Here is a 243,793-nt window from a genome sequence, read left to right on the forward strand (position 1 = left end):
TCCGGTGAGATCAGACTGGAGGTGAAGGTTAGTTGAACAACCTGTTCTCAATCCTATGGGGACAAATACTGACACTTGTGCAAGAGCCCTGCATGTCAATATGTAGACACCAAACACAGCCTTCGGTATCTAGTTTATGATGTGTCCTGCAAGTGCATTCCTTTAATGAGAAACCTCTGGCTTCAACAGACTGACGTGAAGGCCATCAGGATTTTGTCACTGTGAAATGATATGTCGAGGTACCCTTTTGTCATCGTTACATTATATTTTGGGGTAAGATGTATGTGGTGTATTCCAAGTGTTCCGATCGCTTTGTGTGAAGAACATATCCAAATATTAGTCTTTTATCAATGTGCACAGTCCCCCTGTGTTCACTCTAACTCTTCCCACACTCATTTTAACATTTAAAAAGTGCTGCCTAAAGAAGTGAACAACACAGGTTTGATGTCAGCGATGTCAAACCCCACTGGCTCTCGCATGTAAAAACATATTGTGAATGTCCATGTATCTGCTGGTATGTTTAGGGATGGGGTTGGGTTAGGGGCTCTAAAATGTCTATATGATTGTATAACATAAAAACACTATTTATAAGTATGATCAAAAATATTGCGGTTAAACATGAAATAATATTTGAAAATTGCCAATGACACCTCCCTTGCCAATGACAGTAGAGGGTGCTTTAGGTGTCTGGATATGATGCGCTGAACTCTAACGCAAGCATCATTATTTGACACCTTGGTTGTGAGAACAGGTTGAGTTGGAAAATGATTGCATCGAGCAACTTAAAGCACTCACAAGTTAAGCTTATTTAGGCTTACTTAAGAAATGCAGCTAGTCCCTTGACAGCCAATAGGGTTCCAGTAGAAAATGAGAAGGATGATTGCTAGAGTGGAGGGGGTAGTGGAAATCACTGTCGGTACAGTAGCTATCACCATAACCACAGTAGAAGGCAGGGGAACTCTCTGAAGAGAGCTTTACTAACAGTCATACAAAAACACAGCAAGTATCGCAATGAGCCGACAGCCCCCAACAGTTTGGAAATACAAGGGCTGTGATGGATAAAGGGGTAGGGGTACAGAAGGAAGCACTGTACAGGTAGGTGCACTGGCAGTCATCAATACCACAGGAGGAGATCTGGTTTGAGTGAGAGGCAATGTTGCAGGTGACTCTATGGGAAGAGCTAAGGGGAAGGAAACCTGGCTGGTATCATGGCAGATAATGGACCTGCAGTTAAACAAGCGCAGAGGGGAGCATATAGTACTTGGTGTTGGTCAAATATGTTGCAACAGGTTTAAAATGAAAGGGTCCTTAAGGTTTAGACTTTGCAGAGCACATGACATCTGGTTTCAAACACAGCCATTGTGAAATTGTTATATTGATTTATTGTTTTCATTGATACTCTGTGAGATGGGAAGGTTGGCTGCTGCAATAAATTGAGAAAAATTTGGGGTAAAAGTTATAGTGACTGTACATACAGTTATCTTAATATAATAAAATAACAATTTTATTGAATACAGCAGACATTCATTTGCAGAGCGGGACTACTTGAGCACAACAGACTAAGAGGTCAAATATTATTGGCTTATAGGTCAACAAAAAAATTGTCACAGAGCTTATTCCACTGATAAGAAAAATATAATCTAGATAATTTAAGGTGAAAACACATTCTGTATAAAGTAATTTGTGGCATAAAGTAATTTGTGGCATAATGTTGATTGCCACAAACAATGATTTTGACTCATTTTTCTTTCACTAAAAATAAAAAATGAAAAAGTCACACTGAGGATCTTACAATGGAAGAGAGTGGAGCCAAGGTAGAAAGGCAGAAATGTGAAGCTTACACTTTTATAAAAGCACTTTATAAAGCACATTAATACTTCTGTTAAAACTTGCACATTATTTGAACTGTAAAGTTGTTTACATTCTCGATTTTACAGTTGTTTTAGGGTATAGCGGTACGCCATCATGGCAAAAAAACTAATTGCCAATATCTTCACAGAATAGGTTAGTAAGCAATTGCATCACACTGAAATCATGTTAACACACTTATTGTTCATGTCTTGTGGCTACACCTTAGAAACAGTGAGTATTTTCACATTTATAGACTGGCCCCATTCACTTATAATTGTATAACTGTAACCCACATTTTTTTAAAGAAGGGGACCAGTCAAAATACATTTTTGCAGTAATCAAAATGATTCCACAAATGCTGAGCTTTGCTTGGGCTGAATCCTGTTATATTACTTTAACAGACACATGATGCACTACGTATGTGTATGTATGTGTGTGTACGTATGTGAATAATTATTTTATTATTTTAAATTTTTTATTATAATTATCTATGTCTTGCGGCAGTGGGAGAGAGACAGAGAGAGAGAGAGAGAAAAAACACTTACTCGCCGGTTGTTTGATATGCCATAGCTTGGTCCCCGGCCACTCCTCCACCCTCTAGCAGACGACAGCCACGCCTCCCCGGGAGGATCGGAGGCAGTTCTCCGGCCCCTGGTAGACAGAACACCCTGCCGTATTTTTGCTGGACGTTAGGGGTCTCTGCCTCCCCTGGCAGAGCTGACGGCTCCAGGCGGTTGGTTGGGAGCCCCTCCTCTCCTGCAGAAGCGGTGGCCATTCCTCCGCTTCAAGGGCTCCTTCATCCTCCTGCAGATGGCAGTGGTTGCTCCTTTCGGGTGGATGGTAGCAGTGAGAACTCCACTACGGTGCATCCCTCCTCCGTTCCAGATTTCGGCACCAGCGTAAAGGGATTAAGGGAAAGGAGGAGGCGAGAACCGTCTTGACAATATAAATAATATTTTAATATGAAAATAAAACAAAAAGACAAACACACAAAGCTGTCGGTAAATCTCTCTCTCTCTCTGTTCCACTGCAGTCTCCAGTCTGCCTTTATCCCTCTCTGAGGCTTGATTAGCCTGATTAGGGGCGGATGTGTGGAATCACGACCCGGCCCTGCCCTCCACCCTGCCACACACGGTTATAACACAACTTTGATTTTGACATACTTTTAGGATCTGGACGAATGGAAAACAAATTTTGAGACTTTAACAAATGTAAAAACACACAAAATTATGGTCAAAATGGTGAAAAATTAAACATATCTATTTTTCGCTAAAATAATTTATTGGTTGTGGTGTACTGTAGGTGGGATTTAGGAAGCTAGGTTTTTTGCTGGGTGAGTAGCAGGTGCAAGACTTAATTTGCTGAGACAGGAGCAACTCAGAAATTCTGGTGGTGAAAGCGGTGAGTACTGCAGCAGCTGGCATCCTGGCATGCATTACTTTATTATTACAATGAGAACCACATGGGTTAAAGTTGCTGGTGTCACAGTAAGTTGCTATATTTCTATGGACTGCAGCAATTCTAATGGCTATGTTTCAAATAAGATATTATTGCGATAAAACATGAAAATTCTTTCATTATTCACTCAACCTTATTTGGTTCCAAACCTGTATGACTTTCTTTCTTATGCTGAACACAAAAAGTTTGTCTCAGATGTCTGCTGCATGTTAAAGAGCGCTATGCAAAAAGCCTGCTCACAATGGCACGCATGGTCACACGAGAAATTGGGCTGTTTTTAGCCTTAATGAAATTTGTGCATACGTTATGTGGAGTGGTCTTCGGCATAGTGGCTAATAATCTGGGCTTATTTAAAAAAATGTTGAACCCCAAAAGGGGCTATTCAAGGACCTTCACCAGAGCAATTTGTTTGTTGGTACAGTTTGATTGGAATATGTGTATTTTAGTTGCTTTGAATACCATAATTATGTAACAGGAGCAAGCTGGTATGTTCTAGCTGTGCAGTATCTGTAAACCTCACTCCCTTGGCCTCAAGAGGCGCCCTAGCGACTGACACTAGAGGCTGTGGCCTTTAGCCTCCTCATTAGTGCACCCACCTCACATGACGGCTGGCCCATTAAACAAAGATGCCACAGTTGGTTCCTGGTAGGCAGTAGTTGCCATAATCTGCCAGGAACAGCTGTCGGCTCTTTTGAAAGCTTTACTGTTACACTTGAGGTGGACGTGTTTAATTCATAAAATAAAAGTGACATACCTGAGTTTGAATCGCCATTTCCCACTTCCTCATTTATTTGAACCATTACACTGGTGCCAAAACTTAGAAGAAGAATATGCTGCCATGGTGTCATTGTCACTAGAGGAAGTCTTCAGGTCCCTTGCTAGTGTTATGAAGGCAGATGAAGGAAGACGAGGGGTGAGGATCTAACTGCGGTTTTTATTGAAAATGATAAAGACAAACAAGGCTGGAACAAATGAAACGTCCATGGTGGGAAAACAAAAAAAAAAAACGAAAAGACATCCAAGAAGGACACAGGCTGGAGAAACATCCACGGAGGGCAAAGATAACATACAAACATCTACATTCAATGACCGACAGGGACTGAACAAACAACAGGGCTTAAGTACACAGGGAGAGTGATGATCAAACGAGACACAGGTGAGAACAATGACTGAGTGCTGGCAGTGATGAGGGCCGGGAATTATGGGAAGTGTAGTTTATGACAGCTGACAGGTGAAACACGGGGCAGACAACAGGGGATCGTGACAGCTAGCATATACCAGGCCATTGTTGACCTACACGTGGAGCAGAAGCAGCAATTTGAGGCACCCCTTTGGGCCTAAGAAGAGTACAGGTGGGTGTTGGGGAGCTTAGTAACCCAGGAGGCGGCGGCTGACTCCCGGTCCCGGAAGCAGCAAACCCTCAATTGTTGCTCATGATGATGGGGCCTCAAGAAGAACTGTTCTCGAGCTGTTTGAGCTCTGCGCAACATCTCAGCACATAGTGTTGCGGAAGCACTCTTCAGAATAATCTCCTAAATGGGGATTCTGAAAGACATCCTCACTGACCAGGGCACTACTTTCATATCACATACACTAAACGAGCAGTATGCATTATTGAGTATTAAATAGATTAGGACAAGTGTAAACCATCCAGAAATGGATGGTTTGGACGAACAATTTAATAAGACCTTAAAAAAACATGATTCATAAGATTGTGCACGAAGATGCTTGGAAGTGGCTTGATACTCTGTTATTTGCAATGCGAGAGGTCCAGCATGCCTCCAATGCATTTTCCCCGTTTGAATTGTTATATGGGTGTTAGCCACATGGCATGTTAGACATCATGAAGGAAAATTGGGAGAAGGTTCTTTCACAGATCAAAATGAAATTCAATACGTTCTTGATCTGAGAGCAAAACACCACACACTGGGAAAACTATCACCGGAGAATTTGCTACAGGTGCAAGAACATCGGTTATGGGAGTACGTGTATTGCTTCCCACATCGAGCTTGAAATTAAATGTGAAGTGGCAAGGGCCCTTTGAGTTCATGCGGTGAGTTGGGGAAGTCGATTATGAAGTAGTGCATATGGATAGGGGTGAGGCATGTCAGGTTTAAAACTAATAAAACCATGGAGAGGGGTGGTTCCCGTATCCTTGGCAACAGTAGTTCTGGAGAGGGAGGAGCTCGGTCCGGAGTTGAGTTTAATAGCAAATCAGTTCACCCCGATCCCTTGTGGAGATCACCTCTCGCCGTCACAATGTACGGGCATGGCAAGATTGCCAAAATAATCTATCTGACATGTTCTCGCCTCTCCCTAGCCACACTAATCTCATAAAAAACCACATCGAGACAACCGCAAGGGTAGTGGTATTTAGTCTGCCCTACCGGTTACTCAAACACAAAAAACTGGTAGTACCGGAAGAATCCCACAGCCATTGGGCCAGCCCGGTAGTTCTGGTAACTAAGAGCGCTGGCTTGGTTCAGTTCTGTGTGGATTATAGGAAAGTCAAGGCATTGTCCAAATTTGACGTGTATCCAATGCCTCGTATTGACCAACTGCTCAATCTGTTGGGCACGGCTCGCTTTTATAAAACACTGGATTTAAAAAAGGGATATAGGCAGATCCCCTTAATGCCAATGTCCTGTAAGAAAGCGGCCTTCCACACCTTTTGGGTTACAGAAATTTGTGATCATTCCATTTGGTTTGGTTGGGGCCCCAGCTACATTTCAGAGTCCTCAGACCAAACACTGCATTTGCCAATGCTTATTTGGATAATATAATTATTTACAGTAAAAATTGACAGTGGCACATGCAACATCTGATGGAAGTTCTGAGGTCGCTGCGGCAAGTGGAGCTCACAGCAAACCCGAAGAAGTGCTCAATTTGGCAGGTGGAGGAACAGTATCTGGGGTTCCACTTGGGTCATGGGCAAGTGTGGCCCCAAATTGATAAAACTGCATCAATTGCAACATGCCCAAGATCCAAGACCAAAAAGGAGGTGAGGCTGTTCCTGGGGCTGGCTATTTAAAAAGGTTTGTGCCTAATTATTGTCACCAGCCCACTGACTTATCTCACTAAAAAGGGAGTTCCAGACCCAGTTCTGTGGATGGAGCTGTGTCAACAGACTTTCATGCAGGTAAAAACTGCACTTTGTGGCAGGCTGCGGGTGTATGTGGGGGCGAGGTCATGGCCGATCTTTCGTCTGGGGAGAGAGGAAGCGGTAATGGTTTTCACCTGAGATGAATTGCTGCTAATTGTGATTTCTGATGTTCACAGTGAGAGTCAGGGAGATAAAAGGCTGCCCAATACCCCAGAGAGGGAGAGAAAACTCAGCTGACAAGATGAAGTGAAGTGTGTGTGTGTGTGTGTGTGTGTGTGTGTGTGTTGGCCACTGTCGGATTTTGAAAGCTTTACCATCATGCTTGAGGCAGATGTGTTTAATTTATAAAATAAAAGTGACATACCTGAGTTTGAATTGCTGTTTCTCATTTCCTCATTTCATTGAACCATTACAGTATGCTACTATTCACACTGGGGTATAGCATTTGCCATTATTTATACCAGGGAACAAATGTCATCTACTTTTATTTTACTTTTGATCAGGACATTCCCTTTTGATGCTATTGACAGATGCGTGTATGACCTACCTTCTAATCTCAGTTTAAATACTAACCAAAGTTAGAAATCCAAGAGTATTTATAGTAAGATACTGATCTGAACATTTTATGAATTGAGAGAGAGAGAGCAGAGAGCAGGTCTGAACTACAGTATGTGTTTAAATATAACAGCTTGAGGATTGCTCATGACCATCCCACTGGACCTTACAGAGAAGGATTACCAAATAATGTGTGGAAATATTTCCATTAAAAAGAGTGCTGTCTATAGGAAACCAAGGGCTCTTTACAGCATTTATAGATCACCCTTGTGTGTTTGACTATTATATTCTCTTTTGCTTTGCGCTCAGGCTCTTCCTTTGATAAAAGCCTCTGTGAGACAAGAATTAGCTAATTATTGGTCTCTCAACCTCTGCTGCTACGCAAGCCATTGGCAACCTTAACTAAAACCACGACTGTCTATTATGCTTTGAGCACCAATCAAACACATCAGGTTTGTCGTCCTCCACTTTGATCTCTGCCTTCATTGCTTTGAAATCTATGACTGTTCCAGTTATAGCGATTCTGGGCTGTTGCCCTGGGAACACAGATGACAACATGCCTATCTGCAATATTTGCAGGCTTAAACCCTTGCCTAATTTGCCATGAAACCAAACCTTATTTTGGACAATTAATTGGTGCATGTTGTTCAACACACACACAAAAAAGTGTCTTTGTAATCTTTTGCCAAAAAATATGCTGATAATTTGCTCAACCTCTGAAATTACTTTTCTTTTTGACTGCCTTCACAAATCCCTTATTTCAACTCACCAGGGCTTGTACTTCCTCAGATTTTTGAGGCAAGTGGATTTTGAACTGATTTTTTAAACATTTAAAAAGTATTTTAAAAGTATTTTTTCCTGTGACAATTAAACTAAATGATTATTGGATGTAGCAGAAAATGTTGGTATTCACATGTCTAAATTTGGTCAGTCCAATCGAGTCACATGGTCCACTATAGGCAACATCTCATGGGTGAACATGATACTCACAGGGAAGGTTGACCCTGGTACCCCCTAAAATAATGGGGGTATGGGCACGTATGAGTTCCATTTTACATATGCAATGTCCATGGAGGGGGCACTAAAAGCGAGTTGTGAAGCTCAGAGTGTTGATTTCAGCTGCACAGGCTGTAATTCAATGAAGAGGAATGCATATTTCATAAACTGTCATAACAACCCAAGCCAAAACCTGAAGCCTACCATCTGTGGAGTTAAAAAATAATGCTAGAGGGAAAAATGCAGCCTCCAAATAGCACTTGTCACTGATTATGTAAACACAATTAATTACCTGGTTTCAATGCAGGAATCGAACCTGTGTCTCCCACGCTGCTGATGCAATGCGCATCTGATTGCGCCAAAAGGGAAAGAAAACACTTTCAGCCGATGCAAAAATGTATGATAGAATATGGCTCTTTCAACTTGTATTGCTCTGGACACTTTGAAACAACATTGTGATCATGTTGTTTAGTGTAAATTTGACAAATACCAGCAGAAATGTCTGCTTTCCCACCAAGAATTTCAATTTAGTTCAATTTGATTTATTTGTATAACACATATAAACATACATATTGTTCCAAAGCAGCTGTATGAGGAAAAGTACCTTACAGACACTCCAGTTTGTAAACCAAAGGTGACGGTTGTGAGGAAAAACTTTTTTTCCCTAAAAAAATAAGTGGTGACATTTTGCCTCTGTCTATTGGATAAAATGTTAAAACTGAGAAATCTGGAACCGCTATTATGTGCCAGGAGTTTGTATCAATGTCAGTTGCACACAGAGTATATAGCCTTCAAAGCTCCTTATTGTTTTAAACAAATAGGCTTCCTACAGTAGGTGTCAGGCAGATCACATTCAAATAGCATTGATTTCTGTGATGTGCAAGCAGGTACATAAAAAGATGGACCATGATTTCTTATTGAGCAGCTATGGAGAGAGAGGGTGATGAGTGTGATCTCAGCAGTGGAGTCCTGTCCATAATTGTGCTATTAATCCAATACAATATATCTATTTAATACTGTGAGTCTAGGCCTGTCTAGCTGTTAGTCATTTTTAGTGCTTTTAGAATGACAAGGCAGTGGATTTAATGAAGGGCACAGAGATGGACAGAGAAGGAGAGAGAGAGCTGGATGCACAAGCATATGCCGTACAGCAGCATACAGTACTCGTTCGCAAATCCACATGTGTACAGCTACAAAACAGCGATCAAAATGAAATTAGAAAATGAAATATGGAACAGAAATACGGTAGAGGCTAATATCCAAATGAAAATACAAACATGGCATTAGCCTACCCATATGCTTATATCATTCACAGCATTTTATGCATTTAAGTACTTGCTTAAATCACTCAAAAGCATGTTTTAACCAGACTTTAAGGACATGTATAACGGTTTAAACATTCTCATTAAACATGTTTTCACATATAAAACATATTACACTTATACACTAAACTGGAAGCCACTCTGGGCTATAAATCATTAAATAAGATATCATTCATTCCAAATTTACACCCATCGAAATCAAACATGGTCAAACTCCACACATGCAATCCATATGCATCCTTCACAAATGATCCATAATAAACACTCAATTTTAACATACAATTCTTCTGAACAGATATTTAATGTCATTTTTGAGCATTTTGTGTAAAATGTTATATTTACCCAAGTAATTCTCAGATGATGAATAAAACCTCTTGCACAATAAGTGCTCTCACATCTCATGCCGAAAAGCAGGTGTCATAACGTCCAATTTATGACTACATAGATTTAAATGACATATATATGAATATATTTTTCTTAGTCATTCAGAAATAAAAAGATACATCTTGGTGTGTGTGTGTCTCTGTGTGTGTGTGTGTGTGTGTGTGTGTGTGTGTGTGTGTGTGTGTGTGTGTGTGTGTGTGTGTGTGTGTGTGTGTGTGAGCGTGTATTTATCACTTTGTGGGGACCAAATGTCCCCATAAGGATAGTAAAACCCGAAATTTTTGACCTTGTGGGGACATTTTGTCAGTCCCCATGAGGAAAACAGCTTGTAAATCATACTAAATTATGTTTTTTGAAAATGTAAAAATGCAGAAAGTTTTCTGTGAGGGTTAGGTTTAGGGGTAGGGTTAGGTTTAGGGGATAGAATATAAAGTTTGTACAGTATAAAAACCATTATGTCTATGGAAAGTCCCCATAAAACATGGAAACACAACATGTGTGTGTGTGTGTGTGTGTGTGTGTGTGTGTGTGTGTGTGTGTGTGTGTGTGTGTGTGTAGGAGTATGAGGTCATGAATGCTGCATGTCTAATAATTATAAAAAGTAAAAAAAAAAAAAAAATCAGCTTAATTTTATGGTTTCTTTTTCTTTCTCCGTGAATCCACAAATATAGACAGGTAGTCTATTTAAAAATAAATAAATTATAGAAAAGTGTATATTTTAGGTGCTGACATTGGTCAATTGTTTTCAAAATTTTTAATCAACTCTTTTTCTTAACTCGTTTTCAGTGGTCCTGTGGTGTAACAACAGAATTACAATTACAATTGAAGTACAAAAATTCCATATAATCTCTCAATTAATGTGAGGTCATAAAAGCTGAATGCATAATAAATATTCTGCTTATTTTATTGTATTTATGTATTTATTTTTACTGTGAATCCACAAATGCAGATAGGCAGTTGGCTCAACATGTCCGTGGAGGTTTGTTTTTTAAATAATTTTTTAACATTTATTTATGAACACAAAAGGAAAAGTTTGTATTTTAGATGCTGTGCTCCTATGCTGTAGGCTACTAATTCTCTATCGAATGAGATATGAAATACTCAAATCAATGGAATGTGTTGTGTGATGGCGAATCACTATATTGAATTTATGTGTGCTCCTTTGAGTTAAGTTTGTTGCCTGAAGCGCAATTACGCACACATGCGCACGCACGCACTTTCGCACACACACACACACACACACACACACACACACACACACACACACACACACACACACACACACACACACACACACACACACACACACACACACACACACACACACACACACACAAACTGATTGATGCGCAACAGATTAATTTGCAATTCGTTCATCGATCCAAAGGATGCTGTGGAGAATTTGAATGGTCCCGAGACGTGCGAGAACATCAAAATAATCTCGAGTGGTAATTTTTAGAATGGGGGTGGGGGGGTTGTAAAGGGAATACTATTAGTATAATTCAACCTTATCGATACACACATAATGCGTATCTCTCTGGCTATTAACTGCAGATACCCTGATAAAATGTACTCAAGTTACATAAATTTAAAAGTGTAAAGTTCAGGGCGCAGCGACGTTTCTTTTCCCTATCACTGAGAAGCAATGCAACAACATCATGTCCTTTATTTTAAGGTAAAAATGCACTGTTGGAAAAAATGTCAAAGGTAATAATAATAATAAAATATGTATGAATGTTGTGGCTATAGAAAGAATCGTCCCTTTATGGTCTTGCACTCCTCTGTGATCCCCCGAGCTCCTCCCCTCCGTTTGTGGAGAGCTTCATTTGATCAGATCATTCAACTTGGAGCGCTTAGCTGAATCACACTTTTCCCCACAACTGTGGCTGCGCTGCAACTTGTACGAGGACTTCTTCTTCCCATCAATAACTAACGAGAGGAAAAGGGCAAGCAGGCGGACTGTATCCTGTTAGTATCCGCGATGGAGAGCGGAATCAGATATTGCCGGGTTAATGCCAGTGCGTTCTGCACCCTGCTTGTGGTACTACTATTGCTCGCTTGGGTTCCGGTGACCAAAACAGCGATAACTTGCAGGTCATGTCAGCTGCTGGATAAGTGGAGTGGCCGGCAATTACTGGTGAGGATGGACGGTGGTGTTCATTCCGCAACAGGGTCCGTGGGTAAAGTTGCTGACAAAAATGGAGACGGGTCAACGGCGCTGTTTAATTCTGATGGTGCTGAAACTGGGCAGCGCGACTGGAGCGCGAGTGGGAATCACACTCATTCTGTGCAAAAAAGGAATACCGATAAAGTAGCCGGTGCCAAAATGCCACTCCATAATAAATGGGAGTCATTGCGCAGTAATGGCAAAGTTTCACACCCAAAACGGCCAGGTTCAGCCCCTATGGATCTCAAGCACCGAGTGCGTAGAAGCGCACTGGGACCCGTTATGTCACCAGGCTCGCTCCAGAGTGAGCGCTGGCCGCCAGCTTTTGGAAACGGCACCGTACGCGCTGCGCGTCGAGTCCCGCGCTCAGAGTTGAGGTGGAACAGAGAAAAGCGGAGAGCGGCCACATCGCGGCAGGAAGAGCTGAAACTTACCAGCTCCACCTTTGCACTGACAGGGGATTCCGCTCACAACCAAGCCATGGTGCACTGGTCCGGTCAAAACAGCAGCGTAAGTGGAAAAAATAAAACATGCACTTTTTTTTATTACATTTGTGAAAACACCCACCGATATGAAAGCTATCTGAATGCGTGGTGTGTATAAAGGCTGTGTGTTTGCTGCGTGCGCGCGTCCAGTGTGTGTGCGGTCAGAGCGCGCCACCGCAGAGACGAACAGATGTCCATTGTTGGTAAATTGATTGCTTCATGTGGCACTTGACGGCAGTTTTGCATTTGTAAAACTGGCTCAGTCTGTCATTTCATTAACCCTAGCCAAATAAAGGACACCTTACTATGGAATCCAACAGTTGAATGATGTTGACTCGCAGCTGCGTCTCTTGCTTGAATATAACGCATCTATAGACTCTGTTATTTTGGTGTTGGGGCGCGCGGGTCCTGATTTAATTTGTTGTGTGAAACAGATGAAGAGGGAAGAATCAATCCATCCATCCTTCATTCCTTCCTTTCTTTTTACTTCCTATTTTCTTTCCCTCCTTCCTTCCTTCCTTCTGTCTTTCTTTCTTCCTTCTTTTTTCCTTCCTTCCTTAATTTTTTTCCTTCTTTCCTTTCTTTCTTTTCCCTCCTTCCTTCCTTACATCCTTACTTATTTGCTTCCTTTCCTTCCCTTTCCTTTCCTCTCTTACTTTGTGATAATTTACTAATTACTGATTTGCAAAGAGAGTTATAATGAGTATTTTCTGAATTCTCCTGTGTAATATTTTACATCAAAACAACTATAAAGAACTATAGGCCTATATCATTTTTCACCCCCATTATATTTTCTTCCCTTGCCTGTCAGAGCAGATATTTTCGTGCCTTGAGGAAAAATCTGGGGGCATTTTCTCATTTAAACACCATATTCGCTAACACAACCACTTTATATGAGAGATGACAGTCAAACACAGAAAACTTTCAGGACAGATACGGGAAGAGAGAGAGACCCCGGCGGAATTAGTTTCAGCATGTCCCGCTGGCGGAACACAATCATTTTGGCACATAACTCAGAATCATGGCTGTCATTATCATATCCCTTAATTTAATTTTCCAAGTTTTGTGCATATGAATAGTACATTCCGTAGGTTCAATATAGATGGGGTTTTTTGTTAACAACAAGGCATATAGGAAATGCAAAAATGGGAAAAGTAAAAAGAAGCCTTGGATTAAGTATTCATGGTTATTGCATTATATGGAATAATTGAGAATGCCTGGAGTTTCTTTCCTATACTGTATGAATCTCTTACACCAAAAAATAAATAAAAATGCATTGATGTGTAATCATTTTTTGTTGCACAAATGCAATTGAGAAATGAGTGAGAGAGTTTTTGTTCTTGTATTTGTGATCTATGAGCATGTAAATGTGTGCTTACTGTAATACAGAATGTTTGCTTCTTAAAACACTCCTTCCCTTCAATTCCAATGTAAACAAACTCTCAGAAAGTAGCTCAGAATGGCAATCATGGAATGCTACACAAAGTTTAGCACAAAGGGGGGAAACCTTCTAGAAAGTTTCAGTGACATCTTTTGTAGTGTTCAAATGCATCACACTAGGAATTCGGATAAAGTTGGTCAAAAGTTATTCAGCTGAAATCGGTCTGAAATTTGAACCACTGGCCACAGTGGGCACAGTTGGAAGTGTTGTTGAATGTAAGGGCATGTGTTAACTTTAGTTTCCGGTTGAAATGTCGACAGAGTGGCGCCAAAAGCAAGTTGTATTTTTTGTTATAAATGATGCAGTGTAGTTAACATGAATGCATATTTTACATTAACAAAATCCCAAAACCTAAACCTAACCGTCAGTGGGGTAAAAACATAATTTTGATCCAAAATGATTACCATAGTTTATATGAACTCGATTTATTCCTTGTTTCTATGGGAGCACAGCATGAGTCACGGAAGTTACGCTGGAGGGAATTATGATAACAGTTGAACTGATGACAAACATTTTGACAGGGGATGCTGCTTGTCAGTAATTTGGCAGTATGAGTTGATTTCAGGGTACATGAACTTTCGGATGATGATATTCTGTGTGATCATGTTGGAGTGTCACACCTGTATGACTCTCACTGATTTAAAAATAATACACATGCACTTTATGGATTAACTCTGGTGGGAATTAAGGGATAATTGCGAAAGTACTATAAAACCCACATAAAAAGCAACAAATGATGTCTCCACGTTAAAAGCTTTTTTTTCTAACAGTTCGGTCAAGGGCACTGGCAAGATTATTTTGCCTCAAGATGTTTTTATGTCAGCAAGGAGAAGGAGAGAATCAAACATTTTTCTAGCCAATTAGTTAGAAGTTGGTCAAAAAAAGTTCCATAGAAACCTGTAAAATATGCATCTAGCTCCAGTTGTCATATGTGATACCATTTCTTGCAAATGCTACTAACTTGCTAAAATGTATTGCTGGCATCCTAGCACAACACATATAAGAGGGAAGAGGAATATGTCTAATCATATAACACTATGTTACCAACTGACTTCTGAAATGCAATTAATTGGATGGTTTTAAAACATATTGTGCAGTCTTCGTTGTCTCTTTTATCCAAGATTAAACAGCAAGACGCTAGGCAAGATACCGAATGGGAAGCACAATTACTAGTTCTGAGTCATTTCAAACTCCCACTTTTAAATTTCATGCAGGGTTGTTATTACATATAAGTGCTTAATTTACATGAAACGTATTTATCTCCATCAATTCGCTAATAACTTATAGCTTATTTTTAGTTATTATTCTTCATTAGTAATGTTGAGGTTCTAAAATGCGTTTCTTCCTATATGGAGTAATGTGTATTTAGGTTTTTAGCTGGTTTTAAAGGAGTTTTGGGCACTTGTCAGCAAATAAGGTGGGAAAACCAACTAGACCAGCTTCAGACCAGATTGGCCAGGCTGGGAAACCAGTCAGACTGGCTTAAACCCACTAAGACCAGCAAACCAGTTTAGTATTTTATAGCGGTTTTGTTTTTATTTACAGCAGCGTTCCATCATTAGGCTCAAAAAGAACATTAAAAATGAAGTATCTTGTGCATTGGGTTTGTGGGTAGACAGCTGAAGGGCAACAATTAAAATTTTTTCCTGACATGAATGGTAGCTCTGCCATAAAGTATTGGGCAATCAATGTAAATGAAGACAAATATCAATGACAAATAAGTGCATGAATCCATCCAAGCTCAAACACCATCTACAGAAGAAACATCCCAATGAGGCAGTAAAGTCCACGGACTATTTCAAACATCAGGAGTTGTGTTTGGCCCGGCAGAATTGTACTTTTCGGCAGCAAGCATCAGTCCATGAGAGGAGTTTAAAGGCATCATGTTTGGTATCACTCCACATCGCGTATGCTAATTTCTCGCACACAATTGGTGAAGCATTATTATTACCAGCTACTAAAGACATTATAAGTAGATTGGTAGTAGATTGTGAGCATTTGTCAGACAATACAGTGAGCAGATGCATAGATGACATGTCCAATAATATTGCTTTGCAGCTTTTAGAACAAGTGCCAGCCAGTGAACTAATGTTGCAGATCAAGCACAGCTTATGGTCTACATTCGTTTCCTCGGTCAGGACATATTTATCGAGGAGCTTCTTTTTTGTAGACCCCTTGAAGGCAGAACCACAGGGCAGGACATATTTAATATGATGAATCAAGTAATGTTGGTCAATTCCATAGACTGGTCTCGGTGTGTTGGAGTGTATACTGACAGTGCTACCGCTATGACCGGTAAGTGCAGCTGTGTTGTGACTCTGATCAAAGAGAAAGCCCCTACGCTGTTGCCACACACCGTATGCTTCACCAAACACAATGATGATGATTTGCATCTCGTGCTGAGGGATGTAGTTAAAACTGTGAACTATATTGAATCACACCCCTTGAAACAGACTATTCGGTTTACTCTGCACTGAAATGGGTGCTGATTACGAGAACTTGCTGCTCCACTCAGAAGTACGCTGGCTTTCCCGCTGGGCTGTGTTAAATTGCGTGTAGGAGCTGAGAGTTTCGCTCTGCTGAAAAGTCAGAGCTTGTCAACTGTTTTGAAGATGACTCATGGATACTGAAGTTGTCATATATGGCAGATAGTTCCTGCATCTCAATGTCCTCAATCAGAGCATGCAAGGGCAAGATAACGAAAAGATCATCTCTGCATGAAAGCAAACTGAAAGAGGGAGTTACAGAAATGTTTCCTTTCTTTAACCAGGAGTGCATCTCCTCCACTGCTGACAACATCAAGCCCATAATCCACTCTCACCAGTCACATCTTCAGGGCTATTTAAACAATACATCCCTCATTTGAACAACACCCACCTGGACTTTGCTAGAACTCCATTTGCACCAGGGGTTGGCACTCATCTGGATCTAGCATCCCAAGAGCAATTGATTGATTTGACAAATGAGGGAGAGATGAAAAACAAAGTTCCCCTGCCTTCCTCTGTCAGAATTTTGGAACCATGTATTGACAAACTGTATAGAAGCCACCAGGCTCATCCGTCCCATTAGGAGTTCTTGAATCATTTAATGTGGTGTTTTTTCGTTTGATTCACATGTTTGTAAAGCAAATTCTGCCCTTCAGGTCATATGTAATATGTCTAGATTATATTAAATTATTTACACGTGAAAATACATAGTTGCATTTTTATTTTAGGCAAGGGGGTCTCCTGCATGGAATCATCATATATGGGGGGTCCTTGGGATTAAAAGGTTTGAAACCCCCTGCGCTAGAGTATCATAGTCAGCCTACAGTTATATGTCCCCAACACATGTATTCCTTGGGATATCTCTTCTGTTCATTACAAATTATAAACTTCAGCAGGCTTGATATTGCTGGAGGCCTTTTTAAATAAATTTTGGTAACCCATAAGTAGTGAGTCAAGTGTTACAACAAAAACATGAAGGAATGACTTATTATTTTAAAGTGAGGGTCATGGTAACACATTATTAATGGATGAATACACACTTGAATATGCACAATTCATAAAATTGGTTCACTGATTTATTTAATTCCCTATGCAGAAGTTCATGCAAGACATTTTAACGAAAGATTTAGTTAAATGCTGCTGTTCATTCACTATGTTTTCAACTTGGTTTTAAGCATTTGAATTATGTTGTATTAAATGTTATTTTATCTGTTCAAGTTTAATGTTGAACCTTGAATGTGATCCTTATTGTTTATGTGCCAGGTAAATACTGATGCAAATGTATATCATCTCTTAGATACATTTTCAGAATAGCTTTCCCAACTCTGGATTGCATACAAACCCCTTATCATACAGATCAAAAATAATGGTAATGGCAGCGTTCCATAAATTGACATTACTGAGATTATTTGGTTCTTTCACATATTTCTGGCAAGTTTCGGCCTGTTAGTGAGTGTTAAAATAATTGTGGCCCACTGGGTAAGCAGTGGCCACAGACTGATCAATGGTGGAGATACACATCAGTGCATGTTGCATATCCATATCCACCTGTAGCATGACAATATCTGGCAGACCATGCCTTGCGTCCTATTTGAGTTCCCTTACTCAAATTCACTAATTCATCCATGAGTAGTGGTTTCTTCAGCAGGGGTTTCTGTAAGGAGATCAGGGTCATTCGAGCAAGGGATCTTATAAACTAAGAATAATCTAAGATATTAAGATAAAATAAAACTCTGCTTGTGTCTGCTGTACTTCCTGTGGTATTCAGTGAATCTTTGCTTTCTTTCTTCAAGATGAAAAACACCTCCCATACTCTATCTCACTTTGCTTGAGAGATGGTTTACAGTAGCTTAAGGAGAAGTTCAGACCAAAAAATAAATAATAATAAATCAATTTCTGTCACTACTCCTCCCATTACCCTCACATTGTTGAATCTTTTGAGCTATTCCTTCATCATAACCGGAAGCCTTCTATATGTTTATATCATTCTTGACTTACTGCTGACATTTTGACTCAAAGTGTGATGTGAATATAAATGTACTAATTATAGTTCCAAGTGGCCCACCATTAGTGCAAGGTCAAATGTATATTTACATTTACATTTATGCATTTGGCAGATGCTTTTATCCAAAGCAACTTACAGAGCCTTTATTACAGGGACAATCCCCCCAGAGCAACCTGGAGTTAAGTGCCTTTCTCAAGGACACAATGGTGGTGGCTGTGGGGATCGAACCAGTGACCTTCTGATTATCAGTTTACCAGTTATGTGGTTTAGACCACTACACCACCACCACCACACCACCATTTCTTTCGGTTGTTTCCAAAAGTCCATGAAGTAATCGTGTTTGCATAGCATCTTCTGATGGTTGGGTTCAGGTTTGGGTTGGGTTGAGTTGGGGTTACAGTTTATAAAATATGCATTCCCCTTCACTATATGTTAGCCTGTATAGCTGAAAGCAACTCACTTCACAACTTGCTTTAGGCACCCCTCCGCAGACATTTCACCTGGAAAGTTCACACGTGCCCATACGTTAAACAGCACTTACCGCTTTGGCCACTAGAGGAAGTTTTTCCAATTACAGTAGGCACAGACCGATTTCAGATAAAGAAAAGTCAACCTACTGTTTCTTGATGTCCCTGTGAAATTAGTCTTGATGCTTTTTGTGTAGCCAAGAATTGGGAAATGACAGGAAATATGAACTAAACTTAGTTTAATGACTTTGGTTGTTTCCTACAGGGGGCGTATGGTGTCTGAGAAAGTTGAATCTGTCAGGATGCCATTTGACTCACTATAAAAATGTATCCAATGATTTATTTTTGTTTGTTTTTCTTTAATGTGATGTAAATCTGCTATATAAATATAATTTCTTAGGGTTCTAAGATTGCCTTAATTTTCATCATACATACTATATTTCGTTCAGTCTTTTTTCTCGTTCTTTTCTTTTGATTTAGGGGTAAAATATGACCTGTTGGCACATTATGGCAGGTGCTGTGAGACTCACCTTATGATTCATGCAGTAAAGGCCAATTGGAAATGTGAAATGTGTTTAAGATACACTTGCAGTTTATTCCCTCAGGTCAGTGTGACTTCATTTCCTCTCCAGCTCCATCCGTTGTTCCACAATACAGGCAAGAAGCAATATATTTCTGAGACATTAGATTCAATTTTAGTTCAACACAAGTTTATTACTCTGACCCACTGTAACATAAGATGGTATAGTCAAGCGGATCACACTTTGCTCTATGACTCATAAAGACCCAAACTCACATACACGATTCTACCCTAGTGTTCAATATGAAACATGCATAAATGTGATCCCATATGGCTTCAATTTCCACTCCAAATTAGCAAGTACAGTAAACATGTGTTGTTATAGAATGTTTACAAAATGTCTTAAAGACTGGCATTTTTGCAAGAGGCATCAGATAATTTTCATTCTCTAATACAGATCAGTAATTAATGGGAATGCAACAGTCATTGCTGTTCTACGTGCCAAAAAAGACAGCAAAATCAAAATGTTAATTAACTCAAGGAGAGTTAACTCTTAAAAGAGAGCAAGAGAGAGTGTGAGGGAAAGTCTGATAGAAAGAAAGAAAACAACTGACATACTGTATCACTGTGTGGAGACACAACACTGAAGTCTTGTCCTCCCAGCATGAATTCCCTGCAGCCATTCTGTTTGACAGGGGTGAGGACTAGAAGGACTAAAAGCTGGCCTGGGAGTTTCCATGGGAAAGGGGCTTTTCTCTTAAAGGAAGCAAGGGAGTCAATTTGGATGAGAAAATACTTGACAATACAAAAATATTATAAGAAATATTATGAAATGGGAGGTCAAATAGAGCAAAAGCATTCTTTTTCTTTTCTAAAATAGCACTGTCCAACAGTGACCCTAGTCAATATAGCCTAAAAATGTGCCGTTTATGATTCTGAATACCAGTGAGACACTCGTCTGACGGCCCTAATTCAAATACATTGTATTTTTGTGGAAGAGGAGTAAAGCATTGATTAGACAATACAAAACTGGCTATGGAAGTAATAATGGTTTATTTCAATATCATTGGAATTACGTTCCACAGCTATCCATTTAATCCAGTCAATCTATCCTGTTCTTACAGAATGCGTTCTTGCATTCCATCTTCGCTATTTATAATTGCGTCATATATGGATCAGATGGATGCTTTTGGAGCATCTCAATGGTTTCCAGCATCATTAGTGGTGTGTTTTTAGGACATTGTATCAAGTTAAATGTAGTTAGAAATGTTGAAAATTCAGTCTTGATACCCCTGCATGTTGTTGTGCTTCGTCTAGATGTCAAGAAAATGTACTGTTCGATTGAATCTCATTTTGAGGCTGAGCTGCCTTTGAGGTTTGTTGAGGCATGCTGACTGCCTCCTGCTGACACAGCTTGTATGGGGCCAATTTTTCAAGGGTTTGAAGGCAGAAATATGAAGCTTATAATTTTATAAAAGCACATACATTAATTCTGCTGTTAAAATTCATGTATTATTTAAGCCGTAAAGTTGTTTGAATTTTAATTTTTACAGACATTTTAGGGTTGTAGTGTTTGTTGACATTAAATCGTCATGGCAACAAAGTTGTAAATTGGCTATAACTTTACACAGAAAAGGTTATCACACTAAAATCATGTTTATACACATATTGTTTATGTCTTATGGCTATACTTTTGGAAAAGTGGGGTATTTTAATGTTCAAGGATTGGTTCCATTGACTTCTATTGTAAATGCCTGACTAACCCAGATTTTTGCTTATTGTAAAACTACACTATGTAACACAGTAACACAGACGTGTGTGTGTGTGTGTGTGTGTGTGTGTGTGTGTGTGATTACACAAGTATACATAAACCATATCAATAAAATATCCTACCTGTTAAGTAAGAAAAAAGTAATCTCTGGGTCGCTTTTAAATCCTTTCAGATCACCAGTTGTCACCACCACTGAAAAGCCAACCGATGTTGATTCGGGTTTTATTACGAACTCTGATTCTTTCCCATTTTGCTTGTAGACTCTGCTCTGTTCGGGGTTACTTTGTTCTTACAACTGACATGGTTGTCATTTTGAATGATCCATGGCCAATGTGACAGGATGGAGGGTGGCGTCGGGTCGCGATTATACACATTTGGTCCCTCATTAGGCTAATTAAGCCTCCGAGAGGGATAAAGGCAGACTGCGGAAGGTGGTGCGACGAGAGAGAGATCGTTTACGGACATGTCCGTCATGTGTGTGTGTGTTTGTCTTTTGTTTAAGTTAATCATTAAAATATTGTTATTGTATTTATTTTATTGTATTTCACCAGGCCGGTTCTCGCCTCCTCCTTTCCATTAACTGCTTTACAGTCAATTTTTCTCATTCGTTGTGACAACAAACTTTCAGCTTCAGCTACTTCCACACCGTACATGCACTACAGAAGCTTGATCTTATTTTCTCTGTTGTACGGACATGACATCAACACGCTAAATTAACACGTTAAATCAACAGACCTATTGAAAATGCATAAACTTGATGATACTTTATTTTGACTTGGATTTAATAAGTAGTGTGGTAATGTAAAAATACAAAATTACAGTGTTAATGTTTGAGCTTGTATTGTAAGGTTAAGGGTGTTTTCCCAACAAATGAAAATGAAACATGATTTTACATTGGACAAAAAACACAAATGCCAAGAGTGGACGTTCTTTGCCTCCTCATTTCAAGTCCACCACATGCCACTGGTTTCCACATCCCAGAATGCAATGGGAAAACACCCATCTCAGGCCTGATCAGCCATAGACAGACTGCTGTGTGTATATCTGTGGCACAAATTGAATCCTGAGCAATCTGTAACCCTCAGGAATGAGAGTGAAAAATCCATTGCCTTTTTTTTCAGTCACGGATGTTCGTGCTGAAAGAGAGGGAGAGATGACAGACTGTGATAACTGTTGCATGGAGAAAAATGGCATGGATAAACTTGTAGCGTAGCACTAATCTACTAAGATTACAACATCTGAGTCACAGTCATTATTGCTCTCACCATGAAACCTGCAACGATTATTGCCTCTGGTCTTCTCTGAGGAGCAAAGCAATTCAGTGATATTGACATCTGTGTTGTGATTCACTGCAGACTAAATGATAGTTAAGGGATTAATCCACATTAATGCCTGCTAATAAACTGGCTCATAAGAAAAATGTGATAATGAATAATTCTTTACTGTATAAAGCTCAGAATTAAATGCTCAAATAATTGACAATGGACAATTACTCCATTAAAACTAGGTTTACTTTGTTAATTAAATAGAAGAAGCACCCTTATAAATGCGTGTAAGTGTAATTTCTGTAGTCTTTATTTTAGGGCCTTTTTTATGTTCTGGGTTGTAAAGAGAGATTTAGAGCCTAAACATAGTATGAAGATGTGAAAAATGACAGTTCAAGTATTTGTATGTCAGATATACGTACAGTACATAAGGGTTACATACAAACAGTGTTGGGGAGTAACGGAATACTTGTAACGGGATTACGTATTTAAAATACAACATAAAAATAATTATATTCCAAATTTGTACAAATACTCATGAGATCACTTGTGCGAGTTCTTTGAAAAAACATCACTGTTTTCAATGTCAAATGCACTTCTTGGTCAAAATGGCTGTATTAGCAAGGTATTAATGGATTATGACTTAAGTGAATGTGAACTGTCAGGGGAAAAAAAAGTGTAACAATATGTGTCAAAATATTAGATCTGTACATTAGGACTTGTGGTGGCGATGCAACCTACAGTACTAGATCTGCTGCTTTTTAATATGCCGTTAAAATGCCTATTAATCAAACAGCAACATTAACAATAAATTCACTGCTATTGGATGGATAAATATACAATCAAACATAAACACAAAGTTAAACCTAAAGAAAAAATTACACAGCTAATATTATTTAAGCTTCTCAGTAAAACTCAGACATCAAATCAATTATGATGGATTATATCTCATATTCATGCAGAGAAAATTATGCCAATATTTTAGTTCACCCAAAAGGGAAAATTCTCTAATCATTTACTCACCCTGATGGCATCCCAGATGTGTATGACTTTCTTTCTTTTGCTGAACACAAATTATGATTTTTAGAAGAATATTTCAGCTCTGTAGGTCCATACAATCAAGTGAATGATGACCAGAACTCAGAAGGTCATAAAGGATAATAAAGGCAGCATGAAAGTCATCTACAGTATAAGACTCCAGTGGATAAATCCATATCTTCTGAAGCGATATGATGGTGGGTGAGAAACAGAAACAGATCAATATTTAAGTGGTTTTTTTCACTGTAAATCTACACTTTCACTTTCACATTCAGCCACCTACTGGTTGGGGATGAAAAAAAGTGGATATTTATACTAAAAAAGGACTTAAATATCTATCTGTTTCTCACCCACACCTATCATATTTTTTTTATTTTTTTTAAATATTTTTCAGGACATGGATTGAACTACTGGAGCCATGTAAATTACATTTATGATGTCTTTATGTGAATTTTTCAGACCTTCTGAGATCTGGTGACCATTCACTTGCATTGTGAGAACCAACAGAGCACAGTTATTCTTCTAAAAATCTTTGTTTGTGTTCTGCATAAGAAAGAAAGTCATATACATCTGGGATGGCATCAGGGTGAGTAAATGATGAGAGCATTTTCATTTTTTAGTTGAACTATTCCTCCAAGTAGTATAGATAGATAGATAGAGTGAAATAGGTGTGTGTAATACAGACTGAGGAATCAAGGCAGATCACGGTCGAGAGCACAGAAAAGCCAAATCAATCTTACATGTGTAATTGACATTCCCTCTAGATGCCATTAAACATGCAGCGCCTCAATTCTGGCTACTGCCACAGTGCAACTCAAACCTGCTCACACACTCCAAACAAGCTGACAACCAAAAACAACTGGGGAAATGGTTTAAGACATTGATGCAGAGGCCCAAATGGATTGGAAATCCAGCGCCTGGCCCTATTTTTGAACTAGATTTCGCTTAGTGGACACTTTTAATCTCCCAAATGCAGGCAAGGAAAGGAAAGGACAATTACAGTGTTTTTGAAAAGGACGTTTGCAGATCAGATGTAAGTGGCAAAATGACCAAACTACTGTCCAATTATTTAGAGACCACAGAGTCTTAAACACTAACAATAATTGCAATCTTAAACACATTCCACAATGTTTAGGATAAAGATATCAAAATGGTGTTGTAGTCCTATTTTTTTATGTAGCATGCATTTCAGGTAAATGGCAGTTCAGTAATAGATTGCATAAAGCAAAATTTATATTAAATGACAAATTATGAAAAAAGGCTCCCTGGGTAGCGTGGAGCTTCCTCACTGTTAAGGCATGACATATCAAAGGTAGGTGTAAATTAATACATTAAACCAATCATTTCAAAACAAACTTCATGTCAGTTCTTTAAAACCTGAAAAACTACACTTAAAAAAAAAAGTGATGTGCAAATTAATTTACAGAGTAGTCAATTTGATAGTTTCTTCAGTGTAACCCACCCTTGACAATTTTTTCCCTTTCATTTTGATGGTAAATGTGATTTGTATGCAGAGCTGGCCAGCACACGGCAGCATACTAGCGTGCTGATCAAATAAAAAAAGATTGAGGTATGGTACATGCCAGTATTAGGCTAGGCCCATCTGTGCGAGACATCTTTGAAAAGACACATCGGAGATGGATGAAGACATCTGGATGCACCTGCCGCATCTGCTTGTGTCCAAACATGTTTATTTCACTTCCCTCAAGAGCATTAAAGACTGCGTTCCGCTTAACCGTAGCTTTGATCAAGCACCTCGATGTGTCACCAAGCTCTGGCGATGCTTGGCCGTTTACCTCCTTCACCGGTCGTTTATATAAAAACACAAACTCATTACCAATTTAAATTGTTCCACACTGCCTAAGCGCCCCATTCAACAACCCTTTATAAACATGTTATCACTATTTAAAACCACAAAGCCAAGAGATCAATCACTTGGAAGTTAGCTTTTCTTTAACTAAAGGCACTTTTGTGTCCCAATGATGGATTTTTACTAGGGCTGTCGACTTAACGCGTTAATTCAGTGCGATTCATCTTTAAAAAAATAACGCGTTAAAAACATTTACACAATTAATCGCATGCCCACGGACCAAAATAAGGAAGATTCCTGAGAAATGCAAGCTTGTAGTACCACCTGTTTACTCCAGAGGGCAGTAAGTGAAATTTCAGCTGTATGAGCAATGCACAGTTTATACAGTGAAGAAAACACTTCAGTAGGCAGAACAACACAAACATGCGTTACATTCTTGCATTCAAAACACTCGAAGGAGCGCAAATGCGATCTAAGGGATCTCAAGATGTGTTTAAAGATTGAGTATTAAACTATATTTAACTTGACACAGTGACCTAAACATTTTATTTTTATGACGCAACACACCCGAGACGTCTGACGCAGGTGTAAATTGACGGGTCCTTAAACAAGCCCTCATAATAAATCTCGAACTGATTGACAAATTCACTTGTGTAATGGATTGCTGTGAACTGTGTGCCAATGATTGACTTATGATAAATAATATGGTAATAAACAATACATTGTATTCTAAAGCCGCTTTTTGTATTGTCTTATCAATGATTAACTATTCTGCTACAGGAATGTAAAGCATTTTAATTATCTGAATATAAATATACTGTATTTTTTCCTTTTTTTAAAGTGCCTATTCTTGAGAAGCACTAAATTGTAGTCATAGTTGTACTCAGTATACTCATCTGTTCTCTATATACTGTACTAGGCACTTAATAACTAGGCAAATAATTGAATCTAACTTGGTGTTTCTTTTTATTTTGTTTCTGCTCTTGAAATATGTATCATCTTGTTGTTGGGAAGGTGAATGTACATGTTTTCAAATTACTCCGAGCTGCCGTTAAGTGATGATATAATGAAGTTATAACTGTATCCATCCTTCTCTTTCATTTCCCTTTCCATCAGCTTTTATTTCCACTGTCTTAATGTTTTTGCAAATGAAACCAGGGGGCCAGGGAATACAAATGGCACTGTCCGTCCTGTTCTTTGTTTTGTTTTGTTTTTCTGCTGGTGTGTAATTTATATGTAAAGCAGTATGGGAAGTGGAGGTGGAGGGATGATGAATTGGTTAAGCGCTTAACCGCGACAGTCCGCAGATTATTAACGATCAAGCCATTTAGATTGAGCAAAGAAATCAGGGGTAATTGATTTAACCTGGCCTCATAGAACATAGACATTTAGTCAAATTTTTCCTGCGATTTCAAAGATCAGGCTCGATTTGAAGTCATCCCAAAACAAGTTGTAAAAAATAGAGAATAGGCATGGTTTTGGTGGCTGCACTCTTGAGACCGACAGTGTCACATGTGTCCCTTTTATGTTCTGTAGCACTGCCAATCAACCAGACTAGTGGACTTGCTAGAATGCATTATTAATTGATTCATCCTATTCATCATTTATTGAACCAGGTGGTCTGTTTGATATTCCAATAATTTATTAAATGTTTTCTAAAATGAAACAGGCATCTTTGTGCTACAAGAGCATTCGTTTGATGGGTAGAGAGCAAATTCAGGAGGTACAGGAAATTCATCCAGGCCGATGAAATACGCACCGTTGCAATTCACACAGCGAGATGCAAAAAATAAAAGAGAATGACTCAGTTTCTCTGCGTGTCACTCTATGTTCAAGCACCCAGATCCTTCTTTAATTTTCACTGCCTCAAGGACACACTGCCAGTGTGTGTCCTTAAACCTCCACTTTGATCACTTTGACCAGTTGGAATGGAAGTTCTCAGTTCATGTTAATAGATAGAACATATCATTTTAGATTAGAAGAAACAGGCTTTGGTTCAACATTCTCCAATTAAATGTAACCCATACATTTGATCATATTTTCCCAAGCTTGCACAAAGTTTTTTTTAAACCCTCTTATCTTTTTCCTGTGACCATGGCTCTAATGTTATGATTTTGCAGTGGTTTGTACTCAATTCACTGATGACGTAGTGATTTGTGATCACGTGTCACTTAAGGTGTGGTTATGAGTGTATCAGATGACCCCTCCCTCTTTTTAATATGGGGGCCAGCTAAGAATACTAGCTTAACAATTTAAGAACCCTCCCAAAAGAGCTGTTCGATAATTTTGAATTAATGTAAACAAGAGAGAGTTGGTCGGCTGATTTATCTGAAGGATTTGTGAGAGACTGGACAACTAGTGGAGTCTTTGATCATCAACACAATGAAGACACATTTGTAATGCAATTAAGGAAATGTATTAACAATAGATATGCAAGAGTAAATACCACAACGTTTAATAATGATAATAATGAATATGCACTGCTAATGGATAATAAACTAATAACCAAAAGGAAAGTACTGAATTAAACAATAAAACAAATAAATTATTTGAACACAGAATGGATAAATGCAATGATGTTGAACTGAATGTAGCAATGGGAGAGAATTGTATGGGAATGCTCCTTATGGGAAACCACCTAATGGCTCTGGCAAAATGGTGATAAATTTGTGATGCTTATACCTATTATTTGTAACAAGCTGTCCCCAGGTAACTGTTGAAAAACATGCACTGCATCTATAAACTAATGCCAAGGTCTCTTGAAAGAGGTTTGGTATGTTTGTATTTACGTTCCACACAGTTGGTTGGCAGTAGAGACATATTCCACTGGCGATGCGGGTAGCGTGCAGTGGAAAGGGCGCAGAGTTGCAATCCAGTAGTCACTTCGGTTGCGCCAAGAGGGTCCTTGAAGAGTGGACTGGGCAGCTGGATCAGTTGAATCTTCACAGGGTCTTTTGCAGGCTAGCTGCGTCACTGAGGAGCCGTGTGAAACAGGCAATGTCTGTCGATGCAGAGGTCCTTTGTGGACTGGGCTGTGCTACTGGAGGGGCTGAAAGGGTCAGATAAGGTCCCTCATTGCTGGGGCCCTTTTTAAGCTAGAGTGCAGCAACATAGCAATATAAAAGGTTTTGCTCGCAAAAGCTTAACCTCAACTTATTCTACATCTTGTAGCCTCTTTCCTCGTCAGGTCAAAAACTCAGGAGGTGGTGTGTCTGCTACTGTCTCCTTCCCATCGAGATGGAAAAGCAGGACAAGTGTGTGCCTACTTGGGGGACATATTTATCCCTTTCTGATGACGAGGAGATTGAAATTTGGCACCTTTCCAATCCTGGAGTGTGATTGGCCAATGGCAGGCATGGACTGGTCATTGGGAGAACCAGGACTTTTCCTGGCAGGCCGGCAGCAAAATTGGGCCGCACGGGCAACCGTGTTATGCAGATCACACCACAAAATGGCTTTCGGGCCAGTTTCTATGTAAAATCCCAGGCCGAATTTTCTTCCCAGTCCGCCCCTAGTCACTGGTGTCTGAAGTAGCCATGGTGTTGCTCACCCTAGTGTGGAACTCCTTTGCATAGCGTAAAGTACAGTGTTAAAACAGTGTCTTTAACATTTTACCCATGCATTATTTCTTTACCAAACGATCTTTACCCTCGTGCAGATCTTTGAGTGCCTTGGCCTGGTGGACTTGCAGGAGGGCCATGGCATGCAGGGCGGAAGCGGCCTGTCTGGTGGTAGGCTTTGGCGGCCAATGATGACGTCGTCCTACAGGCCTTGGAGGGGAGCACAGGGCGACCCCGCCAGGTGGCGGCGTTCTCGGGGCATAGGTGGATCACAAACGGCCTATCCACCTGGGGAATCGCCGTGTACCAGTGGGCCGCTCCGCCGTCGAGGGTAGTGAGAGCGGATGAGCGAGGGGCTTTGTGACGAGTGGAGAGGGGTGCTCTCCATGCAGTGGTCAGCTCATCATGCACCTCCAGGAAGAATGGGAGCGGGGGGGGCGTGGCTGTGAGCGGCACGCAGACCCAAGGAACCAATCATCCAGCCGTGACAGCTGTGGGGAGGACGGAGGGTTCCAGTCCAGCCCCATACTGGCGGCGGCCCGGGCAAGCATGTCGGACATCTGGGCATCGGCCTCAGCCTGGGTGTGAAGGACCGACGCAGGGGGGGGGGGGGTGTTGCAGCTGGAGTGGCATTCCTTCGGTTGCAGGAAAGCCGTGACCGCAACATTGCCATGGTACAACGTTGAACATGAACCATCCTCAAATGCTGCCTCGGTGTGATCGCAGCCCAGACACACGAGACAGCGCCTGTGGCCATCTGAAGCGGAGAGCACTCTACCGCATCCAGGAACTACACGGGGTGGAAAGGAATCTTTATAAAGATGCGTCCTGAAAAGTACATTCAACGCCGCTGTGTATTGCTCTTTTAGAGGAAAATCACTCTTTTAACAAACACTCTTTTTCCGAAGAATATTTCTGAATGAAACAGACATATTTCCCCGCCTTCATACCTGTATGTCCGGGGGCGGTACATGCAAATTCTTCTCATTGGCCTTTTTTCATAGATCAGAGATATATTTGGCGCTCAAGAGAGACCCCTAGTGTCGCTTCTTCGACACAACGTCGACGTGAGCGACAGACGGGGAACTGTTGTGTTAACGGTCAATAAACATTAACATAAACTGTGCTTTGCATGAAGATTGGAGTGGATGTGTTGAAGTTTATATTAATTTAAGGCCTCCAAACCTAGGTATGAATAGATCTCTGTGGCCCTCCACTGCTGCTGCATCCGCGAGGTCTGGGAAGTTATTGCCTAAACCTTAGGAATGAGTTTGGTGGGTGTAGTGTCTGGTAGTTGTCTTAGCATCTTATCTGATGTTGCTGAGCATTTGTTTATGTTCATTCACCAAGGATCTTCCACACCGGCAGTTAGAGAGGGCCCCTGCCATAAACTGGTCCCTGGAATGCCATCTTAACTTATTTTTAAATGTTAAAGGGCACCTATTATGGCATTTAAAATGTTCCTAATATTGTTTTGGGAGTCCCCAACAACAGTTTTACATGCATGCAATGACAAAAACACTTTTGTTGTCTTATAATATGCATTTATGTTTACCTGATTTGCTCACCGACTCCCAAATGATTCGTTCAACGACTCATTTTTCCAAACCCCTCCTTTGCGTGACGCTAATCTGCGGTGATTGGTCAGATGACCCAGTCAGTTGTGATTGGTATATTCTGTGCAGAGATTGTCGGAAACAGAACGGCCATCACCGCTTTGTAGTAAAAAAATCAAAATCAGAGAAGGAATTTGAGTTGATTTATGTTAGCGATCATAGCCCAAAGTTCGGTGGTAAACACCCAATCAGTTATTGTTTGCGTTAGCCCAACGCATAAACATATTGGTAAAGCACTGCATTACTACAAGTTATTGATCTATTCTTTATGACAACTCCAATAACATCGACAAACATTTCACATATTTCCAAAAAATTGACATTGGAGACCTAGAAGCTGCGCTGAGCGTAACGTACACAACACACACAAATACTTATTAAGCATGCTAAAAAACACACAAAAGCAACAATTATTAATAATACTTACAGGTTGTGATTCGGAGGAGGAAGCTGATCCAAATAAACTTGGACTGAACCTTCCTTCAGTATCAACCGCTCGCTGAATCCACACTTGAAAGCATTCATGTTTGTAAAGCAATCGTCATTAAAATAACGCTGAACACAGCACAAGGTTCGGGCTATACTTGTGTGGTATAGTTGTAAATATAAACTCTAGCCACTGATTCTTCACATGCTCGTCCCTGGGCAGTGAAAAAAGGTCGCTTTTGATATGCACTTCAGAACACAGCGTCTTGTTGTCGACATGATGTTTTCAAGTTTTCCCTGGTGTCTGCGCGCAATGAGTGGGCGGCCAATTTCATAATTTTTCGTCTTGACGTCACAACGAAAAGGAAAATGACTCATTGGAAAAACGATTCATTAAATTGACTCAGAGTCGACTCCTACTTTTGAGAGACAATAACTTTTTTTACGGTGAACTTTCATATATAAAACTTTGCAGGATGTTTTTGTTCACTTAAATCTATGTTACACACTACATGAAAAGTAATTTTCAAAATTCCATAATAGGTGCCCTTTAAAATGAGCTTATTTGAGCTACATATAGTGGACAGATTCTACACAATTAAGCACATTTAGCCTTAATTCACATTATTTTAATGTGGCAAATATATATTTTTTTAAATTTATAATGAGATTTGTTTTCAATGATTTCCTGCAGATTTTAATATAAGTATTCCTTGCAGTAATGAGAACTGAAACGAAGGTGAGAAACAGATCAATACTTAAGTCCTTTTTTACTCTAAATTCTTCTACCTGCCCAGTAAGTGGCGATAAGCACACATTTTTTTTTTTAAATAGCCAAAAACAAAAGTAGAAGAAAGTGAAAGTGGAGATTGATAGTAAAAAAAGGACTTAAATGTAGATCTGTTTCGCACCAACACCTATCATATCGCTTCTGAAGACATAGATTAACCCACTGGAGTCTGTAGAAGCTTAAAAATGTTACTAATTCACTTGCATTGTGTGGACCTACAAAGTTTAAATATTTATCTAAAAATCTTCATTTGTGTCAATTTATTCAGTTAACTTAATGGAGTGACTATTTGCACTCGGCATGGCTATTTGCACTCCAATAGTCTGATGAAAACAGAGGAACTAAAGACAAACTGTACCATTAAGTGTTACCGCAATGGTGTATTGTATAAAGACGGTGAGGATGTGCTTTTATCAAACGGATGTCCTTGGTTCAATGCCCCACTTTTCCCCATCATTTTTCAAGTCTCCACTGTTAATATTTCCTTTAATGCTATTTATAATAATACATAAAAATGAATATAAAAGGTTGATTTCCATGCAGTGATTTGGTCACTGTGACGGTTGAGGTGTTTAGAGAAAGCTTTAATCCGGGTAAATTTACTATAGTTTTTACTATAGTAATATTGTCATAACCATGTTTTTCGATGGAAGCTATAGTTTTAATGCAATTAACCATGATGTTACTACAGTAATTTGCTGTTAATACAGCAGCCATGTTTAAATTTGTGGTTACTATGATTTTAATACAAAATACCATGGTGATACTGTGCAGTTATTTTTCAGTGAAAATACAAAAAGAGACATTTTGAAAAATCTTCACGTGTTCTCAATATGATTATTTATTTATTTATTTATTTATTTAAGGGTGAGTAAATTATTAGAAAACTATAATTTAGTGTGAACTATTACTGTAATTCATTATTCACTGATAATGCTCATCTCCACTGACGCTCTGAAATCTCACAATTATGATGATGTCATTGACAGCATAGGCAATTGGAAACACATGAGAGTGAGTGAATAATGACATCATTTTTTTATTAATTATTTTTTTTGGGGGGGTGAACCATTTCTTTAATTATCCAACTTTGATGTATAGTAAGCAGTGCTGCAAAGCATAATTTGAAAAAGGTCATCTTTGCCCTTCACTTCACCTCTGTTTGAGGCAAATGGGCAATACTTCCACCTCCCTTGCTGATTTCCTCACTCCTAAACTCACACCAGTCTGGCTTGTGCTCCTTGGACCATGCCTGGCACGTTGACAAGAAATCTAAACTAGGGTTGGCAGGCACCTGCATCCCACTAAGGTGTGCCAGTCCAGGAACCACTTTTCTGCAAGCAGATGGTACTGGAGCACATGGAAGGCAGTTATACAAGCCCAGATGCAATCTGATGAACAAAGAGCATAGGGAAATGTGTGGTAAACATTTGAATGACAAAATATTCTGAATGCTGAACACTGCGGTTGGTGAAGGCAAGAACCTAACAAAATGAAACAGCAGAGTGATTCCTTAAATATGTGCATACATTATTTACTTTGGCATTGTTTTAAAGGATTAGTTCTCACCCAATGAAAATTTCTCACCCACAAACTACTATTACTTTCTCTCTTCTGTGAAACATTAAGTTGAATTTTTGAAGAATATCCAGGCCACTCTATTCCATGAAACGAACGTCAATGGAAACTGGAGTACAGAGCCCTTTAAGGCCCATTTATACAGTACTTCGTTTTTCTGAGTTCCAGATCAGATCGCGCCAGGCCGACCGCGTTGCCTTTCTGAGTATACTCTTCTGACCATGAGCGATTATGAACACGTTCAACGCATGCCCACTACAGCTGTTTCGTGATACTCTTTTAGTACAGTCAATGGCCGGCGCATGTGCAGAACATGCGCATAGTTGAGGACTGTGTCCACGGGTCGAGACAGTTTTAAATGTATTTTTATTAAATAGTTTTACCCGCCCTTGGCATAAGTTTTGCATTCCCTCGCAATACGTTTTCTGTTCGATCCCATTAAGTTTACCGTAGTTTTATTACAGTAACGATATTAATTGAAAAACAATGGAAAATGAAAACTATGGCAATAATAAAAAAAATCAAAAATCTAATTCTTGTGGTTATTATGGTTTTTCTACAAATACCATAGGTTAACAATATTAACCATAATTAATCTGGAGTAAAACCATTATTACGATATGGATACGGTATACTATATTAAAACTATGGTTTCCTTCCCTACTTTTCATACTTACTACAATATTACTAGATTAAAACCATAGTATCAGCCAAAACCTATGGTTACTAATATCACTATATTAAAACCATTCCCCCCCCCGTTTTCCAGTACTATTACAATGGTTTCACTATGACTGTCATGGTAAAATATGGTTAATCTAGTAAAAGCATGGTACATTTATTTTGAGGGAATGCAAACTATTGCGAGGGTATGCAAAACTATTTCAGAAAAATATAAAAATAAAAAATCCCACCCAGTCATCTAAAGGGCTCAGTGCTGGAGACACATGAAAAATGGCTTACATTTTTAAATATTTGTCATGTAAAGCTATTGTGCGGCTTCAGTAGACTTGGAAAATAGCGCATGAGTTGTGTGGACTACTTTTATGATATTGTTCATTATGTTTTTGGACTAGCTATTGGCTGTTGTGTTTGAATAATTAATGAGATAATTAATAATTAATGAGTCTGTGCAGGGGTTGGGGACTGTTGGGAATGTTATTAGTAGTTATTTAAAAGTAACTGGGGGTTATAACTCTGTTTCGAGTATAATTTTGTGTTAATTGTGTACTTCTATATTACATGACAATGTTTTATTAAAGGTTACACTTGGATAGATTATTGTTCCTTTGAATTACTTAAATTTCCATTTAAGTCTCTCTGACTGAACTTAAAAGTGTAATTTATTAAAATGAGTATTGCTTATCAGTATTTGGAGTTGAAGTTGTTACTATGCCTCATTGTATATGTAAACAAAACTCATTGACACACCATGCTGTATTACTGTTATAGTGCCTAAAAGTTTTATGGTGCTTCAAATTTTGAGAATTTAAAGTACATATGCATCACAGAAAGATAAATACAGTCATACAGGTTTGAAGTAGTATGACAGCAAGTAAATGATGACAAAATGTCATTTTCAGTCTTGAAATATGTTTTTAGGATTGATTTAGGATGATTATTTGTGAGCACCAGTTATTGCTCTTCCTCTCGGGTCAGTCTTTGCCTTATCTTCTCACCATCACAGTGTTTTATAGGTGAAGTAAATGCATTTGAGTGTCAGGTCACTTTTAAAGACCTTTTATAATGAGATTTCTCACGTGTAAAATACGCCGTTCACCCTCGATTACATCAGACCTGTCCATGAACCATACGACGCAATCAACACGACCCATTTCTACTCGCCAGCCCGGCTGGTGCTAAAGTACACCATCACTGGACTCATAGAGCTTTCCCAGCCAAGACTGCACTTGATTGTTGTAAATCAGGACATGAACAATCATACTCTAAAAAAGGAAAGCGAGAGAGAAATAGAAAGAGTATTGCTGAAAGAGTGGCTCAAAGGTAACAAGAGTCCAGTCTCTTCAACATAATATATGTATTTCTGCCGGCTGTCTCTAAGGTCAAGGACATTTGGGTAGAACTGGCTTTGCAAGCACATCTATTCACTTTGTTCAGTGTGCATTCGGAAGCCTAGCAACACTATTAGAACCTCGAGAGAGTAGTCTTTCCTTTTCTACATGCATTGTAAGATTTCTGCCTTTGATAGGAGAAACTGGAATGTTAATTTGACAAATGAGGCATAATTGAATTATGTCTGCTAAACAGAAGGCCTGTGGTGGAAAAAAAGGCTTACATGGGGTTACATGATCTGCTAATTCTGTAATCTTTGATAGATTGATAAGATTGTTCCATCAATTTTAAAACAGGCTGATGACACTATTAATTTGCTGCATCGTTGTTGTTGTTGTTGTTGTTGTTTTAGTACGTTTAACAAATCAGATTATATATTCACAAGGTATTTTCATTTTCAGGAAGGTGGTGCGATTAACCGCTGCAACCTGGTCTCAAAGTGAAAACTTGACTCACTATACATTTTTGCAAAACTTGTTATACTTGTCTCTAGGTATAATTCCCTGCAGTTTCCAGGTGAAATGAACACTAGAGGAGCTACAACAACTGTGTGTTTTATTCACTTTCTCTCAAATCATGACTTTAATGGCTGATTATGACTTTATAAATACTTATCTTTCTCTCTATTACTCAGACACTGCTATTTTATGATATCAAAATAATAATTAAAACTGTTATTTGCATATAATGCATATTAAATTATAAATATATTCATTTCTTACTTTCACAATTCTCATTGTCTTCACACTTAAAGGGATAGTTCACCCAGATATTAAATTTCTCTCATCAGTTTCCACCCATGACTTTCTTCGGCTGAACACACACAAAAAATATTTTTAGAAGAATGTTTCAGCTCTGTAGGTCCATACAATACAAGTGAACAGTGGGCAGAACTTTATTGCTCCAAAAAGCACATAAAGGCATCAAACATAAAAGCAATCTATACGAGTGTTTTAATCAATGTCTTCTGAAGAGATCCAATCTGTTTTTGGGTGAGAACAGACAAAAATGTTGCTAATTTTTCGCTATATACATGTCTCTTGACAGTAGTCTCCTTTGCAATCCAATGGATTTGTATGGATTACTTTTATAATGCCTTTAAGTGATATTCAGACCTTCTGAGTTCTGGCTACCATTCACAGGAATTTATAATTTAATTTTATTTTATATTCTTCTAAAAGTCTTCATTTGTGTTCTACAGAAGAAAAAAGCCATACACATCTGGGATGGGATGAAGTGAGTTAATGATGAGAGAATTTTCATTTTTGGGTGAACTATTCCTTTAACAAAGATGCAAACAGTGCGACATTGTACCACCTTCAAACAACTCTCATGTGTAACTTGAATTTACCATTTTACTGCATCAGTAGACTCGGCATGAAGGGTCAATTACTATACATACAAATCTCATCTTTTTGTAGAACATATTTTTATCCAAAATTATGTAATTAGTATTTGTGGATATTCATGCGTAAAGTGTGGCCATAGCAAAAATACATTTCTGTAAATCTCTATAAACACTGAAATAACATCAACATATTGAAAGCATCTAAAATGTTACTCCTTTAGAGCGTAAAGAAACTAAGTTTGGGAACCATGGTGACAGCACAAACACACATCAGGAAATATGTTAAACACATTCAAATTAAACCGTAACATTGTCCCCCTAGATTTTCCTTGATCCCCCACCCTCAAAAGTGCCCCACTAATGATTGCATCCTAGTGCGTGCCCTGCTGTAACGGCAACAGTGTTTCACATTGTATCTTGAGGGCGCTGAGAATCGCCTGCTTACATGTGAAGCAACTGAGACATGAAAACGACCAGTCTTGTTATGTGCCATCGTGTTAGTACAACAATAGAGCGGTGTGCAACACAGTGTCATTCAAATGGTCCGTATATCAGATGCGTTTGACCTCATAATGTTAAAGTGTTCGCCTGTTTCATTCTCCCTCTCTCTCCTCATCAGTTCCCCGTAACTTATAACTGTCTTGTCTAAAGATAAAAAGGCAAATATCACTAAAACTAATATCAAATACCCTCTGTAGATTTGCACATATCTCCTTTAAACAGATGTAATAAACCAACCTCACACAACTTCAGCAGAACCAGCAAACTGTGGAGCACTCATTCACCTCAGTTCCCTGTCATCATTAACTTTCTTTTCTAATTTTAAAAGGCAAATAACAATAAAACTATTATTATATACCATTTGCAAATATGCATATAGCTTGTATAAACAGTTGTCCTTCACGAATCTCATGAAAATTCTTCATGTCGAGAACATCTTCCTCTAAAACGCGTATTCTATCAGCCAGAATCAAAACTACAGGGTCAGCATAAAAAGTTCCTCTTATTCACAAATCATGACGTTCACAGTGTGTTAATCCAAGTAGGCGATCTAGGCCATTTAAACTGTCAGGAGATTAAGGATCGCGCTGCACCCGCACAAGCTCGTGTATGCAACATCAAGGCTGCGTCCGAAACCAGAAAAAGTATGCCTCCGGAGGCTGTATACAGAGGTAGAATGAAAATAAGGTGCATTTCATACAGGAGACTAGTTTCCTTTAGTGTTCCATTCATTCAAAACAGTTGTCAGTTAAGACATTAACTGATTAGGCAGCAAGGTATTAAGTCAGATAACTACATTTTCGGATGCAGCCCAAGGTAAAAGTGCTTCACGTGTGCTGTATGTAAATGTCTTATTCACTATGCATTGTATGTACAATTGGTTTGATTAGGTATTTTTTTGAGCAAATGTGATTGCTAATGTGAACATGCCATCCATGGTTGCTGGACTACTGTGTGTACTGTTATTTCCTTCTTCCTAATATATTAACAATTTCTTCATGTGCAAATAAATGACAAAAATTGGATGACTAAACAGAAATCTGAAGAAACTGCCATCTACCATTTAAAATACAATATTATTTTTTAGTTTTGTGTGAAATTGAGTAAATATACTGTAGTCTAATTAAGAATTTATATATTATTATTATTATAAATTTCTTTTTTTTAGCAATTTTATGTTTCTTATTTACTGTATTAAATTGTGTGATTTATAGGCATTGTATCAGCCTATCGGCCACCCTGATCTCAGGATATCAGCGTTGGCCATTAAAAAAACCCACATCGTTCGACCACTAGTCAAAAGTTGTATTAGTTCATAGTGCAATAACTAATTGTTAACTAACAATTAGTTCATAGTGCATTAACTAATCATTAACTAACAATGAACAATTGTATTTATTTTAACTAAAATGAACAAAGATTAATTAACGCTGTAAAAAATATATATATTGTTCATTGTTCGTTCATGATACATAATGCATTAATTAATGTTGACAAATATAACTTTATTGTAAAGTGTTGCCGGATTCATAAACGCATGTTAGCTTTCGAAAGCTGTACATACGAAAAAGCATTTATAAACTAAAATTACTCTCGCTTCATCAGCCATCTTGGATTTATTTTCCCACCGAGCTCATCAAGGTGCATTCTGGGATCGGCTTCCTGGGGAAGGATTCATACGATGCTACCTTAGAATGTGGCCAAAGCGAGAGATCTTAAGAGGCAGCATAATTAAGATGCATACCTTTTGGAACAGCCTTTGAGTCGGGAGCGTGCCTACGTTGTCTTAAAATGCTGCCTCCGGAGGATGCTCACTAGGTTTTGGAACAGACCCGATGTGTACAAAAATATAGCATTGAATCATGCAGCATTTAATCTTTTAATACAGGACAATCCTGAATTATAAGGGACTGGTGGCAATACGAATGCCATATATTTATATCACCTCCATTATTGTACTAGAGGAGCAAACAGCTGTATGTTTTATTTCTTGCTTCTGCACATAGTAGGGACTACAGCTATGTGAGTTTACTCACTGTATCTTTAATTTCCGTTTTCTATTAATAAAGTGCAGTGGTGCTTCAAACATCAGACGATTGTGCGTGTATTTTAAACAGTAATGAACTCGCCCAACCAGGTGTCCATGGAGACGAGAGTTTAATGCTGAGGAAAGGCATTTCACTTCAGCATGCACACCTGCCATTGCTGCTTTCCCCCTTGATATTTCACAGACAGACACGGATATGAAACTATAAAAACATATTTGCATAGCATGTCAGCTCCTTGGTGTCTACCTCTCTCTTAACTGTCAAGGTTTGACTGAATCAGGTTAGAACAGCAGCGTGGATTTGGATGACAATGGATGTCGGACAGGAATTCTGAGATGCGCAGATGATGTTTAAAAAACGACATCTTACATAACCTCAGAAGGAATTTGTGGGAAGGGATGGTGACGGATTGTGGGTAAGCCAGACACTTTGAACAAGTGTTGTGAAGGTTGCAAGCGTCATTTCAGGGTATATAGGGAAAATGTAGCATATGTAGGTTAAGGATTGTCTTTTAGATCAAATATTCACAAGTTTGGAGTACAGCAAAGCACGTTATTGTTATGGAAGGAATTTTATGTGGATGTTTGCTTGTCATAAAAATACACACCGTTAGAAGTTGTGAAATGATACAGAGTGATCTAATTTGTATTCATAGTTATTTGTGTGTAAAATGTACACAACATACATTTATTGTGTATTTAGATAGACACTGAAACTTTCTATATCAGTATATTGACAGCATCTAAAATTTAAACCATTTTATGAATGTACAGTTACAGAGACGTACAAAACTTAAGGGAATTGGAATTTACAGTAAAGGTCACCAAGTTCGATACTTTCTTTTTTCAGTAAATGATAATGAAAATTAAATGTTTTTAATGGAAAATGTTTCTATGAATTAAATCCAGGTGGAAATAATAAAAGTAACTTCATTAGCGTTCATGATATAAGTGAAAAAGAGTGTGAAACATGAAATATGATTATATGATTTGTGGGTAGATGTTTAGTGTCACACTGCCAATGAAGCTTTGTCTGTGTTTAAAATAAGTGATGTGTTAAACACATTTAATTAATCTTTTGTTTTATTTAGCTAAATAAAATTAAATCGTGATTTATTTATTTATTTTTCAAAAACTGTCCAAACATTAAAATTGTCCGTTACATTGTCTATCCAAACGTAATTAAAATGTTGTGGGTCATTGACAAATAAGTTTATTTGAGGTGATACAAATTAGGGGGAAAAAAGGGGTAGTTTAAAAAACAAGTTTATCTATAAAATCTATTTATTTAATGTATTATTATTATTATTATTTATTGTTGTTGTTACAACAACTATGCCTTTTTGGTGAAAAATAATAATAATAATAAAAATAATAATAATAATAAAAAAAAATAATCCAGAAAATGCATTTTTGCCATTTTTTTTATTTTTTTTTTATTTTATTTTATTTTTTATATTATTTTTATTGTTACTTTGACATGAAAAAACTATACCTTTTCACCAAAAGTTAATACATTATGAGGGTCTAAAGGGGTCCTCTCTCATATTAGATTTCTTTTCTTTTTTTCTTTTTTTACTGTTTCTGGACGCTTACACCACTCTGAAATTTTAAGAGATCAAGCCTCAGATATTTCTTTTTTTACTTCGAACTCAAACTTAAAACATGTTATCATAATAGAGGTGCATTTTGAAATACTTAAAAGTAATCATTTTATGTGAATTGCATTTTAAATGTTTATCTTACTGTAATAGATCCACGTATTTAATCTGTTTTATTATAAATTAGTTTTGTGAATCACAATTTTTTTTTTTTTTACAAATTAATCATATAGATTTCTGTAATAAATTAGGATTAACCAAGATTACATAATGGTACATGATACATTACAAAAAAACATATGAATAATCAGAAATATATTTAATTTATTCTTTGTCTCGAACTATTTAAACATGTAACAGTTTTTTTATTTTATTTATTTTTATTTATTTTTTAGATTTAATTAATTATACAAATTTTTTACAGGTATTAATCTTTGATACAAATATATGCCATAACATCAGCGGACATGTTATTATTACAATTTGGGCAAAATCTTCTGCCATTTCAAGAGGACTTGTTTTAATAATAGGATCAAATGGGCAGATTCAATTCATATCAAACTTTATTATCAAGAGAAATTTAAGTGCACATTGCCAATGCATTATTTGGAACTATATATACAAATATAAAATATATGGAATGATGAAGTTTAATTTGCTGAATTTGAAAATCTCAAAACTATTATTTTCTCTGGCTGTCATTGAGTCTCTTCTAGTATACCTGGCTGCAGCATTCTGAACAGCCAGGTCCTTTTCAGTCTCTTTCACGCACACGCTGGGTCTCTCTCTCTCTCAAGGTTTCACTTTTGACAGTGGCTCAAATGAAAGTCAACACAGCACTTTTGGGCGATGCAAACAGATAAGACAGACTGTCCTTATCTCTCTCATGCCTGGTTCACAACTTGCGGGTGAAGTCTTCATTCTATGTACAGTAAATCTGCTACCGTGTTTATTATACCCAGGACATCCATCACGCATAATGAATAACGTGCACTGCTCCACACAATTCGTTTCTGAACTAGGATTCCAAAAAGTAAGCTTTTTGATTTTTGTTTTAGAATCAGTCCATACATTAAAATTGTATGTATTTGTGCTAGAACCACACTTAATTTTGAATGCCTTCCATTGTTAATGCATTGCATTGAGAGACTTTGATAGACTCAAGTTATGAAACAATGTTTTTAAAGCCAATCATGGTGAGCAACTGTGTAATTGGCAAATTTGCTTTTACAAAGACATCAAAAAACTTTTAAAAGACACCATTTCATATCAGTCTGAAACAAAAATAAATAGAAAAACTGTAAAAAAGTTGTTCTGTTTCAAAGGCAGCTGAAAATGTATTGTGTAGAATCACATTTTCCTTGAACTTTTGATATATAAGAGGTCATAGTACTATAAAAACATACTGTAAGTGTGGCAGGGCGGAGGGCGGGTCCGGGTTGTGATTCCACACACCTGGTCCCTAATCAGGCTAATCAAGCCTCCGAGAGGGATAAAGGCTGACTGGAGACTGCAGTGCGACAGAGAGAGAGATTTACGGGCAGCTGTCTGACACCTGTGTGTGTGTTTGTTTTTTGGTTAAGTTTATAATTAAAATATTATTTATATTATCAAGCCGGTTCTTGCCTCCTCCTTTCCATTCAGCCCTTTGCACTGGTAGTAGTGACACTAGGGGTCCCTATAGAAAAACACCACAACAGCTGAACCGTGTTACATTAACTGCCGATGCAGGTGCAAGCAAGCTGCTGCATGCGTAAGACTGCACGTAATCTCCCCCAATTCCCCAAAAGACATCATGTAGTTCCCCACATCACTGTGGGGGTGGGGAGCGACGTAACTAGCATGGGAGCAGGCCGAGCCAGCCGTGTCCTTTTTTCTCTATGTTTTCTCTCCACAGAGTATAACATTTGGCCGGGGCCATCTAACGCTAACGCTAATATATGCATCAGGGAAGGTGTTCTTTTCATATAAATAATGGTGAGCACATTTCGAGGTTGAATTTTCGCTCTAAAATAAAAATGTACATTTACATTTATGCATTTGGCAGATGCTTTTATCCAAAGCAACTTACAGTGCACTTATTACAGGGACAATCCCCCCGGAGCAACCTGGAGTTAAGTGTCTTGCTCAAGGACACAATGGGGGTGTGCTGACGTTCTGAGTGGTGCTTGCATGTGGAAAGTTTGCCACAACAATGCTAGGGTCTTGTGGGTGGTTGGCAGGCCTTTGCACCATTTATTATGTGGTTGTTCTAGAAGTCAAAACATTCCACCCCCAATTATCTTTGATATTCTGGTCCCTAGATACAGCCCTGGTCCCGTAAGTCTATGTTATGTTTTCCCACCAATTTTATCCCTATATTCTGACTGCTAGATATGGCTCTGTTCCCTACTTAAACATAATGATTTTTATTCTCGTTTTAATGCCTATCAGGAAAAATGTTTAAGTCTGATCGCTTAGAAAAGTAATAGCACACCTCTCCATAACAAACCACATGGTTTAAAGTAGTCATGTCTCTAGTACAAATATGCTGAAATATCAACAGAACCAACATACAATGTCATGCTGAATTTAAAGTAAGATAGATTGTTAGTTTAAATTTGTTTTCGAGATTTTCTAATTATCATACTGAAAGTGCAGGTTGACATTTCATGTTAAATTCGGTCTTTGCTTACCAAAGTTGCAGCATCGCTCCCAGTGGCTGAAGTGAGAATTGTTTTTGAATGTAAGGGCATGTTTGAGTTCCAGTTTCATCCCCTCTGGGCATTTCGTAGGTAAGATGCATCATGTGTGTCAGCTGCGCTCATTGTCAGTGTTTATTTTCAGTTTCTTCAGTGATCTGCATCAAATAAATGAAGAAAAAAAGTCCTGTGATTCCTACAACGTGCATCCGTGGCTTAATTTTTTGTTATTTATTGCACGATGCGAGCTTATGCAAATCCTCAGTAGTATCTATTATATTTTGTGTTTTTCTATGCTGACGTAGTGCTGTTTTGGCGGAGTAGTTTACATATGCGTCTTGAACAGCCAGGTGCATTTACACCTGACCAGGTTATGAATGGAATGCGTATCAAACCACCTGAAGTGGTTTGAGTGATCAGACAGCTATCTGAAAAGTGAAAATGCATGAAGTGGCCAAGTGTATATAAGGGGGAGGCCACCTACTTGTCCAAGGATGGCATCCAATAGCATGGCTGAAGGTCTTCTGCATGTTCTGGCTCATCGTGCACATTAACTAATACTTTTATTATTTGATTTGAGTTCCATGTTTTATTAATCTTATCATTTATTATATTCTTTATTTCAATGTGTAGTGGTAAAAGTGTGTGCTTTGTATGTTCATATCTGGAAGATGGGTGGAACCTGTTCTAGAGCAATTGGTGTTGCACAATTTGGTTCCGGTGCTAACCCAGGAGGCCATGTGGGTATTTTTGTTTTTGTAGTGCTGTGAAGTGTAAATAGCCCCATTAGATTGCTTTCGCACCCATCTCCAGCATGCACAATCCGTTGTTCTGGCTTGATGCAGGGGAAACAGAAACCTTTTGCCATCTATCCCTCACGAGATTGCAACATGAAATGGGAACAACCATAGAGAGAGAAAACAGTTAATGTTGAATCTTAAATACATTTGCATTTAGACATGTGATAATATCTTTACTTTCCTCTGATGGTCAAAGCCAAACTGTTACAGACAACTTTATTCTCATACTGTAGTCTCATACTGTCTCATCAGGGGCAAGATGCATTTTGATTTACAAAAACATGTGCCATTACATTACAAATTAGACTGAGCATCTTTGGTGAAATCTGAATTACTGCTGATATGTTAGTCCAGTTTGAAGTTTGTAGCACATTAAGCTGTTTTTCCAGTTGAGTCTGCACAGTCAGCTGTTTTGAGCAATATAGGCCCCAGTTCTGCTGGGTAACTTTATTATTTATTTAATTTTTTAATCACTCTCAACACAGCTCTGTTGTTCAAAGAATTAGTTCACCTCTTTTGGAGATGTGTTGTCTGCTTATCATTTTTAAGAGTGCTATTCACATGTTTGATGTTCTATGATTTATGATCTCTGTGGTCTGTAAGGGCTGTGAAATTTCTGCTTGATGTTTTGCATTTTACACACAAATTGTTCATTGTCTACACAGTAGAATGGTTCCCCTGATCAGATTTAATTGAAATCGGTGCTTCTCAGCTAGAGATCATTTGGTTCGTTATCACATGCCACAGTCTTTTATGGCACTGACGAGCGAATGAAATTCAATCGCAATAAAAAAAAAAAAATTCTAGGGCCTGTAAGGTTGTTGGTTTGGCAGTGTAATTACAAGTATACATATATAATATCCGCTTTCCCCGTCTATGGCCATGCTTGGCCATTATAATATAATGCATATTATAATGTGATAATAATACAATTATATGAAATCAAAATAGTATCAATTAAACTAATTGTATTTTCTGGAAGGAGATATTTGTCATCTCTCTGCTCTTTTGAGAATACATGCCTTTGATTTGGCCCTGTATCAGATTTAACATGGGTCAAATTTCTGCTCAAGCTGCAGAGTTTGTATGATTACACTATGAAATTGAGTGCAATTTTCTCATTTTCTTGAGTTAGGATTTCACTAGGTGTAATGTTATGTAAATCTATTTGAATAAGAAAAGGTTTCAGGGGGCTGGGTGGAGAAAGAGGTGATGCAAGGTGCAAAGAGCATTTTAAAGACCTAATGAAGTACTTTAGTCTTTGTAAAGTTACTGAAGGTTAATGCTAATTGAGTAAAACTATTGAGTAAAAAAATTACTGGTAGTCACTTGGAATTTTATACTCCGTATGGTTTAACTGCAGCAATATGGTAAATAGCGCAGTGTGCCATATCAGAGACAAACATATCGACATAGTAACATATTTAGCTTGAAACTGATTAATAATTTCAAGAGAAACATGATTACAGTTATTTCAAATTGCAATGTTTATATCTCATTATATCTCAGCTAATTTTTAGTTGTTTACTGTTGCTCATTCTTTTGAAATGATGCGAGTTCGTTGCAGCAAAGTAAATAAACAATACATGTACATTGGTGTACATACATTTTGGAATTTAAGTTCAAATGCAATCCTCCCTTGAATACCAGAATGAACATTCAGTTTAAACTTGATCCCTCGTCTCTTGGGCGAGAGATCATTCATTTTCAGAGCAAGAGATTTCGTTTCTCGTATCCTGCCGCTACCACATCCCTGATAAACGTGTTTTTTTCTAATAACTTTAGCCCAGCCAGATTTTTATGGTCTCCGATCTAACAGTGGGTAATCCGACCCGTTCTACGATATGTGTCTATATGGGGTGTGTTCATGCTTTCCCTCAATACTTCTAAAATGCAAAAAGAATGGACTTAACACAGCAGATGAAGGCAGAGAGGAAGTCCAAACCTCATGTCCTGCGTAAAGTGTGATCTGACTTTCACGCTTCGAAAGAAAGTCACAACTTTGTAACGGGGAGGCCACCTATTGGTCCAATGGCAGCATCCAATGGGGTGGCTGAAGGTCTCCTGCATGTTCTGCTTATTGTGCACATTAAATATTACTTTGATTATTTGAGTTCCATGTTTTATTAATCTCATCGTTTATTCTTTTCTTAATTTCATCAGACTCCAGTTATGAAAAAACCTTGTTTTGTATCTTATTATTTTTAGTAATTCTCTCTTCTAGACTGCATTTGTTATTTCAATGTTATTTTGGTCCTGTGCCAGTTGGACGCAGGCCCTTTAACTACAAACTCATCAGTTACAGATATTAGTTTTAGACTAAATCCTTATAGATACAGATTAATGTGGTACCTTCAGGCATTTGTAAATCGCTCCCAAGGATGAACCAGACTTGTGGAGGTACACAATTTGAAACTTGGATTGATAAACTTGGTTGACTTCATTTGATTTTCCCATGATGTCAAGCAAAGAGGCACAGAGTTTGAAGGTAGGCCTTAAAATACATCCACAGGTACACCTCCAGTTCAGTACGGCTCCTATCAGAAGCCAATAGTCTAATTGTCTAAAGGCTTGACATCATTTTCTGGAATTTTCCAAGCTGCTTAAAGGCACAGTTAACTTAAGGTGCGTACACACTGCCAGCGACATCGTGCGCGACAGCGACTCCATCCCATTAATTTTCAATGAGAGCACAGCGACTTCTGGCAACACGAACTGTCGCGACCGTTGGCCCGTTCAACTTTATTCAAATGAAGAGCGACTTACGGCAGCGACAGCCAATAGGATAGAATACGGGAGAGCTCACGTGATCCTTCTCTCTCTCTCTCTTAGCTCCTGCAGTAACGGAAAGATGGATGAAAGGCTAATTCTTGCTGTTAGAAATTTTCCAGTGCTCTATGATATGTCTCTTCCCACATACAAGGACATTTTTAAGAAAAATACTGCGTGGAAAGGTGTATCTGAGATCGCGGGGATTTTATGGACCCAGACAGATCAGTATTTGCATTTTCGCCGCAGATAAAGAGCCGCTATGGCAAACAGCACGCCTTGTTTCTCATTCATCTTTGATATAAAGCATTTTATGTACTGATTCCATTTATATTTAGTCTTTTCCCTCCAAAATGTTTGTTTTTAGCGGCAAGAAAAGAGATTCGCTGTCAACAGCAATGGAATGACATCCGTGAATGTCATTTTTAAACGTTACAAGGCAACCAATAGTGGGAACGCCCACTAGCGACTTCACCGCCAGCATCTGGCGACCTTCAGCGACAAAGTCGCTGGCAGTGTGTACGCAGCTTTAGTGTATGTAAACTTCTGACCCCCTGGAATTGTGATATAGTCAATTCAAAGTGAAACAATCTGTTTATAAAAAAATGTTGCAAACATTTCCCTTGTTATGGACAAATGCCCTAAACAAATTGCATAAAAAACAATAGTTTGCTAATATATATATATATATATATATATATATATATATATATATATATATATATATATATACACACACACACAGTATAAATATATTTCTCTTTACAAATGGGTTTGATATCCCTAACACAGCAATATCATGTTGAACATTCTCAAGTGGAGTTTTCTGTAGACCTGGTAACTCAGTTGCACTTTAATAAAGATTTGTTTTGAATATTCTGCAAGTGAATCGCAGGAGCATCAGGAATTATTTCCCCTCTTAATCCTCCAGTGTTCAATAAAAGTATGTTGGTTTGAATATATCTATTTTTATCTGTGGGGAAGCTTCTGTTTATGTGTGCCTGGTATGCAATTGTTGCTGTCCAACTGGGACTGTTAAATATAGCTGGTTTGTGCAGTTTTTACTTCTCTTTTTCCTCACAAGTCTTAAATTTGCAGTGCTGCATCTTTTACATTGAAGCGTCTGAGACTGAGTCTCCTCTCCTCTGTATATCTGACTGCTGTCCTTTAAAACTCCTAGTGCCGGTGCTCACTGGCTCTGTGAAAGTGCCCTGTAGAAAAAGCTATGATATTGTACCTAATGAGATTTCTGCATGCTCTCCCCTCACCCCTAGGCATCTGCTACTGCTGAGGAAGCTGTTTAGTTCAAATGGAGAGGCCTATTATTGTAATCCACTGTCAATAAGTCATTTGGAGAAAACGAGAGTAGGAAGGAAAGTGGATGTTCTCACCTCCAGCCAATTCCCATCATCTTTCTTTCTTTCTTTCTTAACTGTATACTGTACTCAGAGGACTGAAAAAGTTATGAAAAATGAATTATCTGCTTGCAAACTTGTACACATCTGTTCTATATCAATTAATAGAGCAGATCTCTTTCCAAATTCAATGCAATCGATATTCGAAATGTATGTGATATTATGCAGAATCACTGCAGCGCAATTAAACACCAATAAACTTTGAAACCCATTTTTATGTGCATATGAAAAGAAAAAGCTTAATTACATGATGAATGGCTTCTGTCTGTTCGATGGTAGCAAACCTAGTGAAATATCTAGTATGGCTGGACGATTAATCGAAAAGTAATTGAAACCGAAATTCAGAAGCTCTAACCGACTTCATTTTCCCATGTCGGTTATTTAGTTTTTTTAATCCTGTTACTACTTTCCCCTTAAAAACATACTACCGCATGTGTAGTCACTTGACTCCACCCCGCCCAGTCAGCGGCATTGAAGCAACACGGAGGCAAATTCAAAGGAGCAGCTCATACCAAAGAAAAACGCAGTGTCCGTCGTTTGGACACATTTTGGCTTCAGTAAAGAAGACACCGAACAAAATGAAGTCAAATGTAAACACTGCAGAAAAAACGTTTCAACGACCAAAGGTAATACCACCAATCTGTTTCAACACTTGGAGCACAATCACGTTACCGAATATGGTAACAAGTGACTCCACAAAGCAGGTGTCGATAACAAAAGCATTTACAAATGCTACACAATATGAAAAGAATTCAAGAAGATGGAAAGAAATAACTGACGCTATTTGTTACTACATCGCAAAGGATATGGCTCCCATAGCTACAGTGGAGCGCAGTGTGTTTAAACATCTCGTTAAAACTCTCGACAGAAGATACACTGTGCCATCGCGACCGTATTTTTCCCAAACTGCGCTGCCCAACATCTACAAAACATGTCGCAAAAAGGTCTCTGGTCAAGTAGGACGATGGACCCACACTTGAGCCTTACTTTGCACTACATTGACGATGAATGGAAGCTGCGCAACAGATGCCTTGAGACGGCATATTTTCCAGTCGATCACACATCAGAGATGATTGCACAGGGCCTGAGAGATATGCTTTCTGCGTGGGTACTCACGGAAGAGAACATCGTCGCCATTACGACAGGAAACGGCGCTAATGTTGTCAAAGCTGCACAGCTGAATGGATGGACACGGCAAGAGTGTTTTGGACACCGGCTGTATCGGTAATCGGCAATCGGTAAGTGCACGTCAGCTTAACAGACACAATGCTATAATATTCAATAATCTAATTGGGCATATATGGGTGGTGAATTTGTTCTGTGTTTGGTTGTATGTGTCATAAATTATAATGTCTATATGTTTTTATATGACTTGTGTTTTTTATTATTTTCTTATCTGTGCTGATGTTCTTGTTAAGCATTTTGTTACATGTGTTTAAAAAGGTGTTATATGAATAATATTTTACTTCAGCACACTAACTATATGTGACAACAATAAAAAAACTGTTCATATAACACCTTTCTTAATGTTACAATGTGCTTAATATTACAATGTTACAATGTAAACTTCACATTACAATGTAACAAAACGCTACATCGAGTCATCATTAAAGTAGAAATAAAAAAATACTCTAGAAGTGTTATTAATCTGATAATATTTAAGTAGTTTAAGAGGCATTTCTCTTATTAATTTTGCTACATTTTGTAAAAGATTCAGGTATAAGTGAAATGGTCAATAATATAACAATGCATTTTTTTGTGTGCGTTTATTTCAGAAAATGGAATGAAAGATCAACGTGTGGCACGGGCAATGAGGGCGTTCAAAAACATAGTCAGTGCTTTTTCCTATAGTAAAAAGAAGGCATTAGTGAAGGTGCAACAAGAGCTGAACCTGCCACAACACAAGATGAAAACGGCATGTGTCACCAGATTGGGATCAATGCAAATGATGACTGCAAGGGTCCTTGAGTAAAAGGAAGCCATCACACAGGTCCTCGCTGATGATAAAAAATCAAGGCATCAAGGCATTTTCTACTTTTTTAGGATACTTGCTTTTTACATTAAAACTGAAATGTGACCTTTTTTTCATAAGACGTTTTCATTTCAAGCAATGTGTGCTTTGATTTTAATTGTTTGAAATATTCAATAAATCACCATAAATAGTTTGTTTCCTTCAATTATTTGAAAATCTCAAAGATAAGAAATGCACTTGTGACGCTCTTGTTCTACCCGCTTTGTACGAGACTCGAACGTTGGTCTCCGGCGTGGGAGGCAGGTGCTCTAACAAGGAGGCTAAAGGCTACAGCCTCTAGCATCAGTCGCTAGTGCACCTCTTGAGGTCAGGAGAGTGAGGTTCACACACTGCACAGCTATCTACCAGCTGGCTCCCGTTACACTCACCCCCCTAAACCTCACTCCCATCCGGGTCACGGCACCAATGTGATGCTCTTTTTCCGTACGGGACTCGAACCAAGGTCTCCGGCGTGGGAGGCAGGTGCTCTAACAAGGAGGCTAAAGGAGAGTGAGGTTCACACGGTGCACAGCTATCTACCAGCTGGCTCCCATTACACACTTTTCATTAGAAAAAAAATATCCCACCTTTAATATTTGAGCATATTTACAGTACAAACCTTGTCAGTAAACTATGAGGGCAAAAAACTAAACTAAAACAAAATAATCATTCATTAATCGTAATCGAGGTAAAATGTTCAATTAATCGAGATTTTCATTTTAGGTCATATCGTCCAGCCCTAATATCTAGTGATGTCGACTCTGTGGATATTAGATTTATAGGGGTGGAGTGAAAATAAGGTGTCCAGAGGTGTAGGTTTATTTTAAATCTGATTAAACCTCCCAAGTTGAGTCTTTAATTCACTCCTGTATAAAGTGAGAAAGCTGACAGTGAAAGACCTCAGCCTTACTAATTAGATCTCAGTTTCAGAGAGAGCAGGACATGCTGCTTAAAACTTCAGGTGCATATGTTTTACGCACACTCGTTCTCTCTCTGCCCTGTGTGTGTGTGCGTGTGTGCGTGTGTGCACATCTATGAATTCATAGTTTGACTCCAGTACAAAAGTGATTTAGTGTGGCCCCATGCTGGAAAAGAGAACTTGCTTTCACAAAGAAGTGCATCAGCAACTTTGTAAATTAAAGTAGAAAAACTTGTGCAAGAAAGCCAATTTCATCTAGTTCACAGGCCCAGGCAAGAGTCTGTTCTCTCTGTCGAAGTAAAAATTTGCCATCAGACAGCATATCATTTGTCCTGTGCCACAAAATATATCTTGGTTTAACCATTCAGCTATTAAGAAACATAATAAAAATGAAATAACTAAGGAGAAATATCATGACATAAATTACTTTTTAAAGCAAGCTAAAGATGACAATTAAAAGCATGTCTTAAATTGCTATAGCTTATATGTCAAGAAACTCAGGTGATCTCATTAGTATTCATAGGTTTACAAGTCAACGCAGCCTCATGACAACCTGTGAAAATCGTAGTATATATTATGATTTGGATCGTATGAAAAGGTTTGACTGTTACACCAACTAATCAACAAACAAAATTTCACACAGGCATCACATTTTAGCTAGTCTCCAATTCAAATGTTTTTTTTTAAGAAGGGAAATGTCAAAGAACAAATTTTGCTACTCATTCCATATTTATTTATGCAATACAAATGACTGATTAATATCCTGTAATACATTTCCGTTCTCTCGTTCCAAACATCAATGTTTATTTTCTTCTTTGCTAGACAAAAGCTGATTTCCTATTAAACGAGTCAACAGTTACCTCTTATATGTCAAAATCGATTTTTCCTTGATATTTTGACATATAAGAGGTAATTGTTCAGTAAAACCAACATAATCTCATGAGAATTCATATAAATTGTTATATAAAGTGTGGCTCTAGCAAAGCTACATCTGGTTCCCCTTCTGTCTTTCGGGAGCCTCGGATACCTCTGAAAAAGGCCAATGCCAAATCGGCGAACAGAATTTGAATGTTCCGCCCCTGACATAGGGGTATAAAAGGCAGGGATCGTGCATCTGTTCAAACAGATTCTTTCTTCGGAGACGAGAGGTTGTGTGTGTTCAGCAAGCTGAAACCTCACTCTGTTCCACTCACCCCTAAGAGAGCTTTCCTGTTGGATCTAAGGCGCATAGCCAGCAGCTTTCTCCCTCCTCTGTTCACAGTTCACGCCCCTGGTTGTTGCGACAGTTGTCCTCTAAAAGAGCAAACCTGACCATGGCATTGTTACGGTCGCGGCTTTCCTTTCTCAAAGGAATCGCCACTCCAGCTGCCCCCCACATTGCTCCTTCTTCCCACGGGATTGAGGATGACCCACCTGGCGATGGGGGTGATTTGGGGAGTTCAGCGTGCGTGGTTTCGCGGGGTAAATCCCCACGAACCTCCCGCCCCCAAGCATGATCGATTTCTTCCGTCCGGGCTCGACGTGAGACCGGCTTTCCTCATGGCCAGTCTGATGTCTCCGTTGGTGCCATGGAGCAGCATGATGAGCGTCACGGCATCTGACGGGGAGGACTCAGCTGGGCTGCCTCCTTCGGGCTTGCCCGCCCAGTTCGAGGCCGACGCTCAGATGTCAGATATGTTTTCCCTGGCTAACAAGTTCATGGAGGGCACCTTTTACTGCCAGGAACCGACATCCTTACTCGTCCGCTCTCACTACCCTCGATGGCAGGGCGGTCCACGGGTATACGGCGGTCCCCCAGGTGGATATAGCTTGCTGCACCAGCATCAGCAAATCACATAACACGGTTCAGTGTAGGTTGCGCTATTGAATAGGGACCCCTTTTGACACTACAATCGATACAACGTCGAGTGAGTGACAGAAGGGGAACGTATAGGTTACTAGTGTAACCCCCGTTCCCTGATGGTTTGAACGAGACGTTGTGTCCCCCTTGCCACAACACTGTACCAAGCCGCTGTGATGGCCGAACCTTATTCTCTGCTCCTCAGTGCAGAACAAGAATGAACAAATGCAAGATCCCTGCCTTTTATACCAGTATGTCCGGGGGCTGGACATGCAAATTATGTTCGCCAATTTGGCATTGGCCTTTTTCATATTCAGAGGTATCCAAGGCTCCCGAAAGAAGCCACTTGTGTCACTACAATCGACACAACATCTCATTCCCTCCATCAGGGAATGGGGGTTACACTAGTAACCTAGACATTATGTTTGCACAGACACCAAAACGTACAATACTGATGTATTACGGCATCTAAAATTGAATAATTTAAATATTTTATTATTAAAGTCATAACACCTTTAGTAAACAGCACGTAGGTTTTTTTTATGTATATTGCAGCCATGAATATTGAATTCATGGAATTAATTAGTTAATTTCATTGCATTTATGATCAATGAGATTAGTTAAATGTTAAATGCCATTAAATGAATTCAATGTTAATATATTTACCTAATTTGACATTATGACAATGGTTTCATTCCGTTCTGTGTGATTTCTGCTACCCTATTCAAACTCGTTTCAAAGGAGAATATCAAACTTAACATTACTTAACATTTTAAAATGAATATAATTTGTGTTATATTTTAATCATTCATTCATTAAGCACAACATTTTACTGTGTTTGTCATGGGACACAAAGCGTTCACTGTATTTTCCTGTCGACGTTCTTGGGAGGGCATATGTAAACATAGAGAGTGTGTGCAACAGCTAAACCCATCAGTTTAATGCATGATCATCGAGTGAAAATATATTAAAAGCTGACCAGATTAGGGTTTGAAAAGGAGCTTTGGTTACTGAATAATTATTGGGAATTATACAGTGTCATGCAGCAGTCTGGCTTGATAGGGCTTAGAGGTGGAATGTTTGCCTTGTCTTTTCAGTTAACACAGAAATGAATGCTGTCTGATAGATTTAAAAAATAAAATTCAAACAGCTTTTTGAGGTGCTCTAAACTAGGAATGTGAATTTTGTTGATTTGTGATTAGTTTTGAGTTCAAAGAATAATTAGCACTGCTGGAATGCAAAGCTCAAATATAACACTTGGCAGTCTCTGCAATCTGATTGGATCGAAGCTGAAATTTGAAATACAACTTTTAATTCAGAGGCCTGTATAATCACACAAGAAATCAACATATTGTCGACGAATGTTCCTATTGATTGCACGATACGCTAGCAACCACAGTTTCTGGTCCCATGAAAACCAGGAAGTAATGGCGTTCACATTAACAATGTTGAGCACGAGTCGGCGGATCCGTTTTCGCCTTGAAATAACATTTTTACTCCACTGATGGTTAGGTTTAGGGTTTGGGTTAGGGGTAAAGTTAATCAAATATTCATCTACAACTGAAAATACAACTCGCTATTGGTGCCATTCTGTGGACATTTTACTCAGAAACTGAAGTGCACACTTGCCAACAGTTTCCTATAGACCGTTTCATTTCCTGCTAGTTGTGTGCTCCAATTGTCAATATGAAGGGAGAACAATCATAAAAATCATGTATGATTGCTTTAAACAGAATTTCCAATAAAAAAATGACTTAAAATGTGAATTCTGAATGACCACCTTTTTTGAGCCCCACACCTTTCAAAGTGCCTTTCAAAGCTCTCACAATGAATGGTAAAGTCTTCGAAGGGCATATAGGGATGATTACTTCTGAATAGAATGCACCCTCATGCACCCTCATTCAAAACACCAGCGGGAGACGCTTCATTCATAGTGACTTTAACACGATTACTAAGCTCAGCAAGTCATTAACTTTTACATTTAGTTATTAAGTAGACTCTTTTATCCAGATGAAAGAGGCAAGGAAAGTATTTTAATCATTAAAAATAGAAACCCTTGCCTCATCTGCTGGTCATGCAGTCAGCTTAATTGAGTGGCTTCATTGATTGTAACCAGACACTATTTAGCATGGACGGGTCACTTCTGTTACAATAAATGGGAGAAATTGGAACGACCAATGGTCAACAGTTGTAGAAAAGAAGTACCACCTTACAGGTAAATGAGCCAATCACCTTTTAGGGACAGACATTATCTGTCAATGAAATCGAAAATGCGCATGTGCATAAGCTATACAATCCAGTCAAAATATTTGTATTACATTTTTTATATTTGAGGTAAAGAAGGACAATTCATGATACAAATGTTGTCAAGTTTTACTGCTCATTTGAAATATGTTCATTGATAGTAAATTTTGGACCAACCGTTTTGGGGATTTTGGTCTTTTCCCATTCAAGTAGACAGGAGCTACTATTGTATGCTGCTTGTTTACATAGAAAATAGCTGACAAAATATTTAATATAACTGTCCACTTCGTCCCTCTTTGGCAATTCTAGTATTAATTTTAGCTTTATCTAAGTAGCTTTAACTAATTAATTGTTACTTGGTGGATGCAAGTTTGAGTTTGGCACATATAATTTCCAGATTATGTTCTCTCCTCTTTCCCACATCCTTCCTTATTGAAACTATCACTATCATTAAAAGCTTTTTTCATAGCTCAACTGGTAAAAGCTTGACACTATCAAAAGCAAGGTCATGGTTTCAATTCTCAGCCAACGCATTGGACTGATAATTAGTACTCCGTTATCTCTGAACTGTACGTCATTTTGGATAAAAATGTCTGTGAAATGCATATGTAAAAGTAAGTGGCAAAAAGTCTAAGGAAACTTATATTGGTTTTAGGTTCTATTTATACCCTTAAAAACATTAAATTAAAACATTAAAATGTTCCACTGATAGTTTGTCTTTTGATGAAATTGCATGAGTTACGGGTTGCAATTGTGAGTGGAAAGACTGCTTCAACTGTTAACTGTGTAAATTAACTGTTCCAAAAGCTTCTATATAATGCCATTTTTAGTAACATCACCTGCTATGTTATGAGAAAAGGTGCCAGACACCACTGTGATGTCAACATGCACCTCTGCTACAGAGTAAGCATTATATAATGTATCAAGGCATTGTATATTATTTATATACAGTTTCTCCATTATGTAAAATCTAGGTCAATTCTTCAGATCTTTTTTTTGTATTTCATGTGATCTGCAATTTGATATTTATGTTAAAGGAATATTTCAGCCAAAAATGAAAATTGACATTATTTAATTACCCTCATGTTATCCCAAGAACCTATGAAGTAAAAGTTTCCATAGAACACCAAAGGATACTTTTGAAGAACACACACACACAACAAAAGTTCATAGTGGCCATGGCTGTCCATCTCTAAAATGAACAAAAAAGCACAAAAAAAGAGTTCTTTCAAATCTTATTTCTGCAAGTCTTGAAGACAAATGATAGTTTTGTGTGATGAACAGATCAGAATGTAAATCATTATTCACTAATAAGTTTGCGTCAATGACACCAAAACACCCTTTTGTTGTAACCGAAAGCAGCACACCAGTTACATTTTGTGGAATGGAGAATGACATTTGAGAGCTACATCGCTGAGATGATTATTATCAGTGACTAATGGCTTTTATTTCAATCTGAAAAAGCTAACATTATTTAATTTTTTATGGTGTTTTTTTTTTTTTTAGCTTTTTCAACAGCCGTTGTCATTATGAACTGTGGTTGTGTGGACTATTTTGCATAAAGATGTGTAAAAAAATGTTTTGTGTTCCATGGAAAATATCACTTTTGGAATGACACAAGGGTGAACAAATAATGACAAAGTTGCCTTGTGAGCAAAACTTACTTTTTTCACTTGCTGTAGCAGCCAGGGCACTGGAAACACATCAAGTTCTTTGACTGATAGCACTGGGAAGGCTCGCATATTCCCTTTACTTGCTCTGAGCCAACTAAATTAGACCCTAAATAACACAAGCCGTTGTCACTATTCTTACATCCGTCCATCCAGAGCCCTGGGGAGCCCTCACTGAAAGACAGAGCTAAATTTGCCAACTCCAAATCAGTAGACAAAGGTGGGCTCATAGGAACATACCTCATATGATTTATGACCAATTGTTGAGAATTCATATTCAGTTAGCCAATCTGAGACCATTCGTTCCTCAGGTTGAAACATGTTGTCATTGAATGCATTATCTTTGCTGCTGCAGCTTGCAGAGAGAGTGGACATAAAGTACACTTATATAAAAGAACCCAAGCTAATAATGTAAGTCAATGGTTATATGATTTGATGATGAATGTTTATATATTTACCACTTGCTAATTGTGATTATTGATCTGCACGTTATTTTAATTGATACGTTTTTGAGGTGTTAATATATTAACATTAGGCAACATTTAAATTAGAAGTCTAATTTGAGTGCTTTCCAATTCAATGTCAGTTGGCCTTCCGTTTCATGTAGTTTGGTGTAATAGCTTTGGGAGACCATAAGGTGATATAACATTTACTTAATACTGAAGGATGTACTGATGTGTTGCAAGTGGCAGTCCAAAGTTGTGAATCTAGTCACAATACAAACAAAAGTTACAAAGGATTTTGTATTTCTTCAAGAATTAAAGCAACATCTCGAGTTACATAACTTTAACCCCTGTTTCCTGAAAAAAGCAGAACAAGATGCTGCGCTGATTTAGCGCTTTGGGAACAACTTTAGGTGTGACCAGCTGTGAATAGGTGTGCAACACATCAATGAAATTGACCAGAATTTATAGCCTTTGCTGGTGACATCATTGGATGATCACAGGTGCATCGTCAGGTATTTTGTCTGAAGAGCAGTCCTGAGGGATCCAACATGGCATGAACATTCAAACTATAAAATCTTATGAATGTGTGCGGAGAGGACCAGCCTGTCGCATTACAAATATGCTGCAGAGGGACATCTTAATCCAAGGCTTTTCTGGTAGAGTGAGCCCTGAAACCTACTGTTGAATCTTGACTGGGCGCCTCTTAGGCCAAGGCAATAGTGTCCCTCACCCAATGCATCATAGTCTGCTTGGTGGCGGCCGCCCCCCTGTTGCGGTCCCCATGGCAAACAAATAGTTTCCCTGGCTAATGTGGTGGACATAAGTCTGAAGGGCACGGACTGGACAAAGTTCATGAAGTCTTTCCTGCTCCGGCATTGTAAACGGAGGGGAGCAGAAGGCTTCGAGAGTGACCGGATGTACAGTACTTAGGCAGGTAGTCAGGATGAGTGTGCAAAATTGGGGCCTCCCTTTCCCCTGCAGCCATGTAAAATTCACCAAATAAAACTTGTCTCTCCATCCAGAAATCAAAGGTCCCACTGGGAACGCTTGCAGCTTCTGCCGGCGAGCTGGAAGTTGCAGGTGTATCTCCAGTGAGGCCGCGCGCTCGTTTTCTTTACTCATGCTGTATGCAGATTAGCGTTTCATCCTTGCATTCATTAATGAGAGTTTCACTATTAATCATTTCCACTCATCTAGATGAGGCCTGTTATAATGGAACTGGGCCATTGGTGCTCATTAGAAGACAACAGCACTATTCTCTCTTGATCCTAGAGTATTTTCGGGGACACGTTACTTATTAACAAGTTTTAACTGATATCGTAATATTTTCTTTTTTTTATACAACATGATACAACCTAAAAATAATTGACAATAATTGGTGCTTTATCTAAAAATCAAAATACAATCCACCAGATGTATTCATATGATCAAACTTATTGTTTAAATTAAAGATTGTACTTCAACAGAGCAATGATTCCAAACCATTATGCAGGTGAAAAGCACCGTGACAGGACAGAGAGTGGAGCCGGGTCGTGATTTTATACACCCGGTCCCTTATCAGGCTAATAAGCCTCCGAGAGTGATAAAGGCCGACTGCGGATGGTGGTGCGATAGAGAGAGAGAGATCGTTTACGGACAGCTGACCTTCGTGTGTTGATGTTTGTGTCTTTTTGTTTAAGTTTTTCATTAAAATCGTATTTATATTGTCAAGCCGGTTCTCGCCTCCTCCTTTCCATTGAACTCCTTTACACTTGTGCCAAAGACCAGGGAAGGAGGAGGCGAGAACCAGCTTGACAATATAAATATTTATAATGGAAAAATGCAATCTCCGAATAATGTTTGTCTTTATAAGAACAAGATTAATTCCTGGATTTAATGCAGGATACAAACCCAGGTCTCCCAAATTGCCGATGCAGTGCATTTCTGGTCACGTCACAGGAGAAGGTAAAAAATTTAGAGAAGATGCAAATATGTCTTTTAGGAGAAGGCGCTCTTAATGCGGCTGATCCTAGGTTCTCGGAACTCTTAAAAAACAACATGCCGTGCGATCATGTTGAAAGACGTAGCGCACTTTGTCAGAACAGTCTGAAGGTCTGTACCAAGTTTGGTGGATGTAGCTTGAAAGCTCTAGGAGTTACAATTGATAATTTTGGTCTTTGTTAATAGATTTTGTTAAAGATTGTGTCAAGCCAACATAATTGAGTGTATTGGCTATTAACCTGTAATTAATTATTTTGGTAATCTCTTAGGGATTTTTTATGGCATGCCAATGATATGGTTAGAAAACACGAGAAGTCATTTAGTGCTTGATAGATTACTTTTTGGGATATTTGGATATAAGTGTATTCTGGGCCGGTCAGACAATGATTTTGAGATAAGGCAGATCATGTACATTATTCAGCATCTTGTACAAAGCTAACCAAAAACTTTAACTTTAATCGCTCCAAATATTGGCACCATTCACTTCCATTGTAAGTGCCTCACTGTAACCTCGATCTGTATTTATTTATTTATTTTTAAAGAAATGGAGGGAAAAATCGAAATGTATTTTGTTGTAGTCAATATTATGCCACAAATGCCATTAATAGATTTTGTTAAAGATTGTGTCAAGCCAACATAATTGAGTGTATTGGCTATTAACCTGTAATTAATTATTTTGGTAATCTCTTAGGGATTTTTTATGGCATGCCAATGATATGGTTAGAAAACACGAGAAGTCATTTAGTACTTGATAGATTACTTTTTGGGATATTTGGATATAAGTGTATTCTGGGCCGGTCAGACAATGATTTTGAGATAAGGCAGATCATGTACATTATTCAGCATCTTGTACAAAGCTAACCAAAAACTTTAACTTTAATCACTCCAAATATTGGCACCATTCACTTCCATTGTAAGTGCCTCACTGTAACCTCGATCTGTATTTATTTATTTATTTTTAAAGAAATGGAGGGAAAAATCTAAATGTATTTTGTTGTAGTCAATATTATGCCACAAATGCTGTCGAATGAACTTAACTGGAATTGAATGAAGAATGTTCCTTTTAATGCCAGCTGTAAACAGGGTCATTCTGTCACTCACAGTTCTCCTTCAGGTTTGCATTCGGGCATAACATTAAGATCTGTCAGGCATCAAGAAGGGCTCTCAAATATGACAAAGAGAAACACTTTTCCACATATACCAAGAATTCCCAGCATTAAAGACTGAGGTTGTGAGAGTTTCAAAACGTTCTTTGATCAGCCTCAAATGGAACTGTACAAAATATGAATTAACCTTCTTGTCTAAGATCAAATAATGTGGAATAGAATTATCTAGTGAGAGACTTTAGTTGGATCAATTACATTCTCCTGACAAGATTCCACACAAAAATAAGATTCCCATCAACTTTGCAAGTATTAAAGTTTTTTGATTGAAACTGCAGGTGTTGTTTTTTTATTTGATATTGTGACGCTTAAGCTCCGATGTGTGAGCATCTATTCAGATTACGCCTCTGTTTTTCAGAGATGAAATGCATACGATTATTGTTTTCATTTTCATCTTTGTGTTACACAAATAACATTGCAATTCTAAAAGTGGAGAGGAGTTTTGAGGACAAAAGCTCAGCAACAATTCTTCTCGAATTCTGGTGTTATTTTATTTCTGCTTAGTCTTCATAAACCAAACAGGATAATTCAGTTTAATGCTATGCCGAAAAGAACATCACCTTTGCGTGCAGGGCCAGCGCTGGCCAAATTGATGCCCTATGCAGAGTTCCTGGTGGACGTGGGGGGTTCACGTGACATGAGCATGAAGCGATCATCTGTGTTCCGCAACTGCTTTTGGGTCCTTGAAAAACGCATAATGTGCGAGTAAGGGCAGCCGGTGGAATTTCTGGTGCCCTCCTAGGGTAAGATGGTTCCCCTCCTAGGGAGTTGGTGCCCACATGGTGCCCAGTCGTGGTAATGTCCACATTTCACCAGCAATTAAAGTTAAAACATAGCAAGAACACAGTTGCTGTCAGCTCGCTCCTCAGTTGTTTTGCACAGTTGTTTTGCTGTTTGACTCAGAGGCATCCTTATGTACAGGACTCAGTGAATTAATTAGTGCTACATTAACAAATAAAGGTTTCGCCCAGACTACAGGAACACAGATGCTGTCTGGGTGTCACTACAAACAGAGCTTAAAAATGACAGTTTCTCTGTTAATTGAACACTTCATTAGATGAGCTACAATGACTTTTATTCCAACATGATCACAAATGAAGTTGGAATGTTGCTTCCGAATGTCCTTGTACCCTAGGATCAACCACATTATGGCAACTCACCGACAAGCACCATCTCCTATCAGACATTTTTGCATTGGCTCCATTGGGTTTATGTTCCTTTATGACATGACCAGAAGCCCTTGGAACAGCAGCATGGGAGACCCGGGTTCAGTTCCCACGTAGAAACCAGGAATGAACTTTGTTAGCATAATCAGTGACGAGCACAATTAAGAAGTTGCATTTTTTCCTGTAATGTTACATTTTTAATCCACTGATGGTTAGGTTTAGGTTTGGGGTTTTGGTTGGTGGGTAGATTATTAATGATGCACTCCTCCTAAATGTATTACACCCTGTACTGTTGAAAACAACTTGCTTTTGGAATTTGCATCTATAGGAATTTCGTCCAGAAATTGGAGCTCACATGTGTCCATACGCCGAACAACTCTTGCCGCTTTGGCAACTGGGGGGCAGTGTTTTGCATTTCGGTAAGTACAAACCGATTTCAGCTAGATAAAAGTCAACCTTCTGTTTCCGATTTCTATGTAAGATCAGTTTGTTTATTCCCTTTCACACAAGTCACAAGTAAAGCTAAATAGATCTTTTACTTTTCACACACTTTCGCCAATAATGCTGTCTTTTGACATACAAATACATTTACAATAGTTTATGATTTTAAAGGTGATTCATTTTAACATTTGCATTACATGACAATCTACATTTACAAGCTTGTTCGAGTGTAATCACATGGAGCAGTAGCTTAATTTAAAGAGCGTTGCACTTGTGAGTCGACACATGAACCTTAAGTGTCATAGAAGCACCACAAAATTACGTGGTTGCTATTGCAATTGTATTTTTCATGTCACATTTTCTTTTTATGGCACTATTGGTTAGTTTTAGGCTTAAGGTTTAAGGATTAGGGTAGGAAAGTCAGTTGTGTCTCTTTTGAACTCGATAGAGCATCAACCTGAAAAAGATAATCTGTTTGGGAAAATATTTAACTCACTTTTAGTGTCACATGGTGGACATTTTACCTCTGAACTGCTGAGATACGTGTAAGGACCATGTAATATCATTTAGCTAAAATGTTGCCACAATCACCTAATTTACATGAGATCAGGCTAAGTTTTCTGTTTATCGGTTATAGTGAGGCACTTACAATGGAAGCGAATGGGGCCAATCCATAGACGTTAAAATACTCAATGTTTTAAATGTACAGCCACAAGACGTAAACAATATGTGTTTTGACATGATATTAGTGTTGTAAAATCACTTTATAACATGTTCAATTATACAACTTCGTCTGTCATGACGACATGTCGCTGTAAACCGTAAAACAACTGTAAAAATGTTGGTTTAAACAAATGTTCAGCTCAGTTTATACACAAGTTTTAACAGAAATGTAATGTTAGTGCTTCTTTAAAATTATAAAGCACACACTTTTTTTTTTTGTGCTAATCAACATTGTCACAAAATCTGTTGATTAAGCTTAAATGTTATTGAACCAGGAATATTCCTTTACGCATATATATATTTTTAAAATACTACTATTTCTTTCTGTTTACAAGTTTAGCAATTAGCAAAAAAAAAAAAAAACTAGCAAAACAAACTCTACACCTTCCTTGTTCCTCTAGCGCTTCTAAAACAGATGGAGTGTAATTAGGCCATCTAAATCAAAACGTTGTCAGGGAACAGTAAGCCGTGCAACGTGAAGACAGAGAAGTTTTTGTACAGAGTGAAATTGAGGAAACAGACGAACTTGTTTTGTATTTTAAATATAATGAAAGCTGCAGGCTCCACAAGGCTTGAGAGGCGGGGGACATTGGCAGTGATGCATGATCATTCAGAGCAGCCTATGATTGATTCTATGCATGGGATTGACTAAATTGCTACAATTTGTTTAGCTCCTCGGCGGAGGATATCTCAGCATTAATAAAACATTATCAATCATGAGTATGGAGGCTACGGAGATTGCAGTGCAAATTAGTCTATGTCTCAGATGTCTGACATACACTCTGGCTCTGAAACTTCACTTCATTTTCGAGGTTTTAAATTCAGCTCGATGTTAGATAGCTGAAATGCAATGCAATAGTGTCGCATTTATGATCCAAACAAAAGTGTACAAAATGTTTGCATAAATAAGCTGTTGCAAAACTAAACCACTATTTAACAAGAACTAGAACTAGTATATAAAGAAATGTCCCTTTTTCAGGACAATGTATTTTAAAGATAAGTTTGTAAAAATCCAAATAACTTTACAGATCTTTATTGTAAAGGGTTTAAACAATGTTTTCCATGCTTGTTCAATCAACCATAAACAATTAATGAACATGCAGCTGTGGAACGGTTGTTAAGACAATAACAGCTTACAGACAGTAGGCAATTAAGGTCACAGTTATAAAAACTTAGGACACTAAAGAGACCTTTCTACTGACTCTGAAAAACACCAAAATAAAAATGCCCAGGCACCCTGTTCATCTGCGTGAACATGCCTTTGGCATGCTGCATGGAGGCATGAGGACTGCAGATGTGGCCAGGGCAATAAATTGCAATGTCCGTACTGTGAGATGCCGAAGACAGTACTACAGCAAGGCAGGAAGTACAGCTGATTGTCCTCGCAGTGGCAGACCACGTGTAACAATACCTGCACAGAATCGGTACATCCGAATAGCACACCTACGGGACAGGAAAAGGACGGCAACAACAACTGCCCGAGTTACACCAGGAATGCACAATCTCTCCATCAGTGCTCAGATTGTCCACAATAGGCTGAGAGAGGCTGGACTGAGGGCTTGTAGGCCTGTTGTAAGCCAGGTCATTACCAGACATCACCGGCAACAACGTCGCTTATGGGGACAAACCCACCTTTGCTGGACCAGACAGGACTGGCAAAAAGTGTTTTTCACTGATGAGTTGTGGTTTTGTCTCACTAGGGGTGATGGTCAGACTCACGTTTATTGTTGAAAGCATGAGCATTACACCAAGGCCTGTACTCTGGATTGGGATCGATTTGGAGGTGGAGGTCCTGTCATGGTCTTGGGCGGTGTGTCACAGCATCAACGGACTGAGCTTGTTGTCATTTCAGGCAATCTCAACGCTATGCATCACAGGGAAGACATCCTCCTCCCTCATGTGGTACCCTTCCTGCAGGCTCATCCTGACATGACCCTCCAGCATGACAATGCCACCAGCCATACTGCTCGTTCTGTGCATGATTTCCTACAATACAGGAATGTCAGTGTTCTGCCACGGCTAGTGAAGAGACCGGATCTCAATCCCATTGAGCATGTATGGGACCTGTTGGAACGGAGGGTGATGGCTAGGGCCATTCCCCCAGAAATGTCCGGGAAATCGCAAGTGCCTTGATGGAAGAGTTGGGTAACATCTCACAGCAAGAACTGGCAAATCTGGTGCAGTCCATGAGGAGGAGATGCACTGCAGTTCTTAATGAAGCTGGTGGCCACACCAGTTACTGACTATTAATTTTGAGCCCCCCCTTTGTTCAGGGACACATTATTCAATTTCTGTTTGTCACATGTCTGTGAAATGTGTTCAGTTTATGTCTTAGTTGTTGAATCTTTTTATGTTCATACAAATATTTACACATGTTAAGTTTGTTGAAAATAAAAGCAGTTGATATATATATATATTTTCACTTATTGTATTTTATTTTATTTTTTTCATGTTTTGAGTTCTAAATGTATGCCATATTACATAAAGGGTTTACTTTTAACAATTTTAATTGTTTCTGTATCTATCCAAACATTCAAAAATGTATCTGGGCTAAATCCACACTTTATGTACAAATACTAAAGCAAAATTAAATTAATCCATGTTGCAACTTCATTAGCATAAACAGGGAGCACATATTCATTTGATATTTTCTTACTTTGTGGCCAAATGCTGTAGTAAACACCACCACAAATGCAATGTTACAGTAGTTGTGAAGAATTGTAACATTGACAGTGCACATCTCAAACTCACAAGTTCTAATGCATTCACTAAGACTGACACCATTGCTACATCTGCAGATGTGACAGTCAAAAGAAATTGAAGCATAAATGCATATAAATATCCAAAGGTGCCAACTGAATTAGAATGGCGTGAAAGAGTAAGAGCACTGTGGAAGACTTGAATAGATTAAGAAATATAATCTTCTCTCTCCCCTCTTCCATCTATAAATCTCTCTTGTTAGATACAAAGAAATGCAAGACAGAAAATAATTAGTCTTTACAGAAAGGCAAACCATTTAGTTTTTGTTGTTTTTGTTTTTTTGCAGAAAGGAACTAAATTCTTTCATAGTGTTAAACAACAGGGGCGAAACAGCGTTGCTTTGCACCTGGAGAAATGTAAGAATTGTTAATTAAGCAAAGACAGCTGACAATAATGAGGAGAGGAAGTGCTAACATTGTGCATTTAATGTTTAATTTGCTTTTTCAAAGTTAGACACGTGGAATTCTTTGTTCTCCTACCTGGATGTATCTCACAGAGCCGTCAGACAGAATGTATTTGACTGAAATTCACTATTTATTTATTTATGGTAGGATAATGCAACAGCAGTACTGCTCTAACAGTATTTTTGTATTCACACTGTAGTAAATTATATGACAAAATTCTGGTAGGTGCTTGGATCTAACGAAACCTGTCAAGAACATGTCCAGGCCACATTTCACCCCAAAATAAATAAATAAATAATATAAATTTGATTTACTTTAAGAAAATATTCTAAAAAGAAAAAATATAAAAGCATATTGTCTGAATTGTGACATTATTTTCATGACATAAAGCACATTTTCCCCCTTCAGTTCTTAGTACTGTAATGCAAAAAACATTCAGTATCATTACTGTAATGCAAAAAAATATTAATATTATTTAAATGGTAATGTGTGAACGCATCATGTATTTGTGCTGCCTTTATGTGGATTTAAATAAAGTAAAATCGTTGTATTACAGCTATACATTAGAATACATTCGAAAAATGCTGTTTTTGACCACTTTTGTCTAATTTACCCAACGCCCAGACACATTTCTGTATAAACGCATATATATAAAGTTTAAATAATATGCTTTTATAAAAAAAAAAAAAGAAGTATTGTATTAGGCGAGGCCAGTATATTTACAGTGTATAGCACGTTTCATACACAATAGCAATTCAAAGTGCTTTACATAAAAGGATAAAGAAAATACAAGATATATAAACATACAATCAATTAAATCATTTATAAAGTAAATATTATTATAAATAGATACAACAGAATAAGAATCCAGAAATAAAATTATGCAGTGCAATCACAGTGCTAAGTGAAGAAATTATAGCAATTTTCTACAGTAATAGGATAAAAACTATGGTTATTATCAGATTTTACGAGATTCACCTACCTACTGTAACAGACACATTTCTGTATAAATAAAATAATCAGTGTTTACAATCAAATGTGTCAATTAAATTACTACATGTATTAGTACAGCAGAACAGTCATACTACAATGAAGTAAACAGTTAACTTCAGTCACATAAACTGTGTGGCCATAATACTTTGTAGCGCAGTTTAGCAACTCAAGTCTATCCCATATGCATGGCAACTCTCTGTCTCTAAGGCAAGAGCTTGTAGCAAATGTACGAGGTGAAAGAAAATGACTTTGATCTTGATGCTGATAGCAAAGAGAGCGTTGCATGATTTTTTTCAAGCCCCTTTGGTCCCATCCTTCTATGCATATGTAGCTGACGACTCACTGTCACAAACAGGTACTTTGACAATTTTTGAGTCTCTGTCCTTGTCTTATCTTAAGAGCTGATGCGGCCTTCTGAGCAACAGCTGAAGAATGCAACACCTCGCCTTGACACGTTTGAGTCTTTTATTATGCAACATCTGAACACAAAGGACGAGGGCTGATGGGTCCCCTCTTTGAGAGAATCAAGAGCAAGAATTTTTTTGAGAGTTAAGAGGAAAGGAAGTGAAACTCTGAGCGTTACAAAACATAGTGAGCTGCCTCATGCCAACATAGGCAGCTGACTTCCATGGCAACATCCAAACTGAAATAGATCCTAATACGTGAGTGATTTGGAATGCTGTAGACAGCAACTGTGTGCTTCATACAAATACCGAACCTCATGTGAATTGCATGGGAGACTGGACTTACAATTGATTTCAAAAGAGTTTGGTGTTAAAATTCTGCTGAGCTATCGACATGATCTTTTGACACACATAAATAAACATAGTACACCCATTTTGGATAAAACAGTATGTTTTTTAACAATATTAACCCTCAGAGATCCAAAATATAGAAAAATGGTAAAACAGTTGTTGTAGGAGGCCTCTAATGCAGAAATAAATGTGTTTTTACATTTTAGTACGTTTTTAGGAAAAAGTTTAATATTGCAATGTTGGGCCTGATGGTTAACTGAATTTCAGTGATTTTACTCACTGTCTGAACAAATGTGCAGAACATGTAGGCCTAATGGTTCATTTGCAGGGTGTACTGCATATGTAGCCCCATAACATATCCTATATATCTATACATTAATAATAACACAATAACGATAATCATATTTTTATGAAACGTATTTAGTTCAGATTGTATTTACAAAACATGATGAACTGAATGAAAACTTTGGCATTTACTATGTTTAGCTCTGTTCATAGCCATGTTCAATTATGATAGTCCCGAAGGCAGTTCTTGTCCTCCGAGAAGCAGAGGTGGACATTGCACTTCTCAAAGTCACTGTTCCCATTTTGGACTGCATCAATGACATCATACACACTGTAGATAAGATGGTCATTCCTGGCTGGTGGCATTCTGAAATGGAAAAAGAAAATCACTGATTATTTTCCAGGCAAAATAATCTCAATGCAACTCAATCCCAATCATACTTACACGTTTTAAATAATTTACCCATTCCACAGAATTCACACAATACTGTCTGGCTAGCTTATTGTGCCCTCTACTTATCATGCTAATAGCACTTATACACCCCACATTACAGAACATTATCACCTCATGAAGCAAGAAGATATTTGTGCAAACAAGAAAAGTCCAGAAAAGAAAACAGGACCTGTTAAGTATATTTTATAAATGATAAGATACAGATAGTTTCAAATAATGCTACACAAAAACCTCACAAAAAACCCCATCTCATTTCAAAGTATCTAAAATGTTCTATCCTTAGGTGAGGCCTTTATTCAGAAGAAAATGAAAAGATTTGATTAGACAGAAAGAGTGGGCGAGATAATCTGCCGTCACATTTTCATTGCAATAAAAGTTATTTTGGAACTCCACATACAATATGGGTATAAACAATAAATATTGCTCATTGTTAGTTCATGATACATAATGAAATTTCGAATGTTAACAAATGCACCATTATTATAAAGTGCTACTGTTCTACTGTCTATCTCTCTATTACATTGTGACAGGTTCACAACACAGTCTGAAGTGGACGATTGGACTAAAATGATCAATAACTAAAAATAAACTTGCCACTCGTTTTTAAAATCGGGATTTTTCAGAAACAACAGATATCCAGGGTTAAAGGTGTTATAAATAGCCTGGAATAGCACTAGGTTTAAGTAACTTTCCCACATATTACTCTTAGATTTAATTCTTCTGGTGTTCAGGAATTATGTTATCTATCCTACTTTCTCTTTATTAGCTAATATGACTTGCCTGGGTAGGTTTCGAACACTGAAAAGTCTTCATTGAGCTCATTTACATGCTTGATCATATACTGATTATCCTAAATTAGCCAACAAACTGTAAGGTCATGTAAAAATGAAAAAAAAGGTATGTAAATAGTCTGCACTTATATAGCGCCTTTTTAAGCCTTAACGGTATTCAAAGCGCTTTACATTGTGTCTCATTCACCCATTCACACACCAATGGCAGCAGAACTGCTATGTAAGGTGCTAGCCTGCCATTGGGAGCAACTTGGTGTTCAGTGTCTTGCCCAAGGTCACTTCAGCATGTGGAGTGGATTCAAACCACCAACTCTGTGATTAGTGGCCGACCCGCTCTACCAACTGAGCCACAGCCGCCCAACTCTGGATGCATGTACATCCAGAGTTCGGTTGCACCTGAGTTGGCCATAGATCCAAGAGACAATTACCCTGATTTCGTTCAGCATGTAAACACCTTAACCGGTGTCCTTATCAGCTCCCTTACAAAAAATCTAGAGTTGCCACAAGCTTGCTGCAAACTTGCCGCAAATTCACCACTCATTAATTTTCACATACAAATGAGCTTTACAGCAAACCCTTTATTGCTGCCAAAGGTTTGCTTCAGGATCACCACTACCTGTTGAGCTCTGCAAACTGGCAAGCACTTGGGGCGAATAACAAGCTAATTTGCATGTGAAAATAATTAGCAGTAAATTTGCAGCAATTTTGCAGCAAATCTACATCTGCGTTAACCAATGTGCGCAAGTTTTTTGCCCATAACTGTTTGCGTTTTTTAGATAGTCTCACCTAAAATTTCTCCTCACATAAATGTCAGAGTGGGCAATTTCAGGCACTATCATTATGCTTATCTAGAGTTACTAAGCACCACATGTAGACGGCCATTAGCCCATCTTACAAATGTCTCTTTTCTCACTTACTCTTGACGCACTTACACTTACGCACCCCAGCAACAGCTGGTGGTTGGAGTCCTCACCTAGCAGAAGTACAAAACCTTTGAGGTATACAATTCAGACCTGAGACCAGGTCTGTAACATCTGTGGTCGTAGTTCTGGAAAGGGATTACTGAAGAGAAGCTGCTCTTAGGTCTGTGTGAATTGGCTGTCATAGCTTTCACTAATGATGCTCAGAACTGGACGTGTTCCAGGTGTGTGCGTTCATGTGGAGACCAGACTGCCCGCATTTCATCCCACCAACCAAGCTCTATTCCTGGGGTCTGGTGTTGACAGCTCCCCTTATCTAAGTGATTCAACTCCCAGGTTCTTCTTCAGGAACAACCCAACAGTGCAGGTGTCAAGGTGAGTACGAGTAGGAGAGAGAGAAAATAGGGGAGATAGTAAGCAAAGAAGAGATAGATAGAGAGGAATTCTTCTCTTTTGTTATCACAGACATGTGGCCCTCTGGTCGGGATTTCCCTCAGGATGCCAGTGCAAACAGTGCTTTCAGGGAGTAAAGATCTCCTGTAATTTTTCCTCACCTGCTGAACAGCCATTTCGGTTACCTCTGTGAACCTTTGATATGGAACATTAATCTAGCGTTTGGCCAGAACTGGCTTGGAATTCATTACAGTGAAATCATTCTAGCCTTTGTCTTCATTGGTTGGCATCTATGTGAGATTGAATGTTACATTTATATAGCACTTTTCTGACACAGTGAACAGGGGACTCTCCTCAACCACCACCAGTGTGCAGCATCCACCTGGATGATGCGACGGCAGCCATAGTGCACCAGTACGCTCACCACACAGAAGCTGTTGGTGGACAGAGTAGAGTTATAAAGCCAATTAATGGATGGGGATTATTAGGAGGACATGACTGAGAAGGACCAATGGGGGAATTTTGCCAGGACACCAGGGTTACACCCCTACTCTTTATGAGAAGTGCCCTGGGATTTTTAATGACCATAGAGTATCAGAGCCTTGGTTTAATGTCTCATCCGAAGGATGGTGCCTTTTACAGTATAGTGTCCCCGTCAATATACTGGGGCATTGGGACCCACACAGACCACAGGGTGAGCACCCCCTTCTGGCCTCCCTAATACCACTTCCAACAGCAAACTTAGTTTTCTCCAGGAGTTTTCCCATCCAGGTTCTGGTCAGGCTCAACCCTGCTTAGCATCTTGTCTCTGAACATCATTAAAAGGTGTTATGTCTCTGACCTGGTAAACCTGGGCAAATTCGGTTATTATTTTGTCCTCAGACGCATTCATGGTACCAACATGGAAACTTATGAACATGACTCTTTTTCCAGGCGGACTGTGCTTCTGCTTGTGAAAAATCCATCAAACCCTCCAATGAGATTTGTGCTGTAAAAGTTAGATAACGTTTTCCAATTTTGTGTGCCACAGTGTGAAAGCAACCAGATTGAGCATTACTTAACGGGGAGTCCAGGTGCTTGAAAATTTGTATTCTCACGTGTGAGACACATTCACAAAGGGACACTTTTTTTCACCATTTATTATGATTAACACTGTTAATATTATTATTTGTATTGTATTTTTTAACAATGATCTAACTGAAAAAATTAATGGCAGCATTAAAGTGCCCTGTTTCAGTGATGTCAGTTTTTCCCAGCAGCCGCTGTATTTGTGACCAGCATTGGGAGGAAGTAACGCTGAAAAAGACCCATACAATTATATCAGGAAATCCATAAAAAAACACTTTTCATCCATGCTAAGTCGCAGTAAAGGTGTATACAGGTCTGGGGTCAGCACAAATATAGCCAAATTTGACTTTTGCAGACATTTAAATATATTTTATCCACGATTAATCTCCGTACATCGACTAGTGCCGATGCATCATCGTGAATATCTCTCATTCAGAAATTACACGTTTGCGTTGTTTTCTACTCTCATTTGCTCACCATATTAGAAAACGGCTGTGATGATCCTGTCTATAAAATAACAGAGAAGAATACACAGAAAGCAACCGAGGCATATTAGTGCATACGACTAATGTTTACATTGTAGTTTGGTGGTGTAAATAATGTCTGCACTTCATAATATTATGATGTGTTGTTTATTGACTAATATTAGTATATATACACACATTAAATATAAACTATATATTCACATTATATTGCTTTTTTATTTATTAATTGTTATTTAAGAATAACATCATACTATGTGCATTTCCAGTTAAATTGTATCCGAATCGATGATGTTATAAATATAATTTACATGTGTACAGATAACTGACATGTCTAAATAAATGAGCTAAAAATCTCTGCTTCATTTTGATTAGCAACTTGAAAGATAAAACTTTATTAAAATTACATTTTGGCTGTGGTCGAACAGCAGTAGGCTATCATCTTTTCATGATTTATAATTACAAACAAACATTTTGCCAGATTTTTCCCTCATCCCACATCGCAGCACGTTGAAGGTAGATGCAGAACCCTTCTTACATAGATAAGACTACAAGCTCAGCCTAAAATAGCTAAATGTGGCAATCCCATTGACATTCTATGTGCAGTACACTGGTGAGACAAAAGGCTGTTTTTGTTTTTTTTGTTTATGGATGTCTATGTAGGAGACTGAATAAAATGCTTTTGTGAGGAAACAGCTCACCCCTTAATGATCTGACCACCTATACACTAATCTTCAACATGTTTTACACTAAACAATCCTTTTGGAATTAACTGTGTGTGGAGTTTACTATGATAAAATTGATGTTTTAAAAGAGAAGACATGGACAATCCTTTGACAGGTAGGTCTCAGTTTTCCCATTCGTTTGTATGGTATCCACAAACAGTGATTTACTTTTGTAACATGTTAGTTGACTGCTACGCTCTCTCCAATGTTATAAAAGCAGAGGTTGTTATATCTGTATTGAAGATCTCTGGTATATGGAATTTTGGTCACAAACATGGCGAGGTGTTCATACAATATGAGTATATAATTCATACAATTAACCTTCTATTTGTCACCATGATTGTGTTCTAAAAGGTAAAGCATAGGTGGTACAGTCGCATAATGCGGCAGCTTTCATAATTACATGATAAAGTTTATATTTCATTTTAATTACATTAATAGAGAACAATTGCATGAGGGTTCCCTTATATTTTTCCAAATATCTGTGTGAAAAATCTAAACATTAATGAGTGGAGACAGGAAACAGAATGGGAAAATTTAAACGACATATGTGTCCCTCCAGCAAATCAGTGTTTGTTCTTCTTGTTTTTTGTCTTCCTCCTCTTTTTCTTCTCTTTTATGGTGGTTGGCCACCTCCAACTTAATGGTCTTTACTTTGGGAGAAAGAGCTCTGAGGCATTCAGCTCTGTCCTGTTGAAATGCTATGGTACAGTGATCCTTAGCGGGTTAGCGCTACTAATGACACATTCACGCAGTGATCGTGGTGGTAGAAAGCCTATTCTGAATGGATACCCACTGTATGTCTATTAGACGGTTTGAGCATGGACTTTTGGCGGTCCATAGGTGTGCCAGCTGAGACAAGATCTTGAGTAGAATTGGCTTGCCAGCCATAGTGATAGTGAGCCATAACTACTCTGTAATAACATGTTTATATTTACATTTTATGGATTTGGAAGATGCTTGTATGAAAAGGAACTGCACTCAATGTGTACTATGTGTGTTCTTTTAAAATAGAGCCCATGATCTTGGCGTTGCTAGTACCTTATTCCATCAGTTGAGCAACAGAAACACACCTGTAGCAGGACCACTTTGCAAAACAGTTCATAAGAATTGCTACAGTACGAGACCTTAAAAATAGCATGCCACAAAGGATACCAGATCCACCCCATCACTTGATGTTAGTGAATTAATATCCTTTTCCATCCTTTACCTTTTCCCTCATGCCGTTTCATATGGAAAATTAGATCACTGTTCAAAAAGGGCATAATCTTGAGTATCATGATTGATACATGAGCCATATTAGACAGAAATAAGAAATAAAAAAGCTGCCAGATACATCCCAGGAACATCCATTTCCAAGGAAAAATCTCCATAAGTGTTTTATTTGCTGCTAGATAACAGCTCAGAGCACTTTGAGTGTGACATTGACATCTAAAGAAGCTTCCCAGACCCCTAGCGGGGACTGTTATGATAAATAGAGGAACCAGATCCAGGTAACAGTTCAAATAAAATTTAATTGAATATAGAGTGGTTAAACACAGCAGAAATCCAAAAGCAAATGTAATCCAAATGGTTATGATGATGATGATGACGAAGTTTGGCAGGCATTGACTGGAGTGAGGTGGTATGAAGGCAGAGATGGTCAATTGCAGAGGTCACTAAGAGATATATGACTGGAGCACAGGAAAACAGGTTAAGGTAAATCCAACTAAAACAAGAAAAGAGAGTGAGCATGAGAGAGACAAAGCATGACACACAAGAACAATCTGACAAGTATAACTCACCCTAAGGGCTGCTTATAAAGGGGAAAGGAGATAGCGTGCAGGCGAGCAATGCCATCGTGTAATTAACACCACACCCGCAACAACGCGAGGGAAGACACACAAAACAAACTGCGACTGAATAATCCCATTTAACATAAGTAACATCTTGATTTGCTGTAACATAAAATTGGATTATGTTATGTCCAATTAACCCCCCAGTTTGTAATTAAAAGATCATGTCTCCCACTGCGCAATAAAAAAGCGAGAGAGAAGAAAATTGATCAGAAGGAAAAAAAGAGGGGGAGAGTTAAAACATAAACTGCGATCTCATCATGTTTTCATCAGTTATGACCTTGGCAATCAGTGCTGTTGGGTTCAAGAAATCTTTGGAGAGGTGCCACACTATCCATGAGTTGAAAGTTAATGGGGGGAGCATCAGCTGTTCTGTTCCTCTGATGTTGCCCTTGCCAGCTGCTGTGTGCATATCGGAAAGCTTCTGTATTACACAATGCAATCTTTAGAAGACCACTTGCTTTAAAGTGATTATTTATTGGGAGGGATTATGCAACAGTTATGCTAACTAGAGACTTTTTTTCTGAAGTTTTTGCCCACAGGCTTTGAACTTGGTAATGGCCACAAGTGTGAGCAATTTGGTGATTAGCCTACTAGTGTTTGAGTGGATGTTTTGTCTTTTTAGTGTCACAATCCCACAGAGAGTGCTAGGTAGTAATATCAGTTAGATTACTCAGTATGTTGCAAGCATGAAATTTGTGTCCCGCAGTTTATAGGGGCTATTAATAAACTACAAAACAGGCAGAACTTTTATGCTGCAGAACTGCTCAAGATTTCTTCACGATTGAAAGATATTCCAGAACTAGGGATGTCAATTGATTACAATTTGTATTCAAATTAATGACATGATTTACTGATTAAATAATTGCCTATATAAATCAGGGCCGGATTCTGACAGCTTTGCTAGGGTGGGCTTAGTGATATCATAGGTGGGTATTTGGGATGGGAGTGGGGTTACTCAGACTACTAATTTAATGTCTTTAATTGGCTGTAACGTGATCAATGGAAAGGAGGAGGCGAGAACCGGCTTTTCAATATAAATAATAGTTTAATGATAAACTTAAAAGACAACACAAACACACACATGATGGACATGTCCGTAAACAATCTCTCTCTCCCGCACGATCCTCTGCAGTCGACCTTTATCCCTCACGGTGGCTTAATTAGCCTAATACGGGACCGGGTGTGTAGGATCATGACCCGGCCCCACCCTCCGCCCTGCCACATTCCTCCCTCGTTCTCTCAGGCTGGGGAGCCCCCGGCCTGACGTATTCCACAACATGCTTGTTTGCTCCGATTAGGCTTCCGGACGAGTGCACCGGCTCGTTTCACGGTGAGTTCGACCTCTTGTTCAGTGCCCGCAAAGGTTTGCTTTTAAATTCTCATATTACAGTTACTGACTTTCAATTAAAGGGATATTTTGGGTTCAAGATGAGTTCCCTCCTTACTCGTCCCTCCTTTTCTTAAAAAAAAGCAAAAATCTAGATTCCAGTGAGGCACTAACAATGGAAGTGAATGAGACCAATTTTTGGAGGGTGAAATGTGAAGCTTATAATTATAAAAAGCCCTTACATGAATAATTCTTTTAAAACTCATGTATTATTTGAACTGTAAACTTTTTTAATTTTAGGGTTTGTTGACATTACATCAATACATTCATGCAAAATTGGCTATAACATTATACAGAAAAGGTTAGTAAGTGGTTTATCACGCAAAAGTCATGTTTACATGATTATCGTTGATGTCTTGTGGCTATTATTTTGAAAAAGTGAGTATTTTAACGTTCAAAAATTGGTCCCATTCAGTTCAATTTTGCTTCACTGTAACCCAGATTTATATTTTTTTAAAGAAATGGAGCTCAAGTTAAAATACATGTTTGTGGTAATCAGTAATGTGCCTCAAATGCTATTGATTGAGTTTAACTTGTATTGAACACGGAATATTCCTTTAAGTACATTACTTGGGATACAAATATTTCTGAAATAATGATATTGTAGAATGCAATATCGAATACAAAATAAAAGAGTTCTAGCAGTTTGATTATAATGGTTATTAGTGTTTTTGATGAAGTATGTTCATACAATAATATCAATATCAGCCACTTACTCCACTTTACTCACACTACTGCTCTTCAAGCATACTACATCCAGATTCTACTGAGCCCCTAAAGGGTCAAGGTAGTGGGGAAAATGTATTTGGGTGTGGGAAAATGTATTTTTGTGTTCTCTCTCGAAAAAAAACATTGTGTTCCCTGAGAATTTTTACATGCTTTCGCAAAACTTTAGCATTTTTTTGCTAATTATTTTGCGTTCTCTCGCACAATGTGCATCATAATGACAGTCTTCTGTTAGCTCTCTTATGAGTATTCCAGTATTATTCCAGCAATTGAGTTCAACATGAAGAGAAAGCCAGTGTAATGCAAGAATGAAGCCCCAAAGACAATACTTAATCATAATCTTCAATTTATGAAAGTGTGAAAATAAAGACAACTCAGTTAAAATTACATTAAATGCGAGTGGTCCAATTGAAATGGAATGCTGTGGCGCACAATTGAATCGCATGCTATTATAGTTTTTGTTTTTGTTGTGATGGTGTTTCCTTCTCCATTAATAAAGCAATAAACGCTTCATTATGTGTGGCGACTGAAGGTTTTGGGCTTTAAAATAACACAAATTCGGAAATCACTTTTAAATCATTCGTATTTGTGTTTGGAAAAACCCTTTAGTTTAGCCACCATGATTGCTCTCCCTTCGTGCCCTGTGGAGGCATCATTTATAAGGTTTGCTATGTATCAGTGTTGAATGATTGACTCAATCATAACGCAATTGTCGCCATTTGCTGGTACACGATACATGGACACATAAACAGACATGTTAAATAATAGTTGATATTTGAGCATATGATATTCAAATTCCATTAGGCCTGTAATTTGGGAAAACATGCTACTTATATAAAAACGGTCATTTTTTAATCTCTTTTTATAAAATATGTTGCATTTTTTTTTTTTTTTTTTAATACGCCATATGTCTGATTTATGTATGATGTAATGATGCAATACAGAAAGGAGTCTGTGTATCTTTTCACTCTTTACATGTTTACAAGATACAGTTTTCCACAAAAAGTATGCACCAGCACCTGTCATCTCGACATATCTCTCATAAATGCAGTAGCCTGCAGAGCATTCAGGAGTGTGTGACAGAGCAGAACTGCATACTGTACCTTTAAGGATCCACCGCCACTAACTAAAATGGCTGCTGGTTAGATTGCCAGGTGTCAACAATAAAGGTAACAAAGGTAACAGTGAAGAACAGGGGAGAGGTCATTCTCAGAAAGAACAGAGATTTGAAACTGGGGTGTGGTGAAATTGAGGTGTGCAAAGCTGTGTAAGGAGAAAGAAAGTTTAATTTTGTGTACTGTGATGTGGATTAGGACGCGATCGGAGGAGAGAGGAAGAAACAACAAAGGGAAACATTTGACAGTGCTAATCACCAGAGAGTGAGGCCTGGATTTTTCATAGCCATTGATTGCACTTCTTGAGTGAAAGTGGAGTGGCATGAGTTCATAGGATCTTCAATCGCCGAAGAGCTCCATTGTCAAGGTGTGATGGTAAATTAAAGGTCTAAAGTGGAAGCACAAGGTGATTCCTTGATTCATCTAACTTACATTTATTCCCTTTTGTTGGACTCTCACTCTGTGTCCTGCAGCATTGCCCACAGTCGTCAGACAGGTACATGCAAACTCTCCGGGACCCAGCGTTCATTTCAAAACTACGGTCTGATCTCTCTCACACATTTACATACACCCACACTTTAGTAATTTTTAATGTGTTCTGTTGTAATTTATGTGCTAATGATTATATGCTGTTCTATTTGTGTGAGTCTTAGACTCCTTGCATTTAGCTTCCTGTGAATCCTTTGCCACTTGAATAATATATTTATGCTTTGGAAAATGAAAAACACTTGTGAATTTATTTAAAATACATATAATGCACATAATTGGTGGGTTTTAAAGCTGTCTGGGATAAAGGGATTAATTTTGACAGGCCTAAACCTGTCTGGCACCCGAATTTGACTTAAAATGATTAATTTAAATTTAGTACATGGGCTGCCACCATTACACAAGGGAATCCATTAACGAGAGCACAAGTTTTGCGAGAGGACGCAAAATAATTTGCGCGAGAACGCAAACTTTTGCGTGATGACGCAAAATAATTCATGAGAGGACTAAAATAATTTATAGAGGACAAAAATAATTTATGAGAGGACCTAAGGTTTTATGAGAGGACTAAAATAATTTGCGAGAGGACGCAAGGTTTTGCGAGAGGACGCAAAATAATTTGCGAGAGGACGCAAGGTTTTGCGAGAGGACGCAAAATAATTTGCGAGAGGACGCAAGGTTTTGCGAGAGGATGCAAAATAATTTGCGAGAGAACGCAAGGTTTTGCGAGAGGACGCAATGTTTTGCAAGATGACGCAAAAATATTTGCGAGAGAACGCAAGGATTTGCGAGAGGACGCAAAATAATTTGCGAGAGAACGCAGGGTTTTGCGAGAGGACGCAAAATAATTTGCGAGAGAACGCAGGGTTTTGCGAGAGGACGCAAAATAATTTGCGAGAGGACGCAAAGTTTTGTTTGAGGACGCAAAATAGTTTGTGAGAGAATATTTGCTTATTTTTTCCGCATGCCACTAATATTTTTCCCACCACTTTGGCCCTTTAGGTGCTCTGTAAGATTCTTTATTTTTTTCTGTAGCTGTGACCATGAGTTGAGTCACTTGGCCAATCTCCTCCATTAAATACAGTAAATCAAACATGTCTATCCTTTTCCACATCCTTCTTGTCTGGTGCAGTCAAAACAACCCGGAGCTGAACACGCTCAAAGTGGAGATGATTGTGGACTTTAGGAGGAACACCCCAATATTGACCCCGCTCACCATTCTAAACAGCACTGTGGCAGCAGTGGACTCATTCAGGTTCCTGGGCACTACCATCTCACAGGACCTTAAGAGGGTTCGGACTGCTCAGAGGATTATTGGTTGCCCCCTGCCCTTCCTTCAAGAACTATACACTTACAAAGTGAGAAAAATGACTGGAAACATCACACTGGTCCCTATTCACCCAGCACACTACCTTTTTGAACTGTTGCCTTTTGGATGGTGCTACAGAGAACTGAGCACAAGAACCATCAGGCACAGGAACAGTTTTTTCCCTCAGGCTATACATCTCATTAACAGTTAAAACTGCCCCATTGAGCAATAATTATGTGCAATACACAGCTTAGTCTATTTATATTTATCCAACATACCATACCTCTTCTGCCATACATTCCCTTGCATCTGTATATAACAGATTTGTATTTGCATATTGTACATTTATATGTCTTATTATGTATTTCTATATATATTTATATTTTCTATTCACTTTTTATTTGTATTTTGAGAACATTCTGAGAATTGTTAAGTCTTCAATCATCTTAATGCTTATTTATTGGCTTCAAGAAACAACGAGATAAAATAGTTTGCATGATTTGTTTTCAACCTTTTGAGACTGTACATATCTATAATGACTCTTAAAATATAAATCAATATTTTAATATTCTGACATGTAACCTCTTTTAAGGCATACACTCATTGTCAATAGTAACAAAAAGCATCTTTGCGCTAAACAGTGTTAGATACTAACATCACTGTGGCCAAATTGCTGCAAGGAAATACACCCAAATATTCATTTTTATTTCTTATTATAAATAATATTAACGGATATATTAAAAAGTGGAGACAGGCAAAAGCATAGGGCAGAATCAAACCTGGGTCGCCCATGTGAGAAAAGCACAATCACACCATCATAACACCCCACGGCACTGCAGTGACACTAGTGGGTACAGTTTGTCTTCAATTTCTGTACACCAGACTTTTGGAGTGCAAATAGCTAGCTGCTTGTGTGGCAGGTGCTATTTACACCAAGTGCAAATAGTCATTCTGATCATTTAAACAATGTCAGAAAGGTGTGAGACCAGCATCGGCCCGAAGATCGTTAAATTCCCTGCCCTGCATTTTAAAGCAAATCACTAAAAAGAGAAGCGGTCCAAATTCCATGATCTTACAAGAAACATTTGAAATGTCTGAATGCATTTGGTTATTGTACTGTGAAAAAGTCTAACTTTTATTGATGCAATGTTTTATTTATCACAAAATCACATGTGGCCTTGAATACATTTAGCATTTTAGCTCATTTGAGAGAGAGAGAGAGAGAGAGAGAGAGGAGGGAGAGAGGCTCATTAAAAGCACCATGGGAAGGCAGCTTCCTGAAGCTCTGGCCTTTTGCGCTGTTCACAACCAGCTTCCTCCCCTCAGACCAAGACTGACATTAGATAGTCCACAAAAAGGGCAACTCTGCCATAACCTCGACAGAAAAATGCTAGTCTAATTTGCATGGGTTTTTAAAAAGAAGCCTAGTCAGCTTTGTTTGTGGCTCGTGCTCTTTGTTGCTGCCGCAGAGGGTAACACCTGCAATTTGAGTAACAACATATTACAGCAGTATTAACTGCCACAGCCCTGGTGTGTCACTTAGGACTACACAATTATGACAACAATCATCATTGTAAATTATTTTCCTTGCTATTTTAATTGTGATTAATTCACCATTGGGGCAGTGAAACTGCTGTGATTTTAAAGCACGAAAGTGAATGACGACTGAGGTTGTTAATCTCCAAATTGAGAAAAAAGCTACATAAGTGTCATAAAAGTAGTCAAAACAATTTTTTCAATATATTTTAAGCAAGGAAGCCTTACAATAGATTTGTGTAATAGACAGACCAAAATGTAAGTCAATATTCACTGATATTCTTGCCATCCGCTCACAAATGAGATATGGTACTGATTGATGCTTCATTGGTTTTCAACTTTTAAAAGTTCATCTTGAGACACCTGCATTCTGTTTCATACAGTATATTGTTTTAAAATATATATGTACCTTATGTGTTCCCTTTACAAAAAGTTTCACTTTGATGCTGCGCTGCTAAGCGCTACGGGGGAACAACTCTAGCTGTGAACCGAGCTGAAATAGTGTGTGTAACACGTCAATGAACATTGACTGGAATTTATAGCCTCGGCTGATGTAATCATTAGATGCACCTGTGGCCAGGCTATAAATGGATACGTCACCAGGTGTCGTCAGAAACTCTTTTTTCAGAGCGATTCTGTTTCTGTGTGTTTCACAAACCCTGTCAAAACTTTCTTTCCTCCGTTAGGAGTTAGAATCAGTTAGGCAGTGTGCAGTGAACGTTGTTCTCTTTGTTCTCTTTTCTCTTCTGTTTAGAAAATATTATATATATATATATATATATATATATATATATATATATATAAAAAAGAGAGAGAGAATGACTGAAAGCCGCAAACTGTGTGTGTTCCCCTCTTCTTGCTCTATAGCTAAAGAGGACACACATTTTTTTGCTCTGTTTGTTTGGGGGTAAGAGCACGCTGCTCTCGCGTTGCAGCAGGGTGGGTGCGAGCGCTGCGATTTGCTTTAACAGGCAGAGTGCTTCGTGCTCGCCTCGCTTGCTTCCGGGAGTCAGCACTCACGAAAAAGAAAAAAATAAAGATCGTTTGTGGGGCTCTTGCATGGATTTGGCTGAGGAGCATATATATATATATATATATATATATATATATTTTCTTCCCGTGTTCACATACCCTCGACGTCATTATATTTGACCATCGTGGGTGCTGAGGCACGGGGGTATTCAGTGATGCCGCCGGTCGAAGAGACGCTTGTGGGATATCTCTCGCCGGGCTCGGCATCGTCACTTAAGAAGCCCTCTCTCCCCTCAAAGCCTTGTAGGACAACCTCCTCTTTAGTGGGAAGGGCTTTTCAAGCAGCAGGTCAGGCTGGTGCTGCTCTGCACACTATGCTGTTTTACAGGTGTACCAGAATGACCTCCCAGACGACCTGAGTGTGGGTTCTGCGCTTGACGAGCAAGCCTCTGACCCGCCTCAGTCCTGTCTGAACGGAGGCTCAAAAGCAAAGCGTGGCGAGTCGTGCTCCTCCTCCCAGGGATTGGGGACAGTCTCGCCTCCCTCGCCAGCCCCCGAAGCAAGACATCTGGGCTATCATTTCTAGTAAGAGAAAACCCTGACGGTCTTGCGCCTAGATTAGGGGGTAGCTCCCCTCTGGACGGGGCGCGTGTTTCACTTCACCCCTCCCGGTACCCCCTCGAAGCCCCTCCATTTCCGCCACCTCTTGGTGTTTCGGGTTGCAGAGGCTTCCGTCAAAATTGGGTGTTTTTGCTGTTCCTGCAGTTTATTCAGGACGCGAAACATCCGACAACCCCTCAACAGGAAGTGTTAAAATATAATACCCATCTCAGAGATCCTGGCAGCGTGGAAACTTCTGCCGGATATATTCTTTTCTGTGGGTCTTATAAGGGCATCAGGATTTAATGCACTCGCCGCTTTTCCGTGTTTCAACGGAGTGTTCTCACTACCGTAAACCGGATTTCTTTTTTTTTGTAAAAACAAAAAACTAAATTTCCTGGTTAAAGGGGCCATGGTATGTGTTCCCCTTCCAGAGAGAGAGTTAGGTTATTACACTAAATACTTCCTGTTTCCCATGGAGGGTGAGGGGTGGTGTCTGGCTTAGATCTTAAAGCTTGAACTACCCGTGGGTGTTCAAGTCCAAGATGATGCCTGTCAAGACGGTCGTGTCTTAAGCCCTACAACTCGTTTGGCTGGTCACCATCGATCTTATGACGCACTTCTATACTTCATTTAGAAGTTCTGCCACAACATGGAAAGTTCCTGAGGTTCACTTCCGAAGTCTTCCAGGGTCAGGTTCTTTCACTCAGCCTAGCCCTTTTTACCCGCACATTCATAATGCATGATGTAGCGCTGGCTCCTTGCGACTGCCAGTTCCAGGAACTGGCAGTTCAGCACAGGGACATCGTCTTAGCTCATCTGTTTCTCTGGGGTTGAGGCTCAACGGCAAGAAAAGCGTCCTCTCTCCCACTCAGAACACTGTCTATCGGGGCATCGTATGGAGTTCAATCACAATGCGGGCACAACTGTCTCCCGCTAGGATTGAGTCCATTCAGATCACCCTGAGCAAAGTCAGGCTAGGTCAAGGTTGCACTGTTATCAGTATCAACGATTTCCAGGTCTCAGGGCGAACGCGTCCACGGTGATCCCTCTAGACCTTCTGCTCATGAGACCGTTTTTGTTGTGGCCAAAGGCCAGGGGATTTCTTCCAAGAGCCAAAACCCCTAGGCTAAATAGGTTTACGCGCCTCAGGCTTCGTTCCCTTTCTATGTGGTTCAGACCCCGGTTTTCTGCCTTGGGTCCCACTCTAGGTGCATCTTGTTGTCGCAGGCTGCTAACGACAGACGCCTCCCTGATGGGCGGGTAGCGGCCTTAAGTGGTCGATCCAGCTTAAGGGGATAGGAGGGTCGTCAGCTCGGTTGTCACAGTCACTGTCTCGGGTTGATGGCTGTATTTCTGGCCCTGAAATACCTCCTCCTGAGGCTGCCATGTCTTGGTATGGGTGGACAATACAGTGGTAGCCTCTTACATGAATCATCAAGCAGACCCACGTTCTTGTCAGCTGTATTTATGACACGTTGGGTTCTCCTTAGGGCCCAGGGCAAGCTCCTGTCACTCAGGTCAGTTATATCCCTGGATGCCCGTATATGGGAGCAGATTTACGGTCCAGACAGAAAATACCAACGGGGGAGTTAAGAACTCCACCCTAAGGTAGAAGTTGCCCAGAGTTCGCCAGCAAGGGTTTTTGCCTCTTACTGATAGCACCGCACTGGCCGAACAGGGCTTGGTTCTCGGAGCTAATCTCTTCCCTCGACGGCTCGCCTTGGGCGATTCCGAACAGGAAGGATCTTCTATCTCAGGCACAGAGCAATATTTCATCCCTGCCCCAAATTGTGGAATCTTTCATGTTTGGCCCCTAAGGGTACCAACTGAGGGACACAGGGCTCTCTCCTGAGGTTATCGAGACCTTTTTAAATGCCGGGCTTTTTCCACTTGGAACAAGTTTGGGTGAGATCTTAGGGCAGAAGAGGACCTCTTCGCCTCGATGAATAGCGCAATGTCTCCTCTACTTCTCCCTGAAATCACCCAGCCCCCTTGGGTCTGGATGTTAAGACACATACATGACCCAGAATGCGTCTGTATGCATTTCTTTCCCCGGTTTCTCTGCTCCCGGGAGTCTTGGCAATGTTCACCAGCAAGGGTCTTGCCTCCTATTAATGGCGCTGCGCTGGCTGAACAGGATTTTTTTCTCAGAGTTAATTCCTCTCCTCGATGGCTCGCCTTGGGCGATTCCGAACATGGAGGACCTTCTCATCCTTGGCCCGAATTGTGAAACCTTTCATGTCTGGCCCCTAAGGGTACCGAATGAGGTTCACAGGGTTTTCTCTTGAGGTTATCAAAACCATTCCAAGTGCTAGGACTCCCTCCACTTGGAACTGATCTGGGTAGATTTTACAGGGCAGAAGAGGACCTCTTCACCTCTGTTGATAGTGCAATGTCTCCTCTACTTCTCCCGAGTCGCCCAGCAACCCCATGGAGGGGCTAATCGTAGTAACGCATTCATAGCACAAATGCACCTGCATGCGTTTCCATCTACTAAAGTTCTTATTACAGAACCAGCTAACTGCCAGTTTGCTTCAGTTCTGGATTTTCTGTATAAAGATCTGTCAGCGGGCACTTGCCTCGCCACTGCCAGGTTCTATGTGGCCACTGCGGTTTGCCACGGCTTGGTGGGCGGGGTGCCCTCAAAGAGGCATCCTCATTATTGCCCGGGCCTACGAGGTGCGCGGTCAAGCTTCACCAGTAGGTTTTAGGGCACACTCTACCAGAGGGCTCTCCTCCTCTAAAACATTGGCTAGAGGTCTCCCTCTGCAGCAAGTTTGTGATGCGGCAGGTTGTCCTCTCCGCACACATTCATTAGATTTGTATAGTTTGGATGTTCTGCCACTCCGGGCTCTTATGCCCTTGAGTCGACATCTCAGCTCATGCCTGAACAAGTTTGTGATGCGGCAGGCTGGTCCTCTCCACTCACATTCATCAGTTTTTATGACAAGTTTGTGTTGCGATTAGGGTTCTCTTCACACATTCATCAAACTTTATGGGTTAGATGCTTTGCTACTCCGGGCTCTTATGCCCTTGAGTCGACATCTCAGCCCATGCCTAAACAAGTTTGTGATGCGGCAGGCTGGTCCTCTCCGCACACATTCATCAAAATTGAATGGTTTAGATGTTTATGCTACTCCGGGCTCTTATGCCCTTGAGTCGACATCTCAAGCTCATGTCTGAGACCTCTCGCGTTTTTGTGAGTACACTGCACAACCGTAGGGGTCCGGACAGCCCCAAGTGTGGCGGCATGGGTATTGCGTTCCCCGTAGCGCTTAGCAGCGCAGCATCAAAGTGAAGCTTTTTGTAAAGGGAACGTCTCGGGTTACATGTGTAACCCTTGTTCCCTGAAAAAAGCAGAACGAGATGCTGCGCTGCTTTGCCACACTGGGACGTCCCAGGACTGCTCTTCAAAAAGAAGTATCTGACGACACCTGGTGACGTATCCATTTATAGCCTGGCCACAGGTGCATCTAATGATTACATCAGCCGAGGCTATAAATTCCAGTCAATGTTCATTGACGTGTTACACACACTATTTCATCTCGGTTCACAGCTAGAGTTGTTCCCCCGTAGCGCTTAGCAGCGCAGCATCTCGTTCCGCTTTTTTCAGGGAACAAGGGTTACACATGTAACCCGAGACGTTTCGTGGAAGAACAAATGTTAAACAGTTTAAGATCAACATAAGGGGCAGTTTTTCAGGTGAACAGACCATATGTTTTTGTTCATATGAGGATAATTGTTATATTTCTTGTAATGCAGTTCAGTTTTCTTGCAGATTTGTAAAAATAACTGGGCTCAAAAGATGTAAAATCCATGTTGGGATTTTTTGTCTCTTTAAGGGCCGTACACACCCAATGTGTTTTCGTGTCCATCTCCAGTCTTTTTCCAATGTTTTTATATGTAAACGTGCTACATGGATGTCTTTGACCTCTGTGTATTTAGATACCGTGTCAAGTTAAAAAGGAACACCTGCATTCTGATTTATGTGTTGCACTTGGTCTAGCTTTTTTAGCATGAGAAGGTGTTCGTCTGAACTGCTTCTTAGTATATGGTTAACGTACGAAAAGTGATAGGAAATGATTGGAGAAAGTAGAACGTGACTGGATTACAGGACGGACTCTAACCTGCAATCCGTTCAACTACATGTGTGGAGCACTGTACTAAACGCTAGGTCACAGCTCCAAATAATCGAAATGTTTTAATATTATGCAAAACAAGCATCCCTATTGATGGAGTTAATTCATAAGCCTGAGAAGAGTGGCAAAAAATTCTCTCTCTCTCTCTCTCTCTCTCTCTCTCTCTCTCTCTCTCTCTCCATTTTATTTGTGCTGATTTCAGCATAAAGTGGAAGCATTAAAGGACTCTGTCTCCATTGGTGAGCCTCTGGCAAACTTCCTGCTCAAATTCTCCCAGACACAGACTCCCTTTAAAAAGGCTTCTTTTATAAAGAGGCTGTGCAGACAGCACTGGCAGGAGGTTCGGTGTGTGTCTGTGTGTTTTTGTACAAAATAACAAAACAAAAATGAGAGAGACCGAGAAGACATAGAGAGAAAGATGAATTAGTGAGAGATCCATCCATCCATCCATCCGAAACTGCTGTGACGAGGTCACTTGCAATTAACATTCAACTGCAACCAGCAATCTAAAAAGTAAAATTGAGCACATGTGATCATTTTTCAGTATAATTACCCATTAGGCTTCAGGCTAGTTTATTTGATTTAGTGTCATTAGTGGCTATATGAGATGCTTTAGCAGGAGGGAGTGTTAGATTATGAGTCATTGTGTTCTCACTGAGCATGTCTTCAGGTAAAGATTTCCATTTAGATCCGAAATTGTGCCTTCTCAACCGGGTTTGCTACTTTTCTAAGTGTCATACTTGAGTTTTGGTTATACTGCACTTGTGTTTCTATGCGTTCACTGTAAACTCTATAATAACGTTCATAAGTAACATTAGTCAGTTATTAATGCTGCTAGGTTTAGGGGTAACATTAAGGCTCACAATTTAACATGTTAAATCAGTAAGATTAATTATGTAAAAATAACATGTTAAAAAATCACAATCGCACAACTGTGATAAGGAATTTTCCTACCAACAAAGCAATTGAAGCTTAAAGTACCACCGTCATGACTTTCTGAGTCTTAGTTAGCAGAGGGCAGCTAGAATGGTAATATGCATCATTGTAGACAGCAAACTGACAGCTTATGGAGCAGAGTGCTAGTATCTCAAGCCATGTACAGTATTTTATAGTTGAAACTACATTTAATTTGACACTGCATCCAAAAAATGCTGTGTTTATGGCCAGAGACACTGCAAACCAGTTGCAATTGACATTGCAGCTGTACCAACGTACAGACAAAACACAATGTACCCTGTGAGAACTTCTACCTTGAACAGATTGTTGAACTATTTGGTAAATGGATCACTGTGGACTGTAGGCCAGCAATAGATTTATGTTTAATGGTATGGAAATAAACCAAACAATACATTTACCTAAGGCCATTTTTTATATTATCTAATCAATGCTTTAGTCATTTGCCACAATATAAATTAAATGTCTTTGAATTATATTATATATATTATGATACAATAATATTGTTATATATTACACTTATAATTAGGCATTTTTAATTTTATATTGGATTGCCTTAAATTGGCCCCCATTTCATGAAATATTAATATATGTTATTATTTATTTAATGATTCAGCATATTATGTAATTCATTTAAATACAATTTTTCAGTGATTGACAGCTATAGTATATAAATACATGTATATACATATATACTGTGTATGTATATAGTATGTATATATGCAGATCATCTTCTGTTTAACATTATATAGAGGTATGCTGTATAGACAAATTCATATACATGGTAAGCAGTTTTCCCCCTTTGAAACCTTTCATACACTGCAGGTGTTGTGTTAATGTTCTTCAAAATAAACCCCTCTTGAAATCTATCTTCTTTGTTGTTGTGGTTTCAGGGGTTTGACTTAATTTTTTACCGACAGTGCATTAATTTTAGGGCCTACCTAAGCATTTCAGTGGCATCTCTTGTGTTGCAAACACACTAGCACTGGCCCATCTGTTTATACATAAACACTTTCATCGCATCACATTAAAGACTTTTATTTATTCAACCTTCACCATCTCTACTCGCTCCTGTTGCCATGAGCATGTCACTTCACAGCTATTGATGATTCCTCCTTTGACCATGTTACTTGCCTCTGGAGTCATGTTTATGTTCAATCCAGTGTTTAAAAGTTTATGGCTTTCTTCCTGGGTCAGCTTTCAGGGTACAGAATATAGATGCTTCTGCGGTAGATGATCAGCCCAAAAAACACAATGCCCTTTGTAATTTTTAGTGACATCAATCAGTTTGGGAATACAAAGATAAGCCATTACAAACCAGATGTGAGAGTAAATGAGATGTCGATTCAAGCTTAACGACAATTATCAGTGGAAGGAACAGCGGTGATTTTGTCAAGATTCAAAAAATGTGAAGATGATGGATTTGTGCTGGTTTAAATTCGGGTGTCTTCTTTACCCAATGCTGTAAGCAATTGTTTTGTAATAACACATATAAAATATCCCTACATCTTGATGGATAAATGTGCATTTTATTTTCATATTATGCAAGCAAAAAATATGTTTCACAAATGACATACATTTTAACAGTGTAAAATAGATTGGGTTTGTTTGCTAATATTGAGTTTGCTGATATGTCTTTGGAGGGAGTCATCTTTGGTTTTAAAGCTTTGAGCTTGAAGAAAAAAAAGCAGAAGTTAGCAAAACAGCTGAAATAGCTTAAAGCACGTTTAACAATTTAATTTCATGCCAGTTGCTTCTATAGATTTTAGATACCTCAACTGATTTGTGAAAAAGCAATAAAAGGCACAACAAGAAAAATTACTTTTTCTAACAGGCCTTTTAGTTGCAGTGACAGTACCTCCAGGGGTGTAAAGTAATGAATTACAAATTCTCACGTTACTGTAATTAAGTAGTTTTTAAGTAGTTGAAAAATTTAATACTTTTACATTTACTGTAAAAAACATTTTAAGTACTGTAACTTTAGTTTTAGCATGCTATATTCCCCCCGTCTGTGTTTGCTACTTCCCCGTCCTGACATTATTTTTAGCTATCAACATGATTGGCTAGGGAGAGTCTCGTGAATCCCGTCAAATCAAATCAGACGTAAAAAACTTGAATGGCAGCTGTAGATTTGGCGCCATCTGTTATGGATGTGGAGGCTACTTTAGGCACAGTCCAATACCTAAACATCATAGCCTGAAATACCTGAAAGGGATTTTCGCAGTGAAAAAGGCCAATTACTTGATTGTGTCATGTGAGTTTAACTTGCTCAAGCCAGATATCAGCATTAATCCTGCCTCTAATTTTAAGAAATATATCAGTCAACATTTGTAGAGCAATACTTAAGGCAGAACATTCCACCAGTCACAAACTTCAGAAAATTGTGCATCATGCATTAGAATGAGAACACAACTATTTATGGGCTTTAAAGATACAATAATTAAAACAGTGTGGAACATTGTATCTAAAAAAAAAAAAAAAAAAAAAAGTACACTGTGTCCACCCATGTGCCATGTGAAATGGTTCACTCAAAAATGAAAATTCTCTCATAATTTACTCACCCTCATGCCATCCCAGATGTGTGTGACTTTCTTTATTCTGCATAACACAAATTAAGATTTTTAGAAGAATATTTCAGCTCTGTAGGTCCATACAATACAAGTGAATGGATGCCAAAATTTTGATGCTCCAAATAAGCACATAAAGGTAGCCAGGGCTGGGCTTACACACCGGCCTGCTCGATTCTCCCAATGACCAGTCCGCCCATGATCGGCCCCAAAGTGCGTCGGCCCACCGGGAAAATGCCCGGTATGCCAGATTACCAGTCCAGTCCTGAAGGCAGCATAAAAGTAATCCATATGACTCCAGTGGTTAAATCTATGTCTTCTGAAGCGATATGATAGGTGTGGGTGAGAAACAGATCAATATTTAAGTCCTGTCCAGTAGATTGTGATATGCATGAAGAATGTGAATCACCAAAAACAAAAGAAGAACAAAGTGAAAGTTAATTTGGAGATTGATAGGGAGGAGAATTTATAGTTAAAAAATATTTAAAGATTGATCAGTTTTTCACTCACATCTATCAGATCTCTTCTGAAGACATGGATTTAACAAATGGAGTCACATGGATTAGGCTACTTTTATGCTTCACTTGCATTGTATGGACCAAAAGAGCTGATACATTCTTCTAAAAATCTTAATTTGTGTTCTGCAGATGAAAGAAAGTCATACACATTTGGGATGGCATAAAGGTGAGTATATGATGAGAGAATTGTAATTTTTGTGAAAATTATTCCTTTGAAGCCTGATGTGGCCCCTGTACCAAACAACTGCTCTACCGCCTCTATTGTGCAGGACATGACGCACCAAGTGACCCTGCTTTTTTTAGTGGGTTTTTGTTTTGTTTTTGGCATTACTTGCATTGTTTTGAACATGTTTTATGTGCAACAATAACTCTCTCAGTCGGCATAAGGAAAATTTAAACCCTACACATAAACTAATTTTAATATAATTGTTTTATACATTATGATAGTGAAATTAACTTTCATCTTTTCATTTCTGTATTCATGTCACCCTTTTATTTATATATTTTTTTTAAATCAGATTTATGTAGTGTTTACAGTATCATAGATTAGTGATGCATTTTTAAAACATGTCAGTCACAAACACCTATGAAACACCTATATTTTAAATTTTTTATGGAAAACAGACATAAAAGGGAATGTAAATTACGGCATGTGTGCTACATTTTTAAATTGCAGAGTTTTTATTATAAAGGGGCATAGATTTCGTAACTCAGTACTCAATATTCACTACTCATGAGTACTTTTAAATGAGCTACTCTTTTAATCTTACTTGAGTAGTTTTTAGGACATTTACTCTACTCCAACTACATTTTTTAAGAAGTAACTCTACTTTTACTTGAGTATTATTTTTCAGTACTCTTTCCACCCCTGAGTACCTCACACATAGTGCCTAGTCAATTACATGACAGAACTGCGTGGTGTTTGTAAAATGGATGAAAGATGTACAGATATGAATAGTCTACATCTGCACTGCTATTTTATTGAATTTAATTGAAAATTGCATCTAAATGGAATGATAAGCCGGCAAGGAACAAGATCTGCTAAGTTATGACCCTTTCTTTTACTGTGGTCATCTAGAAATAATGAAATACCTGCTACGCACCGGTCACATCTGAGTTACATCGAAATGGCATCTAATACAGCTCCATCAGAAAAATTTCACAGCATGGAGAAATTTGCCAACGTGGCACAGAATGTGAAAGTCGGGGTAGAGGGACGAATGGAAATCAAATAGGGCAAGAGAGAAGAGGGGTGTATGTGTGTTTTTTGTGTGTGAATAAGACTGCCTTTGCATCTATGGATTGTGTGTTTTCAAGAGAAAGTGCAGAGAAAAGTGTAGATAAGTCAGGTTTGTTTTGTAATACGCTTATTACAATCTTTTGTAATAATGTTTCTGAGGCTCCATCCTGGTGAAAAATAATGGGCCACTTATGTCCAGTGTAATTTAATCAAAGTGCTGGGTCTGGTCATTTAAGATCAGTGATTTTCTATTGCTTATTTATTTAACTAACTGTCTGGCAAGGGCTGTCATATCTCCCACGCTGGATTTGAATAGATTCTCACACTGATTTAGTAAGCACAGATTCTCAAGAATACATTATCTAGATTGATTGTATCAATGTAGATGGCAGTCACTCAAAAGATGCATTAACTTGATAGAAAAAAGCTCTAGGAAAAACCCTTATAAATTCCAGGGTAGGGTTGCACCAGCTGTGCGTAAGGTCTCACATAAGTTGGGACGTAAAGTTCACACTAAGGGCTCAGTAACTACTAGTTAGTTTGTAACTAAGTCAGTGCTTAATTTGGCTGGACCACCTGTTCTTAAGGCAAGACTTAGCTAGAAGGTTGTAAGCTCTCCGTAATAATATGACATTTACCTGTATTGATACATTAAACATCCTTCACATTTGTTCACAGAACTGTTAAAAAGCTGTGAATTTCAATTTGATTTTGTTATGGTTGATGTTCAAACCTTGTTTGCTCATGTAAATGTCAGCTGTATTAAATTATATCCCCAAGAAAATATGATACATAATAAAAGTAGATTTGATAAATAGTATATTTGCCCTGTGTGAATAACAATATATAGATACTGTATCTAAAATATATAAGGGGTGATAAATAAATACTAATAAACAGGCTGGAAAAATAGACATTTATTCCTTTTAATATCCTATATATTTGTTGAATGTGTTGAAACTCGCAAAGCACTATTTAGTAGTCTGTAAATTGTGACTTAGTGCCCATTTATGGCACATCAAGGCTAAGTTATGTATAGCTGCTGCAACCGGCCCCAGAGCCCTGACACAGAGCCAGAAATGTTTCATCACACAAACGCACACAAAAAGAAGGCCCAAATGAAACGTTAAGTGCATGTCAACAATGATGGCATAAAATGTCCTTTTTGAATGTTGGGATGACAATATTTCAACTTGTTTGCCATCGTAAATGCACAAGGTCGTCGTTAGACTCGAGTCATGTTGGAAATAATTAAGCTGAGCAGATCTTTTGATGATTAGATACAGAAAAGCAGATACTGAATTCACACGTTACACACAAAAAGATACACCATTCAACATGACTGACAAAGTAGGCAGCGTCCACAAATAGTTAATGATATAATTTCTTTTATCTGTGTCTTTTCATACATCTGTGCTTTGGACGAGTGCTTTTTGGTCCCTTATTTCAGTTTTTCTGCAAACTGAAAAATTATGCTCATTATTTCATTTCTCTGGACATTAATTTATGAGATAATATACTGAAAGCTCATTTAAGGTCACAAGGTAAGGTTTGGGAGAGACACTCAGAAGGTGTCCAATCAGAGGACCATTTTTTTATAATTTCCATTCTTGCTTTGTTGTCTTTGTTGCGTCATCTCAAGCAAGAGTGTCACGTCTTTTAGACGTTGTATCAAGTTCAAAATGTGTCCCCTTTTTGAAAATTATTCTCAAGACACCAGCGTTTGGTGCACTATTTTTAGTGCAAGGAAGTGTTCGGTGGAAACAGCCTTAAAAAGTAGCCTATAAAATCATGTCCTTTATGTCATGTCTTCTGAAATCATACGACAGCTCTGTTTAAGAAACAGGCCAAAGCTGGTATAGTCGTATTCTTCCTCTCCACCAAAGCTCTGAAATTCATTCACGTTTGGGTGAGATTAAAAAATGCCACAATTGATGCGTCACACCAGGTTTGATATCTTTGACTCTCGCATATGATGTAATCAAACATTATGCGTCTGTTTGAATTTGTGGAATGAACAGTGGAGCGCAACGTTATACGAATGCTTTTTCAGCCATGTTTGTTTGAAGGGATTTTGGGATTTCATAAAATCCTTCATAAAATGAGTTCTGAACCATGAACCAAACCAACCAGCTGAGTAACAACAGTGCAAACTTCGATTTGAAGCAAAGAAGAAAAAGACAAAAGTACAAGGCTTTACTTGATGTCTTTCTTGAGGACATGAACTACAATATCTTGAATCATTGCGAATGACGTAAACCGTTTGTTTTAAAGTTGTTGATTATAAGTAAATAAACATTAGATTTGAATTTCATTGCATTAAAATCATCTCATTTAACTCTGGTTTGGCGCACCCCGCTGGACATTTCACTTGGAAACCGTAATAAAGCACGTAATTTCAGTTTTGCAAATTCGTAAACGTAAATTTCATGAGGCTGGAATTTTCATATTTGACTGAGCAGTTGCTTTAAGACTCTTCAAATCTAAGTATTAGAAGACGCTCTTGATGAGAATATGTCTAAAAAACACTCATTAAATAAATCAATGTTCATTTTAGCTTTGTTTAGCTGTTAGTTTAGACATTGACATTTATGCATTTGGCAGACACTTTTATCCAAAGCGACTTACAGAGCCCTTATTACAGGGACAATCCCCCCGGAGCAACCTGGAGTTAAGTGCCTTGCTCAAGGACACAATGGTGGTGGCCGTGGGGATCGAACCGGCAACCTTCTGCTTAACAGATATGTGCTTTTAGCCCACTACACCACCACCACTCTGCTGTGGTGTGGTACGGTAACCATGCTCAAAGTTTACTCTATCCAAAGTCTATTTAATTCCTCTATAACAATTATAGTGACAAATTCTGTGGTTTTCATCGACATACCTATTTCCCCTAATCTTAGAACTTCACAGATCATAATCACATTTCGTCCAACATTCACTTACATTTACATTTATGCATTTGGCAGACGCTTTTATCCAAAGCGACTTATTACAGGGACAATCCCCCTGCAGCAAACTGGAGTTAAGTGCCTTGCTCAAGGACACAATGGTGGTGGCTGTGTGGCTCAAACCAGCAACCTTCTGATTACCAGTTATGTGCTTAGACCACTACACCACCACCACTCCATGTCCACTTGATGAGAGCACAGAATTGCTGATTCACACTATAGCACACTCTTCTAAAGCCCTGGGTGGCTCTATAGATGAGCAAGTATCCATGTCCAGCTGAAGAGTGAGCAAACACTCTGGATTTTTGTGCAATATTTATGTCACTTGCAACTCGTGCATGAAAGGAATTGGAAGGCAGGGTCTCATGCAGAAATCAGAGGGTCTACACTGATGGATCCACGCTTCCCTCAGAATCTGAGTCTATTTCTGAACATCAAAACTAAACTGGCAACATAGCCTGCCACCTGAATCAGATGATGAGAATGAACAGAGAAGCAGAGCAGATGAAGCGGTACAGACACACACTGACACACCCCGGGAGGCTCTCAAGATGGTGCAGCTGTGTTCGACATGTGTTGAAATAGACAGCCGCAGCAGCAGAAGTTTTATGAGGTTTCCAAGCCCATGGATACTGCAGATAGACAGAGCAGAAAGCGGAGAAATACATTTATTGCTCAGGAATATTTGTGATGCAAACTATGAAATGAAACCAATGGAAGTATGGGAAAAAAATCACAGCAAAACGGAGTTCAAGCATTTAAGCATACACTTTGAGATTAAGTTTTTAAAGTCATGAGACATACGTTCAGTGAAGTATGTACAAAAATGTTATTCCTAGTGTAAACAAAAAGGTGCCAATTCACTTATGGTGAAATAGAAAATATAACTGGCGTGACATAATTTCGGATGAATTCTGGCCAAAAAGAATGTGTTTTTTAGATTGTAACAATTTGAAACTGCTTACTTTGAATAAAAATATTTAAGAAAACTTTGCAATGGCTGTTAAACACCTTCTGACTACCATTGGTCCAAGTGATTGATGTGTGTGAGCTGGTACTCCACCTATTTTGAGGCCAACCAGGGTTGCTCCTGATCCGGGTTTGTCCCATATTTAACGTCCGAATCTAATCAAAACAGGACGCAATTTGTTCCGCATTTTTTATTTTTCTTTAAACAACAAGTATAAAAATAATCTTACATGGATTCTTTTTACAAATTTCATCATAAATACAATAATAGATAGCAACCGCCAACGTATAGTATTTAGGGTTGCCTCCCGTCCTGGTATTCTGGGATCTTCCTGGTTTTTGGCCATCTGTCCCGAAAAATAAAATTCCATTCCGGGATGCAAAATTTCCCGGAATTTCTATATTTTCACAATGCGTGTAAAATGAGTCTGATGAGCCCTTTGGCACATGGCCATTAATGCAGGATTATGTTCTTTCTGCGCTGCACACTACTCTCGCAGCTGCTCTCAAGAGCCGCAAACCTACATTTTATGTTCTGTATGTAAAAACAAGATCAGCAGTCGATCAAATAAAATGTGAGAATATCTGATTGGCTGTGAGTCTGTGGGTACTCTGTCTAGATGCTTGACTTAGAGAGAATGAATGGTGATTATTGAGCTTTAAACACTGAATTCAACATGTTTTAGAGAACTATGTGTTCCTAATATTAAATTCATATTAGCGATCAATATATAAGGGGTTTCAGTGGTCTATTCTTAAAGGGTAACTAAACACCTGCTCAGAGTCTGACTCCACCCACTAGAAATATTTGAAAATGCAGGAAAAGTGGGCAGACCCCGGCGGGGATAGAGGGAACGAACCGAGTGGGGGGCACCTGAGACTCGTAGTGACGGATTCATTGACAGCTGCTGTCAGACTCTATGTTATTATTATTCCTCACACGGTCGCAAGACGACATGTACATGAATCTGGCGTGGTGAGCTGGAACCTGCTTACGTCAGCTGTCACCGCTACGTCACGAGTACCGCAACAGCCAATAGGAAAATTCAACTGCAGTAGCCACCGTTCAACCTGAAGAGGGCAGCACTCAGACGTTTTTACACCATATATTGTAGAATTAAAACACTTTATACACAAATGTCAAAAGAATTACTTGAATCAATGACCAGTAATAATAAAGCCCCATGCTTACAGATCATTAACTAAAAGTTGGTTTAGGGTTTAGTTACCCTTTAAACCAGTATATTAAACGTTAACTAAAACATTTATTGTAATGGTTACATCTATTGTATTAGTGTTTACTACAAAGCAGGAAAAAAGAAAATGCATATTTATTTATTTATCTTTTTTTATACATTTAAATGATTGATTATTAAATTAATAAATATTTGTTTTATTTATTTAATTTACCATAACATGAATATTGATAGTAATAAAAGTATGTAATATTTATATATGTGTGTGTGTGTTATGGATATGGGACTGTTTATTTTGCACTCCCTTGTTTTCGTTGCTTTACTTGTAAAACATTTCAAAGATTGTATTCTCAATTGGATTTTTTTTTTTGAATTTCACATTTCAATTTCATAACATAATTCCATCAGATAGAATTTAGTCATCTTAAAAAAATAACAATAATAATAATATTTTAAGTTGTATTAATTTAGTTGGAATTAAGTGGTAGGTCATTCAAATCCATATCTTACAAATAGGCAAAACATTTTTTTGAGTGTATCTGCTGTTACGGTTTGACTGAAATATATGCTATAGGCTACATGTGGTATTTCCATATCAAACATGGAGTAAACAATCAAAAACCATAGGTTTCATTTCTTGTGTAATGGCCAGCAGTACATTTTTCATAGATTGATCAAGTTTCCAGGAATTTTACAGAGCTGAGAAGGCAACACTAATAGCATTTGGCCATGTATAGTATGTTTGCATATTAGCATTATCACTATGTATGCAGAATGTAAACAATGACAAATTACATATAATCTATTCCATATAATTAACTTTAAATCACCATCGATTGGTTAAAACAGCTTATTTCACTGATCCCATGTGGATTCTGATAATAGAATTAGGCATGAAGTCACTGATAACACAAGAAAGTCACAATTTTGTTCTACGTATGTAGACTGTTGACAATACTGCATGCATCTTGTATTTAAATGTTCCTCTAAATGGCTCCCCCAGTGCCGTGAGGGATGTCCGAATGTTTGCAAACAGTATACTTCATTGTTTCTACCTTCTTTGTGGCTCTAAGTGAGAAATGTGAATGTATCAGAGCCTCAAGGCAACACAGTCTCTAATTTGGAAATTAAACGGTGACACAAACTGCTTACTTTGCAGAGTCCAACTAAAAAAAGAAGTGTAAAACACAAAAGTAGCCCTAGATACAAGGGGAATTAGCATAAAAAAGAAATAGCAAGTACAGTGTGTTTAGAAACAATGTCCATTTACAAAACTCAACCAGACAGCTGTACTCAAATGAAACTTCACGTGAAATTATCACTTCACATATTCCGCTCCTTCACGTTTCCTTCTCCATAAAGTCTCTGGCAGTTTTTAATCAGGTCCAGCTTAGCTCACAGTTTATTTTTCTCCAAGCCAAGTCAATATATTAGCATATGATTAATTACTCTCTGTATACACAGACAGTGAACTTGATGAGGTTTGCTAATTCAAACTGCTGATAAGGCTGCATGCAAGAGATTAATTGCATTGTGGGTAAGTCTGTCAAGTATTTACAGGTATATTTGGTCGATCTTTTTTCGTGGGTTCATAGATATATGAAAATAGATTAATGAAATATTGGCTTGATCCAGCATATTTATCTGTATAAGGTTTAATGTCCGTTCCTTAAGAAACTGTTGGGGAAAATTAGTCAACATTTACAGTCATGATGCAACCTGCTTTTTCACAGAAGATGGAATTTCAGCAACCTAATGGGCAACATTTCTGTAATTTTGACAAAAGTTAGCCAAATAATGCAATTACACGTATGTATTTACACACTGCCCACTGTTACTCTGTCATCATCCAATTGTAATTCTCCATTTTAAGGCCACATCCACTAATCCGTTTTTGATTGAAATCTCTGTTTTCAGTTTCCTAACATCTTCGTTTTCCAATGTATGTGGTAATGAGAGAGTGTTCTCAAAATGCTACATTTTCTCTGGAGGAAAATGCTGTTCCAGTGTGGATTAGAGGTGACAAAATCAATGTGTTTGATCTGCATTTGGCAATAGGAGGACAAAAGTTCTCCTGCTGAAGTTGCCTGTGCTTACTGAAATTTAAAACACTGTCCCCAGTGGTTGAAGCTGGAAGTGTTGTTGAAGGTATTGGTGCGTGTGAACTCATTTTTCCACTAAGTGGCGCCACAGGCGAGTTGTATTTTTAGTTATGAATGATGTAATACAGTCAACAGGAATGCATATTTTATTAACCTTACCCAAACCCCAACCCTAACTATCAGTGAAGTGTAATTATAGAGAGAAAATGCTAATCAAATGCTATGATTTTTCTAAACAAACATCAGAAAGCAAGAAATTTGCAAATAAAAACTTCAATATACACAGTATAGCCTAATATATATATATATATATATATATATATATATATATATATATATATATATATTCGAAATCTGCCAACACCTTATCCCTTTCTACATATTGTTTTTTTCATTTCACTTTACTGTCGCTCTGTCTATCTCACCGCATCAATGCTTTATCCCCCGCTCCTTCGATCTGTTACAGAAAGTTCTGTCCTTAATCCTCTTTCCGGAAGCATCCAGCCTTGCAGCCTCTCTCTCCCTCAGCTGTTAAGTGACAATATCCAATAAACATGCATGTATACTGTATAACACAGGTTTGTGGTTTACAGAGGTTTTTGGGTTTCCCTTAGGTCTCCCTGTAAGAATCCTGTGGTCACTGTTACATGAGTAGCCTATAGCCTGTGCAGTGGAAAACGTCTCTTCCTCCTGGCCGGGCCTATTAATTTATGCATTAAGTTGGACAGAATCCAGTTCAGAAATTTCCAGTGGGTCTTAGTCATCAGTAATCATTTTCCTGAGTGTAACTGGAGGGTGCGAGGATGGTCATTAATGCAGTGAGGCCAGAGAAACAGAGAGCCAGTGATCAATCAAGCAAATACAAGCTGTGGGGTCCAAACACAACACGACTCATTTTCATCTAAAGCTTTTTAATGGATGTTTGTGCCACCCACCCACCGACCCACTTAAAGTGATGCTGAGCAAATCTGCAACAATTCGGTGCACTAACATCAGTAGAACCCGAGCTGTGTTCAACATAAAACTGTGATTTCCAAATGATGTTCTCTGTCACTTTAAACTCACACTTTTGTTGTTCCAAACTTGAATGCTGTTACTTTTCTCATGGAACAAAGATGAAATTCTGTAGAATCTTTATATAGCACTTTTTCAGAAACTTACAGTGATTTGATTAAATTTGCCAAAGTTGTTATTTGGGATGGGACAATGTATTGAATTTAGCTATACCCTATACTGCTAAAAAATTAAACCATTTCGAGGCAAATCTCTATATTTCGAAATTTGAAACACTGCAAAGAAATATGAATTTTAATAAAGAATAGCACAGATGTGCTAAAATAAATGACCCGGAACACCTGTGCTAGTCTGTTTTGAACTCTTAAAGTGACAGTAACCTTTTTACTGCTTGTAAAACAAACAAATGTAAACTCAATGCCATAACTTGTAAATTATACACATTATTTCAAACATTGAGAGCTCATTCCATTATTGTTTATACTATTTAATGATATAATATTAATTGATAGAATATAGAATTTTGACATTTTTTAAAAAGTTAAAATGTGATAATAATATTGACGACAAGCAAGTTATTAAAACACAAATATACACCAATACATTTTCAGGACAGGTTCAATTCAGATCTATTGCTTGTTCTGCACCTGATCAGCCTGCATGTAGCCCACTATTTTTGAAAACGTATTTGCATGTGATCTTTACAGAAAGGAATTTGAGCAACTTTTATTATTTAAACTTTGATCATTTATATTGTGTATTAAATAACTTTATTTTGACTTGAATATATAATGTCCATATATAATATAAGTGTTATTATATCGAATCGAGATTATATGGAATAGTGAACATATAACGTACAGTATCGGACCGACAAGTGAGAACCATATCGTCCCATCCCTAGTAAGTTTTCACTGATGATCTTCCCCTTTGGTGACGCTCTGAAAACGTATTCACAGTAACTTTCATTAAAAAACAAAAAATGGGATGTACCAGTTCGCAGCTTAAAGAACTATTCCTGGTTTAATGCAAGTTAAGCTCAATTGACTGCATTTTTGGCATAATGTTGATTACCACAAATAAATAAATACTAATAATTGTCACTCCTTTTCATAAATTAAAAATAATTTAATAAAATGTAAATAAGTGTCAGTGAGGCACGAGACACAATGGAAATAAATGGGGCCACTTTTTGAGGTTTTAAAGGCAAAATGTGAAGCTTGTCATTTTATAAAAGCAATTGTATTCATTATTCTGGTAAAACCCGAGTAATATTTGATCTGTAAAGTTGTTAAAATTATTTAAGACTTACTACATTACATCACAATGGTAACAATTGTAAAATTGTATACAACTTTACACAGGACAGCTTAGTAAGCAATTTTATCACACTAAAATCATGTTTACATGCATACTGTATCATGCATACTGTATACATCTATTGGCTGTACTTTTGAAACAGTGAGTATTTAATCTCAAATTGGCCTCATTCAATTTGTTCCTCTCTATAACACAGATTTTAACTTTAAAAAAAAGAAAGAAATAAAGAAAAGGAAGATTAAGTCTAAATAATTGTTTTGGTTATCAACGTTATGCCACAAATGCTGGTTATCAGGGCTGGACTGGGAAGTTAAGTGGGGGGTTGGGGTTCGCTGTCCTTTTCTGCATATCGCGGTGCCGTTTTGTTGTCCATTATGCATAACAAGGCGGCGCATTTTATCATTTCACAGTTGACCCACCAGCCCGCTCGGTTCTCCCAATGGCCAGTCCGCCCCCTGATCGGCCCCAAAGTGCTTCAGCCCACCGGGAAATTGTCCGGTATGCCAGATTACCAGTCCAGCCCTGCTGGTGATTCAGCTTAACTTGTATTGAACCTAGAATATTATTTTAAGTAGAAGGGCCAATTTCAAATTAATTATGACCTAAGAGTCTGCCTCATCCTAACACAAAACTATGGTATGGCTTTACTTGGAATATACACTCACCTAAATGATTATTAGGAACACCATACTAATACTGTGTTTGACCCCCTTTCACCTTCAGAACTGCCTTAATTCTACGTGGCATTGATTCAACAAGGTGCTGAAAGCATTCTTTAGAAATGTTGGCCCATATTGATAGGATAGCATCTTGCAGTTGATGGAGATTTGTGGGATGCACATCCAGGGCACGCAAGCTCCTGTTCCACCACATCCCAAAGATGCTCTATTGGGTTGAGATCTGGTGACTGTGGGGGCCATTTTAGTACAGTGAACTCATTGTCATGTTCAAGAAACCAATTTGAAATGATTCGAGCTTTGTGACATGGTGCATTATCCTGCTGGAAGTAGCCATCAGAGGATGGGTACATGGTTGCCATAAAGGGATGGACATGGTCAGAAACGATGCTCAGGTAGGCCGTGGCATTTAAACGATGCCCAATTGGCACTAAGGGGCCTAAAGTGTGCCAAGAAAACATCCCCCACACCATTACACCACCACCACCAGCCTGCACAGTGGTAACAAGGCATGATGGATCCATGTTCTCATTCTGTTTATGCCAAATTCTGACTCTACCATCTGAATGTCTCAACAGAAATCGAGACTCATCAGACCAGGCAACATTTTTCCAGTCTTCAACTGTCCAATTTTGGTGAGCTCTTGCAAATTGTAGCCTCTTTTTCCTATTTGTAGTGGAGATGAGGGGTACCCGGTGGGGTCTTCTGCTGTTGTAGCCCATCCGCCTCAAGGTTGTGCGTGTTGTGGCTTCACAAATGCTTTGCTGCATACCTCGGTTGTAACGAGTGGTTATTTCAGGCAAAGTTGCTCTTCTATCAGCTTGAATCAGTTGGCCCATTCTCCTCTGACCTCTAGCATCAACAAGGCATTTTCGCCCACAGGACTGCCGCATACTGGATGTTTTTCCCTTTTCACACCATTCTTTGTAAACCCTAGAAATGGTTGTGCGTGAAAATCCCAGTAACTGAGCAGATTGTGAAATACTCAGACCGGCCCGTCTGGCACCAACAACCATGCCACGCTCAAAATTGCTTAAATCACCTTTCTTTCCCATTCTGACATTCAGTTTGGGGTTCAGGAGATTGTCTTGACCGGGACCACACCCCTAAATGCATTGAAGCAACATGTGATTGGTTGATTAGATAATTGCATTAATGAGAAATTGAACAGGTGTTTCTAATAATCCTTTAGGTGAGTGTAGTGAATAGTGTGTAAGGACAACATTTATGGGTTTTTATGGTTCATTTTTGTCCTGATTGTAACTTGAAAGCCATGGTTATTATCAACTGTCATTATAAAGAAAAAAGCTGTGCAAAGGTTCAACATTTCTCCTTTTGTATTCCACTGACAAAATAACAGCTTACAGGTTTGAAATGCTGCAAGGGTGAGTATATAATAACAGCATTTTCATATTTGGGTTAATTATTCCTTTAAAACACCACCTGGTTGTGTAAGGTTAGGTTTACAGTTACCTTGAACAAGATTTAATCATGTGCTCTTTAAACTAACAAGATGTTATATGAAATCAATTTCCAGGAAAGAGATTATGAATTACAAAAAAGGATCAGCAAAAGACATAAGAGTTATTCTCCTCTACTGATTCAGCATTACTCCTTGACAGGTTATAAATCTGTCAGTATCCACTGAGATCTTACACACATATGTAGTTAAGGTTATTTAAGGTTAATTCATCAATATCCAGCATTGTAGATTTATATGCATCATGGCAGGGCCAAAAATCGATCGGTTTGAACACGTCCCATATTATCCTCTGGGCAATGCTGTCTTGTTTGATTCTAAGGACTGAGATCAGTAAGCCTGCGCTCACATTCCCAAACATCCTCCTCTCAGTCCCAAGAAGGGCAAATATTTTATTCGAACATGGCACCAATCACGGATTGCTGTGATGTTCTTCTGTTTGGATATTTTTGGCATTATCGTGGACAGACAGAGGAGCCCCTTCTGTCAATGTTTGAACTTGGCAAAGTGTCTCACAGCTCACTTCTGAATTATAATGTGGATTCACAAGTTTCACTTTTAAGAGCTTATCAAGATGTATAATATTCAATAGGATTTTGCTCTTTTTTTATATAAAATTCTACAAATATCATTTGTCATTTAAAAATTTTTTTTTTTTTTTTTTTATGTGAAAATATTTGATCCTATCCTTAATATTCAGAGACAACTATGAGTAGATTTGTGGGTTGATTCTTCCAAAATGAGTAAATATTTGTGATTTATGGCACTAACAAATGCAAAACCAATGGCTTGAGTTTTGGGCGAGACCATCTGTTTGTATTCAGGAAAACGTCATGTTACTGTTGTAACCTCCGTTCCTTGATGGAAGGAAAGAGACGTTGTGTCAATTGTAGTGACACAAGGGGTCTCTTCGGAGAGCCTCGTGTATCTCTGAACTTGAACTTGAGAAAATACCAATGTCAAGTTGGCAGACAGAATTTGCATGCCCCGCCCCGGACATACAGGTATAAAGGGAGTGGGTGAGTGAATGCTAGACAGGTTTTCACTGACAAGCCGAGAATACAGATACGGTGCATTACAGTGCTAGGGATAGTGACGTGGCAAGGGGAACACAACGTCTCGTTCCTTCCATTGGGGTACGGAGGTTACAACAGTAACCATGACGTTCCCCTTCTGTCACTCACTCGACGTTGTGTCAATTGTAGTGACACAAGGGGTCCCACTTAAAAACGCCATGCACTACCCTGTGTTACGTGGCTACCGAGCCAGGTGCAAACAGGCTGTTGCATGCTAGAAGCAGCTGGGTCAGCAGCACGTTACCCTCCCCAATGCCCCCAATTAAAGGTGTCATATATCGCTCTTAGTTTCCCGTACCCGTACGGAAACAGGCGACATGACTTACATGGTAGCCAGCCGGCCAGCCATTCCTTTTCTCGCTCTATGTTTCTCGTCATAGAGTTAAAAAGCGGGCTATCTTAATGCTATAGATGCGTCGGGGAAGGCGTCCTTTCCCATTCCTATTATTTCAGGGGAAAAGGCCCTGCACAGTCCACGACCTGCCCAAATTGGGGGGAGGTAACTTGTGGTCAATACACACGGGGGTTGTCAAGCCACCCGTGGACATGGTGCGGTGGTAGATCCTGCCTGACAAGGGAGGATTGCTACAGACACAGCGACCGGGGGGCAGTGAGGACTGCCCCAGGGAGACACAGGTCCTGCCAGTGGGGGGACCATACCACAGAAAATACATCACAGGGAGTACATCCGGGCGCCTCTTAAGGAACCTGATAATCAAGTTGTGCTTACCAAGGGACTTGCCGTCTACTGTGTCGTGGTGGGCTGCGATAGCAGAGACACACAACTTCAAGGTGGAGGGGGACAGCCTCCCCTCCAGCCTCTCCTGCAGGAAAGAAGCACTGACCGAACTGCACATCTCTGTGGGTCTTCAGATCTGGAAGAACTCAGACGCCACTTGAGGGCATAAATCTGCCTTGTAGAGAGAGCTCTGGTTTGGTTGATTGTGTCTACGACTGCAGGTGGTAGACCACTTAAGTCTTCCGCGTCCCATGCAGGGGCCAGATATGGAGATTCCAGAGGTTTGGGTGCGGGTGCTAGAGGTTGCCCTGTCCCTGAGAAAGGAGGTCCTTCCTCAGGGGAATTTTCCAGGGAGGCGCTGTCGCAAGGAGCGTGAGATCCGAGAACAAGGTCCGGGTGGGCCAGTAAGGAGCCATCAAGGTGACCTGTTCCTCGTCCTCCCTGACCTTACACAGCACCAGTGCATGGATATGAGTGGCGAGCAGCGACCTGAGTCGCAGCTGACTCCAAAGGAGGTGATGGCAGGCGAGTTGTGACATGTGACGGGAGCATACACCGCCTTGGCGATTTATGTACACTACCGAGGCGGTGCTGTCTGAACGGATCAAGACGTGCTTTCCCTGAATCAGCTGGAGAAACCTCTGCAGGGCAAGGAGTACAGCCAACATCTCGAGGCAGTTGATGTGCCAACGCAGGCGGGGCCCAGTCAGGGGCTGTGTGCCTGTAGCACACGGCGCCCCAACCCAGTTGAGAGGTATCTGTGGTGACCACAACACATTTGGACACCTGCTGTAGGGGGGCTCCTGTCCGCAGAAAACAGAGGTCTGTCCAAAGGTTGAAAGTCTGACAGCAGGAAGGGGTGATAAACACATGGTATGTGCCGTGGCACCATGCCCATCTCGGGACTTGAGTCTGAATCCAGTGCTGAAGCAATCTCATATGCATCAACACGAGCGGCGCGACCATGGCCGAGGATGCCATATGCCCCAGGAGCCTCTGAAACTGTTTGAGAGGAACCACTGTGACTGGCTTGAAGTGAGTCAGGCACATAAGCACTGACTGCGCGTGCTCGGTCATGAGGCGTGCTGACATTGAGACTGAGTTCCAAACCGAGAAAAGAGATGCTCTGAACCGGAGAGAGCTTTCTTCTTTCTCAGTTGACCTGAAGGTAAGTGGCTGAGGTGCGTGAGCACCTGGTTCTTTGGGCACATAGTAACTCTCGAGAGTTCGCTAGGATGAGCCTGTTGTCAAGGTAGTGGAGTATGCGGATGCCCAGTTCCCGTAGCGGGTCAAGGGCTGCCTCTGCGACCTTGGTGAAGACGCGAAGGGACAGGGACAGGCCGCCGCAAACCAATCTTGATGCCGAACGTATGTTAGAGTTCACCTCTGCGTGAGCATTCTGAACGGGAGTCTGGGCAGTCGTGGGTCCGGAGGCAAGATGGCCGCTTCCGGGGAGCCAGGACTGCAAGGTTTTGGTGCTGGAGTGCCGTGAGAATGGCGCTGCCGGTCTGATGACCCAGAAAGTGAAGGAATTGCTCTTTGACAATTTGTGTACCGCAGCCCGAAGGGGGGTGCGGCAAAGATAAAGGGAGAACTGACGATTCTCCTCCCGGCCCTCCACCAGGGGATGGAGTGGTCTTGCTTCCAGCTACGCAACAAACGTCTGTCTTTCTGGGTGCAATGCCTCTGGAACACTTAGGGGTTTTAGGGGCCCTAGATGGGGGGGCATAAGCCACCTGCGGGGTGCACACCGCTGGGGATGAGAGCTGGGCCCAGGTTGAGGCGGAGCTGGCGTTGGCTTTTTCGCAGGGGGACGCCCACGGCGAGCAGACGGGGGACGGCCTGCGCTACGATGGCATGGCGTGATGTGGGAAATGGCCTCCGTCTGTTTCTTCACCGCCGACAACTGCTGGGCGAAGTCGTCAACGGTGTCGCTGAAGAGACCAAACTGGGAGACGGGGCGTTGAGGAAGCTGTCTTTGTCAACATTGCGCATCTCAACCAATTTCAGTCATAGATGGCATTCCTGGACCACGAGGGTTGCCATCGCCTGCCTGAGTGCTGGCGCTGTGACCTTTGTAGCGATGAGATCGAGGCCGGTGGCAGAGCGCAGTTCCTGCAGCACGGCAAGATCGGGACTACCCAGGTGCAGATCTTTGAGTGCCTTGGCTTGGATCTCAACCGCTCTGTCCACCTGAGGGTCCTCCATGTACCCATTGCCGGGGGTTGGTGGTTACTATGAGCGGCTCCCTGGCCCGTGGAACCAATCGAGTAGCCGTGAGGGGGGGTGCGGATGTTTCCAGTCCACCTCGTATTCACGCCGGCCCAGGAAAGCATAGCGGACATCCGTGCGTCAAGCTCAGACTGGGCGAGCGGACCCGAAGGTGGCACATCAGACGCCGCTGTGACGCTCTCCGATGCAGTGGTGAAATCGTCATCCAATTCCAGGGCCTCGAAGGAGAATGCCGGCTGGCCGCGAAGCGAGCCGCACTCATCCCGAGCTTGTACGGAAGCAAGTAAGCGTGCTGGGGGGCGGGTGGTTCGTGGGGTTTTACCTGGCGAAACGGATCCCGTCGTCATTCCCGAATCCAGCCGTGTCGTCCTCAATCACGTGGGAAGAAGGAATGACATGGGGGGGGCGGCTTAAGTGGCTTTCTCTCGTGAGAAAAGAAAGCAGCGACCGCAATTTTGCCATGGCTATGTTGTCGCACTGAGAGCATAAACCATTCATAAAATGCTTCTCAGAAGAGACACCTTGTGTAACTACAATCGACACACCGTCGAGTGAGTGACAGAAGGGGAACTGTTTTTAACTCTTATGTTGTGTTCCGGTCACTTTGTTTTTCTTTTTTTTACTAATCCGTTTGGAATAAAATTTGTTGACTTTATACACATATGGTATTTGAAAACACACACAATTTGGACAATTCTCTTTACTATTTATTGGTTTTATTTCACTTTGTTACACTTGTTGTGCTCCCGGTCAATTGGAAATAAATGGGTTAGACCAGTTGTTCCCAACCCTGTTCCCGTAGGCCACCCAACACTGCATATTTGGTCTTGGAGCATCTACTAACAGGCTAATGAATTGAATCATGTGTGTTTGATTAGTGAGATGTCCAAAATGTGTAGTGTTTGGGGACCTCAGGGAACAGGTTTGGGAACCACTGGGTTACACTATAAAATACAGACATATTAAGTGTCCAGGAGCCTCCCAATCGTTTAGATGAGCACACATATGGATGTGTGTTTGCACACACAAAGTCCTCGGAAATGCACACACATATACACACACCCATACAAATACATTGTATGATGTATGTCCTCTTGTGCATCCTCTTTCCAATTACACTCTTTGAGGTATATTATCTTTTCATATTATGTTACATTGGGCTCGTTTGAATCTGGATAGTCTGCAGTAAGATACAATATGTTATTGATTATGTTATATATATGTTTGGGAAGTAATATGTACAAATGTGACAAAAGTCACTTTAATTTATGTGTCTGTGGGAATTTCATACACTAATACTCCACTGCATTTTGGCATCTGAGTGAAACAAATTTGATAATTGCATTCTACTATTTGAGACCTATCCAATGAAATAAATAGCACATTGTTATCACATCTTTTTTATTGTTTTGTAATTGTCATGATAACAAATTTGCAAATAATGAAAACATTCAAAAGCATTGTTTAAAATTAGCAGGATCATCTATTTGCATTTGTAATGTTCAGGTTCTCTTATGAGAGGTTCTCTCGTATTGCGTAAGCTAGCTTACACTACGGGAAAGATTCATCTTTTCTGAGTTATTGAAGCCAAAAAATTATCCTTAATTTTGTATCCATTGTCTACGCAGTGCAGCAACTGCATACCTTGAGCGGGCTAGCTAGCGAGCTCATAGGTTGCTCTGCGGCAACTGCTGCAGCCTATAGACGAACTTGAGTGAACTTGCGTCCAATGACAGGCGCCCGCGCCGTCACTGCATCAAAGCCCGCCAAAATGGGCGTGGCTAGAGTGCATATAAGCGTAAGTTCGTAGGCTGGAACCCCGATTTTCATCTATTCAGCGAAGCTCTTCGCATCTCTGAACTGCAGAAGCCGCGTCGCCGTTCGAGGGGCATCTAGCAAGCTTGGACAGCGCTCGAAGAAGCCGGCCGTCTTCGCCACCTTCAGCCATCCTGCGAGCTACGCCATCCGGCGACGTATCCTTTTTAGAGCAAGCAAGTTCCTCAGCGAACTTCACAAAAAGAGCAACGAGCGTTTTTTTAAGATGCCTCGCACCACCTGTGCCTCATGCCGCGCCCCTCTCAGCGCCGGAGACCGCCACCTCATCTGCGCTCTCTTCCTGGGACTGGAACATGCAGAGCTCGCCCTCGCTGACGGCGTATGCGACCTCTGTGAGGAGCTTCCGATGTCGACCCTGCGGGCTCGACTCGAAGCACTCAAAACCGAAGCCGCCGCGCCGCCTTTCGTTTCGCCACGCAGAAAGAAGCGCCGCTCCCAAAGGCTGCCGGAACCGGTGTTAGAAATGACTACCTCGCCGGAGCCTCTCCTTCGAGCCTCGCTTTCACCCTCCCCGCCCTCCCGGGACGCGCAGTTGCCACCGAGCGGCCGCACTGTTGCCATCTCGGATGACGAGGCGGAGGATAAGGGCTGCTGTTCCATCATGGCTTCGGACAGCGAGGAGTGGTCAGGCTCCCAAGCCTCCTCCTCGGCCCAGGAATCCAGCAGGACCCGCGCCGGAGTCGAGGAAGAACTAACGCGCCTCCGCACACAGGCCGTCGACTGCCTCGGGCTCGAGTGGTCACCGCCCTCTGAGCAGGCTCCCAACAGACTCGACGGCTGCTTTCTTCAGAGCCGTCGCCGCGGCGCCAGCGTCCGGGCGCGCCCTTCCTGCCGGAACTCCACGCCGAGCTCTCTAAATCGTGGAACGCGCTCTCTCGGCCAGGAACCGATCCCACGTCTCCACCTCTCTTGCTCTGGTGGACGGCGCCACCGAGAGGGGCTACTCTTCCATCCCCCCGGTCGAGGATTCGGTAGCAGCACACCTTTGCCCGCCCTCCGCGAGATGGCGGTCTAAGCCAGTGCTCCCGTCTAAGGCCTGCAGAACTACTTCCGCCTGTGTTGGCCGCGCCTATGCCGCTGCCGGCCAAGCCGCATCTGCTCTGCATTCCATGGCCGTTTTACAGATCCTCCAAGCGGACCTTCTCCGAGAATGGGATGAGAAAGGCAGGCACCCAGAGGCTGTTTCAGATCTAAGGAGCGCGACGGATTTCGCCCTTCGCGCCACCAAAGCTGCAGCTCAAGCCCTAGGGAAGTGCATGGCCGTGCTGACTGTGACCGAGAGACACCTATGGCTAACACTAGCCGATATGGGAGAAGCTGAGCGCTCCACGTTCCTCAACGCGCTGCTCTCTCCGTCTGGTCTCTTCGGTTCCGCTGTGAGTGGCATTGTTGACCGTTTTTCGGAAGTCCAGAAAGCCACCCAAGCCATGAATCTCTTCCTGCCTTGTCGCGCTAGCTCCTCTGCAGGCCGCCCACGTGACCAGCCTCCTACATGAGCCTCTTCACAGCGCCCAGCTCAGCAAAGCCAGACTTCTCAGCGTCGACAGGGCGGCCGCCCTAGAACGCGCTCAGACAGCCGCCGCAGTCCGCCGCCCCCCTGCGGGCCTCGGCCTAAGATTGCGCTGAAACCTGAGCAACCGAAGTCCTCCTAGCTTTGTTAAGGAAACGACGGCTCAGTCCCGCCGCGGCCGGACCACCGTCAAAGCTTCGCCCCCTGTCAGTCCCCTTCTCTCAGGCTACTGCAGTGGTGGATTCAGCAGCCAACAAGCCGGTGATACTGCCCGCTTGCCTGCACTCAAATGCCGTTTTCACGGCGAACAAAAGAAATTTTGTGAAAAGCAAACATGCCTTATGTGTAGAAAATGTGCCCACAATCCAGTGTTCACCCCTCCACACAAGCATTACACTTCCCGTGTCCCTATCAGAGCCCACTCACATAAAGCAGGCACAGCCAGCTCGAGTGTTAGAGTCAATAAACGCGGCCACGAATCCATGCGCGCGCCCCTTCTCTGCCCGCTCTGTCACACGGCCAGCAAACACCTCTCTGTATGTAAGTCCCATGCCCGTGACTATGCTCGCGCATCACTTCACAGATGTGACTCTTTCCCCATTCACCTCAAACGGGGAAGTCACTCACAGAACAGCCTGTCCCTGTTGTCTGCGAGCAGTCATGCATAAGCACAGTAATCGCGCTCACACATTCTGTTCAGCTCGCTGTGTGCGGCAATCAGGGCGACTTGGCCATTCACCCTCTAGCGTTATGCTTCAAAGCGTGGAAGGCTATCCCAGGGATTTCCAAATGGGTGTTAAGCACAATAAAACAGGGCTATTTGCTACAGTTCGATCGCCGCCCTCCCCGCTTCAGAGTGCGGCTCGAAACTACTGTGAACACGGAAGCAGCCTGCATGCTTCGTTCAGAAATAGCAAACCGTCTGTGCAAAAGGGCCATAGAGAGAGTGCCACCTTCTCTGTGCGAGTCGGGGTTTTACAGCCGTTATTTTCTTGTCCCCAAGAAAGACGGCGGCCTCAGACCAATATTAGATCTCAGGGTTTTGAACAAGGTGCTCGCAAAAAGACCGTTCAAAATGCTTACAATCAGGAAACTCCTCGCGCATGTGCGCCAGGGGGACTGGTTTATTTCTCTCGATCTGAAAGATGCCTACTTTCAGATTCAGATAAATCCCCGTCACAGGCCATTCTTGAGATTCGCCTTCGACGGCCAGGTTTATCAATACACCGTCCTTCCGTTCGGCCTGTCTTTAGCACCCCGTACTTTCACGAAGTGCATGGATGCGGCGCTCGCACCCTTGCGGATTCAGGGCTTGCAAATTCTGAACTGTTTGGACACAGTCACATACGGAGCTTCTGTCTCACAGGACAGTTCTCCTCAGTCATCTGAACAGTTTGGGCCTTGCAGTCAATTGGACCAAGAGCTCACTACAGCCCAGTCAGGCAGTTTCCTTCCTTGGAATAGAACTAGACTCCATGGCGATGACGGCTCGCTTATCTACACAGCGCACGCGCCGTGTTCAGCGACTAGCCGCGTCCTTTCAGATGAACAGCCTCACGCCTCTGAAAAAATTTCAGAGAATGCTAGGTTACATGGCTTCAGCCGCAGCAGTACTTCAGCTGGGCTTACTGTGCATGTGCCCGCTTCAGCATTGGCTAAACACCTGCGCATCTCGCCGGGCTTGGGCCACGGGCCGCCAGCCGATCAGAGTGACTCAGACCTGTATCTCAGCTCTGCATCCCTGGGCAGTGGCAGAATGGTATCAAAAGCTCCTTCACATAAATTGTCTGGAAATGATAGCGGTCGAGTACGCGCTCGTGCGCTTCCTCCCAGTCATTCAGGGTCACCACGTCCTGGTCCGTTCGGACAACAGATCTGTGGTATCCTATCTAAACCGTCAGGGCAGTGTCAGATCCAGGAACCTCTTCCATCTGACAAAACGCATACTGAGTTGGTCCCAGTGCAACCTGCGCTCGCTGAGGGCGACGCACGTGCCAGGCCACCTGAACGACGGCCCAGACAGACTGTCCAGAGACAATTATTTTGCCAGGGGAATGGTCCCTGCACGCTCAAACAGTCCAGAAGTTATGGAGTATATTCGGCAGAGCAGAGATAGACCTCTTTGCGTCAGAAGAGAACTCTCACTGCCCAGTATTTTTCTCAAAAAGCGAGGACGCGCTGGCCCAGGACTGGCCCAACCGCCCGCTTTACGCCTTCCCTCCTGTCTCGCTATTGCCACAGGTAATGCAGAGGATCAGGGAAACGCGTCACTCGGTGCTCCTCATAGCCCCGTGCTGGGAGAATCAGACATGGTTCCCGGAGCTTACGCGGCTGTCACTGACAGCCCCGTGGCCCATTCCAGTGAGAGCAGATCTCCTCTCTCAAGCTTGCGGCACGATCTGGCATCCCCACCCAGAGCGCTGGGCGCTGCACGCGTGGGTGATCAACGACTACCCGTCGCTTTGCCAGAAGTAGTAATAAACACTATCATACACGCTAGAGCCCTTTCCACGTGAAGACTCTATGCGTCCAAATGGTCTGTGTTTTCAAATTGGTGCACCGACAGAGACCTGGACCCACGGACATGTGGGGTGTCGTCGCTGCTCGTGTTTTTACAAGAGCTGCTGGATAAGGGCAGATCCCCATCCACGCTCAAAGTGTACGTGGCGGCCATCGTGGCGTTCGCTGAACCCCTGCACGGCCAGTCACTGGGAAAAAACGAGCTGGTCATCCGCTTCCTCAGGGGAGCTAGAAGGATGAACCCCCCGCGCCCCCCATCGGTTCCTATCTGGGATCTTTCCGTAGTTCTCGAAGCTATGAAAGCCCCCCCTTTCGAACCGCTTCAATCCGTGGATTTTAAATACCTTTCACTCAAAACCGTTTTTCTGACTGCCCTGTCATCAGTTAAACGTGTGGGAGACCTTCACGCGCTGTCTGTCAGCGCTGCGTGTCTTGAGTTTGGACCAAGTGACTCCAAGGTCATTCTAAAGCCTAGACACGGCTATGTCCCCAAGGTGATCGGTACTCCTTTCAGAGCACAAATCATTTCCCTATCGGCGCTGCCAGCATCCGATAGCGAACGCGACGCCAATCTCCTTTGCCCAGTCAGAGCACTGAGATTGTATACTGCGCGCTCCACCTCTTTCATACGCTCTGAGCAGCTTTTCGTTTCGCTCGAGGGCGCACCAAGGGTTTCGCCGCCTCGAAACAGACACTGTCTAGATGGATAGTGGACGCTATTGCTGCCGCGTACGCGTCAAAGGACCTACCATGCCCGTTAGGCATTAGGGCTCACTCCACTAGAGGCATGGCCTCCTCGTGGGCATGGTCCAGCGGGATTTCCATTCACGACATATGTGTGGCAGCGGGCTGGGCTTCCCCTCCACCTTTGTCAGATTTTACAATCTGGAAGTGCCCGCCCTGCAGGCTGAAACTACTAGCGGTTTAATACGCTACAGCTCCCCTGGTGAGCTGCACTGATGGGACACATTCCACACAGACCGGCACCGCCGCTCTGTCTTTTCCTTCCCACTATGTGCTTATGTATTACACACACACTGGCCCGCACTCTTGCCGGCCAAATATTATTCCCCACTCACAAGGGCTCCCCGGGTCCCCCACCCCGGGGCTCATGCAGTGGATGCTTGGCGCGCACGGCGTTGACAATGGGTTCCCGTAAGCGTAAGCTAGCTTACGCAATACGAGTGAACCTCTCGTAAGAGAACGAATCGGTTACCTTACGTAACCTCGGTTCTCTCTAGAAGAGGGAACGAGTATTGCGTAGCCGGCCGTGCTCGCGCCACGAGCGATTTTCGCTTCATTCAATGAAAACCAGGGTTCCAGCCTACGAACTTATGCTTATATGCACTCTAGCCACGGCCATTTTGGCGGGCTTTGATGCAGTGACGGCGCGGGCGCCTGTCATTGGACGCAAGTTCACTCAAGTTCGTCTATAGGCTGCAGCAGTTGCCGCAGAGCAACCTATGAGCTCGCTAGCTAGCCCGCTCAAGGTATGCAGTTGCTGCACTGCGTTGACAATGGATACAAAATTAAGGATAATTTTTTAGCTTCAATATCTCAGAAAAGATGAATCTTTCCCGTAGCGTAAGCTAGCTTACGCAATACTCGTTCCCTCTTCTAGAGAGAACCGAGGTTACGTAAGGTAACCGATTCGTTCTAGGCTTTAAAACTAAAGCATAGAATCTTTACAAAGTACAAAACATGTCATATTTACCAAAAAAATAAGTTCATAAAAAGATCTAATGCGGTTGCTTGTGATAATATGTGCAATATGAGAGATTTATAAGCAATCTTAGTGGGCCGGTCATCAACACAAAATGTGTTAGCACAAAACAAAAACAATGCAAGGGTTAAATAGTTCAGTTTGATATTTTCACAGCACCACGCTAATGGTGCAGAAATGTCATAAAATAAGGTAAATAAAAAAGTATAGGTATAAAGCTATACAAAATATTTGGATAGCATAGCCCAGATAATTTGGTCTTGGAAGAATTTGATGATGATATTTTGAGTTCAAAATTAAATCTTTGATTTTTGATCACAAGCTTAGGTATTATGACAAATTTGACAACAGTCTGAGACATTGTTGAGTTCTCTTCTTACACTTATTGCACTGTGAATTCGCCAACGGTAGGTCAACATTTTTGCTTCTCAAATTGGTCTGTGCATGCCGAAAAACAAATCACTGCCCCCAGTGGGTGAATGTGGAAGTGTGATTGAACTTATGGGCAGGTGCGAGCTCAAGATGCTATACGAAATATTCACAGTTTGGGACCATTAGCAAGCTGTATCTTTAGTTGTAATTTACGTAATACAGTCAACAGGAATTCATATTTTATTAACTCTAGCCCCTAACTCACACCCCAACCCTAAGCCTAAATGTCAGTGAACTAAAAATGTAAGATTAGAGCAAAAATTCACAAACCTTATTGCACTCATCATTGTTTATGTGAACTATATTACGTCCTGGTTCCCATAGGACCTAAACCTGTGTCACGGAAGATGCTCGAATCAGAAGCGCTGGAGGAAAATGTGATCATTGTTAAATTTATTCAAAAATGACTGGTGTGGGATGGCACTTGACAGTAATTCGGCTGAATGGGGTTGATGTCAGGACACATGATCTTTCTGAAGCAACATGTTGATTTCCCATGTGATCATGTTTTCTAAAACTCTCAATAAGATAAAAGTGAGATAACTAGGGTCTTAGGAGGATAGGGTTATAGGGTCAGGTCCAACAGTCTTGGTTTGCTTTCCATTTAATCTTTTTGCTGTCTAGGAGAAACAGTTGAGATGTTCTAATGATCATATTTGTGTGGTTTTCTTTTTCTTTTATGGGGCATATAGGAAGGTGCAAAGGAAATACATTATGTGTATTTAATCACGCTTCCTCCATACTACTGATCAATAAAAATAGAGTAGCCTAAAACTAGCAAGTTTACTGTCCATTTTCATGTCATCAGCCAGTAGATATTAATATTGACATTTCACATGCAGCACTACATTTGTAGCACTATGGTCAGCATATAATTCGGTGACCATAAGCAAACATCTCATTTTCATTTTATCAAGTAAGTGTTGACAGAACCAATGATCCGTACCATTTAACACTGCTGGCCTCTTCCATAACGACATCAGCTTGTTTTTTTCCACTGCCTGCTGCCATTGAGTGTGCATTGATATGTCCATGCATGTCCATCAATATGTCCATCTCCATACAAGCCGAAATGGCTGTGTGAGGTCCCAAGGGCTCAGTTTTAACATCTCATTATGAGGAAATTGAGATGGGGTTAAGACCTGAGCCAATTGCAAGTCTCCTGCAAATTTAACTCTGTACGCCTTCATCCTGCCTTCGAAAACCCACCCAGAGGAAAACACAGTTGCACGCACTGTATTCTATACATACCGATTTCTATCACTCGCATTTCACACAAGATTGTATTTGTAAATTGCAAAAAATTGTCTATTCCGGTGAACTGTAAATGAGGTCCATACAAGGTCAGTGCCATAATGGTGGGTGTTTTTAAGAGCATGGTGGGCTTTGAGGAGCAAAGCCATTGAGACCTAGACCATAATAATTTCTAATCAGACACAAGTGATGAGAACAGGCTTTGATTGGGGGAGTACAAAGAGCAAGGAGTGCATTGAATGAATAAAGCACATGGTTTTTGCTGGAAAAATGTCAGGAACTGATACATCTTGATAGAGACATATCAAACATCCACCAGAAAAGAAACTTCAAATATAGCACATTTGACTGTCAGGATTTGGCCCATTAGTATGCTCCATGTGCCTTGAAAAGATCTTGCGTTTCAGGTGTGAATTTTGGGGGATGTTTTGGTTGCTTTTATTTGCAAATATGTCAGTTTTAATAACAGCATAGCCTTCTGCTGTCATGAACATCTAAACGTAGATATATTTTAGGAAAAATGAAAAGTGGTACAAAATATTTCAAAATTTGAAGTCACAAAAATTACTGCACTTATACTACTAAATAAATAAATATTTTTTATAACCTGCCCTGATTGTTAACCATCAGGATCCAAGAAATCAAGCCAAGGGTGTAAAAAGGGATGGATAGTGATACTTCAACCAGAGCTGTCCAGATAAGGAAATACTACATAGTTAATTTCTGATAACTCATAAAGCAGTGGGAATTTACAATTATACTTAATGGCACAAATCATTCCAAATGATTTTTGATGTTTTAAAAACTGGTTTGTTAATAGCTTTTTTTTTCTTGTCTTTTTGTGGCTTTTATAACAACATCACTAGATGAGACTTGCTGACATATATTTTCTCTCGTGCCGTTTAAACTGGTGCACTTGATTTAACTAGGGCAGCCTAGCGTGCATCAGAAGTTCAGGTTCATATTTGCTCAGTAGCTGATAGTGTTGAAATTACCTTTATGTAAGTGGCAGTGTTCTTGGTACTATCAGGCTAGAGAGAACGGCCATGAATTCCATTTCAATAATTGTGTCAAGTGCTATCTGTCCCTTATGGCATTTTGCTAAACAATGATTTATCACTCGAATAACCACCGTTTTTAGACACATCAGTCATTTTAGCCTCTGGCCTGTCAAATATTGGAGTGCTCACATGTGCTTGAAAGGAGAGTTATACACTCAAAATCACAGGCACATACACAGATGCATGGCCAATATTACATGGACATAAAATTTCTAATTAACGGGTTTGGCTAAAGAAAACAAATCTAAATGCAACAGCATACAATGGAATTCTAGAATGGGTTTACAAAATTTGTGGCAAATGTGTCCAAAATGCTCATGATTTAATAATTAAATCTTAAAGTACTTCTAGGTGTGGTGCTTCGGCTCTCCATATACTTTTGGCAATATAGTGTATAAACGAACACATTCAGGCATTTATTAGTCATTGTTTATCTGTTTCTTACTTCTTATACATCATCATTCCTGTCTAATGTGTGTGCACGCACGCACACACACACACACACACACACACACACACACACACACACACACACACAAACATACTGTGAAACAATACATCTTTTGCATATGAGATTGTTGGGGTTTGATTGATTGCCAATGTGTTTGATCCCTGCTGGGAAGATATGCACTGATCGCTGTCTATCAAGTTAAAGCAATCAAACCACGGAAATTGTATTAAGCTGTGCTAATTTAAATTCTATTTTTGATTAAGAGTGATGAGATTACATTCAATCAGAAAAACACATTTGAATATAGATACATTGTGTAACGGAAGCCAGCTGGTACGTGATACCTGTGCAGTATATGTAAACCTCAATCCCCAACTCCGATTGATGCTAGAGGCTTTAGCCTTTAGCCTCCACGTTAGCATGCCCGCCTCCCATGTCGGCTGAGGCTGATTTGAATCCCGCTCGGAGTGGGTCGAGCAGGACCAGTTACAGTGGTGCCATAACCCGGATGGGAGTGAGGTTTATGAGGGTGAGTGTTGGGAGCCAGCTGGTACGTGATAGCTGTGCAGTTTGTGTAAACCTCACTCCCCTTGCATCAAGAGGTGCTCTAGTGGCTGACACTAGAGGCTTTAGCCTTTAGCCTCCTTGTTAGTGCACCTGCCTCCAATGATGGAGACGTTCGAATCCCGCTCATATCAGGTCGAGCAGGATCGGTTACAATATTGTTTATAATAAATGTACAAGTCAAACCATACTCTTGTCATGTTCAGCAATGAAAAGTTGAAATATTAAGGTACTTAAACTTTCACTTTACATATTTATTTATTTTAACAAACTAATTAAAACATAAAGCTATTATCATGCAGCAATAATATGTAACAAAAAGCACAGAGTTATAGTGTTTTGCAATGCTACTCATTGGTAAAAGTAGCAAAAAAAACTGAGCAACTGAAACACTTCTGAATAATTAACGTCCTGGTTACTTTCGTAACCTCCGTTCCCTGATTGAGGGAATAAGATGTTGTGCCGATGTAGTGGCACTAGGGGTCACTCTTTGGAGCCCCAAACACTTCTAATCTTTGAGAAAAGGCCAATGGGAATCGAGTGGAATTTCTACCCCAGACATATGGGTATAAAAGGAGCTGGCTCACAACCACTCATTCAGGTTTTGTGCTGAGAAGCTGAGACAAGGTCCCGGCCAATTCAGCGGGTAGTTCAGTGTTGTGGCAGGAGGGACACAATGTCTTGTTCCCTCCATCAGGGAACGGAGGTTACGAAAGTAACCAGGGCGTTCCCTATCTGTCACTCACTCGACATTGTCTCGATTTAGTGACACAAAAGGTCCCTATATGAAATGCCACAACTTGCTGAACTGTGTTACGTGGACTGGTGCTGTGAGATGGACAAGCTGTTGCATGCCTCGTAGCCAGCAAATCCAGCAATCATGTAACCTCCCCCAATGCACCTACGAGTGTCGTATGGTTCAATGTTCCTCGGGGACATGTTGACTGCCCAAAAAATGGGGACAGGCTGCCCCAGCCATGGTCCTTTCTCTTTTTTTCTCCCCAAAAATGTATGGAAATTTTTCAACTGGGGGCCATAAGTGTCTGCGTTGGGATGTCTCCCTTACCAAGGGAAAGACACTGTGGAGACTACACCCTACACGGGGGGCTTTGTCGGCAGTGTCGCACACAGGGTTACATACAGGCAACCAGCTTATGTTGATCACATACCTATTTAGTACATGTACTGGGCCGGCATCAAGTTTCTCCACAAACTCGCCTTCCACAGGGCTTAGGAGGCAGGACATCCGGCTAGTGGTAAATGTGCACATCTCTGCCTGCAGGAGGGGGAAGGCACTATGCACAAGCGGTACACCCAGCCAGTTGTCCCACAAACGTACCTGTTTGTACCTGACAACACACAGGATTAAACCGGCTCAACCTGGAGATTGTAGAACTTCTCAAAGGAGTTGGGTGTTGCCCAGCCTGCTGCTCTGCAGAAATCTGCTAAAGTGGCAGCATTGGTCAGAGCCGAGGAGGCCACCACACTCCTAGTAGAGTGTGCTCGTAGCCCCAAGGGAGGTGGCAAATCCAGGGCATGATATGCCAAAGCAATGGCATCAATGACCCAGTGGGCGATCCTATGTTTGGAGACAGCGCTCCCTTTCCGGTGTCCTCCAAAGAAGACAAAGAGCTTCTCAGAGCATCTAAAGCTCTGCGTGTGATCCAAATAGACGTGTATAGCACGGTCGGGGTCTCAGGACCACGTGGGAGTATTCCAGAATGAACTCCAGGAACTTGTTGCTGACAGAAAACACTGCAGCTACCCGACCCTCTTGATGGACGTGAATGCAGTCAGGAGGGTGGTCTTCAGAGAGACAGTCTTTAGCTCAACTGTCTCCAAGGGCTCTAATGGGGCTCCCCGTAGGCCCTGTATGACCATCGAGAGATCCCATGAGGGAATGAGGTGCGGTCTAGGAGGATTCATCCTCCTCGTGCCTCTAAGGAACCTGATGATCGGGTTGTGCTTTCCGAGAGACTTACAGTCAACTGCATTGTGGTGCGCTGCTATAGCAGCCACATATACCTTCTGGGAAGAAAGGAACAGTAGCGGGCGTGGCCGTGTGTGGCACTCTGGGCCCAGCTGCCTTGGCAAGCATGACCTCCGACAACATCCCAGAACTCGACGGGGACAAAAGAGCTGGGGATTGGGAGGTCCGTGGGGGGATGTCCGGCAGAGCGGCTCCAAACTGGAGTCCCCAAATCGGCCCAGTGCTAACCAACGCAGCCTCAAACCCATAGGTAGAAGGACTGGCGCTGGGAGCCGCTGGGGTGGCTTTCCCTCTGAGGAAGGTTGCAACGTTGCCATGGTCATGTTCTTGCATTGAGGACATGACCCGTCCACGAACACCATCTCCACGTGAGCAGCGCCCAAGTACGTGTGAAAACGATCATGGCCGTCGGAAGCGGAGATGTAATGACCGCAACCAGGAAATACACACAGACAGAAAGATATCTTTAAAAAGACACTACGTATGTGCCACTCTTTTATTAGGAAATATACTCTTTTATTAGGAAGAATATACTCTTTTAGCTGCTAAAGCGCCCAGGGGCATTCTCTGCACTCCACCAGTGCACGAGTGGGAGAAACCGCTGTAATGTGCCATAAATCCAACAGCTTACAGAAGAGGTGAATGAAGAAAAACATTTGAATGAATGGTTGCGAGCCAGCTCCTTTTATACTGTATTTCCGGGGAGTGGCATGCAAATTCCACTCACCAATTCCATTGGCCTTTTCTCAAAGATCAGAGTTGATTGGGGCTCCTAAGAGTGACCCCTAGTGTCACTACATCGATACAACATCGAGTGAGTGACAGATAGGGAAGTTAAGTTATTGTCTCTACTTGTAGTTAGAAACCACTCAACACTTGCCTACTATTTGGCTTCACTTAGAAAATATCGAAACTAGCCATAAACTTATGGAGGCCCAAACTTGCAGAAAATAATAAATAAATAAATAAATGTAATAATAATAAAATAAATATAGGAATACATTTCTTCATGAAACAAATATAATTCGTTTTTAATTAAATTTATTCCTGAATTTATTATTGTATGACTTTTTTTATTTATTGTTTTCTGTATTTATTTTTAACTTTATTTTTATTCTTTTTAACTTTGATTTATTTATTCATTAATTTATTTTGCATTGTTTTTATTTTTTATTTATGTGTTCATTTATTTTTATAATTTTTTATTCTCACATATATTTATTTCCATATATATTTATTTATACATGTATTTATTTTTACTTTTCTGTGTGCAACATGGAAATGATGGAGGCGGTCCTGGCGTAGCTCCAGTGCTTCATTGGTTGAGAGCTCAATAGTACTTATCGGAAGCAAAGATGGACGTCCCACCTTCGACATGTGCTTCGACATTCATACCGGTATACAGCTCTCTTAAAACATCAATAAGCACCTCTATTCTAAATAAAATAGCCATTTAATGCATGCTTATCGACTTTATTCGCTAAATTGCGCAACTCTCTAGGTATATGTGAAGCGCCAGCTATAGTTTTTATTTATTTTTTATTTTTTTTATTAATGCTTACAAAATTGTTACATCAAGAGCCAAGAGGTATATTAAAAAGCACCAGCTTTAGTTTACGCGAGATATGGCTATGACCTGACGTCACATCAAAAAAGAGTCAAGAGTAAATCAAGCACACGCTTCAATCTATGATAATCCAATGGTAAACAGAACCCGCCCAAATAATGATCATACAAGTGATAGAAATGTAAGAATAAATACAAAAATAAATAAATGTGGGAATAAATAAATATAAAAATAAATGAACGCATAAATAAATAAATGAAAGAATAAAAAAAAGTTTAAAAGAATACAAATAAAAACAAAAAGAGAAAATAATAAATAAAGGAATAAAAGTCATTCAAAAATAAATTTAGTTATAAATATATTTAAAAAAATAATTATATTTGTTTTATCAAGACATTTATTCCTTTATTTATTTTCTTGTTATTACATTTATTTATGTATTATTTTTGCAGGTTTTGTCCTCCATATAAACTTGCCGCAAATTTTCAGCTGGTCATTTGCATGTGAAAATTATCAGTGGCGAATTTGCAATGAACTATCAATTTTTGTAAGTGTTTTTCATTCCACACATTTCCTATTTGTTCTGCCATTTCTGCAAGTGATGAAATCAGACCTATTTATTGAGGAAAATAGACACACACACACACACACACACACACACACTATTCACTGTCTGAATGTGAATGATGTATGATACAGTCGAAAGAAAAATAAATAAAATATATTTAAATTAAATAAAATATGAATCAATCTTAACCAGAGCAACAAAAAAACTATTAAAATAAATTAATTAACAGTCCAAAGAAAAACAGGACAAGCAGAAACACTAATAGTGTTGTGAACGTTCTCAAGAAGCATCTGTTTGAGCAAAGTCTCTCTCTCTCTCTCTCTCTCTCTCTCTCTCTCTCTCTCTCCCCCGTTCCAGCATGTCATCCGTTAGAAGAGTGCTTTGCGCATAAAATGGCTCATCAAGGCCCTTGTTTAAAACTATTCTCCTGTCTGAGTGGATATTGATTTATGTATGGCGTCCTGCATCAGAACTCGAGCTGAAGTGCTGAGGGAAAATCAGTATGCTGCAAAGACTCTAGAGATTCAAACTACACTTTTGGGAATGAACATTTTACTTTTAAATAAATGCTCGAGATTAAGATTTATCTTCAGGAACTGGTCCCGGTTTCAACCTAAAGCCCCCGATAATGTCACTAAAATTGTGCCATTTGTTACAATGACACTCAAATCAACTCTGAATTTGTTAAAAAGGAATCATTGCATGGAAAGAACAAAAATAATTATTGGCTCTTATATGTTAGTGAAGAACAAAGCTTAATGTAATTTGAGATAGGGAAAAATGCTTTTAGGGAAAAAAGTTACAAAGATAAAGTTACACTGATGTACATAACTATTTATATCTAGCATATTTCTATAAATAAAGCCCTTTTTTGTTTATTTAAATATGACATTTAACAAAATTAGATATGTTTGTGTCATGTTTTATACATTTGTATTTTTAAGCAGAGATTTTTTCTTTGTGGAATTTAGCCCAAAGTATACTTCGGTAAGACACTAATTCTAGTCGTCTGCATACATGATGCATGACACAAATTTCTTCAACAGCTCGAGCACTGAAAGTGCATACTCTGAACATGCAGAATGTGCATGCACCTGGAATTATTTGCACTAATTGGTGTGTCCACAAAGTGGCAACACTCACAGTTGAGTCTTTGCTGCCACGAAAAAGTGCTAGAAGATGTTATCTTCAATAATCATCAGGAGACGAAGTTAGAAATAACAACAGTGGATGTGCACATCAAAAGCAAGTGTGTGAGGAGGTCAGGAGGTACTGTACCTGCAATTGTATAACTCAAGTCTGGATTAATATAAAGACATCTTTATGGGTCTAAACTTTTGAGGAGAAATGCTCCAGCAGTAGTTGCGGGTATCCGCCAAAAATGCCTGTATACAGTCAATGCACGCACATTCAAATATCTCTATGGATCTTGTTTAGAATGTTGAATCCAATGTTGAAAAAACATGGTCGGTGTGAATGGCCCCTAATGCCGAGTTTACACTACACAAATTTAAGCCCGAATTTCGCTTGAGAACAGTTTTGTGGAGATCGGCGACAATAGCCTGAAGTCATAGGCAAATCGGAGCTCACTCGCATGAGCAACGATCGCAATGTATAAACTATCAAAGACGCAATTTGTGAGAATTTCATGATTGATGAAATACTCTGAGAGTAAATATTTCTCAGGTCAGTCGGAGCGCTCATTGTTTGCACAGTGCGTACAGCCATACATCTGCAGGCACCACTGGCAGAGGACAAATTTGCATAGAAGAAAAACATAGGATCTGTATTCATACATTTCTGCTGAAAGTTAAACATTTCACCTTTGGCCTAGTTTGTTTATGATCTGAATTTCTGAGATCTGAATGTGAGAGATTTGTATTCAGATTTCGGAATTTCTTAAACTGAAAATTTGAAAATGCAATTTTATAATCTTAATATTAGACAATATGACACAAAAATATAACATTTGGTTTAAATGTAACATGTCCCGAATTCAAATCTCAGCTTTGTAGGTCCAAACAATGCATGTCAATGGTGATCAGATCTTTTTTAGCTCCAAAAATCACATAAAGGTAACAAAAAAGAAATTTATGACTCCAGTGTTTAAATCCATATCTTCAGAATGAATATAATAGGTGTGGGTGAGAAGAAGAACAATATTTAAGTAATTTTTTACTCTAAATCTCCACGTTAACTTTCACTTTCAGATGTAAACGTGAAAGTGGAGATTTAGAGGAAAAAAGGACTTAAATACTGTTCATTTTATCTGTTTCTCACCCACATTTTATCGCTCCTAAAGATATGGATTACTTCTATGTTTCCTTTATGTAATTATTGGCGCTACAAATGTCTGATCACCATTCACCTACATTGTGAGGACCTACAGAGAGAGAAAATCTGTGTTTGTGTTTTGCTGAAGAAAGTGGAATGGGTTGAGTAAATAATGAGATTATTGTAATTTTTGGGTGAACTATCCCTTTAACAAAGTCTGTTTAAAGGCAAAAACAAACACAAATACATTTACCAACACTGATTTTTTTATTTTATTTTAGGTCAAATATTAGTATTGTAGTGTCTTAAGTTTTGGACCCAGGCAAGCCCCTTATAAGCTGCTGATATGTCTCCTCGGCATCCCAAGATGCCAGTTCTAAAAAGGGCATTCATACCTTGCAAGATATAATTAATCTGGAATGATAAATAATTTATCACAACTTCTCAGTTTCACTACCACACATAGAGACATTAGCTGCTGATTTAGCCAACTCGTATGTTTTCATCCATGGGTGCTGGTTTGGGTTTAGGGTTTTAGAGCGGAGATGGTGCTGTTAGTTCAAGTTAGGAGGGGTTTCAGTTTTAGGGTGAGAGCTTGGAGATGATTAGTAAAAAAAACTTGTTTGGACTGAAATCTTTAAATTGATTTAGCTGATGTTTACGCTGTCATCCGCATACACTGTCATCTGTTTTCTATATGTAAATTAAAACTTGTAAGACTTGTCTGGCAAACTGTGCTTTCTGCAATCTGTCAAGTATCTGCTTTTAAAACACTAATCCAGATGACACTCTTTGTTACTTCGAAAAGCAGAACATGAAAAACAAAAGAATATTCAAAATTGGGAATGCAACAAGTTCGTACCAGGTGCTTAATTTAGAATGGAACATGGATTCAATGATATATTCACGCTTTCTTATGATGAGGAAGCAGATTCCTTTTTCCTTTAGAATGCACATATAGAAGCAGCCGTGTGTTTTATTTCCTCTCAACATATGTCTTTGAATTATACCTAGACTGTAAGTTAAAGATGCTGTCAAGTGATATATAGCACACTTGATAAGTTGTGTACCCAAGTTGTGTAGATCAAATCTTTTTGCTATTGAGCTTTTGAATCTGAAAAATAGAAATAAATAATAAAAACGGAATTTGGTACCAACCAAGTACTTATATAGTGAAAACATAAAGCCATGCCAAAGGCTAAACAAATTCATTTTATACCATAAATGTATGCATACCATAAAAGTCAAACCAAATGAAAGCATTTATTTACTGTTGAAACTACTAGCTGAACCATCAATCCAAATGTTCAAATATTATGTGAACTTGCAAAAGAAAAAGAAAAAAACTTTTACAGGATATGTAAGCCACATTAAAAATGACTTAAATATTGATCTGTTTCTTACCCACACCTATCATATCACTTCCGAAGACATGGATTAAACCACTGGAGTTTTATGGATTAAGTTGCCTTTAAGTGGTTTTTGGTACTTCAAAGTTCTGGCCACCATTCACTTGCATTGTATGGACCTACAGAGCTGAAATATTCTTCTAAAAATATTTGTTTGTGTTCTGCTGAAGAAAGAAAGTCATACAAATCTGGGATAGCATGAAGGTGAGTAAATGAAGAGAGCTTTTTCATTTGTGGGTGAATTAATTTTAATTAATTTTATGTATTTATTTATTGATTTGCAATTCAATATGCTTTATTCTCCTGGTCATATAAATTTAAGGAGAGAGTGGACTAATATTAAAGGCACACAGATAGTTTAGAACGTTTTCATTAAGAAAAACTACCATACACAATAACAGTGTGTGTGTGTTGGTGGGTGGCACTATCCTGACAGTATTGTAGTGTGTTTCCCACTTGAAAAGAAGTCTTTTTCAAGTGTTGAAAGTATCATCTAGTGACTGGGACATGATCTCTTCTCGCATATTGTCTCTAATGTAGTCCTGATCTGAAATTGAATGATCTTTAATTGCTACTTATCTTTTTGCAAACATATAATGCATTTTCCACATTTAAATTGTAAAAAAAAACAGCACCGTACTAAACAATACAATGTTAGTATGGTTAAGTATAGTTAAACTAATGCAACTTTGTGAAAGCAATGGTACAGTATGGCTATTTGAGGAAAACCATACTCACATAAAGCAGAGGTCACCAGTAATGAAGACATTAATCAAAAGGTTCACCTGAGTATTCTTCATAAAGGTCAGGTCAGTGCAGATTGTGTATTTTAAATAGTTTATGATCAATTTATTATTTTACCTGTTGGCCAAACAATGTTTTTTATTTATTTTAAATCTTTGTAAATTGCCAATTAGTACATCTTTGCTATTTTATGAATAATTGTGTGCTTCATAATTGTTATACTGTTTAAATAATTGTAGGACAATATACCCCCTTAGGGTCAACGTGTTTTGAAAAAATGCATTGGGCAATGCTATATCTGAACGTAACCCATGTTCTGCTGAATCTCTCGCGAGACCGCAGTTGTTGCTGGGTTTTGGCTCTCGCGAGAACAAATTATTATTGATTACTTTCAAAGTAATGCAGAACAGCGCATTTTAAAAAAATCCCAAGGCTGTGACATTTATGCACGCTCCTAAGAGTCAACAAACAGTCTGCAACACTAGGTAACGTTATCTTAGAGATGAAATCCAGAAAACGGTCGACTCCCAGCACAACACCGACTCCTACACAAGCTCTGAGTAAGCCAAAAACATTTATCTACTGAATTCCGTCTGACAAAGCGGGAATGTGATCGTGGTCGAGCGAAAACTAGAGAGAACATCGGCAGGGCATTTGATTCCTGGAGGGACCTTTATTCGGTTTTGTGGATCAAAACCGACTCTGAATTGGCGTTCTTCTTATTGGACAGGTAAGCTTACATAACTACAAAGCATGTAAAATATAGTGCCATAAGGATTGATCTGTTTAATTTTAACTAAACTTTAATAACACATGAAATGAATGCTAGACAATGTTCAAGATAATTCAAAAAGACCCAGTCATTAGTGTAATGTAACTTGGTTATACAGAAAATATATACAATATATTATTAAAAAACAATAACGCATCGATATTTAAAAATGACCGTTGTGATGGAATCACATCAATACTAAATTGTGGCAACAAATTTATAATGTACAGTCTATTTTATAAACAGCTACTGTTGTCATCCACCAAATTAAGATAACAGCTATTGATAAAGCTGGCTAGTCAGCTAATGCCGACATAGGCATCGTATAAATGCAGCCAATGTATCATGCAAGGAAAAGTGATTAACTCAAACTACAGTCTCGCATAGCCAGACCTATATCCACACTTTGTTTTAGCCCTGTTCCAGCACTGGAGAGTCAAATATAATATACAGTCTCAAAGACTGTAGTAAAACTATCATAACTGTGTAATTTTAATTATGCTGCTTCATCTGTCAGCAAGATGTCGGTGAATCACGTTCAGTCTCTTTGTATGTTACGTCATTGTTTTGGTCGAGCATGTGCAACTGGTAGCTGGCTACAGTTCACTTACCTGTAGTAGTACTAGTACAAGAGCCTTACTCCTTGAACCTTTTTGCCTCAGGTTTGTACTTTTCTATTAAATGTGTCATTGCAAATCCATCTGTGTTTGTCTTGTTTTCTTCCTATAACAGGATTAAATAGCAAGAGTGTTGCCAAAGGCCTGGTTACACTAGGCTTTGAGCACACACATTTTTTTAACTCTACAAACCAGGAAATTATGTCACAGGGCAGAGGCTCTGGTGTAAGAAAATAATACATTTCAAATAACACAAATGTAATGTCTACTCACTTTCCTGCAACAGTAAATCTCACAGCTTTGAAATTTGTATCGTTTGAATTGAGCGAAGTGGTCAGCATGTGACGTTTCGATCTCCTTGGTCACGCATCCTCTGGTCGTACAAATTCACGGCTCAGAGTTCACCAAGCTTAAACTTTGGTACGCAGTGTAGTATGAAATGAATTCACATCATCATGCGTTTCGGTTCTGTGTTTGAATGGGAGTGAATGAAGTGCGAAGTGTATTGTGACCCTCCTACACCCTTAATGTATCCATGTTGTATGTTACCATAACATTTATGCATTAAGCAGAAACTTTTTGATCTACATCAACTTACAATGGGATTAATGAATAAATTTTGTTCAAATCAGTATGTGTGAGGGAGTCAAACTATGACCTTGGCATTGCTAACACAATGCTCTACAAGCTGATCTGAGGCCCTGTAGAATTACATTAAGCAGCAACCATAGGCACTTTTCCACCATCGAGCCAAACGGTTCTCGATGCGGAGAGTGTGCCGTTCCATATAAATGTAATAAAAACTAAACCCTTGTGTTAAATTCTGGAGTGGTGGTTGTGTAGTGGGGTTTCGATCCCCATAGCCACCACCATTGTGTCCTTGAGCAAGGCACTTAACTCCAGGTTGCTCCGGGGGGATTGTCCCTGTAATAAGGGCACTGTACGTTGCTTTGGATAAAAGTGTCTGCCAAATGCATAAATGTAAATGTAAATTCAGGTGTTTGCACACAAATAAATAGAATACAATGCTTTCCAGATGACCCACTCTTTAAGAGATATCTCAGCGCTGTACGCATGGTATCTGAGTCTTTTGAAAAATATAGTACACGTACAGTAATCTTTCACTGTATGTATGAAAAAGTGTGAATCTAATTGACAGTATCTGTAAAGACTCCACTGAGCCAATGGCATATAGATGTATTATCAAGTTTAATTGGCAAGCTGTGTTGCATGACATATGCACACTGTGGTAGGAGTTCACCTGACAGTAGCTGGCACTAGCAAGGCCACCTACAACACTCCCCATATGTAGCAGACAGAAGGGCCTGTGTGAGCCCACTGTCCTTCAGGTAATGTTTACCGCTCTGCTGCTGTAAAAAGACTTCATCCAGGGATGAGATATTGATCTCACACAGACACGGGGTAGGGCCATTAAATAGCTAAAATGCAGTATATTCGCATGTACACACAAGGAAAATGATGCGTTAAGCACTTGCAATCAGTCTCTCTGTGCCGCCCACTATGTCCTAAGAAAACCCTTCATTGCAAGTTCCCTCCCTTATAAATCCCTTTCCAAACACACATGTGGGGGTTGAGACAGGATGAGAAGTGTCATGCCACGTAGTGTCAGAATGCATCGTCGTTCTATATGTGCAAGTTTAAGTTCAAAGTCAAATTTTAAAAAAGATTGAAGATGGTTACGTTTTAACTTTACACTTTCCCTGCGTTCCAAATGGGATAAATCAGCCTCCCAAGGGCACTTAGAAAGGGGAATGATTGTGGCCGCCATGTTGAAGGGTCATTTCAAACTGAAGGCCTCATAAATAGCGGCCTCGAAGGGCACTTCAAAAGGGCCATTTCTGTAGGGTTCAACTGATGGACACCGCTGCCATGCAGACCAGAACCGGACCATACGTCACAAATCTGCTGGTTTGTTGTATATTAAACCAGCTGCACCTCTAAACACACTCTGGTTCTATAAGTATAAATCTGTGGTTTATGGCTTTTAATACTTACAATTAACTTTTGTTAAATAAAAACATTGAAACCCCTGGCTTTCTGTTTGAAACATCATGGTTACTGTTGTAACCTCCGTTCCCTGAGGGAAGGAACGAGATGTTGTGTCGAATGAAGTGACACAAGGGGTCTTCCTGGGATGCCAAACGTACCTCTGAACCTAAGAAAAGGCCAATGTCAAGTTGGCAGACAGAATTTGCATGCCCCGCCCCGGACATACGGGTATAAAGGGAAGCGGGGCAGCGAGTGCCATTCAGGATTTTGCACTGAGGTATGGCCATTTACAGTGGTAGGTCTAGTGCTGTGGCAGGAGGGACACAACGTCTCGTTCCTTCCCTCAGGGAACGGAGGTTACAACAGTAACCATGACGTTCCCCTTCTGTTACTCACTCGACGTTGTGTTGAATGAAGTGACACAAGGGGTCCCATATAAAAACGCCACGCACTGACCGTGTTACGTGAACTGCTGAGACAGGTGCAAGTAGGCTACTGTGTGCTAGAGGCAACTGTGTCGGCTGCATGTAGACCTCCCCAACGCCCCCAAAGAGGTGTCACATACAGACCTTAGGTTCCCCGCACCCCTGAGGGGGGGAACAGGTGCTACATGACTAGCATGGGAGCAAGCCCGGCAGCCGCACCTTTTCTCTCACTGAGTCTATCACATAGGACATGAAGCCGCTGGGGCAATCTTAACGCTATGAAATGTGTCGGGGAAGGCGGTCTTTCCCGGTCCTATTCTTTCAGGGGGAAAAGACCCTGCGGAGACTTCGAGGTCAGTGATGACGTCATTCTACAGGGTCTGGAGGGGTGTATCGGGCTGTCCCACCAGATGGTGGCGTTCTCAGGACACAAGCCGATCGCAACCGCTCTGTCCACCTGGGGGACCTCCGTGTACCCGTGGGCCGCCCCACCATCCGGGGTAGTGAGAGCGGATGAGCGGAGGGGTCGGTTCCGAGCAGTAAAATGTGCCCTCCACGAGTCCAGCCTCAAGCTCATGGCGGCCCGGGAGAGCAGACCCGAAGGTGGCAGCCCAGACGAGTCATCAGCTTCAGACGCCGCTGTGACACTCTCCGATGCAGCGGCGATATCGACATCCAATTTCGGGGGCTCAAGGGAGAATGCCAGCTGGCCGCGTGGCGAGCTGCACTAATCCCAAGATCGGATGGAAGCAAGCAAGCGTGCCGGGGGGCAGGTGGTTCGTGGGGATTTACCCGGCGAAACCGAGCCCGTCGTCATCCTCAAATCGTCTTCATCGCCAGCTGGGTAGTCCTCAATCCTGCAGAAAGAAGGAACGACGCGGGGGGCAGCTGAAGTGGCTTTCATGAGAAAAGAAAGCCGCTACCGCAATGTTGCCATGGATATGTTCTCGCACTGAGAACATGAACCATTCATAAAACGCTGCCTGCGCGTGATCGCAGCCCAGGCACGCGATGCAGCTTTTATGACCGTCAGAAGTGGAGAGAAATCAACCGCATCCAGGAACTACACAGAGGCGGAAAGACATCTTTAAAAAGACGCGTCCTGAAAAGGACGTTCAATGCCTGCTGTGTATTGCTCTTTTATGAGTGGGAACTCAAACTCTTTTAGAGGAAATAAACTATTTTTAGGAGGAGAAACACTCTTTCAGGCAATGAAAGCACTGTCGAAGCATCCAGGGGCGTAGACTGCACAGCGTACAGAGAGAGAGAGATAACACCAGCTGGAAACGTGCCGTAGATCCAACGGCAGTGCTTATCGCCAGTAGAGGTGAGTGAAACAGGGGTGAACTCATCTTGCTGTTGCACAACCGTTTAGCTCCGAAGAAAAATTCTGACTGGCTTCCCTTTATACCCGTATGTCCAAGGCGGGGCATGCAAATTCTGTCTGCCAACTTGACATTGGCCTTTTCTCAGGTTTAGAGGTACATTTGCCATCCCAGGAAGACCCCTTGTGTCACTTCATTCGACACGTCGAGTGAGTGACAGAAGGGGAAATTATGTTCCAAAATTCTTGAGGATTTGCCACAGTTCTTCTACATATTTCAGCTGTTTCAGTTGCTTCTGTCTCTTCTTGTAATCCCAGACTGACTGGGCTCTGTAGAGTATATGCCATCTGTTGCAGAGCATTTATTTATATTGAGTCTAAAATATATATTTCCTATTGACACACTAAAGCTGAAAATATAATTAACCATCTTAAGACAAATGTTATTGTGAAACAGCTATTTGCACAGTACATTTATATATATTCATCCATTGCTCCATGGTCCAGTTCTGACTATCACATGCTTTTGGTGGTGAACAGGGGGTCAGTATGTGCACTTTGACCAGTCTGCGGCTATGCAGCCCCATATGCAGCAAGCTATAATTTTTTTTTTCTCAGCTATAGCCAAGAGATGTGACTGTAATAAATTAGGTGTATGAGAGTACCTTGAGTTTTGTGGTGAAACATAAACTACAACAAGTTTCAGTTGTGCAATTTGGTCCTGGCAATGCTAAGCCATGCTGGCATGTCAGTATTTGTTAAGAAAGTCAGTGAATTTTGACTGGATGGCCTTATAGGTTTTACACCCCTCTCTCACATGTGAAATTGCAACTGTGTTGGTCTCATTGCCCCAGACGGGAACAATTTAGTTTGACTACACCTGCTGTTGCTAGGTGTTGTTTATTTTATTTATTTTCACTGTGAATGATCTTAACCCCCATAACACTATACCATTTATCTAACCTGTAAAGCTCTGTACCAGACCCTGCTCAATACTGTGTGTCCACATTGAAACTCCTAGTTTATTTAACTCCTAGATTATTAGTTCACCTGTTTATGTAGCTGTATTGTTTTGTCTGCAAATATCTGTACAAAACCTTTTTTTTTTTTAAAGGACATTTGATTAGAACAGCACATAGTGAAAACTCTAAAAGCCTAATTACAATGCACAGAGAAAGCCAGAGCCATTGTAAATGAGGGCAGCTAAATCAGAGATTTAGGGGTGTTGTTGTTGTTGTAGTTTTTTTTTTCTTTTCTTAAGAAAATAAGGTGTAAACAGTTTATGCTGATAACTCACAGGAAAATGAATGAACAATTTGCAGCCTTAATGGAATGTGTGATACAAAAATATGAAGTAGGAATTGCACTTGAATTTAATTTCCAAATATGTTATTGAAATAGTTAAAATAATAACAATCTAAACATAACTATTCTAAACGTTACCATCACAGCTTTTCCCACACTGTAGTTAATGTAACCAAGTTTTAAGAGAGTCGATGAACTCTCGCCTCATAATGATCTAAACTTCTTCTAAAGGATTTTGAGGTTTATATAGGTATGAATTCTCAGTTGGAGCATAAATAGATTGTAAGTTTATATGAGTCTACTTTTATCTCTCCAGGCATGAAGTATCTCTCTCTTTTCTGTCTGTGATTTCCTAAAGGAATTTGACTTACATAGTTAGCACACTCTTGTGCACCATAAGAATGTTATAAAGTATATTTACAGTGCTGTATTTAGATTCAGCACGATATGATTAAGTAATAAGGAGATGACTCGTTAGGGTGTCAAGGAGGAAGTCTGATGCATCATTTAATGTTGTTTTACACTGAGATGAAAAGCAGCGAGATGTGAGGAATTGTGCATTTTGAAGTTTTTATAGGTTGATTTATCTAACAGTTTATAAAATGAGTAAATCAGTAAGGGTTGATTATAAGATTGGGATTTTAATCTTCTGCTTATTTGATTGCGGTGTTTCTGTTATGCATAAGAAATAGAATCCAATCTCAAATTATTTTCATTTGGTCCATCCTAGAATTTAATGAAATTCATAACTAACATATCCATCCATTTTTTATTTGTTTGTGCTGGCAAGTGATCTGTCAAACACAACTATGCAATCATTTATAGTGAATTGTTTGATCACATTTCTGAACCAGTGTACTAGAGTTGTTTATTATGTATATGGTGTAGCATAAGGGGAACACATTTAAACCATGAGTTTTTTGTTTGTTTGTTTTTATTTATTTATTTATGTATTTTTATTTTTATTTTTATTTTTCAGGTGATCCTCATGTTGACCAAACTGTATGACTTCAACCTGGGCAGTGTCACTGAGAGCTCCTTATGGAGGTAAGGACAGAGATGAAGGTTTCAAACTTTATATTTACAGCACAGTATTGTGAAAATGTATTTCGTTTTGTTACTTGTGTAAAAAAATCCAGGTTCAAAACAAGTGAAGTTTAATCGTCAGCATTTGTGGCATGTTCATTACCACAAAAAATGTAATTAATTAAAAAACAATTACTTGTTCCTCGTTGATAATCAACATTATGTCACAAATTCTGTAGATTGAGTTTAACCTGTATTGCCTAGAACAATCATTTAAGAAGAAAATAAACAAATGATTTCACTATTAAGAGGTACACAATGGTTAACGAATGTGATGCAATAATGCAGTGTGTCTGTGTGAGTGTCACAAGCAACACAAGAAGCAGTGTCATGAATTTCAAAAATGATATCCAAAGTGACTTAGAGTACATTGTACTCAAGGTATATTTTATTAGTATGTACTGTAGGTTCCATGGGAATCAATCCCATGACCTTTACATTGCTAGCACGTTGTTCTACATGTTGAGCTACAGGAATGGAAAACCAAACTAGGCCTTACTTTTGGCTCAAAAAACTTAACATACTCCTCTTCAGGATACATTTAAAGATTACTGTTGTCTGTCTGCAACTACATTTGGGTGAGCAGCATGACAATGCAAACTCAGTATTAATAGTCAGATGAATTTGCGTTAGCTAATTAATGGTGTGTCTCTGATTGTCTTTATGCCGCTTTGGCTATTCAGCACACAGCTCATTGTTCTGAGTTGATACAATGCATCAGCATTAGAACTACTTGAGAAGTTTTTTTCTTTTCTTTTCTTTTCTTTTTCCCATAAAAAAGTTACAACAACTTTAAGAAAATAGTTCACCTAAAATGAAAATGTTGTCACCATTTACTTACCTTCAAGTCATTCAGACTATATTTTATTTATTTATTTTTTCTCTTTCCGTAAAACGTCCTTTTCACTTTCAACTGCTAATATTTTCAACAAACTTAACATGTGTAAATACTTGTATGAACATAAAAATATTCAACAACTAAGACATATGCACTCCTCATGGACTGAAGTGGATTTCCCAGTTCTTGCTGTGAGATGATACCCCACTCTTCCACTAAGGGACTTGCAAGTGCCCTCACCCTAGCCCTCACCCTCCGATCCAACAGGTCCCAGACGTGCTCAATGGGATTGAGATCCGGTCTCTTCACTAGCTGTGGCAGAACACTGACATTCTTGTCTTGCATGACAGAATGAACATTATCATGCTGGAGGGTCATGTCAGGATGAGCCTGCAGGAAGTGTACCACATGAGGGAGGAGGATGTCTTCCCTGTAACTCACAGTGTTGAGACTGCCTGCAATGACAACAAGCTCAGTCCGATGATGCTGTGACACTCAGCCCCAGACCATAACAGACCCTCCACCTCCAAATTTATACAGAATACAGGCCTCAGTGTAGCGCTCATTCCTTCAACGATTCCGACCATCATCCCTGGTGAGACAAAACCGCAACTCATCAGTGAAGAACACTTTTTGCCATTCCTGTCTGGTCCAACGAAGGTGGGTTTGTGCCCATAGGTGATGTTGTGTCAGGTGATGTCTGGTAAGACCTGCCTTACAACAGGCCTACAAGCCCTCAGTCCAGCCTCTCTCAGCCTATTGCGGACAGTCTGAGCACTGATGGAGAGATTGTGCATTCCTGGTGTAACGTGGGCATTTGTTGTTGTCATCCTGTATCTGTCCCACAGGTGTGATATTCGGATGTACTGATTCTGTGCAGGTGTTGTTACACGTGGCCTGCCACTGCGAGGATGATCAGCTATCCTTCCTTTCTCCCTATAGCGCTATCTTAGGCGTCTCATAGTACTGACATTGCAATTTATTGCCCTGGCCACATCTGCAGTCCTCATGCCTCCATGCAGCATGCCTAAGGCACGTTCACGCAGATGAGCAGGGACCCTGGGCATCTTTCTTTTGGTGTTTGGAGTCAGTAGAACGGTCTCTTTAGTGTCCTAAGTTTTTATAACTGTGACCTTAATTCCCTACTGTCTGTAAGCTGTTAGTGTCTTAAAGACCGTTCCACAGGTGCATGTTCATTAATTGTTTGTGGTTCATTGCACAAGCATGGAAAACATTGTTTAAACACTTTACAATAAAGATCTGTAAAGTTATTTGGATTTTTACAAAATTTACAGAAATGGAAATTCACATCACACAATGATTTGGTGGCACTGAAGGATTCAGATGAAATAGATATCTATTAATATTTTTTGTATTATAGCCTTTGTGGTTTCAGAGTTATAAACAAAAACTTAATTTAGATCATTAGTGCCAACTTGTGGGCCATTCTCACAAAATTTGGTAAACATAATCATCTAGACACCGTGTACAATGCAAAATTACATAATGATCAGCCCATTGGAGCTCTAAAATTTCATTCACACTTGTGCACCGTTAAAGCATGGAGCCTTTAGGCATGTCTCGCCTGGTTTGACGTCATTGAATACGACCGATTGTCAGTTTAAATCACCACCCTCTTTCATTGTATGGAAAACAGAAGCTTAGACACTCTGCCTAAGATGTCCTCTTTTTTTGTATCACAGAAAACGCAGGGTTGGAATGAAATGGGGGAGAGTAAAGGATGACATAATTTTTGGGCGACATATTATGCCCTCTAAAGGAAAAATTAACTACGGCAACACTGAAACTGAGAAAATGGCTTCAAAGTTATTCGGTATAATGTTTTTGCAGTTACTTCAATTTTTCTGAAATCAACTCAACTAAATTTTGACAAAAAGTGCATTTACTGTATTTTGCATTTGCAAAAATTTAAAAACAAATTGTATAACTGGTCTCAGATCAGCAGATTTGGCAACGTCTACCAGCAGCAGATTGGAGTGGTGATGCTCAGCAGACTGTGTGGCCATTTTGCTTGGAAAGACAGTCGCCATCGGAAATGCATTGGCCAAGCACTGTGTATTGAAGAAGGACAGGAAAAGTTCCTGCTGAGCTCACGACATAGATCACATTCACCCAGTCTCTTATTCGTATTTAGAAATGTGGTATGTCAACTACAAAGCATCTCAGTAATGAAGTTAGTGACAGTGCATAAAGATTTTCTGGTAACAAAAGGGTGATTAATCAAACAGCAATATAGAGTGTAGTTACCTACCCAATCATTTTAGATGAGCGGGAGATGGTAATTGGATTTCTTTGTGATGTCCGTCCTTTGTGTGTGTATGTGTGTGTGTGCTCTGAAGTTAATAATGTAAGAGTTCACCTATCTCACCTATGGCTTGGATTGAAATGCACCTATGTCAAAGCAAAGTTACAGCTGCAATCAACTATATCAATGATTCTTTTTGTTTTATTAAATTCATTTATAGGCAGACACAGGAATGTCTTACAGTGGGCCATGATGTCACACTACATGGGTTGTCACAATTGGAACCTATTAAAAAGCATATTATTGGCTGTTTTGTGGCTTTTCATCAAAATGACACGGTAAAAAATTATGAAGCACAAGACAATTAATTAAACTGCAAAACATTTCAATGGTAACATACCAAAAAAAATAGTCAAACCTTTTGTCCAACTGTAGATAGTAACATACATTTACGTAATGCACATGTGACAACATGACCTGACCTAACTATGAAAAATACACTTTCCACATTTTTATTAGAATCAACCTTCACTTTAATGGAAAAAGAGGTTGCTGTTGCGTGATTTTACATCATCAGACTAGAATTATGAAAGGGGAGGTGGGCAAAAAAATAAATAAATACAAGCTGATGAAAAGCTAAAGATCCAAAGTGTTTTTAAAGATGTAAGATACACCCCCCAGCGGGCCATCCTTATTGTTGAGTCCTAGCAAAAGCATTAATGTGTTCACACTTTTCGGGGGAATCAACCTAAAAATGGATTACTTATCGTTTGCGATGCATATTTAGATTAAGATTAAGAAGGTATTCTAACATCACAAAAACACACTTATTTCATTTTTAACAATTAATGTCATTGAAATTTCCCCTATAAAATGACATGGGCTACATTTAGTTAATGAGCAAGAGATGCAAAATATAGAACCATCTCTTTATCATCTGAAAATACTGTGATGTGTGTATGTACTTTTTGCCCCGCTGCAAGTCAGGGATGTAAATTAGTCAACAGAAGGCGTCCTCTCTGGAGTTCTCTGTTTATCAGAAACCCGTTACTATGGTTACCACACACCTGCGTTGCATTTGTGTCTAATTAGCAAACTGTTAAGTACTCCCTTTGTTTCAATGGTCATTTATGAAGTCTTACTTGTAGGATTATGATCATCCTGAGCAGCTGTCTTTGTTTCTGATATTTTTGTTTGCCTCTGGTTTACGCTGCTGTTATTGAACACTGTCGCTTTAAACCCCATGTCTGTCTCTTGGATTTTAAGTTGCCAATGCATCTGTGAAACTGGGACGATACTATGACTTATGACATATTCAAGTTGGAAACAAAATATGGAAGTGGCTGATAGGCCAAAATAATGCCGATCTATTGCACGTTTTAATTTAGCAAATAACATACTGGATACAAAAATCTATTATCTTTCAGTAGGACAAGTAAATGTAATCCTGCATTGAGGATAATGTAAACGTGTGGCTTGCTGTCCTGGGTGAAAGGAGCTTGAGGCTCGTGACTCGACCCGAGCTTGAATACCCCCTAATATCTAATACTTAGATTAGTTATTGATGGATAGATAGGAGGACAAGAGTAGGTGGAGGGATGCCAGAAGACTCCTAGATGTTATCAGCTGTTTACATTCTGTTACTCTGGCAGTGTGATTGGTCGATTAAATGACTTGCTCCTCCAGAACCTTGTTAAATGAAACTCCATTTTATTTAGCACTAAAATTATTCAAATTTCCACATAAAGCATTTATTTTTATTTTTTTTTACAAAAATAGTAATAACATGTAAAAAAAAAAAAAACACAAATTCAAATTTTATTCGAGATAATTATATCTTCCATTTAAATTTCTAGAATAAAATTGTACATACAATGCACAGTCAATATGATATTTACTTATATCACACTTTAAGCAATTTTACTTTGAAGCTGCTCTCTTGTGCAAGTGTGGATCCATCAAGCAGCAGTCTCCTGACAGCTTTAAAAGTTTACAAGGCCCAGAGTTTGCGGCTTGAAAAAAAAATTAACCCTGACCCAAAATGTAATAGGCAGACATGGATTATTTAAAAAGACTGAATATCAGCCGATTCATCAGCTTTGGATATATATATATATATATATATATATATATATATATTCGTCAACCACTGCAAATTAATTTTTTTACAAATGTATAAATATACCCATATCACTTTAAAAAAAAGTCTGTGTCATTTACTTTTTAAATACATTTTCATTATAGAAATAGCAAAGGGTGAGTAAATCGTTTTAAATTATTTAACTACAAGCTCTATTTTATATTGCACCTTAATGTTTAAATAATATTAATTTTGCAAAATCATCCACTGCCATCTTTAATGTGGAAATGCCCCTTCTTATCATTACAACTCAGCATTTTGGGTATTACCGTGTATGTTTACAGCACATGCAAAACAGAACAAAGCAAACAACCAAAAATCAGCTAATTCAAAAGATCCAACCACGTTGCAAATCCACGTTGACATGACATTTGAAATCATCGAGTTAGTCTCTGCTTTTGGTGTCAAAATGTTAATGGGCATGGGCACAACATGCAATATTGCACACTCCGTATATGCAGGTATTATACTAGTAAAACATGCAATGTTATAAAGGGGTAATGGGCAAAAATCTATGTATGTCGATCAGTTTATGCTTAAACAATATATTTAACCTTTTCTCCAATAAAGGAAAGTTATTTAAGGCTTTGTCATGAGTGACTTAATAGGCATAGTTTGTGTTAGATTGTGGGTTTTTTCTTTTCTTTTTTTAGAGTGTGCATGGAACTTGTTATTACAATATTACTTACTTGAAAGCAGCATTATTTTTATCTCACTCTACGAGGCAATTTCTACCTGTAAGTGATTCACGGTTGCTTTGCTACTGTAGAGAACATACATTAATACGTAACATTCCATCCCTGACTTACAGCTAAATGATATAGGGACAGCCCACCCACCCACTAGACTGACTGAAATGAAATTATCAACATTGCCTAACATTGCCCCCCAAAAGATTACATCCTACTACCGGCCCTCATTCCACCAAACATCTGACTTTATAATATACAGAAAGTTTCACAAACTAATTTTAGCTTAACAGTTGACAATTAAAAGTCAGTTAGTGAAGTCTCATTAGTTACAACAGTTATAACATTAGCTGCAAACTTCACATTGAGTGATGACAATTTCTTAGCATAAAATATTCCTTTGCTCAGCTTTGACTGATGGTTTAGTTTCTGCAACTTTTCCCCCGTAACTTTAATTAAAAGCTGACATTTTGTACGAATATCAATGAGCAAGGGGACAACGGGTTGGCAGGGTGTTTAAGAACAGAAATAATACTCGCACTTCAGCTAAATCAAATTGTTTGCCTTTGAAAAAAATATACTTGTTTCTCTATCAGTGATGGGCTAGTGAGAGACTTGCGTTACGTGGCTAAAAAAACGGCACAAATTGAAAAACACGGTGACTAAATAGGTAGATAAATGATGAACAATTCTTGATATACTTAAAAAAATATTTAAAGAGTTACGCATATCAATTTCATAACAAAATTCCATCAATTTGAATTGCGAAAATGTCATATATTAAATTTGATGAAAATTTCATATAAAATCGAAATGTGAAAATCTTAAAAATAGGCTAGCAAATGTTTTGTGTGTAGCCTACCTGATGTACTTGATTGTTTCTCACCATGGGTAAATACTGTATACACAGGGTCCATCCAGGGCTGGACTGGTAATCTGGCATTACGGGCATTTTCCCGGTGGCCCGACGCATTTTTGGGCCGATCAAGGGCGTACTGGCCATCGGGAGAACCGAGCGGGCCGGTGGTCCAGCTGCGAAATGTGCCGAATGGGCCGCGATAAGCAACAACGAGCTGCTGTGTTATGCAGAACGGACCACAAAATGGTGATGGTTTAACACTTCGTATCCCAGATGGTTCAGAGCAACATTGACTCAACCAATGGTGGAAACTTGGGGTGTTACTGTTTGTTTGATCAAACAATGACAGACAAATGGAGTGTTTGGAAATCCTATTTGAAAGTAGTGATTATTTCTTCAATTTAATTTGGTTTGATCACCTTTGAATCATGGAAAAATCATGGCAACTGTACTTCAAATTGCTACAACATTTCATAAACCTGTAATTACTTTCCTTAAATCAAATCAAAATCATTTGAAGTACTAAGGCGTAGTTGTGTGTTGCTAAAACAAATCAGCTACATTACAGTACTCCTTTCATCCCTGTTTAAAGTGCAAGGCAGGTCTTTAATTACAACAACTGATTCCCCAAGTTCTCATCGAGGCATCTGATTACATTTCAGGTCGACAGATTACGGAACCACTTATGAGAAACTCAATGAGAAGGTGGGTGTGAAAACCATCCTCAGCTATCTGTATGTCAGCCCCAACAACAAGCGAAAGGTAAGATTAATGGCATCTGTTTATTCTGTCTGGTGCTCCTATGCTTTCAAAATTTCTCGTTTGTTGTAAGTTTTCATGATGTCTCTTTTTTACAAAGGTGTCAATAGGTTTTTATTATTATTATGTATTATTATGTTTATGTATGTCTGGAAATCAAACCCTCTGCTCATTTATGACCGTTAACTGCATTTGAAATATTTCACAGGTCTCCTTCTTGGCTCAGTGTGCTGTTGGCTAATTTATCCTCTAGTAGTATTTACTATCCTCTCTAGCTTTCTTACGAGATCAATGCATTAAATGATTCACCGACTTCTCTGCACAGCAAGTCTTCTCTTGGATATATAGTTGCATTCAAAGCAAAACACACTTGCATCATTAATATTGATAAAGCTGTATTTTTTTTTTTGGAGAGCTGATGAATTATGAACTGCATGAAAAGAGATTCATAAATTGTCTGTGTTTTAATCAAAGGCATGACAGGGATACTTTTATTAATGGCTGGAGGGTTGTGAGTTTGCTGTGAATGTGCATATGCCATCGGTGTCTTTCTTTTTAAACCTCTTTTTCTCTTATTTAACTTATTTTCTCTTATTTAACTCTATTTATTTATTTATGTTTAGAAAGGTCCCATTCAACAGTATAAGGGGAAGCTACTTTGAAACTGAAGTTTTACAAACTAGTCATGAATTAAAATCATTACACTGCATGCTACTCAGAAAGAAGTATTCAACTACATTAAAGCTCCGTAAGGGGACAATATATATATAAATGCAAAATATAAAGATATATATAGATATATATATATATATATATATATATATATATATATATATATATATATATATATACACACGTATATATCTGTATAGTTTTGCATTTAAAAATATATCTGTATTTGCAAAACTATAAAGATATATACGTACAGTATAATATATATATATATATATATATATATATATATAACAATTCCAAAATGTTGGGACAGTATGAAAAATGCTAATCAAAAAAAAAAAAAATACAGTTTTGTAAATTATAATCACCCTTTGCTATATTGAAAGCTTTACAACAAGACATTATATGATGTTTTAGCATGTGAATGAATTTTTTAGATTTTTTAATTTACAGTAATTTCAAATCAGATGTTTGCAACACGCTCCAAAAACGTTGGGACAGTTGAGTATTACCACTGTGAAACATCACAATTTCTTCTAATATCACTTATTAAGCATTTGGGCACTGAAGACACAAGTTTGTTTAGAAGTTTAGAAAGTGGAATTTTCTCCCATTCATCCATTATGTTGGTCTTTAGCTGCACAATTGTACGGGGTCTTTATTGCAGGATGTGTGCTTAATAATGCACCACACATTCTCAATTGGAGACTGGTCAGGACTGTGGGCAGGCCAATCTATCTGCTTACACAGCCATGCACTTGTAATCCAGGGCTGTATTTGGTTTGAAGTTGTCCTGCTGTAAAATGCAGGGATGTCCCTTGAAAAGACATTGCTGGATGGCAGTATATGTTGCTCTAAAATGTGCACATATCTGTCTGCATTCATGGTGCCTTCACAGATGTGCGAGTTACCCATGCTATGGGCATTGACGCACCCCTGGCCCATACAGACACTGGTATTTGGACCTGACAATAATAACAGCTTGGATGGTTCTTTTCCTCTTTTGCTGTTTTGACATGACATCTGTGTTTTTCAAAAACTTTTGAAATCTGGACTCAAAAACACAATTCCACTGTTCCACTTTCCATTTAAGATGAGACCGCATAGTCTTAACTTGTATCTGTGGATGCAGCGGCGAGTGATGTTGACTAACAAAGGTTTACTAATGTAGGGGAACAGTATGTGTGTTTGGAATTAAATTAAACTGACCATATGTCTATTTATAATGGAATTAGTCGCATTCAACAACCATTATAAGAAAGATAAATGACAAATGAAAAGATTATTTGTCTGAATAAAATTCTCCACCATTAAATTTGTAATACAATGTCTCGTTGTATCCACTCACAATTTCTATTGTAAGGAATTTGCTTTAATAAGGGAATGATTAAGATGAATTAACTTATTGGAGTAATATTATTCACATGACTTACTGAAAATAATTTTACAAATATTTTAGGTATAGCTTTAGGGCCATATCTTTGAAACGAATCAAGTGCCACATTATTTATCATAATATACCACAGTCAAATCATCTTTGAATACAAACAATACTTTATTGCTATTCTAAACATAAAAAAAAATCTTACACATACAAACATGAAACAGGTCAGTGAGCAAAGTGAAAGAGTAGCTTGAATGGCAATGATCTATACAGAGAAAATTAACTTTATGGAGCCTGTAGACAATGTATTGAGAACCATTTAAACTTAATTCAGTCTAACTCAATTTGCAATCTGGTAACTCAAATTATATTAGAGAGACACCAGCACTTTCAGCAAAATCTAGAGACGTACTTGTGTTTCATTACGTGTCCTTGTGTTGTTTGTTTCTTTAACTCTTTGTAGCAAGTTCGGGGGTTTCCATTGATGTTTTGGACATCTGTTAAGATCGTGTATAATTTGTTGTCTGTTACGTCAATGGATAATGACGGCTTTGAAGCGAGGCCTTCACGTGTGTGTGTGTCATAGTGCATAGAAGAGAATGACTTCCCCATAGCTTTATTCCGAGCCTTCCTCGACTTCTACATGGTACGGAACTTGAGGAGCGTCCGAGCAAGGCTGCATGCCATGAGGGCCAGAGCGCGAAGCTGAAGAGGATGAGGAGCACGGAGAAGTCGAAGGCGAGAAGAAGTGATTTTTCAGAGGCACATGGTAAATGATGTCCCATGTTTGCAGGAAACGATAACAATGTCTCATGATCTGATGAGTCTAGTTTAAGTGTAGCATATTGGTTTATTTTGAAGGACAAAAGAGAATGTCTTAGCTTTTCCTGGGGTCTCCAGGGAGTATGATCTAACTCATAGGGGATTTACTAATTTGCAACATGTAGGAGAAGGGGTCTTCTGCATTCACAGATCTTCTTTTGTTAATTTTACTGCCAGATCTGAGATTCAGCTAGACTTTAGGGAGCCATTTTGTCAGCTCTAAGTTTGATGGCTCTGAGGAATTTCCAGTGCTTTAGGCCATCTTTGTGAAATCATGTTTTAATTCTTCTTAATTTCCTTCTGCTGGGTACTCTGATCATACACTAAAGTTATCCGAAGCCAATGTTCGTGATATCCATAATTGATGAATTATGTTTTTTAAGACAGTGAGACAGAGATCACACGCATTCAGAAGTAGTTTTAATCTTGCACAGATGAAAACTAAAATTACACAGATATTTTACCATATTCCTTGAATCTTTTAACTCTATTGTGCACTGTAGATAGTGAAATGCCCAAAATCCTTCCACATTGTTCTCAAAGTGCTGGATTATTTGCTAAAGCATCTGTTGGTAAATTGACAAGTCTTGAACGATCCTTGCTCTTGAAGGACAAGGCTGTTTTTGGAGGCTCCTTATACAGTGTACAGTACCAGGACACAATTGCCTCACCTGTTTAACATCTCCTCTTTCACTTCGCCTTATTTCAACTCATCAAATTGTTATTAGTCTATATATATATATATATATATATATATATATACATACAGTGCATCCGGAAATTAGTCACAGCACTTTACTTTTTCCATATTTTGTTATGTTACAGCCTTATTCCAAAATTTATTAAATTCATTATTTGCCTCAAAATTCTACAAAAAATAACCCATAATGACAACGTGAAATAATTTTGTTTGAAATATTTAGCAAATTTATTAAAAATAAAAAAATCACATGTACATAAGTATTCACAGCCTTTGCCATGACACTCAAAATTGAGCTCAGGTCCATCCTGTATCCACTGATCATGATTTGGAAAGGCACACACCTGTCTATATAGGTCCCACAGTTAACAGTGCATGTCAGTGCACAAACCCAGCCATGAAGTCCAAGGAATTGTCTCTGGACCTCCGAGAGTGGATTGTATCGAGGCACAGATCTGGGGAAGGTTACAGAAAAACGTCTGCAGCATTGAAGGTCCCAATGAGCACAGTGGCCTATATCATCGGTAAATGGAAGAAGTTTGGAACCACCAGTACGCTTCCTAGAGCTGGCCAAACTGAGCAATCGGGGGAGTTAGGGCCTTAGACAGGGAGGTGTCCAAGAACCCAATGATCACTCTGACAGAACTCCAACGTTTCTCTGTGGAGAGAGGAGAACCTTCCAGAAGAACAACCATCTCTGCCGCACTCCACCAATCAGGGCTGTATGGTAGAGTGGCCAGACGGAATCCACTCCTCAGTAAAAGGCACATGACAGCCTGCCTGGAGTTTGACAAAAGGCACCTGAAGGACTCTCAGACCTGATGAAACAAAGATTTAACTTTTTTGGCATGAATGGCAAGCGTCATGTCTGGAGGAAACCAGGCACCTTTTATCACCTGGCCAATACCATCCCTACAGTGAAGCATGGTGGTGGCAGCATCATGCTGTGGGGATGTTTTTCTCCGGCAGGAACTGGGAGACTAGACAGGATCAAAGGTAAGATGAATGTAGCATTGTACAGAGACATCCTTGATGAAAAATCTGCTCCAGAGCACCTGCTCCAGAGCATCTGCTCTTGAACTCAGACTGGGGAGAATGTTCATCTTCCAACAGGACAACGACACTAAGCACACAGCCAAGATAACAAATGAGTGGCTACAGGACAACTCTGTGAATGTCTTTGAGTGGCCCAGCCAGAGCCCAGACTTAAACCCGATTGAACATCTCTGGAGAGATCTGAAAATGGCTGTGCACCGATGCTCCCCATCCAACCTGATGGAACTTGTGAGTTCCTGCAAAGAAGAATGGGAGAAACTGCCCAATAATAGGTGTGGAAAGCTTGTAGCATCATACACAAAAAGACTTGAGGCTGTAATTGGTTCCAAAGATGCTTCAACATAGTATTTAGCAAATGCTGTGAATACTTATGTACATGTGATTTTTTTCGTTTTTTATTTTTAATAAATTTGCAAAGATTTCAAACAAACTTCTTTCACGTTGTCATTATGGGGTATTGTTTGTAGAAGTTTTAGGAAAATAATGAATTTAATTCATTTTGGAATAAGGCTGTAACATAAAAAAATGTGGAAAAAGTGAAGCGTTGTAGATACTTTCCGGATGCACTGTATGTGTATATATATATATTTACACTGCATCTAGACTGTGCCTCTCCTATCAATATACGCACAAATTTCATCAACATCTGCTAAACAATTTACCATCGTAATCTATTCTTAATGCCAATGGACAATTTTGATGTCAGTTTTTATTGCATAATAATTTATTTACACAACAGAAGAGGAGTAACACTTTGAAATTGCATGGAAATAGTTCACCCCAAAAAATGTGTTACTCCTCTTTGTATCATAAAGGTTATTCAGTAAAAATCTCAAAAAATCAATGCTCTCAAATGTCCTTCTCCATTCCACTTTTTGAAACGTCAAACCTGATGGGACGCCACAGCATGCTACTTTTGATTCTGACCACTGATGCTACTGCATATTTGGAGCTTTGGTGGAGGAATTAAAATTCAATGTGTTCCTCAAACAAATCTACTGCATGACTTTGAATATACAGTAGACTACTTTTAGGTGCTTTTATGTGCTTTTTGGAGCTTCATATAGAGTCTTCATATAGAAAAGAGATGTGTTAAGAATCTTCAAATTTTCTCTCTTTGTATTCCACTGAAAACATACATTTTCATTTCGGGTAAACTGATCATTTAAGAGATGTCCTTTTCTCCTGTTATTTCCATTTGCCCTTACTCCATACAAGGGTCTAAGTGCTCCATTTTCAGCAAGTAATGAAGACGGAAAACAGGTTCACCTTGAATGTCAACTCTCACTCCCGATGACATTATAATAGCAAGTCTCTAGATGGAACATATTTAAGTACTCTACTCTAACCATATTAACAACTTCAATGCTAATAGAATAGTCAACATCTATTTTTCAGCTTTTACATGACCATGTAATCTGGAACAGCTATTTAAATCAAGGAAGCATTGATTATCTTTTAAAGTGAATGGTGAATTTGCCATTAAAGCAGGCTTGGACAAAGCAGTCCATCTCATTAAGCCATGATGTGTTGATTTGGAAGGTCCTACTTTTTTCCACTTTAGATTGACAGAACAGTAGAGAGAGGATAGGTAATAATAATAATAATTATTAATATTATTATTATTGAATCTATTGCAATTACATTATTTTGGTGTCTAAACACTTTTTCGGGCAACTGTTTTTAAGCATGTATGCAAAAGAAATATGGTCTAACTTGTTAAAATACCAAATGTATGGACTTGATCCAAACCCTTCTTCGCCTTGCAAACCACAAAGTGTCATTTCAATAAAAAAATTAAATAAAGAAATAAAAACTGTAATCAGATAATATTGGAAACAGAATCTTATGCAGTCTCACATGGAAGCATACTGTTTGCCTGTTATCCTAGCAACTCTACCCTCTAGCCAGTCACTGCAGCACTGACCGCTTTCTCTTCCAGGGTTTTGGCACTGGCATCGATTAATTTTTTTTCTAGCCTGTCTACAATCTGCTGCATTGGCACTTTCTGCTGAGCACGTTTACCTTTTCCCCATGGTGCTTGCCACTTAAAACTAACGGATTCAACGTTACTCTTTTCTGCCTTCCATTGCACCCTCTAATTATCTGCCACCATCTAATTGTTTTCTGAGAAAACACATAATATTTATTCCAATATTTCTATCAATCATTTCTACTGAGGGAATTCATTTTCTCCATCCATTTCACTTTGACATCAAATCATTTCACAAAGGAATACAGCAGTTTTGGCAGTAACAATTTAAATTTCAGGCTAATTCAGGTCTAAGCAATTTTGTCTTAAGAGTAAATTTCATATTCACTACAAAGCTCATTTTCTCTCATTTAAATGTCTGCTTGTTTATTTCATTGCTTTGGGCAAATTACCTATATGACATTTTCTCACCACAAGCACTTATTTACCCTCCAATAATATTCAGTTTCCTAATTCCACTAATTCAGTTATGCTCAAATAGTCTCTATGTTATATAGCGATTAGTCTTGCGCAGCCAGACTTTTGACTTGCGGTACATATTGCAACTTATTCTAGCCAAGAATCACCATTTAGACAAGAAGACAACATCTGACTGGCAAGTAAAGCAACAAACCAAAATTTGTTTTATGTGCTGTTTAGTGTACGTAAAGCACCTTATCAAGCAATTTTGTAATTCCTTGTTTGATAATTACACACACACATATATATATATATATATATATTTGTAACACACAACTTTGTCAATTTGTACAAATATTTAGGACTGAATATTGACCAAGACGATCACACAGGAAATAGAAATGTTGCTTCCGAATGTTCCTGTACCCCTAAATCGACCCGTTCAATCCAAGACATATGAGATATGGGTTCTGGTCCCATGGGAACCTAAGAGTAATCACATTCACATAATATAATGAGTGCGTTTCAAAGACATTTTTATTTTAATTTATGTATTTTTTTACAACACTAACAGTAAGGTTTAGGTTTGGGGTAGAGTTTATCAAATAGTATTACATCTGAAAATACAACTTCCTTTTGTCACCACTCAAAAGAAATTGGAGCTAACACATGCCCATACTTACCTGGAAATCCCACGTGAAATGTACAATGTGAAAACCATCCTGATCACTCATTCATACAAATAAATATAGTAATTGAACTTTTGTAAGACACTTTTAGTGTTAAGAAGGTCATATGCGAGGAGGCGTGAACTATAATGAATATTGATTGTAATTCACACCTGAGGAGACAAAAGACCCCTCCCCTGGGCCTATCAGTGAGGAATGTGACAGAAAGAGAATGAATGTGAGGAGACTTAATGATCAAAATTAAAAAAGAAGTAATCTGACTATACATATTCTTTACATAAAGATTTTACTTAATTTTAAACCTACACTACCGTTTAAAACAAGTCTCTTCTGCTCACCAAGACTGCATTTATTTGATCCAAAATACAGTAAAAACAGTGATATTGTAAACAGTTTTCTTTTTGAATATATTGCAAAATGCAATTTTGTGATCAAAGCTGAATTTTCAGCATCATTACTTCAGTCTTCAGTGTCATATGATACTTCAGAAATCATTATAAGATGGTGATTTTCTAATATGGGCATATTTAAAGTGGATTTTACTCATTTAACCTGAACACATATTTGCAAGCACAAGCTTTGTTGATGATAATGTGGCAGCATAAACACTAGTTAAAATATAATCTAAACGTTCATATTATTTTTATATCATATTACATATAATATTTATATCATACAGCATACAATTTAAATACATGCTTTAGCCGAAACAGCATTTAACTGTAACTAAAACTTGCTTATTAGGACATTTCAATTCTCTGAATCCTGGCTGGAAAGTCTGGTAAAATATGTACATGTTTATATAAAATAGCATGTCAACTAATTAAAACTAAATGACTTACTTGTCCGAAATTGTATCCTCAGCTGGATCAAGTCTCTCTTCAAAATACAAACGTTCATCGGAGACCCTCTCTTCTTCTGAGGACGTTTTTAACTCTTCATCACTATACAGTTTTTTCACTTGTGTATCGTGCTGTCTTTCAAACATGAAGAAAAGTGAATGAACTTGGTTTTTACGGCACAGTCAGGGGTGTGTACCATTTGCATTGATTGTCTCAGCACATTACTGTATGAATATGAATCCAGCAGGACGTGCCCAGAGGGTTAAATGATTAGTTCAGTGTCCCCTTATGGAAATGTCACCAGGTGGCGACAAATGAGCATCTAATGTGCTGTGAGTCTGTGAATCATTTTGAGTCATTCATGACCGAAAACTACCAAGAGATTTTATTGTGTTTAAGCATTAAAATAACAAAGCAGATCTATAGTCTTCCTTCAGTTTGAGCATTATTTTTATCCAAAAAGACAACAATATTAGTGAGTTTCAATAACGTCCTTAACTTCTCCTTTATTAAAACGTGCATGGCTACTAATCTACTGTCTCCAGTTTAAGAATTATAAACAAAAAGCAGATCTACGGTATTATTTTCCTACAGTAGCCTATTTAAACTGCTTTTGTTCAACGCCAGCCTCAAGCGCCGCATTGCCCTCCACTTGACAAGAGTTGCAGAAAGCGTCACAGAGGGGCAAATTTACAAGTTTGCCACATAAAAAAGTGGGAGATGTGCACAATAAACATTGAAAACATGATTTTGGAAGAGAGAAAAATGCTTGCAGTTGCTTTGATAGCAGAAAGTAATATAAGGACTCGTTTATGTTTAGGTCTAAGCGTTTTTTTGGTGAATTTAAAATTAGTTTTTAAAGTGTGCTGCAGCACAGTGGTTGGGAAACACTTCTATAAAGACTGTCAAGTGAAGGGAAATATTTTGAGGCTCTGGAGTTCATAATTAGGATAATTAGGATTCCGTGGAATCTGATGAACCCCAATTCATGCCGCAATATCTTTTGATATGACCCTTATATATATATATATATATATATATATATATATATATATATATATATATGAATAAAAATAAAAAATGTTGTTCAATGTCTGAAAGTCCCTTAATGGAAGTGTGTATGCCAGTGTGTTTTTACACCACACAAATGATCTGTTGCGAACCCTGTGCTGGTAGTAACCTCATGATAAAAGCACAAGTGTAGATCGCGAAGACAGTTAGTGTCACTAAACCGAGGCTGATCTTACACAAAACTGAAATTTTGTGTAGGATTCTCTCTAAGCTTTTAAAGTTTACTTTCCTGTTGATGCTGAGTGCTGAAATTAGTGCACTAAATATGTATTAGCATTTACAGTATTGCCTTTGTAATGTAGCACGTGTGTGTCAGTTGAAACTGCCTCTTAGTTTCTGTGCAGAGATAAAAATAAATTCAGTATCGTAAATCCAATGAATATTGCAGAGGCTTGAAGAAACTAGCATCCGTTTAGAAGCAACACGCATACTGCAGCCATAAAATACATTTGCAAATCTGTCTTTAAAAGGATTGGTCACCCAAATAAATACAAATTCTGTCATAATTGACTTACCTTATTTCATTCCAAACCATACGCAATTAATTGAATGTTCTGGGTTGGATAAAAGCTAAGAATGATCAACAGCATAATGTTGATATAATACCACAAAAACATAATTAAATTATTCCATAGTTTATTAGGAGTTATTTATGTAAAAAATGCAGCAAGGTGCTTACAACATAGGTATTTAATTTTAAATAGTTTCAAATAATTGTAATGAAAATGATTGCTGTAAAGAATTTGTACATCGTTTACACAACCAAAAAAATTAAAAATTACTGTTACAGTATGTTAATGAATGAGCCAGTCCATAAATATTGAAATATCGAAATAAGTTATTTATTGATTTTCTTTTCCTCCAACAAAATTTTAAAATTGACTGTTAAAAATATACTGACTACAAAAATTTTGTGTTGGTGCACTTTCGCCGTGTTTGACATCATTAACAGCAAATATCATTGGCATCAAGCCTGACACAATGCATCTAAAGATGGCAAATTTTTACTATTTTATACCATTTTACTAGCTAAAAAGATTTTCAGTGAATAACTAATTCAATTTTCAGGACTACATTTTTAGTGCTATTTTGAGTTTTTTTTTACCAATGAGCTGCCATTGTCTAAAAGATATTTGTGTAATTTTCGAAAAAAGTGAATCTTTTACAATTCACATACAAGCTACAAATGGAAGCTTTAGCGTTTTTTTAATGTGGTGTTAGAGTGAAAACACAAGCAGCTAGGCATCGTGAGTGAGCTTTTCAATTAGTTTCTCAGAGGCGATGAGGGCAGCTCTGATCGGATGAGCTCTGCTCGGGAATAATGCACAAATGGCCCAACTGAGAAAGAAATAGAAATCAACAGCTGTTAGCCCTCAGGCATAATTTCAAAATGCCTGCAATGAGGAGCAACAGAGAGAAACTAGAGAGGTGAGGAAAACAGGGTTAAAAGGAGACTTGAAAGCTTTGATTTGAAGCACTTTGCTTATTTCCCTCATTTCAACACTTTGGCAGTTTGCCCCTCATTATTTTGAATTAAAATAGTTGAAAGAGACAAACAACTCTGGGAAAACGTTTCTTTAATAATTAATTTATTACTTATTTTATTATTATGCATCTTAACACTAATGAGCACAATAATCTCAAGATCATTTTATCATAGTTCAAATGATTAAAAGTCAACAAATGTAAGTTTTGTAATTTTTTATATTATTATCAAATATAAATCGTGTCTATCTATGCATTTATTTACAAAAAGAAAACTGATTTCTAACTTTCGACCTACTGTTAAAGGTCTTTGTATCTTTCCAAACTCTACCGACAGCCCTATCAATGGATAATAAAGTATATATTGTGTAAAATAGGTGTTCATTTCAGCAATTTTGTCAACATTTAATTTTCTGTCACTAAATTGTGGAAGGTCAACCCTTTAGAGCTTTAATTAGGCTTTGCTTTCCTGACCAACTCTTTGCTTCAGCCGCGGCTCGGCTTTACACATAGCCCTACTGACAAGCTAGTACTATCGTGTATGTGCCTTTGCAGGGATATTTGCCAGATAACAGGGGTTGATCTTTTAGGAGAAGTATTTTGCTCGTGTTTTCATGAAAGGGAGAATTGAAAGGATATGTGCATACAAAGAGAATAGCAGATAGGAACATTTTAAAGTACATTAGGCTATAAGCTTGTGTCTAAGCAAAATGAGTCCACCATGAAGAATTAACAGCATTTAAACCTATGGATTTGCTTCAGAAGACTGGGGTCGTGTGGATTACTTTTATGCTGCCAAAATATGCCTTTTGGACTGTCAAACAGCTAAAAGCCTGATGGCACCCGTTTACTTGCATTGTATGGACAAACAGCTGAAATCTGCTTATAACAATCTTCATTTTGGTGCTGCTGAAGAAGGATACACATCTGAGATGGCTTAAAGGTAAGTAAATCATGGGAGAATTTACAATTTTTAGTGAACTAACCCTTTTATTTACCTTGATTTTTGACATGTGAGGTGATTTCTGAACTCAACACTTCCTGCTAACTGCAAAAAGAGAATTTGTTGAAACTAAGCTGCTAAAAAATCTCATTCTCTACTTCCTCCACATTGTGATATTATATGAGTGTATATATATATATATATATATATATATATATATATATACACTCAATTTCTCACATTTAATCATAGAAAACGTTCCCTGTCGTAGGTCTGTTAGGATCACTACTTTATTTTAAGAATGTGAAATATCAGAATAATAGTACAGATGATGATTTATTTCAGCTTTTATTTCTTTCATCACATTCCCAGAGGGTCAGATGTTTACATCCACTTTGTTAGTAATGCATTGGGTCAAATGTTTTGGGTTGCCTTCCACAAGCTTCTCACAATAAGTTGCTGGGATTTTGGCCCATTCCTCCAGACAGAACTGAAGTAACTGAGTCAGGTTTGCACACACCTTTTCAGTTCTACGCACACATTTTCTATCGGATTGATGTCAGGCTTTGTGATGGCCACTCCAATACCGTGACTTTGTTACCCTTAAGCCATTTTGCCACAAATTTTGAGGCATGCTTGTGGTCATTTGGAAGACCCATTTGCGACCGACCTTAAACTTCCTGGCTGATGTCTTGAGATGTTGCTTCAATATATCCACATAATTTTCCTTCCTCATGATGCCATCAATTTTATAAAGTGCACAAGTCCCTCCTGCAGCAAAGCACCCTCACAACATGATACTGCCACCCCCATGCTTCAGAGTTGGGATGGTGTTCTTCGGCTTGCAAGCCTCACCATTTTTCCTCAAAATATAACGATGGTCATTATGGACAAAATGTTACATTTTTGTTTCATCAAATCAGAAGTAATTTCTCCAAAAAGTAAGATCTTTGTCTCCATGTGCAGTTGCAAACTGTAGTATGGCTTTTTTGTGGTGGTTTTGGAGAACTGGTTCCTTCTTTGCTGAGCAACATTTCAGGTTATGTCAATATAGGACTCGTTTAACTGTGGATATAGATACTCGTCTACCTATTTCATCCAGCGTCTTCAATAGGTTCTTTGCTGTTGTTCTGGGATTGATTGGCACTTTTCGCACCAAACTACTTTCATCTCTAGGAGACAGAATGTGTCTCCTTCCTGAGTGGTATAATAACTGCGTGGTCCTATGGTGTTTATACTTGCACTGTAAACCCAATCAGTACTACTAACTTATAAACTTTATCGGTGTAGCAATCAAAAACAGTTATTTAGTTGACCCCACAATAAACCTCTACATTTTCTTAATGAGTAAGGATATTTAAATTTAATTTGAGTCCATATTTTTGAGTAAACATTGCCAACTGCATCATAATTTATGAGCATACAATTGGGCTGCTCTCATTACATTTGGTGCTTATGCATCGGTGACCCGAGTTCGAATCCCGGCTCATGAGGTCCTTTCCCGATTCCATTCCTACTCTTCTACCCTGTCATTTCCTGTCTCCTCTCCACTAACGCTGTCATTAAAAGCCTACAAAAGGACAAAAAAAAAAAATGCTGATTTAAATTTTTTTTTTAATTAAAGTTTAATTAAAACCTGTATCAACAAATCATGTCAAGCAAAGAGACACTGAGTTTGAAGGTAGGCATTAAAATATATCCACAGGTACATCTCCTATCACAAGCAAAGTGGCTTATTGTCTAAAGGATTGACATCCTTTTCTGAAATTTTCCAAGCTGTTTAAAGGCACAGTTAACATAGTGTATGTAAACTTCTGACCCACTGGAATTGTGATGTAGTCAATTAAAAGTGAAACATTCTGTCTGTAAAGAATTGTTGGAAAATTACTTGTGTCCTGCACAAAGTAAATGTCATATATGACTTGCCAAAACTAAAGTTTGCTAATATGATATCTGTGGAGTGGTTAAAAAATGTGTTTTATTGACTTCAACCTAAGTGTTTAAACTTATGACTTCAACAGTGTATATATATATATATATATATACTCTATATAAAAAATTCTAAGCATAAATAGCAAGCAAAACAAACTACATTGTGATTTTTCATTAGCACAATATACCAGACTGATCTTACAATAAAATCAGAAAAAATAGGTTGACTTTTCTTTAGCTAAAATCAGTCTGTGCTTATCGAAATGTACAACACTGCCCCCTGTGGCCTAGTGTTGTTGGTTGTATGGGTTCGTGTGAGTCCACAGTAATGTCCACAGAGTGGCACCAAATGGGAGCTGTGAAGCAAATTATTTTTACCTGTACTGGCTGTAAGACAGTGAATAGGAATCCATTAGCAAATGTTAACAAATGGAACCTTATTGTACAGTATTACCACCTAACCATCAGTGGATTAAAAATATTATGTTCGAGGGGAAAAAGCAACCTCGGAATCATGCTTTTCTCTGATTATGTAAATGTGATTACTTAATGGTTTCAAAGCAGGGTCTAAACTTGGGTTTTCCACGCAGCTGAGGCAACGCACTTCCGGTCATGCCAAATGGCAAGGTAAATATTCTCGAGCTGATGCAAATATGTCTGATAGAAGATGCTGCTTGTCAGTCAGTTGGCTTTATTTGGCTGATCGGAACTGTTGGAAACAACATGCCGACTTAACGTGTAATCATGTTGGATACAGTATACACCCTTTTAATAGCTCAAGAGACTTAATGGAGTTTCAGATGTTTAAGGTATATTTTCACAGAATCAAATTTGTCTTAGATGTTTCTTCTTAAATTCTATGAAAATAAACAGAAATGGGACAATTGTTGACATTTAGAAAGTCAGCACAGTACAGTGTAAAGCTATAAAGTTAATGTGAAGAGCACAGCACAACTTGATACATTGTTGAGATCTCTTCTGAAACTCTAGAGGAGACTCATGAATGATTACTTGAGTCTTTTTCTTAGGAGATAAATCTGAGAAGTGAGAGACTACAAAAATCTCCATTTGCTTTCAACTGAGTTGAACTGTTGTCTAGGAGAAACAATTGAGACATTAATGAGACCTCATTTGTGTTTTTCTCCCATTCAGTATGTAGATTTACCACTGAAGCATTTTCATCATCCATGCAAACGCTGGAATATCTGAGTCATAATCAGTATCTCCTGTCGCTTGGCAACCCCAATGGAGTGCCATCCATTCTCTCAAAGATGAGAAACTGAGCCATCAGCACAATCTTTTAGTCAGAATGAGAGATTTTGCTCCCTGAGATAAAGATTTCAACATTTAGCTGATTTTTTATATTTTTATTTTATTAATGGCAATGACCTTCAACAATGGCAGTTGAAACTGCATTCATCAACACAGCCACTAGATGGTGGTTAGTTGTGCCTTAGTGTAATTTGAGAAATTATGAGTGTGGCAAGAGGAAGTGTGTGATTAGTGAAAAAATATTGTGATTAACTGTGATTAACAATTTTTTTTTACTAATATAAGTGCCTGTTGTATAAACAGTACTTAAAGGAACAGTTAACCCCAAAACAATTCTGTCATCATTTATTCACCCTTATGCTGAATTACTTAATTTCTTTGCAGAGATATTTTCTTAGATATATGATGCGTGTGTGTAAACCTCACTCCCGTGGCCTCAGGAGGCGCCCTAGCGACTGACACTAGAGGCTGTAGCCTTTAGCCTCCTCGTTAGCACGCCCACCTCCCATGCCAGGGACGCAGGTTCAAATCTCATTTGGAGCATTTATATCCATACAGTGCAAGTCAGCAGGGTCCAAACTTTCAAGCTGCAAAAAGGACATAATGGCAGCTTTGAGTGGTTTAATCCATATTATTTGAAGTGTTATGGTCGGTTTTGGGTGTGAAACAGACCTGTGCATGTTAAATGCTCTACGTATGCATCAAGCATGAGGAAGTGCAATCGAGCTTCTCTCATGAATGCGTCAAGACTGCATAGTGTCAATATTTATAGTGAAAAACGAGTTACGTTTTGGTCTGTTTCTCACCTGATCCTATAGCTTCAGAAGACATGGATTAAACCACTCGAGTTACATGGATTAATTTTATGCTACCTTTATGTCATTTGTGGAGCTGGACATTTTTGGACCACATTGACTTACATTGTTTGAATATAAACACTTTATCTATACTCCAAAATGTCTTTGTTTTGTCAAATGAGTTTGAAACGGCATAAGGGTAAGTAAACAATGAGAGAATTTTGGGTGAACTACTGTTTTATCATCATGTCAAAACAGAGAATGTTTACAATACATGAATATTGAGTTTTATATTTGTATTATCTCGATCTTAAATGAATATCTACATGAGACTATCATTCTAGAGACAATATATAGAAACATAACCTCTCTCTATGGGTGGAGATTTTGATTCATCCCAGTGATTCAGATCTTTTGAATCTGTTCACTAATTGGCTTGCTCGGATACACTCACTGATTTGTTCAAGTAACTCTATCTGTATGTTACATCATTACACCACTATGTGATGACTAGTTAATTGCTGTGTTCACAATAGCTTACTAACATACTATTGCTTAGTATAACGTATGTTGAATGTTCACAGTATGCACATTTTCCAAAAAAAGACAAAATGTTCAGTAAATTGTGCAGAATACTGTATCTCAATGAGCTTGACATCCCATTTCCAGTAGAGACCTCCTTTTCACTACTCATTATTTAATTGGATTGCCAAAAGACAATAATGAATAATGCATTGATTTAGTTAAGTTTTTTTCCCAAAAATGATAACTGGATGCCAGTTAATTGCTGACTCTTGTAATAATGTCGGAACCACGTCTTATGGGCAGTGCTTATGGTGCGATATCACCCTGTGTGACCCAAGTTCGAGTCCTAGCACAAATGGAAGCGCAGCGTAGTTCTAGCGCGAAGACTAGCAGCTGTACATCATCACATCATTAGCTAGGTAACTCCTAGCCAATCACATGTAAGCCATTGCTTTATAAGTCTGCTCACAATCTATCACATTGCTGTTTCAGTTTGCTAACACGGCAACCTCCACCACCCCACCACCACCATTTGAGAGCCCCGTCCCACATGGTAGGCTCCTCGCCCCTGCCTCCTATCTCCGGTAGGATACGATGGTTCTGAATACAACTCCCTCAGACCGCAGACGGGGCATACGCCAAAGAGAGACATTACTTTTCTGTTTTACATTCATCAAATAAATGGCATTTTAAAACTCACTCAAGCCTGCGTTCTATCTCTTCCCGATAGAACGTACTTTCCAGATAATTTCCCCCATATTCTCCCCCAACCCAGTCTCATGACTAGTCTTGAAATGAGTCATGGAGTCAAAAATACGAGTGCATGGTAGTGAACGTGAACAATTAGTTAATTTTAAAGATTCATACAAAAACATAATTCCCTCTCGCTCTCTCTTATACACACATTCCTTCTCCATTAACCACTCTGAGATGTACCAACACTTCTGTCTTCGAAAGCAACCTTAAATAACAGCGCCTTGGATGTTTTGCGAACACCCTCAGCACTCACCTGAGACCTGACACAGCAATTCACTCTAATTGGTCAGTTCTCTGTTGAGCAAACAAAAACCTTGGCTAATAAGGCAATATGGAAGGCTTCACAAAACTGAATTCCTAATAAGAGCAAAAAAAAAAAAAAACACACAGCTCTGAGTTCAGGGAGCAGATTCAATCTCTGGGCTGTAACAATGTCCCTTGCCGGTCTCAGATCTGTGACATCAGCGAGGGAGATGAAGAAACGTTCTGTTGTTGATGAGGGAAAAATGATGCTCACCTGTGCATACATTAAAAGACTGAGATATGTGTGTGTGCACGGCAAATGGGTGTAAGCACTGCACACAAAAAGAGCTTGGTTTACAGTTTTTTTAATGACGTTCAGTCATCACAGTAAGGAAGAGCATGTGTACTGGTCCGAAGTGTGTTCACTCACTTAAATAAGTACTGTACAGCCCTCATATAATCATTGCTGTGTACGCATTTTTAATGAGACTTCATATTCATCTGATCACAAATTCTATTAATGAAGTATTCTAAACATGCATTCGATGATCAGACTACATTGGTTGCGCTGTGTGTTTCGTGCTGTAGATTCAAAAGAGTGATTCCAGAGTGATTTATCACATGGCATTTATGGCTCGGTTGATTGGCTGAAAATAAAATAAAATCTTTAAAATGACATAGCTGAGATGGCAACATCCAGGTCGCTTACTTCCAGCTGAGCAATTGCCAACTCACTGAGATGAATAGAAATGACAATGGATAACTCTCTCCAGTGAGAGAATTTAAAGGAAGTTAAATTCCAAGCTCAGAGCACCATTTTATCCCCTGATAAGTAAGGTTAACGGTAGAAATAGATATTCATGGATGACCTCGTTATATTCAGGATTTGCAGGAGTGAGACAATCCAATTAGTTTAAGATGGAGCCAAACATGTTTCTAATTTCATTAATATTCTATCAGAGCCAGTGTAGAACTGTGTGACGTGGATTCAAAGACTCTACACCACACTCTCTCGGTGCCTCTCCAGCCCCCTCATCTGCTGCTTCATTAACGTTTGCCTTCCCACAAACCTCTGCTCTTATACTTAGCATCACTGATGCGGACTTAACATACAGAACCGGAGAGACAGAGGTGGATTTTGCAAGTGTGCATAAGTAGAAAGATATACTGTAGAATAGAAGGAATCAGAAAGAGTGAGAGAGAATAAAAAAAGAATAATAATAATAATAACCCTCATTAATGTGCGTGATTAAAGTGCGTGTAGACAAACCTTTTGTCTAAACCTAAAGTTACTTTTTCTTGAATTATAAGGTTTTAACTTATATTGTGCTATATGAAACAGCAGAATTAGCATTTTATTTATTTTTTATAATTACATTTATTTCCAGCATTCTTAGGATACTTTCATATGTGGATTTTTTTTATTTAATTGTTTTTGTTTTATTTTATTATTTATTTATTTTGTGAACAGTCGATGTGTGTAGTGAAAAGCGCTATGCTAATAAAAAGTTAATTGACTTGAATACTGTGGCTGATCAATATATATATATACACACATACACACAGGGTTGGGGAGTAACGAATTACATGGGAATATGTATTTAAAACACAACATATAAGTAACTGTAATCCTCTACAGTTACAATTTAAATTAATTAGAATACAGTTACATTCAAAAAGTATTTTGATTACTGAAGAGATTACTTTGCATTTTATTATCATTTGTTTCATTTAATATTTAGTCCTTTCAGATGGAAAACATTTATACACATAAATGATGTGATCAAAAGTGCATTTGAACAGCGGTGAAACACTTTCTTATGATGTGTTACATTCATACGAGCAGACAGAGAAGTACGTTTAAAGTAAGTTTGGAGCATAAGAAATTTAAATAAACCTTGTGTAAATTGTCAGCTTTACTCTAAGCTAAAATTCTATTTCTAACCATTTTACATGCACATTTTACCAGGCATGATCATGATTTTATCAAGAAAATTCAAGTTGGATCATAATTAATTTTTAATTCCTTTATTTTCTAGTAAGACCTTTGATATTAGTGCAAAAATCACATTCTTGATAATAATTTTTGTATTGTTTTCCTGTAAAAATATCTAAAAATAATTTATACAAGATCAGTTTGATTAATCTTGTTTTAGAAACAACACTGCATAAGATATTTAGGTTTTTCAGAGAATGTATTTTTAACGTTTATTTTGTCTTACCGTACAGGCAGAATTTTAATAGTCAAAACAAGTGAAAAAATCTACCAGTGGTGAAGAAGTAATCACAAAGTATTTTGAATACGTTGCTGACCTGGAGTATTCTAACGAAATATGTTACAAATTACATTTTACAGAATGTATTATGTATTCTGTAGTGGAATACATTTCAAATGTAACCCTCCCAACCCTGTATGTATATATATATATATATATATATATATATATATATATATATACAGGAGTTTAAATATTTATGCCAATGCATAGTTTGGAGACTGGAAGTCCAAATTCCACATTTAATATAACAAAATATGATTTTACATAGACTGATATTATAGGCTAAAATTAGTTGATATTGCTATGATGAACATGCTAGAGCACGTCTTTTTACGCATGTATGAGCATCGCTTTTTTAGACCAGTGTCCATTTAAAAGGACTACACATAAAATAATCTGATTTGTGGCATAAATCTGAATTGGGGCTTGCAATGTGAACTTCCAGTGCAGATCATTCAGCCCTCAAATCCTCATTATTTCTCTTGCAACCTTTTCTCTCACTCTCTGTTTCTTTCCATCTCGCTTTGCATGATTGAAGGTCAAATGGGAGCGAATGAGACGCACAGTCCCTCTGTATGCCTGCATCTGCATATTCCATTTTCATACATCTACTGTATGTCAGGTATAGAAATGCAGATTGAGCGGCATTAATCCATAACAGCTTTAGTGCATGCGACACCTCATATAACTGATACGAGAGCTTTTTGTTCAGTACAGCGGCTTCTAGCATGATCTGATCACAGTCTTATTGCACCTGACTCAAAGGAATACTTCACTCAAAATGAATATTTTGTCATCATTTTCTGACCCCCATGTCATTCTTTTTGAATTTCCAACTTCAGTGAAACATGAAAGCAGATCTTAAGTAGATTGTAAGAGCTTCTGTTTTCTTCTATTTTCCATACAAGAAAGATTAAAGAGAACTTCAGATCATATTCCCTTATTGGTGCTCCAAATGGCTGGCCGCTGTCATTAACTTGTAATTGTAGTTTTCATTTAAAGTGGCTTTACAAGAGTAAACGTTTTCTTCAATCTGTCATGCTTTTAGGACCCATCAGAGACATATCAAGGAAAGACTCAAAGGGTGCCTGTTGACACTACATTGAATTTATCCCTCATATGTCATTCATAGAATATCAAAAATATTTCAAGGATTTGAATGCTGGTTTATTGATAGAAGGTATTCGCCAATGGAGCCACCCAAGTATCACCTCTGATTGGTTTGGTATCTGTGTCACGTTTGCAGAGTTGGTGGCAGTGATTGATGAGCTAAAGCTTTGGGTCACAGCCACCATGGTTAGCATTAGCATGTCCTGTTTGACGTATGGGTTAGCAAGAACTCTGCTGCCCTGATCTACTTAATAATGCCGTTGTCCTAGAGAAAAGTTTAAGAACGCGATTCAGAGGTTCCATTTTCACTCGAACTTGACATTTGTATTATACAGATGATTAGGTTTAGGGCTGGGGTTTGGGGATAGAATCACTATTTCATTCTTTACAGCTAAAAACAACTTGCTGTACAATTTGCTTTTGGTGCCACTCTGCTGGCATTTCACCTGTAAACTGGAGCTCACATGTCCCCTTACGTTCAAAAATACTTCTTGCTTTGGCCACTGGTGGCAGTGCTTTGAATTAGGTATGCACATACCAAGTTTAGCTCAAGAAAAGTGAACCTACTTTTTTTGAATTTACTATAAGATCAGTCTAGAAAGAAGCAGGACCAGTCAGTCCTTGGATTTAGAAGAGGTTGCATTGAACCGTATAACATCAGAAAGTGGGTTATTAATCTAACAATATGATCGAAACATGTTCACAAACTAGCTATGGCAGGAAGAGCTCAAATCTGAACTTTACAACATAATGGAACATAAGAATATTGTGAGTGGGTGCTCCAAAAAATATCACACAAGTCAGCAAAAAGTAATCCATAAGATTTCAGTGGTTAAATCAATGACATAAGAAGTGATATGGTAGGTGTGGGTAAGAAACAGATCAATGTTTATGTATTTATTTACTGTAAATTCTCCTCCTTGCTCAGTCAATCTCCACTTTAACTTTCACATTTTTCTTCGTGCTTTTGGTGATTCACATTCTTCATGCATATCGCCCCCTACTGGGCAGGGAAAATAATTTCTAGCAAAAAGGACATAAATATTTATCTGTTTCTCACCCACACCTATCATATCACTTCTGAAGATATGGATTAAAACACTGGAGTAATGGATGTTTCATGCTAGATACTGCATCTATTCACTTTGTTCCATTCACGCACTGTATGGACATTCAAGCAATTACTTGTAACTGTCCCACTGTCAATTGCAGTGGATGTTTTGGTCAGAGTACCTATGGACCACCTATGGACAATTCGATATGTTCCAATATCCAGAATCTATTTTTCTTCTTCTAAAAATCATAATTTATGTTCTGCAAAAATAAGAAAATAATACACATCTGGGATGGCATCATACCTGTCAATATGACAGGGGCAGGCTAAATACATACAAATTGTGCCATTGTGATTTAATGTGCTGAGTAATGTCATTTCTCCCACCATGTCCGATATTAAAATCAGTGCGACACACTTTGCAAGAGGCGTGAAAATTGTCGATATGGCTTCGAGATATGAATTTTAATTCTTCCGTCCTGCTGTTGTTAAATTTACATGGATATTTTGTTTTTCACCGGGGCACCACCTGAGTCTTGATCCTCCCATCATGACTGAACTGGGAAGAGAAATCGGCCCGGGAATTTACATTGCAACTGGCCCAAAAGTTGAGCGGGGCATGTGTTCGCTGTCCTTTTCTTTCATAACGCGGCGCTGTTTTGTGGTACGTTTGGCATAACACGGCGGCACATTTTAGCTCATCGTGGCCCATTCGGCCCGTTTCGCGGCTGACCCACCGGCCCGCTTGGTTCTCCCGATGGCCAGTCCTCCACTGATCGGCCCTAAAGTGCTTCGGCCCAAGGGGAAAATGGCCGGTATGCCAGATTACCAGTCCAGCCCTGTCTCCCATTTGCCTGTGATGCTTGTTTCAACTTCCCTCGTCTACTCCTGCGCAGCTATCAATAGCGCAACAGGGTTGTAGGTTCCCAGGTTGAGGTCACAAATTGGTTGTAATTTGTATGATGTGTCGATTGTGTGAGTAGGATGCGTTTCATACAAGATCTGGCAACTGGACAACCATGGAATAATATATTGATGTGATTATTCAAACAAGGTTTGGGCCATACAAATTACAGGAGTTTCCCAGGAGAAATAACAAAACGGGAGGTGGGGGCGGGAGATGGGTATGAAATATGGGAGACACCAGGGAAAAACGGGACTTTTGGCAGATATGAATGACATGAATGTGAGTAAACGATGAGAGAATTTTCATTTTTGGGTGAACTATCCCTTTAAGGCAAACCTCCCGTTTCGTGGTGATGCACATAAATGGTTCTAGAACAGTGATTCTGAACCAAGATGTATGTAAGGAAGTTTTGGGACTATGCGAAAATAATTGGATTGTGTGGAAACACTAAGCTCGCTAATATGTTCTCCATGTACTTTCTCAATTTCCTATGAAACATCTGACCATGTTCAAAGGTATCTTTAACATGGATACCAAAAGCTGTATTCTCCTTACTGTGTATCTCCCAAAAAATGTTTTGACCTATTGCGGATTACATAATATTAATCTCACACAAACATGGAGTATATTTGTAGAGCTCAAACACAAAACACTCACTCAAACACACACCTACACACAGGGTGTGAAACTGTTCAGCCTTACCAAACTAATTATTTTGAAGCTGATTATATTTATTTATTCTTTTTCAAAATTGGCACAAACTTAAGACTGGTGGCACACACAAAAAAAAGGAATAAAGCTCTAGGGAAATTATAGATTTAAGGGCCTCACTGAGTTTAGGGTGAGTTAAAGCATGCACACACACACATACACACTAGCATCATAATGAATACTCACTGGGGTGTGTTACAAGATTGACAGCATTAAAGAGACTGCTTCTTGTGAACTACTATAATTATGATAAAATCATACCAAGCGAATCAGGGATTAGAAATTAGGATATCACATTTAACATGAGGCAGAGCTGTCACAACTTTAAAAGTGTTCAGTGTGACTTGCAAATTATGAACACAGTTTGTGAGTTCACCAAATTTATGTGCTTTCCACCTTGTTTACAAAATACAAATTGAGACATGGCGTTGATGATATGTCTTAATTGTGACTGACTTCAATTTTTGTTTTAAAGTTTTCAAATCATTTTCTGGAGGTGCAGGGCTGTGAAGAAATTCCCATCTGAAATGTATGTAAGCGCAGCGTAGTTCTAGCGGGAAGACTAGCAGCTGTACATCATTGCACCCAGTGGTAACTCCCAGCCAATCACATATAAGCTGTTGCTTTATACGTCTTCTCACAATCTCCACTACCCCACCACCACCTCCACCACCCCACTACCACCAGTTGAGTCCGGTCCTGCTCAGGAGTTAATTGAGCCATATCTGTTACCTGAGTCTCACTTCCATTTTTGAGTATATTAAAAAAAATAAACAAATAAATAATAAACACTTTGTTTGCGGGGCCCCAAGGTGACTCATGGGCCCTAATCGTCTCCAATACCAAAACTCTTTCCTTCTCAAATATCAGTTGCCCTTACAAGCGTTATCTTTATAGCAGGATTTCTGTTTGCCTGTAAACAAAAATTTTTGATGTAGAGAAACTGTGACCAATTTAAAAAAATTTGGACACAATGTCCTGTGTAAATATTACACATCATAACAATGATAATAGGGCTTTGCTGACATGGATGTTTAAACTCCCCGCAGACTGCGAAGTCCTAATCCGCGATTACAGCGGGTTTTATCCAGCACATTGGCTAAAGTGTTTTCCATTATTCCCATCTTGCATGCCCACATTGACAAGCTTCTTACTTCAGAATTGCATTAAAACTGCCATGCGTTGCCATCTTCTGAAGGAGAAAGACACCAGGGCTATGTGCATCTCAAGCTGTAGAGAAACGCTGCACACATTTAACTTCAAGTTTGCAGCAAAACACTTCTGTACTATGTAAAATCTGATGAAAATAGTCATTAAATTAAAGAGAAAGAAATTAGCCAAGGTGAGAAATTATAATTCATGACCTAACAATTTTTGTTATTTTAATATTTCTTTGTGAACGAAAATACATGTGGCAAATTGCAGTCTAGAATTTTGCTTTGCCCTCTGTTTTTGTTTTGAATGTTTTAATTAGATGCTAATTCCATGACTGCAGATTTTTAATGGAAAAGCAGCTATTATGAACAAACGTTTATTGTTAATTTGACTCGTTTGTGTCATAAGTATCCATCACTTTACAGCGCAAAATAAAAAACAAAATGAAATGACCAGATTCCAAGACACGTTAGCCAGCACCAATATTTCTTACAGGAAACTTTTTTGCTTTTTTGTTCTTTTTAAAGTTAGAAAGCTCTTGATCACTGTTTACAGGTGTTGTGTGGAAAAGAGGGTTTTAGGGAAATGACCATTTTGCTAAACCTCATTTTTGGGGGGTTTTACAGAAGAAAGAAATTAGTTATATGAATTAGAAGCAAAAGGATTGTCGGTAAATACTGTCTTTACTGAACTATTCCTTTAAAATCCTCAAATATCCTTGCTGAATACCCTCAGTGCCACAAGCTGAGGCATCTAAGGGGAAAAAAGGATCTTTGTATGGACTGAAAACCTCAATTTTTTTCTCTTATCAGATCATGTTGTTGACAGATCCAGAAGTGGAGAGCAGTTTACTCATCAGCTCGGATGAAGGCGCCACCTATCAAAAATATCGCCTCAACTTCTACATCCTGAGCCTGTTGTTTCATCCAGAGCAGGAAGACTGGATCCTTGCTTACAGCCATGACCAGAAGGTGATGAATCTTCATGGCTGAAATGTTCCTAAACCTTACAGCAAACAACTTTTTAGTTTTAAAGCGGTAGATCACCTCAAATGAACATTATGTGATCATTTACTCACTCGTTTTGATCCATTACATTCTTTCGTCTTTGGACCACAGAAGGCAATGTTAGGCAGATTGATAGCCTCAATCACCATTCTCTTTTATTTTATTAATTTATTGATTTATTTTTAAATGGAACAACATGAGGGTGAGTTAATGACCAAATTTTCATTTTCGGGAGAATTATCTCCAGCATGCTATTAGCAAGGCAATGTTCTACCACATTTTGCCTTGCAAAATATAAGCTACAGCTTGAAAGCCACAAGAAACACACATTGATTGCATTTCTATTCAGGATAAAGAACATTCTAGAAGCAAATTGCAAAGAAAGACATTATAATAATGAAAAGAATGAGTGTTAATGTTTGCTCATAAACAATCTGGGCTTGAAATATTTCCTCAAGTGGCAATTATCAATGTGAGAGGAAATATGTTTTAAAGAGATGATGTCAGTGAGCATAAAGTTGGCAAACAAGGCAATGTATAGATTCCCAGTTGCAGATAATTACTATTAAGTATATGCTTTACAGCTTATGGTTTAGGTCAGGGGTCCTCAAATTACGGCCCGAGGGCTGAATACGGCCCTCTGAGATGTTTTGACCGGCCCGTGAAACCATGCATGTCACATGTTTTCACCGGCCCGCACTGGAAGTGTGAGACTGCTTTGATGGCTTTTCATGTCGGTAAGACTGAATATAATGTGAGCTGTGAGCCAACAGCATTCGAGTTTGGGCTGTTATGGAGGAACATATCAATGGTTTCACCCGCTGAACAAATAAGCCCCTTCCCTGAAGTACGAGCCTGAATGAGATAAGACGTCTCATGCATCAAAGCTGAACCATGTAACTTTGTGTTCTCTAGCGACATCTGTGGTTGAAATGTAAAATTGCAAGCAATTTGTGGAAGAACACTTTACGTCCGTCGTGTTTCGACACTATTGCTCTGGTGGATGAATCTCACGATTTGAGCGTATTGCCTGTGTGTGATCATGACTGGAAGATATTCAGAGCCGTAGTCATGATGCATTATTTTCATGTTGCTATTATTATGTTAAACGATGAAACGTTAAAAGAATGAATATTACTTGCTTCAGTTAAGATAAATAACACTTTCCTTTACATATTTTGAACGACAGTACACTCTAATCTAAAGACAAACACACATCTAATCCATGAATCCAGTAGGCTATGTTAGGGATTTCTCCGCTTGAGATGCATGAGTTTAACGCGCTAACACCGGCATAATGAACAGCTTTAAAATGGGCTAAATACCTCATTCAAATGCATCCTATTTATACATGAGATTCATCAATATATCCACAACATTTGTGGAACAACTTACATCTACACATTGAAACGATGTGCCCGTCAGAATATGCGTTGTGTAACTTGAATTGTGAATACGCGGTTTCCATAATAAATACGCAACACAATGTATCCTTTCACGTAAAATGAATAAGTCTCTAAAGCATGAGGAATTCAGAATATAGCCTAACTTCTAAAAAGTAGCTAATAGTTCCATCTATACATTATTATGTTGTGGCAGGGCGGAGGGCGGGGCCGAGTCGTTATCCTACACACCCGGTCCCGCCCTGCCACATTTGTATATACTACATAACGAGTGTACGTCTATACTCCTGTATATACATGCAGTGTGTTAGATACATGTTCACATTAGAAAATGTTTATATTTTTTTCTAAAAGTTTGAAAATGTGGTTAAAGTTTGGTCTGTTACAGTTTGACACTTTTTTGTCTATCATCAGGTAAAATATATATTTTTTGTTGACTAAATTTTTGTAGTTTTTCTCAGAGTAAAACTGACTAAAATGAGTGACTATGACATGTCGAACTCTTGACAATTTTTAAAATGACATTAACTAAAATTAACACTGAATAAAAAGTCATGCTCCGCAGTTTAAAGTATGATAGATATGCTTTGTTGTCATTTGTGGGGAAATTCTTATGATGCTTAAATACTGCAGTGCTAAAGTCTCTTTTTTTGTTGAGATACAAATTTGAATATGTGATAATTAAACTTTTTCCGATCATCAATAACTCCGTACATGACGGTCATTTGGCAACATCTACTGGCGCAAAAGCGTCATTTGCACAAATGGACAATGAACGAATCATTAAACTAATGGTGAAATGATTAAAAAGAATTGCAACTGAGATGAATCAGAATCATCAGTAGTACTGGATAGAGTACTTACTACAAGTTCTATGAGCAAATGGATGGATCCACTGATGTAAGATGTATGGAATGTTCCCTGTCAAAAAGCTACACTTTGATGCTGCGCTGACTTAGCGTTTTGGGAACAACTTTAGGTGTGACCAGCTGTGAATATGTGTGCAACACGTCAATGAAATTGACCAGAATTTATAGCCTCTGCTGGTGACATCATTTACAACATTGGATGCCCCTGTAGCAGGGCTATAAATAGATGCATCACAGGTGTATCGTCAGATCTTTTGTCTTCAGATCACTCTGTGTGTGTGTGCTTCATGAGCCTGAAAAAAACGTTCTACTTTCCTCTGTTAGGAGTTAGATTTTTTTAGGCAGTGCGCAGAAACCTTTCTCTTTTCTCTAAAAAAAAAAAAAAGAAAATGACTGCAAGACAGAGCAAATGTTGTGTGTTCCTTTGTTTACGCTGTATGGCTGAGAGGGACACACATCAGTTTTGTTTTGTATGTTTAGGGGAAGAGCATGCTGCTCTTGCGTTGGGGCTGGGCGGGTGCGAGCATTTCTATCTGTTCTCATTCAAAATGCTTCACACTCATCTTGCTTACTTCCAACAGCCAGCACCCACTCTTTCATCGTGGGGCTCTCGCATTGATCTGGCTGAGGAGCAAGAGATGGGTCCGTCCCTATCGCTCGCTCTCTCCCCAGATCCAGCTGATCCTTCTCGTGAGCCTGATGCGCGCTTCGGCGCCTCTTCGGTTCACGAGTGGGGCGCTGAATATCTTAAGTCTGCGGACTTTGAGCACCCACCTCTGAACATTCCACGCACAATAATAAAGTGGTTGGAATTACTCGAGGTGGTTACTCGGGCTGTGACCAGGCTACAGTTAGACTGGCCACGTGAATAAGAGACCCCCAAACGCTCCAAACTAGAAGACAGATTTCTGTCTGGTGGCCAAAAAAAAAAAAAGAAAAGAAAAGAAAAATGGGAATGCATTATCAGCCCCTTCCTTTCTTTAATGAACTCCATGACGAGTTTTTTCATTCATGGAGGAATCTTTATACTTCCTGTGTCTCCGTGCCCTCGACGTCAACTATCATGGGTGCTGAGACACGGGGGTAGTTGGTGATGCCGCTGGTAGAAGAGACACTTGCGGGTTATCTCTCGTCTGGCTTGGCATCATCGCTAAAGAGACCCACTCTCTCCACAAAGCCATGCAGGACCAACTCCACGCTTGTGGGGAAGGCTTATCAGGCAGCAGGTCAGGCTGGTGCTGCCCTGCACACTATGGCAGTGTTACAGGCGTACCAGGCTGATCCGTTGAAGGACCTGAGTGCGGGCAACACGGTCGATGAAGAGGCTTTTTCTGAGCTTCGTCGAGCCATGAATCTGTCTCTCTGCACGACCAAGCAGACGGCTCATGCCATTGGCCAGTCTATGTCTGCTTTAGTCAGCACTGAGAGACACTTATGGCGCAACCTGTTGGGCATCAAAGATAGGGACAAATTTTTCCTTCTCGATGCTCCGGTTTCACCTTCTGGCTTATTTGATGACACTATGAATGTAGTTATCACCAGGTTCCAGGAGGAAAAAAGCCACGAGGAAGCCTTCAGGCAATTCCTTCTTCGCTGCACTCAGGGGGAGGGGCCGTCGACCACCCAGCCCTGCCCCTTGTCCTTCTAGACAGGAGGCTCAAAAACGAAGCGTGGCTAATCGTGCTACCCCTCGTAAAGACTGGGGGCAGGTTCGTCGCCCTCAGCAGCTCCCAAAGCAAGACCTCAGGGCAGTTATTTCTAAAAAGGGAAAAACCCTGACGGTTTTGCACCTAGCCTTGTGGGGGTTGACCCCCTTAGGACGGGTCACGTGAAACATCCACCTTTACCCTCCCGATACCCCCATAAAACCACTCCATTCCTGCCGCCTCTGGTGTTTCGGGAGTTAGCGGTTTCCAGCGAAATGTAGGGTGTTCCGTTGCTTCCTGCCGTATTCCAGGACACGGGACACTCGACATCCCCTCAACAGGAAGTGTCAGAATCGATACCATCTCATAGAACCTGGCAGCGTGGAAACTACTGACAGGTGTTTCTCTGTGGGTCCTAAGAACAGTAGAAAAAGGCTACAGAATTGAATTTGTTCGCCGTCCTCCGTGTTTCAACAGCGTGGTTCCCACTACCGTGAAACTGGAGCAAGCATATATACTGTGGAAAGAAATATCTTGGTCAAAGGGGCCATAGAACATGTTCCCATTCCAGAGAAAGAGTCAGGTTACTACAGCAGATACTTCCTGGTTCCCAAGAAGGATGGGGGTTGCGTTCGATTTTAGACCTTTGAGGCTTGAATCGCTCCGAGGGAGATCAAGTTCAAGATTCTAACCCAGAAGGCGGTCGTGTCTCAAATCCAACATCGTGATTGGTTGGTCATGATCTATCTCATGGACAAGTACTTTCATATAGAAAGTCTGCCACAACACAGGAAGTTCCTGAGGTTTGCTTTCGGGGGTGAAGCTTTCCAATATCGGGTTCTTCCATTCGGTCTAGCCTTATCACCACGCACATTCACGGAATGCATGAATGCAGCACTGGCTCCTTTGTGACTCCAGAGCATCCTCATTTTAAATTACATAGACGACTGGCTGATACTAGCACAGTCACAAGAACTGGCATCACAGCACAGGGATATCGCTCTTAGCTCATCTAGTTTCTCTTGGTCTGAGTCTCAACGTCAAAAAGAGCGTTCTCTCTCCCACTCAGGGAACCTATCTGGGCGTTGTATGGAATTTGATCACAATGCGGGCACAATTGTCTCCAGCTCAAATCGTGTCCATTCAGAACACCCTGAGCAAAGTCAGGCTAGGCCAAGGTTGCACTGTTCGTCAGTACCAACGAATACAAGGTCTCATGGCATCTGCCTCCTCGGTGATCCCTTTGGACTTCTACACATAAGAACGTTTCAGTTGTGGCTCAGAGCCAGGGGATTTCATCCAAGGGCAAATCCCCTAGGCTGATAAGGGTTACGCGCCGCGTGCTACGTACCCTTTCTATGTGGTTCAGACAACTGTTCCTCAATTTGGGTACCACTCTAGGTGCGTCTTGCCATCGCAGGTTGCTAACGACAGATGCCTCGCTAACAGGCTGGGTAGCGGTCTTAAGTGGTCGTCCAGCTCAAGTGGAATGGGAGGGTCTTCAACTCAATTATCACATTAACTGTCTCAAGTTGATGGCTGTATTTTTGGCCCTGAAATACTTCCCCCAGAGGCAGCCATGTCTTGGTGCGGGTGGACAACACAGCGGTAGTCTCTTACATAAACTATCAAGGAGGTCTACGTTCACGCCAGCTTAACAGACTGGCACGGCAGATTATCCTTTGGGCCCAGGGCCAGCTCCTGTTAATCAGAGCAGCTTATATCCCTGTATGCCTGAATGGGAGCATATTTACTGACAGAAAATACCTACGGGGGAGTGTAAACTCCACCCGAGGTAGTGGAAAAAATCTGGTTGAGATTTTACAAAAGCAGAAGTGGACCTCTTTGCCTCCCAACAGAGAGCGCAATGTCCACTCTACTTCTCTCTGAGTCACCCAGCCTCCCTGGGACTGGACGCGATGACACATACATGGCCCAGAGTGCGCCTGTATGCTTTTCCCTGGTTTCTCTGCTCCCGGGAGTCTTGGCCAGAGTTCTCCAGCAAGGGTCCTGCCTCTTACTGATAGCGCCGCACTGGCCGAACATGGTATGTTTCTCGGAGATAATGTCTCTCCTCGACGGCATGCCTTGGGCGATTCCGGACAGGAGGGACCTTCTGTCTCAAGAGCAGGAGACAATATTTCATCCCCAGCCCGAGCTGTGGAACCTTCATGTTTGGCCCCTGAAGGGTACCAACTGAGGGACACTGGGCTTTCATCTGAAGTTATCGATACCATTCTAAGTGCTAGGGCTCCCTCTACTAGACGTTACGCCAATAAATGGGGTGTCTTTGAAAGATGGTGCAGTGCACATAATGCAGATCCAATTATCAGCAGGCACATGCCCCACCACTCTCAGGGTTTACGTGGCTGCTCTATCGGCTTTCCACACCTTGATTGACGGGGTGCCGTTGGGGAGACATCCTCTGCTCGCTCGCTTCATTCATGGAGCCATGCGAATGAGACCTCCTGCTATGACCAGGATCCCTTCATGAGACTTAGCAATAGTCCTTGAGGGTCTGGTTGAGACCCCTTAGAACCTCTAGAGTCAGCGTCTGATAAAATTCTGACTCTCAAGATGTTTTTTTCTTATGGCAATTACTTCTCTAAAAACAATCGGGGATCTACAGGCTCTGTCTGCCTTGTCAGACTGCTTAAATTTTGCCCCAGGAATGGCTAGAACAATTTTGCGTCCTCACCCTGACTACCTGCCTAAGGTTCCTTTCTCGACTGTACATCGGTCACTCTCGAATCCTTCTGCTCCCTGCCGTTTACAACACCGGAGCAGGAAAGACTTCACAGAGTTTGTCCAGTCCGTGCCATTCAGAATTATGTCCACAGGGGGGCGGCCGCCACCAAGCAGACTATGTTGCATTGGGTGAGGGACGCTAGTGCCCTGGCCTACGAGGTGCGCGGTCAAGCTTTGCCAGTAGGTATCAGGGCTCACTCTAGGGGTCGCCTCCTCTAAAGCCATGGCTAGAGGTGTTCCTCTGCAGCATGTTTGTGATGCGGCTGGCTGGTCCTCTCCGCACACATTCATATGATTTTATAGTTTGGATGTTCATGCCACTCCGGGCTCTTATGTCCTTGAGTCAACATCACAAGCTCATGTCTGAGACCTCTTACGCGCTTGTGAGCACACTACACAACCGTAAGGGGTCCGGACATCCACAGTGCGGAGGCGTGGGTATTCTTGTTCCCAAAGCGGTAAGTCAGCGCAGTATCAAAGTGTAGCTTTTTGACAGGGAACGTCTCGGGTTACTTGCCCCAGGACTGCTCTTCAGACAAAATACCTGACCTTGCACCTGTGACGCATCCATTTATAGCCCTGATACAGGTGCATCCAATGATGTCACAAGCAGAGGCTATAAATTCTGGTAAATTTCATTGACGCTTTGCACACATATTCACAGCTGGTCACACCTAAAGTTGTTCCCAAAGCGCTAAGTCAGCACAGCATCTCGTTCCGCTTTTATCAGGGAACAGAGGTTACAGTTAAGTAACCAGAGACGTTTTCTTGCTAGCCTGCAATACAAAAATGTGATGAATGTTCTGTTGAAATGACTGGACCTTTCCCCCCTCTTCATGTCTTGTCATGCACACATCAGTGAGCAGAGATAGCATGTATACAATGACAAAATAAGACTAACTAAAAGCAAGTTGCTTAGAAATATATAATAAAGTTACCAAAATTAAAATCATGTTAAAATTAATCCATGTAATAAAAGCAAAAGTTTAACATTATAATATATGTGTGACAAAAATACCATAGGCCCACTTCAGCCCCCCCTTGGAAATATCCTAGTGTCACATGGCCCTGGAAGTAAAAAGTTTGGGACCCCTGCTTTAGGTCTAATTAATAATAAAACATGTTTACTCTTCTGAACAAATTGTTCATTTGATTAAAAAGAAACTCACTGAGATCTGAAATTCATATATTGAGGCCTAAAAACTAGTCAAAAATATCTTATTTACACAGCTTTCTGAGGGAATTTTTTTTAAAGATACCACAGATATGTAAAACTGATGAAAATGTGCTGACTTAATTACAAGGATAATTAACAACTTTTTAAGGTACATTTGTTTTATTTATTTTTTTATAACTCAGTCAGCCTGACTACATTAGGATACACACCAATGTATCCTAATGGGCACCAAAGGGCACCCCCACTGCCACCAACCCCCTCCTTCCAGAAGCCAATAACATCCAAAGGGGATCTCCACTCTCCTAACCCATGACCCACCCCACCTCAGACTTTAAATAAACACCATCAAAAAGAATTATTAGCAAACTGAAGTCTAATAGCTGACTGTTTGCTCAATATGCAAGACTAGCCATGGTTAAAGCCACAAAAGAAAACAACACAAAAAGTCCCTTCCAAATAAATATCACAAATATATCCATATTTTTTATTTTTTAAATTTTGAATCCCCTTTTCTCCCAATTTGGAATGCCCAAGTATACTTAGTAGGTCCTCGTGGTGGCGCGGTTACTCAACTCAATCTGGGTGACGCGAGGACAAGTCTCAGAAGCCTAAGCATCTGAGACATCAATCCATGTATCTTAACACGTGGCACGCTGTGCATGCCACCGTGGAGGATCACAGCACAGGAGGCTCGTGCTACCCTCCGCAATCCACGTACAACTTACCACGTGCCCCATTGAGAGCGAGAACCTCTAATCGTGACCATGATTAGGTTAACCCATGTGACTCTACACTCCCTAGCAACAGCCTAATTTGGTTGCTTAGGAGACCTGGCCAGAGTCATTCAGCATGCCCTAGATTTGAACTTGTGACTCCAGCGGTGGTATTCAGCATCAATACTCGCTGAGCTACCCAGGCCCCCAAGTATGCATAATTAATACTTGTTTTCTCTTACAAAAGTCCTCTCACAGTTTTTCAACCATAGTTTAATTGGCGAGGTTTCTATTTTAGTTTGAGCTGTTTTATAGTTATGGTTATACATACATGAGATAGGATGCAAGCTAAAGCTGGGAATCTTCATCAATGGCTGTGAATGGTGAATATTTTACCCTGTCTTCTTTGATTGATTCTGGTTTGGTTTTGTTTGATACTTTTGTTTCAGTTTAGTCTGTTCTGTTGGTTTCTCCTAAGTGTATGTCTACATATAAGTTCCACCCACCCACAGTCAGATTGTTACACTAGAAAAAAAGATTGTGATATCAGTTACCTACTGCCATGCAAATCCAAATGCTACATTGACACCCCCCACTGTTTAGAACTGTCTGCTAAACCTGGCAAAAATATGCTGCTTTGTGCAAGGCAAGGAAAGTTTTCTGAAAACTTTTGCTCAACACTTTAATACACAACACTTGTCAATAGTGTTGTAAGAACCATGGTTAAAAATGTGTGCCATCTTTCTAAAATGATTTCCCTCAGAAAGCTGTGCCCATGTGTTCATATCTTTTGGTTTTGTAAACGGTTCTCAGACTTGCATTCTTCCGCTGATGCGGACAAGATATCAGGCTAACACAACGGACAATGTTTCCTGCAACACTGCAACTAAATACACACTGATTAAATTACTCTCATCAGCCATTTTTTTAAGTGATTGAAATTGTCTAAAAGAATCGTTAATGGAACCGTTAAGGAACCAGAATAATTTAGAGAAATCAAAACTGAAATTCTTAAATCATAGATTCATTCCCACACCCAAGTCTCTATGATATTGTATGATATTGCTTGAAAAGGTTTCCTACTGTATAATTAAGAACATTTAAAAAGCATGAAGAGTATAATGTACTGTACAGCTTAATGTAACACTTGCAGAGATGTTCACTGAACAGTAGTGCACTTGGTTGTTCCAAAAACAATATTGAATGATAGCAGCATGTTGCACCCGAACAGACGGGATTTTAATCGGATCCTCTTTGCTAATGATCAGCTTTTACTCCAACTAACATAATATTTCTTCCTTAGCTGTACAGCTCTGTTGAGTTTGGCCGTCGCTGGCAGCTTGTTCATGAGCGGGTGTCGCCAAATCGATTTTACTGGTAAGTGTTCTCTGTGTGAATTCTTCTGCTGTGTGTAAAACATCAATCATTTGACCTCCTGCATTCTGTGGCCGATAAAATATAAACCAAAGAACACGGATTGTTGTTGAGCCCATGTGTTTTTTTCCTGCTGTGTTCTACCCCCAACGGAACGCTATCTTGAGATTTACTTCCAAATGTTTAGATGCTCTTTAATGATGGCCATTAGACCTTGATACTATGCCAGAGTCAGCAGTCACGTTGCAAATGATTTAGTCATTAGGAAAGCTTATTCAGCTCCAGCTCTAGACAGTGGTGATTAAATAGAGCTGTTGAAAAATACATTCTAAATGCGATTCAATTTAGTGTTTATTGCGGGTCTCAAGTGGACAAACTGGAATAAACCGAAAAGCATTTTAAGCACAGATTAATTGTTTTCTCTGACAACTTTATTTACAGAACAAAAGGCTACAGTAGTGGAAATTAATCAGTTTAATTAATTAATAGCAATAGTACCAATTTGTACAAAGGAATTATTTGGATTAATTCTATTCTGTCTCTCAATATGCATCAACATCATCAGATGTTTATTAAAAACAACGTGTACTCTCATGTCACATTTGAGTGTATATGTGTTACATGCAGGATATTTTAAAAAATGTTTTATGGCAATACTAGTTATTAAATGGACCCACTTAAAATGATGGAAATCCCTTAAAAATCCCCAACAGTTTCTTTGCAATTTGGGTGACAGAGTTGACATGGTTTTGACACAGAAAACGTAAGGACAATAACTTAAAATGATAATGCTGCGCCACTAGCGTCACCAAATGTAATTGCAAAAAAAAAATAGAAAATAGAAAATAATCACTGTTTCAAACAAAAAACTCACCCTATCTTTTGTTGGTTGTACAAACAGATAGTCCCTCACCAAATTGGCAACCAGATTCAGTCATTTAGGACCAGGGTTTCGTTTTTGAGAACACTGTTGTGTAGAGGTTTTGCATAAGCACAGTCAAAGTGGGACAGAGTGGAGACATCAGAGAGTGAGCCTGGAGAACTGTTATTTTTAGGCCGGTAATGATCTATCCTCACAAGTTCCCCTCTATGAACTCTCGCATATAGACTCTTATTATCCAAAGAGAGATACAAATGTATAGCTATTGACTATGTGAAATAAGATTGTACTGTTTGATGAGTTACACCACCAGGGTGACTTGAGAGATGATTGAAGAAACAGAGCTTTGGTTGGATAAAATGGATTTTTGTACCTGCCAGTGCTTCAAAGGAACTGTGATCTTATTGGGCTCTATTCTTGTCTAATACCTGCACAGATTTAGACTCTAGATGGAATTGGACAGGTCAAAACTCTACCTTTACTATATATCTGAAATCCAAACCCTGTACAGGTTCTTTTGAAATGAGGAAGGTTGTAGGATAATGTTAGATTGTCAAGATATAACTGAAGGTTACCTGAACATCTGGGGGGAATTCACTAAGAAGGGATTGCACAAGCTAATGGCGGTGTTTATTTGTATGCACTGTCTGCCTTGTTTTAGAACCTGATTCACTAATGGAATTCACTAAAGTGCAACCATGCCAAAAAATGTGCGTTGAACAAAATGTAATGCAGTAAACTACCACAATCTACTGAACTGGGACTGTACAGCATCGCTCCACCACTGCGATCCAGACACCTGAATTGACTCTTTAAATATTGAAAATATGCTTGCCAACACGGCAAATCTGGAAATATGCCCGGTTATAACACTCTTCTCCACTATTTTATCATCATTTAAAAAAATTACTGCTGGCATTATCGATAAAAAATATACGCAAACTTCTCTTTTATACAAAATTATGTTTCCCGCTTATTTTCCGCTGGCAGTAATAGCACAGCGTTAATTGCATCAGGCATATACCACTGACTTTTGTGAATAAGATGCAGTGTAGAATAAATATATATATATATTTATTCTATATATATAAATAAATAAAATACAAATAAATCTGAGAAAATAAGACGCAGATTTGGTGCTGAAATATTCCATGCAAAAGTGCCGCAATGGTTTATAGAATTTGCCCCTCTGTCTTTAAAATAGTAAAGGCATTTCCCAGGTTCAACACAAAATAAGCTCAATCAATAGCATTTGTGGCATAATTTTGATTACCACAAAAATGTATTTTGTGTCTCATTTACTAAAAAAAAGAAAAAAGAAAATGTAAGACACTTAAAATTGAATTAAATGTGGTCAGTCCATAATCATTCAAAAACACACTGTTTAAAATATAGTATAGCCGCAAGATGTAAACATATTATGCGTAAAATTATTTTAGTATGATCAAATTGGGGATTTACCAGCATTTACCAGATTACAGGGTTAAATCATCATGGCAAGATAGTTGTAATATTAGATCAAACTTTACACAGATAAGTTTAGTAAGTTTTATCACACTAATGTTTGTGTGTTGTGGCTATAACTTTGATATAGTGTGACATTTTTTCTCTCTCTTTTTTTTCTTTTTTTATTAATCAAGGGATATATCAACATTATTTTTGTAGCAATTAGCATTATGCCACAAGCTTAACTTACATTTAACCTGGCCAGAACATTTCTTTAAAGTCGATCCAGAGCAAGCAAAGGGATTCTATATTTGGGAAAGCATCAATACTTCCAATAAGTATCATAATATAGTCTTGAGACAGTCTGCATCTGCTTTTCTTGACGGAGCAGCTCTCTCTGATTTCTCTGCCTCAAATAAATATTTCATGCTACAATGATTTTTTTTTTCTACACTATAAAAAGTGAGAGAGCTATTCACACTGCCTGTGGGTGTTCTTGGGAAGTAAATGAGAAGGGCCTAGTTTTAATGATGTCAGGATATGCTCTTTGCTTCTGTCAGAGAACAGAAAGATGGAAGATGGAAATTGGGGCTTAACAGGACAGGATTTTCTGAGGGTACTTTCCTGATTTAACCTGGATCACTCTGTTGGGAGGCTAACGTAGATCTTTTAGTGAACAAAGAGTTGATGCCCTTGTTAGGCCCGATTTATTGTTGTATGAAAACACAAATGTGGTTTTGTTCGAAGCTTAAGAAATCATTGTTTACAGTGTTTTCTTTTTTTCTTATTTCCTTTTGGGGTCTGCAGGTCAAAAACGGGCCTTGATAAAGAGCCAGGCCTGATTCACCTTGAGACCAGCATCTCGGAAACCCGTAAGTCTGACCAGCATACCTGGATTTGCTATGATTGTATTTCAACAAGCTATATTTCAAACACAGCAAACGGCAACACTTACTGTAGAGAGGGGAGATTTGAATAGATACACATACAGATTTATTGTAAATAAAATTACTACCCCAAAACCAAAAATGATATAAGAGATTTTTACTTCTCTCACAACATACAAAGTAGCCTATATATGTCGATCATCACTGAAACTATTTTTTAATTTATGATTCCAAGGATTGAACATGTGCATTTATACCAAGGGTCTTTGAATGCTTGATTCTGAATGGTTCATGGACGTTCTAAGTTGTGCAACTATTTTTTAAGTAAACGAATGGCTATAAAGTAGCTCCAGGACTTGACCGCATAACGGTTCCATATCACCGAATTATTTCAGTTATTTCAAAGAGCCCTACAGGCTACCACAACAAAATAACCATTTAAAATAAGTTATTGGTTAAAGTAAATTGGTTAAGAACATCAAACATTGTCTAAAATATCCTACATTTATTTCAATTTTGGTTAAAAAGAGCCCTCACGCTCCTTCGTCTAACCTGCACTTACACACGCTCACACTCACGCACTGAGACTCGAGTCATGACCAACAAATAGAGCAGCACCCCCGTGACTTGACCACTACAACAATTCCAATTATCTGAAATAACTTTTAATATTTCAATATATTTCGCCCTTATCAGCCTCACATAGCTGTAGTGGAAAGTTCCATGCAACTCCTGCCCCGATTCGCTTATACACAGACAGAGACAGAGAGAGAGAGAGAAAAGCAGCACATCCTCCGTTGCTGTTTCTAACGTGACGTTTTCTAATTAGAAACTAAGGCTTGAGCTGTATTAAAGTAAGATGCTGAATCTGTGGTGGAAGAAAGTAGTTCCACTCACAAGTGTGTTTTAAAGACTAAACCAGAAAATGTCTTGAGATAAAACCCTGAATGATGTCTTAAGGTGTGGTAACCGTGGTATAAGCGGAATAATTGACTCCGGCCCGTTGAATTGTTGAAAAATAATGCACACCGATACAACGGTCACTCTGCTGCGCGGTCCATTGTCAATTATTCCTGACGTAGCCAATTATTGATGTAACATTTATTGAGCATTACAACTATCCCTGCACTCCCCTACACATCATAAACATGCACAACATCTATTGGATACCCATGGAAATCCATTTGATTTAACAGCAGTGTTCCTGTCAGTATTAATTAAAAATAACAAAGCAACATTCAGCTAAATTGATTTGGTCTTTTGTCCATTGAGCCCATATGACTGTTGATAGACAGTCACAGCCAGAAGAGAGGCTGTCTGTACCAATTCTACATTATCCCTTAAAAAGTTGAGCCCCGTCATCAGTCAAACATGTAAATGTGCCAGAAGTAAGAATACTATTGATAGACTTAAACATTAAGAGAATTCTTAAGAGAAACATTACTGGGGCTATTGTAACATAGGATATATTGTGGCAATATATGATGATATTTACCTACTGTATTTCAAATGAGACCAAAACTCAAAAGTAATAATATAATTCCTTTAATCCAGTAATACAAATATTACCAAGCAGTTTTCACCTTTCACCTATATGGATCTAATTTTATTAACGGTCACAATAATTTGTTATAACACTGGTATACTCTGTTATATATACTGTTATAATATATATATATATATATATATATATATATATATATATATATATATATATATATATATATATATTGTGTGTGTTTTAGATGGTACCTCCTGCTCTTAGACGTGTTGATATCTAACAAAGAACCTAGAGATTAATAGATGTTTAAAACATTTGTATCAACACAAAAAAGTACTAGACATCCATAATCCCTTTTATTCCCCTTAATCATTTATTTATTTATTTGTAAATGCTAACACCGGTTGAAGTGTTAGCATCTGTCAGTCATGTTTACATCTTACCAACAAAGCTTAAAATAGATGTTTAAAATAAAATGTATAAACAACAGATTAAAGTTCTAGCAGTTCTCAGTCTTGTTGTTGATGCTAATACCAGTTGAACTGCTAGCATCTGTCAGTAATGTTAATGTCTCATCAACATCCTAGAGATTAAATAGATGCTTAAAAAGTTTCCATCAAAACTTTAGACAGCCGAAGAAAAGTACTAGCCTTTCAAAATCACTTTTAATACACATATGTTTGTCTCTGAGTTGTAAATGCTAACGCCATTTAAAAAGTTAGCATCAAAATTTTAGACAGCAGAAGACAAGTTCCAGACATCCAACATCACTTTTATAGCCCAAAATCATTTTTGTTGAGAATTTCTCACAAAGCTAAACAGTCACACTTATTTTTCTGAGGCAGAGAGTCTACTGTAATGAGCTTGTGCTGAGAAAGTATCATCAGTCTAACTTGTTTCCAACTGAAGACATTTACTGTGATAACATTGCCCCCGGTCTCTCTTTCAACTTAAGAAAAGATGAAAAGGCATCATCTCTTCATTGCTCTTAATATCCTGTCATCTGTTTGTTGGCTCAGGGCATTGTACATTTCCAGTAGACCAGCAACTGTTTGTGTCATTTGTCCAAATAACATTCAGATTTTCCAGAAAGACCTTTTGTTCATTTCAGAGGCTCTTTATGTCACATGCAAACTTCAGAACTGCACAGATGCTAACAAGGGCAAACCGTTTCCTGGATTCATTGACCCCAACTCTCTAGTGGTCCAAGATGAGTATGTGTTTGTCCAGGTGAGTAAGTTTCAGGAAAACAGAAATCTTTGAGGCTACCAAACACCTGGAAATATACTATCACAAACATATTTAATCACAAGTTAATTGTTTTACTGGATAAATTGTTAGGGGAATTCAGAAACATCATCAATTTTAGGACCAAGGAAAACTTGTTTATGCACACTGTATGTGTGCATACAATATAATGAAGTGTTGAAATTATGCTGTAGATAATATGTTAATGCAGCTCAACTAGTAGAGCATGCTGCTTGCAACCATAAGGTTTGTGTTCGAATCCCACAGAACACATACACTGGCAATTGAGTGCAATGGTTGTGTTCTGGAAGCAAAAATCCTATTCATTTGTTCATTAAAAAAAAGTTAATATTTCATCTTATTTAAAAAATAATAATAATTATGAAATAGGGTTAAATAGTATAGTATACTATACTACCCATGAACCTGATGGAAAATGCTCCACCAATCAGAAAACACAAGCTGTGCAGTGCAGGGACTAAAAACGGTTCAAGGAGCAAAAGCGAAAATTGAAAAGGAACAAAAGTTTTAGCAGAATGTAACCAAAAACTGGAACAAAGTGATTTTCAATTGTTCCATAGTGAAAACGTTATTTTTAAATGCTGGTAACCGGCTATAACTGGTTAATTTTGTTCAAATAATCTTTTAATGAAACAAAAGGCTAAAGGGTTTATCATAGTACATTTTTTGATCTATACCACTTCATGTTGGCTGAATAAATGAAACATATGCTTTGCTCCTGAAGGAAACTGCTGCATCACACATGTCTTTGTCTAATTGCCTGTTGTGCATGTTGCATTCTCTGAATGAAGACCTTTGAACAGCCATGTATCATTACTACATATACATGCATGGTTAATTCAGGTACAAGGAAAACATTATTAGAGATAAAAGTACATTTCTCATTTGTTTCCAAGTCTTCACTTAATTATTGTTAGATATGATGCATTCATGCAGATTTGATGCTACTGTTTTGACTGAGAAGCATATTTTTATGATTTCTATGCCAATAAATCCACCACACAGCAAAAAAAATCATATAAAAAATGCTTATTTTTGCCTATTTTGGTGAGGCAAGTGGCTTATTTTGGGCTTGTTTTTCCAGACCATGTTGTTCTCCTGTAAGATCTGGCAACATTGCAAATGGTATTTCACCCACCCCTAAGCTCAGAGTACTGTCATTTTTTTTAAATAATGTTATTAACCGTCCATTTATTATGTTCTAACCAGTAACCTTTTTGGAAAGGAGGCGGTGGAACTTCGAACCGCAATTAAATAATACAGTTTTTGCCGAAACGAAATACTGAAATGAAAAAATAAATAAAATAAAATTGGTTTTTAGTCCCTGGTGCAGCAACCACCCACTCCTAATGCAGCACTGCAAATTACCTAATTTAGTTGTTACCCCTACACTCTCAAATTAATTCTTTTTTCCATTTTTTATTATATTGTGCAAAGAAATCTAAATATATTGCATCTATACCTAGAATAATAATAATAATAATAATAATAAAAAACCTTTAAATTAATAGGTTTATCTTTTCCCATAGATTTCATTTCAATTATGTTATTTACAATGCTTCAAGGGATTGAATTTCATGTCCTAATGAAAGACGCTAAGTACACAGTATTGTATCTTTGACTTTATTTCCTGTTTTCAAATACTTATTTTTATGAAATTCCAATGGAAAACAATGAATGGAAAAAAAATGCTTTAAAAAAAGCTGGCAAGTGCTGTTTTGCGCTCTATAGATGTAAGCCTGTACTGAATTATATTGATTAATATCACAATTATTTCCTTACAACTCCTGAATTGGTACTTAAATTCTTGTAACGATGTATCGTATACGTTCCTACAATTCAGTTTATAAAGATGTGGTCGTTTAAATAAAAGTAGACTCTGAAACCAGTATTTTTCAGTACATTCAGAGCCACTTTAATGAGGCACTGTACTCAACAAAAGTTAAGCAAACCAAGTAAGATTGATGGCACTGATTCTGTCTCTCTCGTTTATTTGCCGTAGGTTCATTCCTGATCCAATTAAGATATTGTAAAGCATTACAATGTTTTGAATTGTGAGATATGTACTGTATTGTATAGTTGCTGATAGCAGCCTTTAGATGTGGCCAAACATTATTAACTGAATATCCTTGAACAACTCAAAATGTTGTTTCTTTCTAAAGTGTCCTTGTCCTGTCTATTTGTGGTCCCTCCATTACTAAGGTGTCAACTGGTGGTCGGCCAATCTACTATGTGTCATCCAGGCGAGATGTGTTTACACCCATGAAGCTTCCCAAATACACCCTTCCAAAGGTAAAGGGACCTCATTCAAACATTCTCAACAGTCAAAGTCAAATCTGCCACACTGACAGAGTAAATAAACATTGCTATTTCAGACCTAGATCATCACATCCCACGATATCAGCCTTTGAAGCTTCAAACCTTTACAAAATTAGATTATTTTTTTTCCGACATCTGGCAGGCTCTTACTTCAGAGTGAGTGAATTCAGGGACACAGATGCTACACGGGTCTCTCGCCTCTCAGGGTGTTGTTTTATTATTCAAAGCTTAAATTTTGCTGCACTCGCATGACAATTGAGCATGTTTTATTCAATCAAGCGGTTGGCACTCTTTAAAGGGATAGTTCACCCAAGAATGAAAATACTGTCATCATTTACTCACCCTTTTGTTGTTTCAAACCCATATGACTTTCTGTATTCTCCATCTCGTCAGTACAATGGCCATGGATAGTGACTGCTTTCAAAAAGGGTGTAAAATAATCATAAAACTAGTCCGTGTGACTTCCAAAGTCTTCTGAAACCATATGATCGGTTTTGATGAGAAACAACAAACATTTAATTAAGTCATTATCCAGACAAAATCTTGACCTCTTTTGCACATTCACACAATAACTTTGCATTGTTTTTGCTAGAAATGCAAATGCAGCGCTAAACAATCCTAATTCTTGCATGTTTCAAAACAAAACCTTTTGGATTTCTTCAGAAGACTTGGAATGTGACACACAAGTCACATGGAGTACTTTTGTGCCACTTTGAGGTGCTTTTTTAAACTTAAAAGTGAGCCACAATCAACTGCCATTGCATTGAAAAGATGACTGGGATATTCATTAAAGCTTCTCCTTTTGTATTCCAAAGAAGAAAGTCATGTGGGTTTGGAACAACATCAGTGTGAGTAAATGATGTCAAAATATAAATTTTTGAATATATTTAATCTTTAAAAAAGACACCCAGCAACCATCGCACAGTCTGGGGTAGATGAAATTCAGTGCCAGCGTGTGATTTTGCTGCATTTGCCCAACTGACAAGCTCAATTTAAAGCTAATAAGAATATTTACCCTACGTTCGGAGCTGTGAGCAAAACAGGGCAGGTGAGAGTGCGGTCTAATACTGATTATTAATCGGATTCAGCTCAGCTTGGTGAGACCGCCAATGCTCTCCAACTGCCCCCTGCCATCCCGGCAATGACATTCATATTCAATCTCACTTGATTACAGGCAGAACTCATATTAAAGGTTAAAGTCATCCTCTTCTAATATACAGTATTTAAATGAGAACGGTAAAGGTGTTTTGATGTTTTGAATATTAAAGGCACTTAAGTTGTTTGGAGTTTTGACTATTTTTTGATTTTGATGAAGAAAGAATTGAGTGGCTATATGTTTAAACGGCTCAAAATGGCCTTGTAAAAAGTAAGTGTGGTCAGAATTGGTCCTCTCTGGAATGTTTTAACAGATAAAGCATATTTTCTCTTATATTATTAATAGAATAGTTTTCCCAAAAATCAAAATTATGTCATTGTTGTTATTCAACTTCATGTCATTCCAGACCTGTATGACTTTCTTTTTTATGCAAAACAGAAAATATAAAATATTAATGAAGATATCGACCCATTTTTTCAATACAATGATAGTTTATAATGACTCACTTTAAAAGGACCCAAATGTATCATAAAAGTATTCCATGTAACTCATATTCCAAGTCTTCTCAGAAAATTAAATATGAGTCACGTTTAATGTTAATCGTGATCCTAATGTAATGAATAAGAATTTTGGTTTATTGACTTCAAAGCATAATGTAATGTGAAACAACTTCAAACATAAACTGCACAATATGCAGTACACATAAAATACACTATTATATAGAGCCCCCAAATTTTGGGTCCTTCCTTCAATGCAATTTTTTTGTGACCCTTTTGTCTATGTTATTACCCATCAAGCAAGAATCATGGTCCAATTGTTTAATAAAGTGATAACATACCTCTTCTCAACAAGTTGCACGATATGAGATATCAATCTTTCAGTAGCACAACCAGTGCGGGTCAAGTTACGTGCCAAAGTTTAAAGCTTTAATTAGAAAATTTTTAATTTGACTAAATCCCTAACCCCAAATATGAGAAATCATAATAGTTCACTCATAGTTGCCTTAGCAATTACTGATGATAATCCAGCAGTGGTTCCCCTTTCTGACGCTCACTCGACGTAGTGTCGATTGAAGCGACTCTAGGGGTCCTTCTTGAAGGCCTCGGTTACCTCTGAACTTGAGAAAAGGCCAATGAGAAATTGGCAGACAGAATTTGCATATCCCTCCCCCGGACATATCGGCACCTCAGGCTGCCTCCGCCCTGCATGCCATGGCCCTCCTGCAAGTCCACAAGGTCAAGGAACTTAACGATCTGCAGTTGGGTCATCCTGATCCTGATGTGCTGCAGGAACTGCGCCCGACGACCGACCATACCCCCCGGGCCATGAAGGTCACTGCGCCGGCACTCGGACATGCGATGCCCACACTCGTGGTCTAGGAACAACATCACCTGTGGCTGAACCTGGTCGAGATACAGGACCCGGACAAAGCCCGCTTACTCAACGCCCCCATCTCCCAGTTCGGCTTATTCGGCGACACCATTGAAGACTTATCACTACCGGGACCCAGAAGGCTCCCAAGAGTTCCTGAGATGATTAAACCAAGGAGCGAGATGGCCGCAACAGAGTTGGTATCTGGACCACTCCATCCCCTGGTGGAGAGCCAGGAGCGAAATCTCTTGCCGCACCCCCCCCCCCCCGGGCCGCGGTACCCACATTGCCAGGAAAAAGAGAGTGTTTTCTCACTCATTTGGTCACCTAACCGGTGCCCCCACACGACGTTCTCACGGCGGTCTGGCGCCAAACACCTGCAGTCACGGCCCCATGGACACTTTTCCACGCCTTCGACTGTAGACTCCCGGCGGGCAAGTTCTGACAAGTCTAGAGGACGCCTCCATAGGACTTCCTCCTCAGTCACTTTCCCGGCCCCAGACAGGTACGCGGAGGGAGGTAAGTGCTTTGAGTTTTTTTCTCAGCACATCTGTTTCAGGACGCAACTTTGCTCCGCAACATAATATTACCTGCTACCCCTGCTGCGAATCCCCACCGGGTACATCATACGTGATCTTCCCCTTAGTGTCACCCGCTCGGAGCTTGGACACGTTACTTATGCTTCCAACCAATTGCGCTGGCTGGTCGGGACCATCCGACTTGGCTACGTGATTTAGTTCGCCAGGCACTCGCCCCACAGGAATGTGATAGAGCCGTCCCTCCAGCCGAGATGAAGCCTGTGTTATACGGCCCTCACTTCATCGTACCCAAGACAGGCAGTGCATGGCGGCCAATCTTGGACCTGCGAGATCTGATCGAGGCCTCACACAGACTCCAGTTCAAAGGTATCGCCAGCATCTAGATTGGTTCGCAGCAGTAGACCTGAAGGATGCATTCTTTCACGTCTCACTTTTGCCTCCGTACAGACACTTCCTACTGCTTGCATCTGACAGTCCATCGTACCAGTACCAGGTCCTTCCCTTCAGATCGTCCCTGTCCCCTCGCATCTTCACGAAGGTCGCAGAGGCCGCCCTTGCCCCGCTAAGGGAAGTGGGCTTCTGTGTACTCGATTTCCTCAATGACTGGCTGTTTCTAGCTCACTCTCGAGTGTTTCTGTGTGCCCACATGGACCAGGTGCTCAGGCATCTAGGGCTTCAGGTCAGCTGGGGTAAGAGCAAGCTCTCCCTTGTTCAGAGCATCTCTTTTCTCGGCATGGAGTTAAACTCCATCTTAATGACAGCATGCCTCACAAGCGAGTACACTCAGCCGGTGCTGAGTTGTTGGCTGTACTTCTTGCCCTGCGGAGGTCTCTCCCGCTGATCAAGGGCAAGCACATCTCAATCCATTCTGACAGCACTATGATGGTGGTGTACATAAATCGCCAAGGCGATGTACGCTCTCATCACATGTCACAATTTGCCTTTGGAGTCAGGTCGCTGCACAGCACTCATATCCCGGGCAGCTTCAACACGGCAGCGAACGAGCTGTCGCGACAGGGCTCACTCAGCGGAGAGTGGAGGCTCCACCCCCAGGTGGACCAGCTGATTTGTGAGCGGTTCGGCAAAGCACAGGTGGACCTGTTTGCTTCACAAGAGACCTCCCACTGCCCACTCTTGTACTCCCTAACGGACTCTTCGCTCGGGATAGATGTGCTGGCACACAGCTGGCTCCAGGGGCTGCACATTTCCCCCAGTGAGCCTACTTGCACAGGTGCTGTGCAAGGCCAGGGAGGACATGGTTCTCAGATCTTACGTTCCTCGTGACAGCACCTCCCTGGCGAATTCCCCTGATAAGGGACCTTCTTTCTCAGGGACGGGGAATCCGTGCCCAGACCTCTGCAACCTCCATGTCTGGCCCATGGACGGGCTGCGGAAGATCTAAGTGGCCTACCACCTGCTGTGGACACGATCAACCAAGCAAGAGCTCCCTCTACAGGCAGCTTTATGCCCCTAAGTGGCACTAGTTCACGAATTGGTGTTCCCGATCTGGAGTGAAAGATGCGCATTCGGGTCAGTGCTCTCATGTCTGCAGGAGAGGCTGGAGGGGAGGCTGTCCCCTTCCACCTTGAAGGTCTGTGTAGCCGCCATGTCGGCTCACCAATATGCAGTGGATGGCAAGTCCTTAGGGAAGCACGACCTGATCATCAGGTTCCTTAGAGGCGCCCGGAGGCTGAACCCTCCCAGGCCATACCTGTTCCCCTCATGGGATCTCTCCATGGTCCTTTCGGGCCTTCAGAGACCCCCATTCAAGCCACTAGAGTCAGTCAAGCTTAGAGCCCTCTCCTCGAAGATGGCCCTCCTGATTGCACTCGCTTACATCAAGAGGATTGGGGACCTGCGAGCGTTCTCTGTCAGTGACACTTGCCTGGAGTCCGGTCCGGCAGATGCTAACGTTATCCTAAGATCTCGACCGGGCTACATGCCCAAGGTTCCTACGACTCCCTCAGAGGTAGTGAACTTGCAAGCGAAGCCCCAGGAGGAGGCAGACCCAGCCTTATCATTGCTGTGTCCAGTGAAATGCTTTGCCTACCTATGTGGACCACACACAGAGCTTTAGATGTTCTGAGCAGCTCTTTGTTTGCTGTGAAGAGAGCGGAAATCGGCGCTGTCTCCAACAGAGGTCACCCACTGGGTCGTCAATTCCATGGCTGGCCTATCAGACCCAGGCCTTGTCCGCCCCTTGCAGGTTCGAGCACACTCTATGAGCAGTGTGGTGTCTTTGTGGGCACTGGCCAATGGCACCTCCCTTGCAGACATCTCAGTGCAAAACCTGACTAGACAGATGCACGATTCCCTCCTTTTATACCCATATGTCCGGGGGAGGGACAGGCAAATTCTGTCTGCAAATTTCTCATTAGCCTTTTCTCAAGTTCAGAGGTAACCAAGGCCTTCAAGAAGGACCCCTAGCATCACTTCAATCGACACAATGTCTCGTTCCCTCCATCAGGTTACCAACAGTAACCTAGATGTTTTCTGACAAAGCTGCTTGTTTTCAAACTTTTTTATTATTATTATAATATACAAAACTAGGTGGTCCAAAGATTAAAATAATTTTTTGCAATAAATTGTGACTCCAGATATTTCAAAATCTATGTTCTTCAATAAAAACAACAGTTGTTGAGAGGATTAATTAAAATTATCCATGTTGTTTACCAAGGTTGCACGCTACACAGTAGAGGTCTGCTTTATGATACATGCGGGAGCAAATTTCTGGGTTGCTGTCTGAAGTAGCTTATGAGAAAACAGTGAGTTTGAGAAATTGCAAAAATAAATAAAAATAATAATAATAAAAAATATATATATAAGCAAATAAATAAATAAAAAAATGAGAGTTAGTTTACACAGTCCTCGATGCTTTAGTGGAAAAAGAAATCTGACTGGGAGCTAAGTGGGTCATGCAAAATATAATATCAGTTAAAGTGTTGGACTTTTTGGTGTCTTTTAGCATTTTAATAACTTTTTAGTATTAAAAAACAGTTAATACAAATATTTTTCTTATTCTTTGTCCCAGGATCTGCATGTGATCAGTACAGATGAGAACCGGGTGGTGGCCGCAGTTCAAGAATGGAACCAGAACGACACTTATAACCTGTATGTGTCCGAGCCCGGAGGCATTTACTACATACTGGCTTTGGAGAACGTCATGAGCAGTATGGGACCAGAGGGAAATGTCATGATAGATCTATATGAGGTACCTCTCTAATGCAGAACAATGCACTTTAGTCTCCCCACCAGATAAAGTTTGTACAAATCTGTGCTGTTCATTGATTCACTGTTCAATGCTCATAAGGTGTTCAAATTGAATACTGTAATTAATGCTAAATGAGTTTGGTGCTAATTGAAAGTATAAAGATGCTAAATAGTGTAAGTTTTCATTGCATCGTTAATATCAGAGTATATAAATAAAGAGCAGTTGGAACCTTGAAATCAAGCAATTTGTTCTCTGTGGATATAAACCTGTTACTATAGGTTGAATTCATAGACACAGTCTGAACTTGATTTTGTGGCATATTATATTAAAGCATGGTGGTCCTTTTGTTGAGACATAGTAGTCAATACCCAGTACACTAGTTTCCATAGTAATAACTTGAGCAACCTCAAATGTTTTTTTCTCCATTCCAGTCATGACACCTGGCCACTTTGCCGAACTCATAAAGGCACATCAGGCAACTGTTTACACATTCATGCATATACATATCCAAAACCACACACTCGTTTGTTCATTTACCATTTAATACAAAATGAATGCTACAAAAAATTAAATGATTTCAGACACAACTGTAGATACTATTGCACTTTGTGTGTGATTTGTCAAAGAAAAAACAACAAAAAATCTGTGAGATACCTACCAAGAAAACATTTTCAGGCACTACTGGCATGCTCCCTACCCTGTTACACCTTGTTTTGACAACCTTCAAAGGAAGCATTGCACATAAGAGATGCAGTGGATGACTGCATGCAATAGAAATGTCAACAATAAATATACTCGCATTTGATTAAATACCGAAAAGTGCATAAACAGTTGAAATTGAAAAAAGCAAAAAGACTAATATGACAAATATTTGTATGTTATGTACTGTAATGTTTAATGAAGTGTTGCATTGTTAGCTTAGCAAAATGCAAACATCAAACTTCATTGGGGAGGTACTATGTAGTGTGTAGTACTACTATGTAGTGTGTTCCAAATGACTTATGAAGCTTCATTATGGCAGCTCACATGGTTTTGTACCAGAGCCTTGAAACATAAGACTATTCACACTAAAATGCATTTACAAAAATCTAGTTTAATTAGGATTTCTAACCCCTGTGGTTTTGGCTGTGATTTGTAAATATGTTTAAAAATAATATTTTAATGAATCCCCATGCTGTTCAGAACAATCATCTACAGATTTGAGTTGGCTATATATTATTATTATTATTTATTTTTTCTGGCTGTCTTAAAAAAAAAAACTTTATAATTTACCTTTGCCATTCCATGCAATTTGATAGCATATAGGGCTAAGGAGCATTGTAAGTTTACAGGGTTTGTAATAGTGCAAATAAGAGAGTTCTGACAGAGTGCAACAGCATCACCGAAGTGAAGATTAGGAACACACTTTTAAATGGAACACCACGCACCGCCGTGCATTCCAACAGAGGCCACCACATGTCAAGCTATCTTCTGATCAAATAATTAAACTGTTGATGATAGCAACCCCTATAAAACCACATTTGGCCCTTGGATAGGCTGAGGAGTCCAGTGACTTGATTGAGGTCATCACCTCCATGTAACATATGCTAAAATCTCAGCTGTCGGCCAGATTGGAATATTTGTCAATTATTGAATAGTGAGTGCCCTCCAGGGCCCATTCTAGACTAGTCTTTCCTCCACTCCAGTGCTTCCTGGCCCTAAAAATATGTCACTTCAATTGAGGATGGATATGATTACCCTCTTATTCCCTTACATTTTCATATTCCACTCCAATAGATATATTTTACCAGGAACTGCTCCACATATAAAGAGGTTTTTTGAAGTCCAATTGGTAAGGTTTTTTAAAAGCCATTGTGCCACAGGATATGCAGGGAGATTTTCATCCAGCCTAAAATAGTATGCTGGTTTTAGATGGTATAAGCTGGTCTGCATTGGCTTAAACTGGTCTGCCACGCTGGCCAAGATGATTATCATCTGGTTTAGCTGGTGGGCGAGCTGATCTCCCAACCTGTCCAAGCTGATCTAAAACCAGTCTGACCAGCTTTGGCTGGTTTACAATGTTTCAGCTGGGATACAATCCTTTGCAAGCTGTTATTCTATTGGAGGAAATGTTGAAATGATGCAACTGTTCAGATTTGTCTGTTAGTGTTATATCTCGTCCTCATTATTTTAATGTGTTTGTTTATGTTCTCTTCTTAGGTGGCAGGGATAAAAGGCATGTTCCTGGCCAATAAGAAGCTAAATAATGAGGTGAAGACATATATAACCTATAACAAAGGCAGAGACTGGAGGCTTCTTCAGGCCCCCTCAAGTGATCTCAGAGGGAATAGCATCCATTGCATTCTGGTAAGAGAGAAATAGACTTGTCAGAAACTGAAGAAAAAAAAACAGACAGAACGTGTTCTTGTGCCAAATAAAAAAGCTAGATGCAGTTCAATGCATATTAAACAAAGAAAAGATATGGTCGATTTCTATATCGAAAAAAAATAAATAAATAAATATATATATATATATATATATATATATATATATATATATATATATATATATATATAACTGTGTTTTTGTACATATTTGAAGAATGAAAAATTGGAATACAATCCAGGAGTGTTCTGACAATTTTTAAATATTACTCAAAAAGAACAGTGTCCCAAATGAGAGCAAAAATGTTTCAGTGAATTTCAGCACAATGAATATCAGTGGAAAGTAATATTGCATATGGTAGAGGGTAATGTCAAAAGAAAATACAAACTGAGCATCAGCCTACCCATGTGCTTCAGCATAGATCACCTTAATATCTCATTCACAGCATCCTATCCACTTAAGTGGTTGCTCAAACCACTCAAAGAATCTTAAGCATTTAACACATGCTTAAATTACTCAACACATTTATGCATTTCTAACCAGGCTTGTATAACAGATTAAACAATAAAACTCTCATTACACACACACACACATATATATATATATTTACATATACACTCACCTAAAGGATTATTAGGAACACCATACTAATACTGTGTTTGACCCCCTTTCGCCTTCAGAACTGCCTTAATTCTACGTGGCATTGATTCAACAAGGTGCTGAAAGCATTCTTTAGAAATGTTGGCCCATATTGATAGGATAGCATCTTGCAGTTGATGGAGATTTCTGGGATGCACATCCAGGGCACAAAGCTCCCGTTCCACCACATCCCAAAGATGCTCTATTGGGTTGAGATCTGGTGACTGTGGGGGCCATTTTAGTACAGTGAACTCATTGTCATGTTCAAGAAACCAATTTGAAATGATTCGAGCTTTGTGACATGGTGCATTATCCTGCTTGAAGTACCCATCAGAGGATGGGTGGTGGCCATAAAGGGATGGACATGGTCAGAAACAATGCTCAGGTAGGCCGTGGCATTTAAACGATGCCCAATTGGCACTAAGGGGCCTAAAGTGTGCCAAGAAAACATCCCCCACACCATTACACCACCACCAGCAGCCTGCACAGTGGTAACAAGGCATGATGGATCCATGTTCTCATTCTGTTTACGCCAAATTCTGACTATACCATCTGAATGTCTCAACAGAAATCGAGACTCATCAGACCAGGCAACATTTTTCCAGTCTTCAACTGTCCAATTTTGGTGAGCTCTTGCAAATTGTAGCCTCTTTTTCCTATTTGTAGTGGAGATGAGTGGTACCCGTGGGGTCTTCTGCTGTTGTAGCCCATCCGCCTCAAGGTTGTGCATGTTGTGGCTTCACAAATGCTTTGCTGCATACCTCGGTTGTAACGAGTGGTTATTTCAGGCAAAGTTGCTCTTCTATCAGCTTGAATCAGTCGGGCCATTCTCCTCTGACCTCTAGCATCAACAAGGCATTTTCGCCCACAGGACTGCCGCGATACTGGATGTTTTTCCTTTTCACACCATTCTTTGTAAACCCTAGAAATGGTTGTGCGTGAAAATCCCAGTAACTGAGCAGATTGTGAAATACTCAGACCGGCCCGTCTGGCACCAACAACCATGCCACGCTTAAAATTGCTTAAATCACCTTTCTTTCCCATTCTGACCTTCAGTTTGGAGTTCAGGAGATTGTCTTGACCAGGACCACACCCCTAAATGCATTGAAGCAACTGCCATGTGATTGGTTGATTAGATAATTGCATTAATGAGAAATTGAACAGGTGTTCCTAATAATCCTTTAGGTGAGTGTATATTTCATAAATAACACGTATTCCATTTAATTGGAAAATACTCTTGACTATTCATAATTTAAAAATATATGATTAATTCTAAATTTACATATCTAGTCCTCGCATGTACTGTATGCAAAGCGTGGTCAAATTCCACACATACAATCCTTATGCATCCTTCAGAAATTATCTATACAAACACTCAATTTTAACATACAACTCTTCTGAACACATATTTAATGCAATTTATAATCATTTTGAACTGATGAACAAAACTGGAAGCTCTCCTGCACAACGCATGCTCTCACATCTCCAACACGAAGGAGTGCCAGAAAGCAGGTGATGCAAAACTCCGTTGTCGCAAAACTCTAGTCATAAATTGTACATGACCCCTTTAAGAACCAGTGTTAAAATTACATACAATTTCTCCACTTGGCTACACATATATCAGAAGGTGTCTCACCGTGTACTTTCAAAACTTGTCATTCTTTGAACCTCGCATTGCATCAGTTCCTTTGATAGATACTGTAAAAATAACAAGGTGCAGCATAATTGCCAAATACATCCATTCAGAGCATGTTGATAGAAAAACAATTACAATACTGTTTTTTTTTCTTTTTCTTTTTTTTAATCAGGATTTGTAAAATAGCTCTGTTGTATTGAAAAAGCAGTTAATAATATGCAAACAGAATGTGTGTTCCTGTGGGCACATGTTTGGCATAGATCGACGTAATCACTGCTGCTTGTCTTTTTAAATGACGAGACATATATGTCATTCCTTGGAGATATTATCCACCCCCGGTGACTGGCCTCCGCAAGTCCCCCAAAATGCAAACATATAATTACCCTTTGATAAACTCAACTAATTAACGGTCCCACTGTTGACCTTGCCTTCACCATGCATTACAGAGCTATTTGTTAGAAAATGTCAAAGTTTTAATAAACCTCTAAACAACCCTTGCAACATGTGCTTACCATTGGCATTTCCAGGCTTATAATGAGAATTGTGTCACTAAAGGTTATTCCAATCAAAATTAATGTCGGTGGGAAAAAAGTCATGAGGCTTTGCTGTTATGGGATTTTTAATGGGATTTATTCTAGCCTAGGCACCATAACAGTTTAGTGCAGGCCACCCACTGGGGGTTGGATCGATTTGGAGCGCCTGCTTCATGTTGGTGATTTGTTTGTGTTGGTTTTAGCCATACTGCTCCCTGCATCTTCACCTGCACGTATCAGCTAACCCCTACACTTCTGGAAATATAGCCAGCAGAGAGTCAGCCCCTGGAATCATAGTAGCTTCAGGTGAGTGGTCTGCCTTGGTTTTCTTGAACTAAACAATATGTTGGGAGTATTGATTTTGTAGTTTAGAGACATGTTTCAGAATATTTACCAAGAAATGATGGTGGATTGTTACTGCAAACATGTAATAATCATTAACACTATTGCTGAAGAAAAACAGCTTAACCTAGGTGGTTAACTGGTGTCCCAGCCTGACAAAACTTCTTGTATGGTCTGATATGATTATTTTAGAGGAGTTTTGGGTAATTGATAAACCAGCTGAACAACACTTGACCAGTCTGGGAGACCAGATAGGCCCGCTGAACACCATCTTGGCCGGGCTGAAAGACCACCTAGACCAGCTTAATACAAGTTTAACCAAGCAAGGATTAATGCCAGCTTAAAAGGATAGTTCACCCAAAAATAAACAATATTTCTTCTGCTGAACAGAAACAAATATTTGTAGAAGTACATTTCAGTTCTGTTGGGCCATACAATGCAAGTGAATGGTAGCCAGAACTCAGAAGGTTCAAATATCAGATAAAGGCATCATAAAAGTAATTCATACAACTCAAGTGGTTAAATAAACGTCTTCTGAAGTGATTCAATAGGTTTTGGGTGAAAACAGACCAAAATATAATTCCCATTTCACTTTAAATCTTGAGAGAAGTCTCCTTGGTGATCGTGATTTCAAGCTTGATTACAATTCCTATAGTGACAGTTAGTGCTCTTCGCATGAGTCAAACACTACGAAGTGTAATCGAGTTTGAAATCATGATTGTGCTTGACAATGCCAAGATTTACAGTGGAAAAATGTATTATATTGTGGTTTATTCTCACACAAAACAAATTGGATCACTTGAGAAGACATCGCTTAAACCACTAGAGTTCTATGGATTACTGTTATTATGACTTTACGTGATATTTGGACCTTAAGCGTGAGTAAACTATGACTGAGATTCCAGCTATACCAACTTAATATCAGTCAAACCAGGCTTAGAGTCTGGCTAGACCTGATGAACACTATTTTGGTTGGCTGGGAGACCAGCTAGACCCGCTTTATACAGGTTTATCCGGGCTGGGAGTCCATCTATATCAGCTTAATACCAGTTTCGCCAGGCTGGGAGACCAGCTAGATCAACTTAACACCATATTGGTTAGGCTGTGAGTCCATCTACTGTACACCAGCTTAGCACCATATTGGTCAGGCTGGGAGTCCATCTACTGTATACCAGCTTAACACCAGTTTGGCCACGCTTGGAGATCAGCTAGACCAGTGTTTCTCAACTGGTGGATCGCAACCCAAAAGTGGGTCGCAGGTCTATTCAGACTGGGTCAAGGACAGCAGGGAAAGAACAATGCCATGGTTCTCCCTTTGAAGTTATTTCGGCGGTGGCCCAAGCGATAACCTATTTAGGACTGCAGATGTAGATTTAATGATAATCTCTAAAGCTAAAGCTAAAGGCTTCTCATCTGCACTTTCGCATGAGTAAAAGTAAAATATATAGTTTCATATGAAATAATAAAAAAATTAGACCTCATTTTATATCAACAATTGCAGTTGTAGTTAAAATTTCAAGATGTGTTTCAGCTAGTATTTATTTTTTTCTTAAATACTATAATGTATTATTATTACTATTATTTAAGACTAGCTATACTAGCCTAAACATGTTGAGAGACACTGAGCTAGAACAACTTAACACCAGTTTAGCCAGGCTGAAAGACCGTCCATACCAGTTTGGCCAGGCAGCTAGACCAGCTTAACACTAGGTTGGCCATGCTGGGAGACCAACTAGACCAGCTTAATTTCAGTACTGCTGTAGCTGTAGACCAGCATAATCATCTCAATACCAGTTGGGCCAGGCTGGAATGTCAGCTAGATCATCTTAAACCAGAAAACCACCTTAGGCTGGCCTAAGATGGTTTTTTTTTTTCAGCAAGGAATAGTTGAGATAATTTGGGATCTCTTTCAAATGGTTGTAAGATATTTTTCAGAATCTTTCTATCATTAGTAAGAATAACTAAAGTATTAACAATAACAATTGGAGCTATTTTTAATAAAAAATTCTCAATCAGCTCCCCAGCACCCTATGTCGTGAATCAGTATGTCGTCAAAATGAATCTGGGCACTGGTAATGGTTTTCAAGCACTACATATTGGGATACTTGAGGATTATGAGCTCGCACATTAAAACACAGCTGGTATTAATCAACAACATTGCTGTATAAACAAAACTCGTGAATTTCCATTGTAGAAATTTAAATGTACAGTGTTATAGTGAAAGATATATGACATAATGTAATAAAAATATGAAGGAGTGTATTATTTACTTCTAACATATCTAATATTTAAAAGATTGTTTTTCATAAATAACATTACAAAAATATCTCTTTTAAAGAGAAAAGAAATCTTTGACTTTACAGTTTTACACTTGTGCTCGTCTTCTAAGGACTTGACGACATTTCGGGTAAGCAAACGATGCAACGATGCTCGCTGGTTTTTACAGCGCACTTAAAACAGTTTTATGGAATGATTTTGATATTGAGACAGCTCTAGAAATGGCTGACTCCCTGATCAGTGTCCTGACTACTCAGTTAGGGAGCTGATTCAGAAGCAACCCATCATAACATTTGGAAGGGAATTGCAAAATCTGCCATAATGTTTCTTAAATTTGAAAATTTCCCTCATTAATCTTTAAGGAAGTATTTGAAAGTTATCAAGACATACAAAAAAGGTAGTATATTAGGCCTACTACTAAAGGATTATTTGTTTATTTCTATTGGTAAAAATAAATAATAATAATAAAAAATAAATGGTTGGAAAAATCATTCTAGCTGTCAGTTACAGTGAATTTTTTTTAAAAGTGTTAATTTCCCCATTTGTTCCTTAAATCCCTGATATCAGTTTGATTTCTGTCCTTGAACTCCAATCTGAACCATATTTAAATTCCTTTCATCTTGAACACTTATGACACTGTTATTGTTGAAGATGCTTATTTTGCACTCATGGAGCACACGCATCTGTGTATGGATTATAAACAAGATTAGTGTCGTGCTAGCATAAACAAACAAAAATGCTAAGTGCTACTCTTGAGATTAGCGGCAGAGTGTCTTTAGAGTTTTCTTATTATTTTCTCTCCATCATCTCCGGTTTTCACAACCGACTGCCTCCTCCACCTCTTCAAACTTCAAATGTTTATTTTATAAGATTGAAAGCGTGTGTCACTTTTTCATTTTACTCCTTCAGCTGCGTGTTTTCCACAACGTTCGCTGAATATATTGCCTCCGAATGAACGCAGATGAAATATAAATGTCTTGGCATGGTACATTTCTGGATAGGTAATCTTAGGAGGAGGGCAACCATTAGATATTAGTCTGTAAATTGACATTTAGTTGATTGATTTGATCGTATAAAAGTATTCTTCCCTCGTGGGGATGTCAGAGTTTCCGGAGATGCTGAGCTTATTAGATATAATGGTTTTCACTATTTTTAAGAAGTACTCCTTGCCAACCCACCAAGCAACAGAGGGCCAAACTGTTTGATTTTATGAAATGTTGATGATATTATTAAGTGTCTTTTTCAACACTTAGTGCATTTTAACTTTCTGCTGTGTAAATATCTATCTGTCTGTCTGCCTGTCTGTCTGTTAACCCCTGCTAACTCACACCATTGATTGAGCCAGTGTTGCTATATCGGACTGGTTGGGATGCTCAAACAAACAGAGCCATGTTTTTATAGCGCCGAAGTGTTACATTTTTAGGAGAAATGGCTTACTTATAGTTGCATATTAAGCTTCGATACGAGAAAGACTTACGAGAAAGACTTTGGCAAAATAACACACATCAACTTTAACAAAATCTTTAAAGCTTTCTGAACGATGTAATAAAGACTACTAGCACTGCAGCTTATTACTTTTGTGTTGTAAAATGGGTGTGAAATACAAATCAATTATAAATGAAATATAAATCAACTTTATATATTCTACAGTTAGCAATAATATATTTGCTCTCACTCTTCTCTCCATAGGTTCAATTGGTGCGGAGTTATCGAGCAGTAACGTTAGCATGCTCATCACATCCGACGCTGGAAACACATGGCGGCAGGTGACTCTGGTGGCTGGTACAGGGGGGCTGGGATGTAATTTCACTGCTGATGCATATCTTTGAGCTGATAAATCCATGTGCCACATTTAAAAGCTGATGATCAAATGACACCTTCAGAAATTGAATTCAGTGACATATATGATGCCTGTGGGTATATGTTTGATGATGTGATTTAAATTTATGGGGCCAGCTGTCTAATTAAAATAGGTGAGCTTAAATAATTAAGAGAACATTGATGTGGCAAAAAGTATAAGCCTGGGTAGGATGTGGTATTTATGTCATACATCTTGTCAGCAAAGATTACAATCACTTGAAGCTGAGAAATAGCATAATTTCAAGGACAGTAGACCCATGGTTGCCAGGCTTCATCTAATCAAATTGAAAGCCCTCCCCGCCCCCTGAAAATCTGATAATATCTCAGCCTTTCTGACATTGTGAATGAACACTACATGGGGACATATTAAAGGAGAACTCTGTACTTTTTTAATGTTGTGCCAATCAACAGTGGTCTTGGACTGTATTCTTACACCTATTGGAGTGCATGCATCATCATGCAAAAGCAAACTGTTTGGTTACCAATGCCCTTTTCACACTGAACCCTGATTCATTTATTTTGGAAATTAAATTGACAGATAACAGTAGGGTTGCCAATATTAAGTGAGCAGTATTCCAGACTGAACTCACAGTAAAATCGGAAACAGTAGGTTGACTTTTCTTTAGCTGAAATCGGTCTGTGCTTACCGAAATGTGAAACACTGCCCCAAGTGGCCAAATCCCTAAGTGTTGTTGGGATTTTTGGCATGTGTGAGCTTCATTTTATGGATTTAATGTCCATAGAGGGGCGCCAAAAGCAAGTTGCGAAGCAAGTTGTTTACAGCTGTTCAAGCTGTAATACGGTGAATGAAATGCATATTTTATAAACTGAACACCCAAACCCAAAACCTAAACTTAACCATAAGTGGAGTAAAAATGTAATGTTAGAGGGAGAAATTCAACCTCCAAATTGCATTCATCACCAATTATGCTACCGTGATTACTTTCCAGTTTCAATGCGAGATCTGAACTTGGGTCTCCCACGCTGCTGACGCAACACACTTCTGGTAACATGACAAGAGAAGGTAAACACATAGGAGCTGATGCAAAAATGACTTCCCGTGTAGTCATGTTGAGTATTCAACTTTTAAAGCTTAACACAAGTCTTCATCTTCAATCATTTCAAAAAAGTTTTGAAAAAATTACACTTATTTCTCGATTTGTGAAACATTTTAATGAGAAAAAATACTGAGTGCACCTTTAACAATCTTGGTAGATATGTATAAGCAGAAATACATCATTTAAATGTTGTTTTTCTTTGGTGCTAAACCAGAAAATCCACAATGAATTCAGATTGGTTTTGTGGTTTGATACATCTTCATTTGAATGAGTAGAAAATGATCAATTAAATAAAGAAAGAAATATGTGTATCCAGCCCTCTTATATTATAGATTCATGCTGAATACTTTAAATGGAAGGGGGTCAATTACATTTTTACAATGACTCCGGTTTGGATTGTAGTTGGTTTGACTGATTCAACCATTCCATTCCATTGACAGTCAAAGAAAACCAAAACAGACTAACAATATCCTGCTAACACGAACACAGGGTGCAGGTTTCTCAATGCCCTCGGTGCATGTAAAATCATTAGACTGTGAAGTACTTAAGCCAATCACATGGTGATTTTCTCCACTAAAACTAAAAATGTTAAATGCTTTAAGCCCCAAGGTCTAAACTCAACAATAATCCACATCAGCAAGAATCCACATAATATATAGTGAAGTGCTCTGGGGCAAACAAATGGAAATGACTAATCAGGGCCTCCATGTTCGGTTCCACTCTTTGTTAGGTCTGCCTAGCAGCTGGCTATTTAGCTGATAACTGTGTAAAATTAACAGAAATGCATTTACTTGTTACATGTTTACAACCGTTTGAAACTGTTGTATTGCACAAGCAGTTTTACAATGGCGACTGGAGGGGGTCATTCCTGTTATGCCAACACACTATCATGGCGAAATGATCAGGATTCATAGGACTTTTTAAAATTTGGCTAATTTGTATGATATCTTGCAACTGTTCTTGTTTCAGTCAATCGCTACGACTTCCACTACAGCCAATGGCGTCGCTGGACATCGTTTCTATCTAATATGCGACAATTATGTTATTGTGATTATAGAGAGCATTTCTGAGAGGAGCAATGTATATATATATATATTTAACATGATGTAAAGGACAAAAACCTTTTACATAAGAGAAAAGGCAAAATTAAGAAACAAATGGAATATATTATATCCCCATATAATATCTGAATTAATTGCTAGTTTTTAGTTTGATTGTTTTTTAAAGCAACATCTGTTCAAACTAAAGTAGAGAAATAATGTATATTACCCTTATGTTAACTTGTGATATTGAAATAAAATAAAGCTAACTAATTTGATTTATATTTGTAAAACTGAAAAAAAAAAAAAAAGTTTGTCTTTGAACATTTTATCCAGTATATTACATGGTAAAAATGGTAAATGGTCTGCACTTATATAGCGCCTTTTTAAACTTAGCGGTATTCAAAACGCTTTACAATGCGTCTCATTCACCCATTCACACACGAATGACAGCAGAGCTGCCATGCAAGGCGCTAGCCTGCCATTGGGAGAAACTTGGGGTTCAGTGTCTTGCCCAAGGACACAGCGGACAACCCGCTCTACCACCTGAGCCACAGCCACCCCTGACATCATTAAGACATCTGTTATACCAACACAATCACATGTGAAGTCGGTATGATGTTTCTGATAGTTTCCTAGGATCGCGACTGCATGCCAACGTTTTGACATGCAGCATTCTTTTCAGACATGTTTGCAGTGGTTTCAATATATTTACCTTTCCACTTAGTGTGATTGGCAGAACATTGCATCAGCTGCATGGAAGACTAGGGTTCACAGCCAGACAGTAACCACGTTTTAATAATCAATGATGAGCATTATTCAGGGGTATCACTTTTCCCTCTAACATTTTTTACTCCACTAATGCTAAGATAAAGTTTGGGTTCGGGTTGGGGGATAGAATCTATAAATATACTGTATGCTTTTCTCTTCAATTTATAACATACTCTAAAGCTGAAAAAAACTTTCTGCACTACTAGCTTTTGGCAACCTCTCCTGGACATAAATGGAGTTCACACATGCCCATATGCCCAACAATACTTACCGCTTTAGCCACTTGGAGCAGTGTTTTGAAATTCGGTCAACGTATACCGATTTTGACAAAATAAAAGTCGGTCTACTCTTTCCAATTTCACTGTGATATCAGGCTGGTTATACTACAAAATTACATAACAGGACAAAAATGGAAATTAAGGACATATGAAACACTTATAAAACAAACAAAATAACAACAAAAATGTGTACAATGTACTATGTAACTTATTAAATAAAATACTCTATACATTTCCAACTATAACAATATTCCCAAGACAAGAAACAAATGGAAGGAACACCTGGAATGTTTCTTAATAAATTACCACTTCTTAATTTTAAAAGTTTGGCTAAAGCAAAGCACCCGAGGACATGGCAGTAATGGCAACCCTCAAACCAATATAGTCACTCAGTTGTGTTTATTAGATCAAATAAAACTAATATGAATTCCATCTTTACAAATGGTGAGTTTATCTTTAAAAATTTTGCCAGTATATAATTTAAGACCTCTATTATCAAGACATACCAATTAACTGCATAGTTGACATGAACCTGGAAGGCACAAACACTCACATGAATGTTAAAATCTTAAAATAAAACAAACTAATGTGTTAGTTAATAACTACTAACTAATAACCAGTTAATTTGTGTTGCAGATATTTGATGAAGAGTACAGTGTGCTGTATCTGGATCAGGGTGGGGCTTTAGTGGCTATCAGACACACCCCTCTTCCTATCAGGCACCTCTGGTAATCCCAGCATACATGCAAATAACACAATTAATATGTTCCAAAGAGTCAATGCAATCAGTCCAAAATAACTCACGTATAATCACCAGGGGTGTGAACATTCTCCTTAAACCCAACAGACTGTGTAATACTTTTGTCTAGTAATCTTGATGAAATGTCGGTATGATGCATTACAGTTTGAATTATTTGCAGGCTGTGTCTTGGAAATGCAATCATTTTACACTGATTCACAGTTTCAGGTTTGTGTTGGTGCTTTCTATTCAGGTTGAGTTTCGATGAGGGGAGGGTCTGGAACAAATACAGTTTCACTTCATCACCCCTGTTCGTAGATGGAGTGTTGGGTGAACCAGGGGAGGAGACGCTTATTATGACGTGCGTATGATTAAAAACTATTGTTATGACTCAAACAGGTTTTAATGGGAAAACTTAAGCAAGTTTCTTACCAGATTTACTTAACAGTTTTGTTGCAATTTCTCCGAAAGACAAACTTGGCTGAGATTGGCACCATATTGTTTTGTCACATGACTCGGTGAGCTGAAATTTAACCCTTTAATGACAGCCTAGAATCTCCTGAAACGATTCGGAAATGGGCTGAATGGGGCACAATAAGATGAAATGAGCCGCCGTGTTATGCATAATGGGCCACAAAATGGCGCCGCGAAATGCCGAAGGGGACAGCAATATTCTGAAAAGGACAGCGACACCCACCCCCCCTGCTCAACAACTTTTGGGCCAGTTTCTATGTAAAATCCCAAGCCGATGTCTCTTCCCAGTCCACCCCTGCCTATGATGTACATGTACAAATATTGTATATATATTCTTGTATGACAGAAATTCACCTCCTTTAATCAAAACCTAGAAGGAAAATAATATTGAACCTTTGTCCCTCTGTTGTATCACAAAGTAAGGGATAGTATTGGCATGTTATCAATTTATAATCCATGTAGTTTCAACCCTATACTTCAATTTTAAATATATTTTTGTGATATTAAAATGGCCTTGGGGGTCTCTCAGACCCCAAACAGAACATGAGGGATAGGCTGTTTTGAATGCTTAGTTGATAATATGCCAGTGATAAAAAATAATGCTACAAAAACTGTTATCACCACCTGTTTTAAGATGGATATCATTAAATCCATCGCCCAATTCAGATTTCACCTTAACATCCTCTGAATCTAGCCCAAGCTCAAGTTATTTTGAGAAGTATTTCATGAAGTTGTCTCATGAAGAATATTCCTAGATATTTTCTGCTGTCTTTCTGATGGGCTCTAAAAGTGTCACAGTGTTCATGAGTGCCAGATTTTCTCAATGTGACTTTTAGACGTTTTGTTGACAGGTTGACACAGTTTTCCTCTGATGTGGTTTGACTTGGATAACATTGCTAAGCATTTCCTCTTCCTGTCCCCTCTGCATCCCTCTAATCATTAGAGTCACTGCAGTCTCGATATGCCACTGCTCACCAGACAGACAGTGGCTGATGTTGTGCCTTTGTTTGCAGGATCTTCGGTCATGTCAGTCACCGCTCAGAATGGCAGCTGGTAAAGATAGACTTCAGGTCGATCTTTAACAGAAGATGCATGGAGTCTGACTATGTGCAGTGGGTTTTGCATGACCAGGTGAGAAATACCACATATATACCACGTTTTTCTTTGTTCACTTTGTAAGTCCACATATTGTATGATTTTTTATAGTAAATGGTTGTTTTGACTGCAACTTTACGACATCCATGCAAGTTACCTTTGTTATGATTGCCTAACCTCTTTCCCTATGAAATGAGCAACAGCGCTTTCTAAGTGTTATGGGGTTGTTATCAGTTCCAAAATAGTTCACGCTGGATTTATTCGACAATAACAGCCTACATTCTTCAATAACAGCTTTTTGTAAAGCCTGCATTTCATTGTGACTGGTTGTCATGCTGAAATGTGCAGCAAAAGAGAAAAGTTGTTAGATTAATCACAATTACCAATTTGAATCGATTGACAGCACTGCTTTATACTGTTCCTCCAGCATTACAGTAGACTTGAAAGCGAAAACCCACCATAGAAGTAGAACGTTAACACTAATGTAGGCTTTAGTGTCCCTTGCGGCAACACTTATAATGCAATGTACATGTGTTGAGTTATGAATGCAAGCTGAAAGATTTCGTAACACAAGGCAAAAAAAAAGAAATTGCTTGCGTAGCTAGAAAGTTCTTGAACAATTTTCTCTTTAACTTTTGCTCTGCCATTACAGTTGTTGACTTGAAAGAGAATACTCACCATAGAAGCAGACAGTTAGCACTAATGTCAGCTCAACACTGAGAGTGCCACACGTATGCGTTGAGTTATCAATTGCGATCTGAAATGTTTCAAAATGCAACGACACACAAAATTGAGCTTGCATAACTAGAAGCATCTGTGTTCTGGAACTTGTAGAGTATATATTTGCCAAATGTTTGGATAAAAGTTAATGGTAATATCATTTTTTTTACATTTGTTTACTAATGTTGAAGTTGTTCGGAAGGCCATGCAGAGCCTCAATCAAAATTTGGTGGACTTCCCCAACATCTAGATACCAACTGGTTCAAGTAATTGTATCTTCTTCATTGTAGTATCTGTGATACTTATTACTTCACCATAAATGGACTGGCCAAGTTGCTGCATACTAAAGAGGCATCACTGTTGTGACGTCAAAAAGTCACAAATTCTTGAATAAGCCGTTTTTGTAGCTTACCTTACAAAAAATCAATAGTTTGCTGCAAACTAGCTGAAAGCTTGCCGTAAATTTGACACTTAAGATTTTCACATGCAAATGAGCTTGTTATTTGCCGTAAATGTTTACTAGAAGTTTTCAGGTGAATGAAGATTTTTCTACAAAGCTCATTTGCATGTGAAAATTAATGAGTGGCAAATTTGCGGCAAGTTTGTTGCAACTCTTGATTTTTTTATAAGGGTATGTTTCAATAAATGGTCTTGGTGGATTGGGGATAAAGCTTTGAGTTCTAAAAAGTTAGTGTATTTATAAAGTACTGCAAATAAAACTTTTAAATCTCAAAAGAAAATGTGATTTTACATGATATGAACCCTTTACCAGCTAAAATGTTAGTTACTGTAACTGTATTGCGTAATCCTGTATAAGTCTTCAATTTGCACAAAGTGGTGTCCACGCCAGCAACACCAAATTACTTTTTAAGCTTTGTAGAAAATGTGCAAGGGTACTATCCCATGAAAAAAAGAATTGCAAAAACTCCTCTGTCTCAGGTGCAATCACGCAGTCTCTGTAAGCAAATCTTCTGGCTTCATGTCACAGTTTACTTGACACACTTTCTAGTCCTTATCTCAGGCATTGAGCGATTTGCTGTTTCCTTCTTCTGCAATATTCCCTTTAATCAAGGGAGCCAAGTCAGGACTTGATAAGATGTGTTGCTGCTTCTTGTCTTTCTTGCATGATAACCCTTCCTGTAAGGCCTGATGCTTTGGACTGAACTAAACAGCGTGCTGCACTGGCGTCTTGTTGTCTCAGACTTCTTATGAGATTTCTTTCTTACTGGCCCAACCATACTTTAGCAAGGTCCACTGCGGAGACTGTAGTTGAGCAGATAGAATAATATATGTCCCAGAAGTCAATCCAGACGCTGAATGTCCTCTAACAGCAGTATAATTGATGTGAGTGGATGATCTGGAAGGACATGTTAGAGGACTTTCCTACTTAGACCTGTACCTGAAACCTTGTGGAACTTTCTGTCTGGGGACAGCCAATACTGTGACAATCTCAGATGATTGGATGAAGTTGAAGTAAACTTTAAGACAACAGAAGGCAGTAAAATGTCAAAGTTTAGACAATACAGACATGGGTCTTGGGGTTTGTTTGATTTGGTGAGAAAACCTTTGACTGGGTATCTAAATCTATGCAACCCTAAATATTATAGACTGTCAAATGCACTGTTGGGTTTTATATTTTGGCTTCTCTGATATTTCTCTTAAGAAAAAGTTATCTAACCTGTGTTCTCTAGTGTTTTTGATGAGCTCTCTGCTCAGATTTGCCAAGACACAAAAGTCAACAATTAAAAAAATCTGAGTGTTTAATATGTACCCGAGTCTTATTAGCTTTAAGGACATGATAGAAGACTGTCCCACATTAACTTGTATCTGAAGCCTTCTGGAACTTTGTAGCTGGGGACAGCCATTACTGCGACAAACTCAGAGATGTTTAGAAGGAATTAAAGTGGACTTCAAGAGACATTGACAGAAAACATTTAAATGTCAAAGCTTGGACAGTTCAGACTTGGGTCTTGGGGTTTGTTCGGGTTGAATTATATATATCTAAATTTGAAACCATATATTGTGTACCGAAATCTAAGCAACCAAGCATCTTGGAGACAGACAGAATGTGCTGTAGTGTTTTATTATTCTGTTCTGCACCAGTTAGTCTGATAAATATGAAATCTAAAATAAAGTACACGACCAGGAATGGACCTTGGCTTTAAAACAAAACTTATTTTCATTCAAGCAGCACAAATCCTCTGCCTAAAATAAAATTGCAGTATTTGGAAGACTAGTTCGAAGGAAGTGTGTTATCAAAAGAGTCGAGAAAAAAAAGGATTACAAGATACATGAAACATAAGTGGGAAGCTAGAACCTTTTCACAAAATGAACCCCCCAGAGTTTGGATGTGAGAAATTGGAACAGCAATGCACAATGCATGGAAACACTTTTTTTTCTTCTCTGTCCTAATATTTCTCCTTTTTTTAAATTCAGTGTGATGCTCACATTCTTCATTGTTATTAATTATGTATGTGGGAACCCAAATAGGATAGGAATAGGAAGGGCATATGCCAAATTTATTGTAGAAAATATTTATGTGTGTGTGTGTGTGTGTGTGTGTGTGTGTGTGTGTGAGCGTGTATTTATCACTTTGTGGGGACCAAATGTCCCCATAAGGATAGTAAAACCCGAAATGTTTCACCTTGTGGGGACATTTTGTCGGTCCCCATGAGGAAAACAGCTTATAAATCATACTAAATTATGTTTTTTGAAAATGTAAAAATGCAGAATGTTTTCTGTGAGGGTTAGGTTTAGGGGTAGGGTTAGGTTTAGGGGACAGAATATAAAGTTTGTACAGTATAAAAACCATTATGTCTATGGAAAGTCCCCATAAAACATGGAAACACAACATGTGTGTGTGTGTGTGTGTGTGTGTGTGTGTGTGTGTGTGTGTGTGTGTGTGTGTGTGTGTGTGTGTGTGTGAGCGTGTATTTATCACTTTGTGGGGACCAAATGTCCCCATAAGGATAGTAAAACTTTCTTTAAGTGTTTTGATTAAAAACCGAAATTTTTGACCTTGTGGGGACATTTTGTCGGTCCCCATGAGGAAAACAGCTTATAAATCATACTAAATTATGTTTTTTGAAAAGGTAAAAATGCAAAAAGTTTTCTGTGAGGGTTAGGTTTAGGGGTAGGGTTAGGTTTAGGGGATAGAATATAAAGTTTGTACAGTATAAAAACCATTATGTCTATGGAAAGTCCCCATAAAACATGGAAACACAACATGTGTGTGTGTGTGTGTGTGTGTGTGTGTGTGTGTGTGTGTGTGTGTGTGTGTGTGTGTGTGTGTGTGTGTGTATATGTATGTTCATGCATTAATGTATATGTTGAAACCTTGCCTGTAGGGAGAACGCTGCCTCATGGGGGTAAAACGAGTCTATCGAAAGCTGAAGCCCATAGCAAGATGTGTTATGGGAAAAACCCACTCTGTCACGATGATTTCACAACCCTGTGACTGCACTGAATCAGATTTTGAGTGGTAAGCACACTAATTGCTTCATATTTGTTGAATAAGATTGAAGCTCTGTTTCAAAACCCATGAACTGGGGTGTTGAGTTGCATTGTATTACAAAAAACTTTGAATTGGGTTTCCAATCCTATTTAATTTTCCACTGCCATCCATTGGTATTAAAATTGACTTTGCAAGTTATTTTACAATGCTTAAGTCGTATTGCTACAGCTGCATATGCATCAATAATGTAACATTTATTTATCTTGTGGAAAATGTTTTTGAAATACATATATTATTATTTTTATTTTTTTGAAACCAATATGGACACCTGATGCATTTCTCTGAACCTGACACATGTGTTTTAAACTATTTTGTATAATAATATTTGTCAAAGACCCAAAAACATGACGTTAGAAGTAAACAGTGATTTCAATTAGGACAAAGACTAGAAGTGTCCCAAAAAAATAAAGGAAAAATAAGTATTTCTGCAGAAAATCAAAAACAGAAATGGATGTCAATCAACTGAAGGTGTGCCACAACTCAACGGGCAACTGACACTTTCAGTACAGAGCTTTGTTAATTGTAATAGGAGTGATCTAGTTTTGTTGCATTGTATCCACAGCATTAGTGGTCAAAAGATCTGTTGGTGACCACAAGGTTGCAGGTTCAAACCATGCAAGCGATGATCCAGAACCAACAGCATTGTTCTTGATCAAGGCAGTTAAACCCAGGTTGTTTCAGGGGTATGTCCATGTGATTAGTGTACTGTTCAGCCAATTTTATAAAATGGAAGAAGATGAATGGTCTTATTCTAAGCAAACTAATTCACTTAAGGTGAACAAAGCCTACATTTACTACATGCTGCGTCATTTTATAATTATATTATTGAGGAAAATAATTAAAGAACCTCATGTCCAAGCCACACCTATGTTTACTTTTAACCAATCATTAACACTCTTTGACTAGCCAAGTTCTCTTTTGTAAAGAAATTTAGGGACGTGAGTGAACAGGTGAAATAACACAAAATGAGCACTTAAGCACAACAGCAATGTCAATGTACAATTTGTTATAAATTTAAGGCAAACTATACAAAGCCTGTTTGCCCAGTCAGTACTTATTAGCCTGAAGGAGGTTTGAAGAAAAGTGTCACATAAATGACTCAGGAGCCAAGGATTTTGGAAACAAGAAATAAAAAACATTTGGGTTGGATAGAATGTTTTTGTGCTCCCGCTTTTCTAATCATGTATGTGTATGTGTGCCACAGTGATTATGGTTTTGAGAGAAGGACTGATAGCAAATGTACTCCAGCGTTCTGGTTCCGTCCTTCATCTATGTCTCGGAGCTGTGCCACAGAACACACTTTCCTCAACAGCACTGGGTGAGATCTTAAATAACCATCACACATCTGTATAACCACTACTGTAATTTCAACATGCAGAACATGTGCCTGGACCAATATCCTTTGTTGTTGCTGGTGCAACATTCATCAGCCAATCATCGCCCTCTGGATTTTGGGGAAGGGTCGAGATAAGTCATCAAAACTATGAAATAACACAAATGGAGTTTGGGAATTATATAAACTAAAACATATTCCTTAATATTCTGGTAATCTGTGTGTGTTTGTGTGAGCTTTTCAGTTAAAATAACACATGTATTCTCAAATAATTTTGATGGGTGTCTCATGTGATATGTTATGTTGTGTGTTTTCATTGTTACTGATAAGCTTTTTTATGAATTTGAATGCTGACGCCTTTTCATTAGAATCATACAGCTATTTTTACGTGCAAAAATAATAGAAATTTGCATGTGTGTATGCAGGTATAGAAAGGTGGTGTCTAATAACTGCACCGGCGGCGTGATTGAGCAGTACACAGCCCGTAGGCAAGTGTGCCCTAGCCAGGCTCCCCACGGTCTTCACCTTGTGACCAGCGAAGGGAAGCTTATCGCTTCTCTTGCTAGCAACGTCACCTTCCTTGTGTTCCTGGAGGAGGTAGAGACACTCTAAACTGATTATTCCAGTGACAGTGAACCTGAAACTACTGCTAATCTCAAGAGTAAACAGTCATCTTAACAATAAGCTGGAGATTTTAAGTTAGATGTTTTACTAACTCCTCAGAGAGTCTCTCGCTTGTCCAAGAGCAATGTTTTCCCTTGATAGAACACTGCTCTGGGAGAGGCAAAACACTCTCCAAAGCAGATGAATGGACAGCTGAGTGAATTGTACACAAAGTAGCTTTGCCAGTGTCGTAGAGAGGGACAGTTTTGCTTTCTGATAGAACATGGAGAAATTCTCAGATATTACAGGGATGTGTCTCTGAATACAGAAGACCCTTCATAGAAATCCCTACAAGGGATTTTATGTCTTTTTGTAGTGAAATATTTAGTTAAACTCTGCTGTTCATTTCTGTGTTATTAATTCTGTTATAGAAATCAAGGTGTTTCTAGTTTCATTAGTTGTATTTAGTATAAATGCATGTTTAAGTTAGGGTTAATGTAAGTGATGTAGCCCTAATTGAGATACTATTTGTTTTTGTATCCAAAAAATACCACCTTAATTGCAGAAAGTAATTATAGAATCTGATATTCAGTTATTATGAGTATATTATGAGGGCGGCACGGTGGTGCAGTGGTTAGCACTGTCGCCTCACAGCAAGAGGTCGTGGGTTCAAACCCTGGTTGCCCCGGCCTTTCTGTGTGGAGTTTGCATGTTCTCCCCGTATCTGTGTGGGTTCTCTCCGGGTACTCCGGCTTCCTCCCACCATCCAAAAGACATGCAGGCTAGGTTAATTGGTGTCTCCAAAAAAAATTGCCCTAGGTGTGGAGGTGGAGGTGGATGTGGAGGTGAGTGTGAGTGTATGTCTGTCTATGTGTGGCCCTGCGATGGACTGGCGACCTGTCCAGGGTGTCCCCCGCCTTTCGCCCAATGTTAGCTGGGATAGGCTCCAGCCCCCTGCGACCCTGTACACAGGATAAGCGGTTGACGATGGATGGATGGATGGATGGATGGATGGATGGATGGAAGTATATTATGAAGATATTGCCCCTAAAAGTACCTAGCCCCATACAGAAACCGGATATATGGCAATATATACAGTATATATGCGGTGGAATGAATCGGGGGTCAACATGTGAAAAGTGTCAGAAAGTACCACAAAAGGACACCGTTGCTTCGGCAATTGCATTTTTCATCTCATATTTGTTCTTTATAACACTATTGGTTTAAGTGTTTTGATTAAGTTGAATATTTAGAGTAGGGATGTAGATTTTGTTGATTTGAAACTCAATAGTGCATTACCCTTAAAAACCTGATCTGTATTTTTTTATTTTTTTTTATTTGCTATTAGCGCCACAGAGTGGACAACTCATTTCGGAACTGCCGTGATACATGTAATGAACCATGTAATGTCATTTTGTTAAAATATTGCCACAGTAACAATTTTCATGAGATCAGGCTGAAAATGTAAATGGTCTGCACTTACATAGCATCTTTTTTAACCTTAGATGTTACCAAAGCACTTTACACTGTGTCCCTATCACCCATTCGCACTCACACTCATAATCATACACCAATTGCGGCAGAGCTGCCATGCAAGGCATTAGCCAACTATTGGGTGCAATTTGAGATTCAGTGTCTTGCCAGAGGACACTTTGGCATGTGGAGTCGTGTGGGCTGGGAATCGAACCACCAACCCTGCGATTAACAGCCAACCCGCTCTACCACCTGAGCCACAGCCACATAATGTAATTACTTGAAAGTAATAATTTGGGAAGCTACAGTTTCAAAGTAGCTTAGGCATTGTTAGATCTTGGTCTGATGTTCATTACATTGGTTCTAAGTGACCTTTCATGTTTTTTAGGGAGATGGATCAAGAACCAGCATCAAGGTGGATTTTGGAGATGGAAATGCCTTCACCTACTCCAACGTGAGCTCTTTAGAGGATGGAATTAAACACATCTACAAGAACGTGGGAATCTACCGAGTGTCAGCCACAGCAGAGAACAGTATGGGCTCTGAAACTGTGCTCCTCTTCCTACACATTACATGTAAGCATAGACGTAGGAGGGAGGGTTGCCAAATACCGACAGCAATATCATACTGTAGTCTACCTTTATTTCCTCAATGTATTTTAATGACTCACTGCTCTGAACACTCTGAACTCATTTATGCTTTATTAACCACAAAAATCTCATTTGTCCTTGGTCGTATTGCACTCCACAATAAGTGGTCTAGCCCTAAAACTCATGGTCTCTAACTCGACCAAGAGATTGAAGCCATCACTCATAGTTATTGCCGACTGACACTTCAGTGTATAGTGTAGATCCTGAGGAGCCAAAACATCATCCGGGTATGCTTGTAAAATGATATTCCAAGAACTGAACTTTACTTAGTTTACCTTTTAAAATTAGAAGCTGTAAAACACTCTAGTGAAACTACAGCTAGTGAAACTGCCAGAAATATTTACTTTGAATTGACGAAAATTTTGTCCATAGTCCACATACAGTACATTTTCCATTCATGTATTCTGTCATTTGTTTTCTGTTGCAACATTGTTTGAATAAGCTTCTAGTTTAGTGCATGTGAATCTATCAATTTCAGGTGTTGCCACATAAATGACACATACAAATGTGAACTGCATTTGGTCATTTTATATGCTGATTAAATGACCCTTTCTAAGTGTCTAAGTGGGAGGATCACAACCAGAATGTGACCAGACTTCATGCCGAAAGTCAAAAGTCTGGCTAAGAAGTCTTTTAAGGAGACTATCCTTCATTTTCTACGTTGCTCAAGCTTTTGTATTAATGTTGAAAGAGTTTAAACATTCTGAGACCAGATGGCCTGGGTCTTTGTACCATTATATTTAGCTGTTTATGTCTGTGTTTGTACTAGAGGAAGATGATCACAGATCATCCCAGGTCAGCAATATGGACAGCTTATTGAGTGTCTTGATTCAAATGTTCACCTTTTCTCTCATGTCCACCAACTCGATGAACTCACCACCCCCTGCCACATTCAGGCAGACAGATGCCTCCACAGTGACTTATTGATCAGGGAGAACGGACACTTTCAATCTGCCAGTCCTGTCGTGCCAGGGAAAGCAAATAGGGCCCCTGGAGCTTGAGCTGAAATTCAGACGCAGATGGCTGTGTGATCCTAAGAGTGGCATTTGTGAATAAATATGCACTGTGATAGTTAGGGGATGTTTACTTGTGTTGAAGGGGCCAACTTGGACACTTTAGCTTTTTTCTTTTGTTGTATCCATCTCATATTATATAATTCTAAGTCTCAACTTATACGTTTCGTTATTATTATTTTATTTCTTTCTCTTGGAGCAGGTCAGTTGGAGTCTATTCACCTCTCTGCCCCATTTGTGGTCGTGAAAAATAAAGAAGTAAATTTGACTGTGGTTCTCTGGCCAAGCCAAGTCGGAACAGTCACCTATATCTGGTGGTTTGGAAACAATTCTGAGGTAAGAGCTCACTGAGTCTCCATAATGTATATCATCAGTTTGACTTTATTGTATATAACAAGCACAGCCTAATAGTAGGGCTGCACGATTATGTCAAAAATCACAATTGTCGAATGTTGCCAGTGATATTGTAATCATGATTATTATGTCAGTTAATTGTTTTGTTCAGTTTCATCCCATCTTTATGTAGGCTACACATCCAAGAAAATGAGAACTATAGCTGAATAACAAATAATTAAAATGGAAGCGCTGTTTTGATGCATTGCTCGTTTGCTGTGAATTTACCATCTAAATTGGGGCGGCTGTGGCTCAGTTGGTAGAGCGGGTCGGCTGCCAGTCGCAGGGTTGGTGGTTCGATTCCTGGCCCGCATGACTCTACATGCCGAAGTGTGCTTGGGCAAGACACTGAACCCCAAGTTGCTCCCAATGGCAGGCTAGTGCATTACATGGCAGCTCTGCCGCCATTGGTGTATGAGTGTGAGTGTGAGTGTGAATGTGTGTGTGAATGGGTGATTGGGACACAGTGTAAAGCACTTTGGTATCCTCTAAGGTTAAAAAAAAGCACTATCTAAGTGCAGACAGTACATCGCAATGCGGATATAGATGGAAGCGAATGGAACGAAATCAAAATAATTCTCACTATGCTTTTCACTTTTGTTCTAAAGCTTCTTTTTGAGTGTCAGCCAGGTGGTGTTTCTTTATTGTTCCAGCGCACACATGAAGCAAGGATCTGGGCATCTGACTGTATAAAATTTGTGCCTATAGTCAATCAGTTGTCATTACTGATTGGACTGTAGACTAATGCATATCTGAGTCACAGGAGACTATTTTAAGGATCTCTGAGTCACCATTGCCATTACATTGCTCAACGGACATGTCTGGGATTAGTTAAAATACTCAACTCTTGATTCAAAAGGAGGAGTCTTAATTGGAATGCTGTAATCTTCCATTTTCACGATTACATAATCATGGCAGTCGTAATCGAGATTCTTTTTCGATTAATTGTGCAGCCTTCCTATTAGTGCCCTGTGAAGTAACCTTCATAGGGTACTCAGCCATTTGAAGTGAGATTCCAGTTCAAAGGGCACTGCAGTGCAAACGGCATAAGGAACAATTGTACTTTGAAATATCACTTCACTTCATACGACTAGAGTACTACAAAACGTTTGGCTAAAATAAACATATTAAAGGGTCTGGCATTTTTATTTATTTTAATAACATGTTTATACAGTTGAATGCAGCAACTCAACCATTACAAGATGGGACCATTACAATCCTATTACCATGGGTCACATGACAGTTAACTGTTAAAGGCATATACATAAACATACATACACATTAATTAAACAAATCACATTTATTTTCACATTTAATATTGCAATGGTCATCTATCAGTAATCTGAGGGGTTCTCGATATGATTATTTAGGTATGTAATAAAATTAGTATTTCTTCAAATACACTTGGATATATTATATTAATTTACATATGTTTTCATTAAATATATGTATGTCATCAAATTTAAAAGTCCTCCAAATGAATGCATTAAGTCAATGAAACTTCTACAGATATTTACAACTCAGTGTTTCAGTTAGCAGTGCACACTAGGACCCTTTAAATCAGAATCCAGCTTCAGTGTGTGTGTTTGTGTGTGTGTTGTCATTGAGTGCCATGGAAATACAGTTGGCATCATCGCTGCTAACTAGGTTCACAGTGTATTCTCATGAGAGTGTCTCTCACGCTGTATTCACAGCCCGTGATCACGCTCGAGGGGAGTGTGGCGTTTACGTTCTCTCAAGAGGGAATCAGTGTTGTCACTGTACAGGTGGCCGCTGGGAAAACCATCCTGCAAGACAGGAAAACCATCGCTGTCCACGGTGAGTTCTACACACTGGTAGTTAAATCATCCCAATAAGCTCTCGCACAGATACATGGTTCTTTTAATCTTTTTCTTTCTTTTTTTTTCCGGGCAGGCGGACGGACGGACAGACAGATAGATAGATGTAGTTACATTGTAATAAACATTAATGTTAAGTTTGACAAAAAAGCAACACAACTTAAAAATAATACTAACAAAACTCACATATACCGTTAAAGTCAACATGAAATCAAGATTGATCCAATGTATTTTCTCAATACACATTCTTTGTTTTATTGTGAATGATTCATCGGTGCACATTATTCCAAAAAAAAAAAAAATGATCATAGTAACTTTCCTTTTCAACCGACGTTCACAAGCCCCCTCCAATAACCTGTCATACAGGGACAGCTTGTCATGATCCAATCAGAAATGCATATCATTGCAGAAGTCAAACCGTGTTGACTTTAATTCTATGGAGTTTAGAAATCAAGAGTGTAAAAAGTATGAAATGTCCCATTTACAGAATACTTCAGATCTCATCTTCTTGCCTTTTCGTCCAATCTGGATGATCACAACCCCGATGTGGCCGAATGGAGACTGGATGTCAGTCGAGTCATTAAAACCTCTATGGTGCAGGTGAGTTTAAACACCATTTACCATTGTTGACGAAAACTAAAGCCGTCATTCACATAGCAGAAGGTCTTCTTTTCAGGGGCATTTAAGAGTTCTAAGTATAAGTAACATAAACACATCATTGCATTGAGAATATTATACAGTGTACAATCTAGAAAATAACATAGAGACCTGATGAAATTAAAATTGGACTTCTGTAGCTTTTAGTCAATTATTATTTTTATTTTTTCATGGGGGGCATCTATAACTCCTAAAAATTGACAAAATTAACTTTCCAAATCTTTCTCTTTTGGAAAAATGGACCACAAATATTGATGACACATCTTGCACTCTTTGGCTATTTAATATACTTATACAATTACCTTATGACCTTATACAAACACCTGAGCTAACTTGATTATCTTTCTCTAGCCTTATGTACAATCTGTCAGCTTTTCACAAGTATACGCAAGGGTATTTCTTGCCATTTGTATCTGGTTCGGTCTGACATGGCTCTAGGATACAGGATATAAGATGACTAATTCAACTAATTTGTGCAGAGATTTCATCAGGCAATGTTCAAGGTCTTCTAGGATGTCCTGCGTAGATCTTAAAACACGAAGGGCCACAGTAAATTACTAATGGAAGTGATTCACTGAAATGTGATGGCTGCTTCAATTAAAACTGACATTTCAGACTTTTAAATAGGCAGAAGCTAAGTGTTATTTCACAAAAACAAGCATAGGATGGAAATAATCCCCACAAAGGGGTTAGACATAGTCTGGACACAGACTTTCAGAGAAACTCATTTAAACATGTTTGGTCCAAGTCCAACTCAAGGAAACAGTGCCAATGCCAAGTGTTTAGATTTTCAGAGCCAAATTCCTGCTTTTAAGATTCATTGTGTCATTTCTGTGGCTTAAACGGTATTCCAAAATAAATTTCCGAAAACCTCCTCCCATAGATAATATAACGTCTGGCTCTGAAAGCTTTGGTTGGGTTTTCATGCTCCACGCTTTGTTTGAAGAGCTCAAGAAGACACTTTGTTAACGGAATCTGCATTTCCCTTCACTGATGGAGAGAAAACACTAGTGTGACAGAGAAAGCTTCACAAATTTTAAAACATATGGCCATGCAGTCTGATAAAAATCATCAGTATCCTCTTGCACTTCCCTCGTGGCATTTTCAAGAGACTATATGGATGTTTATGACAGATGAGAGAAACAGTTCTCATGTGAGCCATATGTGTGTTCTGCTCCAGTTGGCTAGTTGTAATGTGTGTAATGAGTTTTTCACTGGACATATGGGCAGGAATGTTGTGGACAAAGGAAAAGTTCACCCTAAAATTAAAACTGACATATTTACTCAACCTCATGTCATTTTAAACCTGTATTATTATAATTATTATAATTATAATTATAATAATAATAATGATAATTATTATTATTATTACTATTTTATTTCTGTGGAAAACAAAAGGAGATATCTTAATGAATGTTGCAAGTGGATAATGACTTCAAGCTCTAAAGAACAGCAAAAAAACAAACAACACCATTAAAGTAGTCCATATGACATGTTTGCTTTATTCCTGAAACCGTACGATAGTACAGAGCCCCTTAGAGGATAGGAAGGGTATTTATTTTCTCTAATAGGTTTGTGTTACCTTGCAATAGTTCCGCGTTCTCTCACAATACATTTTGCATTCTCTCGCAAAACCTTTATCCTTCCCTCCCAAAAATGAGCCATGGTTTTATTACAACAATCATAGCTGAATTATGATATATGTAATAAAACCTTAGTATTTACAAAATGGTTTAACTCAGCTGTTTCACTACAGTTCAACTATGGTATTTGTAATGGTTTTAATAAAGTACCCTTAAAGTCCCAGTATGTTTATGAGGTCATCCTTTACTTCAAAAGGATTTAAGTCACATCAAAAGAATTTAACAAATAATGGCAAGTTGTTTCAAAGTAATATTTAAGCTCAACTTAACTATATAACTTTTACATATACAGTACCTTAACTAGAAAACCTATACATATATACATAGATACATATACACATGTACTGTATACAGTCTATATACTGTATCTGCATTCATTTAAAGTATGTCACACCAATATGATGAAAGATAATTGCAAGTAATATTTAATATTTTCAAATACAGCATATTTACATCCGAGACTAATTCATCATGTTGAACCAACATAAACTTACACTCAAAAAAGTATTTTTGCAGTTTGTTCAGTTTACTTAATTAAAATGCACTAAAGCAACACGATTCTAGAACATTTTGTCTTAACCTGATTTCATTACATTCTATCCAATTCAATTAGTAAAACTGAAGTTTACTTAATCAGTTTGAGTGAGGACTACATACAAAAATGTGTAGCATTGAAGAAACTGGGTGGGGGATTGCCATAACCCAGCATGCTTTGCAGGTGACTGGGTGGGTTGAACATATGTCAAAGCTAAGTGTTATTTTATGCATTTTTGAGTAAGATAAGAATAGGAGAATATTTGTTCATGTTTAATGTTGTGTTATATTGCCATTTAAAGGGATTGTTTTTTAGGCTGGAGTTTTTGGAATTACCATTGTGGTGAAGATTGGAGCTTGTTCTTAGGTAGTGAATGGACTCATGTTCTGTTATGTTTGAGAGCTGCTTAGCTCTATAAGCAATTGCTATCAAACTGATGGTTCAATAATTTCACTGTCATTACACTTGCTCACCTGGCATATATTAATGGTTAATACAATACATTTTGTTGAAATTTTAGAACTACAGCATAGGGGAACAAAAAATCTCCTTTAGTGTTCCATGTTAGAAAAAGAATATTCAGTATTGAACGGGTGAGTAAATGTTGACAATACATTTTTATTTTAGGGTCAATTTGTTGTTTTAATTTTATTTGAAGCTGTAAGGGACTGTACAATTATGTGTACACAGTGAAGTATCCCATTTAACATTCATATATATGTTTATTGTAATATTGAAAATGTAATTTCATTATAAACTTTTTGCTGAAATATATGAATCAAAATACATTTTAAAAGATAGAAAGGTCCTAATCCTGTTTATTCGAGGTTTGTCTCTCTATGTTGTTTTATGATGTCCTCTGTTTCCTGCTCTTCAGGCGACAGGAGTGAGTCCAGAACAGCTGTTGGTCACTGTTCTGCCCGGTCTGCCCACAGCGGCTGAGTTCTTCCTCTTACCAGACAAACAGCTGACAGAGGGAAAGCTAGACAAAACAGTTACCCATTTAGACCAGGTACTGAACACATCCCTTATCTAACTATGTTGCTAATTTCAACCACATGCCCTCTCTCCAGGCAGATTGACAGGTTTTGTGATTGGCTAAAAAAAGTGTGGGTTCTCACATTCACTTTCCACCGAAATGGCGATGGTTCACCTGCCGAGTCCGTGCTGTGATTTTCCACTGACTTCAGAACCGAAGAGTGACTTAAAGGTTTACGCGACTACTTTACCTGCCCATAAACAAACATGGCATGTCACAACAGTGTTTGGGTATAGTTTACACTTGTTTTTGAGGACATATTTAAATATGCTTAGTAATGCAATCCAACATTGTTACATTGCTTAAAAAGAATGTCAGAGTCGACATCGAAGCTAAAGACGTCAGGTAATGTAATTCCATTATTTTATATGAACTATGGCTAAACTTGCTAAATTCTGTAAACTGTAACAGTGGAATCATTATTAACATTGATGTAGCAGATGGTTATATGTTGAGTTTGCCATAGCATATAATATTATGTTTAAGTCTTGATTGAGAATCCCTAAGATTACTTAAAAGATAGCCATGATCTTCTGAAGTTAGTTAGTTGCTGGTCAGAAATGCCCTTACTGAACAAAACAATGTACAAAATAAGAGGACAACAGTGTAAGGAAAGCTAACAAAGTTGGCAAACATAATACCTTACTTAGATATGTAGCAGAGGACACCAGCGATTCTGTGTTTATCTTGAGCGTGACTGGCTGAATTTAATGTCCCGTTAGATAGTAGGCTAGAGTCCAAAACATTGTTGCTCTGTCCACTGTCACTTTTGTTTAGGTCATTCTTATGATCTCTGCACTCCTTTTAAGTGTTTTTCCATTTGTTAATGATTTGGTCAATTGATTGATTGAAGCCGGCACACATCATTTTGTGCTGGATCTTCTCGTAGCTATTTCTCCCCCTTTGCAAACCCTCTAGTTCATCTTGGATCTCCTTAAAGACCATATCACAAGTAGAATGCTTGTTTTGTCCACATTACCTGAATGCTTTTGATGTCTGATAAGTTTGTGTGTTTTTTTCATTGTTTTTATACCGCTGCAGATGCTATCTACTGTTGTTGTATGGGAAGCATTTGGTGATGAAACATTACAAGCTTTTGGGGCCAGTGTTGAACTAGGTTTTCGGCCCCAGAATGGCCTTTTCTGCTGTGGAAATGCGCAGAATATTTCAAGAATTTGCACCAGCCCAGGAACCTGCCCCCAAACCATGTTAGTGGAAAAGGGCTAACAGAGACAGGAGTGATTTCTCAAGACACCTATTTCAGTAATATCGGTCAGGCAGTCGGTATGTTTAAAAAAAAAAATCACCTTTTCTTAAGAATACATTATGGTGGGTAAAAGGAAGGAAAATGATTTAGAGTTTCAGATGGTCTCCAGCAGATGTCAATGTTGGCCAGTTTAACTCTTTAACAAAAACCAGTACCTGTAATAAAACACTATCTCCAATTTACTGTAGATTTGTCTCGTTTAAAGACTGTCTCATTTTGTCCTCCAATTAGATACTCTGTTTTGGTTATGAGACAAGCACATCATTTGACTGTCAGAAGTCTTACAGCTTACTCGGTTGTCGGTTTCAATGTTTGGCAATGGGATATTTAAGCTATAGCTTAGTATATTTGGCCAAAACTGAGAACAGACATTAATGAATATTAAGATATGGCTCATATCCTCCGGTATTAACATGCAGAGTCATCTATATAAGGCAGTCAGCAGTCATTTCTCACCATACAAAAAGAAGGTCATCAGTAATCCATCCAATAGATCATTCTATCCTACTGTACATTTGTCTATGGACCAGAGATATTCGTGGACTCCACTTTGTGGAGGTCCTTGCATGAGTGCCAGTAGTACAGCCTTTCTGGCATTTTTCCTCAGCCAAACCCACCTTGAAACACCAGGAGACCTTTCAAAGCAGATGCTCATAAATCTCTATTCAAGGGTGGCATGTTCCGAGAATAATGTGTAGATAGCCTTATTACAAAAGTATAATAGACTTACTGACCCTGATATATTTCATAAAGAATGTAATTATTCATGGACTGGTCTAATTTTAAATGGGTGAGAAATAAAGAGAGCGAGACAGAAGGTGGGAGAAAGGATGGAATAAAGGAGCGGAGAAATAAGTCAGAAGTCGTTTGGTAAATGAGACCTAATGAAGCATGGGAAGAGCGAGGAAAAAATAAGTTTTGTGTGAGATTTTATACTTTTATCACTTACCTCAGATCTGATTGCTTAAGATAAAGCTAAAAAACTAGGGCTGTCAGCAAACATTTTAATAGAATTATATGATATACTTATTAATTAATATTTGCTAACAAAAAGCCTCCAAATGAAGATAATTGAAAGACATTGCATTAAGGCTGAAACATACGCAGATGCAAGCACTTGGCCACCGTATTGCCAATGTGCGATCCAGTTGAATGTGGTTAACGTGCATTCTTGCATTAGCAGGAACAAACTTTAGTACTCAAGGAGGTGATAGTTAACTTCAAAGGTCTCTGCCATTAAACTGGATGTGTTATTTTTCAGGTAAGTTGTTATATATATATATATTGAAATTGAATATATTCTCATAAAACTGTTGCTCTGCCAATACAGTGCAAAAAGTTCACACTATTCTCATTTTAACGCCCCTTGTGGCAACATTGAGAATGCAATGCATTTTGAACCGTATTTACAAATCACAAATTCCAGCTTACGTAGCTACTACCATCTGCATCCAAGTACTTGCGTAGAGTGTTTCCGCCTCTATTGTGGCTGACTAGTTAAGGGGCGGTCAAACCACACTTTGCGCTCCTTTCACTCCCATTCAAATGCATACTGTCCAAACACGGGAACCAGAAATGCAATCTCATGCGAAGTAATTGCATACTACCCTGTGCATCATCTACTCAGTTTATGTATTTAAACCATAACTTGTACTACACATAAATAAATAATTTTGCCATAATATTCATGGTGTTTAGCCAGATGGGGAACTGGCTCTCTCGGTGAGCTTGGCTTTTCCAAAGGTTATTTTTCACCATTAACTACATCTTATTGAATTTTGTGTTCCTTACCACAGTGGCCTTTGGTTTTCTCACCTGGGGTCTAAAGACAAATAATATTTTAAATGCAGAATATACATGTTTTTTTATCGAACCGCATAATTAAGACTCTAAGACATTACAGAGATTACAGCTTCATTTTCTCTTACAGCATAAGTTTCTGTAAAGCTGCTTTGAGACAATGTGTGATGTGAAAAGTGTCATAAAAATGACTTGACTTGATGTTTCGAAAGTTCAAGTTTGTTGCTCGAAAAAATGTGTACGATGTGACCAATAGGCTCTTGGCTCAATGCAATGAATACATATTTCAAAGCTGCATGTGTTATTATTTGTGATCATGTATTATTTCCTTACACCAGAAGCTCTCCCACATGACATCGTATCCTGGTCAGTTGTGTAGTCCAAAAAAATATGTATGCTCAAAGCCTAGTGTGAAAGCACCCCTTTTGAATTAAATAAAAAAAAGTAGTCAAAGAAATCAAATATTATTAGTTTTATTTCCTTTCTAGCTGAAAGTAAGCTATTAATGGCTTACAGTCCACAGAAAGCCATTTTGAAATTGAGTTGGTCAATCTTTCTGAGTCTTAGGTGTCATTCACACAGGACCTATGCGCACTGGTCTATGTAAACATGCATCAGACAGATGTTTTTTTGCATTACATCACTGTTTTTTCCTCTTGTACCATAAGTGTACCCCTACATTCTGTTGTTTTCTGTATAGCTGTTTTTGAAAAAAATATGCATCTGTGAATGCATCCTTACTCATTCTGTGCTGGGTGCTTTCAGTAAGTGTGGTTTGGTGAGTTGTGTTGCCTGACAGCAGAATATGAAAAAATATGCTTTGTGTTTAGATGGTACATCAAGAATAAATTGCTCAGATGGTATGAAAATAGACAGAATTAACATAAATTACACAATTTACATACAGGTTAGGAGGCATGAATTGTTAATTTGCTTTAATTTTGTGTTAATGTTAATTGTGTTAGTGTAATTACTTTTTTTTTTTAAACCAAATCAACATGTTAAACTGGCAACCCTATATAAACAAATGGATGTGACATAATGAAGAACAAAAACATACATAAAGTGACTGCATTTGTGGGAGAGGAAAAAAAATCAGCTTTCTAGATTTACTCATACATAAAAATCTGACATTCAAGGGCTCTGTGTCTTTTGAGATGTTAGGCCTAAATGAGATCCCTCCCATGTCATATATCTATATTTCAGAGTGAAGTTGATATAGATTATTTATGCCGAAATGTCATTGCAGTGTGGTAGAAACTCACGTGCGACAAACAACATTACAAGCCCACGCTTTATCTATGTGTCAGTATTCAACAAGCTCAGAAACTGAGAAATCAAATACCTACAAGGCATGAATTTATTTCAGGGTATACTTTGTTTCTGTATATGTAGTTTTATAAATGATCTCAGCTGCTCTCTCTCTCTCTCTCTCTCTCTCTCTCTCTCTCTCTCTCTCTTTTGCTCTATTCAGCTCTCAGAACAGGTGCTCAGTGCTCTGAATCAGAATCTGGTTCAGTTCACACTTAGACCCGGAGTCCAGATCACAGTATATGCTGCCCACTTATCAGCAGGTAATGACTCAATATGTGTGTGTGTGTGTGTGTGTGTGTGTGTGTGTGTGTGTGTGTTGAGATGGGGTTTTGGGAAGAATATATAAAAGGGAATTTACCTTATTACTATATTCAGTGAAATGTATTATATCATATATATTTTGCTGGCTGCAATTAAAAATATGAATTATATGGCAGTTACCATTGCCATTAGCCTATTTGAAGACAGACATGATTAATTTATTCATTGAGTGAAATCTTCTGTTTCATTGCTAAATAAAAACAGCTTTTATAATGCTACTGAAATTACTCAAGTCTCTATTTCAAGTGAGTGTAAGCCTATAAGATTTAAAACAGATCTTTTATTATTAATTTCCTTATGTGTAATACTTTAAAAATGAGTGGGGAATACTAAAGGTTCCTTTAAATGAAGGTTGAAAACACACAAGACTTTAAAACTAGACTTTTGTTTTCTGTTTTATTTTTCCCTTCATCTAGCACCTCTAGTGGACACAAGTGAGAACTACAGTGGCTCAGCTATGCTCATGCTCCTCTCTGTGGTTGTGGTGGGTTTAGCTGTGTTCCTCATCTATAAATTCAAAAGGTACTGGTATCCATTTTTAAAACCTGAAACTGAAGGTTTTAATGTTTTTGAATGTTTCATATTAGCAGGTAGTTGGACTCATAAGTCTTCATAACATTTGAAGAATCTGTTTTTCTTTCTTTTTTATTATAAGAGATGTCATAGAAATTGCATTTTTATTTTATACTACCCTAAAGAAGCTATTTAACTTGTACAGTCAGCCAGTTGTTATCTCAAAATAAACCCTGACAGGGTGATCAGCGAAACAGAGGACATTATCCCACTTATTATACTGCTACTAAGCACATAATATCTAAATGGACATGAAATATTGATTTGCATTGAAATTATGTTATTATGTGAGAATAAATAAATCGCTGAACAGCTGAAATCCACCTCTGGTTTGCGTCGGAGTTCTGTTGGTGTTTATTTTGTAACTAATGACCTTCTAACTCCTCATTATTCAGCCTATTACAAGGCCACTTGCCAAATAAATACACAAATCAGCCAAAACATTAAAACCACCTGCCTAATAGTGTGTAGGTCCCCCTCATGCCACCAAAAACAGCGCCAACACTTTTTTCCTACCACAACTGTTCAGAGCGGTTATCTGTGTTACCATAGACTTTGTCTGTAAGAACCAATCTGGCCATTCTCTGTTGACCTCTCTCATCAACAAGACATGTCTGTCCATAGAAATGCCCTTCACTGGATGTTTTTTGTTTCTGGCACTATTCAGAGTAAATTCTAGAGACTGTTGTATGTGAAAATCTCAGGAGATCAGCGGTTACAGAAATACTCAAACCAGCTGTCTGGCACCAACAATCATCTAATGCAATTATCTAATCAGCCAATTGTGTGGCTGCAGTGCAGTGCATAAAATCAGTCAGATACGGGTCAGGAGCTTCTGTTAATGTTCACATCAACCATCAGAATGGTGAAAAATGTGATCTCAGTGATATTGACCTTGGCATAATTGTTGGTGCCAGATGGGCTGGTTTGAATATTTCTGTAACTGCTGATCTCCTGAGATTTTCACACACAACAGTCTTTAGAATTTACTCAGAATGGTGCCAAAAACAAAAAACATCCAGTGAGCGGCAGTTCTGCAAAATGAAACGCCTTGTTGATGAGAGAGGTCAACAGAGAATGGCCAGACTGGTTCGAACTGACAAAGTCTACAGTAACTCAGATAACCGCTCTGTAATTGTGTGGTGAGAAGAATAGCATCTCAAAATGCTATTCTGAGATGCGGGTTGGCACTGTTTTGGCAGCACGAGGGGGACCTACACAATATTAAGCAGGTGGTTATAATTTTGTGGCTGATCGGTGTAAATAAATTGACATAACATTTTTATTTGAGTTGAAATAATTTTATTAGTGATCCGATAAGCAGGAAAGATGACTCGCAATACCCGGAGGTGTGGTCTGATACATCTTAATCCCTGGATGTGCGGTTGTTACTCAGAGATATCAAACCACTAGATGGTGCCATTGACCAACCAGAATAGGGTATTCCAGAGTGCCATGTAACAATTACATGCACAAAATGTTGTCTTGTTTTATATACTTATTGTAAATCTGTTACGCAGCTTCCCAAGGGCAGTGTGAAATTAAAAGCAAAATGTTGTAATATTTGATTGCACTTATGTTTAAAAAATAAATAAATACTAAACTTCTTATTGATTCTGCAAGGGGTACTTCGAATGATACATGTCCTAACCTCATGCATTTTCAAATTCAATATCTAAACTGTAAGTTGATTTGGGTCAATTAAGCTCTCTAGAAAGTTTAAAACAAATTAACCCTTGTGAGTTGGATACTATAAACCACTGACCAGATATGTTGAGTGGTGATTTAACACCTTTGCTCTCACAGAGCCTTCAGTATTTTTGTCTAAGCGCTCATAACAAATGAGAAATGTCAGCCAGTGCACAGACACCATCAATATTTAGCCCTTTCAGTTTTTCAAGTTGACCTTTGTGAAATGTTAAATGATTGCACCGGTTCTATAACTGAGTCTAGAGAGAAAAGGGCAAGAGAGGTCAATAAGACAAGATCTGGAGACAGGAGAAAGACACAAGAGGAGATGCTGTACAAACTAAACGTGCCAAATATTTTGACATCATTTTCTCACCTTCATGTTGTTTCAAACCCATGAAAATCCATGAAACACACAAAAAAAGAGATGTTTATAAGAACGTATAGGTCACACTTTTACATGCAATTGCAATGAATGGGGACTGGAGCTTTTAAGCTTAAAAAAGTAAATGGTCTGCACTTATATAGCGCCTTTTTTTAACTTTAGAGGTTACCAAAGCGCTTTACACTGTGTCCCAATCACCCATTCACACTCACATTCACACACCAATGGCGGCAGAGCTGCCATGCAAGGTGCTAGCCTGCCATTGGGAGCAACTTGGGGTTCAGTGTCTTGCCAAAGGACACTTCGGAATGTGGAGTCATGTGGGCCAGGAATCGAACCGCCAACCCTGCGATTAGCGGCCGACCCGCTCTATCACCTGAGCCACAGCGAATTATACGCTATGAAAAAAGGCTTACATTCAAATTATTATTTTGCCAGATATCTTGTTTTAGCTTTCATTGGTGAGTGCATAGAAAAGTAGAAAATATTGAATTAATTGTTCGTACAGTTTTTGTGAAGCGAATAGAATGATTCTTTGAAAAGACCTAAATCAGACATTGCTACTTCTCTTATGAACGCACAATGAGTTTGGATAGATGTCATGATTTGCAATAACTAATTACTTAAAATCTGATGACTTAAGAAGATACGGAATATGAAGCAAATTTGATATTAAATTAAGTCAAAGTATAATTAAGCAAAACATTTGCATTTATGGTACTTTTGAATCCTTTTTGAAGCTTGAAGCACCAGTTCTTTATTTTGATTGTATGTAAAACATGCTAGACATTTTTGTTTGTGAAAGAAAGTAAGCCATGCATCTTTGGAACGACATAAGGGTGAGTAAGTTATGTCAGCGTTTACATTTTTTTGGGTGAACTTTTAATTTACAGTAAGTTCTAAAAAAGTCACACTGCTGATGTACATAGAACAGAACTTAAAGGAGCTCTGCTTAATTAGACTATTAGATCACATCTTAATGAGCAGTCCGTTTGGGTTCAGTTTCCTTCCTGCAAATTCCCTCTCCAGTTGCATTTAGAGCTATAAATTAGCTTTTATATTCTCAAAGGCAATGTAGAGCATAAGTTCTATTCTAGTTTTTGCTTATGTGACACTCTCCGTAATGATGCAGGCAAAGACGATAAAATCATCTCTCCTAAGGGAAGCCTCGGTTCACCCCATGTAAAAAAATAAATACATTAATAAATAAATAAATAAATAAATCAACTCAGAAGTGAACATTTTTACACTGAGGTAATTCTTCCACATCCGACTGCATCTCATTACACATTTTTCCCTGGGGCAAATCCCAGACCTCACCATATAAACGCAGTATTCGGCACTCAAAAACTATAAGCACAAGTTCCCTGTGATAAACGAGCCAAATGATGTGAATTACAATGCTGATAATATTAATGCTAATGATAATGTTTTGGCTTAGAATTTTCTCCTTACCCCTATATCCATAAGGAGATTTGGAATTTGAAATGAACTGACAGGAAGTGGAATAAACTGAACTGCATTTCAAAGACATACATAAAATATAATTACAGAATTTTGACTAGAAATGCTTATTTACTCCCTGATATGTACAAACGGTATGTTTAGGTCGCAATGCATCCAAAGAGAGATGCTCCAGATGTGTTCATCAGATGCATGTGTGCATTAACCCATCCTTAGAGAAGCCCTTATAATCTGTCTCGGACTGATTGATGAATTTGATAATGAAATGGATTACTGTGAACTGTTGGGCAATGTCTGGCTTATGTTCAATAATGTGGAAATTAGCAATATATTGCCTTCTAAAGCCACTTTTTGTATTATTTGAATTATAATTATCTGAATTATAATTTTGTATAATATATATTTTATTTGTAATTATTTAAATATAACTATTTATAATAATTTTATTATTACATATATAATTATTTGTGGGGCTCTTCCAGCAAATATTTATATATGCGATTAATTGCAATTAATTTGAATAATTAATTGATTGACAGCCCTGATATATATATATATATATATATATATATATATATATATATATATATATATATATATATATGGGTTGGGAGGGTTCCTTTTTAAATGTATTCCGCTACAGATTACAGAATACATTATTAGAATACAGTTATTCACGTTAAATGTATTTAGTTACTGCCCAAACCTGTATGTATATATATATATATATATATATATATATATACAGTGGCCTCCACTAATATTGGCAACCTTGGTAAATATGAGCAAAGAAGGCTGTAAAAAACAAATCTGTCTTTATTTGTTATCCTTTTGATCTTTCATTCAAAATATTCACAAAAAATATATTGTCTAATGGATATCAAACAATTGCAATCACAATTAAGATTAATTAAAAAAAAATTTTGTCAAATATATTTGTGACACAATTATTGGCACCCTTTTATTCAGTACTTTGTGCAACCTCCCTTTGCCAAGATAACATCTCTGAGTCATCTCCTATTGTTATGAATCAGACGAGGGCTGACGAGGAGTGAGGATCTAAATGCAGTTCTTTTTAATGAAGGAACAAACGGTGAACAGGACAACTAAAAATAAAACAACACAGGGAACAAACAAAAAATCCACGAGGGGAAAACAAAGTATAAACATGAAAAACATGAAAAACATCCACGAAGGGCACGGGCAGGAACACAATCAAGGACAACCATAACATTTAACGACCGACAATGAATGAACAAACAACAGGGCTTAAATACAGAAGGAATGATGATTAAATTACAAACAGGTGAGAACAATGACACTGGCAGTGATATTGTGGGAAGTGTAGTTCGGAAGGGCAGGGTATTGTGGGAAGTGTAGTTCGGAATTGGTGACAGAGGAGAAACACAGAGCAGACAACAGGGGATTGTGATACCTATAATGCCTAATGTGGTTGGAGAACACATGGCAAGGGATCTAAAACCATTCCTCATTACAGAATCTCTCCAGATCCTTCAAATTCCAAGGTCCACGCTGGTGGACTTTCCTCTTTAGTTCACTCCACAGGTTTTTTAAGGGGTTCAGGTCAGGGGACTGGGATGGCCATGGCAGAACTTTGATTTTGTGGTCAGTGAACCATTTTTGTGTTGATTTTGATGTGTGTTTTGGATCATTGTCCTGCTGGAAGATCAAACTAGGGCCCATTGTAAGCTTTCTGGCAGCACCCGTCTCAGGTGTTTGCTGCCAAAAAGCTCTATTTTTGTTTCATCTGACCATAGAACCCAGTCCCATTTGAAGTTTCAGTAGTGTCTGCCAAACTGAAGATGCTTGAGTTTGATGTTGGATGAGAGAGGAGGTTTTTTTTTCTTGAAACCCTCTCAAACAACTTGTGGTGATGAAGGTGATTTTTCTTTTTGACTTTCTGGCTTAAAGACCCAACTAATTTCAGCAATTCTCCAGCTGTGATCCTTGAAGAATTTTTGTCCACTCGAACCATCCTCCTCACCATGTGTGGAGACAATATAGACACACGTCCCCTTCCAGGCTGAATCTTAGATTCTCCAGTTGATTGAAAGTTCTTAATTATTGTCCTGATGGTGGAAATGGGCATTTTCAATGTTTTAGCTATTTTCTTATAGCCACTTCCCATGTTGTGAAGCTCAACAACCTTTTGCCGTACATCATAACTTTATTATTTTAAAAGTCATCCATTGTCTTACCCATTTTGATGGATGACTAAGGGAATTTGACTAGTGTGTTACATTATATTTATACCCTTGCGAAACAGGAAGCCATGACCGAACAATTTAATGTTCCTGGTCACTCAGGTGTACTAAATTTTTTTTCAATATGAATGGTAATATACTCCAGATATATTTTACTAATAATAATTTCTAGAGGTGCCAATAATTGTGGCAACTGTGTTTTGGATAAAAATATTTCTTTAATTCTGCAATGTTTTTATTTTTTATTTAATTTGTATTTTTTTCCCTCCTTTCAATAATTTTACTTCATGTATATTACACAGTATATATACTTATCTAACAGCTCATATAATTTATTATATCAGTTTACCTTATAACATACATGTGGCAGGGCGGAGGGCGGGGCAGGGTTGTGGTTATACATACCCGGTCCCTTATCAGGCTAATTAAGTCTCAGAGAGGGATAAAGGCCGCCAATGTAAGGGGGGTTAAGATGGGCAAGGAGGAGGCGAGAACCGGCTTGTCAATATAAATTATAATAAACTTAAACAAATGACAAAAACACACATTACAGACATGTCCGTAAACTATCTCTCTCTCGTCGCACCACCGTCTGTCATTGGCCTTTATCCCTCTTTGAGGCTTAATTAGCCTGATAAGGGACCGGGTGTGTATAATCACAACCTGGCCCCGCCCTCTGCCCTGCCACAATACAGTATATAGTTTATTATATAAATTATATATACAGTGTTTCTGGATATGATTCATACGTTGTGTGAAACATGAAGTGTATTAAAAAAAATACTTAGGGGGGCCTGGGTAGCTCAGCGAGTATTGACTCTGACTACCACCCCTGGATTCGCAAATTCGAATCCAGGGTGTGCTGTGTGACCCCAGCCAGGTCTCCTATCCAACCAAATTGGCCCGGTTGCTAGGGAGGGTAGAGTCAAATGGAGTAACCTCCTCGTGGTCGCGATTAGTGGTCCTCGCTCTCAATGGGGTGCGTGGTTAGTTGAGAGTGCGTGGAGAGTAGCATGAGCCTCCACATGCTGGGAGTCTCCTCGGTGTCATGCACAACGAGCCACGCGATAAGATGCGTGAACTGATGGTCTCAGAAGCGGAGGCAACTGAGACTTGCCCGGACTGAGGTTAGTAACCGTGCCACCATGAGGACCTACAAAGTAGTGGGAATTGGACATTCCAAATTGGGAAAAGGGAGAAAAAACAAAACAACAACACTTTAAGCAGTAAAAATGATTTATTTAACTTTATTATTATTTAATTGTAATTAAATTCCATGTCAAATAACGCCTGGAATATAATGATAGCTACCTCAATTAAAATTCAGGAACTGAATGGCCCACAACCCTGCTTCCTATAGAGTCAAGCATTTGTCTTGCCCGTGTCTCACTGTAAATCTTTTCTCAAGGAAGATCCCAGGCCTCAACATCTATGCAACGATGCAGGACGAAAAAGAACAAGAAATGATCCAGAGTCCAGTGTCTCCCGCAGACAGCACACCCAGCTGCAGTTCTCAAAGAGAGCTGCTCACTTCACTGGAACCTCTGGACACAGAGCCCAATACTCAGACCATCGGTGAGTTCCGCTCAACACCGTGTCTGCAGTTACTGGGACCTCTGGAGACAGAACACAACATAGAGCCCCTCAGCGCACACTACTGATGCTTTTACACTTAGGTCTTAAATTCTTTACTACTCAACTGGTACTGTGTTTGGTTTACCATACTCCCTACAACATTGAAGTTTCAGACTTTAGTAACGCTGTGACTTGTATATGCTATAAATTCCAAATCAATGCACATGATCTCTGTTTGCATAATTTTTACCATCCCATCTTAGTCTTAAGACACTGATGCATTATTTCTGTTTCACTCTTTTCCCAGAATGCATCAAACCTCATCCATGTGTCAAATTCTCATCGGATCTTCCTACATTCATTGACGTTTGAACTCTGGTCTCCGTCATGTCGAGGACTTGCGGACACAAAGGTTTCAAGCTTTATTCAGTACTTGTGCATGTTGGACATTAACTTTACTGTGCTCTGTGAATACTAGAACAAACTTTGTACAGGTTTTTATAATGTCTGTATATTCAATACGAGAACTCTTTTTGAAGTTGTTCATTTATAAAGATTGCCAGTGTGTACAGAGTTAGAGGGAAAGGCCAGCATGTCCAAGAGTGGAAACAGGAAATTATTCTTGGTTTCTCTTAAGTGTCTTTTTTTATTTCTATCAGTGGTGGTACAGTTTTTATGAGAGTAAAACATGGGTGTGTGACATTTTAAGGGTGTTTTATGTCAAACTGCAAAATTATTAATGATTATTGTAAAATAAAATACAAAAACATTAGTAATATAATATTAATGGTATCACTTTAAAATAAGGTTGTATTTGTTAACATTAATGCCATAGGTAACATGAAATAACAATGAACAACGTTTACCGCATTTGTTAATCATGGTTAATGTTAATTTATATATATATATATATATATATATATATATATATATATATATATATATATATATATATATATATTATATAAAAATGGAGGTTACAGTGAGGCACAGTGGAAGTGGATGGGGCCAATTTTTGGAGGGTTTAACGGCAGAAATGTGAAGCTTATCATTTTATGAAAGCACTTACATTAATTCAAGTATTATTTGACCTTTAAAGTTGTGGAAATAATTGTATCACACTAAAATCAAGTTTACATGCATATTGTTTATGTGTTGTCACTATACTTTTGAAACAGTGAGTATTTTAATGTTAAAAAATTGGCCCCCATTCACTTCCATTGTAAGTGCCTCACTGGAAACCAGATTCTTTTTTTTTTTTTTTAAGAAAAGGAGGGGAAGTCAAAATAGTTTTTTTTGCGGTAATCAATATTATGCGACAGATGCTGCCAATTAGGCTTTACTTGTATTGAACCCAGCATATTCCTTTAATGTAGACAATATGGACAATTTGTTTTTGTTTTTTTTTTGTATTTTGAGTCTGGTGTCTCAAAACCCTGCCCATACCAATACTTAAAATTTGTATAATAAAATAATGAAAAAAATGAAATAATGTATGTTCAAATGCAGTGAGTTAAACGATTCATCTGTTTTGATTTTGCAGTTATATGCTGCATGTTTTTTTTGTATTTATTTGTTTTGTCCCCACTGTCATGGCATACCAAAAGTGAACTGTACAGGTGGACAGATATGAATGTATGAATGTGTAAGTAAATATTTTGGTATTTAAGACCTTTTTTAAGTTTGTTTTTGGTTTAACTTTGCCCTTTTTACATGTGAGCAAAATAAATACATAAGTATGTACTATTAATGATGAACTGGGTAATAGAGAACTCTCTGTACTATTATAGAGATATAAATTATATGATATTACATGCCATCCTGTTTATTATAACTGTGCTGTTATAGCATATAAACACCATAGATCATGTTCCTAAAGTCTTTATGACATAATTTTGTGACATGACATCAATTCAATACAGAAATTCTGCTTCTTTTTCTCTTAACTCCATGTTTTATTCCAACATATATTGACTATTCTATATCCTTCCCATCTCTGCATTTCAATGTGTCTTTATTTTCATATCAAGGTTCTAATATGGTTATTTTCAATGTATTAATATTCCTATTCAAATTAATGTATATGTAGGTTTTATTACTGAATGATAGGATATTGAAGACTGCATGTTTAAAAGCATTTTTAATGGATAATTTTCATTTAATTGCCCTTGTACCTCACCTTTGTAAGCTATAAAAAACATCTCACTAAGGTAGAGGATATATTCATATTGAGATTCACTACGTACTTGAGTCACAATCACAATACAGATTATCTTTTCTTTATTGAAATTGAATATCAATCAAATCGGAGTAGGGAATTGCAGATACAGGGAGCAATATATATATATATATATATATATATATATATATATATATATATATATATATATATATATATATATATAAATAAAAATAAATAAATATATATATATATATATATATATATTATATATTTCATGTGGTCAAAACCACATAAAAAAAATCATTTTCAAAAATGTTACAAATATTTCTTATTTTTGTCTTTTGATTTTAGAGTTAAATAGGACCATGTAATTTCTCTAAAAGTTTCAAGAGAATCACCCTAATGTTGATTTCTACAAACTAATACTGTACATTTTTTACATTATAAGTTTTATATGTTAACATTAGTTAATGCATTATGGTCTAATATGAACAATGAACAATAGTATGTTGATACATTAACAAATAAAGATATGGTAATAAATGCTGCTGCTCCAAAATAAATAAATAAAAAATTGGTGTTCATGATCCTAAATGCATTCAAGTTAACAAATAGAATCTTATTATAAAATGCTATCAATGTAATTAATGTAAAACTGAATCAATCAATGTCCACACCTTAAAAGTTATTACTTGTACCGACCCCAAATGTATGGGTATATAACACATTGGTGCATTTTGCAGAAGGATCTCTGATAACTGTATTATACCACTGGCTAAATAACAAGACACTTTATGAGCTTAGAATGGATAAACTGTGGCAAGCAGGAAATCAAAGTCCAGTGCTGCCACTTCTCTCTTAAGAGTAATATTTTTGTAGATGACAAAAGTTTTATTACTGTAAAGATTTTATATATATATACAGTAGATATATAAATACATATTTAAAAATGTTCGGTGTGTAAGGTTTTGTTGTTTTTTCTTTTTTATCTTTCTTTGACCTCAGCTGTTTGCTAGGTGGAATCGTTTCTGTTTGGTGCAATCGTATTTATCAAATGAAATAAGCCCCTGTTATTGTGTTTTGATTTCCTTACAGTATTTGTAAAAAACATTGTGTAATTTGCTGAAGTAACTTTTAAATCATAGATTAAAATAAATCATAAATCAAGAATGGTTTCACGCTTTATTTCATTCATTACTGAAAAGACAATTTATGAGATTTCATTGGATTTTAAATGACATGTAACAAATGATGAAGAAGTCATATATTTCACCTTTAAAGTATACTCTTTAATTGTATGGATATAGTAACTTATAGACAGTTTCACACTGTCACTAGTTTATTTTATTTCTACACTAACAATGTCCAATAGTGTATGTACTTTACATGCACCTCAGGAGATTTTTGTAATTGTTGTCTTGTCTTGGGGGGTATTACAATTCCCACCACTTCTCAAATTCTGCATGGAAATAATGGCCATTAAAAACATACTACTCACAGGTAATATTTAATATTTCTTTGTTTTCTTAAACATAGCTTCATCTGATATTTCAACTCAAGCCTACTCTTACAGTCACTTTTTTTGACTTGGTCAACAAGTGCACTAACTTTTGAAAAGACATATATATATATATATTATGGGCAAAATTGGTTTGGTGGAAATGACGCCACAACAGTGGGAAAGTTATAAAAAAAAAAAAAAAAAAGATTAAAAAGAAGTCATTAAAACTTGTTGACACGAGTCATTTTTCCAACAACAGATTGTTTAACTTTTAATCGAATATATCACAAATCCAATGGGCAAGAAGTGTACATACAGTTATGTAAGTTATCTGTGCCTTTAAACAGCTTGGAAAATTCCAGAAAATTATGTCAAGTTTTAGACAATTAGCCAATTAGCTTTTTAAGGCGTACTTTAAAACTAAGTGTTCCCTCCATCGGGAACGAGACGTTGACTGAACTGCGACCCACGAGGGCTAGGGAGGAATCAACCAGTGTCCCAAACCAGAGATCTCATGGGAATGAAGGCGCACTGTTTCCCCTGGTTAGGGGGAAGGGCGCTAGGTGCAAGCGATTCACCCGGTCAGATCGCGAGCGTGCCACCGAGTTCTACGGGCTCGGTACCTGAGAGAACACGGGAGCCCGCAGCCCGCTGCTCTACAAATGTCTGCTAGGGCAGTGCCCCTAGCCAGTGCCCATGAGGACGCAACACTCCTTTTTTTTGGTGGAGTGGGCTCGGACCCGCAAAGGGGGGGGCACGGCCTGGGTGTGATAAGCCAGGGAAATGGCATCGACAACCCAGTGGGCGAGTCTCTGCTTGGAGACAGCATTCCCTTTCTGCTGTCCCCCAAAGCAGACGAAGAGCTGCTCAGAGCGTTTAGTGCTCTGTGTGCGGTCCAGGTAGATACGTAAGGCATGTACTGGACACAGCAGTGAAAGGGCTGGATCTGCCTCCTCCCGGGGCAGCGCTTGCAAGTTCACTACCTGATCCCTGAAGGGTGTGGTAGGAACCTTGGGCACATAGCCCGGTCGTGGTCTTAGGATCACGAAAGTGTCTGCCGGACCGAACTCCAGGCAAGCGTCGCTAATAGAGAACGCATGCTGTTCCCCGACCCTCTTAATGGAAGCGAGCGTGATCAGCAGGGCGGTCTTGAGAGAGAGGGCCCTGAGTCCAGCTGAGTCAAGCAGCTCGAAGGGGGGTCTCTGGAGTCCCGTAAGGACGACCGAGAGATCCCAGGAGGGGAACAGGTTAGGCCGGGAGGGAGCTATACTCCGGGCACCTTTTAGGAACCTGACGATTAAGTCGTGCTTACCAAGAGACTTTCCGTCTACCGTGTCATGGTGGGCCGCGATAGCGGCGACATACACCTTGAGTGTGGAGGGGGACAGCCTCCTCTCCAGCCTCTCCTGAAGAAACACGAGCACTGACCTAACTGCGCACTTCTGCGGGTCTTCGGCTCGGGAAGAACACCAGTCCGCGAACAGACGCCACTTTAGGGCGTAAAGATGCCTGGTAGAGGGGGCTCTGGCTTGGCTGATTGTATCCACGACGGTAGATGGTAGACCGGCTAGATCTTCCGCATCCCGTCCAGGGGCCAGACGTGGAGGTTCCAGAGGTCTGGGTGCGGGTGCCAGAGCGTGCCCCGTCCCTGAGAAAGAAGGTCCTTCCTCAGGGGAATTCGCCAGGGAGGGGCTGTCGTGAGGAGCGTGAGGTCCGAAAACCAAGTCCGGGTAGGCCAATAGGGGGCTACCAGAATGACTTGCTCCTCGTCCTCCCTGACCTTGCATAGCACCTGTGCAAGAAGGCTCACTGGAGGAAATGCGTACTTGCGCAGCCCCGTGGGCCAGCTGTGTGCCAGCGCATCTGCCCCGAGGGGAGCCTCTGTCCAGGCATTCCAGAGCGGGCAGTGGGAGGTTTCTTGGGAGGCAAACAGGTCTACCGGAGCCTTGCCGTACTGGTCCCAAATCAGCTGGACCGACTGGGGGTGGAGCCTCCACTCCCCGCCAGGCAAGCTTTGTCTTGACAGCGCGTCCGCTATCACATTGAGGTTGCCGGGGATGTGAGTGGCGCGCAGTGACTCCAGTCGCTGCTGACTCCAAAGGAGGAGACGACGGGCGAGCTGTGACATGTGGGGGAAGCGTACTCCGCTTTGGCGGTTTATGTAGGCTACGACCGTGGTGCTGTCTGTCCTGACTAGGACGTGTTTGTTCCGAGTTAACAGGAGAAACTTCTGCAGGGCCAGACAAACAGCCAGCAGCTCTAGGCAGTTGATGTGCCAGCGCAGCGGGCCTCGGTTCCACCGGCCTGCGGCTGCGCGCCCGTTGCATACGGTTCCCCAACCCAATTTGGAAGCGTCGGTTGTGACCAGAACCTGTCGGGACACCTGCTGCAAGGGTACACCAAGGGTACAAAGCAGAGGTCTGTCCAGGGTTTGAACGTTTAGCGGCAGGCAGAAGTAACTTTTACGTTGTGCGTGACGTGGCGCCATGCTCGTCTTGGGACTCGAGTCCGGAGCCAGTGCCGAATTGGTCTCATATGCATCAACCCCAGCGGCGCGGCCGCCGCGGAGGATGCCATATGCCCCAGGAGCTGTTGGAAACGTTTTAGCGGGACCACGGCGCCTGGCATGAAGGAAGCGAGGCATTTCAGCACTGAGTGAGCACGCTCGTTGGAGAGACGTGCTGTCATTGAGACTGAGTCTAACTCCAGACCGAGAAAAGAGATGCTCTGGACCGGGGAGAGCTTGCTCTTTTCCCGGTTGACCTGAAGCCCCAAACGGCTGAGGTGCCTGAGCACCTGGTCTCTGTGTGCGCAAAGTAACTCTCGAGAGTGAGCCAGTATGAGCCAGTCGTCGAGGTAATTGAGTATGCGTATGCCAGCTACTCTGAGCGGGGCAAGAGCTGCCTCTGCGACTTTCGTGAAGACGCGAGGGGACAGAGACAGGCCGAAGGGGAGAACTTTGTACTGATACGCCTGGCCGTCGAACGCGAACCGTAGGAAGGGTCGATGTCGAGGGCAAATTGAGACGTGGAAGTACGCGTCCTTCAGGTCTACCGCTGCGAACCAATCTAGATGCCAGATGCATCAGATAGAATTTGTTTCTGGGTGAGAATTTTGAACGGGAGTTTGGACAAGGTCCGATTGAAAACTCGCAGGTCCAAGATCGGTCGTAAGCCACCGCCTTTCTTGGGTACAACAAAGTAAGGGCTGTAGACACCCTTCTTCGTTTCGGTTGGAGGGACAGGCTCTATCGCGTCCTTTAATAGAAGGGAGGCGATTTCTTCGCGCAGGGAATGGGCATGTTGGCCGTGTACTGCGGAAAAATGTACGCCCACGAAGGGGGGCGGAGACCTGGCAAACTGAATTGCGTAACCGAGTCGAATGGTCCGGTGCAGCCAGCGTGACGGGTTGGGCAGTGAAAGCCACGCCTCTAAGCTCCGTGCTAGGGGCACCAAGGGGACGAGTTTTTTGGACGTACCCGGCGGGGCTTCACAGCGGTGCGGAACAGGTAACGCGGCGTCGGGAGGCAACGTGGCGTCCCGAGGCTCCGGTGCTGAGAATAAACTCAAAGCACTTACCTTGCTCCGCGCACCCGGCAGGGGCGGGTTCGTGACTGAGGAGGA

General features: G+C 39.1%; 1 protein-coding gene across 1 annotated transcript; it reads left to right on the forward strand.

Moving 5' to 3' along the window:
• Positions 1-11,581: 11,581 nt before the first annotated feature.
• On the forward strand, positions 11,582-237,347 carry LOC127651439 (VPS10 domain-containing receptor SorCS1-like). The gene is made up of 27 exons (XM_052137260.1): positions 11,582-12,346; positions 135,444-135,511; positions 143,005-143,104; positions 168,714-168,872; positions 178,768-178,841; positions 181,972-182,036; positions 184,664-184,782; positions 187,024-187,113; positions 193,178-193,357; positions 195,557-195,703; positions 198,733-198,835; positions 202,838-202,914; positions 206,792-206,883; positions 207,148-207,255; positions 208,382-208,499; positions 212,531-212,664; positions 213,902-214,015; positions 214,456-214,627; positions 216,495-216,681; positions 217,972-218,105; positions 219,857-219,980; positions 220,488-220,600; positions 223,713-223,847; positions 228,416-228,515; positions 228,993-229,098; positions 236,321-236,487; positions 236,795-237,347. Exons 1-27 carry the CDS (start codon positions 11,651-11,653, stop codon positions 236,857-236,859), a joined length of 3,747 nt encoding a protein of 1,248 aa, XP_051993220.1. The 5' UTR covers positions 11,582-11,650; the 3' UTR covers positions 236,860-237,347.
• Positions 237,348-243,793: the final 6,446 nt, after the last annotated feature.

This window comes from Xyrauchen texanus, chromosome 11 (assembly GCF_025860055.1).
Source record: "Xyrauchen texanus isolate HMW12.3.18 chromosome 11, RBS_HiC_50CHRs, whole genome shotgun sequence".
In the NCBI taxonomy this organism is placed as follows: Eukaryota; Metazoa; Chordata; class Actinopteri; order Cypriniformes; family Catostomidae; genus Xyrauchen; species Xyrauchen texanus.

What these genes read in the sequence shown, in the direction of transcription:
- LOC127651439 (XM_052137260.1), top strand. Translation starts at nt 11,651, where the DNA reads ATGGAGAGCGGAATCAGATATTGCCGGGTTAATGCCAGTGCGTTCTGC. An exon ending in CCAAATACACCCTTCCAAAG is followed by an intron (nt 187,114 to 193,177) that starts GTAAAGGGACCT and finishes TCTTTGTCCCAG; the next exon opens with GATCTGCATGTGATCAGTAC. An exon ending in ATAGCATCCATTGCATTCTG is followed by an intron (nt 195,704 to 198,732) that starts GTAAGAGAGAAA and finishes TGTTGGTTTTAG; the next exon opens with CCATACTGCTCCCTGCATCT.